The following is a 273,176-nucleotide window of genomic DNA, read 5'->3' as shown; positions in this document are numbered from 1 at the left end:
GTGTTAACAGATTGCACGGGCTGTTGGTAGCCGTGTTGCACGTGACTTACTGAATACAATCTTTTACTAATATCCAAAATAGCGAGTGCTAATTTTCATGTATAATAACGCTAACAGATTTGCACACTGTTGGAAACAGGTGAAAAAGTGGGGGAGACCACCGTTCTTAAAAGACGGTTTTGTGCTTCATGTAGCACTGATGGTTTTCATTCAGCATGGCAAATTTGGGAGTGCGCCGTGAGCACAAAATTAAGTTTGAAGAGATGCAATTGTAAGTGTTTGTGAGGCGATTGGGCGTGGGGGACGATGGTCCGGTACCCATGCCTCTCCCTTTGGGACTGGTCCGGGCGCTTCGGTTGCGCTAGGGGACCGCCCTGGGTCCTGGGGAGTGGGTGGTTCGCTGGCATGGCTTGGCCTTGTGGGTGGACGGGGCCGGCCCACCCTTCCTTGCTCAGCAACTCCGTACACCAATTAACGAACATGCATGTGATATGGTGTTCATTCACTCAGTAAGTTCCGTAGACACACTATAGGCTTGTGCTGGGACCACTAATAATAACACAGGTTATATTAACATATCAACTAACAGGTTCTTACAAGTGTTTAGAAATATAAAAAGCATCCCACCGCACCACTCATCAGTAGCACTGCCTTACTCATTTCCCACATCAGGTCCTGTCCTGCCCTTTTCTGTCCTCGCTCATCTTGTTCTATTGGTTAGTTGTTGTACTTCCCCCCCCCCCTCTCCTCACCGGGTGTCCCCCATCCACAAATTAGAGCATGATTTGACTGTTGTAACGTTACTTGTGGTCAGATATCTTGACTAACTATTGTTCTGCTGTGGTTCGCACCCCTATTCCCCTTGTCCGTTCTGTCCCCGCCGTCTGTCCCCTAAAACCCTTTTTCTATCTGGCTGCTTTGTCAATAAACACGGGAATAATTAAAAAGCAAAAAGTAAAAAAAAAAAAAAAATAAGCAGTGGGAGTATTTCAAAGTCCCCTGCTGCACAGCAAAAATGTTACAGCAGAAAATGCATACAGATCCATCATTCTGCATGGCCATACAGCTGAGAAGGACAGGTAAAATAAATATATATATATATATATATATATATATATATATACAGATCCTGTTTGAACCCTGTTAGTTGATTAGCTTTGTTTGTGTGCACAGCCAAGTTTATGCCCGTTTTTACACCCACAAGGCACAAACATTTAGTAAATCAGGCCCTAAATGTATCTACTTAAATGTCGGTGCAGTCAGGGCAATTTCATTCTTTTTGTTCATTTCGTGTTCAGTAAAATACATTTATAGAAACATCCATCCATCCATTTTCTGAGCCGCTTCTCCTCACTAGGGTCGCAGGCGTGCTGGAGCCTATCCCAGCTGTCATCGGGCAGGAGGCGGGGTACACCCTGAACTGGTTGCCAGCCAATCGCAAGGCACATACAAACAGACAACCATTCGCACTCACAGTCATGCCTACAAGCAATTTAGAGTCTCAAATTCATGCATGTTTTTGGGATGTGGGAGGAAACCGGAGTGCCCGGAGAAAACCCACGCAGGCACGCGGAGAACATGCAAACTCCACACAGGCGGGGCCGGGGATTGAACCCGGGTCCTCAGAACTGTGAGGCTGACGCTCTAACCAGTCGTCCACCGTGCCGCCTTATAGAAGCAGATTTATCTAAAAGAAAGTTTGACATGATTAATTTGCATATTTTATTTTATACGTTAGAGTCTTTGATGCTCCATAAAGGCATAAATCATGAAGGTGACTAGCCTCACGATATACTCATTTGCACGTGACAAAATTGCGTGTAGCTTTCCATATTGCTCGAGCATGAGAAATTGTAAAAGCCATTATGAATTTTAATCCTTCAGAAAAAAAGTAGCTGTGCTTGATAGAAGAGTTTGAAAGCGTTTGTACAACAGGTTGCGTCAAAGGCTTGAAGTGGCTGTCGGATGAGTCATTGTCCATATACTATAGTGTATGCCACTCTTTTTCCTCTTTACTCTGATCCAGAATCAATATTCAGATGAAAACTCTCCAACTGGGTTGTATCCATTATGTGTTTTCTTTCATCGTCGACCTCTTCAACAAATGCTGTCGTGAGCTCACTACCTAAACAGCATTGATTATTCATAGCTTAGATGTTGAATCCAGCTCGCCATCTTCATTCTTGTTCCTCCCAAAGGTGTTTAGATGGGTTTCTGCACACCAAACTCATCCAACTATGCATTTATGGACTTTGCTTGGTGCACTGAGAACAGAAACTGGCCTTCACCGAATGATCAAATTTACTTGTGTACAAAGGTACTAATAATATTTTGATTTTGATAACTTGATACTGTCATGGGTGTGTGTTCTGGTTGTTGTCTTCCCCCTGTCTCGTACACACCTGCACCTGAGAGCATCTTCACCACCTGTGCCTCGTTCACCCTAATTACCCCTTGCATTTAACCTCGTGTCTCATTCTTTCCCGTCGGCAGTTCGTTGTACCTTGTCGTCGCGTTCCAGCGTTCCTTGTTTCCACGTCAACCGACTCACAGTAAGACTAGACCCTGTTCCGATTATCGACCTTGCCTTTTTGCCTCACGTTTTTGGATACTGTTGCCTTTTCGGATTGCCTGCCTGTGTACCGACCTCTGCCCGTATATTAAACCTCTTTTTGAAACTTTCCATCTAACTTCTTCGAAACTGTTGCCATTGTTAATGCTCCCTGGTTCCTGTTCCTCTATGCCGCTACTATCCCTGTGTTTTCCGCCTCATAAGTCCTCAATGTCAAACAATCAATCCATCAATCAAGGTCTCAAAAGCGGGTGATTTTACCTCTGTATTTTTTTTAATGTTGTGTTGTCATCCGATTGGTTAATGCGCTGGTCTTTAACAACCAGAGGGAGGGTTGAGCGACCTCTACTGCCCATAGCTGAAACACTAGGGTTAAAGTTGCTACTTATCTCTCCCGATAGCTGACATCGACAGTCATGAGTCAGATGACAACTTACTTCGAAATTGACATGGAAGGGACAAGCTTGATTATGACAATCAGAGACCACAAGAGCTGGCATCAAACTTTAAACAATTGTGACTTAGTATCGGTTAAAGTACGTAGTACAAGTACTGGTCATACAAGAGCACTGAATAGTGCACAAAAAACATGTTAAATACCAGCCCATTCTTGGTGGAACTTTAATTACTGTTTTACCCCCTAGAAACAGTACAGGAGCAGCAATTGGAGGAGTAGGCATTCTTTTGAACACCAAGGAATCATTGGGTAGCATAAGACCTTTCAATGACCGTCAGGTGGTGGTGAGTTCCAAAAGACTGGGAGCTGAGAGAAAATCTGAGAGAGCGGCAGGGTATGGCAGCGTGAAGGAGGTCAGCAAGCTATGGTGGGGTGAGGTTATTGATAGCCTTGAAGGAGCAGAGCAGTATTTTATAATGGATGTGGTATTAGAGAGGGAGCCATTGGATTTGTTGCATGGCCGGAGTGATATGGTAAGTTGCGGGGGTGCCTTTGATATGGGCAACAGAGTTCTGGAGAACCTGTAGTGACTTGAGGAGGATACCAAACAGGAGAGTGTTGCAATAATCCAGGCGGGAAGTGACGAGGCTATGAACAAGGACAGCAGCAGTGTGGGGGTGAGTAATGGCTGAAGGGGATTGATGTTTCATAAGTGAAAGTATGCACTTTGTGTGCTTGGAAGGCGAGTGAACTGTCGAGGATGACACCCAAAGATGGATGACACCCAGACTCTTGACCTGAGGAGAGGGGATACAGAGGAATTAAGTGTAATGGAAAAACTGTCAATTTTGGATGGGGTGGACTTGGTACCTATGGTTATGATTTTGGTTTAATCACTGTTGAGTTGTACAAAACTGGAGAACTAGGGTTTGAGTTAATAAAAGCAGTCAGTAAAGGAGGAGGGAAGAAGAGTGGCGGTGGGTTTGGTGGGTCTCATCCGTGTAACAGTGAAAGCGTAAATTGAATTCATGTAGGTGGTAACGAGGAGGGTGGCCAAGACAGAGCCCTGGGGGACACCAAAAAGAAAAAAGGGACAAATTACCTCTACATTGGAGAAACCAAGCGACCCTTAAACAGGTGCATGGCACAACATCGGTAACCGGCTTCTTTGGCTCCAAAGTTAGCGGCTCATTTGCAGCTCACGATGACAGGGACATTCCTGTGAGGACAATGAGCCAACAAGGTCAGAATTATGGATAAGGAGGACTGTTAGTTTGAAAGAGTACAGATATCGGTTTTCAAATAAAGAGAGTAAGAAAAGTTGTCAGAAAAATGAAGTAAAGTACAGATACCTGAAAAATCTACTTAAGTACAGTGACAAACATGTTTGTACTTTATTACTTCCCACCACTGCTTAGTTTTACACAATGTAAAATAAATAAATAAATAAATAAAAGCCTTTCACTGCATTTACTTTTTAAAATTCATTGTTCAGCCAGCTCTTTGGTAACAATTGGTCATAAACATCTGAGCTGGAAAGAAGGCAACAGAGTAGAAACAGATGTTACGTCATGAATAGCTGCGTGGCATTATGGTCTTGTATCTCCCCACAACGTGCAGACTGTATCAACAGGATTATGTATGCATGCAAATGGTATTCATGGAGTTGACATACAAAAGGTATTTGGACTTCCCTGCCAAATGTTGTGTTAGCTGCCATCTGCTAAATAACAGGCGCTATCAGGTCTGCTGGTGGTGAATACATTACACAGACTGTTGCGCCATCCACTCCTTTCCTTCCTATAGGACTAAACAAGAGGAGTGTAAAAAAAAAAAAAAAAGAAGCCAGTTCATCCCATTATGACAAGGCACAATGGCTCACTGACCTGCTCAGCCGAAACTGATAAATGAACCACTCCGTGACATGTCTTCATCTAATCATCCTGACGAGTATTAAGGCCTCCCACAAGCTGCTGAGCCCAAAATAATCCCCCGAACACGGGTAAACAAAAGAATACTCCTGGCTGGAAGGAGAACACCGGGAGGTAAACCCACACAGAAATATCAAATATGGCTATTAAGGAAGAAGCAGTGCAGAGGGAATGTTTACCTTTACTACAAATCCTGGCCAAAGCCTAAAACAACATTCATGTCTTATTGGCTGTCTGGGTTAAACTGATATGTAGTGACAAATATACCTCAAACCTTTTAAATCCATCCCAGAATGAAATGTGTGACCCTGCAAAGACTTTTTCGACCATTTCCCATCGATGACTAAAGCAAGGGTGTCACACTCATTTTGTCACAATTTTTGTGCCATTCATCCAAGAACATCCCCTTATGTTGCAGTATAATAATGCAGTGCCATGTCGCAAATATCTGTACACAAATCCATGAAGCTGAAAACATCCCAGTTCTTACAGTACATGGCCCACAGTGCTCACCAGACAGTCACCCTAAACATTTAAAAAATACTTGGCATCAATGTACACCACAGCGTGTTCCAGTTCCTGCCAATAGCAACTTCGCACAGCCCCCGGAGTTTTTGGGATTGTTTCTTTAACTAAAAGGATTTAAAATTCTTCCCCACAGGCAACAATAACATCAGTATTTTTACATCTTCTGATTGGTTGCTCAGAGCAAAACTGTAACAGCCAAGTTCAACTAGCGAAACATGTCTCTAGCAATTGGTACACAATAATACAGTTAATATTTAGCCTCTCTGGTGAGTGTGATTGTATTTTATTTGAAATCAAATATTTTTTTTGTGATGTTATTCGCTCAATATTGATTCAGAACTGCTCCAGATGATGTATAGCACATGGCGCAGTTGTACTTCGGCTTACGAGTGAGTGACCCAACCTTTTTTCTGAGTTTTTAATGAGCTGTCGCTCTGCCGATTTTTTTTGGGCTTGAGTTGCGAGCAGAAATTCAAGTTACGAGCGCTTGCTATGATGGCAGTGAACCTCACAACAAGCAGCAGGTTGGCAGACTGAACAATTCTTCAAAAAAGAAGCCAAGTGCTTGTTTCAAGATGATTATTGCTACTAACAGTTGAAGTTTACCGTCAAATTAATTACAGAGAATTACACATTGTGTATTTAAACCAAGTAATGTTGTCTTATGAATGTCTGTTAGCTTCATGGTAACACAAAATGCAAAACACCGTAGATGGGATAAAAAAATACCATCCATGTTGCAGTAATTGTAAATCTTTAAACATTTGAACACAAGCGGTAGCAACGCATACAGACAGAGCATACAACACTCACTGGCATATATTCTTTATCCTTTTTGAAAAACAACTACGACTGCATCTTAGTTGCAACAGTCTTCTTCTGTGTTTCATCATACAATCTACGTGTGGTATTTCTTTATGTATTATACTGTCCCCTAGTGGCCAAGGTGCATACGTCAGAATGAGGAGCACAATGCCAATTGAATTACAAAGACACAAACTGTTTATTTATACTCTATGTTATTCCTGAATGTTTTTTTTTTTAAAGAACAATACCATAGAGTGCCACATTCCTTTTAAAAAAATAAATAAAATCCCCCAAAATTTGTAGGTGTTTTTGGGGGCACGGATGAATGGCATTTCCATTAGTTTCAATGGTGAAAAATAATTTGAGACTCATTGAACTTGTAAGTGAAGGCACCACTTTATACACATGGCAATGTTTTGGTCATTTAGACCTGCTTTAATGGCTTAGAAGGTAGAGCATGCGATTTACCTGACATGAAGTAGAGTGTCTTTGCTTACCACAACGAGGAGAGAATACTTAGCCGTGTCCCCACTGGTCAGTGAGTGAAAGCGCTGTGATTGCTCCCAGCCTGCATTCATCTTTCCTCACTGTGATTCTGAGCACAGAAAGAAAATCAGAGTTACTGTAAATGGTTATATAGAAATCACACATGAAAGGAAATGTTGTGCATCGCAGTCTGTGTTATTTGCAGGTATAAATTGTCCTGGAGGTCAATTGTGCCGGTGAACTGTTGCTATATGCAATAATTTATAGGAAGGATGAGATGAACTCATCTAGTCACAGTAATTTGACAGATCAAGGACTCGTTGAGGATGAAAAATGTGCCTGCCTCGATAGCAAACACCAGTACCCATCGCTAGTAAGTGTGGGGGGGGGGGGGGGGGGGGGCGAGGAGAGTGGCTGCATATGCAAGCACAAGCCTGTGTAATTTGATGTTTTGAGAGATTATTAATCATAGATGTGCCCAAGCATCTGTGTTTGCCGCTTTGATTTTTAGATTTTTTTCTATATTGTGACTATTCCCTGACCTTTTCTATGTGAATCATCCTGCGCACTTTAGCCAATGTGGACTCAGCTCTAATAATTACCTGACACATTAGCCTTGAGCTCCCATACAAAACAGTCATTTTGTGGAAAAATATAACTCTAAAGTCACAAAAACGGTTCATAGAAAAGTCAGGTGTTTATGTGGCTCTGTCGTGGCTGCTCAGTATATTATGGCCAGCCAACTTTTGGAATGTACACGACAAAGTTAAGTTGTTAATTGGAGTGAGACAGTCCTACCTCAACCTTCTCCAATTGGCTCCAAATGCTGCTGCTCACCTCTTGACTGGAACACATAAGAGGGAGCACCTTACTGTGATTTTGGCCTCCTCCACTGGCTGACCTGTAGAGTTTGTCTTAAAATTATTTTGTTTGTTTTTAAATCTGTCACAGATGGCGTACTGGTACACTCGCCTGACTTTGGTGCGAGCAGCGTGTGCTCAGTTCCCACTCAGTGACGCTGTGAATGGTTGTCCCTGTCTGTATGTGCCCTGCTACTGACTGGCGACCAGTTCAGGGTGTAGTGCGCCTTTCGCCCGAAGTTGTCTGGGATAGGCTCCAGCGCCCCGTGACCCTAACCAGGATAAGCGCTATTGGAAATGGATGGTTTTAAATCTTTAAATGGTCTCACCCCACCTTACATTTGTGAGCTCCTCTATCATTTTCCTTAAAAAGAAAAAAAAAAAAAAAGCCACAACTGACAGCCAGCGTGTGGATCGGGGCTTCGGGCTGGCGTGGTCTCTTTAGAGCAGCCTCGTTGTCACTGAATGTAAAAGGGAAAAAAATGGCTTGATTTTTCACTATTTTGAAGCCTCATTTTATATACTTGCTGATTTTTTTCCCCCCCCCCATCATTAAAATTTGGCCGGGTTGTTAACATCACTCTTTTCAATAGTGTGTCAAATTTACAAGACATTTTTAATTTTACTTTCCATTTAAGAGAAAATTGGATAATTTCCCACAGCAACAGGGGTTTGGAATTACTGGAAAAAAGTGAGAATCCGTCAAAAAGTAATAAAAGCTAATAAAAAAAGAGCAACCCTCTGTCGCTCTCGCTCACTCTCACACTGACACACACACCGACCCCTCCTTCTCCTGTTTGAGTTTTTTTTTTTTTTTTTTCGGCGCGCTTCAAGAAACCTCATGGTCCATGCTTGCAGTCTAGTAGTCAGTGGAGGAATGAAGCGGGAGGAAGCAACAGCTGCAGATGCACGAAACACTGCAAGATCCCCATTGATGCTCTCGGAACCCTGTTCAAGGTGAGATTGTGTTTAACCATTCAGTTTCTTTTACACAACGGATGAGTGACTAAATACCAGTATTGGGCAGTAGCGGTGCTACTCGTTTAACTACATTTGTCAGTACCGTGGTCATAACATTGCTGTTTATTATTCGTCCAGGTTATTCTCTCTACAAAACCAAATTGTTCTGGTCTATTTCAATATTTAATTTGATATTATGGACAGCAACTATGACCGCATCTGCAACTATATTACATTGTTTAGTACACACGGTTCAGTTATGTTAATGTAAATATTAACATTATTAACATCATATGTTAATATAAAGTTATTGCACAAGTCCAGCACATTGATGTCACTGTGGTAATAAGAAGAATGAATATGCAAAGATTTTAGAACTAAGTGTTCATTTCAATTCCAATACGTAGCACAATTACCAAATTCGCTTTGATTGTAGTTTAGCTATTTTTGCTGCTTTTTTGCTTGTTTGAGAAAAAATATATCCCTTTGCACGTATAAAATGTATTCTATGTTACCTGCTGAGACCATTGTTCGTGTGTGTATATATTACATTGTCTCCCCTAAGGAGAAATGGGTACAGTAGACACTTCTTAGCCCAGTCATGTCTTTTAAATTTGACAAAACAATGACAAGCTGAAACCACACCCCGCTCCACTGTCAATCACATACAACTTCTAGTACTGGAAAAATGTATGCGACTTCATCCAGCATTTGTCTTATGCTTACACATACATATTTGTTTGAGCTGCCAAAATATATCCGCTGTAAGCCTGCAGGGGCTGGAATACATCCCACCGGGTTTCTCCACCACGCAACAACGAGGTGCTCTTAAGCGGCCAGCGTGAAGCCCCTGTCCACATGCTAGCTGTCATATCTGATTTTTTGAAAATATTTTCCAACCTCCGCACTCGTCCATCTTTCTCTGCGTGATGTGCGCACACTCATTACCAACAACAAGGCGCTCTGAAGCGGCCATGCCAGTGGAGTATCCAAAGGGAAGATTCCAAACTGCGTCACGTGGCGCTGTAGTAGCTTCGCCCCCCAAAAAAGGGAAAACTGAAAGGATGAAAAATGCTAACAGTATATCTCCACATATGAGTACTACATATTAGATCTCAGCCTTGTTGTCAGCAATTATCTTCAAACATGTAAAATGCATTTAGAAACATATCTCTGAATTCAATTGACAGGGTCTTCCAGACATTGGGTTTCCTACGGTGTTCGCACACTTCAGGCTGCAGGTGGATACTGTAGGTAGAAGGTGTGGAATTCGAACCTTCCGCCCGTGCGCTATGTTCCACCAGCTAGCCAACCTGGAGGCGGCAAACGACACCGGCCCCACCGGCACCGCAGCCGCTTCCTGCAACGCCACCTTGGCCGGTGACGCGCTACAGTTGCCCACCTTCTCCACGGCGGCCAAGGTGCGAGTCATCATCACCTTCAGCCTGTGCGCCGTGTCGGCCGTGTGCAACCTGCTGGTGCTGCGGGCGGCCGGAAAGGGCGGCAGGCGCAAGTCCCACGTCAGAATTATCATCATGAACCTGACCGTGGCCGACCTGCTGGTCACCTTCATCGTGATGCCCGTGGACGCCGTGTGGAACATCACGGTGCAGTGGCAGGCCGGGGACGCCGCCTGCAGGCTGCTCATGTTCCTCAAGCTGGCGGCCATGTACTCGTGCGCTTTCGTCACGGTGGTAATCAGCCTGGACAGACAGTCGGCCATCCTCAACCCCCTGGGCATCAGGGAAGCCAGGAAGAGGAGCAAAATTATGCTGACCGTGGCCTGGAGCATGAGTGTCATTCTATCGCTCCCTCAGGTAACATGATGATTTTTTTAGTTTTTTTTTCATTCCGTGTTTCAGGAGTGCTTTAACGTCATCATAAAGCATATTTCCCCCCAAACAGCACAAGAATTGCTTGTAGGTGAGTAATTCTCAAAGTTGCCTGAGTACACTTCAGTTGTATTTCACGTTTAGTACATTTGCAATTAATCTTCAAGGAGTGTTTGTTTTTATGCATTTCTTTTGGTGCAATTTTTATTTAACTTTTACAGTATGTACAATATTTGAATAGAATCATTATTTGTCTGTGGTTTCTTAAAAACAACAACAAAAAAAGCATAAGCTCCAGCTTGAAGTGCAGTGTTGATGTTCAAACTGTGTACAATGTTACAGTTACCAATATTATGAGTTTTTTGATACATAAGATTTCAATTAATGCAAATAATTTTGAAGAAAGACCTTTCTTTCTGACGCGCATGATTATTCACCAATGTGTCAAACAGCCGCAGTGTACTGCTAACTACTGGTGAGGACGACTTACTTGATGTCAGATGTTTTTGCCTTAAGTATCGGTGGCTAAAGCCGGTATCGACCTGATATCGATACCTGGCATAGGTGCTAGCCCATCCTTACATTTTATGCATACCTTTGAGACAATGTCTTCCACAAACCCAATGATGGAGGTTTGGTTCCCAGTCTTTCACTTTAGAAGTAAGTGGCTGCTACATCTTGCAATCTTGCAACTAACAGACAGTACGAAAAGAAAGGCCTATAAACTAGAATATAAGCTCCCCGCCCACTTCCTTCAGTGCTGATTGCTAAACAACATATCAGAGAGTGAAAGCAACTTCTTATCTGATGTGCTGCAATGTGCAGTCCCTGCTTGGACTCACTTTGAAGCACATCGGCCCACCTTTTTTCGCTCCCGCTATTTTTCGTCCCAGGTAAGAAGGGTTGAACAGAAGTAGCCATTACACAGCATGTTGAGACAATAACGAGGAGGTTGGACCAAAAACCGAGACCTGCAAAGGTCACATTGTCACTTGTTTTCCCCCCTGTGAAATGGGGGGGGATTCTTAATAAGCTGACTACTGTGATCTCACAAAGTCAATTTGACGACGATGTTCTTAATGAAACTGTTCTTAATGTCTCTGTGTGTCAAATAGCATCGACGCTCTCTTTCACCTCTCTGTGTAATCTGTAAAATTTAAATGGCATGTTTGACGTCTTCATAAGGTTTGTTTTGTGTGTGTGTGCGTGTGTCTTTTTTTTTTTTTTTTTTTGCAGCTGCTAAGCACAACTCATGTCTCAGCTTTACATTTAAAAAGACACAGCAGGGGCTCTGGCATCATCATCATCGTCATCAAAAAGGAAAATATACCTCCTAGAAATGTGGTTTGCTCCAGACAAAAGAGAGTACAGAATACAGATATGTTCCTGACAGTGGTCGAGGGCATCATCTCACATTCTCTGAAATCTGGACTCCTTACCGGCATTATCACGCAAATTGGATCCTTACAGCACATGGCTGTCTTCCTGTCAAGGGATGTGTTGTTGTTGTTTACAGAATTGTCGATGCAGCGCTTTTATTGGAGCTGATAAAATGTGGGAAGAATTACAAAACCCATCAGATGTCAAAAAGCCCAATCTATTAGATTGCTGGATGGATGGATCAGCTCGGTATTTGTATTCAACTTGTTGCTAGACAATTGTAGTATGATTTAAGTAAGCTTCATTGTGAAGAAAATTCAGAGAGCAAAAAACCTACGGTGTGTAAATACATTTTAAAGTTATAGGAAAAAAAGTTGTAATGTTCTGGTTTTGAAATTATTTTTTTCTATTCTTTGCAGACAAAAATCTTAACTATGAGAAAAGTAAAAGTTGTAACATGAGAAAAGGTTGCAGTTCAAATAATAAGTTGAATACAAATGTTGATTAGGCAATGTGCAATGAGATTTTATCTGTGTATCCATTACACTTCTCCTCACTTGCGTCGCGGGCGTGCTGGAGCCTATCCCAGCTATCATTGGGCAAGAGGCGGGGTACACCCTGAACTGGTTACCAGCCAATCGCAGGGCACGTACAAACAAACAACCATTCACACTCACAGTCACACCTACGGGCAATTTAGAGTCTCCAATTAATGCATGTGGGAGAAAACCCACCCAGGCACAGGGAGAACATGCAAACTGCACAGAGGCGGGGCCGGGGATTGAACCCCGGTCCTCAGAACTGTGAGGCTGACGCTCTAACCAGTCATCCACCGTGCCGCCATAGAAATTTTATATATTTATATATATATATATATATATGTATATTTTTCTCATTGTCATTTTTTTCTTGAAAAAGTATGCCTTTTTTCTCCCATATTTTGACTTAATTCTTGTATGACTACAACTTCCCCCCCCCCCCCCCATATTAGTACTTAATTCACATAAAATTCTGTCTTTTTTTTCTCATAATATTAGGACTGTCACGAACGGATAGAGACTGGACCCAAGAGCAGGCGGAGGCTGAGAAGTTGTGATGAACAGTTTATTGAAACAAAGGGAAATGTAGATGGTCCTTGAGATGTGCTGGCGGGTTGTTGAGGCAGAGAATGCGTGGCAGGCGGTGACGAGGATAGGTGGCTGGCTTGGCGGCATGGGTGCAGGAATTCACTTGGCAAGACTTCATTGTTATTCCTTTTTTTCCTTTTCATTGTTAGAGCGGATATATTTTTTTGTACAGTTGGAACTGTGTGTTGACTATCGCTGCCTTAACTGAAAATGATGACAAAACCTTGCTGTGATTGGAGTTGCGCCACCAGATAAGTCCAAAAAGGTTGTTTTTTTTTCTTTTCAATTTCCTTTGACAAAAACTCTAATTGAATCAACTGGAACCTGTGGGTGAGGAGGATACATTGAGTCGATGTCGTAAATAGTTGTACAGAGAAGATAGCAAGAAGTTGTCACTTCTACAGGGACATACTGGAAACCATACCTCCATCTTTAGGTTTGTTGTAGAAGACATTTTCTCACACATAGACATGGTTGGTTGGGCTGTTCTTGGGTAATTGAATGGCTAGCCTGCTAGCTAACGTTAGCGTTACAGCATGCTATCCATTTCAGTGTCAAAAGAGCACATCTGTGCCATTTATCAGAGCAACAGAAATGTTAAGTAACTTGCCAGTCCCTCAATGACTATGTAAAATATACGTCTGAATTTCTTTTTGAATGAACCTACCAGTTGAGATCTAAATTACAGACAGTGTTCCGTCTCCCTTGGACGCAATTTAGCTCACATACTTTTTTGACTGACACTTGACACATCCAAACTGTGGCGGAAGAGAAGATGGCTAAAAATAGCATTCATTTACCCTGATTTCTCAGTCAATCTGTCTCGGTCAAATGACATAAAAGGCGCTTGTTTACGAATCCGTTCTGAGATCGCTTCAGCTTTTGCCACATGGATGCACGTGTGATATCACGGTGAAAAGGTCCACACCCAGTGACACGGCGGCTATTACGGTGCCGCGTGCGATATTATGACCTGATTTTTTTTTTTTTTTGGGGGGGGGGGGGGGGAAACAAGGTTGGATTGACCCATCGGGAGTGTGAAAGAGCAACGGAAGAGAGGAAAGTTGACGAAAGACACATTTGATGGTTTAAACTGTCACGCAGGAATACACAGTTAAACCTCCTGTGCACCTCTAGCCTCTTTTCTCAGTGCAAAATGCCCTTGTTATCCACGATGTACAATGTTATTAGTTAACAATGGATGCAATGCCAACATGGTAACTAATATCAAGTAGTAGGTCATAGGTTCAAACTAGGGCTGGATAAAAAAACAGACCGGTTGTCAAGTTGTGGCATATATATACAGCAAAAATAAATTAACACGGCTGGCTTAGAAATGAATGTCAAATGCGTGAAAAATACAATTCAGCATGACGCGTAACGGATAAAAGAAGCTTTCTTTTTCTTTGAAGTCTTCGGCTCTTCTTCTGGCTCCTCAGGTGGCCGTTTTCCTTTTGAAGTGAAGCTCTCCGAACTCAATGTACTCATTTTTGCTAGTTTGCGGTCTTTCATTCATTCATTCATTCATTCATCTTCCGTTCCGCTTATCCTCATTAGGGTCGTAGGCATCCTGGAGCCTATCCCAGCTATCTCCAGGCGAGAGGCGGGGTACACCCTGAACTGGTTGCCAGCCTTATTTGTAGTAAATCAAGTCAATCTAGTGTTGTTTCATTCGTAAATGTTTCATTCAAAAGAACCTAATATTTTCAGTGAATGTAATTAACTGAATCAATTTATGAAATGATTCGTTCTTTGAGCTTGGCCACCGCCATGAGCGAGTCGGGTGGGAGCTGAAACGGAACTGCTGCAGCGTTTTCTGCAGTCTTGACGTGTCAATTGCGGAGACGATCCGGTAATTTTTCAAAATAAAACACATTTGACACGCGAAAACACAATACAACGGAAATTATATAAATTGGTCATTCCTTCTATGTGGCCCGGTAACAAATGCCTCACGGACCGGTACCGGTCCGCGGACTGGGGTTGGAGACCACTGATCTATAGGATAATCAATTCACATTTTTTTACTTTACACCATTCTGATCGGTTTGATCGGTATTGGGCAATAATGAGCATTTTATGCTGATTGTCTGATCGGCTTTGATGTCATAATTCGCCGATCCAATCAATGACGTCATTGATCGGCTCCGCAAAAGACATTTACTCCGCGTCACCATTGTGTCCAGTATATTTGAATCCAAAAGCACGTTTATTTTTAGCCTTGTCGCATGTGTTTTGACGTAGAAGTTTAAATATCTGACCGCCAATAAAGTTATTTATTTATTTTAAAGCGTCGGCGGCGTGGGACAGACAACGCGTCTGAGACAGACAACACATAATGCCTGGATCAGACTACAAGACAAATTTGGTCTTTCACGATTGCACTATGTCAGACTACTGCAATAAAATTCCGATACCACCGCATCCCGTCTTTTACGACCACTGGGCTTTATCTTGTCAACTCAAACGTGACCGGATACATTTGTTACCATGGCGATGACAACAACAATGGATCGCGCCGCGTGTTTTCTAAGAACAAAATGGGGGAAAATGTGTGGTGGTGGTCACCGGTGCTCGGGAGAGGACTTTCATTCAAGGATGGCTTGAGGTATGTTCACGTACTTTTAATATGAAACGGCTTGCAAGAAGGCAACCCAATGTTATGTAGCCTAGCAAGCTAGTGCTAGCACGTAAACATGTCGGCATTATGTCGAATCATGCTCGATAAAGTTTCGGTGTGGGTGAAGTAATTTAATTACAATAAAGTAATTTAATTACAGTAAGTTAGCAGCCATTATTTATGTCATGTTGTAATGTTGGTTTGACCTGACTGATTAGAATACATGACCTGACTCGAGCAGTGATTTCCAACTTTTATTGAGGCACATATACACACATACGGACATGCATGATCTGAATAGAAAACACTCTCAGAGCGCAGTGAGCGCGTCAGATTGAATTTCTTAACGTACCTTGAGTCATCAGTCCTCCATCCATCCATCCATTTTCATTACCGCTTCTCCTCACTTGGGTCGCGGGCCGCTGGAGCCTATTCCAGCTATCTTCGGGCGGGAGGCGGGGTTCACCCTGAACCGATCGTCAGCCAATCGCAGGGCACATAGAAACAAACAACCATTCGTACTCTCATTCACACCTACGGGCAATTTACAGTCTTCCGGTCCTCAGAACGTGAGGCAGATGTGCTAACCAGTCGTCCACCGTGCCTCGCAGTCATTAGTCAGTTTTTAGAATGTCAGCAAGTGTGGGAACTACAATTACGTAAATGTACAGAATACAATTTTGTTTTGAGAAAATATGATTGTATAGATTTTCCATCAGTATGTTAAAACCAGATATTTGTAGAGTTGCCAAAAATTGTACTCAAGCATGAGTACTTTGGTTGCATCAGATCACACATTTTCCCAGATGCGTTTGGCAGATTTCAAGTGTGTTTTCGCAAAATGGTTTTATTTGTAAGATAAGGCTTCCTGTTATTTTAGAACAATATGACACGAGTAAAAGTAAAAAGTAGTCCTCCAAATAATTACTTGAGCAATTATTCAGCGAAAAAACAACAACTCAAGTACTACGTAACGACTAACTTGTGATTTATTATTTCGTCAATCAGCGCATCAGCGTCAAATAGACAAACATCTAAAATAGGAATCTGCAAATTCAGGCTGAAATGTGGATATTTTTTGGCAGACACAGATGACAGCCGTTAGCCGTTCTTTTTTTGTAGTCTATAAGGTAAACGTGGATTGAAAGTGAGGCGGGGGTTGTTCTACCTCTTCTGACTGGGAGTCATACCTGTTTTTTCTACCATGCGTCATGTAACTGAGTCACAGAAAATATTGCTGGGTGGGCAGGGCCGTGGAGGCTTAAATTTGGATGGTGGTCATGTGACTGCCTGACTCAGTTTAATTGGTCAAATGGAGTCAAATGTTGCCACTGTTTATGCTGTATTGAAACAGTCATGTGACAGAAGTCTCTCTGACATACCAGAACAAATACATTGTGCAAGCAATAATATAAAGATAAAAATAAAAGTGACCAGCAGAATGTAGCGCTACGCAGCAGAGTAAAAGTAGCCTCAATCAAAAATACTCAAGCAACAGTAAAACGTATGTTGCATTACAAATACTCTGACAAGTACATTTTATGTAAAAGGTTACTTAAGTAAATGTAACATGTAATCAGTGCTGATGCTTGTCTCTAAAAAGAAATCATATTTGTTGATTATATTATTTCTATTTGCATAATGTGATTTTTCGTTTGAATTGCTCACTACAGGGGTCCAAATTTGTACATGAATTACAACAAGACATAGTGCATTAGCAAAGGTTAGTGATAACTAACCTCTGCTAATGCACGAGTAAAGTTGTCCACCCATCCATTTTCTAAAATTGTAATCCTCGGCAACAGCATGATAATGCTTGTTAGGCTATATGAATTCTCCATTCGCAATGGCTCGAAGAAGTATTCAGTGAAGTATTCTTTCTCTTTGTTTCAGTGATGCGTGTGTGTGTCCTTAACCTCGAAGCTAATGAACAAAGCATGAATGGAGGCCGATGGCAGAGGCTTATGGTGATTAATAGCGATCTCATAATCAGCGTTGTGCCACGTTGGGACCCTGTGAGAAAAATACAAAAGATTCAATCCCTCGGAGAAAGCTTCATACGCACAGATGTGCCATATGACGAGTTCTATTTGTACCCTCTCCAGTGATTGGGTGTGAAGGGTGTCGCTTGTTGTGACAAAGCCAAAGTTAATTAACAGCACTTTTCTCAGTTTATAGTGTTTAAGTTAGGCAGAGAGATCGCCTCGCCAACTTCAACTTTTGCTTAACGTCTTACTTATGGCGTACATTTGATAGCTTTTTGATACAGCAGGAAATTAACATTTTTAAAATGTCATCTACACCTTTTAGAAACAACATCCAGTGGGTATAAAAGGTCTACACACCCCAGTTCAAATGGCAGGTTTTTGTGATGTAAAAAATTTGACCAAGTAATTAATGTGAGCTATAACTTTTATAACTCAACTGAAAAAAGAGGAAATATTTCAGAGAGAGGTAGAGGTGGGAGTAAGTGACATATGTGCAAGTTTCAAGTCATAACCTTCAAGTCCAAGGAAGTCCCAAGTCCCTGTGGGGAAAAAAAATCAAGCAAGTCAAGTCATTACTTGGTTTAAGCAAGTCTCAAGTCAAGTCATACAATCGTGCTCCTGTCGCAACATATATTGGAGTGCTCATAAAATATATATATATTTTTTCACAAATCATAACACAAAAAAAATATTCACACCTTATAAAAGTTAAATGAACAACAACTGAGATTATAATTGAATGAATTTATTGCACTGAATTATATTTCAAACTCAAATTAACTCACCTTTATTTCTGAACAAACTATTTTGTTTACTTTGTGGTGAGAGCCTTGTAATTCCTACTGTTCTTAAGAGAACACCGTTAAACAAAAGCCATATATAATCAATATTTTCACATTTCAACTTGTTTCACCTTTAATGTGAGACGTAACCTGTACAAGTTTTGTGCTAAGACTGACTGCTATTTGCAACAGTTCGTAATTCTCTCCAGTTACTAAGGCCCCAATTGCAGCCCCCAAAAAAACAGCCCCAAAGCATCTTGCTGTCCCCACCATGCTTTCCTAGTAATAAAAACTACGACTACTACTACTACTAATAATAATAATAACGTTTCCGTCTATCCACCCTACCCCATAGCTTATACATGAATAAGATGGGAGATTGTTGTCACATGTACTTGACAGAAATTCCTGTGACTCCATTGTTGCAGTTGGCCTCTTGGCAGCTTCCCTCATGAGTTTTCTTCTTGGCTTGGAAATTCTTTTGTACCCTTTACCTGACTAATTCCTTTGAGGGTGCGGAAGCTCACTGCGGACCGTGCCTTGTGCTGTAAGCTGTGGCCACAAACATGTTATCAAAAGCCTACCAGAACAGCTTCAATTTTTTAGGGGTTAATCAGAGGCACAAATGGTGACACCCATTTAACATGAATTTGAATGTGATTGGTTAATTCTGAAAACACCCACATCCCTAAGAGGTTGTGCACATTTGTGCAACCACATTATCTCACTTGTTTAGTTTTTACATCATTTCACTAAAAGATGTACATAAACAGTAGGTCACATGAATGATGACTCATTTTTTTAAGGATGTATTTTGGTCTTATTTTTTTCACATCACAAAAGTCTGGTATTTAAACAGGGGTGTGTAGACTTTTTATATCCACTGTATATTATAGTAGTAGTTTTGTCCAGTGTTAAGTGAGCATTTCGGTGTCATTCTAGCTGGAAATGATTGTCGTACGTCATGTGGACGATGTTTAGCAGACGCACTCAGCTAAACGTTTCTAAAACTGTAGGCATGTATTTCACTAAAACAAATGGAGTATCACCTGACCCCGACATACTTGTTAATGGAGAAAAAAAATGCAAATTGTCAGCCAATACAAATATCTTGGGTTAATAATAGATTCACAGCTTTCCTTTAAAGCCCATATTGACAAATTGTGTAAAAATATCAAATTAAACCTCGCAAATTTTCGTGCAATTTGAAATGAAATGTCAACTGAAGCCGCAAAAATGTATTTACATTCAATGAGTCTTAGTCACTTTGACTATTGCATAACCAGTTGGTCCCAGGCTGGTCAGAACGCAAAAAAAAACATTGGAAGTTTTGTACAAACAAGTAATTAAAGTGATGGATAAAAAACCAAGGCACTATCATCACTGTGCAATTTAAAAAAAAAAAATACAGTCTTTTAAACTGGGACAGTCTTCAAATTTGATTTATAAAGTACTGCATGATTTGGCTCCAGCTCCTCTGGCTGAGTTCATCAGCCAAAGAAACAGCTCTGAGCGTGTCACTCGAGGCTCTGTCAGAGGTGACTGTCTCATTCCTCTGCGCAGGAGCACTTTCAGTAAGTCAGCCTGGTCAGTGAGGAGCGCTGGTGAGTGGAACTCAGTACCTGAGGAGGTTAAACTGCTTACAACATACAAGGCCTTCACAAAAAAACTGAAAATGTGGTTAGTTAACACCTATAGCTGCCAACACTAAAAGACAAGTATGTTATGATGTTTTTTTTTTTTTTTTTTTTTTTGTTATGATCAAATGATTTGTGGATTTATTCTCTCTTAATAGTATAGTAAGTCTTTGATTACGTATCCTGTGTTATATTGTCTTGTAGATGTATTTTACTGCTTTTTTACATCATGGCCAGGGGACTACAGATGAAAACTAGCCTTCTGGCTAATTCTGGCTTTTTTAACCATGTGTATTTCATGTGGTTTGTGAAATTGCATCGTCCCCTTTCAAATAAACTGATGAAACTGAAACTGAAACTTTTTCTATCGAAAAGACAACGCGTAACATCCGTTTCTATCCATTTCCGAAGAGGAATGATGAGTCACCTTTATGGTTCATCTTCTCAAGTGCACTTTCAGTCTCCATTCGGCTTTTTCCTCCATGTTGCCGCGCAGTCGGTTTGATCTTGAAGTTTAATGGCTTTTTTCCTTTATCAGGCACAACTATAAGACATAATAGAGGAAGGGCTATGTGAAAAGGAAGAACAGGAGGATTACACTGACATTTTCTTCTTGAGATTGTGAACTTCTCTCGAAGTAGGGTTCATTCACTTTGTGTTTCTAGCCTACAGTCATTATTGGGCTGTAGCGGTCGCGTCCACTTCGGGTTCCACGACTAAAGACTTTTTGTTGTCGAGGCTAATGTGATGAAAGTTGAGTCGAAGGCGATTAGTTGATGACGTCATTGGTATTTTTTCAGTGTAGTACAACGGTTCTCTTACCGGTTTTCGCACAGACATACAGTATTTTGATGTATCTGCGTAGAAACAAATGATAACTATGAAATGATATAAAAAGTATGCTGAATGCCATTGTTGTAATTTGTGGGAGCGCTGCGCATGTTTCTCTCAATGATCGAAACCTTTTCAGATGAGAGCTCAGGGCTGCAAACGACTACTTTAATAATCGATTAATCAGTGAATTATTTTTTCAATTAATGGAGGAATCGGATAAAACATATTTTATGATTTCCATCCCTTTATTCAAAAAGAGGAAAATATTTCAAACTGACAGTGCAGAAAACGCACAAACATAAACCGATTATGATTCAGTTACCTTTTTGGTCCGTAACATGTCAGAAAATAGTCACAAATCTTGATTATTGTTTTCCAAAGTAAATGCAGATGTTTGCAAATGTCTTATCTTGAATAAACACAAAGATAATCAGTCTGATTTCACGGAGGACTACAGTAATCTCACAGAATATTTACTGTTGAGAGGCTAAATGATCATTTTTGTTTTATTTTATTTTACCTGATTATAAAAATAGTTGTTGAATAATTTGATAATCAAATAGTTGTTGCACCGCTATGAGCGATGACAGTGAATCGCTTCAGTTACATAAAATGACCTCCCGGGAGGCATGATGGCGGAGAATTTAATGGCTCAAGATCTTTTTGTTGATCCTAATTTGGATCTTTATCAAATTCCATCATCCATTTCTATCTGACAGGCGACAGTTTGAAGTCTGATTAAATCTGTCAGATTTTCCCTCCAGCCTCTTCAAACAGCTAAATACTGACATTTATTATTATTTGATCAAAAGAACAGCAAATCAAATGATGTCATCTATTCATTTTCGCCAGGCGGCCTTTGTTTAGTTGTAGATACAAAAGTACATTCATATAAAGCAAAATGTTAATTATTTAATTGAATTAATTAATCATTAATGAAATTACATTTCATCCTAGTAAGCAGTGCAGAGAATGGAGGGATGGACATGTACCATAATAATATGTATAATTTTATACAGTACATTAATTCAATTGTATTTTTTAAAAGACAGATTGAATCCCCCCCCATTTTTGACATTTTCCACATGCGTAAATAATCTCTTCATGTATAGTTAATCAGAATACTATATAGTATGGAAGCCTGTGTCCGTCTCCTCAGAAAATGCCAGAAGTGTCATGCATGGTCTTTGTTTTGGTTTGGGTTGTGTTGCGTTTTGTTCCGTGTTTTCCTGTGTTGCACGTTTGTCGTGTGCTCATTTGGTTGTTCCCCTTCCGGCTCCTCGGCAGCCGCGCCCATGCTCCCCTTGCCCCGGCTCCGCCTCCTCGGTGGCGCTCGTCCATCAGCCGTCTCCCTTCCCGGCTCTTCGGCAGCAGCGCCGGGGCTCCCGTTCCGCCACCCGTCCTCGCTCCGGCGTCGCTCGTCCAGAGGCCGTCTCCCGACCCGGCTCGGGCGGCGCTCGTCCAACGGCCGCCACCGGACCCTATTGCCTGGCCCCTGCATTACGATTGGGTTCGGCACCGTGGCCGTCCGCCTGAATGGCCCTCTAAAGACCCTGGTGTTTGGCGTCCTGGACGGCCACCAGACTGACCTGAGGGGTGGTTATTCGTGTCTTCTATGCTTGGTGTAACCACTTAGACTTTTTTGCTACCAGTCTTGGCCAGGTCACATTTGGGAAAAAAGGTTTTGAAGCTGCATGTTTTTTTGTTTTTACCTGGTTAAATAAAGGATTTTGATTGATTGATTGATTTTGATTTTTGCTTTGTTGCTTTTCACCACTGATAAATAATTCTTGATCCTTGGGGTATTTCTGATGGAAGCACATCTCAGACATGTTAACAACACATTTCGGAACTACATTAAATTGTGAAAAAACAAATTGTCTTTTAGTAGACGCCGATGCAAAATGATTCAAAGCAAAGCACATTTATTTATAAAGCGCATTTCATACACAAGGTAACTCAATGTGCTTTACACGATGAAAAGCATTTAAAAACAAACAAAAAAAAACATTTAAAACAAAGAGAAAAAAATTAAATACAATTAAAACAGTGTACAGTGCAAGATATGTCATTTAAAAGTGGAAATGCTCTAAAAAGCATGTGAAAAAAGAAGCTGCACTTAAAAACATGGACACTTGGGGCTGACATCACTTCTGTTGGCAACTTATTTAATTTGTGTTCAGCATAATAGCTAAATGCTGCTTCACTGTGTTTGCTTTGGACTCTGTGCTCCACTCTTTGACCTGAGTCTGTCCATCTCAAGAGCCCTACTGGGTTTATATCCTATTAGAATTTCATTCATGTATTCAAGCATGAACAAGATTGCAAAATTTTTGAATGTAGCAGTTTTTATGGCTAAATGCTTGTCGGCGCCTAAATTACCTCTCCCACTGACCATATCTGATGCCTCATTTCACTGTCATTAATGTGATAACATCCTCAAGGTGGAGTAATGGCATTTTAAAGTTGACCCGTGTTTGTGGATGCACAGAGCCAGAGCTGTGAGCGCCTCTGCTGCTCTCCTCCTCGCCTCATTACCTCTGCCATACTCACTGATGAGCAGCGAGAAAGCTCTATGTTGACCCTTTGTGTCCACCTTGCTTCACTTTTTTTGAACCTTGAACGATGCAACTGTATTAATTTTAATGTGATGAAACTTGCCATTTTCGTCTGATCTTGTTATTTCCAACTTCAGTTATTTAAGTATTTCAACATACTGTTAACATGAAATGTGTCCTCTTGGCTCTATTATGGCCACTTTCGGCTAATTGAAACACATGAAAAAAATAATTTTCCTTGTTATTTACTGTCTTGAAACATACAATTGGTTGGGGTACAAAGTTGTGTTAAACATAAATAAAAACAGAATACAATGATTTGCAAATCATGTTCAACCTATATTTAATTGAATACACTACAAATACAAGATATTTAATGTTGAAACTGATAAACTTTATTGTTTTTAGCAAATAATCATTAACGTAGAATTTTATGGCTGCATCACGTTCCAAAAAAGCTGGGACAGGTGGCAAAAAAGACTGAGAAAGTTGAGGAAGGCTCATCAAACACCTGTTCGGAACATCCCACAGGTGAACAGGCTAATTGGGAACAGGTGGGTTCCATGATTGGGTATAAAAGGAGCTTCCCTGGATTGCTCAGTCATTCACAAGCAAAGATGGGGCGAGGTTCACCTCTTTGTGAACAAGTGCGTGAGAAAATAGTCGAACAGTTAAAGGACAATGTTCCTCAACGTACAATTGCAAGGAATTTAGGGATTTCATCATCTACGGTCCATAATATCATCAAAAGGTTCAGAGAATCTGGAGAAATCACTGCATGTAAGCGGCAAGGTCGAAAACCAACATTGACACTCTACTATGCAAAGCAAAAGCCATTTATCAACAACACCCAGAAACGCCGCCGGCTTCTCTGGGCCCGAGCTCATCTAAGATGGACTGATGCAAAGTGCAAAAGTGTTCTGCGGTCCGACAAGTCCACATTTCAAATTGTTGTTGGAAATTGTGGATGTCGTTTCCTCTGGGCCAAAGAGGAAAAGAACCATCCGGACTGTTATGGACGCAAAGTTCAAAAGCAAGCATCTGTGATGGCATGGGGATGTGTTAGTGCCAATGGCATGGGTAACTTACACATCTGTGAAGGAACCATTAATGCTGAACGGTACATACAGGTTTTGGAGAAACATATGCTGCCATCCAAGCAACGTCTTTTTCATGGAAGCCCCTGCTTATTTCAGCAAGACAATGCCAAACCACATTCTGCACGTGTTACAACAGCGTGGCTTCGTAGTAAAAGTGTGCGGGTACTAGACTAGCCTGCCTGCAGTCCAGACCTGTCTCCCATTGAAAATGTGTGGCGCATTATGGAGCGTAAAACACGACAAAGGAGACCCCGGACTGTTGAACAGCTGAAGCTGTACATCGAGCAAGAATGGGAAAGAATTCCACCTACAAAGCGTCAACAATTAGTGTCCTCAGTTCCCAAACGTTTATTGAATGTTGTTAAAAGAAAAGGTGTTGTAACACAGTAGTAAACATGACCCTGTTCCAGCTTTTCTGGAAACTATTACAGCCATAAAATTCCAAGTTAATTATTATTTGCTAAAAACAATAAAGTTGCTCACTTTGAACATTAAGTACATTGTCTTTGTAGTGTATTCAATTAAATATAAGTTGAAAATGATTTGCAAATCATTGTCGTCTGTTTTTATTTATGTTTAACACAACATCCCAACTTCATTGGAATTGGGGTTGTAATTTGAGAATCGATTTTGGAGCATAAAGATCTGGTGTCGGAGATATAAATATATCAGTAACGGTTCACACATGACTTCTATAAACGCTGCTTTATATGTCACGGTAATCATCCACGACCATGTAATTATGAATTGCTGTGTTATGTTCTCATGCATGAAAATGTATTTTTCAATGCATGATCTCACCCTTGATCCTCTCACAGCTACACATTTAATTTCATTGATTGAGTTTACATCCCTGTAGCGGTAGTGATGCTCCTAAATTGTTTAGTAGAATAACATTGGCATGAATCAATGTTCATTCAATCACTAGTCTCAGACATGGCCAAGAAGCTCCTTAAATTGCCCCATTACACACACTGGGAGGCATTCAACCAGAGAGTTACCCTATATGCTTTGGGCACTTGGAGTCTTTTCACATTGTGAAAAAACCTCAACGGAATCAGAAGTGAAGTTGGAGAGCATCAACAGTTTGGCAGCTTCGAGGACAATGAGCCTCAAGCAAACTTTAAAAGCACCTAACTCAGATCGAAAATCATTGTGCAAACAGAAAACTAGGCATGATGCTGTCAAAAGAGAAAGAAAGTTTTGAAAAAAGAATGAATTAGTTAGTCCCTTTGAAAACTTTGCTTCTGCGTAGCCATTTGTCTTCTTTTGATTGGCAAACTAGAATGAAATGTCAGAAGTGGCTTTGTTGGATTGCAGAGGCAGAAGTCTCTGACAAACCCCCCAAAAAATGATTGTTCGAGCAATGATAGATACATACAAATTTAAAGGAGTAAAAGTAGCATTTCTTCTGACAAGTACAATTTATCCAAAAGGTTACTTAATGTCCCTGTAAAGTGAAAATAAATGTAAATTAGACACACCACAGCAAAGAGTGTTGTTACCAACCCTACCAAATCTGAATGATTTAAAAAAAACATTTCAAAGTCTCTCTGCTCTCAAATGCTGCGGGTGTGTCTGCTAAATGCAATGAAAACACACCCTGCTCAGCTGTCAACAGTCAATCAAAAACCAGTACTATGACCTGGAAAAATGAATGCTACTTTGTCTAGCATCTTTCTTATGCATGCACGTCCCTACATGTTTGCATCACGAAACTATAGCTTTCTTAAAGCCTCCGGTGGCTGGACTATATCCGGTCAGGCCGCGACCAATCACTCTGAAGCCCAGCGCAAAGCTGTCCACACGCTGACTGTCAAATCTGACTTTCTAAAAAACATTTCCCCCTTCCTTGCTCTCCCGCCTTTCACTGTGTGACTTGCGCACACTCACGGCCAACAATGAGGCACACGCCAGCAGACAATCCGAAGGGAAGATGCATTTTCGGAGTGAAGGCATAGCGAGCTCGCTTACTTCACACCGTAATTGTGCCAGATAACTGCTGATGCGAACATTCTCTGACAGAATTGATAGGTGCATGCAATTCCCATGCACTTGGGACCGGTTAAATCAAACAAAACATGGCTTTTATGCAGTTGCTGGCTTCCACCAAATTATGGGCATGATAGAATTATGTAACTCAGTAACATGATTGGTTGTTTAGGTCTGCACGTCTATCTCACCAGTTCATTTATTTTGGCTTCTTTGTCTGACGGCCACAAAACGGGCTAGATGTCATTATCAGAAGGAGTTGCCCACAGGGAGCGTTTCTATTTTCTGCCAAAATCAACTAGCGTTTAAGCTTTGGGCTTTCCAAGTCTCTTGGGATGCTTCACCACCACGGTGTCTGCCCTCAGTTTAACAGAGCCCTTTTGAAATCTTTTAAAGAAACTTTCTTGCTTTTTTTTTTTGCTACAATAGTCAAAATGCACTAGTTGTACACCCATTGTTTTCATTTAGTAGGTGCTTTCCTCAGAGGAAACAATATTGTGCATTAAATGAGGACATTATCATTGGAAAACTGTGATGAAGAATGCTCTGTTTTTAACCAAACAAATAAAAATAAAAAAAACAATATCAGAAGCCAATCAACTCCGATAAGTTGTTCTTATTTGTTATTTGCATTTAAATTGGGAGCCCAGATGGCACAACATTCAATTTTCCATCACAACACGTTTGCATCTACAGTAAGTATTAGTTGAGTTTAGTTGTTGAAAACAGCTGGCTCCTATTTAGGGGTTGCTCACTTGGTGCAGTCAGGATCTATGTTTCTGTATTTACAAAAATGCGCTAGACACGTCACAGTCGCAATCCAGTTTACCAAGCTAAGACAGGGTATGTTCGGAACATCTTGCGTGACCGGGACGCATCAGCAGACAGGAAGAATATCTACATCACAGAGAAACAAAAGCTGGGTTGCAATGACTTTGACAATTACTTAGCAGACTGCTTGCAAAATTGCAATTGCTAAAAACTTTTTAAACTTACTATAATCAATGACTCCCTTGGAGCGATCAGCAAAATTCATGACCTACTATTGTGGTCGGTCGGTGTATGTATAGCACAATAATGTTTTGCAGAGTGAATATGTGGACTAGGCAGCACGGTTAGAGCGTCAGCCTCACAGTTCTGAAGACCGGGGTTCAATCCCCGCCCCCGCCTGTGTGGGGTTTGCATGTTCTCCCCGTGCCTGCGTGGGTTTTCTCCGGGCACTCCGGTTTCCTCCCATATCCCAAAGACATGCGTGGTAGGTTAATTGATTCCTCTAAATTGCCCGTAGGTGTGAATGTGAGTGCGAATGGTTGTTTGTTTCTATGTGCCCTGTGATTGGCTGGCAACCAGTTGAGGGTGTACCCCGCCTCCTGCCCGATGACAGCTGGGATAGGCTCCAGCGCTCCGGCGACCCTTGTGAGGATAAGCGGCTCAGAAAATGGATGGATGGATATTTGAGATGGAACTTGATCATCAAGAAAGATGGACAAAATTTTAGGGTGTGCTTAAGATGTATTTGGTATTTTAGGTAATATTTAGGTTTGTCTTAGAACAACTGTATCTTACACAACAAGTGCGTGTTTCCGTATTTTGTGCACGGATCATTTGCAATTTAACGTTGGTGACAGTCACTCACTCTTGCTTTTGTTCACACAGATGTTTATATTTCACAATGTGACCATCACTGTGCCGGAGAACTTCACGCAGTGCACCACCCACGGCAGTTTCGTCGAGCACTGGCAGGAGACGGTCTACAACATGTTCACTTTTGCGTGTCTCTTTCTCCTTCCTCTGGCCATCATGATCTTCTGCTACACCAGAATCCTCATTGAGATCTCCAGCCGCATGGCTCGCAATAACTGTAAGTTGTGAATTTTGCTCAACGAATAATCAAATGCAGTTTTCAGCACACTGGATCAGTGTTGCCAAGCCTTTATTGAGCGCATAGTTTACATTTGGAAAGAATCTCACGGCACACCACCGAACAAAAATGTGACAAAAAGAGGATACTCAGGTTAATTTTGTACCTTCTGCCACCTTGTTGAAGAGCATTTCATCGTTCTGCCTGTCACTATACGTCGCTGGAATAGATTGATAAAACTGGTTTAAGTCCCTGTAAAGTGAAAATAAATGTCTTCTAAATTCAACACACCGCTGAGAAGAGTGGTGTTAACAACCCTGCTAAATTTAAATGATTAGAAAAAATTCCAAGTACTTAAAATGAGGCTTCAAAATCATGAAAAATCAAACCCTTCTCTCCACTCTTAAATGCTGTGGGCGTGTCTACTGAATGCGCTGAAACGACACCCCGAACTGTCAACTGTCAATCAAATTCCACTACTACAACCTGTAAAAATGGATGCTACTTCGTGTAGCCTATTTTTTGTGCCAACACATATGTAACTACACGCATGAGCCATGGAAGTATATCCGCTTAAAGCCTGAAACTCTGTCAACGGCATGCGCTCACAGCTCACCACGAGGCACTCTAAAGTGGCCACACCAGCGGACTATCAAGGGCTGTCACTATCGGATCTTTTTAGAATCGATTCTCTTATTGATTATCGGTCGAATAACCGTTTTCACCCAGCCCTAGGACTATCCGAAGGGAAGATGAATTTCCAGGGTGTAGGCATAGTTTGCTAATTGCGCAGGGTAACCGCTGATGCTAGCAAAAGTGCTCAGTGGTGGAGAGGGACTCATGCTCGATGCTGAAATGTATCACTAGGCACTCTTTTAGCCATGTCCAAAAAAAAAATAAAAATCAGGAAAACTGAAATGCTCTCAAATGCAGTTGTTGCATGTTTCAGCAATTATCTTCAAATGTATAATGTACAGTATTTAGAACCAAATCTCTGAATTCACTTTCGAGGCTCTTTAATTTTCCACATTGGTAGGGAATTATTGAGCTTGATGATCCAAGTCCCAAAATGCATTTCTTCAATATTTCATGATGGCCTTCCTGCTTTCCGTGAAATGCCAACTCCTCCGCAGGCTATGTGAGATTTGTCCTGCATCGCGGCGAAGTCTGAGCAGGGGGGACAGTGAACTGATTTTACCGGCAGGCAGGCTGGGGAGGTAATTGGCTGGCACATACGGAACAGGATGTAAACATGCTTTAAAAAAAAAGAAAATGTCCTGGTGGTTGCTCGTGTGTCCCCCATAACAACATGCACCCTCCCTACGCTGGTTGACAACAGCAGCGCAATGAGCTGGGCTCCATCAGATACTTTTCACAACGTAACACAGACCTCTCGAGCTTTTCCCCAATGACATGATGAAAAATTAAACACATGCAATGCAGTTACCTAATAATCAGCAATATAAAGTCAGGCTGCAAAAAAATAGAAATATATATGTGAAGAAAATTCAGTAGCGATGCAGGTGGTCACTGCCAGCTATAATGTTCTAGAATCTATAGGACTGGATCTGATTGAGTAATGATGGATGTGAATGGACAGCTATGGGCAGACATATTTTTACATTATGTTAGTACGTATGTAAATGGACACACAGATAGTTACACTATGTATACAAATGGACTGCTTTTGTGTGTAATATGTGACTAAACAGGCTGTTGTTTACATTGTGTGAATGTGATTGTCCAAAAATATCTCTCCATTAAGTGTGTATCTGACTAGAAAGACATGTGAGTACAGTGGAGCCCAGCACCCGTGGATTCACCTATTTGCTGATTTAAATGTTTCTTTTTCCTGCATGACAGTGCAGTCCAGAGACGTTCATCTCCGCCGCTCTCACAACAACATCCCAAAAGCCCGAATGAGGACTCTTAAGATGAGCATCGTCATTGTGACATCGTTCATAATCTGCTGGACCCCGTATTACCTGCTGGGCCTGTGGTATTGGTTGTTTCCGGAAAGGATGGAAGAAACAGTCTCTCATTCTCTCACCCACATGCTGTTCATCTTCGGCCTCTTCAACGCCTGTCTAGACCCCATCACGTACGGTCTGTTCACCATCCACCTCCACGAGGGCCGAAAGAGTTCCAGTCGGGCCTCCAACACGCAGATCACTTCGGAAAACAACAATTGCTTGATGCGCATGACTCGCCACCACGTGGCCTCGGGGTGCCAGCACACGGACGTGGAGGAAAGAAGCAAGAACAGCAGCTTAACTACTGGTTCAAGGCCAATTGTGCCCGTTAGTGAGATTTAATGTGGACTAATAAGTCTTGTATTGTGATCAATGTTCAGATCTCCTCCACACAAGTAATCATTGGTCATATTTAATATGATTTGACAAAACGCTGCTGAGTGATGTGTGCCGTTTGCTCTTACAGTGCATGCCCAAGGGAGGGGATTTGTCATAATACATTTCATTTACCTTAAGAACCCAGACTGAAGAATATACCCACATATCTAAATAGATCCATCTTCTTACTACAACCCCAATTCCAATTAAGTTGGAAAGTTGTGTTAAATATAAATAAAAACAGAATAAAATGATTTACAAATCATGTTCAACCAATATTTAATTGACTACACAACAAAGACAAGATATTTAATGTTCAAACTGATAGACTTTATTGTTTTTAGCAAATAATCATTAACTTAGAATTTTATGGCTGCAACGTTCCAAAAAAGATGGAACAGGGTCATGTTTACTACTGTGTTACATCACCTTTTCTTTTAACAACATTCAATAAACGTTTGGGAACTGAGGACACTTAATTGTTGAACCTTTGTAGGTGGAATTCTTTCCCATTCTTGCCTGATGTACAGCTTCAGCTGTTCAACAGTCCGGGGTCTCCGTTATCGTATTTTACGCTTCATAATGCACCACAGATTTTCAATAGGAGACAGGTCTGGACTGCAGGCAGGCCAGTCGAGTAACCGCACTCTTTTAGTACGAAGCCACGCTGTTGTAGCACGTGCAGAATGTGGTTTGGCATTGTCTTGCTGAAATAAGCAGGGGCTTCCATGAAAAAGACGTTGCTTGGATGGCAGCATATGTTTCCCCAAAACCTGTATGTACCCAGAAAAGCCGGCGGCGTTTCTGGGTGTTTTTGATAAATGGCTTTTGCCTTGCATAGTTGTTTCAAGTTGCATTTACGGATGTAGCGCCGAACTGTATTTACTGACATTGGTTTTCTGGCATGGTGGGCGACTGGTTAGGACATCTGCCTCACAGTTGTGAGGACCGGGATTCAATCCCCGGCCACGCATGTGTGGAGTTTGCATGTTCTGCCCGTGCCTGCGTGGGTTTTCTCCGGGCACTCCGGTTTCCTGCCACATCCCAAAAACATGCACGGTAGGTTAATTGAAGACTCTAAATTGCCCGTAGGTGTGAATGTGAGTGCGAATGGTTGTTTGTTTATGTGTGCCCTGCGATTGGCTGGCAACCAGTTCAGGGTGTACCCCGCCTCCTGCCCGATGATAGCTGGGATGGGCTCCGGCACTCCCGCGACCCTTGTGAGGATAATCGGCCCAGACAATGGATGGATGGGTTTTCTGAAGTGTTCCTGAGCCCATGTGGTGATATCCTTCACACATTGATGTCGGTTTTTGATGCAGTGCCGCCTGAGGGATCGAAGGTCACGGGCATTCAATATTGGTTTTCGGCCTAGCCGCTAACATGCAGTGATTTCTCCAGATTCTATGAACCTTTTGATGATATTATGGACAATAGATGATGAAATCCCTAAATTCATTGCAATTGTACATTGAGGAACATTGTCCTTAAACGGTGCGACTATTTTCTCACACACATGTTCACAAAGAGGTGAACCTCGCCCCATCTTTGCTTGTGAATGACTGAGCAATCCAGAGAAGCTCGTTTTATACCCAATCATGGCACCCACCTGTTCCCAATTAGCCTGTTCACCTGTGGGATGTTCCAAACAGGTGTTTGATGAGCATTCCTCAACTTTCTCAGTGTTTTTTGCCACCTGTTACAGCTTTTTTGGAACGTGTTGCAGCCATAAAATTTAAAAGGTTAATGATTATTTGCTAAAAACAATCAAGTTTATCAGTTTGAACAGTAAATATCTTGTCTTTGTAGTGTATTCAATTAAATATAGGTTGAACATGATTTGCAAATCATTGTATTCTTTTTTTATTTATGTTTAACACAACGTCCCAACTTAATTGGAATTGGGGTTGTAGTTGAAACGAGACCTGATATGCGAGCGCCTGACGGGCTTGGCATGATCGTCACAATGCACTCCTTAATGAGTTCTTAGTACGTGATTAGGAGCGGTGAGCGATGACAGGCGAAACGAGCACCTGTGAAATGAATAGAATTGAAGGGTGCATAAGATGAGTGTTGCCATGGTAACCACAACCTGGAACATCTGCTGGTGACTAACTTTAAAATGGCAAAGCAGCAGGAGCAACTCTTCACAAATGTATGCCTAACGCTTGACAAGGGGAGCATAATTTCTCGCAGTTTTCCAACTTTCCATTGGATTATGTGGAAATAAACTGTAAATTTTAAGTTTCTGGACATATATCCGGAAGTTTCAATCCATTTGCAACCCTAACTTTGACTACAGACACAGAGATCTCAGTCTATGTTTTTAGACAAAAACACGGAAAAATAGTTCAGTTATATACATTTGAGTAGGCCTCTTTTGTTAAAAATGGATAGCTTGAATGCTGGGGGTTTTGGATTTCTTTTGTTCAGCCTGAACTAAAGAAATCCAAAAACACTTTAAAAGAAGAAGACAAGATATGCGTTCTAGACTTTGCTTGAATGCGTCAGTGCAGAAGGAACTGGTCAGCCATGAAGGTAAGTTCGCTTGCAGATTAATTTCCAGCGAGTACAATGTCCAGTCAACTCATTGTTTTTATTTTTAATTTTTTATTGAAACACTCATAGCTCTTATAGCTTTGAAATAGCATTTGGGAAGATGACATAAGAGAGACTTGTTAACTTTTGTTAAACATTAAAGCCTTTTCTCTTGTCTGGGGCTCGGAGCAAGCGTAGACTTTGATGGGCGCAGCTGGCGACGGCAATGTGTCCATCATATTATCAATGACAGCAGAATAAATTAGTCATAATTTAGCTACCGGTGATTAAATTATCAATTAAAGATGATTATGGGGAGGTGTTGTGTTGATATGGTAGCAATATTAGCTATCATACCAACTTATACGATGCGGCGTTGGGTAAATCAAGAAAGATAGTGTTTTTTAAAAAAAAAAATTATTTCCTGATATATAGTGGTTTTGGACCCACAACCCTAAGGAGGACAAGCGGTACAGAGAATGCATGGATAGTGGTTTTGGAGATGCAAGGATTCTGCCAGACAGCGACGATGTGCTGTGTAAAACGAAAATGTTGTAACATGATCATTATTGACTGTGTCAACCTTTTTCCAAGATAATGCTATGTATTGAATGTACATTCGCAGCATGTTGTTGACAACTCGGGTCGTCCGGCATCGCTTCTGTGTATTAATTTCTTGCCTCATAAAGAAACGACACACAAAATTAAGTTGATGTTGGATGTTATGCCAATACAGTGGAACCTCAGTTTTCGTATCCCCCAGTTTTCGTAAGATTCGGTTTACGGAGATTTTGTATTTTTTTTGGCCTACATTTTGTCCCAGTTTTTTGTATATTCCCTACAGTTGACAATGGTCCTTACCACATTCATCTGACTGCTTTTGTGACTCACCCGCTCATTTCCTGGAATTGAGCATCCACACAAATGTATATTTCTGGGTGTCTGGAACAGATTAATTCAATTTAGATTATTTCCTAAGGGAAATATTGCTTTGACTTTCGTAAAGTTTGGTTTAAGTCAGACTTTTTGGAGCGGATTAATCATGAAAACTAAGGTTCCACTGTATTATGTTGTAAATTTCTGTGATTTGATGAAATAAATGTTATTTATTTTTGACAAAATATCTCTAATATTGTGACACTTGGAGTGAAGTTTTGCTATGTTTAAAGTGTTATTTAGGAAATTTGGTTGCATGCTATTGGCTTTATTTTGTATGTCATTGAAGCTGTTCTATTTTTTTGTTTAATAAAAGCAGTCGTTGCACTGGTGATGCATGAAGTGTTTTAGCAACATTTCTATTAATTTGTAATGACATTGACACAACTGATCCTCACAACCTTTCCAATATTACACTATTTCTCTGCATTAGGTAAGCAATATTGAATTTAAAAGATATTTAGTCTAAGATGCTGCTGGCCCAGGGGGCTCATGCTCCTCCGTACGTCTTCAAATGTAAGTAACGGGATAATTGCTTCGTGCCAGCGCAAGAACATTGAGAGGCCTGACTAAAAAGCTTTATGGCAGCAAGTCCCTGGGTCCTTCGAAAATGAGAAAATGTTCCAAATATGTTCCCTTCAGGCAAAATGTACATGCTTGGAATGTTGTTTTACAAACACTTTAAGCCATCAAAGGCTGCTTCTATTTCTTTGAAATGTCTTGTTTGTGCCGGGGAGAATTTGTGTTCAAGTTCCACTTTAGGAGTGACGCCATGAGTCAGCTTCTGCATACAAGAACAGCTACACGGTTGCTGTTCACCAAATAAAATGATTGTATTTCATCTCACGTTTTTGTGCCATGAAAGTACTCATCAAAATGGTTCAAGTTGTTTTTGAACACCGTTTGTTGTTATTGTGTCACCAACTTCTGCTTAATGCATTTCCACTTCAGACACTGTCTCAGTTCGTCATCCACTTCAAAAGAATAAGTGGCTGACTCAGAACGAAACTAAAATGGGTAGCAAGTGTATTTAGCTCAGTCCACTTCCCTCGGTGGGCCGCTACAACTGTGAACCCATATAAATGAAAGATGACCTCATATACTGTAATTACATACAGTATACACAACACATTGATGAATAACCAGTTTTGGAATCAGAAGCCTATAAAAACATGTTTTCCGACTATTTCTTTTCAAAGTGAGATTGGTAAAAAAAAAAAAAAAAAAATGCTTGCAAATATCTCAATGGTATTACACCAGAACACAATGAGCAATTTTGATTTGCTTTCGCGGGCCACATAAAATGATGTGGCGGGCCGGGTCTGGCCCCCGGGCCACCAGTTTGACACCTGTGATGTACATTAGCGAGCCCATTTGATTTCTGTCGCTAAGCAAAAGAGCAGCTAATAGATGAGCTTTGTGTGTCCGTGGTTGTTAGCTGTCCAGAAAACGGTGGGACACAAAAACAAATGAGTATAATTTACCTCATCACATAGAAATGCAAGCTTCGGAGGCCTGAATAACATCTTCCTCCCGTCACGTTTACACAAATGAAAACGTCTTCATCAAGCATCCACAGCGGCGTGCGTTCCTCTGGAGAGCACACGCTAGTTGAAGCCGTGAAAATGGACAGAATGCGGGAGGACGGCGACACGCACGTGCATTCAAGGTGCAACGCTTGATAGCGACCGACGGGGCAAACCTCACAATGTGATGAAGGACGCGTTCATTAAACGTGGCACACTCGCCTCGAGGGCCCATTACTGCTGATGGACTTTGTGAAACCAAATGTGACAGCGGGGGGAAGGTGGTGGTGCTGTGTTTCCCACATTTACCTGCTCTTGCATATCAAACCCCAATTATAGATACTGTACATAGAGAAAAGAATCTTATGTGGCCACTTCATTAATGTTGGAAACCTGTATGACTTGCTTACATTGTCTGTCCATAATCCGCAGTAACTCAGTCAGACTAGTTGTTGACTTTGGATAAAATTTGGTTTAAATTTGGCTTCGCAGTGGTGCCTTGAGATACGAGTGAAACGTGTTCCGTGGCCATTCTCTTATCTCAAAACACTTGCACCTCAAAACATATTTCCACGTTAAACTGAACGGAAATGCAATTAATCCGCTCCAGTCCATGCTAAAAACACCAACTTTTGAAAAGTTCTTAATGAAGGAAAGTAGCAGTATATTGTAAAATACAGTCAGAAAAAAAATAGTAGAAGAGAATGTAAAGATATTAACTGGTTTTAACTCTCTCCGCCCCGCCTCACCCACGTGCTCCTTGCAGCAGGCCATCTGTCGCTGTATGTCTCATTACTGGTTAAGTTCCACAAACTTTAGTTTTTCAAGTCTTTTAATAAGAAAAACGTGCACTGAACAGTGTAGTATTGTGCACAAACACACAGTACCACGATTTGCACCTGCCACAAAACCTGCAGTTCTTCTTTGCTGATGTTACGCCATTACAGCCCATCTGCTGTTGTGTAAACCACCCCGTTCCATTAGCAAGGCTCGCATCTTCTGCAGAATACTCTACGTCACAGAGCTGATCAGCCCACCTCTTTCTCTAAGTCAGCTGGTATATAAAATTGACTGCTGGATAGATGAGTAGATGTTTATTATCGTCGTCCACATTTCTCCCACAGTCAGCTGGGATAGGCACCGCACTGAGCAAAAGGAGCAGTAGAAAACACAGATGGGCTTTGGGATGGACTCCCACTAAATCTTCATTTCACAATCACCTTGTACTTGACTGACGAACAGTCCATAGTGCAGTCTACCTTTCGTCCTCATCTGGGACAGACAATGAACAGAACAAGCGGTACAGGAAATGGATGAATGAAAGGGCTAAAGGTTGTGTTATATTGGGTCGACTGTTACCCAGGTGAACTATTCTTCAGTACCTTCAGCTGTCACTTTTTTTTCTCAGTGTAAGAAATCCTATAAATGAAGCGAAATGATAGTGATAATGCTCACTGTCTATGTCGTCTTCTTTCCTGCTCTTTCAGTATCACACTGATCTCATCAACGGCTTTCGAAAATGTCACAGGGACAGAGGTGCTTGGTGGGAACGGCTCGTCTGGGAAACGTGAAGAGAAAAAAAAAGTTTGACCCTCCTGCTGCTTTGTCTAGATGGAGAGCGTTTGAAGTTTAAGGTGGTAAAGTTCTTAATGTGCCATCTTACCATCAGATCGGGTTATAATGGATCCATTCATCTATTCTTTTTCTACTGCTTATCCTGTTCTGGGTGGAAAGCTGGAGCCTGTGGGCAAAAGGCAGACTACACGATGGAATGATCGCTCAACATTCACAGGGCACGTAAAGTGGATGTACACACCCCTTTTCGAACGGCAGTTTTTTTGTGATACAAAAAAACGAGACCAAGCGAAATCATTTTCTCAGTACTCGGAGAAAACCCACAAAAGGACGGCGAGAACATTACAACTCCACACGGGAAGGTCAGAGTCGAGAGTCGAACAATGCACCATGGAACTGCGAGGCATTTGTGCAAACCACAAGTACAACATAATCCTGAAAATCCCATTTTACCCACACCGATATGGCATGTAGTTTGAGATTCAGAATAGTCGGTCGAAATGTTGCTCTAATGAAGTGGTATATGCAAAGGAAACGAGTGAACGCCAAAAATAAAGCCACTGCAGCTGCAGAAGACACTGGTCATTTGTGCCCCTCCACTGAGAGCAATAAGCATCCAAAATACGCGATCACAATAAACCCTGCATATGAATGCAAATCGTCAAAGGAAGTCACTTTCACTGCTCTTCTAATCAAGAGGAAAAAAACCAAAAAAAAACAATCGCAAGACACTTACTGCCTTCGGCAGTTCATATAATGGAGATTTCGACAACTCTACAGCTTAATATCATTTCCTCATCCTCTGCGGAATATACACATAATACAAATGCTTATCTGCCGCTTTTAATTAACGGCATGTTGTAAAGAGAGTGTGAAGGTCAGTCAGCTCAGCTAGAATTCTGTTGCCCGGAGTTGTTTCCAACCAAGACAATCATTTCCTGGAAAATAATAATGAAAAAGGATTTAAAAAACACAATAACTTACATGGCTACCTGTATTTCAAGTTTTAAATTTAAAGTGGACCTTACTTCAATGAGCATCAAAGGAGGCTCTATGTATATATATTTTTTCTTTTTTTCCCCTTATGTGATCAAAGGGGACTCAAATTCAAAGCAACAAGACTCCATGTGTGTCGACACTTGTTATCAAGGTTCAAGGTGAAGTAGACATGAACCACTTTTGTCATGAAAGTGTTTCGTTGTTTTTGTGGTTTGCTATTGTCAGCGGTTTACTTGTTCCTTTTTTGCTTAGCTGTCGCATCTTAATGTCGCATTCGGATGAACGGATGATGGAGGAAAAACAGTCTATTTAGCCAAGCTTGGCATATTTATTAAGTAAGGCGCTGTGCTCCCGTCAGTCTCACGGAGTCAACAGCTATCAAAGAACTGCTGACACACAGGAAGAAAACAAACATAAAGGGCGTGATGACGGAGGCCTGCGTCCTATAAATGTTTGCTAGCGCATCACTGTGGCACAAGCATAATACTATACATCACCAGTAAATATGAAAACTGTAAAAAAATAAAAAGAATATATTCCACATCAACTGAGGACATAAATATAGCGTCCTTTCACATTTTTTTTTTGTACTTGTGTTTGTGAGCTCAGCTGTTTGACACAATTCAATTCAAATCTCACCTCAACAGCATTTTTCTTTTTTCAAGTTTTCTGATCACAGGCCAAGTATTACTCCACGGTGTAGAAAAGATGGCTCCAACTGATCCGTCCGACTTTCGATTCAGGATAAACCACGGTGAGAATTGATTTCATTTTCTGACAAGAAGAAACATGTTTTGAGAGGGCGAACGTTGTCATCACTACAAACGTGAGCTTGGGTGAGAATCCCGATGGACGCAAGCTGACATGAAGTGTCCTTAAATGAGATTAACATCGGGAGGCATCCGTGTGGTGCTTCACGATCCAATTTATATCCCTGCCTGATATTGTGTCCACTGCAGTATGTTTGGTGACAGAAATAACGAGAGTGAGGATAGACGCAGCCAAAGAGGGTCTTCTCCCCGAAGGGGTTGCCATAAAGTGCGGAGATCAATTTGGATTTTAAACGGACATAATGAGTGACATCATCATATGGCATCCCATAACATATGTCAGTGGTTTTCAAACTTTTTATGCCAAGTACCACCTCAAAAAAAATTCTGAGTACCACCGTCATGACAATAAAACGAACATTAAAATACAGTAGTGTAGAAAGCCCAAGTTTTCATTCCTGAAAAGTATATTGCTGGAGCCTGTCCCAGCCATCTTCGGGCGAGAGGCGGGGTACACCCTGAACTGGTCGCCAGCCAATCGCAGGGCACATATAAACAAACAACCATTCGCATTCACATTCACACCTACGGGCAATTTAGAATCTTCAATCAACCTACCGTGCATGTTTTTGGGATGTGGGAGGAAACCGGAGTGCCCGGAGAAAACCCACGCAGGCACGGGGAGAACATGCAAACTCCACACTGGCGGGGCTGGGATATGAACCCCGGTCCTCAGAACTGCGAGTTAGATGCGCTAACCAGTCGGTCACCGTGCCGCCTGTTTGATTTCATTCATTTTAAATGTATTTTATTTCATTTCTATTTGATTCAGTGATTCACATACCACAAGAGGAAGCCCACGTACCACTAGTGATACCTGTATCATACTTTGAGAACCACTGTCATATATAGCATCGAACCCAGATCATCTGACAGTGAGGCAGATGTGCTAACCGATATTTCACCATGCTACGAAACATTTGATCGTTTTTTATATTAAAGCATGTGCCCTGCGACTGACTGGCGACCAGTTCAGGGTGTAGTCTGCCTTTCTCCCTAAGTCAGCTGGGATAGGCTCCAGCGCCCCGCGACCCTAACCAGGATAAGCGGTATTGAAAATGGATGGATGGATGGATATATTAAAGCATGACTTTCAAACACAATTGTCTTTGTCTCAAGGAGTGCAATTTTCGACCCACATGCCTTTTGTCATATAATTAATAATAGCAGCACTTAGTTCCTTCCATCATCCTTAATTGAATGGCATACAATAGTGTGTGTTAATGACAAAATGTCATTGGGTGACGAGAAAATGAGAGAGGTCATTACACACGATTTTAAAGAGTTTATTGAGCCTTAGCAGTTCTACCTGACAGTCAAAAAGGATCCTCGATAAAATCAGGTCTTTCTGTGTAGTTTGCATGATGCCACTGTGCATGATAACATGACTCTTATGTCAATTCCCCAAAGAAGAGAAAAAGTTCTATTTCAAAATGCTGTGTTTATTTTACTTCAAACATCATGTATTGTACATCCAAGTACCATTTTCTCTTGATGGGATGGCTTTGAGATCACTGCGACAAAGGTCTTTAGCTTGATAGTAGCTACCATGGGCTCCCTAGCGACCTCCCAGGCTATTACAAGCCCTGACTCTGCTGTTGTCTCGTATTATTAGTCCACTCCAGGGGAAGAAAACTGATCTTAGATGCTTCCTTTCCTTTTGTGTACGCAATGTGCCTGACAGATATTGTTTGATAAGCCTCTCTCTCTCTCTCTCTCTCTCTCTCTCACAGACGTAAGTCCTTATTGTCATCCAATGCTTGAGACATATTTCTTTCCCTCAAAAACAGCATGCCCACTTTGACATGCTTGTTTATTTCCACAAATGCATGGCGCCAACATGAATTTTTGATGCATTTTCTTTGCATGAAATTGCGGTAAAACAGCTTCATCCCAGCATGAATCACCCTCTGTATTGTTTTAGACAGAGGCTACAGCATAAACTATATAAAATCTACATGCAATCTAGATGTAAATCTATATAATTTACAATTGCCTGGATGTTCCCCCCCCCCCCGGTGGTATCACATTACACTGGGCTACTTGTTATTAGGTAGAGTGAAATTAGTGTATTTCAGTCCTGTCCATGAGACTGAAACTTGGAGCAGATGCTGAGACAAGTCTATGTATAGACCTTCACTTCACAACTATGATACACAACTGTATTGTAACATATTGGAAAGCAAGGAGAACAGCGCTGGAAATATGTAATAATAGTACAGGAAGTCCTCGATTTACGAACGAGTTCCGTTCCTACGCCGGTGACGTAACACGAATTTCCGCGTAAGTCGGATTTTTCCGTTAAAGTCGCAATTTACAGCGAAATACTTGTGTTACGGGTATAGTCCCACGTGAGTGTGACAGCAAGCTCAGTGTGTGTGGGCGTGTGCGTCGATGTGTGAGTGAGACGGGACTGCGAAGGAGGAAGGAGTGCGCGCCGGTGCGAGTGTGTACAGCAGCAAGTGTAGTGACGGCGACCAGGGAAGGGGAGCGATTAGCGGAGGACCCGTTGACGTTGAATGTGCAGAGGAGCTAATAAAGCCATTAAAGCAGCAAATCGGTGCTTCGTGCCTTTATTGTTGCCGCCACCCAGCTCAGCTGTGCAACGAGAGAAGGGAGTTAACCCCTGCGTCTCGCGACCACGGTCAGGTGACCGTAGCGGGAAAGGTTAACACTTCGTATAAAGAAACTAAAATACATTAAAATAAAAAAATAAGATGCTGTACTTACCATTACTGCTGAGAATGTGAAAAAAGGAGGGCGAAAAAGGCAAAGATACTCCCGCCGCACAAACACAGACAAGCACTATGCACTAGCTAAGCAGAAACACTATGGTGCTGGGACAAAATGGCGGACGAGGCACGGTCGTCGTAAAGTCGAAACATTGTAGATCGAGTGCGTCGTAACTCGAGGACTTCCTGTAAATGCATTCAAGTCCACAAGTGCAATAAGTGAATTTACATAGCTGTTGACAAAGACGCCATCCGTCAGATTTAGCATTAACCCCATTTTTGTGCCTTAAACCCTAAGGGAGTGCAATTTAGCGCTCATTCAAGTAATGCATACTCAATTGCAGGAGGCTAATGAAGTAACTATTAAGGGTTGTCGTTGTCGGGGGCAGCATTGCCTGGCAGCCGCACCCCTCTCGGCTCACTGGCCTCTCCAAATTTTAATGCACCACACCACATGGGGGGGGGGGGGGGGCACTGATACATGGGGTAGGGCCAATGACTGCAAGTCGGGGACCTGGTAGTCATAGTAACAGGGGGGGGGGGGGGGGTGAAGTGAGTTCTCACTTAGTTGCATGGCGGTGCTCCTGAGGCCAGGCCCCCCTGGGTTGGATGGATGACTGCTTGGCATTGGGGCTCCCCTCACATGACCCGCGGCTGCTACCCTGGGTCCCCCCCCCCCCCTTATCGTTCCCTTGTCTGGTCCCTCCTTTCCAACAAACAAGGACACTCTCCCGCCCTCGGGCTGGGCGGGGATTGGCTGCATCGCAGGCCCTGCATGTTGGGGGGGGGGGGGGGGGGCATCTGGCTCTCCTGGGGCTTGAGAGGGGGTTGGCTGGTGGCGTGGCATTGGGTCCCTACGGCTGCCACCAGGTGGCCAGTTGTTGGGGCGCCTCGGCGGGGCCGGCGGACCGCCCTGGGTCCCTCAGTATGGGACGTGTCCCGTCGACTGGGCTGCTCTCGGGTGGACCCCTGGGGCCAATCGCGCCCCTTGATTGATTGGGTGGGGACCTCAGCCGCCACGGTGCGGACACAGCAATTACAGGATACTTCTGTCAGTCTTTGTGCATGTAAAACGGTGTCAATTCACTTGCATGTGTCCGCAGGCACACACCCCTGGAACTCTTTCACTGGGTGTGGGGCCACTCACTTATTGTGACAAATAACTCATGAATGTGCAAATTGTTTGTGTATCCCCTCACTTATACTCTCGTCCTATAGACTTTTATAATTTTCATGGTTAATCCAACCACATTTCAGTTGTACAGCCGGGTTTACGACTCTTGTCCTGCATGCTTCTTCTCCTGTCCTTGTCCTGTTCTATCTTGTCCTGTCCTTCCCTCACAGGACATAGCACTACAGTCCCATGCAACACTCATATTTAATGTTTCATTGTTGTAGATAATGTAATGACTTACTTTTCTCATCCTGTTTACAATTAGTGCTTTGTCTTTTGTCTTTGTTTCTCTCTAGAAAACTTTGTTCTGTTCGACTGAGGGACTCTGAGTCTCAATAAACAATGTCAATTATAATACTAAGAAACCACAGCGGAAGCTTAAAAACTCCACTGTGACACAGTAAAACTGTTCTGACATAATAGGGATACAGCTCTTCCATTCTGCTTGACCTAACAGCCGAACAGGACAAAAAAAAAAAAAAATACATTAATAAATAAAAAAACAAAAAACAAAAAAAGTGTTGTTGTGTTCCTCAGAACCCCAGCTCGTTAAAATGATGTACGACATTAAACACAATGCTAACTGAGAGACCCATTTTTCAGATGTGATTGCTGATTGACCATCTGTACATTTCATAGTAGCTGCACAACAATAATGTCTCGTTTACTTGTAGCTTACATCCATCCATCCATTCCCAGGTCTTCTAAGCTTTACAAGGCCAGAAAAGCCATGATATTTAACAAACATTGGAGTGCAGCCGAAGCACTGCTCTTGGAGTGTTATGTGTACCGTAGTTGTGTTTTCCTGCAATTGTTTGGAAAACAAATCATCTATTTTGTCATGGCTGGTGGCCATTGTTACAACATAATGCCGAAATTGCCACTTGCTACAGTTGCTGTTGCAAATCTCTCTGTTCAACATCCATTTCAACACAGACGCTTTCAGTCCCTAGCTTTGTTCTGACCCATTTCTGATAAACCGCTACTATGGACATCCATGCTTATCTCAGTTCCATTGTTTCCAAGCTTTCACTTCCTCAGACTCTATCACGCCATAGCTACTTTGTGAAAGGACCCTGATAGATTTGTCTGAAATTTGGGAAGTTGGATTTCCATTCTGTGTCTGCACTCTGAAAATGCTGATTTATCGCTAAGATACGATTCACAAGTACGGTAAATAAAAAGCAAACTACATATTCACTATTCAGAGTGTTAGCTTCATTATTTTTTTTGGTCAAATTTGCCAACTTCCATGATTTTTTCACACTTTCACAATGCCCAAACTGACATCATACCGATTACTAAATGACGAAATGACCTGAGTCGTATCATTAACAAATTAATCCCACATTAGTTGCCAGGAGGGACAAATGCTTGAAGCTGTATTTGTCCAATTATATCCACAACTATGAGGGTAAGTTTAAAATTCAAGTTTCTGATATTAGCTACCATCTAGTAGAGATAGCACGTCGTTTGTTGACATTACTTTGGTGGCAATGGCGCTAATGTTATACCGATGCTGGCTGGCGTATGTCCTCTTTTTCAAAATGCTGGTTCCACACCCTGGGTTTTTGGTGTGAAATTAAAGTTGACACGGTTGTTGGCATCGATCCATTAATGTCAAATTTCGTTACTCTCGGGAAATGTAAATAAAACAAAGTGCTATTGTACATATTAGAAGCCTGACACAAATTCAACAAACCCATTGTTTGTTGAATTTGAACCTTTAAATTTTCCTTCGGGAGCGTAGTATTGACTAGAAGATATGGTTTCGAAAAATGTTACAAATTGCTAGAGAGAGGATGACAACAGAAAATAGTTGGGCTCGCTGAGATTTTATATGTAAGCGCTGTAGTCAAGGGTGTTTGTTTAAAAATATTATATTTTCCATGTAGCTTGTCTGCCATATTTCTGTTGCATGATTTGCCATTTTTTTCCAAGTGTTTTAGACACATGGCTCAAGGTTTGATGAGTATAGAAATATATGCGCAATGTAGATCTTAACATATCGTTGGATACTCACTAACTACTCATGAAGACTCGACACACAGAAAAATTAGATGCCTTTGATCAAATCTGCACGTATTGTTGATTTGAGTGTCAGGCGTGCCAGAAAATGAATTAATGAATGAAGGAGAGATGGAATTTTGATGGGATTTGACGAAAAGCGTCAGCTAAATTTTTTTAACATGAACTCAGTAACTCATGCAGTGAAGAGGCAAGAATCGTTCCTTGATTAAAGATAAGAAGCCTTTACCGTTGATGCACCGCACTATCTATCAAACGCATACTTTTAATCAAAAGTCATCGATAGAAAACACCGTCTGCGATTTTGATATTTGCATATGGAAATGACTTGACAGAAAATCAAATGAGATTTAGTCAAGAATACAAACAGCAGATGTATGCTGATTTTTCGAAAGAGGTCCAGGCTGAATTCCAGTAAGGGAACAATGCAACCGCCAGGAAGCTACGACGACGTTTCATCAGGTCGAGAGCCACCGACACGTAGCATTTGTTTGCCTCGGAGGTGATTAATGACTCTCCTACGCGGTGAAGTGGCAACAGGAGGCCCACATGACAGCGCGAGTGAAGCGGCCTGGCTGACGAAGAGGACCGCTGAGAGTCTGATGCCCAATGATGCTTTGCAACACATTTTCTGTACCTCACATTTGTTTCTTGAAATAAACTGTAAATATGTCAAGCTAAAAAAACAAAACAAATGGCATTCTCAGTGGCAATTCTGATTTTGTACTGTGAGGCCGCAGAGTCGAACACCCCAAAAGTGGTAGGCGTATTTTCAGGAAAAATGTGCCTCGAACCATCACCACATGAAGGAATTCCACTCATGCATCTAAAACACTACCCGAAGACAATACTGCTCTGCAAACGTCTTCCTGTTCCCTGTATTATATACGTATATACGTCTTTATACTTTTATGACAGTAAGGAATGTTAACATGTTGTTTCTTTATTTTTTCTGTGCAATTGATAAAAGTTTTATAGTGGCAACAATTTAAGCCTCTAATGAATTACTGTAATTCAATTTACATTACATGTTTTGAAATTTGAACAACTTGGGAGTCGGCCAGATTTTATTTTTCATTTTATATGGGGCAGTTGATTCCAAATAAATGTTAATGAATGAAAGGGTAATTCTGACCCGGCTTGGCCATCAAATAGTCCAGGGAAATACATTTTAATACTGTATTTTATATATTTAATTCAGTTCCCTGGGGATTTATTGTTAGATAATAGATCAAAACTCAATTTTCTTATAGTGAGTAGTACTCACTCAGTTCTATTTTATGCCACCCCTCCCCCCCAAAAAAAGAACTATGAAGAAGTACTCAGGCTATACTGGGGAAAAAAAGGATACAATGAGTGCAATAACTATTACTGCACTGTATTTGTTTTCAGAAAATAATACTTGACATTTATTAAAATAAATACATAACATAACTACAGTATTTGTTTAGCTGTTGATTTATATTATAGGATAAATATTAGCAGGAAAAAGAAAACGAATGCTCCTATAAGACAGATGCTTTGAAATACAAGTAGGAATTTTGACATTCACTCATCAATATTTTGTGTTTTTGAGTTTTTTTGCTTGTAATATTATCACTATTTTCTTGTAAACGTAGGATTTTTTCTTAGGAAGTCATTTTACTTTACTCTTATAATTTATTATTATTTTAAAAAAAAAAATCCTTTAAGTGTAGCTTTATTATTCTTTAATCTCTTAACAGTTGTCAGTCATTAAAAGTAGTTATCGTCATTGTCAGAAAAATAAAGCATGTACTGTATCTCTAAATTTACAACAGCAACCACAACAACAAAAATGTATTTGTGTTTTGGATACATTTGGTGGTTCACGACATGCTTTCTGTTGGATAGCGACGCCATGCTCAAGGCTGCTGGCTGCAGAAAATTCCACCTTATTATTCACTGCTCATTTTTGGGATCACCATCCAATACCTTGCACAGGCTGGCTCCCTCCCGACTCCTATGCCCACATTCGACACCGCGGCCTCTCCGGTCCTGTGAATGCTCCCTCGCAGCTTGACGCTTAAGAAATCTGCTGTTTGAGGTTTCAGTCTATAGATTATATACCGTAAAACAGCCTCCCGCGCATGTGCAGCGCTGCTCCCATCACTTTTAAGAAGGTCTTCCTTTTCCTTGTGTGCGCGTGCGTGCGTGTCGGTGTGTGTGTGATTGTGTGTGCGGTCATATGCTACAAATATCTATCGATTGTTGTGTCGTCCATTGGAACGTCTCATGTCACCCTTGAAGATGATTACGCTCTGAGTTAGAGGAGAATCTGCTGGTTATGGATGTTTTCAGCACATAATGTATCACTCTACACCTCGCATTCATGACCGAAACAATCATTTATTAGGGCTGTCCATCCATCTGTTAAACAGTCTGTCACATCATCAGGAGCACACCATCTCAAGAAAGCCCCTCTCAAGGAAGGCTTTCTTTCCCCCAGTAGGACAAAGGAAAAAAAATTAAATGATTAGATTTTGGTGCCCAAAGGGTCAATAGAATGGATATAAAATGTCTACACCCCCGTGTTCAAATGCCTGGTTTTGATGATATATATATATATATATATTTTTAAAATGAGACCAGGATACAGTAAATCTTTCAAAAGCTTTTTGAAAAAAATCTTTTTGAGAGGGTAAATAATAATAACAAAAGTTTTAATGTGGTTGCACATGTGGTTTCATCAGACCATAAGACATTTTTCCAACATGTATTTGGGAGTTTTTTTTTTTTAAATTGTCAATTACAAATGAGATTCATTAGCAAAATGTACAAACGGTACTTAGTGTAATTTGTAATTTACCTACAAAGAACAATTTAAATAGCTCAACATAACTTACAATACGTGTGGTCACTATTTGTTGAAAGTTGCCATTTATTGAAAGTTGTTATGTTTTGAAAATAAATGTAATTTACAATGGAGGTTGAATCATTTAAATTAGTGATTCTCAAAGTGTGGTACAGGTACCACTAGTAGTACACGGGTTCCCTTGAGTGGTACAGGAAAGAATCATTGCCTAAGTACAGTTTAGTTGGATTTAACTTGCATTTAATAATTTCTTTAGGTCCAATTTTTATTGAACTTGTAATTTTCCAATATTTGGCACAGTGTTTACATTCAACCTGCATAATGTCACAGTGGCTTACAATAATATGAAATCTATTTTTGGGGGAATCAAGACTACGCTACTGTATTTTAATGCTGGTCATGATGTATTTTTTTTTAGATGGTAATTGACGTAAAAAGTTTGAGAACCGCTGATTTAGAATAAGTAAATATACTGCACACTTTTTATGGCTGTTTATCCTCAAAGGCATTCATCTGAACTATTTGTCATTTAAAGGGAACGCATGCTATCTATGTTTCGACTCAATGTGCACAAAGTCATAACATTCGATTAATTGATGAGCAATTGTTTGTCAGGGTTTACTGAAGGTCAAGAAATGGTTGATATTGTAAAACATCCTAGTGGTCAGTGATGTCTCATTTGATTTCGACGAACACTAAATTACTTAAATTTCGCCTTTGCTGCCAAAGGTTTGTTGTTTCGACTGTCATTCATTTTGAAGTACCTTTTCTTGTGACAAAAGGGACAGTTTAGTTTATAGAAAGAGATAGGAAAAGTTTAAATATTCATGCCAATATTTCAGTTTTCTTTTAATAGCAGCACAATTGCTTAACAATCAAAGAACTAAATGAATTCTCATTCAGAATGTGTGAGCTATGACCTGTTTCAGCCCAAACATCAATCCATCCATTTTCTATAGCACGAAAACGCATTTGGGTCCATTTTGAAAAACAAAAGTAGTGAATGACGTTAATATCAATCTCTGAACGTCGCCCAAATCTTCTCCTGACCTTCGCCATAGTTGACGGTTAGTTGTTTAGATGTCTTTTGAAACCACTACAATACCATATGACATTCCTGTGTGACATCATTCATTTTATGCTAATTTGCATGGAGACTAACTTGACTGTCAGGCAAGGCTTGAGATGTGAAACTTGGCTAATGTGGCTTTCAAATGGAGTATACTGGAATATATTGAACATACAGGACCATCATCATCATAAAGAAAACTAATCCAAGGTCACCATTTGCATCGGTTGGCTACTATGTAAAGAAATGCAGCGACCTGATCTATTAAAGAGACCCAACAGATTTGGAAACAATACATTTGAACTTGACTTTCATGATCCATGCATGTTTAGACAGCTTAATGAAGCCTTGTGAACGTACCGCCTGACAGGGGAGAAAATGCATTAGACGCACACATTCGTTTGCAAGTATTGCATGCAATTACATCATCAAGCCAATACATTTGCATAAACCTGATTTGCATTGCTTTAAATTGAGTCAAACGTAAAAAAAAAAAAACAGAAGAAGAAGAAAAGCAATGCACATTGAGCGGTGTTTATTTTGATTACACCGAGGAAATTAGTGCAGCGGGGACTTTACTGTTTAATATGTGATAAGGCCGGCCAAGCCGCTGCCATTTTAGAAGGGCACACACCAAATTAAGATAGAGTCATATCGGCTTCCATTGAGAGTCTGGCTGTTGTTGCCGCCGTGCCTTTGACCTTTGAGCGGCTAACTCATTTGCCAAAAATTAGATTTTTCATCTGCAAATTTCAGCAGTAGCCAATTTGTTTCCGACACGTGGCAGAGCAACTAAATGGGCTGCCACGCTACCCCGGCGTCGCTCATTTGGGATGAAATGTACCTTGAAATATATTTAACAGCACGACAGTCACCGCACATGGCACGTACTGTAAATGAGACTCTGCTATGCGAGGATGGCCATTTAGGATGCAAGTTCCTTTATCGACTCTGGGGAAAAGTAACCAGTTCATTGACTAATTGTCTTTTTGGGATGGGACAGTCTTTCTCGAAAATGTTCTCAAATCCGGTTTCGATGCCATGTTGGCATGTTGGCTGGAACAGAACAATTCTGCTTGGAGAAATTGCGCCATTGCGTGGATGTTGTTCCCATAGCTGATGTTATGTTGGTCTGATTGATTGAGTGATTTTTTTTAAGTCGTGCTTTCCATTTTGACTCAATTGCTTCAACATGAGATTTATCTACAATTGAATCCAGATAATTGACAGGGTTCTCAACGATCAACAAAATTGATGAATACCGTATATTACTATTGTATACCCATCCCTACTTTAAGTAGTTGCTGATATGTACCTGTTTTACCTCATAAACAAAGGGTTCTTATCTACTGTGTGTGTGTGTGCGTCCTCACATCAGGCAGCGAGACAGGTCGCGGCACTCCAAGAGGAAGCAAGGGGAAAAAAATAAACAAATGTACTTCAATTCAGAAACAAAATGTTGGCGAAACTAATAATGTCTCATAAAAAGTGACTTCTGTGACTCAACAGGAGGAACTACTGGATTTCTTGGATGAATATGTTCCGTCTGTTCTGCATTTATGGCCTTTCTGATAAAAGTCAGCAAAGGCAATTATCAGACATCTCAGAATGATTAGCAAGAGCAAATATCCTGGAGCGTGAGATGCTTTAAGAGGGAATTTCTTTCCCAATCTGCTCAAAAAAAAAAAAAACAGCTGGGGCTGAACATTGTAAATGTTAAGCCTGTTCAATTAGTTATTTACCAGTTGCTCCAAAACAGATTGATATCATCGGAAATGACTGCCAGTTTCATTTTCTTGAGCAAAAAAACACACATGCACATGTCCTCAAAGGGTGATGGTGAGTTAGTTTGATGTTTTGTTTTTGGATGAGGTTTACGTATTTTGTCTATTGTCAAATGTCTATTGTCGTACTAGAGCGGCTCCAACTATTGGAGACAAATTCTTTGTGTGTTTTGGACATTCTTGGAAAATAAAGAAGATTCTGATTCTGTCATGGGTGCCGGACCAAAGTCTTTCAAAGTAACTACTGTATACTTCACACCGCATCTTTCCAGGCTTCTCAAAAGAAATACAGCAGTTACACACACTAAGAAGCAAAACCATTTTTACACATGGAAACCATTTCTCACTCGTAACTTAACGATTCCAGCTGAGTTATTGGAGAGCTAATGGTCATGCTGTTTGTAATCTCCATAGCAACAGAAGCAGAAGATCACAAGCGACATGGTGTTCCGTGATGCTCAAAATGTATGCAATCACAAAGATTGATTTACAAAAAGCTGCACGACAATTCAAAGCCAATGATATTGTGTCATTGTGGAGGATTTTCATAGGCATTAGCCTATGTCATGAGCCATCCTGCAGTTCTGCTGTTGGAGCATGGGTGGCGATTTGCGCCCTCTCGTTGTCTCTCGCTCTCCTCCCCTCTCTCTTTCCAGCACCTTCCTCGGCCGCGCACCTGTCACCGATCAGCCCTCGTTACCACCTGCATTTAAGTCTGCCTGATCCTGGAAAACCTTGCCAGAGTATTATAGCTTCTCCAGCGGTACAACGGCTCCCCAGTAAGGTACTCAATTCCTCGTCTCCTGTCTGACCTCTGTGTCTCTCTTTGTCCTCAGTGTTCCCTCCGTGTTCGTCGCCAAGCCACCCGCCTGCCCTCGTCGCCGCCTGCCACGCATTCCCTGCCCCCGCAACCCGCCAGCGCATCTCAAGGACCATCTACATTTCCCCTTTTCTATGAATTGTTCATCACAACCTCTCAGCCTCCACCTGCTCTTGGGTCCAGTCTCCATCCGTTCATGACAAAAGGATAGAAAATAGGAAAAATAACAAGGAAATTATTGATATGGATACATAGAAAAAAGAAAGCTACTGGTACCTAGATTGCTTTCCTGTGTTTTTTAATCTATTGATCAATATAGAATGACGATAAATAGAAAAGGGAAAGCTAGATAGATAGAAAAAAAGAAAAGACAGACGATACAATAGGAAAGATAGAAAGAAAGGGGAGATAGAAAAGAGGAAAAGTATGGATGGAGATATCTTGAGCATATACTATACTGTTACCTGGGCAACACCAACGCGGATGGTCCGTGACGAAAACAGTTTCGGCTTCCGTTACGTCGGTAAATACTTCCGGGTCGAACAAACGAGTTTGGCCCAAACGTACCTGCTTTGAAAGCTCGCCAGATCAGCATGAAATGAGCGTATTACCGTTTTTACATTTGAAACTAACTGCCATTTATTTTAAACTGGTAGCTTAAAACTGAGAAGTGATTCCTGACAGCATTTATACCGAACACAATTGCCGGGCATTGTGCTCACCACAGGAAAATAAGATTAGCCTAAAGGAGCGTGCAAGTACGTGGAACAAGTTGTTTTCTAAGTCATGGAGCTGGTGCAGAATGTAATCAACCAAAGTCAGGGAAGGGACCGTGTTTTCAGGTACGTATACGTTCAGGTATATTCATGTGACTTTGTCGTCACTTCATTTTTGCGTCAAAGTTTTATTACGACAAATTTAATTCGTGGTGTATAGTTAACTTTAACAGCACAATTGTATTACTTCTCAACAATTGTATTTTTTCCCCCCGTGTTATTATTTTAGAGCAACCCAATATGCGTGTGCCCTGTCTGTGTATGCTCTTGGAAACAACTCCCAGCGAAAGGAGCTTGTGAGCAAACTGAACCGTCTGGAGGCGAACATGAGCGCTGGACGAAAGTGTGAGTATGATCAATAATGTTTGTTCCAAAGTTTTAAATTCAGGCGAACACTTACTACTCGTATTCGACATTTTCCTTTGGGACACCGAACTTTTGCCTTTTGTATTGCCAAATGTAAATATATTGTTACATAAACGTATATAGGTATATGTATATATATATATATATATATATATATATTAACCTCTGGTTGTGGAATGTTGTGCGTTTTTAATTTGTTTGTGTGGTGCCCCTGGTGTGTTTGTTTGTTTGTTTGTGTTTTACACTAACTTATTTCGATGGGTTCTAGGTTCATGCCATAAAATCTAAAATCATTTTTATTTTTAGTCAACAATTATGAATTGAACATTTGCGAACAATTGACTAGTTCATATAAAGCTGAAAGATGAAAACAAAACAAAATAAAATTGGAAAGAAGCAGTTGATATTGTTCTTTGATACCAATGTGCATGATCAATAGGAGTAGGCAGAAGTTAAAAGAAGTTTTTGGGTCCCACCCCTAAATCTAAGTACAGATTTGACATAGATAATTTTAACAAAATAGGAAGGTATGGATAAACAGTCCCCTCCAAAAGTATTGGAATGGCAAGATCCATTCCTTTTTGTTGTTGTTGTATACTGAAGACATTTGGGTTCAGAATTCCAGCTTTTATTTCATGGTATTTACATCTAGATGTGTTAAACAACTCAGGACAGAGCATCTTTTGTTTGAAGCCACCCACTTTTCAAGTGAGCAAAAGTATTGGAACATGTGACTGATGGGTGTTTGTAGTTGCTCAGGTGTTGCCTTTTAGATTAATTGCTTAAACAAACAAAAAAAAAAAGTGGAAGTTCTTAGACTGGCCTAGTCAAACACCGGACCTTAACCCAATCGAGCATCCATTTTACCTCCTGAAGAGGAGACTGAAGGGAGAAACCGCCAGAAACAAACAAGAACTGATCGAGGATGTAGTAAAGGCCTGGAAAAGCATTTCAAACGAAGAATGCAGCAGTCTGGTGAAGTCAATGGGTCGCAGGCTTGATGCAGTTACTGCAAGTAAGGGTTATGCCACCAAATATTAAATGTTATTCACTTTTAGTTAATTTAATCATGTCTGTTCCAATTCTTTTGCTCATTTGAAAAGTGGGTGGCTTCAAATAAAAGGGATCTGTTCCGAGTTGTTCAACACACAGATGTAAATACCATGAAATAAAAGCTGGAATTCTGAACCTTTGTCTCATATTCATCTTTTAATCTGAAACCCAAATGTCTTTAGTTTATAACAAAAACAAAGGAATTGACCTTGCCGTTCCAATATTTTTGGACGGGACTGTATGTAGCCACCGCAGCGAATAATCCTGATGCCATTTTTTTTATACGTTGCCCCATATTTTCCACACAATAAATCGAGTCAGCTAAGATAGGCTCCATCTCACCCGTGACCCTAACGAGGAGCGGCGCTATAGAAAATGGATGGATGGCTGAATGCCCTTTGACCTCGATGCATGACTCACCGCAGTTCACACTTTTCTGAGTTATTCCTTTATCTAATCAAATTATAAACCCATGAGAAGAAGCGCTTTTGCGACGTCTTGAGAATCCCCTTTCTTTAATCGAGTAAAGGAGAGAAAACTTAAAAAACATTGCTATATGCTATGGATACTTGTTACTTTGTGAAGTTTCACTCACCTTTGCCAGAATAAATGCATTGTGATGAACAGCAGGGGACTTTGAGGCCAGTCTCTTTGAGCTCTGTGTGAGCGTGAGAGAACGCTTTTGCCTTTCTACTTGGGCTCAGTTTTACACACTTTTTTTGACTTCAAGGTTCTGGTACAATTTAAAATTCAGTAGCGGACTGGATATGAGCTCCTTGTGGAAATTAAGGTGCAGCCTGAGTGCTGGGTCTGCCAACAAAGACCTTGTCCCTCCTGGTGCCGTATGAGGTCACAGTGAAATAGGCCAAGCTCAGTTGGCAAAGCACTTAATTATCTCTCCTGAGCGTCCCAGTCAGCGCAGCCTTGAGGTGCAACAACCTCTAACGTCTGGGCTGGCGACTTTGGGTCACAGTGGGCAAGATGTCTTGAAATTTCTAAAAGTTTGTGCTGGTGGATGATGTCTGCTGTAGGGGGGGGTTTGATCTCAAACAAAGGAGAAAGCAATCACACGCTATATGAGTAATTGAATACCAAACAAGCCAACAAATAATTTGATTACAAAGGTTGAAGCAAAATCTCTGCCTTGAAGCCTCACTGTGATCATTTTTACATGCTGACTAATGTTACGGCATACTAAGACACCACTCCTTGTAGAAATAAGTTGGCACCATAGCAGAAAGCCAGGAGGAAAGAATGCATAAAAGACAGAGAATGTCCAAAGCTTGGGATTGTTTCTGTGCAGAAAAAAAAGTGCAATGTATCTACTGCAAAGCAGAACAAAACTAACGTACCGCAACAGCACAGCTATGATTGCCAACACAAGGTATCGATGTTAGCTAATTGAATATAGCCTACCGCCGCTAGAGTTAAAGCCCTCGGTTCATTTTCAATCACTTTATTGAACAAACAGTAACAAAATAAACACAAAATAAGCACATTCATACGCGAGCTGCTTGGCCATAACTGATGCGTGGGTTCTCAACACACAGACTGTCTAACTGTTAGCCAGTCTGCTAACCTCTAATTCTAATTAAAAAAAAAAAAACAAAGAAAAAGCTAAATACTAAATGGTTAGCAAGTGCAATTAGCGCACTAGCAATGACCATTTTAGGTAAAAAATTTTAATTACCATTTAGCTCACTCATACTTATCATGTTGTATGTACATTGCACATCTAACGGTGTCTTTAAAATCACTTACAGATGCTCCTTTTGTCGTTTTTGGCAAAGTTTATCATTGGCCCAACACTGCGTCCGTCTGCAAAATATGTTCGTGTGATACATTGGTTCCTGCGGCACAAACATTGGTTCCGGGCGGAATTGTTTTATTTTATTTTATTTTATTTTTTTCCCCCCCAGACCTAGCTGCAGACCTACTTAATTATTGTTGGTCTGAAATTGTCATTACTCTTTGAATTTTTTTTTTTTTTTTTTTTACTCTCTCTTTTTCTTCATTCTTTGTCAGTGTTCAGGCTGGGGAATGCAATCAGTGCCATTGAGGCTGCCAAGCGAACCATGCGACTCTCTGACCGAGTGCTTTGCGTGTGCCTTACCGCAGCCAACATCAACCGTGCGCTCTTCTTTATCTGCGACAACACGCTTTGGGCCGGGAGTGTCGGACTTCTCCGCCTTATCGACAAGGAACGCTGGAGCGTTAACGCCTCGCGATTCTACCTCCTCTCGCTCGTCATGAGCCTGACCCGAGATGTTTACGTCATCTCCCAGTTAATAGTGCAGAGGGCAAGGGATAAGCACTTCAGGAAGAAAATGATTTCACATCTCAACGAGAGTCCTGAGGTAGCTGAAGTCATCATCCCTCATTGGGATGCTTTTGTCTTTCTGCTGCTGCAGAGCTTCAAATCCCACCCGCCCGTCGTATTGGATACCATCAAAAACATTTGTGATCTGTCGATGCCCTTGGACAAGTTGGGTATCTACCCGTCAAATGCAGGCATTGTTTCATTTTGTGGCTTAGTGTCCTCACTCATCGGGATTGTAACCCTCATACAGCCCAAATTGAGAATCAAACCATAATCTGCTTTTCCTGGCTCAGACAAGTGTTGATACCAGAGTTAAAATGGGTAAAATTACTGTGTTGCTAAGGTGAGGTGTAATGTTGATTTTATATGCTTTGCTTAGAGAGCGGACAATCATCAGAATTGAAGGCTTCAAAGGGAGAATCAGCTGTCACTACTTGATTCAACACAATTTGAGATTTTTAACTGTTACCGTTGATTTTGATTAAATGTATTTAATACACACCAATATTTATGGAATAGAAAGATGAGGTTGTTGGAATATATTTTCTTACATATGCTGTATAGCAGCAATTGAACTGACTAGTCGACGTGTCGATATTAGCACTGCACAATGACGATTACAGCTTGAAGTCGATTAATTACCAATCTTGTTTTGGCATTAACAACACGGATGCCTTGCTGAAATCAACAGGTCCGTCGCCGCAGCAAACTCACAAGCGTCTGGAAATATTTTACTAAAAATGAGACTGCTAACACGATCACTTGCAATATAAAAATATGCAAGTCTCTACTCAACTATAAAAAAAAGCAAAAGCGCTATGAGCACCCATCTGAAAAAGAATCCGCTATTGCTAGATGACAAACAGCCTAAATCCTCAACAAATTCACCAAACAGAGAGGAAGGAACAGTTAATGACGCTAAAAACTAGTGTTTCGCTCAATCCTTCATCCCGCAGACTCAGCGAGCTCTTCTTCCACCTTACAATCGCAAATCCTACTCATTCATGGTCTCGCAGACAGTTGACTATTATAAAACTCTTTCAGCAAACTGTGTAACACAACTGCTGGTTCACTACAAAACATTATTGCAATACTATTAGCAAACGATCTAGCGACCCTCCAGTCGTGTTATGCGAATTGGTGAAGGGTTTTACAAGTTTCGACTTTGTGCGAGGCCTTGAAGGTATCTAAATGTGATTGGATGCACGAGTCGGGGGTGGGGCCATTGCGACCAAGGCAAAGTCAGTGAAAGAGCTTGTGTTTGGAGGTGAAAGCACACAGCGAGTTGGCAGTTGTATAAAAATGTCAGTGACATCATTGATTAATCGACTCAACTCTCGGCACCTTAGCGTCGACAACAAAAAATCGTAGGTCCTTCAACTCCGACAGTATATAAGGTCACATTTACGCTAACTGCAGCTTTTTTTATTTTTTATTTTATAAATAAAAGGGGTATGTCCTGTCTAACCTTACGTCACGCCACTTCTCTGATCTGCTCTGTGATACAGTGGTGTGAAAAAGGTGATGAAATACATAGTGCCAAAAGTGCCTCCATAAGTTAATATTGAGGATCCGGTCTCAAATGTAATTTGGAGCAGACCCAGAAAAGCAATTAGTAATTAGTCATTCCATTTTCTGTTTTTGTGAACTTTTACCTGATTTAATACATTTTGTGTCTTAACACTGTGTTAGTGTTGTTTAATACATGTGTAAATGACCTTTAAAACATGGAAAGGAAAATTCAGTAAAATGACAAACAATTTTTATTTAAAGGAAGCGTTCGAAAGGTATTTTGTCTCATTCACACACGGACGTCTCCATAAATGTCACACTGTCCACGTACTCCATTGAAAATAGCTTTATTTGCAATTTTTCATGAGACAACAATACATTTGTTTTCCTGAAAGCTTTTTCTTTTCTCATGAAGATGACATTTGCATAACACACTCTCCATCAAAAATTGCAAAAATATATTCCATTTCCCTTTCACCATACTTGCAGGTTTTACTGTAGAAAGAAAACAAATGACTATGCAAAGAGAAATCCCGTGAAGGAACAACAAAATAACATACAGAAATAAATAAGACATTTGTTCTCCTCGGTAGATCATTTGCAGGGATTTACGATAGACAAAATATTTAACTTCACATTTCATTGTGTCAATGTCATTCCAGTACCAAAAAAGCACACCTGTAACCAATGTGGAGAAAACTAAAGCGTTTCCTAGGCAGAAATAACAAAACTCAGGACTCATTCTATTGTTTTGAAAATGTATGTATGCTAGTTCCTTACATTAGTCACTGTATAACATTTGTTTTAAATGCTGGAAGGCTTCTCTCTAAACCTGGTGCTCTTATTGCATTTGACAAGGCATCTGATATTAACTTCAGTACTCAACAACATAGCACTTTTATAGTGGCAACAGTGTGAAACTACAGACCCAAGTTCTTGAATTTCCTTGTCAATGAAAAGGCACCTTTTGTATTGTGCTGCTGAGGAGTAGTAATTAAAAAAAAAAAAAAAAAAAAAAAAACATTCCTTCATCACTTCTCTCAAAACCAACATGGTACAATCTTGGATTTTCTTATAATTACTGAGTAATCTTGCACTTTAATTACACATGTATTGAACTAAATTTCCTTGAGTGGTTGATGGAAATGATGAGTTACTCTTAGCTTTGCGTCAAGAAATGTGTACCATTCTGTTTTGAATGAAAAATATTTTGTGGAATATTAATAAATTGTCTTCTGAGCTGACTGTACACTGTTCTTTATTAAGAAATGAACCACAATAATTTTGAGTGCCAGCACAGCAGAGTCAATGTTGATAGGAAATATGCTACATGGATCCAATCTCATTCCAAATAATATGCTATAATCAGGATTAATTATCAGCGCTAATAAATATTCTTTCATTTTCATATGTGCCGAGACACAAGTCCCACATTCTTCAAATATCTCAAAACTTAAAACCAACATGGAAAAGAACCCTCCAGTATATACAGTGAATATAAAAAGTCTACACAGCTCTGTAAAATGGAAGGTTTTTGTGCTATAAAAAAAAATTAAAACCAAGATAAATCATCCAGCATTATGACCTATAACCTGTCCAGCTCAATTGATAAAAAAGAAACTGTTTCAAGAAGGGAAGGTAAATTAGCTTAAGGTAATGTGAATGCACAAGTGTGCACCCTCATAACTGGGGATGTGGTTGAGTTCAGAATTCATCAATGGCATTCAAAGTAAAAACATACTACCGTTGAAAGTGCCTCTGATTAACCCCAAATGAAGTTCTGATGTTCTAGTAGGCTTTCGAGCACAAGCCTGAAGATTGACTAGTATTTGGAACTGTTCATATTTGCCTCCATGTTGATTAAGGCCCAAGTGCCAAGTGAAGAAAAATTCGTCCACCACCATGCTTCACTGTAGGAAGGGTGATCTTTTGGAGATTAAAAGTGTTCTGTTTGGAATGTTTTATCAGACTATAGCATACATTTCCCACAAATGCTTGGGAGATTTCAAGTTTGTTTTTGCAGAATGCAGCCTTATCTTCTCATGACTTTGTAAGATAAGGCTTCCGTCTTGCAACCGTACCCCCACAGACCAGACATATATAAGACAGGTGATTGTTATCACATGTACTAAACAGCCCGCACTCGCCGGAAATTCCTGCACCTCTTTCAAATGTTTTGGTCGGCCTCTTGGCAGCATCCCTGACCATATTTAATGCCTTGGAAATTATTTTGTACCCTTCTCCTGATTGATGACAGAGTGATTTAAAAATAAATAGAATTTTAAATATATATATATATATATATATATCACAATAGCATTTGAACAAAGGTGTGTAGACTTTATAGCTCCTGTAAACTGTGGGTCTGATTACTTGAATGAGAATGTTAGTGTAAAAAAAAAAAAAAAAAAGTACGTTATGTACGTTTCTGCAAAAATGATGTGTCTTGACAGGATTGGACGGAAAGCAAAAAGCTCTTTACGTTGAGAATATTGCGTCAGATGAGTCACAACAACCAGAGAGAGAAAACGTACAGAGAAATGAAAACTTCCATCTAACTATGCAGTTTGTAAATGAACCTTTCAAACTTTTTATCCAAACCAGTAATAGGAGAAGACTTGAAACTGGGTTGTTTCAGGACAGAGATGCCAGAATTTTGGAAATCTGACGTGCATGTTAAGGCTAGCTTGTCTTTCCCCATCCTAAGCTATCATTAAGACAAATGCAATATTGAAACAGGTTTGGAAAGCACTCCCGATCTGATGCCAACATTTCAGGCTGCCTCATGTCAAGGTTAAATACAATAATGAGCATTTAAAATGTCCTGCTGAGCATCAAAAACACCGGAGCCTGATCGCACCTCTTAGAGGTCAGCCTGCTCCTTACACCCAATTAAACCTATTGCGCTTTGAACTGAGTGCCGTCCTGTCTACAGTCCCAAATTTTGCGTAATAAGGCGTCACATTCAGCTAATGTCCGCCATTCAGCTAAATTCCGGACAAAACTTCCCATGAGTTGAGAAATGGCAAACAATCTGTACACTGATAAACACGGCTTGACTTGTATCATAGCGTAACTGTGTGCCAGTAAACAAACTTGTTGATAGCAGGAGACGAGGGATAAGCGAGAGCTGATGTGTTTGTGATATACAAGGGGAAAAAAAAAAAGGCAATTCATGGTGGCCACATGATGTGGATGTGGCTGACACTAAGCTTGAGAGTAAACTTAGGACAGATTTTGTTAATTTCAAGTACAAATCAACATGATGATATTCCCTGTCACAAACTAGCAAATACAGTGGTGCCTTGAGATACGAGTTTAATTTATTCTGTGGCCACCCTCGTAATGCAAATCGTCTTTCCCTATTGAAATCAACGGAAATGCCATCAATCCATTACATCCTCTCTGGGGAAAAAAAAAAATAAAATAAAAGTGGGTAATGTTTTTTTTTTTAAAGATAAAAATAGCGCTCTATAATTTTGCACTTTATAAAAAGACACAAGTTAATGACATACATAATTTAATAGAATCAAAGTTCCCCCCCCCCCCCCCCCCCCCCCCCACACACATTTTGCATTAATTGAATGGCCATTGTGCTGCTGCCCCTCTTGGCCACCTGGGGGCGGTATAAGACAGCTAGACTGATAATAGTGTACATGGATGTCTGTACAGTATAGACATCTCAGCTCCTCGCAGAGGATAAAGAATACAGTATATGATTGTGAGTACTGTTATATTGAATGTCTACAGTGGGGCCACTCGTATCTCAAGGCATTGATTTATCTCGATACAACTTTGTAGGGTCTCACTGCTGCGGAAATATTAGTGTTAGGTGGCAAGTTTTGCATTGCCTTTGTTTTGAAGTCATAAGAACAACTCAATCTGGTAAGTTTGTCATTAATTAATAAAGTGACTGAATGTGTCCTGTCAGCAAACAGCAAGTAAAGAGATTCCTCTGCTTGACACGTACATACTAGTAGCATTTGTTTTCCCCTAAGACTGATTGTACCATCAATATAATACGTTTCATAAATTGCTCTCTGGCATGGGAAAGAATAGAATAAAACATTTCGGCAGGAACGATCAATTATAGAATTCAGGAAAACAACAACAATAAGATTTGGCTTTCACTTGCACATCTGCCCAGTCAGTTTACAGCAGGACAATTTGCTGCCTTTACAGCACTAAAAGCATCACGTTAAAGGGCAACTTTTGATCTCGAGTCAGTGGTCCGGGTCCCACCTTTGAAACCATCTTGCTCCTTGATTCCATTAACACACGGAGGTGTAAAGTGAGTCATGTTTCAGCGACTGTGGCACCCAGCTGGTCAGTCTCTGGGCCCGCTGCGAGTCTTTTGGTCCCTTCTCATTTCAGTCTGTTTCGAGAGTAGCCGCCATTTGTACTAGGAGAGCAACCGCGCCCGGTCGTAGTCTGAGATCAGACCTTTGATATGGGACAGTTTCTGATGGAGGTACTCGCAACGCTTCTTCTCTTCCCTGTAGCCGGGAAATTTCTGGAAGACAAAAAGAGAGAGGGCACAAGTCAGAGTTCAGTATGACGGGCCTCAATCAAGAGCATATAGTACACATCTTTTAGCGTTTCGTGTTTAAAACTGCATGGCCTTGTACAGTGGATATAAAAACTAGGCATCCCGTTCAATCGCCAGTCATTTTTTAAATAAAAAACATGGGAACAAGATAAATAATTTCAAAACTCTTTCCACCACAATGTGACCAATACCCTGTATAATTCCATTGGAGGGGGAGGGGGGAGAAAATAAATCATTTCAAGAAGGCAAGTAAAAATAAACAACTGAGATAATGGGTTCACACAAATGTGCACACCCTGTTATAACTGGAGATGTTGCTGTGTTCAGAATTAACCCAATTACATTCAACCTCATGTTAAATGGGCGTCGGCACATGCCTGCCACCATTTAAAGTGCCTCCGATGAAACCTAAATAAAGTTCAGTTGTCAGTCAGGAGAAGGCCACAAAAGAATTTCCGAGGAACTAAATATACCGTGGAACACAGTGAAGACAGTCATCAAGTGAAGAAAATATGGCACAACAGTGACCCGTTACCAAGAACTGGATGTTCCTCCAAAATGGATGAAAAGATGAGAAGAAAACTAGTAAGGGAGGCTGCCAAGAGGACGACAACAACATTAAAGGTGCTGCAGGAATTTATGGCAAGTAATGGCAGTGTAGTAGATTTGACACTAATCTCCTGCTGTCTTTTTGTCAATAGCAGACTATGGGGTAGAGTGCCAAGACTTATCCTACAAAAGGAAAAAAAAATAAAAAATTGAAATCTCCCAAACGCATGTGGGGAAATTTTGTTTGGCGCAAACAAACGCCGCTCATCACCAAAAGAACGCAATACAGATTGTGAAGCGAGGTGGCTGCAGTATCATGCTTTGCGGCTGTTTTTCCTTCAGCTGGAACTGGGGCATTTTTCAAAGTGGGGGGAATTATCAACATTTCCAAATAGCAGTCAGTGTGAGCTCAAAACCTTCAGGCTTCTGCGAGAAAGCAAAAACAAAACACAAAATGTCAGGAAAAGCCTACTAGAATGACAGATTTATTTTTTGTGTGGGGCTGGGGGTTAATCCGAGGCATTTTAAATGGTGGCAGGTGTGTGCCGAGTCACATTTAAAATGAGTTTGATTGTGATTGGTTAATTCTGAACACAGCCACATCCCCAGTTATTCGGGTGTGCACACATTTGCAACCACATTGTCCCAGTATATTTTTACTTCTCCTCTCTGAAATATTTCTTCTTTTTTTTTTCATTCAGTTGTACAGGTTATAGATCACATCAATGGAGAAAATGTTTCAAAATCAATTGTTTTGTGTTTTAAATATGTAAAAACCTTGCATTTGAACAAGGGGGGGGGGGTTGTAGACTTTTTATATCCAGGGTTTTAAATGACTGGGAACTTTCCTTACCATGAGAATTCACTGGAATAAAGTGGAAATTTGAAAAATGGTAGGTTAGACAAGAACTTGAATGACTTGATATATTAATAACTAAGAATTGTGTTATTTCATGTATAACTGATTGTTGATTAATCATGTCTTCGCTACTTGGCTGCAACCGGCAGAGGACCTGTCCATTTAGCGTTAATATGTTTTATTTGTAACACTCTATTCTGAACATAGAGATTCTCCCATATAATAATTTATTTAATTTTTTTTTTTTTTTTTTACCAAATAATCGATTGTAATGGTAGAATATTTTCCTCATTGTTAATGATGTAGATTTAGCCGAACGCTTTCATCCTCCCTCTGCTGTTGTTGGCTGAAAAATTTGATTGAACTTTTGACTCTTCACGAATAAACTATGTAAAAAAGATGGTGGAACATGACCCGCTTTGAATAATTTCCAGAGATGTTCCTCCCCATTATCACCCAACTTCAAACGCTGGTTATATTCGATTAAGTTAAGCATTTGTTGACTTTGATGCAGTTTATAATGTTAGGAAACAGCGCCACCTGGTGCTTTTTGTATATGTCAAGGCAAATCTTGAATAATTGCAAAGAAGACAATTGAGAGAATGGATGGATGGACAGTTGGAATTTCAGTGTTTTTGAGAGTTTACAAACATAGTTGTTACCCAAGTGTATGTTGTCTGTGTTGTATAAGTGATACATACCTTCTTATACTTTCGGTACTTTTGTAGTATTTGCTCCTCCATGAGCTGCAAAACATTTATAAAGGGAGAAAGACAATAGTGGTGCTTATCAGATGTGTGTTTTCCCAAGAAGTGGAGCCGGATTAAGGTGGTGGGCTGAGGCAGTACCTTGTACTCTTGCGTCCCCGGGGCAAGCGTGTTGATCTTTGAGCCTAACTGAACAAACATCTCCGTGATGGCCCCGATGCGGTCGTGAAGAGCTCTGTATTCGTCGTACTCGGAACAGAAGTCATCTTTGTATTGCTCACGTTGTTCCACTGCTGTAATTGAGCTGTATTTTCTGAAAAAGGAAAGCAAAACTATTAGGTTTTTATTTTTTTGATTTATTTTTATTTTTTTTAAGGTAACGTCAAGCTGTTTCCCCGAAATTGTTCAGTAGGTGGTGTTGTAGGATAGTGGAGTAAAGCGGTCATTACTTCGTGATGAGTTGAACAGATGGATAAATGCAAGACAGGATCATTCGTTTACAAAGCTATTTTCTGGGAAGATTTGTGAATGTTTTTTCCCCCCCTTTTGATTTTATGTGAATGTTTTGAAGGCGAGCCCAAAGCTTTGGGGTGTTTAGGTAGTGGCAGATTATACTGACAACTCATGTGGAAACAGTGATGCAAGTTTTCAACCTGATAATAATAATAATAAAAAAAAAAGAATGTCCAAGTGTTGAAAACTCACAATAAATAGTCCGGCAGGTCCTCTTTTGTGGTTCGTCTGACAGGTGTTTTCTCTCCTAAAAAAAAGCGCACAGTTGAGCCAATTGAGCCAATGCAAATGCAATAAGGCGACTGTCATATAAAAAGTCCGATAGAATCATTTATCGCGGCTTCTGATAGAGGAAATATGATCCGAGGTAGGCGTTGACGTCAGAAGCGCCGAGTAGGAGGCGATGGCGGCCTGCGGACTCGTTGGACCGTAGGTCACCCAGCTGTTCCGCAGTCAATCATCAACAGGCTGGGGACTGATGACGTGTTACGACACTTACAAACGCTGTGACTGATGAAAACATAATTCAACTCTGGCACCTTTACCTTTGAGATTTTCTTGGTTCTTCTTCAAATCTGGGCTGGTCTCCATCCACTCCGGTTTTAAGCGCTCCCGTTCCTTCTCTTTGTGCTTTTTGGACTTTTTCTTTTTATGTTGACCGTTGGGCAGTTGTTGGTCAGCGCAAACCGACAATGTGTCGATGTGCGGGGACTTGGGGGTTAGCGGCTTAGAAGACGGCTCTGTCCTCTCCGCTTTGGGAGTAGTAGACGAACTGCTCATTTTGTGGGGCGAGTGCAGACCGTTCAGACACGCCGGGAGATGATTGTTGGTTTTGTCGTGTGGGCCGCCGGAGGCACTTTGGGCCCCATTGGTGCCGTGGGAGGGAGACTGCCGTGGCAAGCAGTGGTCTGTTAGTCTTTGTTTTTTGGGGGTTTGACAGTTGGATGGATCCAAAGGCAGAGGGCGTTTCTACAGGAAAGAACACCACAGTTTGAATATTAGCAGCAAAATGGACATAACGTACGTACATGGGTTAATCTCACTGTGAAGCGCCTTTGGTGTCCTCACCAGAATCACATATTTTGCGGTTTGAATATAAATTGTCTCCTTGCAGTCATTAAAAAAAAAAAAAAGTGTGGGAGCTTTACCAATATACATTTCTAACAGCGTAACATCGACTTAATACAATAAATATGAAGTTCTATGGAAAATCTCGACTTTTTTCTGGGCAAAATGGGAAAGTCTCAAAGGAGCCTTTAAGTGACATTGACAAATACACATCGTAACTTGCTTTAAGGATTCAGTTGGATTTACTTGCTGGGTTTCATGCAAAGAAAACAACAACCAAACTTAACATTTAATATCTGATTTATTAAATGTGCACTTATATATATTATAATAAAGTCTCACAATGTCCTCATTTAATTCCTGTCATTGTTGTAGTTAGGGTTAAAGTACCGCTTGAGTCAATATGCTATTGTGCTTGTAACAGAGGAAATTCCCTTCCCTCTTTCTTTATTATCTGAGAGATGTCGAGAGAGCGAGGGAAAATACATAAAATTCAAGGTGAACAATTACCACAGAAAGCGTCTTTGCAGGACTGAGTTGGGAAGGAGAATCCCCGGGTGTTTTGTGGGATGACTGGTGGGCTTGGGGACTTTTCAACTGGCTACTGCTGTGGAGTGGCTGAAGCTTCCTGAAGACAAGATGAAGAACACAGCGCCATCACTTGGACAGTAACGACCGGGTCAATGGGCTGTCACGCTAAACGGGAAGAGGCAGAATATGGGGCATAAAGCTGGCAACGGTGGATTTATGGTGAGGAAGGTGGACAAATAGTGGTCATTCCTACTGAAAACATTCCAGAAAATATTGACACAGGGCTTTAACTATTATTATGAATAACTTCTTGAATAACTAGATTACAAAAAAAAAAAAGGTCTAAGCAAAATCTTTGCCTCAAAGTTTGATCAGCAGTGATCTGTTTTCCACATGGTCTAATATTACTGCAGACTCACGTAGCAATAAGCAGGAGTCAGGAGAAAAGAGTGTGTAAAGGACAGACAATGTCCAAAATTTGGGATCATCTCTCTTCAAAAAAAAGATAAAGTGTGACGTGTCCACTCCAAAGCAGAACTGGCTTACACAACTGGACATCGACGGTAAAGTAAACATCTTAAGCTAACTTAACATAGCTGACCACCGCTAGTTAGAACATATTGTCGCCGCTGCATTTTCAATTGCTTTATTGAACAAATGGAGACAAAATGAGCATACACTTGCTTGCTGCCAGGCTACAAGTGACGCCCAGGCACTCAAGACGCAGACTGGCTAACGGTTAGCCTGTTCACAGCCAGCTGCTAATCTGAGCTCACAAAAGCCAACTCTACACTTTATTTCGCAAACTTTCATGTCACTCACCGAGCTAGGCCCCGCCTTTCAAAGCCACACACATTCAAAGTCACAGATACTACAGTGTGGAACGTACGGATGGCGACTCCAAGTACACAAAAATAACACCTGCATCTTTCGCATAATTTCTTTTATTTGGTATTGTTGTTTATCCAGCACCCATTTTCTGTTCTGCTTATCCTCATGTGGTTACTTGAGTAATCAATGGGATGATCTGCAGAATAATCGATTCTAAAAGTATTTGATAGCTGCAGGCCTACTTTGACAGAGGTACCACAAGAATGAATAGCACACAGAATGTATTTTCTGTGGTATGTTTTGTTTTGCATCTCGGGCGATACAATCGACAAGACGCGACCACATAGACTGAACACGGTCCAGTGAGCAGAACAATAGCAGCAGATGTTGGAACCCCTGCAGGAACGAACTGTCTGCTTCTTTAATCTGCTTCCTACAGTTCCTTCCGTGTAAAAATGACCCCAGCAACAAGTCACCCCCCCACTTACAGTAATCGTCACGTTGTTCTGAGTGATGTTCCAAAATTATCTGAACATGATGAATCCTGATTTAGAACCCACTGTGCCAGAATCATAAGGAGCCTACTGTTTTTGCATCATCACAATTGGAGTACAATTTAATTATAGCAGTCATACTGTTTTGTTTTCTTTTCTGCTCTTAGCAGGGTTTGCTAACAAGGGGTCGTGGGGGTCGGGCAATTAGCCAAAACACTTTGGAAGTACATGGCCCGCGTGTTTACTGGCAGGCACATGAAGGGAAGAAAGTGTACCCTGTAAAGCTCAGCCTCACGAGCCTGAGCCTTCCATGCTAATACCATTTGGCAACAAAGTACAAGGGATATTTTCCTCCACTTTGATGTGTCCATTAAGAGATTCATCAGCGCAGAGAAGGAGTCATTTAGATGCTCCCCCTTTCTGCGTGATCAGAACACTCTTCTGCAGTCGTTTAGTGGCCTTTCTGTAGCAACGCTATTCCTGCCAAAACACATCCATCCTTTGGTCTTTTCATCTGCAATAACATCTGCAAAGAACTTGGAGGCAAGAGTTGAACATTTCTTTTTTTACCGGAGTAACCTCAGAACCTTGCCTATGATCATTATCCCATTTGTATTTCAGCACAGAATGCTACAGTGCTTTAAGTGGTCATCTAAAACGCATACCAAAACATTTTCAGTTCGAGACCCAAATCGGTTCTACGCGGGGACGCAAACAAACTAAATTACATAATGTAGGATTGTGTCTACACTGTATAAACACTACCTGTCAAAGGTTTGGAGACAGTTTCTCATAATTACTTAATGGATTCAAAATTTTATCATTGCCAACGCTATTTGGTTACAGCCACCAGAGGTGCTGCTGCTTCAGTCAACAAGTTAGCAGTCAACATGACATCGGCTAAGGGGGAAGCCGAACTACAGTTCATCCCGCCTTCACGCTGCATTATTCTACTTAACGCTACTTTGGCATCGAAAAAGGAGCTTCGAATATTCCGAGTAAAATAATCAATAGTCAATAATCAATAATATGAAAAACAAAATGATTAAACGTGACTGAGGTTCAACTCGAGTTTCTTAGTTGTATATCTGTAAATAAATTGTTTTGCCATCAAAATCCCTTTCTCAGTCTTGTGTGTTGTTGTTTTATAGTTTGAGGTGTCACAAAAGCAAAAAATATTAGCATCAAAGTCATTGTTCTGCTTGACATGTTCCTTCTCACAAAAAGCTTGTTTTTCCCCACCTTTTGGTCAGAAAGTGGTGGTGAAACCAATCTATTTTCCACTGCTGATTTACTAAATGGAAAAAGCTAGAAAAAAAAACCCAACTTTTTTTCTGGTGAAAGAAGAGTGTACTCTTTCTTTGGGTAGGTTTACTGCTCATATTGTCATAGTACACAATATCCCGTGGGTATTCAAAAGATAAGTCAAAATGCTCTAAAACGGCTGCCAAATATAGGGAACTATGCTTTGAAAACAGCTGGTAGTGAATAAAGACAAGTTAGTGTTTGGTAAAAGCTGCTCTATATTAGCCAGTTGTTTTTCTTTTAAATTGTGCCTTATTAATATTAAATCTCACTTGCCCAAATGTTGCTTAACACCGATAAGTAACACATTTCCAAGTCCCTGAATGAGGCAAAGGGTACACAGAGTCCCTAAAACTTTCCACCCTGAAAGCCCACCTGATTAGAAGCCTGTGAATGAGTTGCTTCTCCTCCTCCAGATAACCAGGCCAATCTCTCTGGACATGTCTATAGAGCTCATCCTTCAGAGAATAGCTGTTGTCTTTAAGGTTCAGCTTGCCAACCTGAGAAAAACAACAGTTCATTCCCTGCATGAATAAAGCAGCATGATAAAGACAGTTCTCAGAATGTCTCGAAAGCAACACAAACCATGCCTGACTGCCTTGTTTTGATGCTAAACAACCATGCGGAAACTAATCTACCCACAATTTCATTCCTGGAAGTAGTTAGAACCCAGCTGAGGACACCCCTCCTCTCATCTGTCAAAAAAACAATGTTTCCCCAAGATATGGTATTGATTGCAGCGTGACAAAAACAATGGAAAACCAGCAAAAAGCCTGACATAGACACCTCGACAGCATGGTTTTCTAGCTCATACGCCTGTTTGTGGTTTCTATTTTTTTCTGAAGCTATCTTTATGACATAGTAGTACCAATATGTTCCTCTTATCTTGAACATGTCGTTTGGCGTTAGTCTCACCTCATCCAGTACTAAGGTCAGGTCAGTCTTGTCCTTTGGACTGGCCCGTTCTCTCTCCAACCACAGCAGTAGCTCAGGTTTCTTGTAGGGTTTTAAGGCCAAGAGATGGATGATGCGGTCCCTCAAGGGCCGGTGTGCCACAGGGCTGGGAACTAGGCTCCTCTTATTGCTGGGGGAGTGCTTGTTGCTGCTATCTGAGCCAGAAACCAGACCCTGTTTCCTCTGGACCTTAATGCACTTACCTGAGATCAAAACAAAGGCACAGGAAGTCAAGTCTCAATAGATCATCTGTGAAATTTAAGCCTGTTGGGTCAGTGATAGATGTATTACAGAAATAATCTAAAGATGTTTATTGATGGCTATACAGAAAACTCAAGCTGGGGTAAGATAAGAACTGATCTGTAAACAGATCCACCAACAGTCCTGTGTCCAGTTTTACAAATGCCTTCAGCATGACTGACAAGTCGTTGTATGTGTTAACAGGCACACGATTATGCAACAAGGACTGGTGCATTATATGAAGCACATTCTGAAAAAGCAACTTAAACATATGAATGCAGTGAACCAAGTCTTGCGACAACAGCTCAAGAGTATCCCACTGCTGGGTAAATAAAGGAGCCTGGAAAGTTAAAGCAACGAGCAAACAGAGGCCCTTTCTTGTTGCCTGTTGCACCACTAATTCAGTTGGACCTGGGCAGGCACTGCTTATAGATATCTACAGTCCATAATCTCATTACAACTTTAAGCCATACTTTGGAGGTTGCTATAGGTCGAAGACAGTACGGTACATTCCGAGGAACCACATGATCGAGGGTTGACCAAGGCGTGAAAAATGCATTTGGTTCCCCTGCACTCTCAACTTGGCAATCTTGACTATTTACATGGTTACATCGAAATGGTCTTAAATTGACTCTTTTTTTTACACTCGTAAAACCGCACAATAGGCTCACCAGGCATAGAAAACAGGAATGTGTTTTCTCAAGTTCGAAATGGAGTTCTTGTGAGCTGAAATGTGGACATTTTTATGCACACACAGATGACAGCGCATGATACAGCTGTTTTTTTGTGTGTGTGTAGTCTGTAGGGTAATCAAAGACTGAATTTGAGGCCAAGGATGTTGTGCCCTGCTTCACATAAATTAGTCACATTGAAAACCTGTGTGGGCACAGATGTGACTGCCTGGCTCCGTTTGACTGGCAAAAATGAGTCAAATGTCACTTGTGGTTACATATGACAGCATGGTCATGCAATCAATATATAATCAGTAAAATCTTCGTACAGACTTTTGTGGGTTCCATTTTCTTTAAAAAAGACAACAACTACAAAAAACGGCATTACCACATTTCAAAGAAGCACTATTTGATATATGAATATAATGCAGCTGCAGAGGAAATTTAAGATCCCAAAGCAGACGTATTGCACCTCAGATAACTGGAAGGTATTTTATGGCTCAACAGGGGTTAAATGTGAAAAATAGCAATCGCCAAGATATTTCAAACCTTAGCAAGAGGCCAACATCTGCAGCTGTTTGCAGACCGAAGGAAAAAAAAAATCTGTTCTGGTTTCTAACTTAAGCCTTTCTGTCTAGAGTTTGCATAGATGTATAAATAGCATCATGGTGACACTTAATTGCCCTTAGAAAATATGAGTGGAGATGCAGCATGGGCTAAGTGGTATAAATCTAACCAAACCAATGTGCACAAATATTTTCCTCCTAAATTCACGGTTAGTACTAGCATAATGTTTAGTAAACATCGTGACCATGCTCTGTTATTGAAATATCAGCTTTGCAACCAATCATTGTTTATTTCTGACATTTTAACGACGACGAAATATTACCCCTTTTAAAAAGAAGAGTCACCCACCACCAAACAACTGGGCGTGTACTGCAAAAAACACATACAATGATCCATTTATTAGGACGCTTATGCACCAACTCAGATCTCTCACTCCTTTAGCATAAAAGCATTATATTTAATTTGCGGGCAAAGGTTCCAAGAGCTTGCTTGCTTGTAATGCAATTATCCAACATTGTGCTACAGGCATGTTCCGCACAGCATGCATTCATTTATTATATATTACGCTTTACAACTAAAAGGATGATCTCCATTTCACTTCCAATTCGCTCCAGTTAATTACAGCCTCTTCTTCAGAAGATACTTCCGAGTTCCGAGTAGTTTATCAAGCGGATTAAATCGCAGTCACTGAAATTACATTTTTAGGCAATCTTGATCGGTACAAGACGTGACAGCAGATAAACCAAAGCATGTTATATAGTGTTGGCGGGCATATTGGGTGCCAGAACAATCTGGTCAAAATTCCTTTGATCAATTATGTGATATCTCAGCAGGATGGGATTGCGAGAAGCAGTAGTTGAGAAGCTTTCTAGGAACATTAACGTCACTGAATTATCCCTTTTTCAGCCACACTGTTACAGTATGTCATATCAAACCCTATGGATTATGAATGGGGTGCCACTTATATTCATAAGTGAGTCAAGGCAGGTGAGCGAATAATTTTGTCAATATCATGTACGAATATCAAATGCTGGAAGAACACAACACTCACTTGGCCCTGGTTTTATCTCGATAGCTGAGCGGCTCCAGATGTCCTTCTCCACCTGGGACATGCGCTCCCGTGTGGCCTGGTAGGAGTCATCCGTTGCACAAACCGTGATCTTGTCCTGGATACTGCCCTGGCCCTCCAGCTGATCCTTGCCCTCTCTTTCGTGGAACAATGACAAATAGGTGTCAAGCTCTGTGGCTGAGCGCTGTCCGTTCATCACGTCGGCAATACCGCAAATTCTTCTTTGACTGGTTTCTTGTCAAGCATCAGTTTAGTGCACTTAGATGCATGCTGGTGACTGGTTTTGAGGTCTTTGGTATCACAACACAACTGTCTCTTTAAGTTATTCAGTGGAAAACAACAGTTGAATTAATTTCATTTGCATTTAGTCCAAAACCAGATAATTATATCTTTAACCTAAGTAGCTGTAGATACATACAGCATTAAAGCTTAATGTGCACTTTTAATCATGATCACATCTTTAAGGTCTAGACTAAGGACACAGTGACTTTGCGAACACCCTGTACTAGAGTTGTTCTTTGACATATTTCATGGGAAGCATCAGTTCTGCGAATTTAAACGCATCATGTAGACAAAGGTCAAGCAATCATTGTGTGTGACATCAGCATAGTAAAGATTTCAAGGAGGAAGAGATTGCAAATTACAGGCAAAGGAGTTGGCTGCTAACATCCGCCGCTAGCAAGCTAGCCACCGACTGGCTAGCTGCTATGGTTACTTGTTATCAAAGGTAGAGTGTTTTATGATATTAAAGTATTAATATTACAGTGGTTGCCTTATTTTCACACATTTATGGCCTTTAAGAATGTAATAATCCTACAAATTGGAAGTCAACCAGCGTTGTTACTTATGAATCGTGTTCAACCTTGGAGGTACAACTCTATAAGATATCTTTAACCCTTTAACCTTTAGCTTTGAGTGTACTGTTAATACTGATAATATCGTTAGAATACTAAATACTCCTTGGGGTCTTTTCCTCCCAACTGGCTCTTTGACTGGTTTCTTGTCAAGCATGAGCTTGGAGCACTGACAAGCATAAATGAGTCCTGTTTGTGCTTGGCCTCTGTTTGGAAAGAGCCCACGAAACTACTTTGGACTGTGGTTGCTTACCCTGAAACAAACTGATGAATGCAGTCGAAGCTGGACTGAGGTTTGTCTTTGCTGTCGCTGGACAGGTAGAATGAGAAGACTCTGAATCCATCTGGAGAGTCCGAAGTCGGGATCTTAATATACTATAAAAGACAAAAAAAAAAAAAAAAAAGATTACTTTGATCCGGAGCAGTAAAACACATTTTTGAATGGTTAAAATCTAACCTTTACATTTTGTGCTAGTTTAAAGTTTATTTCTACATGTAAAAGTTTTATAGTATCTCCCTTGGTGTGCTTCAAGATGATTCAAGTATATCCTGGCATTGCCAGTTGGTTTTGAAATAAGCGTGCTTAATCAATTCCAGATGTAGCCTGCTCTGATTCAAAGTCGTTTGAGTGCGGAAAAGCACTGGATTGACTCAGCTAATTTACTTTACTACTCCAGACTCGTTAGCTGTTGTTGTTGTTATTTCACGCAACCTAAATCATCTGTAATCCTAGCGTCGCCATACAACGTCCCAGGTCAAGGATGGTGAGCTGTTGCCATTTATGAAAGGCAAAACATAACAATGGCAGACATTATTTTTTTTAACTTGTGTGATGTCCTCGTTTATCATGGGCTGTCCATGTTTCCATGGCAACAAAAAGCCAGCATGGCGAAAGCTATCTCTGTCAGGGACACGTTACATAAAATGACCCCAAAACCTACTTCCACTAAAAGGAAAGTTCAACTTAGAAAGTCATTACCGAACAGGTAATATGTTCTTTACAAGGCAGCGGGCCACGGCTCTCGGCTTCACCGCCCGCAGCTGTCTTTTGGCCTCAAAATGGAGCATATTTGTTGATAGAATGCCCTACATTCTAGAGGCACCCAATAATTATCATCCATCTTTTATACGCAAGTGTGAATTTGTGCTAACTGATGGCCAGCACCGAGCACGCTTGTCTTGCTCCAGCTCACCCCCATCCCCACTCCCTCCCTGTCTCATCTCCTTAGTATATTTGATGTCACAGCCAAAACCACCTGAGGGCAAAAGCAGCACTGGCGTTTTTTAACTGCTGGACTCAAGAAAACAAATGTCAAGCTGCCTGTGTAGCTATCAGTCGTAAGTGATTGATTATAAGCTGACTGGCTCAGGGCTCAGTGCCCCTGGCAGATGTGGCAGGCAGGACTATGGCTGTCACAAATGCCCAGTCATGCAGCAAAGCCATAAGCATTTTTTTTGGGGGGGGGGATTGGCGAGCCAATGAGCAGCTCCTCTCCAGCCTTCCCCCACTCTTCCTCCTCCTCCCTCTCCTCTTCTGAAACCTAACGCATGCCATTCACCCTACCCCCACCAGCCGCTGCTTCGCCAGCAAGGCCCACCCATGTCAACACAAAACGCAAAAAGTAAGGCCATGGACACTTGAGACACGCAGCTGACCATTAATTCTGACCTATTTCTGTCTGGACGTTCACAACGTGGTAAAGCGGGAGGGCCTGCATATGTCTGCTTAGGGATTCGGGCTAATTAAGAGCCATTAAAGCATCAAAGTGCACAGGAGCAGGAAAGGGGCCTTGTTCTCAGGACACAGTGCTTTGAGATAGATCCAGCGGCCGCCCTGACCACAATTAGAAGCAACAAGTTGCAGAAATGCAAAACGAATGAAAAAAGACAGAATTTCTCTACACAGAGGAGCTTTTGGCATCGGAATAGTGCCACCACGTCCCCGTCTTTTGGCTCAAGGCAGCAGTACAAACCTCCCCCACGCTCAACCGTTACACTCACCCCCACATCCATCTATACGCCACCGTGCACACTTCACATTCTAATTCTAATCAATGTCACTCAGGTCAGACAGTTTAGAGGTCGCCCCCGTTTTATTCACAGCTTCCCTCTCAAGCTTCATAACCATATGTCATTTAACCCATGAGGTCCCAGTCCCCCAAGTCCTGAAGGAGAAAGCCTATTTCTTTCATTTCTGGATCACAAGCTTAGCCCCGTAATGCACCCTGACTCTCAATAAAAATGAAGCGTTTTCATTAAGGAGGTTTTTTTTTTCTTCTTCTTTTACACATGAATACAACTACAAACACAACAAGGGGGGAGTTAGAAATGACAATTTTATTCGGTATCCAACTAAAAACATTCCCAAATGTCTGTTTACATTGGTTACAAATGTTCTGTTTGCCGTTCCACTGGGTGACATTTTTATCACGGTGGGATATAGCCTACTTACATGTTAGATGGTCAGTTATATAATCCCAACAAAGTTACGTAACAACTCTGCTGGACTCTGAACAATTAAAAGGTTGAATGTCACAGCTTTGAACACGAAATGTCCTCAAGCGTGTCTTCACCTGACAAACTGAAGTAACTCTTTGACACTATTTCATCTGACGTGTTTTTTTCTTTTTTTTTTTTTTTTTTTTTTGCAGGCCAAAATGTCAATATGAGTGATAGTTAAGTTTTTCTTTTTTTTAATGAAAGATATGATTGTGAATCGGACATATCAGCATTACATCAGAATAACATGAAATACATGCAGCTACTAGTCACAGCTGTTGTGAAATGATGCAGACAATGTTGTCATTTGGTTGAAAAAAAAAACAACAACGGGCCAGTGAGCATTTAATTGTTGCGTTGTACTGACGCAAACCTGTCAACTTTAAAACTTCTGCATCTCTCAGCTCGTTTGAAGCATACAATTACCATGGCTCATTTACGCAAAGTGGCCTGTTTGATCACGCCACCCAGCCAGATGAAATTCTCACTGACTTTTGATGAGTTTAGTCAGTGACAACACTTGTGACAACAGGTCTGCAATCTTGGAGGGGGTGTAGAATGACACCGGAATTTACTCATTAAAATCTGCAGATCTGCCCGCAACCTTTTTTTTTAAGGCAGTGGAAGGCAATTTAGCTCCTTTTTTGGGCGGGGTGGGGGGGGCTGCGCAAACATCCCAACTGCACTTTCGCATTTGATTAACTGAAGACCCAAATTAGAAATTTTTACTCGTTTTCAGCAATTGACTTTGAATATGAACTAAGGGATGGGGGGGAAAAAACTTTTCAAAGTGTGTGTGTGTGTGTGTGTGTGTATATATATATATATGTATATACAGTGGGTACGAAAAGTTTTCAGACCTCCTTAAATTTTTCACTCTTGTTTTTTATTGCAAAAATTTGCTAAAATCATTGAAGTTCATTTTTTCCACATTAATGTACACACAGCACTCCATATTGACAAAAAAAAGGAATTGTTGAAATTTTTGCAGATTTATTAAAACATAAAAACTGAAATATCACACAGCCATAAGTATTCAGACCCTTTGCTCAGTATTTAGTAGAAACACCTTTTTGAGCTAATATATATATATATATATATATATATATATATATATATATATATATATAAAACAAAAACAAAAAATACTTTTTTTTGTCAATGTCTTTATGTCTCATAAGTGTTCTCTGTCAATTGACTGTCTGTTGTCGTACTCGAGCGGCTCCAACTACCGGAGACAAATTCCTTGTGTGTTTTTTGGACATACTTGGCAAATAATATGATATATATTTATTTATAATAATGTGTGTGTGTGTGTGTGTGTGTGTGTGTGTGTGTGTGTGTGTGTGTGTGTGTGTGCGCGTGTGTGCGTGTATATATACTGGATAGTTGCGCACAGGTTATCAAGGTTATTGGGTGAAGATCTCCCAGACAAGTGACTGCTACCCTATGGTAGAGAGAGGGGGGTAAAGCCAAAGAGCCAGAGACACATACAGTAGATGTGTTTCCATGCAAAAAAAAATCATCAGTCTATACAAGAATATAGCCTAAAACTAAAACAGGGAAAACAAATAGTAAATGAGTCATAGAGAGTACACACTGGAAGTGTTAATTTGACATCTATTAACAGCTCAAAGAGCAACACAGATCCGGCACGAGGCTTATGTCAATGGGAGGCGATCGTGCATACTGAGTGTCTATTTACTTACAGCTGCCTAACCAAATGTGCTGATTCAAATCCAGTGCACTTTTGATGCTCTTCAATATTTGATCACATTGCGGATGCATGTGAAATGTGTGTACATTTAATCAAATCGATGCTATATTCACAAATCATCTTTTCCCATTGAAATGAATGGAAATGCCATTAATCCAATCTAGTCTACCAAATAAAACAACAACAAAAATGTGTAATATGTTTTTAATGAGAAAATACCATTATATATATATATTCTATAGAATAAAAAAAAATAAACAGTTTTTGTCAGAATTTCTCCTGCAATTGTGCTGGTCATTGTGGTGTGTGCCCCTTGACCACCTGGGGCAGTAGAAGACAGACACATGGATACATTGTATTGGAGGCTCAACTCCTCTCTCAGCTTCTCACTACAGCAGTAATATCAGGCGCTTTTTTTTTGCAGCGGATTATGAGTATATGCCTGTGAATATTGTTATGTGATCTGTCTACATGTGTTGCAGCAATGTTTGTGTTAAGATATCCATTGCTTAAAGGGTAACAACACCGCCGCATAGTTGCTAATTGTTAGCCTCTATGCCAATGGAGTATCCCATTTTATGTTTGCATTTAGTTGGCGGAGGCTATGTGGTTGCTTTACATACACATGTAATTGTCTTTGTTTTATGTTTACTTTGACAGCACTCTTTAGATGAGCATGGCAATGAACATCTTAAAGCCTATTTTTTAAAATGATTTTTAGAAATTATATGTGGCAAATTGTCACTTGTTTTGAAGTGAGTTAAGTCACCTGCCAAGATACAGTGCTCATATCTCAAGGCACCACGGCAGTATGCAAGTAATCGTTGGGTAGGCCACGTTCAGAATATTTTATAGTTTCAAAGTGCTCTTCCTCATCCCGTTGTCCTGGAGACATGCAAAGCAAACGTATTTGTCCGGCTCGGTATGAGGGAAAGAATTCATTAAATGGCTTATTCTCCACTGTGTCCTAATTACAAGTGTGCAAATTTAATCTGATGATTAATTGCTCAGAGAAAGGCTTAATGGGGTATTAGCAGCATCAGAATATATTATTAACGTGAGGCACTTTAATATAATTGAGCGGCACACGCACGTGTCGCCATGCCACCCACTGTTGAGCGCGTTTGTCAAGTTTAGCCGTTGGACGGTTCGAGAAGGGGGCGAGCATCAGAACGGCAACATTGGCTGGCATCATGTCAGTGCCCCGCCCCCGATTCCAACCCCTCCGCGTCCGTACAGAGCAAGAAGCCTGATACAATAACTGCCTCTGTGGCCCCGGCCCGGCCACATCTGCTCCTCCGGGCACGCTCTGTGTTTGGAGATGTCAAATACTTTCAAGCCGTTGTAAGGTGTGAACTGGACTGGAACAGAAAATCTCTGTGGTGGTGGTGGGGGGCTGGGCTCAGTGGTTGAACGAGGACAAAGGGCACCGTCACTGATGTCCTTGTTTAAAAAAAAAAAAAAAAAAGTCCATCTTTAACTCCCCGAGCATATTAAAAGCAGCTCATCTTTGATGAGGTTAAACAGAGTTCTAACCCTTTTAAGCTTCACTAAGGGGATCAATTCTCCCAACCCCCCCCCCCCCTCCCCCCCCGTCTCGTGCTTTGGCAAACCAAACATCTGCAGGGAAAAATGAGAGGATACTTTTTTTTTTTTTTTTTTAAGATGAAGCCGAGGCAGGCAACGTTCCCAGCTCTGCTCTTTGGCATTGGGATCCTGGGATATGTGATTTGCTGCGAAGTCTTCTGCCTCTTGCCCCCGTCTGTACTCACACTAGTTCCCATTGTCTTCTCATCGGAGCCTACTCAGCCATAGCTGCCCGTCTTTTGTTCTAGCCTCTTCCCCCCACCGAGCCGAGTGCGATGGCCTGTCGGCTCGCCTGGATTATTCATGAACACCGGCGACGTGTGGCTGTATGTTGTTGGGGGTGAAGGGAGGGATTTGGGGTTAGTTATGGGGGGTGGCTTCCAGTAAAGCCAGTGCATGAGGGATGGCCCTAAATAGTCCTCCTTTAGGAATGTTCCACGCAGAGAGGAGGAGGAGGAGGAGGGGGATGAGTTCTTGCTAGAGCGAGTGCATTTCCACCTGATTCCGTCTCCCTTCGGGCTGATAGATTTGTTGACTTCATCCGTCATTGATCAGACTCTAAAAGTTTAGCTGTCGCTTTTTCAGGGGCTGGTTACGTTAAGATTAGCCAAACTCTGAAAATGTTTCTCGACGTGAAAGTTTAAAAAGATTTTTTTTGTTGCCATATTGTGCATCACATTCTTTATAAATGACATAACTCAAACTTAAAAAAGTTGTCAGGCACCTGTAAACGGTCCCTTAGACAAGTACTGGGGTCAAATCAATTAATTGTATCCTGTCCCATCTAGGATTGCTCCACATTTAACCAATTGAAAGCAAAACATTTGAGTATTTTTAATATATATATATATATATATATATATATATATATATATATATATATCATAAGCCATTATCAATCCACTGCAGGATGAAGGCCTCTTCTTCACGTTTCCAACTACTACGACGTCTGCTGTCTTATCCAAATGTATCTTTTCTTGTCGCGAATGCTTATTTTCAACATTTGGTGTTCCATGTTCCTTTGGGTTCCACATAGTCTTTGTATAACTTTGGCATTCGTAGTCGAAGTTTCACTACCGTAAGTGAGCACTGGTCAAATACATTGATCGAAAACTTTTCTTTTCAAGCAAATGGGAAGATTGTTCTTGAATATAACACTAAGCCTTCCATAAGCCTGCCAGGCAAGCTTTATGTGGCGTTCAACTTCTAAACTACTACAACTAAATAGATGTAGTTGTCGACAGTGTCGAGGACATAGTGCTCCATTTTGATATCTTTTTGCGGACAGTAACGATTGAACATGGCCTTTGTTTTGCTTTTGTTCATTTTCAGACCTGACCGACGGCTTTCTAACTCTAATTCCTGAATACGACGCTGTAGTTGTTCAGCATCATAGGAGAATAAAATAATGTCGTCTGCAAAACGAAGATGGCTCAAATAAGCGCCGTTAATTTTAAGTCCTTCTTTTTCCCAATTGAGCTTTTTAAATATTTCTTCAAGGAGAGTTGTAAATAGCTTCGGAGACAGTTCTTTCATCATCAATTCGGACTGTACCCGAAGAATCGTTGTATATCGATTGTAGAATGTTGATATAGGCCGGCTCTATCCCTTGATTTACTAGCGCCTGCAATATCGAAGTGTTGGTGACTGAGTCAAACGCTATTTCATAGTCGATGAAGGCTACACACAGGCATTTCGTACTCGTAGTGTCGTTCGATTATTTGTTGAACTGTCTGTATGTGGTCCATAGTATTAAAACCGCTACGAAAACCCGCTTGTTCTATCGGCTGTAGTTCACTGACTTTGATTCCAATTCATTTGTCCAATATCTTTGCAAAGACTTTATAAATCGTTGAGAGCAGGCTTATTGGGCGATAATTTCTTCGGTCCATTTTAGTGCCTGATTTATGTAGCAAAATGATTTCTGCGTCTTTCCATGTCGCCGGTAGTTCTTGCAAGTCCAAGCAGCGTTGAAATTGTTTTACAAGGATCTTATTAAGTTCGTTCCCTCCTGCTTTAAGCATTTCAACAGAAATTTCATCCAGACCACAAGCTTTTCCGGCCTTAAGTGAACTAATAGCATTTTCAACCTATGGGTCTGCTTCGAGCTTTCCAGTAATCATTCGGTGAGGGTCACTGCATAGGTTTGTATAAAATTCTTTAACTCGTTGTACGATTTCTTGGCGGCTGTGACATATCGTTCCATCTTCCATTTTCAGACCAAACATGATTTTCTGAATGCATTAATGCATGTTTTACGTTTTTTATTCCATGTCCCGCTTCAAGCATTTTCTGAACAAGCCGAACGTTGTAAGTTCTCAATTCTTCTCGTATCTTTTTCCGAATCGTCAATTCAACATATTTAATTTTGTTGATAACGCTGCCCCTTTTCTTAATTTCCCGTCGCTTTTTCATTAAGTCGAGAGTAGCTTTAGATATTCTGGATGTTGTCGTCTTTCTCGTTGACGGCTCTACTATGTGTGCAGTTTGAACAATCCCGTTTACAATTTCGTCGTCGTGTGTTGACAGATCTGTGTCTTCCACCGTTAGAAGAGCTTTAAAGCGATTAGCCAAACGTATTTGAAACTCGTCGCTTCTTTCTTGAATTAAGTTTAATTTGGTATATATATATATATATATATATATATATATATATACACACCAAATTAATTAATATATTAATTAATATTAATATATAATTAATATATAGATTAGGCTTTTGGTGATGTGGTGGCTCCACTGCTTGAGGATCTATTCATTGAGGGGGGTTGGTTGAGACAGGAAAGCAAAAAAGCGAAGTAGTGTGGGGGTGCACTGGCTCTCGTCGTGCGGATATGGGGATGGGCAACTGTCGAGCATCCCCCTAGGTACTGGCTTGTTATGCCAAGCAGAATCAGTCTTTCTCTGGGAAGCCGGGGCTAATCTGTCAACCTCGACGCACACTCTAGCCCCCCCCCCCCAAACACACACACACACCTTCCTGCACCCTATCCTCACTGTAGGTGACACGAGAATGGAGACAACAACTACCTCTTTGAAATGCTCACTTTAATAACTGAGAGGAAGACACTGACAATTCTTTAGTACATCAAGTAAAACACAAAGCACTCTGTCCATGTCTTTGTCTATAGGTAAAGACCCCGTAAAGTAAATCTAGAGATTTGTTTCTAAATGCATTACAAATGTTTAGAGGTGCAACGATTAATCGACAACTAATCGATTGTTAAATTTACTGTCAACTATTTTGATAATCAATTGATCTTTTAAAGACCTTGTTTAAGTTAAAATTGTGCAAATCCTCAGAATCTCAACAGTAAATATTCTCCGATTTATGTACTCTTCCATGAAAGGTGGATGATTATCTTTGTGTTGAATCAAAACTGGAAATTTGCTTTGGAAAACAATGATCAACATTTTTGCCCATTTTGTGACATGTTATGGACCAAACCAGTCACTGAATCATAATCAGTTTATGTTTATGCATTTTCTGTGCTGTCTCCTCCCCCATTATATAAGAACTTTAGCGTCTTCGTTCACATCAGCGGTTATCCGATGGAATTATGATGTGCAGTTAGCTAGCTACAACTATGCCTACACCACGAAAATATATCGTCCCTTCAGATAGTCCACTGGGATGACAACTTTAGAGCGCCTCGTTGTCAGCCGTGAGTGCTCGCAAGTCACATGGAGAAAGACGGAAGGTGGTGGAGGAAAATATAAAAACTAAATCAGCGAACGTGTGACCAGAGCTTTACGGCTGGCATAGCCGCTTTAGAGCGCCTCGTTGTCTGCCATAAGGGACCACAAATCACGGAGAAAAGGCGGAAAACAAGGCTGACATAGCAGCTAACGTGTGAAGTGGGGCGTCACACTGGCGTGGTGCCTCGTTGTTGTGGCATGGAAATTATTTCCAATTTGTAGTCGTGGTATTTGATTGACAGTTGACTGAGGCGTGGTTTCAGCACATTCAGTGGACACGCCCACAGCATTTGAGAGCTTTATATACTTGCCGATTTTTTTTTTTTAATCATTCAAATTGGGCATGTTTGTTAACAACATTCTTCTTTGTGGTGTGTCAAATTTACATGACAGGGACTTAACTAATTGTTATTACATAGTGGCAGTCGGGAATTCCCTATCCAGTAATATCCTTGTTTTTTTTCCTACCTCAAAACGAAAGACAATAACCACACTTCCTTTGTTGATACCTTGTTATTTCCTACAACCCCACAAACCACTTGGAGCGCAGCATTATACTTTGCTCTCCACGCAAAAAAAAAAAAGCTGCAATCCTTTAACAAGTCACAGATTGTGCAACGCTGGGAAAAGTTTGCTTGAACCGGATAAACTCGCAGGAAAAGCTGGACAGACATGGGAAAATCGAAAACATGAACTATGATGCACTGGAATGTGTAATGCAGGAATGAGGAGGCAACAGCAACAAATCTTTTGTGTACATGTGATTCCATCATTTATCACTTGTAAGGAAAAGCCTGTTACTAAATTATGTACAGTATATACTGTATATTAAATCTGTGTGAAGATCTAGCTGTAAAGAACCCTTGAAACAAGTACTTTAAGGAAAACAGTAATACTGTCATGGTTGTCTTTTTGGTGCGAGTTATGACACATGGGAGAAAGTTGACAGAGTTACAGCCTATCCTAGTTGAATTTGGGCAAGAGGTAGGCTACCCTGGACTGGGCGCCAGCCAATAGCAGGGCACCTTATTGACAAACAAGTATTCACACTCACGTTCATGGACAATTTAGAGTCTTCAATGAACCTAACAAGCATGTTTTGGGAATGTGAGAGGAAGCCCGAGTACCCGAAGAAAACCTATGTAAACAAAGGGAGAACATGCAAACATCCACACAGGAAGGCTGAGGCAGAGATTCGTACCTGAAACTCAGAGCTGTGTGGCAGACGTGCTAACCACTAGCGCTGCCCTTGATGGCACATGTATCTGACAAAAAATAGGGCTGCAACGATCAATCTAATAACTCAAATAATTTGATTTCCCAAAAAAAAATAAAAAATTTAAGCAAAATCTGTGCCTTGAAGCCTCCATCCATCCATTTTCCACCACTTATCCGAGGTCGGGTTGGGAGGGCAGTGGCTTTAGCAGGGACGCCCGGACTTCCCTCTCCCCAGCCACTTCATCCAGCTCTTACGGGGGGATCCCGAGGCGTTCCCAGGACAGCCGAAGGATGTAGTCTCTCCAGCGTGTCCTGGGTCGTCCCCGGGGTCTCCTCCCGGTGGGACGTGCCCGGAACATCTCACCGGGGAGGCGTCCGGGAGCCATCCAAATCAGATGCCACAGCCACCTCATCTGGCTCCTCTCGATGTGGAGGACCAGCGGCTCTACTCTGAGATCCTCCCGGATGACCGAGCTTCTCACCCTATCTTTAAGGGAGAGCCCGGACACCCTGCGGAGGAAACTCATTTCGGCCGCTTGTATCCGGGATTTTGTTCTTTCGGTCACGACCCACAGCTCGTGACCATAGGTGAGGGTAGGAACGTAGATCGACCGGTAAAAGATTGAAGCTTCACAGGGATAATTTTTCAACACGGATAAATGTTAAGTCTCGTCACACTCACCAATCTGTAGAAATAAGTGGACGCAATGTACAAAAATAAATGTGTACCACAACAGCATGTCTATCATCGCCAACGCGGTAACATCGATGTGAGAACGCTAGTGAGAACATATTGGAATCCCCCAGCAAGTGGTCAAGCATAGACGGCTGCCGGTGTACGTTCAATCACTTTATTTAACAAATGGTTAGAAAACAAACACTCACTAGGCACGTTCATGGACGAGCTACCGACGGCGAAAAGTCACACCGAGTCGCTCATCAGTTTAGCCACTTAACAGCCAGCGAAACTCTACACTCTCATTCGCTGATGCCCACGTCAGTCACCAGGCAAGGCCCTGCCTTTTAAAGCCATACACACTCTAAGTCACAGGCGCTACATTCTAATATGAGGAGGGCGACCCCAAGTGGACAAAATAATACCTGCACATCACATTCACTTTGTGTTTAAAAATGCTAAATCTATTTAATTCCAATTACTCGGATTAATCGATGGGATAATCTGTACAATAATAGATTCGAAAAATATTTGATATTTTCACTTCATTAGGTACACCTGCACAACCTAAAGAGATCCAATACAAGAGCTGACATGTTAATTAGTGTGTTTGTCAAACTGTACTGCATCATATAAAGATGATGATCATTACTAATACCTAATTTCAACTCAATGTGCATGAGTCTCTAATCTAGTGGTGTGTATTGAGTGCATATAGTAATCTGATGCATTCATAGAGAGTTTTTGTCCTCTCACAACTCTGAACTCTGACAGCACTTGTGAGAATTACATACTGGCCCAGTCACCCTGGCGTCACTCAATAAGCCCTCGCTGAAACTCCAAACCACAATAATGACAGACAGGGTAACTAAAAAAAGTCCTCTTTTGCTGCAGGATCTCGTGAAGCTCGATCCTAAAATATAGCGTGTGATCCGAGCACCTGTGTGTGGAAACTACTGGGACTTGAGCAACACTTAACACATCTGGAAGAATAGATCGACGTGTGCCCTTTCAAGAACACGTGCGACAACTCTCCCTCTCGCTGCGATTCCACCGGGGCGGGACAGCTTAAAAAAAAAAAAAAACACAAAAAAAACCCAACAAAAACGCATTCCTACGATTGTTATTCCGATTAGCTTCAAGCTGCAAAAAAGGGGAAGGGGTGGGGGATAAAAAAAAAAAAAAAAGTGCATGTGCACATACACACTGTGCAAAATACTCATTTGTGGTGTGCAGCATAGCGACACGGTGGCAGGGAGGGGGTAGAGTCAGTCAGTAGTCAGTAAAGGCGTGTGTGTGTGTGTGTGTGTGTGTGTGTGTGTGTGTGTGTGTGTGTGTGTGTGTAAAATAGAGGCCCCCGATGGTGAAATGGCACAATAATCCTGAGGGCGGGTGGGGGTGGGGTCGAGGTGGAGGTTGTTGGTTATTGAGCGTTTGCACACAGTTGTCGTGAGAATGTATCTGAAGAGGACCACTCAATTCCCTCGGCAGAGGCGCCGCTGCCTTTGAGTGACGGCGGCGCGCATACAAAGGGGCAACTGCATTAGTAGATGGGAGGTAAATGAAACAGACTCCTGTTGCGGCTCACCTTATCCCTGCCTAAAAAATCTTTAGCTCCGTTATTGGCCCGTGGACAGATTTTGTCAGGAACAACAACACTCTGACAAAATCAACGATTTGGTGTTGGAGAAGCCCTGCGATGCCAAAAATAAACATTTTGCATGTTCGATTTTTTTTTGTATAACTTCCGTGTAGTGTTACATATAAAAAAGAACCCTATGACATTGTGCCTTTGCGTCGACCAATCAGATTTATTCGCGCGCACTGTGGTGAAGAGAAAGCGGGAAGAGTGGAACAATGCTGATGGACTTATGGTGGCAACCGCTTATTTATTTACAGCATAATATTTACCTGTCCTCTGTATTGCAGGGGTTCTTGCACTTAAAAAAACAAAAACAAAAAAAACCTATACTTTTATGATGGGCCAAAATCGATTGATTGTTTAGAATTTGGTGTGGACTTGATTGTGGATTGATGATGTTTTGAAACAATTGAGGCAAAATGGAGGGCACTACCGACGTTTCTCGTTTTCCTACGACCGCGACGTAACGGAAATTTGTATGTAAGTCATAACGTGCAGTCGTCTATCACTAACCTACGCTAGAGCAGAAGTAGTTTTATTTACAGTCAATGTTTGCATTAAAAACACTTCTATGTCATAAATATAAAACAATCAAATAAAAATACAGGAATACCAGCGGTAAAAAAAAGTGCATCTTATAAACTAGTTAATTGCGCGTACGTAATTTTTCATTTTTTCCCTTAGCAAATCAAAGAAATGTAGTCTTATGGCCATCCGGAATAAACACCAAACTTTAAAGTATCATATACACTAACTAAAGAAGGCTCAGCAGTTACTAAGCACACAAACAGGCTTTCACCCCAGCAAACTGGCAGTACTGCTAGCACAGAGAGGGAAATGGCACAGGGCTGTGAAATTCCTTGCCATGGGAACACAGAGCCGCTCTGAATATATTCCTTAATCCCCAGCGATCATTTCAAAGTCCACAATTTCCCTTCAAACGTTGAGCCCTTGCACCGGTTTGACTCTTATTTCTTTCTAATTGCATCACATTCATTTTCCCTGCCGGGTTCATTGCTCCACATGATAGTTATAGATCAGTTCAATGATTCACAAGCGCTCTTCCATCGCTAATTTGGCTGTAAAGAGATATGCTCTTCTTTTTTCTTTTTTTTTTCCAAAGGCAACCATTCAATTTACAATAATCGGGGCTAAATGCCACAGGGTCAGCGTGCCAGCGAGAAAGATGCCGCCCAAAAACCTCAGCATGCTATTTCTCCATAGGAGTCCCGAGTCCCCGATACCACAGAACCCTGAATTGATGCCAGAAGAGTGATTGGAGGAATGCCTCTGGTTTTTGATGGGCCCTGGAAGTGCCTCTTTAGAGGAAGCGTGACAAGCAGCGGTGAGTACAAAGATCACAAGCGGCAAATGTCAGGAACTCCTCATGTGGTCTGCATGACCTACTGAACCTTGTGCTGATTTTGTATTTATTTTTTCTGGAAAGGGGATCAGCTTTTGAAGGAATCCCAGAATTGCTGGATATAAATACAGTGGTGACTTGAGATCAGAGTTTAATTCGTTCAGTGACCACCCTCGCATCTTAAAACACTTGGATCGCAAATTACCTTTCCCCACTGAAATGAAAGGAAATGCCATTAATCTGTTCCAGCCTGAGAAAAATAGCATTCTAATATTGTACTTTATAAAAACATATAGTCATAACATTGTTAAATAGAAGGTTAAGAAATTAAACAAACAATGAAAGAATAGACGCCTGCGAGTGTTGTCATATTATCTAGCTACGTGTTAGTCCAACATTTGTGTTCATATATCCGTTGCTTAAAGGGTTATAACAACCGTGACGATCGATGCTATTTGATACCCTGTCTATGGCGTTTTCCATTATTTGTTAGCATTAAGCTCAGCGGGGTATTCCAAAGGTTTAGTTTGACAGTAAAATTCAAATGGGAGTGTCAATTAAAAGCTTAAAGTTTCTTCTTTTTGGAAGAAATATTCACTATCTGTCAAACTGCTACTTATTGTCAAGTGAGTTGAGTTTGCTACCACCTTATAGCGCTTGCATCACAAATTTGCGCTCGCACGTCAAAACTCGGTGACTCGTATCTCAAGGGACCACTATATTTTTTTGACACTTTTGTATGTAAAGCTATAGTTATAAAATAATTGTTGTTAATATAGCTGGGCGTGTGAACAGATTATTTGGATTGACATTATTTCCTACAGAAAATATTGCTTTGGATTTCGTGCGCTTCGGTTTTAGTCCCTTTGTGGAACGGATTTATCACGAAAACCTTGGTTCCACTGTGAATAGTAATTAGGAAAGGGAGGGAGTGTTGCAAAGCCTCCAACTTGGAGACACAAATACTGACGATCCTCACGGTTTGTTGTATGCTAGACGGCCATGTTCAACGACAACCTCCCCCCAAAAAAACGGCTTATTCGTGCCTCCCCCACCAATGGGTGCAGCTCCCTCATTAATGCCCAATCGTCCAGCTCAGGGAGGGAAGGGTGTGCAGAGGAGACCCATGCTTGAATTTCTCAAAGCAATTTGAATATGTAATGTGCCAGTTGAGATATAATCACCAAATCCTATTGAATGATTAAAGCACGCTTCAAACGCACTCACTTAACATCGCTCGGCAAAAGAACTCATAAGTGGCATGTCTTCTGCCGCTTTTATTACGCAGTAGTATTAGGTGTTTGGCTATATTTTGCAGAGAAGAATTCCATTGCTCATGTTCATTACTGTAAGTCTCTCTGACCCCCGCCCCCCCCGCCCCGTTTCTCCGAACAAAGCCTCCCCAGTTACAGTGCTGACCCAGTAACCTGGCGAGCAGCCTGGGGGTATAGTGTACCCTGTCTTCGGGGCTTCCAGGACCTCGTGGGAGCGCACACGGCCTGTATTTGTGTGCACAGCAAAGTCACTTTCGTCTAGGCAATCGGCTCTTGCGGGGATTAGGGGGACTTCTTTTAGACAGGGATGATTGTGAGGTAAATGTGCAACGAGCAGCCTGGCGGGCGCTGCTGATGAGGGCGTAACACACACAGAGAGAGAGAGAGAGAGCGAGAGAGAGAGAGAGAGAGAGAGAGAGAGAGAGAGAGAGAGAGAGAGAGAGAGAGAGAGAGCGAGAGAACTTTCTTTCGAGCTGCTCCTTCACAGGAATGTCCTCTTGCAAGATATATGTCACAGAATAGTGTCGCTGAGCTAAGCAATAGCCGCTCCTTAATACTTAGCACGTTTGTGGTGGCAAAAATGACGCTAAAATTGCAGCGGCATCTGGTGAATCACGAGGTCGACCTCTTTGAGCTGAATGGTGCGCACACGCAAGGGCTCATTGGATGCTTCAGAATAGTCACAAGCGCGCTCCATGGCAAACCAGAAATCATTAGTGAATTCAATTTCTAATGTGAATGTGAAAAAGACTTACCCCCTGGCTTCCCTTGAAGCAAATGGATGTCTGATTGGGTAGCGAGGCCTACAAGGAGAGAGAAGAGCCAGAAGTCACTCATTCAGCCGTCCTGCGGACGTAGGAGTCACTCAAGTGTCGATAATATACGTTCTTAATGGAAGACTTTTAAACACCAAATCCTCAGTAAACAAAATGTGTTGCAGTCGATTGGCGACTGAGGGCATCCATATGTGAAAATGTTCCCCTCCCACATGCTTAAAACAAATTTATACTTGTCAAAACATATTTTTTTAAAACACTTTGCAAAGGTATTTCAATACAAAAACAAATTGCAAGCATAAAATGTGTAGAAAATAATTTACGTATTATAGTGCGTGTGTGCCCGCATGCGTGCACACGCCTTTAAGAGGCCGGGCCTGGTGGGGTGGCATCTTACATCGGCAAGTCTGGGCGTGAGTGTCTGAGTGAGAGCTGTGGCCGACAGCAGCTTCTGCGTGACTGTGCTCACTGTTCTCCCGGCGTTCAAAAAATTCCTGAAAAGTGCATCGGCGAATATGGCTCTCCTTTTCCATGAGGAAGGGCAGAACAGTAAAAAAAAAGTACTGTAAAAACCCATTAAACAAAACGATCGATTAAAATAAGGCAATATCGCAGGGGCGCGAAGGATGAACTGCAATATAATTGGGCAGTGGCAGTCCTAGCCTGAATTACTTTCACCCCCTCCCCCACCCTAACCCACACAATATTTTGTGGAAATTTGTGAAGTAGTTATGCATCACCCTAAAAAACAAAAACAAGCGTCAATGAAAATGTAACCACCTTGGCAGAGATAAAAGAGAAAAAAAAATAATCAACCAAATGTCACCATCCTAAAATTGGTTGTTGATCTCAGTCGGGTCTCGCAATTGCTGCTGAAATGGACAGCGCCCTGTCATCGGGCTAGCCTTTAATGTTTAAATTACTCAAAGATAGCCCAACCAAACATTTTATACATACAGTGGATATTAAAAAGGGTTATTGTGGTATAAAAACATGAGACCAAGATATATCACTTCAAAACTTTTAACGACATCAATCTGACCTGTCACCTGTACAACTCAGCAACTGAAATGATGTGGTTGCAAAAGTGTGCACACCCTCTTACACCTGGGATGTGGCTGTGTTCAGAACTAACCCATCACATTCAAACTCATGTTAAATGGGAGTCAGTGCACACCTGCCACCAATTAAAGTGCCTCTGATTAACCCCATATAAATGTCAGACATTCTAGCAGGCTTTTTTTCTGCATCTCCAATCGGGAGCTTTCTGGGCTTAATCTTGCCAGGAATATATGATTAATCAGTGCGCACAAAACTTTGCTCATGTCACTTGAGTGTGTTTGCCGGCATTGGGGGAGGGGGGGCGGGGGGGCGAGCAGTTGCAGCTGATTTCTTCACTAAATGATTACGCAAAGGGCCACGGCCGATCCCCGAGGAGACACAAACCTCCTTCTGAAACCAATTATATCTCATTAAATGGCTTCCTTTTTAAAAAAAACAAATGTAGCTGTCATAAGCACACTAATATTACCCCCACCGATTGAGAAATATTTAAGAAAACCTTTTAAAAATGTCGTGCCTTTGGGGCAACATGATACATGGTTAATAGGATGAGACTATTATCTGTGAAGTACAGCTGTGCCGGTGATTGACAGGGCTTTTAATTTATTATTAATGGTTTGGGGAAATATCCTCCCTGTTGTGGAGCATTGTTCTGATTTTCTTCACTGCCATTCAGCTCCATATTGCACGGAATAATAATAAGTAGCCCATAAGCAATGTGTTAATTGTCAAAAAATTGTCTCGACCTTTCTATGCAGGTTCGCCACAAGAGGGAATAAAGCAGCTTCTTGGAGAGCAGATGTAAATGTACTAATTAATTGTATTTTTTTAAAGAATTCATTAAATGATACCTTAAAGTCCCTATAAAACAAAAGGAAATGTCCTGTAAATTTGTGTTGTTAACAACCCTGCCCAATTTGAATGATCAAAAAAAATTGGCAAGTATACAAAATGAAGCTTCAAAATCAGAAAAAAATCAAGTCCTTGTATCTGCTCTCAAATGCTGTGGGCGTGTCCGCTGAATGCGGGAAACCACTCCCTGCTAAAAAAAATAAAAATACAAATGGTTCCCTCTTCATCGAGGATCTTTCCCATGCCTACACATCCATACATGTTTGAGCCTCAAAAATATATATCCGCTTAGAGCCTCCGGTGGCTGTAAAATATCCCACGAGAGACGCTAGCCACCAGCTAGCCTGCGAGCGAACCGGCTTCCGAGGTTCCTCTCAACCGACTGATGGGAGGCAGGCTCGTTCGCAGTCTAACCTCCTCGCTTGGGAGTTTAAATAACGACATCGAGCTGTTCTCTAAATTGTAGCATCCAGGTATGATGCGTGTTCGGCGTGTAGGCATAGCTAGCTCGCTAGCTGGCTAACTGTACGCTGTTTGAGTGGAAACTGTTGTTTGAATTATGTTGTCAAACAAGGAATAATTGATCATTTAAGTGAGTGTAAAGGAATTCGTAGTTTCATTTCGTATTTCAGTAGCTGTTTGGTTCCCCCCCCCCCCAACCCCCGGAATCAATATTTTCAACCGCAGAGTTCACTGGACTTTTGTCTATTCGTAGACAGAATTAGGTCAACTATTGGTTAGTGAGTCCACATTAGTCAGGAGAATGTTTCAGTTTGACAGTATAAATATTGTTGTCATTTACGGCTCTGTCGAGCACTAAGTAATGAATTATTTACTAAAGCGATTGATGGATCCATTAGTTCTGCATGTCATACACGTGCATGAAAGGAAGCCTAATTAAAACCCAACTGAACGTAAAAGTCAACACAACTTTCTTTTAGTTCTGCTCAAGTAGCAGTGGTTTTCTTTTTCAGACTGGGCCTCCCAAGGACAAACCTACCATGCAGCCCCTTGTCTCCTCTGCGGCCAATCATGCAAATGTAACAAAGTATTCTCTGCGGTGATGCGTGAAATGGGAAACTTTCCTTTTTTCTTCAAATTTTTGTTATTGTATTTTTTTTTTTTTTCTGCAAAAGGTGCATTTTAGAGCTGTGCTTCACAGCCCACTGAGTCCCAGCGAGCTGGGCACGCTTCCAGTAGCGAAAAGGGCAAGAAGACAAACAATAAAACACAAGGTCCCAGCTACAAGTGCCACCCAGTGTGCACTGACAGCAGCCATTGCCACATCCCATGTCTGCTTTCCATACACACAGTTAAAACAGACTTTTTTTTTCTCTTCATTTAACCCTTTGAGACCCATTTAAACCTTCTTTACTGTCCAAACTCTTATTGCACGTTATTATTGGAAATGCCATTTAGGCAGACTAAAATATACCAGTGTTTATGAAGGCAATTCTGTAGAATGCATCAAAATTTAGGTTCTATTTAGGTACCGTTTTGAAGTACAGCTTTTTTAATGTATTCGACAAAACAGGGATGACTGACATTTATTTGTTGAACTCGGTGATTGTCAAAGTGCCTCTCGTGGATTGCCAAAGAAGTACAGTTCAGTTGTATTTAACTTTTTAGCACATTTGCATTTAAGTTTTAAAAATTCATTCTTTTTAAACTTGTATTTACAATTTCTATTTAACTTTTATGCACAATGCATTTTAATTGAAGGATCATTTTAGTAGTTTTTTTTTTTTTAAATCATTAAACTCATTGATTCCCAAAGAGCCTCTCGTGGTATGCCAAAGAAATACAGTTCCGTTGTTTGTTTTTTACTTTTTAGCACAAGCTTTAAGAACTGTTTGTTTTTAAACTTTTATTGAAGTAATTTTTTTATGTATCGCCAAAGAATCACTGCCTAACTACAGTTCAGTTGTAGTTAATCTTTTAGCACAATCAATTACCATTTAATCTTTAACAACATTTTACAAAAAAACAAAAAAAAAAAAAAAACATGAAACTTTCATGTGCAATATATTTTAATTGAACCATTATATTTCCCTGCATTTAAGCAGTGTTAATGTTCAATCTGCATCGTGTTACAGTGGCTTACAAATAATATTAAATCTACTTTTTTGGTCATGATGCTGGTACTTGGAGAGCGAAGATTGTTAGTTATTTTTTTTAGGTGGTACTTTGTGTAACAGGTTTGGCAACCACTGATTTAAGCGATGTCTTTTAGCTGAATAGGAAAACAGAAGTACATAATCACCAACCTCTTGTCATATGGCAACTTTTTTAGGGGGTGGGGGATTATTCTTTGGTAAACAAGCACAATTCTAAATTAGATCGGCTTTTCCTATTGAGCAAAAACAAATTGTTTGAAGGCTTACGGGGAGAATTTGATCAAATCCCTATTTGGAGTGCAGTGTTATGATTCCAAAGAAGCCAACTCGTGTTTATTTAGCAGGGGAAAACAACAACACGTTTTCTAGCACTGCTTTCTCCGAGGACATTTGAACGCCTCTATTTTTAACTTTACCCCCCCTCATCATTATACGAAGAAAATAAAATCCCAGCAGGAATTTTACGGTTCCTGGACTTTGAGAGGCGATTTGAAGAAAAGAGAAGAAGGGAATGAAGCAGGGGAAAAAAAAAAAAAAAAAAGCTGTTCAATATAGTGATTTGTCTTACCTTCAAGTTCTGGTAGGTTTCGAGGGTCCGGATGGCGGTGTCAGTGAGTTTGACGTGGTAAAGAGTTCGATTGGGGCTGTTTTTGTTGATTTTGCCGCAGGACAGCCCGTAGCGACGCTCCTGTCTCAGCGCTGCCATTTCTACAACTGAACACCAGCGACATCCTTCCATGTGACGTCACGGTAAGGGGGCGGGGCCACACACACACGCACATGCAGAGCTCCACGCACATGCACACACCTTAAATTCAGACTTTTTTTTTTTTTTTTTCACTTTTCAGGTCACAATCGTTGCCATGCGAGAGCGCACTTTCCATACTGGACGCGTTTGGTCTTTAAAGTCTATTTTGGTCTCCCTGGCGGCAAACTGGATCGTGGGTTGTGTGTGTGTGTGTGTGTGTGTGTGTGTGTGTGTGTGTGTGTGTGTTTGTAAACACCGGCATTCACATGCAAAGTCGCATGCAGAGACAGGACAAGGTGGTTATAATGGCACTGGAATGTATTCATTGTCTCCAAGTACCACCATCATGACCAACATTCAAATACAGTCCTCTAGTAAGTAAGTGTTCATCAAAAAATGAGACGGGTTTTTTTTTTTTTTTTCTAAAAAGTATATTTAATATTATTAGAAGCCACGCTAACATTAGGCAGTTTGAACATTAACAGTGTGCTTAGATATACGTGTGAAAATAGAACACTCTAGTTCAGTAATGATTCAATTAAAAAGTATTGCACATACATTTTAAATAAAAGTGCAAAAACAAATCCTTCTTCAATCCAAATGTGTTGTGCTAAAAAGTTATATAGAGCAGTCCCTCATTTAACGTGGGGTGGTTACGTTCCAGAACCTTCAATTGACAAAAATCCACAGTAGTGACCATATGTTTAGTTTATTGTCTATATGTTTTAAACCATTATCCATTATACAGATAAAGTATTAAGTAGTATCAGGGCCACAGTAAAAAAGGGTTGAAAAAGGCGAAAGATGCATAAACATTCGTGATTTACGCTAAGTCATGAAGCGATGAGGATGAAGTTGTAAAGCTACAGTACACAAGTTGTAAAATAAAAAGATGTTCAAATAATAATATTACAAGAAAAAAACTCATACTGAATAGATATGAGAAAAATATCAATTGATTTATAAAGTTACAAAAATAAAATTGTAATATTACAAGGAAAAAAGTCATTACAGTAATGTAAAGCTACAAGAATAACGTAAAAAATAATGAACAAGTAAAACTTTTACAAGAATAATGTAATACTACAAGACAAAAGTCATCATTTTACAAGAAAAGGCAGTCTTGCGATCTTCTCTGTACAACTATTTACAAAATCCACTTGATTTATCGATTCATCAAAAAAATCAAAATGTAAAAAACCCTAAAGGTGACTCTCTGGCAGTGCAACCCCAAACATAACAAACAAGTTTTTGCCTTCGTTTTTAGTTCAGTTCAGGAAGTAACTTGGTGCCTATTGTTTGCAAACATTCCGAAAGCTTTATCAGATCTCATTGTGCAAGTATAGCTAATGTTTTGCCCGATATGCTGTCTATTAGACAAATCTCATAACTCATAAAATGTGATACAATTTTCCTGGATTAAATGCAGTTAAAATTTGTCTCATTATTGTTTTTTTATCTACTTGAATCCCTGATGGACAACACGCCGCAGAATCAACAATTCAGTATTGATTTACAAAAAGGCTGCGATGATGTGGAAGTCTGCAATGAGTACACCACTGCACTATTAATGCTGTGTCCACAAAGTAGATTCAAGTTACCCGTTAGTACATTTAAAGAAACTTTGAGGCTTTTTTGGCCTTATTTTGAACCAGTAAAAAGATGACTGGTCCACCTTTTCCAAAAGCATTCCATGTCTGGGAACACCATGTGCAAAACTGTGTGACTAAATCAGTGTTCTGAAAGTAGCACAAGTGGCCGAGAGCCAGAAAACAACTTTAATTTACGACACGCTCCCTTTTTTTTAATGCGACACTTACATTAGTGTGCAAGAGGTTGCTGTTATGAGCGTCGATCCTAAAAATTCTGGCTCGCGATTAAAGTGCCGAAGGAGTCGTAGTGTGCCAATCTTGAACAAACTCCCTCTTGTTGAATATTTTTATGCTAACATGCTATGCGTGAGGCTACATCATTTCCTGAGCCCGTATAAACATGACTTCATTTTAAAGTAGCAAACATAGTCTAACTGCAACACATGACGATGACGTGTGTCTAGCTGTCACATACGCATTTGTCTGTAATCTGTCATTTTTTCATTTTCTCTTCAATTTCAAAAAGTGATGTTAAAGATCTCCAAAGGAAAATTAGTTTCAGTTTCCTGACATCTTATTGGTCAATCGCATTCATGGAAACTGCATTATTGGGCACAACGGTGAAGTCATTAAGAAGCTTACAGACATTCTGGCAGATTAGGTTTTTCTCTTCTAATCCCACAGATTAGTACCCGCGCTAGCTCGCCGCCCGAGAGTGTTTTATCGTGCTGCACGGTTTCTTTATGTTGATCATTTTTATGTCATGTCTTTGCCACGTAACCAGTGGATGTAGAGGACGGCAGCCGGGGCGGGGCGGGGGGAGAGCGCGAGAGGAGGTCAAAGTGCACTCCGACTGCAGGAAGTGTACAACTCTTGGCGGGACGTATTACTTTTTTCATGGATGGAGCCAGGATTTTGGGATGCGGTGCCATCTGGATTTAATGAAACATTGCTCGTATTTTCATTATTATTACATCATGGTAATAGTCTAGTGTGTTTGGGTGGTTGTGGACGTTCACAGCGCAGCGACTGACTGACTGACTTACACCTGAGAGGATCATCTAATTCCGCAGACAAGAGCAGATGGTGTCCACTGCTCTCTGAAGGGGAAATGGAACCAGAGTCTTGTAAGGAGCACAAGGACACTGCGGTGAGAGAGGTGAGGGACCCCACATGTGAGCTCGCGGGTATGGTCGGACCGTGTGGGCCTGAGGAGGGAAGGGAGGAGGAGCTGGGTAGAACAAAGAAGGATGAAGGTGAGACCCCTGGAGTAGACGTCCCATCGGTGAACTCCGAGACCAGAAACTCCTCTCATCCAGAAGGGGAAGGAGAAGAGACGCAATGCCGAGGACGGAGAGAACTGAAGAAGACAAACAGCTGGAAGATGGTGCGATTCCAAGAACCGTCCTTGGAGGATAATGTGCTGGAGAGGGACAGCTCGTCAGAGAGTCTTTTTCCGGAATATGCCATGGAGGAGTGGACCATGATCTCTTTCGAGAAACTGTTCCTGAAAGAAGACTGGAAGCATATAACAGGTAAGATTCAGCATCAGGGGTGTCAAACTCCACCTGTTCAACATTTCAATACGTTTTGCACAATTTATTATTCTATTCTAATAAGGAGCTGAACGGCAAAATTCCAAACAGGTGTTTGATCCATGAAAATTTCCAGAGAGGTCACTTCTATGTCTTTTTGTGACTCTTCCAGTCTCTCTGTACCTTTGTTTCAACCTGCTAATGACACTAAGCATTGATCTGTGACTCAACCAATAAATGTCCAACGTCTACTTCTTTACCTTTTTGTTACTCTTTCAATCTCCATATTTCTGATGCAACCTGCCGATGACATTCTGTCACACTTTGATCCAGGAATCAACCAATGAATTTCTTAGTTCAGTTAGAATTGGTATTAAAACATTCCTCTTCATCTTGTTGTTTACATTTCAAAATCATGAAGCCAAGACAACGCCTAACAATTGCTCAACAGTACCTCACCATTTGCGAGGCTTCAAACGAGATGTTCTTAGACAGAAGAGGCCATGAGTGTCATCAGGAAGTTGCTACAGAGATACTGGAAGAGTCACAGGAAGCCATAGACGTGGATGTCCTTGGACATTTTCATGGCTCAAACACCTGTTGCGAATTTTGCCGTTCAGCTCCTTAGTACTGAAACATTGAACATTTAGAGAAGGTCAATTTAAGTTCACCTGCAAAGGCTACAGTGAATTTTATTTTCATCCTGAAATTTCACCCAAAAGCCGAATACCCCTAACTTTTATTGAGCAGTGTAAATTTATAATCGCTATGAGTGTAACAGTACTCTGAAAATCATGGTTCAGTGCATACCTCGGTTTTAAGGTCACTGTTCAGTACACATTCAATGAAGTAATTAAGATAAGATAATTAAGAAACTGCCAAACCAACTCCTTATGTTTTGTGAGAACAGGAAGATATTTAATGAGATTTAGAATTCGACATCAACCCCTTAAATTGCTTCTTTTTAGAAAAGTGCAACATCAATAATTTGTCTTCTTTTTAGGGAATACAGGATGCAAACAAGTGCAACAGTATCAGTCATTCTTGATTGCTATATAAATGCTAATACAGTGGTCCCTCCCTATACCGAGGCTCACATATTTTTTTGTACCTGTAGGTTAATGTAGTGCACTTACTCACCTGCACATCTCTGGTACAGTTAGTTTGATTGGCTGTATGATTTTAATGTGGCAGCAATGACTCAGATAAGGTCAAGTGGACTGATATTACTGAGTAATCTCAACTCATACATCTGGCAACTCGCCTAATTGCTTGAGGATACAGACATGTCACTGTTTATGACACAAGCCACATTCAGAGTTTTATTAAATAAATTTACAAATACCAATCTTAGCCCGACGGATAGCTAATGCACACACTCAAAAAAAATATCGACAGGAACAAATGCAAGTCAAGAGCAATATTTAGCTTAATTTTCTACAAATACAGTACTGTAGTTAAAAACATCACCGCAATGAATTCTGGGTTCCTGTAATGCTTTTGGCTAACTACATTGCCAGGACTGTTCGTGTGAAATGTGACAATGCTTAAAAATAATCATCTGTTCTCACCACGTCCGCATGGGCTGTTGTTCATGTCACTCAAGCACAGAGCACACTCGCCCTCAGTTGGCATGTGCTTGAGGACAGTGTGTGGATGGTGATCCTCAGTGGGCAAATAAAGTACCTGCTTCTCTCTAAAGTCAAACAAACTCAAACATTCAAAGTTGGCATTGAATTGCACGTATGAAACTTTTTCATTTATAAAATATAATAAATAATTGGTCACTACTTGGCGGATGTCATTTATTGCAGGGGTTATCTGGAACGTAACGGCTAGTCAGAAGCTGAGCAGCACTGTGTTTGTTTACGGACTAGACGTGGGGTTAGATTACAAGGCAGTTGCACTTTTTGTCCTGTACCTAATATGTTCCTAATAATCACCCCCATCATATTACAGACATGGCCATACATTTTTGATGATCAGTTTTATGATCAACAAGTAGTTTTGATTTGGAAAAACGGAAGGAAAAATTGCACCGCCACTGTGCTCTCCCGCATGTAGACGACCGACTGCTGAGGAAAAAGGTGCTGGAGCCCGCCGGCCCCTCGGCCCCTCGGCCCATCTGGGGCCAGCAGGTTACGGTGAAGATGCAGGCCGTCCTCGAGGACCGCACTGTGGTGGAGAAGGACTGCAAGCTGGTGTTTGTTATCGGGGAAAGAGACGTGAGCCAGGTAACAACGACGTCGAGTTGTGAATCACATCTCTCTGTTAAATGCTGATATGCAAATCAGTCCAAAAGTCAGCTATCCTGACCTGCGCATTTACATTGAGGTCGCTTTCAGGTAGATATACTGGTATTTCTGAAGAAGAGGAATTGTGTTTTTGCAGTTGATTCAACAAATTCATTTTCAATTTCAAAAGACTTGTATTTTAGAGGGAAATGATATCCGTTTGCGTCAACTGCTTTTGCTTAAGTGACTACAAAAGACTTTGGGTGTGCTTGAGGAAATGCGTGTTCTTTCTGACTCATTTCATTTGCAAAGCATGGAAAAGAAATGACAAGTCCAGTATTTAATTTTTAACCCTTTATGGACACACACTGAAATAGTTGAATGCATTGAAAAGTATGATTGTACATGTATCATTTGTTTAATTGCCACTTTAAAAAAGGTAATATACTGTCCATTTCCTTAATTATGTTTGATTGTTGTTCGTTTGGGCAGCACAGTGATAAAGTGTTGAGCACGTCGGGTTTTTGGGTTCGAATCTCAGGTTGGGCCTTCCTACGTGTTTTTGTTTTTGTTTGGGAAGGTATTCAGAATTCCTCCTACTTTCAAAATCAAGCATATAGGTTCATTGAAGCCTAAATTGTCCTTCAGTGTGAATGCGAGTGTGAATGCTTTTTCATCTCGATGTGCACTGTGATTGACTTGGCCCAAAGCACTAAGTAGCCCACTTATCAGATATCAGATACTGCACTATAGTGAGAAGGAGTGAGATGTCCGTTTTATTTGAGTTACCAAATATGGTCCCGGTTTCTTCGAATGTTTCCAGTTAGTTCCTTGATTGTTATTGCAGGAAAAGCGCACTTCCTTGAAAGAAACTAGGTCGGACTTTAGCTTCAAGTACTTAACACTGCACTATAATGTTGACGCACAGACAACTGCGCCGGAATTGTGCTATTTTCCCTGCATTCCAATACAAGTGTCAATATCACTAGGAACTGCCTTTGGTGTCCTCATCAGAATCACTCAATCGTCATGGAAATATGACAGAATAATACAACTCTGATGTTTTCTTATCAGTGGTCACACTTGCACACATATCAAAACAATGGTGTCTCTTAAAATGTGTTTCCTTCATTTTATACTTCCTTTCCTTCATTTTTATATGTGCTTTTGGCATATCCTACACACTGCTCTGCTAAGTACAGTATGTGTAACAAGTGGTTAAATGATACTATTGTCCACAACATGTTATTTGATAAATCTAGTCATTTTGATCATGTTATATTCTATTTTTATGATCGCAGTCAACAATTTGCATGTGTCCCCGAAATTGCTGTCGACCCTGTCGTTATGGGGCAACTGCCCCTTTAAGAAACCCTCTGATGTTTTCAGTGCCATTACGACCCCCATTTCATCTTCAGTGGACGCTGAAACATCCATCCATCCATCCATTTTCTGAGCCGCTTCTCCTCATGAGGGTCGCGGGCGTGCTGGAGCCTATCCCAGCCATCATCGGGCAGGAGGCGGAGTACACCTTGAACTGGTTTCCAGCCAATCGCAGGGCACATACCATTCACACTCACATCCACACCTACGGGCAATTTAGAGTCGTCAATTAACCTACCATGCATGTTTTTGGGATGTGGGAGGAAACCGGAGTGCCCGGAGAAAACCCACGCAGGCACAGGGAGAGCATGCAAACTCCACACAGGCGGGGCCGGGGATTGAACCTCAGTCCTCAGAACTGTGAGGCAGACGCTCTAATCAGTCGTCCACCGTGCCGCATGCTGAGACAGTGGCTGTCAATATTAACACTGAAGTATTTATTTTTGGTTTTTGTCATATATATGTGTAGTCGGACGTTGTCAGGCTTAACAGGTCCATTCTGAAATTCAAAATGTACTTGTTAAACAGTACACAGTCGGTTTGCCAACTGAATCATCTTCTAAGTGAGGTGAAGAAACTTGCGTGTGCATTTTTGTTTCCATTGTGCCAAGTTATCTAAACAGGTATCGTGTATATCAAATTACTTTTTACTTTTGTACTTAAGTACATTTCAGAATCTGTACTTTTTAAAAACTTGTAATAAGTAGTGCTGTTTCAATTAATACTTCTACTGTGACTAGAGTCTTATTTTACACTAGTAGGCCTAGCTGTACTTCTACTTAAGTACAGTAATGTTGTCTCCTCTGGTGATTCCAGGAGAACATTTGCAAGCTACTAGTCCACTTGCTGTCTGGTAACTCACTGATGTAGTCTGTGTGTGTGTGTGTGTGTGTGTGTGTGTGTGTGTGTGTGTGTTTGTACGCGTGTGTGTAGGCGCTGGAGGAGTGCGTCCTGTCTATGCACAGGGGCGAGATCACGTTACTGCTGGCTGATTCCCAGTACACATACGGGCTCATGGGCAGGTAAGACTGTTTATGGTAAACGTCAGGTCGTCAGGATGGCACACTTGGACACTTGTTTTTTTTATTCACCGAGCGATAGTGGGACGAGGCTCGGGCCCTGTTCTACCTGTTGCTGTGAGGGGGAGGGGGGCTGCAGCCTGTTTTTCCAGGGCAGCGGGGTTAATGAACCATAAACAGGAGCAGATGGCTTCCGCCAAGTCCCATTGAGAGGTGGCCTATGTTTGTAACCTCCCAACCTATGGGAGGGCACTACTCACATTACCTCCAATGGCTTGGCTTTATAACCTTAACACCATTAAAGGGCCAGTATAAACACGGGCCGAGGTTGGTGTGACACGATGAAAACATTTGTTTAAAATGTCATATTTGCTTTAGATAACCTCACCAGATTAGGCCAAGACAGTAAAAACCTGCTGAGATTTATTGAAATAATACTGTATGAGTGAGAAATATAAAGCTAAACACCAATTGTTGTTGATTACAGTGAACGCCCTTTTATCGCAGGAGATAGATTCCTGACAATAGGTGAAAACCTGCAATATAGAGGACCCGTATAAAAACATTTTTCTCAATGATTTTTCCTCTCCCACATGGTTTAAACACAGTCTTATGAAACACACATTAAAACACACTTTATAAAGTATTCCTTACCGCCTGTTCTCATTCTAGAAATCGTATAACATCACTTTGAAGAGATGAAAAGAAGACTTTCGATCACACTGTTCTCCAAGTAAGAGGTCAAGTGTGCTTGTTTCAAGTTGTTTATTTGTCACTCCCAGTTGAAATTCACTGTAAAACTCACACATTAAACAAAATAGAATTAAACACTGTATATTTAAACACCAAAACAACCAAGCCATATAATTTTATCCCAAGAAAATCTGATGGGTTAAATCTACTGTTTATGGTGAAATGTCATAGATAGGCTAATGGATATTAGCATCAATGTTATGGTAATTATAAACCTTCAAACAACTGCTACTTTAACACACAGGAGTAACAAGTTTTAAAGCTATGAAAGCAAAATTGTAATGTTACAAGGAAAACAAATGTAATATGAGAAAAAAATGAGAAGTCAATTTAATTTTAAAAAAAAAAGAAAGAAAAGAAAACACCTTGGTTTTGTCATAACGAGTGTCCAGAAAAGGCCCGCCTGACAGCTACTTCTGTTTGACCCAGTTTTGTATCTGCTTTGTCCATATTTGGCTAAGACAGCCCCCTTTCCTCTGATGGGTTGCCTCCTTGTAGAAGACCCGCTTGTGGGAAAGGTAGGCGGCGATCTTCGCTACTGACGTAAATAAGCTTGAGAAGTTCATAGGACCTGATTTCAGGCCTCTCGCCAGAAAAACGTGTGGAACAAAGGATTGCATGGACGATTTTAATTCATATTTCACATGTTTAATGAGGCACCATAGAGACAATATTACATCCCAAATACTAGAAAAAGTTGGTTTGCCTAAATATGGGACATTTAAAGTCTTGGTCTTGATTTGGTCACAACTTCTTCAAAGTCTTTGTCTGGACTTTGTCTTACATTTCAAGAAAATCTGCTATCTTAATGCTGCTGTTTATGGCGAAATGTCACAGATAGGCTAATGGATGTCATGGTAATTATAAACCTTCAAACAACTGCTACTTTAACACACAAGGAGTAGCACGTTTTGAAGCTATGAAAGCAACATTGTGATGTTACAAGAAACATTTTTGAGAAGAAAATCATGGATTTATAAATAACTTACTTTATAAAATGCCAAAAACAAAATTGTAATATTATAAGAAAAAAAACCTGTAATATGAGAAAAAAGTAATTGCAATAATATCGTTCTAAAAGTATAAGATTAAAGTCATAATAACACAATAAAAGATTTGAGAAAATTGTTACAAGAATTAATTCATAGAACTACAAAAATAAAATCATAATATTACAAGAAAAAAGTCATAATAAGAGAATAAAGACTAGAGAAAATGAAAGAGACTAAAGTAGTTCATAGTGAAAAAAAGATATTGTAAATCTACAAGAATAGAGACATACTGTATGATGAACACATTTGTTGAAATGTCATGTTTGCTTTAGATAAACCTCGCTCGATTAGGCCAAGACAGTAAACATCTGCCGTGATTTACAAACATAATGGGATAATACTTCTGAACAAGAAATTGAAAGCCAAACAGATGATTTTTGTTGATTCTCTTTATCTGCCTTTATCATTGTGTTCGTACATTTCACTGTGAAGGCAAAAACATCAAATCTGCACTCGTGTTTGAATCAGCTCACACGCATTAGCGCAAAGTAAACATAATTAGGTCATTTTCAAACACTCCGCCATCTGCAATTTATGTTCCGCAAGTACGCGGCGACCCCCTCTCGACCCGCACCCCTCGGGCACGTGCAGTTAAAATGAAAACCAACATGTTGCTGTGAGAGCTAAATAAATGCAGAAAATGTGGGAAATTGTGCTCCCCTGTGCGGTGCATGCACCATTAAGTACGAAGGAGTCAAAACAAAAACACAAATCCACTTTCGATGCTGTGGCTAAACATTACACAACACATCTGATAATTGCTGCCAACATAATGTCCAGATGTACTCAAAGTGAGGTACAGTTGTTTGTGTATATGATGTCCTGTTTGCATTGTGGGCGCATTCAAGTTGAGGGGCGAAGATGTGTTGTAATCCGCCCCTTCTCCGAGTAATAGTTATGGTAGGTTCGTGAATGATTGTTTGCATGTGTCTGATTAGAATTGCGTGCTCCGGAGTCAAATTAAGACATGTCATGTGGTAAATGGATTTTTAGTTTTATTGAGCATTTAACACATTTGTTCACGATTTGGTCAGGGATATTATCTTTATTACCTCAGATGGGAGTGTTGGGAAATGCTGTTGACGAGCTGAAGTGTCAAAGAAATAGGATTCCAAAAATAATAATAATGAAATGAAAAGACCTGTCAGGCAATCCTAGGATACCCTAAGAAATATTCTCTGTAGGGCCTGTGTACAGCAATGTGCAATACACGCGGTGAATTACAGCATTGACACAATTGCTGTACATTAACGCCGTTCCAACAACTAATGTAAGCAATGTAAATGAATGCAGTCTTTGATCCTCATTTGATTAGATTGTCTACTGCTCTGGCTACCCTTGCCTGTCTGTAGCAATTGACAACAGCTAAGCATTAAATAAATGAGCAGACTAAATCCCAGGCTGTAGGTTTCGAAGCAGATTTGACAACCTCAGCGTGTCTGCGCTGTAAAATGACACCGATACAATGGAGAAAATCTCTTTAGTCTCTCTGCTCTGTGTCATTCGCATTGATCCAACTCTGTCAGTGGGTCAGCAGCAAACGGTGTCGCTGAGAGCATTTTCATGCACGTCTTTACCAAAGCAGTACATCAAAGCAGGTCACAGCACAGCGGCGTGGTCGTCATGCCGGCGTGTGAGGAGTGTGCAAGGTCATTGGGACTTCTGGGGAAGAGAAAAAAAAAAAAAAAAGGTAAACACAAGGACAATGGAAACGTCTGGATGGTTATGATTGATCACAACAAACAGGCCGAGTCGTGATCAGTCGTCAATGAGATACAGTGACGTGTGTGCCTTTGAAAGACACATTGTGATGAAATACGCCATTACCTAACCTTTCGTGGAACAACAGAACATTCCCCATGGACACAATCACAAAAGCGCTATAAAAGTTACAGTATATAAAAGGTTCTGATTTCCTAAAGCTGTGGTTATGGTGGAAAAAAAGAAGGTGTTGGCAAAATAAGAGTTGACAGCGAGATCGGATCTTTTCCGAACCGCTAAACATTTTTGAAATCCTGAATATTATGGCGAAATATTGTCTATTCAGGAATTCAATTTCGGTGCTCCTGAATGATTAAAGGGCTGACTTGGAGCCAGTCACAAGAAGGAGTCATGCCATCTCACCTGTGACAATGCACATTACAGCATTTGCAGACGTTCTTGCAAGAAACACTTTCACCAAACGTTTGTAGACTGCAAATTTTTTGGCGTCCCCTCAAATACTAGCACTTGCTTCTGGAGTTTTTTTCATGAAAATTGATTTTGTCTTCATATAACCATGACAATCATTTTATTGCCAGATTAACCAATTCATAATTTTAAACAGCAAGACCCGGTCTGAGGTCGAGCCTTGACTAAAACATGAAAATTGGCATCCATGCGCAGGATGTGTTTGAGCTGAAATATCTCATGTTTAGCCAGAACAAATAGACTGCCTGAAGTGACAGGTGAAACCGCTTGGAAATGTGCTCAAAGTGAATCATTGTTGACACTCTTGAAGATGTTGGCTAGTGTAGAGGCTTTTCCGTGGCTTCGCAGACACACCCATGAGCAGGGGGGAATGCAACTGCAAAGGGTAACAGTCACATTTTTCCAAGCGGATCGGCATGCAGGGAAAACATTGACAAGGCAAAAGGACAACATGAGGGCAGACAAAGGCTCTCAATGGAATTAAGTGTTGTGATGAGTGAGGGTACTTGTTGTGACATCTTTGACCAATAGACTGAATGAATACAGTCTGCCTTGGTGTTTGTCCTCATCTCTGCTCTTCAAATGGTACATGTGACGTTGATTTAAGGTTTCTGTTCATCCTTCCCTTTCTTGAAAAATAATCTGCTTTTATCACCTCATGTAATCTGACACAGGCAAGAACTGGCGGTTCTGCTATTCATTGTCTACAGACACGTTAACTCATTCACTGCGAGGTTTTTACAGGCCTGTTTATTGGGGATGAATCCTCCTCTACAATGTCAGAAAAAGGTAAACCACCATGCACTTATTGATACAGTGGTTTATACCTCAGGTGGCACCCTCAATGGTACTGCTTTCGTGCCCTTAACGCTAGTGTTGTAGCACTCAAGATCAATTGTGGTCTTGACTTTTTGTTGTATTTTTTCAGTCTTGGTCAACTCCTTGAAGTCTTGCTCTTGACTTGTTTTCCTCTCCTTAAAAGTCCCACATTTTGGCTATTTAGACCCCCATAGAGTGACTCTCTAACATGGATTTAGTATAAAAATGTCAATTTAATAAAAAAAACAACAACTTGGTTTTGTCATAATGAGTGTCCAGAAAAGGCCCCTCTGACAGCTACTTCTGTTTGACCCAGTTTTGTATCTGCTTTGTCCATATTTGGCTAAGACCGTCCCCTTTCCTCTGATTGGTTGCCTTCTTGTAGAAGACCCGCTTGTGAGAGCACACTCTTGTTATGTTGACCCCACCGGCTCGTAAACCGTAAAGGCAGGTGGCAATCTTCACTAGTAATGTAGATAAGCTCGAGAAGTTCGAATGACCTGATTTCAGGCCTCTCGCCAGAAAAGCGTGTGGAACTCATGATTGCATGGACGATTTTAATTCATATTTCACATGTTTACTGAGGCACCATAGAGACAATATTATACATCCCAAATACTAGAAAAACTGGGTTTGGCTAAATACGGGACATTTTAAAGTCTTGGTCTTGATTCGGTCACAACTTCTCAAAGACTTTGTCTGGACTTTGTCTTCCATTTCCAGTCAGAATAATGTAAATCACCATACACATACAATGGGTTGTTCCTCAGGTGACACTCTCAAAGGTACTGCTGTTGTATCCTTAACACTAGTGCTGTAGTACATAAGATTAGTCTTAATCTTGCGACCGACTTCAAGATTGTATTTCAAATTGGTCATGTATCTGACTACTTGAAGTCTAAGTCTTGACTTGGTCTCATATCTCCCCAATCTTGACTTGGTCTCAACTCTGGAAAGTTTTGGGCTTGATTTGATCTCAACTGTCTTGGTCTTGGCTCAGTCCCATATTTCCAAGATCTTGGCTTTGACTTGGTCTCAAATCTTTCAGGTCTTGGTCTTGATTTGGTCTCAAATCCTCGGTCTTGATCTTGACTTGGTCTCATACGTCCTTGGTCTTGGTCCTGACTCGGTCTCAACTTCTCAAAGTCTTGGTGTCGCACACACATACAGCTCATACTTCTACCCTTATTTCCCCCAGACGATGAACCATGTCCTTCATAGCAAAGCAGGGCCGTTCTGATGACTGATGCTGATGATGCCCATCCTGTGTGGAACTTCCTCTGTGTGACTCACACCCACCCGGGGAAAATTACTTTTGTGGCCTTTGAGCCTCTATCTCTGTGGAAACACATTAATTCATCCTCCCTAATAGCACTTAATGCATCGGGCCTACATACATGACCAGCACAAGTCTTCGCTTCAGTGCTTCACTGCACCGATTTGAATAATAATAATAATAATAATAATAATAAAATAACAAATAAAAAAGATTCCAAAAGGTGATCTGAACACGAGTAAATCTTTTAACTGCACTGTCACCTGACCCAAACAAGCTCTACTGTGTCTGATAACGTATGTGTCCTTTCCACACCCGGAACCACACCCACGAAGGCCTCAAAGTTTGGGAGGAGGCCCGCAAGCACTGGCACTTCTTGCACGCTCCAGATAAGATCAGGCTAGCTTTCACTTGCCATGTACTCTTGTGTTAGTAACCATTGCTACATGACGCACTGAGCAGTTTTTGGATTGACGCTAAAAAGAAATCTGAAAGTCTGAAGATCATTCTGTTTTGTGGAGGAAAGGACACAGCTGTATTTTTACTGTTTTTTTACTGAGCGTGTCCCTCGTCTAATCTCTGTGGGTGTTTACCTTTCCTCCCCCCCACAGCAAGTCGGCTTATCTCTGCCATCGACGGTGCCTTGCTCGGAAGACAGGATTGCCTTCAGTTACAGCGACTTCTCTATTTCATGGACATGGGGTATTTAGTTGGACCATAAAATTTATTTGAATAACTTATTTTTAGAGTAGGCACCTCACCATTGGGCTGAGTTGGCTTTGTCGTGCATGACCGCAGCAAGTTTCTGTTTGTCTTAGCATATTTTGGACACGTTTGCAGCACTCATTTATTTTCTGCTTCTAAACTCTTCATTGTAGTCGGGCTTGCTGTGCCACTGCTCATAAATGAGTCTCTGGACTTTGAAGAATCATGCGTGGGTTGCAGGGAGGCTCTTTATTATTGTACAATTACTAGTCTGAGTTGCCGGGCATGGACCATGAATCACTTTAACTTAAGTCTACAATTTAACTTGAACGTCTGTTATTTGCCAATTAGAACTTGTTTGCAATTGGAAGGCTTTCTTTTTTTTCTTTAGACTTTCACAGTAAAAGTGCAGGAATTGAGCTATGAATGAAGTGACCAGAGATGTTTGCAAGATGTAAATTCTGTCAGGATTAACTGTGCACCTATGCTGTGATTTGTCCTTTTTTATTATTTTTTAAAAAATGTTTCTACGACACTAAGAAGACTATCTACAGGTCGTTAGGTGAAGTAAGCAGTAAGAGTGGTGTCGCCCTCCACGTTGTCACTTACGAAAGTTGAAATAGTTTATTTTGTTTTATTTAGTATTGACACTAGTTGACTTCTTTTCGCACACTCTTGTCACTATGTCGATAAATTTAAGACAGGTGTGTTATTTTTACATGATGGTTGAAGTAGGTTGATCATCAACCTACTTTTAATTCATAATAAGACAAACTAATAACTGTTTTATTAGTTAATTATGTTAAATTTGTAGCATTAATGAACAATTTATGATGGCAAGACGTCTGTCTACGCTAGAAGGCAACAGTGTTGCGCTTCACCGCAAGCAATCGTCAAGTGGCATGCGAAAAATTAAACGTGAGGCGGCTGCTGCCTTTTAAACGCCTCCTGTTTGATGAGCGGTATTTACACTAAGCCTAGCGCAACTACGGCCAAACATGCTCAGTTCTCTTTTTTGAAATGCCAGAGAGCAATTTAATCAGCTCAAAATCTTTAGGTGTGTCTCTCTCGTGGCTTAAAATGGTGACGCCTCACCTTTCCAGGTAAGGTAGAGGGTCGCGTAGTTCAGTTATAGATGTACGTTAACCACATTCAAAGACGGGTAGCGGTTCTGCTTCAAACGTGTTTCAACCTGAGATCCATCTAATCATTTTCTGTGGAGCGCTTGCCCTCATTAATGTTGCGGATTAGCTGTCAATCTGCGGTGTACACCCTTGAACTGGTTGCCAGCCAATCGGAGGGCACATGTAGATAATCACTCACAGTCACGCGCATGGACAATTTAAGGTGCGGGTGTCAAACTCAAGGCCCGGGGGCCAGATCCGGCCTGCAACATCATTTAATGCGGCCCGCGAAAGCAAATCATGTGCGTTGACTTTGTGTTTCTTGCTACAAAACAAAAATTGTAAATTGTCTTAACCTTTATTAACATTAAGAATTTTGAAACAAAATGAATGATTGTTCAACAGTTTTCATTAGGTTCTGATTTCAAAACTAGTTGTCCATCAATATGTTGTGTATTTGTAATAATATGATGCGATTATTCATTTATATGGTTTAACAGTCATAACGGCCCACTGAGGGAAACCATAACTACTTTTTGGCCGTGATAAAAATTTGTTCAACATGCATGTTTTGGAATGTGGGAGGAAAACGGAGTACCCACAGAAAGCAGGGGGAGAACATGAACTCCACATAGGAAGGCTGCAGCCCAGATTCGAACCCTGAACTGTGTGGCAGACATGCTAACCACTATCACACCCTGCTGCCCCAAAACTGGGATGAACCTTTTAATTTCTGAATGCACATGTCAAAGTATGACTGACAATTGCAGCATAACCGCTGACTGGTGATGAGAGACGTAGAGTTGCCAGGCAACCCGTGAGACATTATGCATGCTTCCTCATTTGTAACTCAGGAAAAATAGAAGCAGATGGAGCGGATAGTGGATGTTACACACTAACATGCTTGGGGGGGAGGAATCATCTGCATATTTCTCAGTCAACACATCACAAGTTTGCCCTCTACATAGTAAATGGCCGACTCTAAGGTTTCATGATGTTCTCTGCTCTAACATACTGTGGGTGTGTCTGTTGAATGCGCTGAAACAGTCTAGCAGACTCTCAACTGTCAAACCAAAACCACTACTAAGACCTGGAAACTGGAGGCTACTTTGTGCAGCATGTTTTGCCTATACATACAGTAACCACGTTTGGACCCTGAAAATAAATCATCTTAAAGCCTCTGGTGGCTGGAATATATTCTACCGGGTCGTCGTGGGGCTTTTCCACGCCGCAACAACGAGGCGCTCTAAAACAGCCATGCCAGCCCGAAGTCCTGGTCCACATACAGGCTGTCAAAAACCCTCTCCTCGCTCTTACGCCTTTCTTTGCATGATGTGTATGCACTTATGGCCAACAACGAGGCACTCTAAAGCGACCATGCCAGCCTGAAGTCCCAATCAACACATTTTCAGCAATTACAGTATCTCCGAACATGTATAATTCATTTAGAAACAAATCTTTGAATTCACTTTACAGTGTCTTTAACAGTTAAAAAAATAAAAAATCAGAATCAGAATCATCTTTATTTGCCAAGTATGTCCAAAAAACACACAAGGAATTTGTCTCCGGTAGTTGGAGCCGCTCTAGTACGACAACAATTGACAGAGAACACTTTTGAGACATAAAGACATTGACATGAAAAAACAAAAAACAGTCACTGAGCAGTAAAGGCTTGCTAGTTATCTGGTAATGCCTGTACATTTATTTTATTTTTTTTGACAATTGTGCAATGTTTTGACTCTCATTATCATGTATTGTGGTTTGACTTCATGGCTGAAAGTGGACCATCCATTCTAAAACTGTGGCATTGAGTACTTCATGTGTCATGTCCTGTGCTGCTGGAGCAGACAATAATAGACTGTGTGCGAAAATATAGCAAGTCTGCAGAGGAGATGTGTGAGGTGAGCAGGTGCTGCCCGGAGGACGGGAAAGAGCGTCACTCGGGACGTTGCAGTGTGACTCATCTCGCTGATACGTCACTACTTCGTCATCGCTCGTCTGGGGCATCACACATACACCCACACGCACACATGCACACTTGCACAGAGAATAGAATTTCAATATAGTTATGATATCCTTGAAAACAGTGTTTTAAGCATTCAGGGTTAACGGTGTCATTTTAACTTGAAAATGCCATTTCTGTCGAAACAGAGGTGACACTGAAACGAAATGCTGTAAAATGAATTGAATTGTTGAAATTTAGAATGCGCGACTTGAAGTTAGAATGGTTTGAATCTGTCAAGTAATATGGAAGGAGGTAAATGTAAAATATCTCTTAATTTTGGGAATTTATTTGTGAAAATGTGGTTATTTGGCGATCGTTGTAAAGAGCTACATAGATTTCCTGAATGAGCTGAAAGTTTTGAAAGTCAAATGTTTTGAATCGCTCGAGAAATGTTGAAGTTCTGCAAATACGTAAAATATCTCTTTGTTTGGGACTTTTATTGTAAAAATGTCATAATTTGGAACATTTTATAAATAGTTCCTTAAATATCCTGAATAGGATGCACGGTTTCAAGTTGGAATGGTTTGTATAGGTAGAGAAATGTGGAATCAGGACTGAAATACAGTATGTAAAATATCTCTTAATATGGGAATCTTATTGGAAATGTTGGTAATCCTATCAAATAGATGTCCTGAATAAACTGAACGTTTTGAAATTGAAATAGTTTGAGTTGGTCAACGGATGTTTAGGAAGGATGGAAATATGTAAATGCCTCTAAATTTTGAAATGCATTGTGAAAATATGAAATTGTGGGCAAACTGTGAATGTTTGGAATGTAAAAAAAGTACAAGCCTGGATGTCCTGAAGTTTGTTATTTGGAAGTTGGGATGATTTAAATTGATTGAGAAATGTGTAGGGAGTTTCTGTAAATACGTGAAATATGGTCCGAATTTTGGTATTTTATTACAAAAATGCGACATTGTAAGAAAACTGAGAATTTTTTAAACGTGAAACGTATAACACCGGTTTGCCAAAATGTTTTGAATATTTGGAAGTTTGAGTGGTGTGTATAAAATATCTTTTAATTTGGGAATTTGGTGAATATTTAGAAGTTTGAATGGTTTCAATTGATTTGAGAAATGTAGAAGGATAAAAACATGGGAGGTATGATAATGATATATAATTTTGGGGCAGAATAATCACAATAATATCTCCGCTGTTTGATGGTGAAGGACAGTACAATGTTTTCACCAGTCTCTCTCGAGTAAAATTGTACAGAAATAAATTCTCAATTGACAGCCACTTTTTCTAACCTATGACGTAGCCTCTGGCTGCACCTCGTTCCTTTTGCTCACACCTCTGCGCAACGTCGTGGCCATTTGTCTCTAATGAACAATCGACTCCTGCCTGACAGCCGGAATAAAAAAAGCCCAGAGTTCAGAGTGCTGCTTTTGATTGACAGGCTGCAGACAGAGGAAGTAAGTCAGATCTTTGTTGTCCAAATTGTGGAGCACACGCTTCTATTCCTTTTGGACTGGGCTGTACATACTATTCGGGGAAAAGCTGATGAAAAAAAACAGCCTGACAGGGAACGCAAGGTGAAAGTTGCTGAAAAGGACAGCAACTTTGTTTCTGTGTAAACCTTTAGAAAGTTACGGAAACACACTCGCAACTGAAAGGCTCTCATATAACATAACTGAAATGATCTCATACACTACTGAAACAGTCTCATATATCAACTGAAATGCTCTTATAAACACAACTCAAATGTTTTCACCACAACTGAAAGGCTCTCACACACGACTGAAACACTCTCACACACTACTGAAATGCTCTCACGCACTAATGAAACACTCACACTCACTACTGAAATGCTCTCAGATGCACACACTCCTGAAATGCTTTCTCCCTCTACTGAAAAGGTCTCATACTGCATACGCAACTGAAATGCTCTCACAAGCACAACTCAAATGTTTCCACCACAACTAAAGCACTCACACACTACTAGAACACTCTCACACGCACACTACTGAAAGGCTTTCATATACACAACTGAAATGCTGTCACAAACATAACTCAAATGTTTTCACCACAACTGAAAGGCTCTCACACAGGTTTTAGTAGTGCGTGAAAAGTAATCCTGAATTATGTCTCATTCACGCTTACGTCACAGCAAAATAGTAGCAACGCGCATCAGTACACGGCCACAAAGGGGTTACAGGCTATATAGACATGTTCAAGTTCTTTTTATGTGACTTACACATTGAATGCACAGCTTCAGTACACCCGCGCACGAACACACACACACGCGCTCACACAGGCGTCAAAGTGACGCCAATTCTGACACAGTGTAGCTGCATGTGTGTGGTCAATTTGCAAAACGATACTAATCAGATGATGGTGACATTTTCTCCATGGAAGTTGTCCGGCTTGGGTGCACGATAAGACTGTCGGTGCTGACTTAAAAGGGAAATTAATTTGATCAATATCTGTTTGTGACATTTATTTGGCTGTCATACATGAAATAATTTGCCACCACGAATAAATATTACCATTACAAAGCGTTGTAAGGGCATCGCAGTTGAGTAAATACGCAATAACGCCATATGCATATAATATACACTATGTACTGTATATGCTTATATACGTTTGCATCCAGTCCGTCATCAAAATTAGTTTGCGACAGCAGGATATTTGGCTGTGCCAGTCCCAAAATGTGTTATTTGCTGAATATGATTACTAGATAAGCATTTCTAGCTTCACCTTCACTTTGCTGGGACTGGCTGTGAACTAAGCTCAAGTCCCTCAGGCTTTATGAGGATCCTCCTCTTGACCTGGCCATACACCCCTCCACATTGTATATTGAGTGATTTACTACATAATGATAACAGATGATACTTCTCTGTGTAAGAGCGATTGCTCTCTTCTGCACTTAAACCCTGAAGTTGATATTCACCTTCTATAAACATGATCCTTGAATCCTCCTGAAGGTTGTCGTCAGCATTTTTATCAGAGCGAGATAATGTATGTTTAGGAATGGAATAATAAGAAAAACTTTGTTTCAAAATAGTCGCTTCGTCAACTTCCGAGTTTGGGTGTGAACCTGCTTATTTTTATTGTATTCTGATTGGGCCGCCATGGATGTGAGATATCGAAGGTTTGCCCAATCACATTCAGGTACGAGGGAGTACTAGTTTTATGCAGTTGTTCCTTTCCATGATTATTTCGAGATACGAGACGTCATTCAAATCATGTTGGTTTTTTTGCTTTGAGTTACGAGGAAATTTTTTAGATACGAGCCCTGTATGGTGGCAGTGAACTTAACTCACCCAATTCACATCAAGCAGCAATTTGACAGATAGTGAATAATTCTTCAAAAAACGTTTACTGTCAAACTAAACAAAGAGAACAACTAGATGACTTTGCGTTAGGAAAGTCCGTTTAGCTTAATGCTAACACGCAATACAAAATGTCATTGACGGGCTAATAAATTGCATTCATGTTGCGGTGTTGTAACCCTTTAAGCAATAGATATTTGAACACAAATGGTGGAGCAACACAAACAATATAATAGTCACAGGCATACAGTATAGTCTTTATCCTTTGGGATAAATGACTAATATTACTGCAGCTTACTTTGTCAGTTGTGAATTTCTTCTCCGTGTGTGTGTCAATGTGTCAATTGTAGTGTCCCTAGGTGACCAAGGCGAGCATACCAGAAGGAGCAGGACAATGCCCCTTGAATTGAAGCAAAAAATGTGGCAAAAACTAATTCTTTACATTTTTATGAAGAGCAATATAATGTGCTATTTTTCTTATTGTAAAACACATTGCAAAAAGTTTTGTTGTTTTTTTTTTGTGTTTTTTTTTTGGTGAGGCTGGAACAGATTCATTGCGTTTCTATTCATTGTAGTGGAGAACAATGTTTTGAGTTACAAGCGTGGTCATGGAACTAATTAAACTTATATCTCGGGGCACCACTGTACTATTTATATTGGCCTTTATCCCTGATTATTCTGTCTAAGAAAGTCTCTGCCATGCGGTCAAAATTGGTATATTGGCAAAAATGTATGCAAAGACAAAAAAGGCATTTTATTTAAAATGATGCATCTGAGGGGGTAAGTGAAAGTGCACTAATGAAATAAAATGATGAAACCATTACTGAATAAAACGCAAACCAAATTAAACTGAATTGTTAGACCTCCACCCAAGGCCTGAATAATCCTAAAGGGTTTATAATAGAACGCTCGCTTTTTAGCTGATTTCAGTGATCCTCAAAAGTCTCCGGAAGGTTCAACATCGCTGCTGTTGACAGGCTGCCGTTTGCTCTGCAGGTAGCCGCAGGCCAAGATTGGATTCATTTAAACAGGATCAGGAAATCTGCTCAAGATTATATGGAGACTTTTGAGAAGCTCACCAGTCAGGACTTCCCCTAGCTGTGGACTTCAACAGGAAATGCAAACAAATAGGAGAGGAAAGCACATGGTGAGGAAGCAGCTGAAAGGGCCTAACAGTGTTTGTTTCACTCTTAATAGGAGGCTGTTTTTCCAGAAAATTGGGCAGTGTGGCACCGTGTGAGGAAAAACAGCTGTGACGTCTCACCAAGGGCAGGATTACAGCTAAGCTCCTTTACACGGATGTAGCGGTGCTGCACGTCCACCCGACAGTCAAAACAGACACCATGCACGCACACGCGCATGCACACGCCTACGTCAACATCCCAATGAATGAGGGGAACAAGATGTCCCTTTTTTGGAACTTAAAATAAGGTATCCAGCTGGGGTTTTATATTGGCTGGGATTTCATTTCCTCAGTCAACATTCAATCTTCCCTTTGTGTTGTCACTTGTGTAGTGAACCTTTTAAATAGAACCACTGAAAGTTTACCATGATCTACTATAATTTATTATGCACACCTGTATATGTTAGGCCCATCGACTGGAGCGATACTCTTTGGTCCAATACATAACACACTCTTTATTGGTTAGTGAATCACTAATAAAAATAATCGAAGGCAGGGGTTGTTGGTTGTATACGTAAACAAACGTTTCATTGACCAGTCATTATGTAATTTATTGCATGTAGCGCAAGTGCTTGGTCACTTATGAAACTCACACCTCATTGGCCAGTCTACACGTCAATCATTGACTGCGGTGAAAGTGATTGGTCAATTAGTAAACCCACTCTTCATTGGCCTGTCATTCACTACGCGCAGCAGCGAATTTTACACTCACCTCTGGTTTTACAAATTCTGTAGTAGGGAGTGAAATTTGGTTATGGAACGACTTGAGAATATTTTTGTCAGAAGGCCTCCACAAGCCTAAACATGATATACAGCATGCTCAATGGACAATGGATGGATGAATAAGATCTGGAAGTAGCCTATAACAAAACGCATCAAGAGAATTGCAAATGAAATTCTTTCAATCGGTGGCTAAAATAACTACCAGTAGGTATTGATTTCGATTTGTCATTGCTTTTTTGGCATTATCTTGTTAAAGGACTTTAACGTAATCAATTTAAATGTCACATTTTGATCTGGCCACTCGAAATGATCTGCCTTTCCATAATCACACAAGCTTTTCTCGCCACATTTATGACGCTATATTAGTGTGGCATCCAGCTTGTAACCATAGAAACCAACAATTCTGGCCTTTCGAGCGGAGCACTCAGCTGACGTCAGAGTATCCACTGATTTCCTCTAGGGGACTTTTTCCCTTTCACTGAGAGCGGCGAGGGGTCTGCTTGGGTGAATCAGATCACTATCATGCATCTTAGCGTGGACGTCTGCCGAGCCACAGCAGTTGAATCGAGTCCATCTGAAATGCAAACACCACTTACCGTAAACACAAGAGGGAAAAAAGGCATTCTCGCTTTGATTTGCACAAGGGGGTGTGTTTGAGGCAGGTGTGTTTACACTCACAATACGACCGCGTCAGACCAACGTCAGGTAATAAAACACAACTAACTTGGACAGAGAGTGTCTTCACTAACTCAGTGTTTTGTTTCATTTGTAGTACAGTGTTTGTGGTGGAGGGAACATCATGTTCGCTTTTGGGGTGATTTTACAAATTCTCCTTCTTATGACTTCTCTTCTACAATGCTACATGCACATGGTTCCCTCAGACAGAGTCTTGGCCCTCATGTTTTAAGCGGATGAAAGTGACACATAGATAGATAGATAGATCGATAAATAAAGGTCTGGAATAAGGTGCATGTGGTCAGTGTAGTAAATAGTTTGGAGTATTTGGGTATGACTCCTGTGGTACGCCACTGGTACAACGACAATGTCACCCATTGGTCTTACTGTCAACGCAAAGCCCTGCTTACCGCGCTGCTGACTTAATTCGGAAAAAAGGTGTTCAGGTCCCGTACGCGGTGCATGCATTGTTGATTTTTCATAAGACCTGTAGAATTTCCATATGCAGGACCAATAGTCTCCACTGGCATTCTGCAAACTTCTATGGCGATGAAAAACTGCAACTGTCGCACAAGTATCAAGCACATTTTTGCCCGATTTTTCATTGTAGAAGCAGTTACGGCGGGTTTTGAGTGAGGCTGTAGCCTCAGCGTCTACCGCTACCAGAACCTTTCGAAAGACAGTGCGCTCGATTTGCTGACCCAACTGTCAAGTACAGAGCCACAGCTACTTTCCTTTTGGATGTTTTTTGTACTTTGAAGTAAGTCTGCCGTACAGTTAGCAGAGGCTTTGCAATGACAGTAAAATGAAAAGGTGACGTTCGGTCATTCTATGACTACGGTGCCTCACAGGTCATGCAAAAGTACTCTGAACTTAATATTTATGTGGCCCCCAAGAAAGTAGTACATCTCACTTTTGTCCCCTATGTGTGGCCACAAATGTATATTTCGTGGCCACAAGTTATTATTTTTTTATGCATGTTATGCCTATTTCGTGGCAACAAATTCCTCTTTTGCGCGTGTTATACATATCTGTAATGTGGCCACAATTGATTGTTTTTGTTTTTTCATGTCATCAAAAAATAGAAACAGCACTCAGTATTACACGCTGCAGTTCTACACCACAACAAACCTCAACCATGATCATGAACAAGTCATACTTTTCAAATGTTAACATTTTATGATTTTACAGGTGTCTACTGATTACAGTAGATCGGTTATTCATGCTTGTTGCTTTCTGAGTGCGTCCCACACCAGAAGAAAGCAAAAGTTGCCTGTGTAAAAAAAAAAAAAAAAAAAAAGCCTAAAAATAACTTTGTCTCTCACTCTGAGTGGCTGCCTCATTAAACCTTCACCTCGGCTCCACAGCAGCCCCCAAAACATCTCTTCTCCAGCTGCTCAAGTCATTTATTTTCCCCAGGAAGGTGGTTTTGTAAATAGGGAAATTTAAACTTCAACCTAACAAACTGGGAACAAGCATTCAGTGTCTCAATATTTTGTGACCAATTACTGGTATTTTTAGCCATGTATACTCGAGGCTTTATGTATGTTAGCATTCAGCTGTTCCCATCTTTTAAAACCCTTTCAGTTTGTACAAGGAGCTCGTAATTTTGCCTTAACCACCACAATTGATTTGGAATAAAACAAGTTTGTAGATATTCAGCTTGAATTTAATGTTTACTTTTGAGGAATTATAGCTATTTTATGTACAGGTACCTCGACCTTCTGAGTTGCCTCCCTGGAGATGTTTTGCCCATGTTGCTCATTGAATAAGAGGCATCTGACTGAGAATTTTTGAATGCCAGAATTTGTTGGTTTGTATGCTGGCACAAGACTCAACACATTTGCCACAGGTCGTTCTTGGCCAACAACATTAAAATATTCTCTGAAATAAGTCCATAGATGGAGAATATCTTCCTTCTTCAAATCGTGTGTCGTTAAAGCTCCCTCATTCATGCTTCTTCATGTCCCGAGACGCCGAGATATCAACCAATTAAGATCTTGATCACGGTTGACTTTACTTCATTCTGTTTGTCTTTTTTTTCTTTTTTTTTTCCTTTTTTTTTTTTTTTTTACACTGGCTCGTCATCAGCAGAGGTTGACAAAAATAACAAACCTATTTTGGCAAAACAAGGAGTAGAATGTGCAGATATAGTATTTTCAAATGTAGTGAACAGTAAACAAGTAAAAAGTAACCCAAAAAATAAATACTAAGAATTTTGTCTCTATTTTTCATTAGTTGAAAGCATGTTGTAGCACATTTCCAAATGACGCTTGAGTGGTTGTTTGTGTTTCATGTCATTGTTGTTTCGTTTTAGTTTGCAAGGGATTTAGCATTTTTTTTTGTCCTCATTATGCATTTACTGTAAATTGACAAGCATCATTTTATCAGTTATTTATTTCACTGTTTTATTAACTACCAAAGCAAGATAAGTAAACGCCTGTTTTGGATATTCTTTTTTAATGTATTTTATAAAATAGCAGCACGGCAGAAAGTGGTCAGCACGTCTGCCTTAACAGTCTGAGGTTCAGGGTTTCATATCACTACTGCAAATTTTTTATTATAGGTTATTTTTTTATTGAATACAATTTATTTAAAATATATTTATAGAGTGTCAGAGTTAGTTTTTATCTTATCAGAGTTTTTTTTATCTTACTACTCTTCCAGTGACAGTACTTGAACTGCAGAAATAATTCCTCAAAGTACTCTTCGCTGCGCTAATATGTTAAAAAAAGAAAACAATCTGCTCTGAATAAAGTTGAAAAAACTGGCAATGAAAACAAATTCTTAAGGGTTAGGCAGGATGTGTTATTGTCACTGCATGTACAGCGTTACATAATAGACAGCCTTCGCAGTATTGTGTAACGTGAAGATAAGAGCAGAGTAAAACGTATGATGACAAGCAACTGCAGTACATGCGTGCACTGCACAAATTGTGCTGTTTTTTAATTGGCCGACAGCGCCTCAATTTTAGAAGAGTGCCGGCATTTGTGATGTTTGCAGACGATTTGATGTATGAGGCCCATTTAGTTCCCAGTGAAAGCCAAGTCACGTGATGCGTGTTCTTCATGAAAGAAAAGCAGGGTCCACCTCCAATCCTTGATCATCCACATCTGATTCTTGTTCCCGAGAACTCGGATCACTCGCTTTTTTTGTTCATCCCGTCCTGGTGGACGACTGGACGCAGTTTACAGAGAACATGGTGGCGGCAGCATCATGCTTTGGCTGGAATTGGTGGGGGAAATAATGAACCGTTTCAAATAGCAGTCAGTGTTAGCACAAGACAGGAAAAGCCTACTAGAACATCAGAACTTTATTTGGGTTGAATCAAAGGCACTTGAAATGGTGGCAAGTGTGTGCGGATTCCCATTTATCATAACACTTGTGCTGTCTCCTTATGTCCGTTGTTCATTTTCACTTAGCCTCTTGAAAAAAAAGGTACAGATTATAGGTCGCATTAATATTGGGAAAAGTTTTGCAAGGTTTTATCTTGGTCTCATTTCTGAATATCACACAAATCTGGTATTTTAATTGAGGTGTGTAGACTTTTTATATCCACTGTTTAATATACAGATTCACTATACATAGCGTGAAATAGTTCATAATTGTTGTCTGAATAAAGAATCAAGATTATTTTTGGTATGGACAATGTTTCATGTGTTTAAGGAATCAATATAATAATATAGAGAGTGAGTTTTGCTGTCTTTTAACAATGAATACACAATTTGGGTGTAACTTATAATGATACTTTATATCAGTAAAATATAAAATTCCCGTCACACCCTGTACAGCCAGATATTTTAAAACACGTTGTTGTTTGTGTGAATCATCATTCTGGTTAAATATATGGAAAGTCCTCATTTTAATGTTAGGCGGTTGCACATTCCATTAACATCGTGACATAGAAGTAACAATTGGTCACGTATCGCTCAACTAACGTCAATGGGCCTTGCGCAAGCATGATTTGTTCTTACCTGGGTGTCCTATATTCTTCATGTGAGGGAAATTAAGGTTATTCCCAGGGAGAAAGCATGTAAGTTCAAAGCAGGCATGACCTGACTTGACCTTCCTCAATCACAAGAGCTCATCGGCCGCTGTCCGGGCAGTGCGCCTGCCCGCGTGAGCCATCTTTGTGTACCGTGCGGTGGCGAGAGTCAGACGAGTGGAAAGCAAATTGACTTTCCTCCAGAGTGACTCTTGAGTAAGACGAAGTCGCGTTGCGCCTCGCCGGCTCACGGCAATTTCGAATTTGCACTCCACTCAGACTAACCTTTTAAAGGTGTGAGCTGCTCGGTAAAACTTGAAATTGATACTCCAAACAACTTTTCTTCAACGAACACAGCAATAGACTTGATTTATGAATATACTAGGTCATAACCATTTAATTTAGTCATTAAGTAGTTTATTATATGTGCTAAAAAAAAAAATAGGCATCTTTAGAGATAAGACTTCTTTGTTTTGGATACGGATAATGAGAATATTGTACTAGGTTATATATGGGTCATTTTCAAATAATTTGATTCATAATGTTAAAGACACTTGCTGCCTTGGTTTTATGTGGGTAAATGTCTCCCATGGTGAAACATCCATGCTTTCAAAAGGTTATCAATGATTTAAAATGTCCGGCCATAATAGTGGTGACAATCAAGGGATAAATACACAGCTTAATGGCGGTCCAATACAAATGTAATCTGAACAACAAGATTTCTTAAACTTGTTTGGGAAAAATCATAAACAATGATAGCAACTTGTAGTTAGTTGATAGAACCCACTGAAATATACACCTTGTATACTGGTAAAGACAAACATCCATAACAGTAAGGACAAACTGCCGCAATTTGTATGTGTTGCTCTTCAAACTCGACAGATTCAAATGCTTCAACGATCCTAACTACTCACTAAACTCATGACACTCTTGTCTTTATACAACCCCAATTCCAATGAAGTTGGGACGTTGTGTTAAACATAAATAAAAATAGAATACAATGATTTGCAAATCATCCATCCAGCCATTTTCTGAGCCGCTTATCCTAGGGTCACGGGCGTGCTGGAGCCTATCCCAGCAGTCATCGGGCAGGAGGCGGGGTACACCCTGAACTGGTTGCCAGCCAATCGCAGGGCACATACAAACAGACAACCATTCACACTCACAGTCACACCTACGGGCAATTTAGAGTCTCCAATTTATGCATGTTTTTGGGATGTGGGAGGAAACCGGCGTGCCCGGAGAAAACCAACGCAGGCACGGGGAGAACATGCAAACTCCACACAGTCGGGGCCGGGGATTGAACCCTGGTCCTCAGAACTGTGAGGCTGACGCGCTAACCAGTCGTCCACCGTGCCGCCCATTTGCAAATCATGTTCAACCTATATTTAATTGAATACACTACAAAGACAAGATATTTAATGTTCAAACTGATAAACGTTCAAGTTTTTAGCAAATAATCATTAACTTGGAATTCAACGTCCACAATTTCCAATTTCCAGTCCACATTTCAAATTGAAATGTGGACTCGTCAGATCACAGAACACTTTTGCACTTTGCATCAGTCCATCTTAGATGAGCTCGGGCCCAGAGAATCCGGCGGCGTTTCTGGGTGTCGTTGATAAATTGCTTTTGCTTTGCATCGTCGAGTTTCAAGTTGCACTTACGGATGTAGCGCCAAACTGTATCTACTGACATTGGTTTTCTGAAGTGTTCCTGAGCCCATGTGGTGATATCCTTTACACATTGATCTTGGTTTTTGATGCAGTGCCGCCTGAGAGATCGAAGGTCACGGGCATTCAATGTTGGTTTTCGGCCTTGCCGCTTACATGCAGTGGTTTCTCCAGATTCTCTGAACCTTTTGATTATATTAGGGACCGTAGATGATGAAATTCCAAATTCCTTGCAATTGTACGTACAATTGACTTTAAACTGTTTGACTATTTTCTCACACACTTGTTCACAAAGAGGTGAACCTCGCCCCATCTTTGCTTGTGGATGACTGAGCAATTCAGGGAAGCTCCTTTTATACCCAATCATGGCACTCACCTGTTCTCAATTAGCCTGTTCACATGTGGGATGTTCCAAACAGGTGTTTGATGAGCATTCCTCAACTTTCGCAGTCTTTTTTTCCACCTGTCCCAGCTTTTTTGGAACGTGTTGCAGCCATAAAATTCTAAGTTAATGATTATTTGCTAAAAACAAGACGGTTTATCAGATTGAACATTAGCTATCTTGTCTTTGTAGTGTATTCAATTAAATATAGGTTGAACATGATTTGCAAATCATTGTATTCTGTTTTTATTTATGTTTAACACAACGTCCCAACTTCATTGGAATTGGAGTTGTATATTCATAATAACAGTAAAGATGTGCAATTGCTCTGACACTTGCACAAACTCATACAGACCTCAGAAAATTGCAACATAACCACTGCTTAACTTAAACATGAGCATACTATATATTTGAATAGGTTAAATAAAAAATAAATTAGAAAACCATGACAAATAATCTCTATAAATAATAAATACAAATTATACTTTTAAAGTGCAAAGTAACAATCAAAGTTCAATTTAGTGATTAGTCAATGGTGGGCACATCGTTTGTCTTCTCCACATGTGCGGCAATACACTTGAACTTCATGATGCAACTGGGGTTTAGTTTTATTGAAAATCGCTGTTCCTGGTGTGCATGTCTTGGCCTCTGAGGGGCAGTGTGATACACGCAATGAGATGCACACTTGCTGTCAGCTTCTTCTTCTTCTTTTCCTTTCGGCTTGTCCCTTTAGGGGTCGTCACAGCGCGTCACCCTTTTCCATGTAAGCCGATCTCCTGCATCCTCCTCTCTAACACCAACTGCCCTCATGTCTTCCCTCACGACATCCATCAACCTAATCTTTGGTCTTCCTCTAGCTCTCTTGCCTGGCAGCTCCATCCTCATCATCCTTCTACCAATATACCTACTATTTCTCCTCTGGACGTGTCCAAACCATCGAAGTCTGCTCTCTCTAACTTTGTCTCCAAAACATCGAACCTTGGCTGTCCCTCTGATGAGCTCATTTCTAATTTTATCCAACCTGGTCACTCCGAGAGCAAACTTCACCATCTTCATTTCCGCCACCTCCAGCTCTGCTTCCTGTTGTGTCTTCAGTGCCACTGTCTCTAATCCGTCCATCATGGCTGGCCTCACCACTGTTTTATAAACTTTGCCCTTCATCCTAGCAGAGACTCTTCTGTCACGTAACGCACCTGACACCTTTCTCCACCCGTTCCACTCTGCTTGGACCCGTTTCTTCACTTCCTGACCACACTCACCATTTCAAGTCCTCCACCCTTGCTATCTCTTCTCCTTTAGTTTCACTCTTCCCCCTCCTCCCCTCTCATTCATGCACACATGTTCTGTTTTACTTTGGCTAATCTTCATTCCTCTCCTTTCTAGTGCATGCCTCCATCTTTCTAGCTGTTCCTCCACCTGCTCCCTGCTGCAAACATCATGGTCCACAGGGATTGCAGTCTAACCTCATCTGTCAGCCTATCCATCACCACCACTCCAGACTTTCGCATGCAGTACCACAGTTCGTCTCTGGGTACTCTGTCATATGCTTTTTCTAGATCTACAAAGACACAATGTAGCTCCTTCTGACCTTCACTGTACTTTTCCATCAACATCCTCAAGGCAAATAATGCATCTGTGGTACTCTTTCTAGGCATGAAACCATACTGTTGCTCGCAAATACTCACTTCTGTCCTGAGTCTAGCCTCCACTACTCTTTCCCATAACTTCATTGTGTGGCTCATCAACTTTATTCCTTTATAGTTCCCACAGCTCTGCTACCATCACCTTTGTTCTTAAAAATGAGAACCAGCATACTTTTCCTCCATTCCTCAGGCATCTTCTCACCCGCTAGAATTCTGTTGAACAAGCTGTTCAAAAACTCCACAGCCACCTCTCCTAGATGCTTCCATACCTCCTCAGGAATGTCATCAGGACCAACTGCCTTTCCATTTTTCATCCTCTTTAATGCCTTTCTAACTTCCCCCTTACTAATCATTGCCACTTCCTGGTCCACCACACTTGCCTCTTCTACTCTTCCTTCTCTCTCATTTTCCTCATTCATCAACTCCTCAAAAGTATTCTTTCCATCTATCTAGTACAGTACTGGCACCAGTCAACACATTTCCATCTCTATCCTTAAACACCCTAACCTGCTTCACATCTTTCCCTTCTCTATCCCTCTGTCTGGCCAGCCTGTATAGATCCTTTTCTCCTTCTTTAGTGTCCAACCTGGCATACATGTAATCATATGCCTCTTGTTTGGCCTTTGCCACCTCTACCTTCACCCTACATCATGCCTCCGTGTATTCCTCTCCTCGATCCTTTCAGTGTCCCACTTCTTCTTAGCTGACCTCTCTCCTTGTATGATTTCCTGTACTTTGAGGTTCCACCACCAAGTCTCCCAATTCCTGCCAGATGATACACCAAGTACTCTCCTGCCTGCTTTGTCACTCTTGCAGTAACAAAAAAATAGAAAAGGTCATTGTCGAATATTGTTATTATAACTCGTTTTTCACAGAGTTTGAAGAATATATGCCAGATAGTGTTGTTATATTGCCTGTTTGAATATAGTGAGATAGTCGTTATAAAGAAAAATTATAAAATTGTGATTATTTTGAGAGCTATAAGTGCCACGAGTTCAATGCTAATTTTCGTTAGCTCGTAAAGGGTGTTTTTAATTCTTTGTGTGTTTGCTTTGAGCTAGCGATTTTTGTGAACAAAAATGAAGAAAGAAACGAAGGCTGCGATTTATTTGAACATTCAATCGGTGTAATTCTTTTGTTATGTCTGTTTAGTTTTACAGTGAACTTCAACTACCATGTCAATAAATGACTTTAAGCAACCAACGTTCATTCTTACTCCCTGCTACAATGCTAGCAACTTGGCAAGCTGTTGTTGTGATAGTGTGGGCTCTGCATGCCGTGCTGGAGCGGCGCGTGGAATTAACTGCTTGTATAATAGTGGTAAAATCAGAGCTTTTACATCCAGTCCGATCCGCTAAGATGTTGGCATGAATACAAAGCATGATAAGATTTAAAAGGTGAACTTCCCACTCAGTTTAAGCTTCAGAGCTCTGTAATGCATTTACATTTGTCAATGACAAAGTCAGTGGTGTGTCGCTTAATGCTACATTTATTGGGCAATGTTACTTTTATCAAAGCAGACCTTTAGAGAAGCTGCACTAACGGTCACCATCACGCCCGGGCAAGCGTGTCATTGAGGAAGTTAACTCGCTTTGTGCACCGATTGATCCAGACAGACTCAATTATTGATTAGTTTGAAATAATCTGTGTTGACCAGAGGACAGTTATCTATGGTTCGACATGAGCCCTTCTGTCACAATATATATTTGGATGTTTTTGTCATTTCCAGAGAGCCCGACATCCCCGCCTGGGCTCCTCTGCTCTACCAGCTGCAGCTGCTGCACGTCAGAGACAAACCAGATCCGCTGAATTTGCCGGTATCCGATCGCATCCGTATTGCCAACCAGAAGCGGGAGCGAGGGAACTTCCATTTCCAGAGGGAGGAGTACGGCATGGCCGCACGAGCCTACTGTATGGCTCTGGACGTGCTCACCACCTGCGGCAGCAGAGGTACCCGCGTCGTAGCCACACACGAGCTTTTTACACATTATACCCCAGTGAATAGCGGTGGACCACTGTACAGTCAACCATCATCCGAGTCCTGCCGGAACTCGCGAAAATCCAAGCGTAATTGACGCCCACACAAAAAGGTTTGTAAGTGCCTATAGATGCCACAAGATGGTGACAAAGCAAATTTCTTTAAAATTAGCCGTAGCTATTGGCCTGACTAAATGCAGCTCCTTCTTACTGTGTTGACTAAAACTAGACTAAAGCTAATTCAGTTTAGATGACAAAAACATTTCAGGAAAACAACTATGACTAAAAACTAGATTAATAAGTGTTGTCAAAATGAACTTTTTGCCTATCACCATACGTCACTGGCATAGATGTACAAAGATACATTATTTGTAGTCAATAATCCTTTTCGGACCAATTAAGAAATTGTTGAATTGCCCTTCCCACACCTGATGATCTCTCAGCACAGTGGTTTAGAATCGCTGCTCTAGAGGTATTTTCTTATTTTATTTTAAAATTCAAATTTCTAATTGTACAAGCAGAGGTTCATTTCGCACTGTATTTCCACGGTGTGTCAGAAAAAGAAGACGTATCGGTGGAATAAGCTAGCCACATCACGAATCACATCGTCAAAGCCAAGTACTGTGGTAAATTGCCTAATTGTTTTTTTGCATCATCATCGCTAATCAACAAGCGTATTATTCCCACCTTCTGAATGGCACTAATCGTCGCGAGGGAGGGCAACATGGCCGCAGAGGAACATGCCAGCGAAGGAGGCGAGACTGAAACATGAACCGCTCCGTAATTGGTCAATGATGTGCGGGGAGCGAGCGAGCACATGAACTCGCTGAGGAGTTCACTATCACGGCATCGAAATCACAACATTAGCACAGATGAGGACACACCAGCAGTGAGCACGTCACTGCAGTCGCGCGCATCCTTCAGGCTTGTCCTGACACTGTCAGGCGGAACTGACATTTTATTAGGTACACCGGCACTATCCAATAACATCCAATATCAGAGCTCTAACCAAAATGATGTCTTTAACCCTTAAATCCTGTTCATTAACTATACACACAAGTTTTATTTTCATGTCAGTTCACAGTCTTTTGAAACCTGTTACAATTATCGAACAGCTTAAGTTACGAGTTACATCACTGTTTTTAAATGTTCCCATTCTCCCTATCCATTGAATAATATTCATCATATTAATGTCTACCATCAACTTAAAAGTTAGTCTAGAAATTAGCATATTTCCTTCTTTAATGTCGTTTTTGAGGGTTATTATGTAACAAGGGAATCATCTCAACACTTTCACTTGTTAAGAACATTTATCAACATTTAATACGGTTTACGATTTGAACTGCTTTAATACGCACGTCTTCCTGACGAAAAGCATCACTCGTGTCATTCTCCACGTTTTCACTGCGTTGTCCTTGTCTAAAGCTGATGGACAATTGCGCTATAGTAAAATAGCGTCTGGCTCTTACTGTTGTCGGTGTCGGTTTCCCACATTCGTCACATTAAAAAAAGGTGAAAAAAGGTGAAAACCTTTTTTGTAGTTTTTGATTAAAAAAAACAACAACAGTTTGCTTCTCGTCTTCTCCGCTCCTCTTAACTCCACTTCATACTTACAAACGACGGAGTGCTGGAGCCCATCCCAGCTATCATCGGGCAGGAGGCGGGGTACACCCTAAACTGGTTGCCAGCCAATCGCAGGGCACACATAAACAAACAACCATTTTCACTCACATTCACACCTACGGGCAATTTAGAGTCTTCAATTAACCTACCATCCATGTTTTTGGGATGTCGGAAGAAACCAGAGTGGCCGGAGAACCCCCACTCAGGCACAGGGAGAACATGCAAACTCCACACAGGCGGGGCCGGGGATTGAACCCCAGTCCTCAGAACTGTGAGGCAGATGCTCTAACCAGTCGTCCCCTGTGCCCCCTAGTTTAAATCAAAGAAAACTTTATACATCACTTTTCCTGACATGTTTGGGGAAATCTTGGGGCCGTTGGCAAGGGCCTGTGGGGAAATTATATTCAACAAACTTTATTTTGCTACATTGTCGACACTTCTGTTCCTTATGATTATATGCTTTTTTACCTTGTCACTGTTTCGAGATTCTCCCATGAGCCTTCCCCGGGTGCCTGTTTCTGCAGGAACTTGTGTATATGTGGTGGAAACACAGACAGTTCTCAGGACTGTTTCAAACTCCCAAGTGAACACCATCCCCACTGACCCATAAAAATACACATAGCTGTTTACATGACTTGCTTGGACTCGTTACTGTTTCAAGATTCCCCCATGAGCCTTCAAAGACCAACAGGCGCATGTTTCTGTGGAAACTCACTCTTGAACACTGTTTATAGAGTCCCCGCATTTTCACCGTTTAACTTGATTTAACACCAGTTTTCTCCCAATTAAACAACCCATTGAGATTGATGTGTAGATTTACTGTATGAGAAGACGTGTCTCCCAAAAATAGTGCAGTATTACCCATGATGCTTTTAGAGCCACTAACAAGAGCTCGATACCGGTGTGGTTGCAGGACTCGGCCGGCCGCTTTGGCTTTAATGATGAAACCACAGGAGGGACACAACGCACGGCTCCAGTTAGAAAAGTAGCCGCCCTCGTAACGACACCCGCAGGGACGCCTTTATTGCTGCGACGGTGACTTTTTCACCTCTGCTGTGTGTCTCAAACGTCTTCCTCAGATGCTGGTCATGGCGAGAAGGGGGAAGAACAGGAGGTGCGCGACTACAGGGTGAAGTGTTTGAACAACCTGGCCGCAGCGCAGCTCAAACTGGAGCAGTACAACGAGGCGCTACATGCCAGCCGCGACGTCCTGGCCCTCGACCCCAACAACGTCAAAGCTCTCTACAGGGCGGGCAAGGTGAGGCGCTACCCCCCTCCCCTACGCGTCCCTGTAAAGATGGATGACGCCAATTGAAACAAAATCCACCCTGAAACAGTGTACAAAACTCTCCATCAATGCAAAGTTGCTCTTGTTTCTCCTGACAATATGTTTATTTATATTTTGTATTATTTCATTGATATTATAATAATTCCCAATTTGAAATGGGCCTGCTACCTGTAGCTACATCTAACCTGGCATTTGTGACGCATTTGTTGACAGTTGGGCTTGCCCTGGAGAACTATTTTAAATAGATACTAACAGCTAGCATGCTAAGATCTAGTATGCTAATAACCTGATGAGCTAATCAACTTTTTCAGTTGCTAAAGAGGAAGCCAACCAAGATAGGTTGTATGCTAGCTTGCTAACAGTTAAAAACATTGGGTAGAAAAAAGGTAGAAAGACCATTTTCCATCATGCTCTTTCGTTGTGTGCTAATATTTGAATTGACAATTGATCGAATGCTACCCCGCTAACAGTTATTATGACAATATATAGCAAGATAGCAACCTGAGTACCGAAAACAGTAGGTTGGAGAAAAGATTTTCCATCATGTCCTTTATTCTGGCACGCTTCCAAATAAGAATCGATCAAACGCTTACATGCTAACATATAGCAAGATAGCAACGTGAGTTGAAAAAAACATGGCAGGAGATAAAGGGTTTTATATTGTGCCTTTCAGTTGGGTACCATTTAAAATGATAATTGCTAAACTGCTAACAGTTGGTATACAAACAAACAGCAAGATAGCAACCTTGAGTAGGGAAACCACAATGTGGATTAAAGATGTGACATTATGCCCTTTTAGTCTGTCAAATTTCAAATGTAATTTAATTAAATGCTAACATGCTAACAGTTGGTATGCTGACGTATAGCAAGACAGGAACCGTAAGTATTTCAATGAGAGAAACTAGCTATTTTGAAGACTCACAACACAATCAAGAATCAAGCTGACTTTCGTCGCTATTAGTAATAAAATGACCGTTTTGAACAGATGATTGACATTTAAATGTTTTATTTTTTTTTTCTGTACCGAATCACACAAGTCACAAATAGGCTCATAAATTCACCCTCAGGTCACGAAATGTCAAATTCCTTATCAAATATAAAGGCAAAGCTTTTATACCGTCCACGATCTTTGTGTAAATAGGTCGTTTTACATTTGCTTTATTTATTTAGAAAGGAATACCATTTAAAAAAAAATAAAAATACACGCACACACACAATAGGGCCTGTATTGAAACGGCCCATTGATTGGGAATCCCTGCTGCAAGGGTTTGAAATGAAATTCCTCTGAATGTTCTGTGCTGTTTTCCCAGATCCTGTCAGACTTGAGTGAATACAAAGAGGCCATGGAGCTGCTCAAGAAGGCCTTGAAACTGGAGCCGACCACCAAGGTGAGACAGAATTACACCAAAGTCCATAACATTTCAGATAAAGAGAACGTAACTTTTTTTTAACACTCACGGCAGAATTTGGAGTTTAAAGTTATTCATTTTAGTCGAAAAGGAGGTTTTGACACATACAGCAAGTACAGTGCGCAAGTAAGTAGTAGGACATATACACAAAATAAATGCAAAAATAATTTTTGTGAGGGGCGGCATGGTGACCTAGTGGTTGGCACGTATGCCTCACAGTTCTGTCTTAGGGTACGAGCCTTGCCTCAGAGTTTGCAGTTTGAATTTGAACGTGGTGTGAGCAGGAGAAACTTTCTTGTGCTCACGAAAACTCTATGGTGCCGATCGGAAAACTTTCTGATGCACTCAAGAAACTTTATCGTGCGCTTGTTAAACTTGCTTGTGCTCACGAGAACCTTTCTGGTGCGCTCGTGAAACATTTTTATACTTACGAGAATCTTTCTGGTGCACTTGTGATACTTCCTCATGCTCACGTGAAACTTTTTGGTGCGCACAGAGAATCAAGTTTTATTTAAATTTCTCCCCATGTGCCTTCAGGGAATCTAGTTTTTAAATGTAAGGGATACAAATAAATACTCGACTTATGTACAGTACAGTAACAAAATATCTGTACTTTGTTACTTCCCACCACTGCTCACTTGACCTATTATTCTTAGTTTACATTCATAAGCCCCAATAAGCACATCATTACTTGTGAAGGTCACAATGTAACCACGAACCCACTTGATTGAGATATCGTGGCAAGCAAGGATCAGACACAAAACGCTGACCTCCTCCAAGGCCAAAATGTTGACAAAAGGATTGTTTAAATAAATTCTTCCATGTTATTGTATCCCAAAGTCGTCTGTCTGCCGCCGCCGCACTGATTTGTGTGTGTGAGTGTGTGTCTGTGTGCGGGTCACTCTTTTATCTAGATCACATTCACGTTATGTGTGTGTAGAAGTACTAAAATGAGGTGTAAAATGAGATTTTCCCCCCATGTAGATTCAAAATGTCATTCAAAATTCATGTGAACTGACATTTTGGGTAAGAAGACTTTTTCACCATGTCAAGCATTCTTATAGTAAACAAACCATTACATGTCATTTGGCCATGGCAGAGTGATTGAGAAAACAGGCTAATTGGCTGGAATAATAATTTTAGCCTTCTTCTCGACCACCGTAGTTTAAATGTTTGAAATGTCAGTAGAAAAAAAAAAAAAAGTTATGTGAGGTAGGTAAATTGCTTCCAAGGGAGAAGGGACAGTAGGTGTAATTTATATTTTTTGATTAAAAAATAGATCAAGAGGTGAAGCAGCTCGGGGAGGATCAAAAGAACAATGGGCACAACAGCAAAGTCAGCGCTGTCGTATATTCGCTGGCTAACCATTATGTTTTGCCAAATTAAAAGTGAAGAAAAATTACAATTTCAGTACAGAGTTTCTTTCAAAATAAAAAGAACAAATCAACTTGACAAGAAACATGGACTCGACACACTTTATTAGCTTTAGTCGGCCTCATAAACATGATGCGGTGGCCTGGAGCTTGCAGGCTTTGAGTTTGACACCGGCACTTTAGATGGCAACCTCTGTGAAAGGCTCGTTCTTGTTTGGCTTTTCTTTTGCACCACAGAAACACACGGAGACAGACGCGTGAACAAGCAGCTTGCGAAAATAGTACAACTAACATTGACACAAGCTAAATCGGGTGTCAAACTCATTAGCTCAAGGACCGGGTTCGCCCCAAAGTGGGGCGGATCAATTTATTCGTTGTATGATAAGCTATAAATAACTACAATTCCAAATGTTCCCATTTTTTTTGGGGGGGGGGGGGGGGGGGTACAAATAATAACAAGTACATTTGGAAAATATTCACATTTATTGATTATTGTTGCAAATCTTGTTTTAAATCATATGAGCAATCTGAAGCGCTTTTAAAAAAAAATAAGTGCAATTTCAATAAGTGTTTTTATTTACATATGTGCAACTTACAGATCACATTGCCTCCATATATTGTATGTAGCTTTTATAAAACAACTTATGAGTTGTTTAAGTTGTCGTCAGTATGCAGTCAACACATGGACAAAAAGTCTTTTTTGGGACGCTCAGTCTTCACTAAATCAGGGGTGTCTAGACTTTTTCTTCCAAGGGCACCTGTACTGAGCAGCAGCAGAATCACATCGCCAGATTTACAACCAAAACAAGCGCAATCTGTAACTATTAAGTTGACCTTGACACGGAGCAGAAAGCGGAGCAAATAATTACGTTTCTGAGGCGCATTTTACTAAATGATGTGTGAATATTGAGAGTTGGCCATATACTGCATTATTAACAGAATTATAAAAATGAGTCATATTTATGTCTAAATCCATGTTGGGTTAGACCTTGACTTAGTTGGTCTAACTCCCCACTGCCTGTTATGGAATGCTGTCTACGTCCGTGCTCTTTTACGTCGAAGTTCTGCTCATCTGCTAGTGCGTTTCCAATCATCTCAACTACTGAAGTTGAACTCGTCAATCCAGAACACGGAACCGACGTCACATCCGGCTGTTGCTGATTGGCACGTCGGCTAGCTCAGGGCGTTGGATTGTAAGCACCCCACCTTGGGCCTTATTCTATTGAGCATGTCAAACTTTTAGTGAGAGTCAAAGGGTAAAGATTGGCGTGCCCCCAGACGGGAAGAAGCACTTCACGAAATCAGACAACAGAGATGGACAAAACAATTTTGCTTATAATAACTATATATATATCCTGCTCATCTAAAAATAGACCTATTTAGAAATATTTTATGTAAATGTTTCATTTACAATATGTACTTTTTGTCTTGTTCAAGGTGACTCAGCTGACTGGTAGGCAGGTTAGTGCCCTCTTTTGACCAGCCAACGGTGTTATTGATTGTACTGGTACAGCTTGGTGGCGGCCAGCTGTATCTCACTTCGTACCCACAAATGTCATTTGTATTGTGAAAGCTTATGTAATATGACATCTGCGACTTTACAACACCCCACAACCTCACGTTCAACCACGTAGATCGGTGGGCCTCACTTATTAATTTCGTATAAGCCACGGGCTGCTTAAAAAAAAAAAAAATAAAATAAAATAAAAAGTCGGTGGGCTACAAATGGTACCAGGGCCGTAGTTTGGACAACACTGGGCTAGATCATAGCGCAACATTTATGTCGCACTGTTACTGTGTAAAGAACAGTAAGCTGACCCAAAGTCTGAGTCTGCTCATTGTCTAGACTTGAGACAAAACCAAAATATCTTCCGCTCTGGTAATTGCAACCTGGGCCTCAACGACGGCGGATAGCAGCAACAGTTGCACTGGCAGAAAATCACACTGATGACTAAACGTGAGCAAACACGCACGCTTTTGTGAACAAAGAGGACACGTTAGGCTGCGTGTCCCAATTTATTTATTTCTTGTCACGTGCATGCGGAAAACCTGCAGAAATATTTCAGAAACACAAGCAGCTGACAAGAACATTGCACAACAAATCTATTTAGTTTTAAATGATTTGACCTTCAGAAATTAAATAGACTAAATAAATAAATACATAAAAGCCCAACAATGTTATAGTTTGAATTACTAGTATAGTATATAATACAATTTTGAAGAACTAATACAGTTGAAATTGTCTTGGGTTAAAATATGATTTGGATTATTCATGTACTATACAGTACAGTGCACAGTTTTATTTTCTGCTGGCATCTTGTGGATATTTTGAAAACTACAGCAAACAGCCGTGCTTTTATGGTTCATCCATCAATCCAATTTCTGAGCCGCTTCTCCTCACTCGGGTCGCGGGCGTGCTGGAGCCCATCCCAGCTATCATCGGGCAGGAGGCGGGGTACACCCTGAACTGGTTGCCAGCCAATCGCAGGGCACTGCTTTTATTGTATTTAATATTAAAAATACGGACTAAAATGTACATAGTGTACTATGCATTACTGTGTGTTTAAGCATATAGAAAGTGTTTTTAAGAGTATGGTAGAGGTGAATTGGAGTGTGGGGAAGATAAGAGTCTGGGGTGATTTATACAAATTTAGAATATGGATAAATCAGAATCAGAATCCTCTGTATTTGCCAAGTATGTAAAAAACACACAAGGAATTTGTCTCCGGTAGTTGCAGCCGCTCTAGTTCGACAATGAATACTTTTTACGCATAAAAACATTAAAAACAATACGGAGAGTCATTTAGCCTCTAGCAATTCAGTGGCAAGAGGGAAGAAGCTGTTGGAATGTCTGCTTGTTTTAGTTTGCATTGTTCGAGACCGCCCACCTGAGGGAAGGAGCTGGAAGAGGCGGTGACCAGGATGTGGGGGGTCCAAGAGGATTTTGCATGCTCTTAATTGTCTTAGTTGTGCCAGCGTGCAAGTCCTCAAGGGCGGGTTGGGGGCTACTGACCATTTTTCCGGCAGTCCTGATTGTCCGTTGCAGTCGGAGTTTGTCCTTTTTTGTGGCTGTACCGAACCAGACTGTGATGGATGAACACAGGACTGATTCGATGGCCGCTGTGTAGAACTGCCTCAACGGCTCCTGTCGCAGGCCGTACTTCCTCAGAAGCCGCAGGAAGTACATCCTCTGCTGGGCCTTTTTGAGGATGGAGTTGATGTTGGTCTCCCACTTCAGGTCCTGAGAGACTGTAATTCCCAGGAACGTCATCCACAAACTCATATGAAAAAAAAAAAAAAAGACTTTTGTGTATTATTATTAGTATTATTGAAATATACATCCCACCGTGCAGGCCATCCACGCTGAACTTTCCAAGCTGGTGAAGCGGCAGTCGGGGGGTGAAACCACGCGAGAATGGAAAGCCAAGCCCGCAGAGGTGCTCGGAGACAACCTTGCACCTTTTCTCCTCGCCTCCAACAAGACAACATCGGTGAGATGAAAAGTGCCACGTCAGCACAATCCAATACTAAACAGCGCTTGTTGTGTTTTTAGACCATCTCCTGGAAGTTGATGCTCGGCGCTCTGGTGGTGGCTCTGGGCAGCTTAGTGATGTCAGTCATCCTCACTGCGAGGAACTGAACACTACTTCATCATCATTTCTTATTTATGCCACTGAGAACTAAAGTGGTCTTACTCCATTTTGACGTTAAGTGCATGAGTGTTCAACGGCATATGTAGCAGATGAATACTTGTCTAAATCGAGGTTGAGTTCCAATATTCACTTTTCCTGGTTCATCACTGCAAAACTGTCAACTCCTCCTTCCAAGATGAAACCAGGCTTCACCACCTGCAAAAACATCCCAGAAAGTAAGATTCAGAGATTGATAGAAGCCTCAGAAAGGAAGTAGTGCTTCAGCATGTCAGTATAGGTGAATTTTATTTGATTTTACATGTCCTTTGTTTATCCAGGCAAGGCAATTGAGAACATGTTCTCATTTGCAACGCTGACCTGGTAGCAAACAAAGCATTTTGAAAATATGTCAAATCTTTCATGAAATATTGAAAAATTTGATGGCTGTTTGGATTAAGACCACTATTGTGCTAAACGCCCCCCCCTCCCCAATTGTGGTTCTCAGTGGCTCGTTTATACATTGAATGTAGGTCATACACTCTATGTGCCCGGCCATAACATTAGGTACACTTGCATCACATGACATCCAGTTCTATGGACAACTTCTGGATTTTCATAATGCAGTTGCACACTACTGCTGACTACAACCGCAGTAATAAACATGCTGTTAATTAATACCTCTCACAGTTTCAACCTAAAAATGCACGTTATTTTTATAAAGGCAGAGTTTGTTTCCCTACTATTGTGACAGGTAAGTATACGTACACAGGTACTGAATACAGACTGGTTGCCATATTTGACCTGGACCAAGAATATCCATTCATCATACTTTGTATGGAAAATGAACAGTATGTAAGGGTTAATATTACAGGAAAGACAAACGAAATAATTCAGACAGAAATCTTTCCAGAAGATTTTATTATAAATTTTTTTAAATTTTTGTTCTTTAAAAAAAAAGTGCTTTGACCAGTCATGACTGTGTTCAGACTGTAATGTTGTGTGTACATTGAGGTTTAATAAAGTAGCTCAAAAACATTTTTCGTTCTCCTTCATATTCAAGAACAAATCGTGCAGTTCTTGTAGTACAAAAACAAAAATAAATTTGGGTTCGTAATTCAGTAAGACGTGATTAATCAGGACCTGTGGAATCAGTAAAACTATTTACATGCAAAAATATATCGAATATAAACATGATCACAGAGTATATTGGTATTTTTAAAAGTGCTATTTCCAGGCAATAGAGAGAAAACTTCATTCAAAGTGTAGTGAATGGATGAACCCATCAAAAAAAAAGTCCATGACCAAAAATTCTAATACATCTATATAAAAAAATACAAATCACTTGATCCTGCCATGTGTCTACAGGCGGCAGCATGTGCCTAAAGTCTTCTTGGCGTTGGTGGCAGAAAGTTCCACTGGAGACGTTTTGGGTTTGACCACCTTTACATTCTTCTTCACTTCTCTTTAAAAGGGAACAACCAACACACTCAAAGTCAGTCAATTAAAACTAGATTTACAAACGCAAACAAAGACTAAAAAAATAAATAAAACCAACCTGGCCAAATGGAGCACCGCCTCCACCACATTGGTTCCTTCTTTAGCGCTCGTTTCGCAGAACAGCGCGCCGTACGTCTGCGACAACAGCGGACAAACGCTCATTGCATGAACGAACACACACCAAAACAAAGACGAATCCACAAAACATGAACATAGGCACAAGAAAATTAACATGCACGGGAAAGCACAAATAAATACAAACACACGAAAAAAATAAACATACGCATACATACAAACACACACACACAAATGAATACAGGAAGTCCTCGAGTTATGACGTACTCAGCGTAGGAACGGAACTAGTTCGTAAATCGAGGACTTCCTGTATATAAACATACATGCAAACACACACACACATAAATGAACAAATGCATTCTTGAACACACACGCACACACGTAAACACAAAAACATAGAAGTACACATAAATGAACATACAAACACACGAACAAAAAAAACATCCACGCACAAGCAGTACAGTGGTTCTCAAAGGTTTTTCACCAAGTATCACACTCATGACAACACCAAAATGCAGTAGCGCAGACGGCTGCAGTGTTTTTATTCCTAAAAAGTATGTTGAATATTATTGTAAGCCACTGTAACATTGAACACTAACACTGCACTTAAACAGAGGAAAATAAACAAATGTACTGAATGATTCAGTTAAAATGTACTGCATTTCAACAAAAATTGGACCAAAATCCCTTATTTGAAAGCAAACAGTTCTAAAATATTAAATCCAAATGTACTGTACTTTAAAGCTAAGTACAATGGAACTCTTAAATGTACTGTATTGGATTGGATTAAAAAAATGTAAGTCACTGTAACATTATGCCCAGTATGAACATTTAATTCAGTGATACTTTTGCCTTGCACACTTTGACAACCACTGCAGTGTATTGTGTAGTATGCAGTACAGACCGTGGCCAACTTTTCTCCGTGCAAAGTGCTGACGCAGCGTTTGGCGGGCGTCTGCTCTCTCATGTCCACCTTGTTTCCAATAATGCACACGGGCACTTTATCCTCAGTGGCATTCTGGATGAACAACGTCACGTGACACAAGTTCTTTTGGTGAGGCGTAATTAAAGAGCGTCACAAAAAGTACCTGGATTTGGTCCAGCCACTCTCTGATGTTGAGGTAGCTGCTCTCAGACGTCACGTCGTACAAGAGCAGAACTCCGTGAGCTTTACGGAAATAAAACCTGGCAATGCTGCGGAACCTGCGGCGAGGGGAAAACAAAACTTTGTTATTATACGCTCACGTCTGCAAACGAACGAAACGTCTTCGTACCAAGGAAGAAAAACAACGCAGTACTACGGGAATTAAGTTATACACATTACTCAGCGATTTTTTTGTTTAAAGATGCATTTACAGTATATGTGTGTGGAAATCGCTATTTTTATTTTTGTAACACTACAACTTTATTAAAGAATTACAACTTTGTAATATTTTTCTAAACAAAAATTACTTTTTGTCTTTCATGTTTATACTATTTTCCTGGTAATACAAAACTAATTGTCAAAAGTACTTTTTTTTGTTTTTTAATCATTTCTTACCACATTTTTATAATATATATATTGCCACATGGGTTCCGTCTAGTGGTATGCAAAAGAATAACCAAATTAAATGTTTCAACTGTGCAGTGTAACAGTAGCTGAGTTATTTATTTATTTATCGGGTACAGAATATTTGTCGAGTATAGTTGCGTTGTATTTAAATTTACACTGGCTTACAATTACATTAAATATACTTTTCAGAAATAAATTTTAAAAAGCATTCATTTTACTCACACATACACGTGATCATTTTGCAGCAGTCTCTTAATTTTTTTCCAGAACTGTGAATTTAAAAGTATTTATTTTTGGTGGGTGATTGTGGCACCTTTCCTGTCCAGCCGTGTCCCAAATTTTCAGGTTGGTCTTCTGTCCGTCCACAAGCATCTTCTTGATCTGGAAATCAACCCCTGACACAGACAAAAAAAAAAAAAAAAAAAAAAAAAAAGACCCAATTAGGCTTTACGCCAGTAGCTGGCTAGTGTTATTTCAGATGTGATGTCAGATAATGTTTATTGAAGTGTGTAGTGGTGCAATTCAGTTTCACTTTTCAGTTTCTTCTTCTTCAAGAAGCGTTTGTGGTCAACATACCCAGCGTGGTCTGTATATCCGCTTTGAACTGGTTAAGCGCCAGTCGCAGCAGGAAGCTGGACTTCCCCGTTCCGGCGTCTCCCGCCAAGACCAAGCTGTACATGGGCACGGCGTCCTCCAGTGTCGGACCCGTCCGAGCCCACCCCCGTCTGCGCCGAACACGACAATCGTAAGACGTACACGAGAGAGATAGCCGGCCTGTATGTTAGCAACTCTACCGGCTTTATGCTCGGATGGAAATAAACAAAGCCTTCTTGCTAATGTAGCTGTTTATGCGGTATGGTAATGACTTTCCATTTTTACGCAAGGGCAGGTGTGACTACCTCTTTAGCAAATGCAGACAACTGTTTTCGCATGGATGACGCGGTGGAACTTCCGAAGCTCTGCGCCAAGGACATCCCGGCCTCAGACTTGACGTCCAATAACTGCGACAGACAAGAAAAACAGGAATCGGAATTATTCTTTGCGGGCTCACAAGTGCGCCTGAACTGTAAGAGCGCGCGACCCCCTCCCCTCCCTGACCTCGCCGTCGGAGTGGGCGCAAGAGTAGCTGCGGTGGACGGTCTCGGTGGAGCCTCGCCCGTCGTCCGTGTCCATGTCCGTGTCCATGTCCATGTCGCTGGTCGAGCTCTCGGTGGTGTCCAAGGGCAGAGAGACGCCGCTGTCCAGGTATCTGTCTGCCCACAAGGACACGATGGACATGGTCGAGTTGCTCGACTCTAAGCTGCGAAACACAAAAACAACTCCATTATTCATAACGGAATGAATAATGGAGTTATTATAATGAATAACGGATTCATATCTTCTGGCACTTTCTTTGATCATTTGTATTCTTTTTTCAATGAACAAGAAAATGGGATACATTTTTTTAATGTTTTATTATTTTTGTTTACTAAATAAAATGGCAGATATTTTTTTCATTAATATCTAACAATGTCAAACACTTTTTTTAAATAGTCATTAGGTCTTATATAAGCATTTAGAAATATATTTTTTAATATATATATCCAAATGAAAAATGCCATATATTTTCAGTTCATATCTCAAACAACTTACACTTTATTAAGCCAATATATATATTTTCTAATGAATAAAAGAAAATGGCAGATGAGACTGTGTATAACTATTTTTAATATAACAAATGTCAGTCTTTTGCTACTTGTCATTAAACTAATTTAAAAAAATTATTATTTTTTTTAAATCTCAATCCAAAATGTGTGCACTTCCTGAACAATTTGTGGTTTGACCTCACCTGCTGCGTTTGAGTGTGCTCTGCCTCATGGGCTTCATCCTCCGTGCTGGGACTTCATTCTTTTGCGGGAGCTGCACGGACGAGAGAACGGAACGGGCGACTTCTCGTCATTGTTTGTGTTGAATTGTGCAATTTGTACGAGAGTGAAAACTCGCCTCGCGTTTAGCTTCTTCTGACGCCCAAGCGGAACGCAAGCTGTCGTTGCTGTCGTACAACTGCTTGTTCAAGTCCCTGCCAAGAAACATCGATTGATACTTTCGGTTTCAAAAAACCCAAGAGCATAGTTGACTTTTTAGAACACATTTTTAAAATATATATTTTTTTATGTTAGAGTGACAAAGACTGGAAAGAATTTTGCATAACATTTGACATAATTTCTTGGTCTAATAACGTAGCAAATTTTGGCTCAAAAGATCTCAAATTTTCATGGGATGTGTAAAAATAAAGTTAAATGTTAAATTCAAACTGGACTCTTTATTTGTTGTGCTTTTTCAAAAATGTTACTTTAGCAATAAAGTATTAGGCTAACGAATTCAAAGAGTTAAAGCGACCAAAAAGGAAAATGAGTGTCTGATCATTTGTGGGCGGCACGGTGGACGACTGGTTAGAGTGTCTGGCTCACAGTTCTGAGGACCGGGGTTCAATCCCCGGAGTTTGCATGTTCTCCCCGTGCCTGCGTGGGTTTTCTCCGGTCACTCCGGTTTCCTCCCACAGCCCATAAACATGCGTGGTAGGTTGATTGAAGATTCTAAATTGTCCGGAGGTGTGAATGTGAGTGGTTGTTTGTTTCTATGTGCCCTGCGATTGGCTGGCAACCAGTTCAGGATGTCCTGATGCCCGATGATAGCTGCGATAGGCTCCAGCGCTCCTTGTGGGGATAAGCGGCTCAGATGATGGATGGATGGATGAACATTTGTGAAATGGCTGATCAACTCTATATGTGTATACATTTTCTCAGATATTCCTACTTCAAATAATGTCAACATTTTTGGGAACTCGCTTGGCAAAAAAAGAGGAGCTGCATAAATAGGTGAGGCCAGTAATAAGAAGCCATCATTTCCTGATGCTGTGTAACAAAGACAAACTTACTGTAGAATCTGAATTTGACTGGCGTAAGACTCATACTCGATCACCATCCTCTTTAACTCGTTTGTTTCTCTGTCAACACAAATACGAAAGGTGTGAGGAGGACATTAAAATGAGAAGAAAATACAAATCCGGTGCGTGGGGCTGGCAGGTGAGCGCTCACCGTTCGTGCTGAGCCCGTTCGTCGGCGTACATGTTCTTCAGCTTGTCCAGCTCCGTGTGGAGGACGCCGACGTTTGTCTGGGACTCCAGCAAAGACGAGCGCAGCAGCTCGTTCTCCTGAGGGAACATTTCACGGCGCCGTAGTTGAGCGAGGCGTGCGGCCGGGACGTCCTCAACTTCCCGCAACTGAACTAACCTGTGACAGGTTGCCCACGCGTTGGTTGAAACTGAGCTCCTCCTCCTTGGAACGCGCAAACTGAGACGCCGCTTGGCTCTAAACAAAAACAATTGAAAGAATGAACATAGCTTGCGACTTCCGTAAAGCTAGGGTTAGGTTTTTTACCCCATAATCTACATTTCAGTTTTTTGTGTGCAGCTTTTCATTTACAGTAAATGAATGAGTGAGTCTTGAGACAAATTTAGAAGCAGACAAACTGGTCCTGCGGCTCTCTCGTCTACAGTCAACACGCGCCATCTGCAGGCGAGATTTTTTACAACCATTGCACCATTTGATTTCTAACCAGAACTCAATGTTTTTTCCTCATTCGGGTTGATGGAGAGCTGGAAGCTATCCAAACACCAGAATTGGCAGAATTGTGGTGCTAAACCGTAATGCCTTTTTTAAAAAAAATTTTTTTTAATGTTCTAATGTTGACGGACGATTGCGCCACAGACTGGATTCTGTTCAAGGTTTCTTCCTTAGCGGGAGTTAAATTATTACCTCTGTTGCCAAGTGCTTGGTAATGTGGGTTTCAGTTGGTTTTGTTATAATGCATGAGGCGTGTGGCTCTTGAAAATGCTCAACGTGCCTTCAGGTAACTGCCAATATATTGCGCCAATTTAAAGAATTTACAATGAAACGGGCTCATTACTCCTTCCTAATCTCCAGTTAACAGCAGGATGAGCCTTATAAATTTCATTCCAAAATCACCAGCAACAATACCATGAACAGTGTTGTGTGCAATATTATACATTGTCTGCTTAATTAACTGTTTATGGTCTTACTTTAATTAATACTATACATGCACTGTGTGTAGAATAACGCCATTTTTCAAAACCGGGAAAGACAGACCTGTGGTTCGGGAACGCAGAAAATTACATGCAAATTGCGCATTCACTTGACTAAGAAGAGGTGCTATCAACTTAACAGTCGTTTGGTAACGGTGAGAAATTGATCCAATCTCAGTCTAGTGAAACAGCCAATCAGTTTGGACACATAACCACAGAATTGGGATTTAACTTCAATTTAAATGTATTTGGTTCTCTGTACAGCTTTTCATACATTTTAAGCAGCTTCTTTTCATCACACTGAGGATCATTTGTGATCATTTATCAAATTTGTCATTTTATTGTTTCACTCCGTCGTCCGTAAAGCAAACCTTGTTTTTGTTCACATTTCTGAGCCAAAGAAAGTCTGCCACACATTTTGTTCTCATTGTTTGCTACGCATGAAATCTCTATTGGGTGGGGGAAAAAAGCAACCAAACCAGAAAGTGAGTGCACAAATTAAAAAAGCTTCTCGCATTAAAAAAAAAAAAAAAATTTGAAAAAAAAAAAAACATTCAGATGAGATTTTTATTTTTGGCTGAATTTTCCTCTCTTTAAAAGCACTCAAATTAATATTATCAAAATGTTTATTGTCTAACTAACAGCAAAAATGTATTTCTACTTTTGTACTTGAAAAACCTATTATTATTTTTTTAGTTTTACTCAACTACATTATGTCGTTGAATCAGTACTTCTGCTTTTACCAGAGTATTTTATTTTCAGTATCTACTTCTACTTGAGTAGACCACCTCTACTTTCACCACATCTGTTATGTATCTGTGTTGTGTTTCTAGATGTCCCAATAAAAACATGTTTTTAATAAATAATAAATAAAATTTAATAAAAAATACAGTAGTCCAACATGCAGCTTCAATTAGAAATGCAAAAACTACATTAAACTCCGTAGTACTATGCATGTCAATTATGCAACACGCAGTTATCCAATGTGTTTACACTGAACGAAGAGAGCGGTGAGACTGGCGCCTACTGTACCTGTAAAAGCCGGTCCACTGTGGCCTGCAGGTCTGCAATCTGGTTCTCGTGTTTCCTCTGCATGTTCCACAAGACTTCTTCCATTTTCTTGTGCTCCTTTGGACACAAAAGCCAAGCGCTCAGAGAAACACGATCTTTCACCTGACATCACAGAAGCTTCTTTGTGTGCATGTGGCTCACAGCAGCTACTGAGTACTCATACTTGAACAGTATATAAGGGTCTCGCTCAGCTTGTCAATGAAAATCAGGTTTGTAAACTACTGCAATGACTAAGAGATGCCTGTAGATGGCGGTGTTGCATCGCTTTGGATTTGAAATCAGCACAGCTTTTGAGTAGAAGATGAAGTAGGGGGTGAAGCTCAGCTTGTCGCTTCGATTATGAGGGAGAAAAATGCCAACAGGTTGGAAGTTGGCAATGGAAATATAAGTAGTAGAAAAAAAAGTCTGTGTCACGATCGTGAGAAAAAAATGGAGAAAGAAGAGAGTTTACTCTTTATTTTCGGTAGGTTCGGCGCTTGTATTGTTACAGAACGCAATATTCTGTGGGTCTTGAAAGATCAGTCAAAATGTGTTAAGAACTGTTTTTATACTTTTATTGCAATACATTTTTAGCACCAACAGCATAGTTGTACACGCTGCTACTTTTCACTCAGTCAGATCATTTATGATAAATAGTAAATGTTAAATATACTTTTTTTTTTTTTTTTTTTTTTTTTAGGAATACAACATCTGTCTCATTTGTGATCAACACTTCTGTATGTTATTGTTGTCCATGATGGTACTTTTGTGTGTGTTTTTTTTTTTTTTTTTTTTAAATAAATAGCATAAAAAGTTTGAAAACCAATGGTTTAGTATGAGGTCATCATCAAATGTTTATTCAAATCCAGCACTCACCTCAGTCCTCGCCCTTTCCTCAGTGCCCGCAAGTTGCTTCTGCATGTCGTCCTCCAGTTCGGACAGCTGACTGCTGTTCATGTCCTCCACTCTGCTTCCACACGAAAGGCACACAAAAAAAAAAAAAAAAAAAAAAAAAAAATTAAAAAAGATGAACGACCCTGCTCCAAAGTGAAAAGCAGAGTGGTAAAAATGCACGTGTGAATGCAATGCAGCGAGCATATTAAAGAACAGGTAGGGCAGGCAACATTTGTTTCGACCTACTTCCTGGAGCGAGGAATGGCACTCCTCTGTTCCTCGTAGCGGCAGGTCACTGAGGCACGAGAACAATTTTGACGCCGATGACAGAGGCTCGAAAAATTCTCTCTCTGCTTGTGCTGACCATTAAAAGTGGGTTTAATCTACTGCATACGAAGCCGCACTCGTCAGATTAGAACTTGCATTGTGTATGCTTTTTCATAATCACACAACTGACAAGCTTTTTGGTAACACAAGTATCTGGAAATTAATGCTACGATTTTTTTTTTTTCAAAATGAAAATGACAGGAACTATTAATACATAAGAATAAAGGTGTTTATTCATCTGTGTTGACAGCAGTCCAATGAGCAATGATTTATTACATCAACATCCGTGGTGATTTGTTATACAAGCACCAGCAGTAAGGAGTTGATAGCTTGCTTATTTTTATTTTTTTCCATTTTAGTGTTCAACATCTCAAAAAAGGTTTTTGGAAGAAAAGGCTACTGTCTACAAAAGCTGGAAACGTTTGGTTTTTATTGTAGCTCGCTTGCTTTTTAATAAGCAACATTATGCAATGATCATTTATTTTAAGTTTTTTTGGGGGGGGGGAATACATTTTTTTGATTTCATTACTATTTAACATCGACTTTGCGAACTTTAATTTAATTTTGAAAAAGTTTAAAATCCAATAGAAAACAAAGATTTTATACATAGGTCTACTTGTAAATCACGTATTTTATATTTAAATATTCTTTAAAACATTAAAATCTACTTGTAAATCATTCAACTAACAACCAAATACTTTAAAATACAATTGCAAACGTCTGCTATATAAAATCTCCATTGGATTTTTATTTTATTTCGTACATTTAAAAAAAATTAAAAAAAAATTAATAACAAACAAACAAACAAAAAACTCCTTGAGTCGTCACCTTATCGTAGTGGAGAGGTTTGTGTGTCCCAATGATCCTAGGAGCTAAGTTGTCTGAGGCTTTATGCCCCTGGCAGGGTCACCCATGACAAACAGGTCCTAGGTGAGGAACCAGACAAAGCACGGCTCTAAATACCCCTTTGATGATTCAAAACAGAGGAAAACATTTTCCTTTGCCCGGACGCGGGACACCGGGGCTCCCCTCTGGAGCCAGGCCTGGAGTTGGGGCTCGAAGACGACGAGCGCCTGGTGGCCGGGCCTGCACCCATGGGGCCCGGCCGGGCATAGCCAGAACGAGTCCTGGCTCCTGACTGTTGTTTGTGCCTATGCACCAAACAACAGTTTAGAGTAGCCACCCTTTTTGGAGTCCCTGGCGACCGCTCCCGCTGGGATCTCCATCGTTCTGCTGGGGGACTTCAGTGCTCACGTGGGCAATGACAGTGAGATCTGGAAGGGCGTGATTGGGAGGAACAGCCCTCCCAATCAGAACCAGAGTAGTGTTCCATTATTGGACTTCTGTGCTCATCACGGATTGTCCATAACAAACACCATGTTCAAGCATAAGGGTGTCCACACGTGCACTTGGCACCAGGACACCCTAGGTCGCAGTCCGATGATCGACTTTGTGGTCGTGTCATCGGACTTGCGGCCGCATGTCTTGGACACTCTGGGGGATTAGAGGGGCGGAGCTGTCAACTGATCACCACCTGGTGGTGAGTTGGCTCCAATGGTGGGGGAAGATGCCGGTCCAACCTGGCAGGCCCAAACGTATTGTGAGGGTCTGCTGGGAACGTCTGGCAGAATCCCCTCTCAGAAGGACTTTCAACTCCCACCTCTGGCAGAACTTCACCCACGTCGCAGGGGACATCGAGTCCGAGTGGACCATGTTCCGCGCCTCCATTGCTGCGGTGAGGTATGCCGTCAAGCTGAAGGAGGAGTCCTATCGGGCCTTTTTGGCCTCCTCAATTCCACCGACACGCCTTCTGGGGTCTCTGAGACGGGCTCTCCTATCTCTGGGCTTGAGGTCACAGAGGTGGTTAAAAAGCTCCTCGGTGGCAAGGCCACCAGTCTACATGTGTTTTGTGGACTTGGAGAACGCGTTCGACCGTATCCCTTGGGGAGTTCTGTGGGGCGTGCTTCGGGAACCGAACCCCCTGATACGGACTGTTCGGTCCCTGTACGACCAGTCTCAGAGTTTGGTCCGCATTGCCGGCAGTAAATCGGACTTTTCGTTTCCGGTGAGAGAGGACTCCACCAAGGTTGCCCTTTGTCACCGATTCTGATGATAATGTTATCTCATTTGTAAGAAATTGTTTGCATTTGTGGGAGTATTTCAGTAGAGTTGTGTGTCGTGGAAAATAAAGGAACCAAAACAGTTATCGCAACAAATGTGCCACAGGATATTATCCAATTTAACTTAATTGGTCGAAAAATGCATCCACGTCAGCAACATTTAGACAGGCATAACAATGAAATGCGCTTCCACTAGACGGCACAATTAAACAGTGTTTACACCAGTTGCCATTTAAATAACAGAATAATAGCTTTGACAATTTGTGAGAACTGTAACTTGAGACGGGATCATAATTGTTTCCGTGTACTGTATATATTTTTTGTGACATTTGTGTGTGGCTGTACAGAGTGAGATTTGTATCATGTAAAATGCTGTATGCTCAATAAAGGTTGAGAAACACTGTTTTAGAGTAGTAAACTACACAATTGGAGTTGCATAAACATCGGAATGTCTCAGTACAAGTTAAACCCAATCCACGTGTGAATACATTTGTTAGACACCCAGTATACTTGGCCTTTTACGCTGCTGACAAAACAGGATCACAAGAGCCAAGTAGGAAATACTAACCAGGATGTTGGCAACTCATAATAAAAGCGATCGCAGCGCAATTACTGTTTACAAAATGGTGCCAAACACGCGTCAGCCGACCGAGTGTACAGCGGAGAGTGACCCGATACGGTCACGTCTACTGTGCGTGGCTCATCACATGACCACTGAGACACTCTACAGCTCTGCTTTCTATTGACAGACAACAAAACAGTTACTAACGTCTGCCACACACCAAGCGTTGCGGCCGAACGCAAATGAACTGTCGCCAAGTGTCCAGGGTTCTGCTGGTGGCTTTCATGAGTGGTCGACCGTCAGCTGCTATTTTTCCTGCGAATTCTGAATTACAGCCGAACAACGTTGCAGATGTAACGGACAATGGAAAATGCCATGTCGAATCGCACGAGCGTTCAAGACAAAAATCTCACTCGCTCCTTTATTTCCCACCGGTCTCCTCTCTTTTGCGTTAATAAAATAAAATTAAAAAAAAAAAAAAAAAAAAAAAAACCCAAAAAAAACAGTACAGCATATGTGGCGCCTCAAAACATCGTTTCCTGACCACCAGGGGTCACAGTTTTTCCATTGTGAGTTGGGATATGTGCGAGGGTCAGTCGCTTGGTGCGCGGGTGTGACTTCCAGACTGTAAATTGTTCGCAATTGTCCAGTTCAGTCGTGTCGCTCCGTGTGCCGAACAGGTACTGTTGCTTGTATAGTGGAACCTCATTTCACTAACAATGAAGTTTACAAACTGAATTTTGGTTCATGAACAGTCATGGACGCAGATGGCTCAGTCGTGTTTTTTCCTCATGCGGCGTAAAGATAATTTGCTGCATAGGTCAACCCGAATGGTTCCAAAGAAACTGAAAACTACTAGTTATAGTGTGGTTAAAATGCCTTATCGTATTACCCAACACTTTGAAAAAAGAAAGGAAATAATAGCTAAATATGAGAATGGCGTTTGTAATCTCACTGGGCAGATCTATCATCTGTATTTTTGTTTCACACCGAGTAAATATTTGTGAATAAATTGAGAAAAGCTCCTGATCATTTCACTGTACTTATTGACTTTGTATTTTTTTTCAGTGTTGTGCAATGAGATTTTGCCTGAGTAAAAGGTTGGAAAACGCTAGTCTACAGCTTCCACTTTGCTGCAGTGGTCCATTTTATTTATTTTTTTGCTGCCCTTCGTCTCCTCTCGACTAAACTTTGTCTACTGACGGTGACCGGCAGCCACATGCAGAGAAGTAAACGCAGTAGCCCATACTTCTCCTCCATTGTTCTGACTGAAGTCTTCAATGCAAGTGTCCCCAACTCCATTTAACTTGCTTATTCCGAGCCAACCTTCAACTTTTAAAATGTCTTTTTTATTTCTATACATTCCTGTTATTTCCAAATGCCTGAATTTTTGCAACCTTACATACAGTACAACACGGTCTAAATAACTTTTTCCAACAAAACAGCCACATTTTTGAGGAACCTACTGATACATGATGGGTTCTCACCGCCTCAAACTGGCCTCCAGCTGGTCACATTCCAGTCTGTTGTCCAGACTTTGGCTGACCACAGAGAAGATGACTCGCTCGTACTGCTGCAGCGCAATTGTGTTGGCACACGCCTGAAGGGTCTGGTGAAGGTCGGCCAGCTGTTCTCTTAGACTGCACGACAGGCGGAGTACGCAGAGTTAGGCATTTGAATATCAGACTTTGGCCCCATAATGTTACAATAAATAAATCAGCTGGGATAGGTTCCAGCTCATCCGCAACTATAATGTGGAAAAGAGCTAGAGTGTAGAAAATGAACGGATAAATTCAAGATCAGATTTGGATATTCTTTCTTTACAGAGATGATAATTTGGAGTTTTGATTGACACGGTCACAGAGGTATCCATTTAACAATGTTTTTATTATTCAGATTAATTGGTACTTAGCTGTGATGAAATATTGAATTGTTTTGGAATGCTGCTGACAATAATGTCGCATAATAAAACAGTAGCCCTCGTCGTCTTCTAATCAGGTCAATCACTACAACCGTTTTAACAATGAGCAGTAATTTCCTTCACAATTCAATGCATAGGCAGCAAAAGTACAATTAGATACTTGTGTCAAACAAATATACTCTGGTAGCACTAAAAGTAATAATGTTTGCTAACGTTGCAAACTGACCTCTCTCAATTCATGTGTTTTCGTCATCCACAAAGGTTGAAAAAAAAAAAAAAAAAAAAAGTAACAATCCTATTTGGACAAAGTCAAGAGTAGAAAGTAGATTACAAGTGCCCCAATTTACGAGTTTCTCAAGATACAAGTCGTTGCTTGGCTGATTTGCATTTACTTTTTTTGCCTTAACTTCCGAGGAATGACTTGAGTTGCGCTTTAGACCCTCTCCACTACTCCAGTGAAGTGTGAAAAAAAAAAAAAGGGGTGCAATTATGCCGGAACATCTTGGTAGAACCTCAGTTCACAAAATTTTGGACAAATATTGCTTGGGTCCATGCGGCTCTTCAGCATCTCTCACATCGCGTAAACGTGATTCACGACGCACAACGCTTCTTTCAGCGGTTTTGTGGGTTTTTTTGCCGTCAATTAGCGCTCAGTATGGCTCCCAAGAAAGTGAAAATTGCAATCAATCTTGAAATAGCATTTGCTCAAATTACCCTTAACAAATGAATCTATGTGAAGACACTGATGACTTCTCAAAATAATTAATGATTTTAAAGGAAGAAAAAATATGAATATATTAGTATGCTACACTTTACATTTTCCAACGATCAGTTTTATAACATTCCTAGGAAATCACAATGTCCCATGATCCCATCAGTGGGGAGCTCTTTCAGAACAGGCCTGCAGGCTACTCATGTGGTCTGTGGGGGCCTCTTGGCTTGAATACACTTCATAAAACCAGTTAATATCTTTACATTTTATTCTGTTATGTTTTTAATGAATATATTTTACAATATCCTGCTACTTTTTAAAAATGTGTTTTAAATTTTTTTTTTTTAAATTTAGGTTTTTTTTGGGGTTGGACTGTAATGGATTAATTACTTTTCCATTCATTTTAATGGGGAAATATGTTTTGAGATATGAATGTTTTAAGGCGGCGGCACGGTGACCGACTGGTTAGAGCGTCACAGTTCTGAGGATTGGGGTTCAATCCCTGGCCCCGCCTGTGTGGAGTTTGCATGTTCTCCCCGTGCCTGGGTGGGGTTTCTCCGGTTTCCTCCCACATCCCAAAAACATGCATACTAGGTTAATTGACGACTCTAAATTGCCCGTAGGTGTCAATGTGAGTGTGAATGGTTGTTTGTTTGTTTGTATGTGGCCTGCAAGTGGCTGGCAACCAGTTCAGGGTGTACCCCGCCTCCTGCCCGATGATAGCTGGGATAGGCTCCAGCACTCCCGCGAGCCTTGTGAGGCTAAGCGGCTCAGAAAATGGATGGATGTTTTAAGGAAAATTTATATACATAGTGCATTTCATGCACAAGGTAACTGAATGTGATTTACATAATTAAAAGCATTTTTAAACAAAGCAAAAATAAGTCCAGCAAAGTAAACAAAAAAAAAAACAGCTCAAAATCATTTTAAAACCAAAGAAATGAAAATGACTAAAAACGTACAGTGCACAAAAGATATAGAAATGGAAAACGCTCAGTCATAAGCATTAGGAAAGGAAAAAAATATCGTTTTTAACTTTGACATTTGGGCCTGACTTGACTTCTGTTGGAAACTAATTAAATTTGCGTGCAGCATAATAACTAAATTCTGCTTCCCCATGCTTGCTTTGGACTCTATTTGACCCGAGTCTGTTAGCATTTCTTTCATGTACTCAGGAGCAAAACCATTTAGTGACTTATAGACCAGCAGCAGAACTTTAAAGTCAATTCTATAACTGACTGAGAGCCAGTGTAAAGACTTTAGAATTGGAGTAATATGCTCAGACCTCTTTGTTCTGGTCAGAACCCGAGCTGCAGCTGTTTAATACTCTTTTTGGGGAGTCCAGTCAGAAGACCACTGCAATTGTCAAGTCCACTTTAAGATAAGAGCACGGTCACGGAACTAATTAAACGCGTATCTCAAGGCACCACTGCGCATTAAAAATCTACTCGAGTACAGCAACCATTCGCAGTTACTTTGTTAATAAATACAGCGATGTATTCATGACCCAATGCTGTAACCAAACGATGGCCGACTGACGGGAGCCCAATTCACCTTTCAGACAGAACACATTCGGCATCGAACCGGGCCGCGAACTCCATCCCCGGAGCGGCCGCCAAGCCACGCGCTTGGAACACCTCCTGAAACCTGGACGAGAAGCCGCCGTAGTCGATACAGCCATCGTCGTCCACGTCGAACTTGCCGAACAGCGTTTGGACCTCGGCGTCGGGCACGTTGAGCTCCCGGCACACCAGCGTGAAGTCCTCGAACTCGATTTTACCTGACTGGTTGACGTCACAGGCGCAGAAGAGTCTCTGGAGGTTGCTCGGCTCCATTTTTTTATTTTGTTTTTAAGCACATTTAAATATTAAAAACCTCAAGTGGCGACTTCATTTGCTTCTCACATCCTCCGAACCACACTAACTCACAAACTTTCTTGTAGGTGAGCCCCGAGCACCTGATTGGTCCTATAAACATCACGTGGGAGGGGGGGGGGATCTCAGGATTAAACGAACCGGAGTTCCGCTTCCGGTTACAACCTTTTGGGGGGGGGGGTGTTCGTGTGACGTCATCGGGAAGCGTGCCTGCAGCTCCTATTTAACTTCAAGGTGTATGACGCCTTACAACTTTTCTTTTCATTCTTTCCGCGACCACGCATTATTTAACACAGTTTCACTCCACATGAATACTTTTAAGAAAGTATCGGTTTGATCTTTATTTGGAAATCAAAATAAAGTGCCTTTTATATGCAATACAAAATAAATGGAGAACAGTGAATTATAATGCAAAAAAAAATAAAATACATTTGACCATATTTTTTGTTTGTTTTTACACTGGCAGCTGAATTTACAAAACATTTTGTACATAAAGAACTTCTTAGTAACAATACATGTCACATTTGAAAGGCCTGACAACTGTGCCTTGGTGTGTGCTATGGGAAATTAACCAACTTAAGTTACTGGTCCGAAAATTATTATTTATTTACTTCAAATAATGTATCTTTGTTGATCTATCTATCCCAGCGATATATAGTGACAGGCTGAACAATTCAATGCCCTTCCATTAGATGGCAGAAGGTACACTTCACCTTTTGCCATTCATACAACAGAAGAATACTTTATGTTCAACGAAACAGATTTCACACCAAGTAAATTTGTGAGTATATTGAGTGTTGATTATCATTATTTCACCATACAGCGGTGCCTTGAGATACAAGATGAATTCATTCCGTGACTGATGCTAGCAACTCAAAACACTAGCACCTCAAATCATCTTTCCCTATTGAAATGAATGAAAATTATATTAATCCCTTCCAGCCCCCCCAAAAAAATTTATTCAATGGACATTGTGCTTTCCTTCTGGTGTATCCGTCTCAACCAAATGGCAGGAGTTTAATCTTTGCGGAGGAAAAAGAATATATGCCTGTGAGTGTTTTTATATTGTCTGTGTTGCTGTGCCGTTTGTGTTCAAATATCTTGTACGAGACCGATACTAGTTTCATTACCCTGTTTTCTGGCGTTTCCCATTGTGTGTTAGCATTAAGCTAGCAGATGTTAAGGCAAAGTTGTTTTTTTTTACTTACTATGTGTAATTCTCTTTGTTTTGAGAGTGAACTTCAAATGCCGAGCTTTTGCTTGTTGTACAGTGAGTTGAGTTCACTGCCACTATATAGCACTTGTATCTCAAATATTTGCTCTCAAGTCAAAGCAAAAATAAAAATCGCCCGAGCGATAGCTTGTATCTCGCAAGATTCATTCAGATCACTTGTATCGCAAGTCACCACCGTAAATAATTTTTTTGTGCAGTGCCATGAAATGTTTCTGACGCAAAATATGTGCCTCAATAACGGCGATAAAATACCGAAACACCGACTGTGGTTTTTAAGGGCGTTTAGAATTTTGTTTTTTACCAGCACACATTTTAACTAAATCATCTCTGCTACTTGTTTTCTTTGTTCTGCAATCGACATTTGTAATATTGCCCGAGCCACCACAGCTGCCTTTTATTTTCTTTGCCATAACAGTCAAAGCATGAGCTCCGTCTGTGTGATTGATTAGGGCAGGGGCAGACCACAGGGAAAAAAATAAAATTAAATTAAATAAAAAGAGAAATTTAATTCTATTCTTATCTGTGTTTGACATTAAAAACAAGCCGGTGGTTATTTGTTTGCAACACCACATAGATTGAGTCCCTGATGGAGGCAAAAGCCGCTGACACATTTAAAAAAAAATAATAATAAAAAAAATAAAAAAAATAAAAATAAAAAAAAAGATAAAAAAAAAACACACACCTCTTTAAGCCAACGCTGTACAATGGTGACAATATTAACGAATTCACTCTTGTGTCATAGCAGTGACTCTACAGCTCTGTCGTTACCTGGTTAGTTTGAAGATCCCAAGAGGCACATCTCTCGATTGTAGTCTGAAAAGGCATGATGCATTCCCCCCAAAAGGCAGACTTATTGTCAAAGCCATGACTAAGGCTTCTCAATATCTTGTGCAAAATACTCTTTGCATTTCTGTCAATTAAAAAAAATAAAAATAAAACTGATGTCCATCTACAAATGAAATAAAATGTTGCATGGTTGACTGATGTCATAATGGGACAGCTAATTAGAGAAATTCCTTTGTGTGTATAAGAAAATAAGTCATATCTTTCATAGGTTGAAGACCATTTAAGCAACCAGATTATGAATACACAACAGGTGTATTATTTCCCTTTGCGAACCTGGAAAAACGTCCATTTGGCCATGTATAGAGGCTGAGAATAAGAATGACTGTATTGGACCCTAATATAATCATGTGTTACCTGCATACAGTAGATGGTCATTATTGCGTGAGCGAGTGTGTGCTCGCAGTGCCACTGACCCTAAAGTGGAGACATTGTTCCATTACGTCACTTGTCATGATGTGCTTTTGCATAGACTGCCTATCTCGAAACGTGAACACGCTTTTAATCCCTTCGTTATTGTCTAATTATTTGGAAAACTTGGGGGAAACAAACAAAAGCTATAGTTTTGATATTTTCATACAATGGGTATTTTTGGTATGGTATGAGGCCCGATGTTCTTGCTGATCGGGCCCGTTGGGGCAATTTTTTAAGTTCAAGCTAGGCATGGGCCGTTTAATAGTTTCAACGTAAACATTTTTTTTAAGATGTCATGGTTTCAAAGGTTCTCAAACCTTTAATCGGCGGTACAAGCTTAGGAGGGGTGGGGTGGGGGGGTCCTGAGTCAAAGTGACTCCCTCCCTCTCCAGTTGTTGTGAGCAGTCAGTGAGCACAACAAATTTTTGCCTTGGGAATTTTTCAGGTACTGCAATTTGGAAGAGGAAGGATATGCAAAACATGCTCAAGAAGAGTGGCTGCCATAGGAGGCAACACATCTAATACAATCTCACATCTACGAGAGCGACACCTATTACTCTTTGAGAAATTCGAGGTAGCCTAACTATTACTGTGTTGAAATGAAAGTTTGCAACCAGCTAGGAGTGTTAGCGTGTCTACAATTGGTGAAATAAATACTATAGACTTGCTACCGAGGCAGCTAACTAGCACAGCTAACATCAGTTCCTTTCCGCGTTGATGTTACTTCACAAAGCGGAGAAAAGCAGAGAAGTAGCTACTCATTTTCTGAAAGATAAGTACAGCGGTGCTATGAAATACGAGTTTAATTTGTTCTATGACCATGCTTGTATCTTGAAACACTTGTATCTCAAACAATCTTTCCCCATTGAAATTAGTGGAAATCAAATTCCTCCTTTTCCCTCCCGACAAAAACACCAAAAATGTGTATTGTTTTCAACAGATTTTCGTAAGAAATATTGCACTCAACAGTGTTGTACTGAATAAAAACTCACAGTAATAACAATTGCTGTCCACATAACCTGCAAATATCAAAACTGTGATTTAAAAAAAAATATAATAATACATTGCTCGTTCGTATCTCAGGGCAAAACGTTGGTCGTGTCAGCACTCTTATCTCAAGGCACCACTTTTGCTGTTGTACGGATATAAGTTGTTGATTATTCAAACAGTTCAAATTAAAACATTTTAGAACTGTAATTGCATTATCATGATACCGCAATATTTATGCTCATGGTTATCATACCGTCAGAATCTGATACCGGCCCATGCCTACTCACAGCAAAACTTGTCTCTGAATTACTTGCATACAACCAATGTTCCATTTTAGCCGAAGTGCAAAAATGAAGACACTGAAAGAGGCTTTTTATTGTTTTGCCTCCGGCTTGCTGTCTTTACATGATCTGGCGGGAAGTTGACCTTGCTACAGTACAGGAGATAGTGCATAGCCGAAGGGTAGGCTCTTAATGGCAGACAGACTGACAAATAAAAGAAACTACGAAAAATCTTTATCTCGGAGTGTGAACATGTTCAAAGACGTGTCTTCAAAGCGAAACTATTATGGACGGACTGAGAGGCAACACTACGGTGTGAAGCTGTGCTTTTGTTAATTCCTCCTGGGTGTGTGGGTGCGTGTGTGTGTGATGTTTTCATCTGTGAGATCGTGTTACCGCTGTAAGGAGTGTCACTTTTTTTTTTTCACTTCCTTATTTTGGCCTTGGCGGAGGTCTCCAAACACAACTTACATTCTGTTTTTGAGCTGTATGCCAGAGCACCAAATATTTGAAGGCGGTCAAGTGCGCTCTGAACGCACAAAAGAAATTGTTCATGGACCACAGGAACAGCACAAACTAGGACAAAGTGCAAAACGTGTGTGACCAAATGTTTTCCCATGAAGATACTCCTCTCTCTCTCTCTTTCTCGTCGAGGAGTTTGTCTCTGTCAGCAGGTGGACGCTCATCTAGTTTTATTTGAATTTTTACACCACGGAGTCTTTTATCTCAGAACCCAGTCTGACTCGAGGCCGCGGGCTCGTGGGAGAGATCTCCACACGGCTCTCCTGCAGGTCCAGTGGCCTCTTTTCCGAATCGGAGAAGCTCTTACTGTTTTCGGGCGATGAGCCCTCGTGCGGGGGCGTTCCGCACGTGTAGTTGTCGTGAAGCGTCTGGTAGCCCTTGTGGTCCACCACGGAGGCAGCCACGGCGTTGCCGTTGAGCGGCAAGTTCTCGGCGGGCTTCGGCACCATTCTGGGCTTCTTCGGTTGCATGTTGGGGCACTCGCCTTCCTTGATCATGGACTTCATGCGGTCGCGGTTTCTGTAGATTACAAACAGGGAGAAGACCAGCAGGGAGAAGGCCAGGAGGCCGCACACCACGATGAGCTCATTCCAGTAGGTCTTGGTGTTGATCTGCGGGGAGTGAGCCTCGCCGGGCAGGATGACAAAGTTGTCTTGCGAGGCGGCTGGGGTACGGGTACGGCCCGTTTGGGTGACGCTCTCACGCTTGGCCTCGCCCCGCACGCAGTAGTTGGACAGCAGCTGTCGAAAGCCTTCCTCCACGGACCAGCACTCGTAGGTCTCCTGCCTGTCTGCCTGAGCAACCACCACCAATTCCCCCTCTGGGCTGGGGTAATGAAAGTGACCCGAAGTCTCACTGAACACCCACAACCTCTCAGCCAGATTGGACCGCAGCTTGCAAGGCAACACTTGGAAAGTGTTGGCGGGGATAACCATCACCTGGCAAGATGACATTCCTGCGGAGAGACCGGCACTGGTTTATATTTCAAAGTAGACCTTTTCAGAATGCTGGTAAAAATTAGATACAGGGTACTTCCAGGTGCCAGAATGCAATTGAGTAATAATGACCTTTGAACAGAAACTGCACAGCAACCTACACAGAAAGATGATATGACAATACTCTCAAGTATTCTTTCTACACTGCAAAAAACAAGTTATAATGGTGAAAGCGCAATCGCAACTTTCTTCTTTGGGTATTTTCCTCAAGTTTACATGTTTTATCTGCACATGTGCACCACACTGCCCCCGGAGGCCAAGGCGTGCACAACATATACCTCCTGAGAAAGTGGAATAAGTTATAGGTTATATTTGAGTGAAATGTATGCTATGTTCAATAAAAGTTTGTAATTTTGAACAATATTCAATTAAAATAAAACATTTTCATCAAAACTGTAAGACGTAATTGGCATTATCAAGTATCAGTACTTGGTATCGGCAAGTATTCAAATATAAATACTCTGGGGAAAAAAGCATCACTTGTTATAACAATATATTTTCCCATTATAACCTGAACTGAAGATATGATAGTTAGTGTGGCAGCCAACCATGGCAGCCTTCCGTGCACCTCCACTTGATCAATGAGGAACGACGCTACCTCAAGAGATAAACGGGCAACGTGAAATGATAGAAGGGTTGTGAAGCAAGAATGTGGCTATTTTACACGATTCAATTAAATTCTACATTATGCTTGGCTTGAGTCATGATGGATAAGATTATTATCAGTATGCGTACTCTAAGAAGGATTTTAAAATGCATGGGGTTGTAACCGAAGAAAGAACAAATCCGACCCTCTTGAGGTAGTGAAGCATAAAGTCAAATTTAATTTAATGGTGGAGTTTTATTGTACGTGACAATCCAGATGTTTATAAACCAATGAGGTAATAAAAACTGTCACAGGGTATGACTCTCTCTCTGTTGCTCACTTACGTGCATGTGCAGACTTGGCAAACCGTGTGCTCATCACAGACTTGTTGCAAATAGCTGAAGCGTCTGCATTATCCACATCCTGCTGCAGCAGACTGGAAAAACAAAACAGCAAAACTCAACTTTCCTGTTACTCTTCTTATTAACACTTATCATGGAAATGACAGCCTTAAAGGCATGAGCTGAGGGGTAAAAAAAACAAAACAACGAAAACAGAAGGGTGCGTACTTGCTTAGCGGAGCCTGTCTGACATCAACACACTGCCTGCCATTCCAGGCACAGTACGGGTCCCTGGAGAGGATGCACTCCCCGCAGCTCTGGTAATTAGTGCAGTTAGCTAGTGGGACCTCCACCAGTTCAGAGAAAGTGGAAACATAAAGAAGACCCTGTGAAGGTGACGAAGCATAATCGGTTAGCAGGCTACATGGATGTTGGTGTTTTTCTTCAGCTGGAACTTGGGCCTTGGTCAAGATGGAGGGATTTATAAACTGTTCCAAATAGCAGTCAGTGTTAGCACAAAACCGTCAGGCTTCTGCTAGAAAGCAAAAAAGTAATGACAAGCCTACTAAAAAGCAGAAATCTATATGGTTAAATTAGCTAGCTAATTTTTGGGCTAAAAAACTGACTGGTATTTGAACTGTTTATAATTCCCTCCACCTTGACTACGGCCCCAGTTTCAGCTGAAGAAAACAAAAACAGCCCCAAAGCATGATCTGCCACACCGTCATGCTTCAATGCCGCTATGGTGATATGTTTGCACTGAACGCTTCTTATTGAATTATGGCAACATGGGTTTGGGAGATTTTGTTACGGTCCGATGAAACCAAGGTTGAACTTTTTGGCCTATGATGTCAGAAAACGCAGAATCGAACAGTTGCACTTTATTTGAGGTTAATCAGAGGCTCTTTAAATGGTGCCAGGTGCGTGCTGACTCCCACTTAACATGAGTTTGAATGTGATTGGTAAATTATGAAAACTCATATCCCAGAAATAAGAGGGTGTGCACACTTGCACACCAAACTATTTATATATATTTTTCAATTGAGTTTTACAGGTAATGGGTCTCATTAATGGTCGAAAAAAAAGTTTTAAAAGGATATACATCTTCCCTGCCTGAGTTGTATCCAAATGCAGTGCTCTAAGATTTCCGTTTGTCTTCAATCCAACTTGCCATCATTCAGGAAGTTTCACAGATCCAGCTGCTAAAGCTCCAGCTGTTTGCAGTTCCCCCCCGAGGGACTGCCGCACGTATTTAGCTCATTTAACACAAGTTCTCCTTGAGGTTGTCATCCCTCATGCCTCATAGAACACCCAAATTGCCAATAAATGCATTCGGTACGCTTGTTATTGCACTCCACCACGAGAAAGCTCTGCAACAGCGAGTGCAAGCGTTACCATTTCCGAGTCCAGCTGGATGTGCTGCACTGGTTGGGAGTCACGGAAGAGCGCCAGCTCCTCAATGATGTGCATCTTGTTCTTCACACTCACTGCTTTATGGAGTCGCCCATCATCTAGAAAGAAGACGGAGTTCTACTTGAAAGGAAGCCATAAAATGTGGTTAGCTTCTACAATTTAATGGCATCCACTTTCGTGTAGACGTTTGCGGCATTTCTGTAAAAAATAGGTGGCGGGTACAGAATACCTGTGTGTACCGCAGACCTGAACTGAAAACCATGACAGAAACCTGTTGTGTTTGGGGTTGTTTTTCTCATGTACTCTATTATTTATTTATTTATTTTTTTACCTTATAGCGGTGCTTTGAGATATCAGTTAAATTAATTCTGTGACGATGTGTTAATAAGAAAATAGCGCTCTATAACATTGTACTATAAAAACATATAGTAATGACAAAATTAAATAATACAAAGAAATTAAAATGTTTTTTGTCACTTTCTTTGCTTCAATTCAATGGAAATTGTGCTGCTCCTCCTGGTTTGTGAGCTTTGATCACCTGGGGGCAGCATATTTCAGACATATGGCTATAAAGTACATGGAGCAGAGGATAAAGAATATATGCCTCTAAGTTTTGTTATACAGTATTATCTGTCTAAATTTGTTGCCCCACAGTTTCTGTTCAAATATCTACTGATTAAAGCATTATAACACCGCCACATAGACACTATTCGTCAATGGCCTTTCCTATTTTGTCTCAGCAATAAGCTAGGGGACTTGAAGAATTGTTTACTATCTGCTAAACTGCTGCTTGTTGTGAAGTGAGTTGAGTTCACTGCCGCTCAACAGCACACGTTATCTCAAATTTTTGCAAGTGAAATCAAACAAATCAGCCGAACAACGGCAAGTCGGGTCACTCGTCTCTCAAGGCACCAATGTATTAATCTTTTGCTTCTTCTACAGGGAAGCATGTAAAGTTTTCTAACATTTCTTTTTCGCGTCTTAAACGTCTTAAATCCTAAAGTGTTTGGGAATCACTGTTCTTGAGTGTGTCCCACAACCTCTTGCGCATGAAAAGTGCCATTACATGATGCTTTTATAGCTGTTTTTGACGGTGTCTTGTGCATCTACCTGTGCCGATGAAGAGCACGTGGTAGGCCTTGCGCGCCGCCACGACTTGATGGACGGCGATCTGCGTGTAGCGAGCGTGGCGTTTGAGCAGCAGGGGCTGGCTGCGGAGCACGTTGTCCATGAGGAAGTGGTCTTTGACGAAATTCAACACCTTGTCCGGCATGTGGAGAGATGACAAGACGCCTTGCTTCCGGGCCGCGTTCGTGATACACTGTGAGGAAAAAAACAACAAGGGTCAAGGTTTCTCTTTAGGCGTCTGGCTTTGGAGAAATTTGTCCTGGAGCAAGGGACAGCTGCATACACAAATAAATACCATCATACATCAAAATCACATCAACACAGCAAAAAAAATTACATAAGTAAATCTACCCTTTAAATTGTGTCATATTTGGAAGGAGTGCGCTGAGTATGTGGGTTGGGCCAGTGAAAAATTTTTACTAATGCTAAACAATTATGCGATTACGATTGAATCTTGTTTTGGTGCTGGTGTATTGGATGATTGAAGTTTGAAGAAACAACATAGACAGTGATGACTTGAGATATGAGTTGAATTTGTTACTTGAATGGATATGACTAAGACGTTCCAGCCTCCCCCCCCCCCCAAAAAAAACTGTTGTAATGTGTATTTCAATGATGCAAAATAGCATTCCATAATATTGTACTTCATAAAAAAGCATTCAGGAATGACATAAAAGAATAGAAATAAAAATAATCAAACTGTTTTGTCACACTGTATCAATTGAATGGCAAGTGTACTGCTCTCTGGTGTGCCCTCATTGGCCACCTGGGGGCAGTATAAGACAGACAGATGAACAGACTGTTCATTGAGATGTCTCAACTCAACAGCTCATCAGTACAGCACTAATAGTAGTTGTTCTTCACAGAGGATAAAGAATGAATGACTGTGATTACTGTTTTTGTTTTTGTTTTTAATAACCTGTCCTGTTCTTCTGCTAGGTCAAGAAAGATAGAGAATATGTATCCCTTTTATGGCGGAACGGTTTTACTGTGCAAAAGTGGAGTTTTTTTTTTTTTTACACTGCCACTGTGGTTCTTTGTATCATGATGGATATTTATTGAAACACCATGAGGTTTTAAAGGAGAGTGACATTGTTTTTCTACGTGTTGATGAATGCTTGTATTTAATGAGTTGCTGAAAGGTTTATAGCACTGCAACATAGATGCTAATTAGCATTAGCATCAAGCTAGCGGACTGAAAGTCTAAGCTATGTGGTTGGTTTAAACACACCAGGTTCAATTCTCTTTGTTTTATGATTAGTTTGACAGTAAACTTTAAGTGGGAGTGGCAATAAATAGCTTGAAGCCTCTTATATTTGAAGAACTGTTCACTGATCTCCCAAACTGCTGCTTGTTGTGACATGAGTCAAGTTGAGTTCACTGCCACCATACAATGTTCGTATCGTAAGTTAAAGCAAAAAAATAAATAAATAAATAAAAAATCTGGAAAAACTTGCAGGTTGAGTCACTTGTACCTCAAGGCACCACTGTATGTGGGTTGAACCCAAGAAACATTTGCAACTCTTCGCTCCCCATGCAAAACTATTGCTGGTGCCATTGACTCTTGTTTGTCGGATTGGATAATTGAAGTTTGAAGAAACAAGACGTATTCGTTTAACAATCCGGAACTTCAGTAGCGTGTGGAAAAACCAATACACGGGCACAACATGGGTAATGAAGTGGAGGCGTGCTGCACCACTCTCTTTGTCTTCATCCCATTTGAGCTCTTACCAGGAAATAAAAATGATAATAATTGGTGCTGGGAACGTGTTGAAGACAAAAAAGCAAGGAAGTGACGGCGCCCATTTGACAGACGCCTGCCAATATATTTTTATAGCAGACACAAACCTTCTCATGGAACCCGGCATGTTACATAATGTTATGACAGGTGTACAGTGCTGCAAACATATTTTCATGGGGATGCTGCCAAAGGTGGGTCTATTTTGTTGCTAAAACCCACTAAATGACGTTGCCGTTGTGTGATGATGTCATTGCGCAATTACTCGACTCAACTTTCAAAACAACCACAGCTTGAACAAAGTGCTGTACACAGAATATGAATATGCTCACACAGGCATGACTCAAATTGACTAGACATTTTAGAAAAAAAATGATTTGAAATGTGGTGATTTAGATTAGTTTCTTGTTCATCACATTTTGCCTTTTGTAAAAGTAATATAAAATAACACAGTATAGGTGTGTTTTATTTTATATTTACTGCAATTCTGCAATTGACATGACTGCAGGTCTACTGTTCTCCAACAGAGGGACTCACCGCTCCAGGCCGGGGTTCTGGGACAGGATGGTTGTAAGTGTACCACTGCTGGGTTTCTCTGTTCACCTCGCGGTATCGACCGCTGAAGGCTTTTTCCACCTGCTCCATTGTGAAGGAGCACACAGCAGAGGTTCCCGAGGCACCGTTGTACCTGTGAATGACATAAACAAGCTCGATTAATTACTCATTATCAATATTAAACAGATTTGTCATGGATTTGCCCATTTGTTTGTAACTTCCTATATTTTTATGTTTTCCCCAATGACAGATTTGATTTTTTTTTTTTCATCCTCAAGTTCGGACATTTTCCTGGTGTTCCTCCTTGCTCCACTCCTTCCTTATTTTACTCAATGTTTGTTTTTGTTGTTGGCAAATTTTCCAACTTGTCAGTAGCGCTTTATTATTCCTTGTCTTTTGTATATTATATTGCACAGTATAACTAGTCTTTTGTACTTTTACTCTAACTATACAGTATGTATACAGTCTATGTACAGTAGGTACAGAAAGTTTTGAGACCCCCTTAAACTTTTCACTCTTTGTTATATTGCAGCCATTTGTTAAAATCATTTAAGTTCATTTTCTTCCTCAATGTACACACAGCACCCCATATTGACAGAAAGAAAAAGTGTAATTGTTGATATTTTTGCTGATTTATTAAAAAAGAAAAACTGAAATATCACACAGCCATAAGTATTCAGACCCTTTGCTGTGACACTCATATTTAACTCGGGTGCTGTCCATTTCTTCCTTAAAACGGTTCTACACCTCCATTGGAGTCCAGCTGTCTCTGATTATACTTGATTAGGAAAGCCACACACCTGTCTATAGTAGACCTTACAGCTCACAGTGCCATGTCAGAGGACTTATGGAATCATGAGGTCAAAGGAACTGCCTGAAGAGCTCAGAGACAGAATTGTGGCAAGGCACAGATCTGGCCAAGGTTACAAAAAGATTTCTGCTGCACTTAAGGTTCCTAAGAGCACAGTGGCCTCCATAATTCTGAAATGGAAGACATTTGGGACGACCAGAACCCTTCCCAGAGCTGGCCGTCCGGCCAAACTGAGCAATCGGCGGACAATAGGCTTGGTGAGAGAGGTAAAGAAGAACCCAAAAATCATTGTGGCTGAGCTCCAGAGATGCAGTCGGGAGATGGGAGAAAGTTCTCGAAAGTCAACCATCACTGCAGCCCTCCACCAGTCGGGGCTTTATTACAGAGTGGCCCGACGGAAGCCTCTCCTCAGTGCAAGAAACATGAAAGCCCGCATGGAGTTTTCTAAAAAAAAAAAAAAAAAAAACACCTGAAGGACTCCACGATGGTGAGAAATAAGATTAACTGGTCTGATGAGACCAAGACAGAACATTTTGGCCTTAATTCTAAGCGGCATGTGTGGAGAAAACCAGGCACTGCTCATCACCTGTCCAATACAGTCCCGACAGTGAAGCATGGTGGTGGCAGCATCATGCTTTGGGGGTGTTTTTCAGCTGCAGGGACAGGGAGACTGATTGCAATCGAAGAAAAGATATCCTGGACGAAAACCTTCTCCAGAGTCCTCAGGACTTCAGACTGGGCCAAAGGTTCACCTTCCAACAAGACAATGACACGAAGCACACAGCTAAAATAACAAAGGAGTGGCTTCAGAACAACTCCGTGACTGTTTTTGAATGGCCCAGCAAGAGCCCTGACTTAAACCCAATTGAGCATCTCTGGAAAGACCTGAAAATGACTGCCCACCAACGTTCACCAATCCAACCTGACAGAACTGGAGAGGATCTTCAAGGAGCAATGGCAGAGGATCCCCAAATCCAGGAGTGAAAAAAATTTTTGGGACTCAAGGCTGTATTAGCTCAAAAGGTTGCTTCTACTAAATACTGAGCAAAGGGTCTGAATACTTATGGATCTGTGATATTTCACTTTTTCTTTTTTAATAAATCTGAAAAAATTAAACAATTCCTTTTTTTTCATTAATGTGGAAAAAAATTAACTTAAATTATTTTATCAAATGGCTGCAATATAAAAAAAAAAGTGAAAAATTTAAGGGGGTCTGAATACTTTCCATACCCACAGTACCTATTGATGTGTACTTTCCTGGAATCAAGATTGAGTTGCTCCATTAACACTCGTTGGTTGTTTTGTCGTAATCATAACAATAAATCACATTATAAACATAAATGAAAAAGCAATGAACAAATTGACAACCCCGCCAAAATTACCTTTATTATCAACTACGAAAACATGGCTGTAGACTAACAGAGTAGTCTTCATCTGATATTTTCAGAACGACAATATGTGCAGTTGTGCTACCTCGTGAGGAAGTTAGTTACAATTTCATCTGTAATACATACAACATTAAATTTTAAGTCAATTTTATGGTGGTCTTGCATGCAGGAAAATCCATAGCTATACACACTAAGCACATATGTTCTCCGCTTTTATATTTCATGGATTCAAAATTAAACATTGCATCTGTGATTTTTTTTTTTCACCTGAGCAATAAAATGGTGCCTTGAGAAACATGTTTAATTCATTGTGACCACGCTTGTAACTCAAAAACAGAAATGTACGAAAATGCCATTAATCCCCTCGAGCCTCCTCAAAAAAATAATCTTTGTGATGTGTTTTTAATACGAAAAGTAGCATTCTATCATCCATCCATTTTCTTTACTAATATTAGAGGTTCTCCGTAGAGGATAAAGCATAGCTATATGCCTTTGAGTATGGTTTTATTATCTGTCTTCATGTATTGCTTCACCCTGTTGGTTCATTAAAAAACTGTGCTTGTAAATGCATTTTTTCTCACCACTGGGAAGTGAAGACTCCGTAAAATACAGTGTTCTTCCAGTCTTCCGGGCTGGGAGTCAGCACAAACATGTCCTGGATGATGTTGAAGGGGAAGCCGTCATCTGGCAGCGAGCACAAAAGTTGCGCCTTGAGAAAGGTGGTCCACTTCTTCTGCAAGACCCTCTCACCGCCCAGATCTCCCTGCAACAACAGGTTCAATTAAGATTTGGCGCGTGTAACGTCTTGGCCAGTAGAGTGTGCAAGAAGAACACATGGAGAGTGACATGAGGACACATAACAGGCTGAGAAACAGCATCAAATAGGACAGTTAAAAAATAGCTCTCAACAAAGCCATAAAGAGCACTGCGCCGCTTACAACTACACCCCACGGGAGAAAACTTGGAGTTCATATATATATAAAACACACCACAACTTGGCTTCGATTAACAATACTCTCTGAGGATGGCAATTACTTTTAAATCAAAAAGTCAGAGCCAAAGCTACACAACAATAACCTTTTCACTTGATATCAATGCTGTGATTCTGTGCTCTCCACTTTTTTTAATGTTTATTCGGGTACCATCTAATACAATATGCACACAAAACCGATTTTTAACATCGTAACCAATTTCTAAAATGAGAGCGACATCTTGAGCGATCAAACTGTCCTGTCAGGACCAAGGGAAAATGCGGCCAGGAGGCCAAGGGAAAATGCTGTAAAATTCTTATAATCTGTCGGGATTGGCTAAATAAAACTCCCAATAGGTCAAGTGTCACTTCCTCTCCCAGAGTGGTGCCATTTCCTCTAATTAATAGGTGGCTTCATGTTGTGGCTTCATGTTGACAGCAGTGAATGAATAGCTGAGAGTTTGTTCTGTGCTCTTTCGACTTTGTGCACAAAATGACCCATTTCATCCGACATTTTGAAAAAATAAACACCTGCGAGTGTTGGTAGTAAGGTCGTGATACATTACGCTGACGTCATGCTGAAGTGTGCTTTCTGAACACATATTCCAACAATTCCCTTTCCTGCGTTTTAACTTCTCTTTACATACTGTATGTATGACAATTAGGAGTATTAATATGTTAGTTTAAACATTGCAGAAGTAATAAAGCTTGTAAGTTTACAATGTTCAAAAAGAATAACTTCTAGTCGTATTTGTTACAACTGTCAGGATAAACTTGACAGTCATGCACGAGTAAAACAATCTGTGAAAAAAAAATCAGCTCTCTCAGGCGCCATCTTGTAGCTCTAATTTGGATTTTTAGGAAACCGCCACGCCTGTGGAAAAACAACCAATTAGAGAAAGAAGGTGTCAATCATTTGCCGTGCACTCACGGGCACACCCCCGCAGTCTCGCGCTGACCTGTTTCCTCGGGATTCAGGAGCTTTGCTAAAACTATGACAGAATATCCACCGCCGATTAGCAAAAAAAGTGAAAAAGAAGGAATTGGAGAGATACCGAGACAAAACGAGGGTGAACGCAGAAGCTGCCTTTCAGAGTGGGAGGGGCCACATGCAGCTGAGAGGATTCAGGACCGACGTGGAATTAGCAGCATTGCAGATGGACAGGTAAGTTTAAACGAGCTACTCGCATATCGATGATCGTGTCAAATTTCAAAACAGCTGAAAATTATTTATTTCTTACATTTTTTTTGTGCGCAACTATCTATGCCAGTGACATATAGTGACAGACAGAACAATTAAATATAGATAGCAGAAGGTACAATTAACTTTTGTATCCACCTTTTTATGACATTTTTGTTCTGTTTTTTTCCCCCCTAATGTAAAATATGTGCCTTGGCTCAATAAAGGATGGCAAATAATAATAAAATAAATAATAAATACATTTCAAAAACTGAATTGAATTTCAACTGCTTCCACCCAGTTGTAGCCTGCATTATGTTTTATCTGTCATAGTCACATTCCTGCAGCATACAGTATATGTTCAGTTTATGATGTATAGTGTGAACACCTGTAATTATCCTAAACACACCCTGTCCGACCTATGTGAGTAGTGCGATCTCACGGAAAGCCAAAAGAACAGCTCCTTTATTTTGACTGTTTGCCTTCGAGCGTGACTCACCTTGCACACGCGAGCGATGCGCGACACGATCGTGTTGTCAAAGAAATCAAACTCCTTTCCCGCCTCACTGAAGAAGAAGTAAATCTTATCGTCGTCGCCCACCAGGTTGCCCTCGGGCAGGCTCTCCTGGATGTAGGCGGAGCCGACGAAGGCCGGATCTGAGAGGAGCAACAAAAATGAATGATAGTTTGATAATTGTATACTTTCACCTGCACAATTCATGAGGATTTATGTCTTTGCAGTAAGATTCATGCATTTTTACCTTTGCCGAGGTTATATTTTCATTGCTGTTTGTTTGCTAATTAGCAGGATTACACATAAACTACCAAACTGATAAAGGAAGAATGTATAACACAATTGAAGTATAATTTGTTCCGTGACCACACTTGAAATGCAAAATACTAGTATTTCAAATCATCTTTCATTGAAATTAATAGAAGTTCCATCAATCTGTTCCAGCCTCTGGTCGGCACATTTTGACCAGCTGGAGGGAACAGCATACAGATGATTGAAAATTGAGATGGCCACAACTCCTCTGTAAGCTGCAGTATTACAAGTCATTTTTCACAGAGGATGAGAATATATGACTGTGAATATTTTACATTTGGCCTGTCTGCATGTGTCGCTCCACCGTTTGGGTTCAAAACTACCGCGACATCGATGCTCGTTTTGTTTGTCTGTCTACGGCATTTGAATTGTGTATTACCATTAAGCTAAGCAGACATTCCTAAGGCAAAGCTATATGGCGTCTTTAAATACATAATGTGAAATTTTCTTTGCTTTATGTTCAATGTGATAGTAAATTTCAGCTGGGAGTGGTACTAAACAGCTTGATGCCTCTTTTTTTTTAAAAAAAAAAAAAAAAAAAAAAAGGTTCACTATTTGCCAGTCTGCTGCTTGTTGAGAAGTCAGTAGTTGAGTCTCTACAGTATGGCGCTGTATGACAAAATACAGTAAAAAAATAAAATGGAATGTAAACAATTAAAACAGTTTGTACAACCACCTTGAAGCCAGTTGAGGGAGTTTTCCGTTTTGAGAGCGGTTCCTTGGCTGAGACTCTTGTAAATGATGGGCTCATTTCCCTGGAAATTGCTGACTGTGCCAGCATACAGCTCGCCATCTGCGGCACAACAAGAGAAACAGCGTAGCACAATCACATCTGTGTTGTGGCTTGACACATCTACGTGTGAGTTTCCAATGAATCCAAACATTTCAATAATAAAAGCCAGGTCTTATTTCACTTACCAGCCATGATAGCGCTGGACTTGTACTCAGGGTTGAAGGGACAACGGCTGCGTCCGTCCTCGGTGACGATCTCGCTTGTGTTACTTCTGACGAAGGAGAAGTTGGCAGTGTTCTAGAAATAAACACATTACAATGTTAGTTGAATGTTCCTTATTGGACTATCTTTATTCAATATCTTGTTGGATTCTTAGTGCAGTGAATCTCAATGCCTAAGTACACTTTAGTTGTATTTAACTATAAAGCTCAGTACATTTGCATGTAATATTTAAGAACTGTTTTTTTGTGCAATACATTTCAGTTGAATCATTATTTAAGAATGTTTTATTTCCTATATTTAAGCACATTTTTAATGCTCAAACTGTGCATAAGATTAGTGGTGTACAACAAAACAATATAAAATGTACTTTTTAGGAACAAAAACCAACACTTAGGTTTACTATGCTACAGTATTTTTTTTGTTGGTCATGATGGTGGTACTTGGAGCGCTCAGGAGCTTTTTTAGGTGGTGCTTGGAGTAAAAGGTTAGAGAACCACAGTTATTGTAAATAAAAATTGTAAAATAAACTGTGCGTCCACAAACCTTAGATACACTTGCAATACAAAAGCTTGACAAACATACTGGACCAATCAGTCAGTCAATCAATCAAAAACTTTTTTTTAATGAACAAAAATTAATAAATATATATTTTTTTTAAAACATTAAAATAGAAGATATACATAATAAAAAAGCCAGAAATAAAATATATTTAAAAAAAATCAAACAGACAACTTCTTGTCAGAGGCTTTTAACCATTTAACAATATGCTGTATTTATTATTGTGCTTTTAGATTACAGTGGTATAGAACTGTAGTACATCATACTATAACTTAACACATAAATGTGTTTCAATTATTAGAACTGAACTGCATATCATAAAAAATATATATATTGATTGCGGTTAATACTTCTCTGATTAATACTTCTCTGACAATGCCATTCATAACTGAGCATTTTTATGATTTTAAGCATCTTATATTGTTTACCAAATAAATTATGTCGTGGGTGTATTTGGATTCATTTACCAGCAGAAACAGTGACAAATGAAAGCACCTATCTAAGAAGCAGCTAGATCTGATAGTTTTATTAGATTAAATGGTGCCACCAAAAGTAAACATTGAATATGTTTTTGTTCTTGTTCTTTTTTGTACCTTGTAATGGAAAAATTGTTTATATCAAAAAAAAAAAGAGAGAACCGTGTGATGAAGGCGAGGTGTTAGGTGTAATAACCCATTTCAACAAAGTGTCCTATCAGCATGCAGAAGATCTGGAGCAGATGCAAGAGGTTGCTCTGCAAAACCGTTCCTTGTATCAAGATAGCAAGGTGCTTAGTGGGTTTTCTCATTTGTTTTTTCAGTACAAGCGGTTTCTATATCTTGGCACTTTAATCAGGGAGGGGCTTTCCCCTCTAAAGTCAAGGTATAATAAAAGGACTGTTATGAAGTGAGTCAAAAAGGAGAGGGAGGCTTTGCTCAACGCACTCTGTTAACTTGTGTCTCACTGGATAATAAAACATCTTAAGGACTCGTCCTAAATCCTGTACTTTTTTTGTTTTCTTCAGCTCACGCGGACAAACAAAAATTTCCAAAACAACCTGCGTTCTTTCTGTACTCTACTTTTACGGCAACAGCACAGCAGCAGCGGCTCAACACTTACAATGTAAGCACAGATGGGGCTGAAGGCGTACGTTCCACACACATACAGATGAGTGCTGTTCACTCGCAATAAGATCTTGATGTAGTTGAAGCAATCCGTCTGTAAGGGGACACACAAAAGAAGAATGAATTAGTTAAAATATTCTACATTATACAATAGTGACTGTTATCTAACATTACTGTGGGTTGTTAAAAGTATTGGGTTTCGAAGATGGAAATATTTCAAGGAATAACATTTTATTCAAAGCAAGAAGAAAAGCCTGGAGATATTCAAACATCAAGTAAATTCAACATTTACAAGTTAAGTTTGACTCTCCAGAGTTAACATTGTGGATATCAACATCGTCCTTTTGACTAGTCGTAATTACATATGGAATCGTTGGAATTACTATCCGTAACGTTATAGGTGACAAGTCGAAATGATATGTAATTCAGTCTTGCCTAGTCACAAGTGAAATAAAGATATCTGCAACAAAAGGACAAATGGCATCACTTTTGCCATTCATGAGTTCGTCAGGCCTGCGGCCTCATGCCTACAATCGAATCACAGCCGTGATGATATACATACAGTACAGTACACTCCTTCTCGTGTGATATTGCTTCGTCATGAACAGTTACAGGAAGTTGATCTCCTGTCAATAAAACCACATTAAATGCCTCACAGTCTCCATAATTGCAAAATATGTCATTAATGATACATTCTGTTGAATTTGAGTACATACCATTCCAAACCACAACATTCAGCCTCACTCCAATGATAGTAGAGTAAAGCAAAACCTTCTGGTATTTACATGTTAACAATACCAACAGTATAACAAAGCCTACGGCCATTATGTTTACTTAATATGGTGCAGATGATGGATACAAATATACTGCGGTCCAATGGAAAGTTACAACTTGCCAGGAAATTTCCATGGCTTTGTCCCAATCGCAAAGTTCTCCACGGCAGGTGTCATCGCCTTGCAAACATTATCTCAAGTGTTTGAGTTTAGCAACTCACTTGCAGGTCTTTTCCTTTGAAACTGCACTCGCCTCGTTTCTTGTCCGGGGTTTTCCATGTGAGCTGGAAGGACAGGTCAGAAAGAAAATGTGGCTTTGATTCAAAGACTTCGGGTGATTATATTATCATGCATAATGCATAGAATAAATGGAAACCTGGGGAAATTAATGGGAATGTCATTCTATTCATTAAAGTTCGGTAAAGGCACTATACTCTTGGTTACTGGGGTACAGTATACACTGTAAAGAAGCATCGATAAAAAATTTATATTCTGGAAAATGTATTTATGTCAGTACTTCAACTGAAAGTGAAAGTCGTAGTAGACATCATATGGATTCACTGCACATAAAATTACATTTTATTAATGTTTTTTATAATTGTTGGTGAGTATAGCCTATAGCTAATGAAAACCCCAAATTCACAATCTCAATTAATTAAAATCAGAATAAAGAGGACCCCCACATATTTGTGGTTTGTCATTTGCAAATTCACCTATTGCCATTTTTTATTTAATTTGTTTGTGAGGGGGGAGTGGGAGTTCTGTTATTCACAGAAAAATTGCCTATTCATGATTTTCTGTAACGTGGCGAAAAAAGAAAAAAAAATTTAGGGTATGTATGAGTTTTATTGTATTGTAGTGTCTCTTTAATTGAAACAACTAATGGTTACTGCCGGCTGTATCCACCCCCCCAAAAAAAAACATCTAACTAGTTGTCAAAAGTACCTGGCATAAGACAGAAGGTTGTTCTGTGCTTAGCTGGACGTTCTGCCGCCACAAACACTCACTCGCTTCGCTCCCAGCCCCCGGCTTCCGCATCCAATAACGAGTCAGCAGCCATGTTATTGATTGACAGTCAGCAGGAGAGGATGGCGAGGAACGGAGGTTAGTGACAACCATGTCTACTTTGGCACATGATAGTTTTGCCATACTAGGAGCAAACATGGAATCAAAACCAGCGGAATCTGTAACAACAGCTCAGCTCCGCCAGTTCGTGTTGTCACTGGGTAGATTTGGCGATTTTGGGTCAGTAGACGCCGAAGCGCTTGCCAGTGTAATGCTAAATGCTACATCGCTTGGACCTCGTCGCCTATGAAGCAACAGAGTTTGTTGACCAGCACAGGCACCATCCATGTACTCTAACTCCAGCGCTTTGCTGTCCAGTCAAACTTTTAATATAAGCAATTATAATTACTTTTGGGGAAGCATCAATTATTCACAGAAATGTGCTCTTTGCTTTCAGGCTCGGTCCATATCCCCAACGAATAGCAGGGGTCCACTGTACATTAGCAATGATCCAAAATGCACTTTTACATGATGTCCTATTCTCCCCCTTTTTATTTAGTGTATATATGTATCTATTGATTCGATTTTCGTATTATTTATTTTGTATTCATATTTTCTATGGACGTTATTTCATCTTTTGGTCTTTGATTGTTATTATAAAATGTATTTAACTATTTTTATCATCCCATATCAAACGTCTTGGTCTCAGTTGGGTTCTTGCATTGTTGGGCCTTCTTTATCATTGTTGGTTTTTCTTGTTTTGTTTTTGTTGTGTGTGCATGCATTTGCTTTATGTGATATGATCATAATGTTTGATATGTTATTGTGTTTTCTGTACTATAGTCTACTGTCTGTTAAAGCACTTTGTGAACATGTATTTTTGAAGGTGCTATATAAACATAGTCATATAATCCATCCATCCATCCACCCATTATCTGAGCCGCTTATCCTCACAAGGTTTGCGGGAGTGCTGGAGCCTATCCCAGCGATCTTCGGGCAGAAGGCGGGGTACACCCTGAACCGGTCGCCAGCCAGTCGCAGGGCACATAGAAAAAAACAACCATTCGCACTCACATTCACACCTATGGGCAATTTAGAGTCTTCAATTAACCTACCATCCATGTTTTTGGGATGTGGGAGGAAACCGGAGTGGCTGTAGAAATCCCACGCAGGAACGGGAAGAACATGCAAACTCCACACAGGCTGGGCCGGGATTTGAACCCCGGTCCCCAGACCTGTGAGGCAGATGTGCTTACCAGTCGTCCACCGACCTGGCTCATTATATAATAATAATATAATAATGATATTATATTATTATATTATTATTATTATAGTATTAATAATATTATTAATAAATTAATTATTATATTCTTATTAAAATCATTTTTATAAATAAAGTAGGAATTGGCCATGTACAATTGCACTGTATCAAAGTTTAAACAAACCAAAAAAATGTGGGGAAAAAAGTTTGCAAAAAATACCATTATTGCAGTATGTATGTTTTTGTCAGTTTGTAAATTCCCACTCATTCTCATGGAAACTCATCCAACTGAATATTTCATGACTACCATGCAGCGTTTCATGACTTCTATGCTGCGTTTTTCAACCTCCTTACATTTTTTTGCAGCTCTAGTGCGCTGACGTCCGAGAGGTTGAGAGCGAAGAGAATCTCGCGAGCGCCAACGTACAGCATGTTGTCCTCTTTGCTGAGCAGGAGTGACGTGAAGTTGAAGACCCCGCCCACCGAGAAACTTCTGCATGTTCTCTCCTTTGCATCTGTGGAGGATCAACAGTTAGTGAATCTACAAAAATCCCTAGAGACACAGGATGACATCTTGTAGAACATCTTCCCAGAATGGGAGCATGCTCTTATTGCTGCCAGGGGGAATCGACTCAATATTTTGGAGGGGGTTAACTGGAAGGGCAAGTTGTCCCCATACAATACTTTTGTCCCGCCAGGGTACTTCCGGGTGGCAGAACGCGACCACCATTACTACCATTAACTGGAAAAACAACGACAAAACAATGAAAAAAACCTGTTTGGTGTTGCGCCACAAGATATGCCCCAAATGTTTTATTATTTTTATTTTTATTTTCTTAAAAAGAAAAAACAATCCATATTAATCCAGCGGTCCCTATGGGTTAGGATTTTCATGGGACATCAGGTTATTTTGGATGTAAACTCACCATGAATACAAGGAAACGGGTCATATTTCTGCCATGTGGGTATCTGGCTTTGGTCCAAGCACATTAGCGCCTCCTGCCTACAATCAGGGGTTAAATCATTGATTGCCCTAATCACCACTTTAAAAGCTCATGTGTTTGAGATTTGCAGCTTCTCTTTTTTTTTTTTTTCTATTGGGCCTGCTCATCTTAAACAACTTGCCTTAATTGCGTGCCAACATACACTGTAAACAGAAGCGGCAGTGCTGCGAGTGTGCAATAAGTCAATGGAGAAGAGCTGAAATAACTCATTGACTTCTACGAAAGTGAAGTACTGTACACACATACCGACAACTGTCCCTAATTTGAGCATTTTTTCCTTCCTTATGATAAAAGTCAAAGGCCCGACTTTTGAAATTCTCTCAAAGATTAACCAGACCGAGTATTGTGCGGTGCAGTGTGTGTTAAGAGTGTTTTTTTTCCTCCCCGATCTGTTAGGAAAACAATAATGACCGACAACAGTGTTCAATATTTACCACAGCAAATCCTCATGTGGGTGGTCAACACTGACGACAGCCGAATCACGGATGGCGTGATGGTTATCGGACAAGCTAAGAGTTATGTTTAAATACATATAAATTACTAAAAGGCACAGCCACCTGTAATATTTGTATATTTCTGGATTTAAAAAAAAAGTGAGTTTAATTCATAAATAAAAATCACACTCCTCTTGCCACAAAAAAGAAAACAAAACAATCTCTCCTTTTATATACTGTATATGCCTCAAATACCGTGAAAGCCGCTCGTGAAAAAAAACCGACATTCCACTATATGAGGCAACTAATACATTAAATCAAACAAAGTTGGACAGTTTTTTATGAGACCTGTAAGGCAATTCTGACACTTGTGACAGATTTATACTGGATCAAGACAAAACATACTTGGCAAAAATTACAAGTACTACAACTTTTAGCTGGTGCCATTAAATCAGACTGTGTGTGAACTGACATTACCTCACCTCAGTCACTAGTTGCAGAAAGGTGAGCAACTTCCTTTCCCCGGAAACAACATGTTAAAAGCAGTTCATCACCACAGGAATAGAGCGCCTTATCGCAGTTACAGTAATGTATAAAATCTCAAGAGGCTCTGCTCTGCCTACTGGTCACGGCTCTATTGAGGCTGTACTATGTCTCTCTCTCTCTCTCTCTCTCTCTCTCTCTCTCTCTCTCCTCTTCACTATCATTACAGCACGTAAATTCCGTTCCGGTACTGAAAAGTGACAGGGGAGAAAACAACAGAGGGCAACTAGGTGAGGATTGTTAGAGAGACGAGCTTGTAGCCGCACATAGTTGAACATTTATTATGTCAGGAAACATAAATCATCTGCCTGCCTGGACACACTGGCCAATGCATTAATCCTTTGAGGGGGTCATTAAGTGTTTAACGGGATAATTACACAGCAGGTTTGGCCGACGGAATGTTTAAAGAGGTGACAGGTTGATAAAATTATATGATAAACATTTTAAAAAAGGAATGGATTCATCCAGCAAAGATTTGGAAATATCCAGAGGAAGCCAGTGGCTGCTTGACTCAGACAGAAGCATTACATTGATTTTTAGTTCTTAAAATATGCCTTTTTTATTTAAAAAAATAAAATAAAAATCAAGCCCTTGTACTTGTTTATAGGTATGAAAGTCAATAAATGTATTGTCTGGTTTGTTCAACATGATACAAAACTATTGCCAGACAGGGAATTTCTGATGGGTGAGAGGTCCAGGACAGTCTTAGAAGCAACTACTTTGGCCAACCAGCCAACAGTCCATTTTCTAACATTTACTACGGTTTCCAGGATCACGGGGAAGCAGGAGTCTATCCGAGATGACTATGGGTACTTGTTGCCTCACAACAACTGTCTCTCTAAGGCACTGGTATGTATTTAACATATTACACGCCACCATCACCTCAACGGTTGAGCTGTCAAAAGGTCGAGGTGTCAAAAGGTTGAAGTCAAGCATTTCTGGAAGGTCAGGCTGAGCAAAAAGCAAAAGATGCCTAATTTTTTAGTTTAGGTTTCCATTCCGAGGCGGAATCAATGTAAGTAAATGTTCGCCTTCTTCTTTATGTGCCCCTTGATTGAGTGGCGACCAGTCCAGTGCTTTCACCCGAAGTCAGCTGGGCGTGGCTATCCCTATATTAGTGGCTATATTATGACTGTCTATACCGTTCATCCTCAACAGGATGAACAGGTATAGACAGTCATAAGTGTTTGTAAACAATAGGTGCCAGGGTACGACCGGGTGGTCGAAAGTGATTGACTACCGCTGACTTGAACGGAAAACAGACAGAACCTCACCATGTTTGGGGTTGCACCGCCCAGATGTACCCCAAAAAGGTTTAGGTATTTTTTTTATTTCCTTCAGATGAAAAAAAATAATCCAGCGGAACCTTGAGGTGGATGTCTGTCATTGAGTAATTTAGCAAAACGTAATGGCTAGCCTACTAGCTAATGTCAGCTCTACAGCACGGTATCCATTTCACCATCAAAAGAGCACATTTGTGCAATTAATCAGAGCAACGGAAAAGTCACGTAATTAGCCAGTCCCTCAATTATCATTCAACTAAGTCTGAATTTCCACCATATCTGCAGTAGTTTTGAATCAATTTACCTGTTGAAATGTGAATTATGGCCACCCTCTGGTCTCACTTCCAAACAATTTACCTCAAGTAACAGTGTTTATTTTTTTACTGATACTTAACACACAATCAAACTATGGCGGTAGAGAAGAAGGCTAAAATCATCATTCAAACATTTGTGCTTTCTCACTTGCTGTGTCTTGGTCAGATGACGTGTCAGGGTTTGTTTACTATTTGTACCATCAGAGTTTTCGGCACCTGGAAGTTCGTGTGACATCAGGGTTAAAAAGGTCTACAGAAAGTGGATGGATGAATGAGCTTGGGAATTCTTGTTGGCGATCTGCTTAGGTGCAACCAGGATACATTACAGTAGCTGAATTACAAGCCAATAAATTGATGACAGTTTTGTACTTGAACTCATCCTAACCTTCCTTCTAGCACTCCAAGAAAACTCCATCGTAGTTAGCCTTGCCGACCTGAATTCTCTTGGGATGCCCTGTCTGTGGAAACGTACGTCCCAGAAATGTTACAGCAAGATGGAAATGGACAGAGCAAGGCACTTACGAGGAGCGTGAAAGAAGGTTGTCAAAAGGTCATCGCATCTCGACAACTGAGGTACAACATACGGTACTGTAAAAGCAGGAAATAAACTGCAAGTCAACCAAATGCAAACGCTTCAAGGTGCAAGGGGTACTGAACAGAACTAAAGTCTGTGAATGCATCCGGTTGGGTTGGTAGGACTACACAAAAGAAAATAATAATAAACGAGGCGAGAAGCAGGTAAGAGCTGGAGGGACTCCCACCTCCATATATCACACTTTCCTCGCAGAGAGTGACAGAGCCGCTTTATCTAACTCTGACATGCGCGACCCTTCAGGGAAGAGCATGAAACAAGTACACTCCAGGGCTCAACCTCCGGCAGCTGTCAACAATGTGCGATCATTGCCATTATTATGTAATTAAGAGTCATTCCTGCAAATGACGGGCTTTGAAATAGTTGCCTTGAACACTTTGCTGAACTATTTAGAGAGGGGAATTAATTATTTAAAGGAATCCTTAAACACTTCTTGAAGCCGATTTCCAGATGTACGGGCCAAATTAAAAAGGTTGAAAAACATGCCCTCGGGAGAGGAGCTGGAGAGTCGTTTGTCCTTTGGTGACAGAGCACTAAGTGCTTTCTTTTGTACTAATAGCTAGAACAGGCTGAGTCAATCATTGCCCTCGTGTATGATGGTTTCCCTTTAACAAGTTTCACAGTTGTGGGTGCAAAGATCAGCAGGTTCACTGAAGAGAACTACAGGATAGTCACAAAAAAAGATAATGCACAGTATATTATTGCCAAATAAGTGGTCATCCATATATGATTTCCCATTAGAATCACGAGAGCTCATTGAACTATGATGTCATGTTAGCCGGGAAGTTCAGGGGCATGAATTTGTCTTTACAGGTCATCTTAATCTTATAAGGACATTGAACAGGATGGGAGTGACGATAAATAGTCTGACTAATTCTGTATCTTGGCACGTGGCTATCATTTAGTTGGAAATGACAAGAAAATATAAGCAATATAAGTTTAAAGACACACGGGTGTGCCAGATAAGCTAGGTTAAGAGACGTCACGTGTGCTGAGAATGAGGGCACTGGGTCAGTGCCAGAGCAACAATAAAAGTGCCACTATTGCCTGGTGTCGTCAAGACACAAAACAGAGCACACTGGGTAAACACGTGGGGAGACCAGACCCCCTATGTCGAAGTGTCTGGGATGCATCAAAACAACAAAGCGAGAGGGTCAAGTCATCGGGAGATTTGCGGTGCAAGTTGGGGCTGCCCCCGCTGCTCGGGTTGCTTATTAGTGGGGCTGAATCTTGTTATTAGATCCTGTTAGTGGGATTACAGATTGGGGGTACTGTGAACACAACTTCAGGAACTAGAGGTTGGAAAGTCATATTGTAAAAGATGTTAACTCAGGAAATGGTGAGAAAATGAGGGTCATTACAGTAAGAGGAAGGACTTTTTATTTATTTTTATTTTTTTTATTACAAGTTTGGTGACTACCAGGCCTCCCATTCGGCTCTGAGGTCTGAAGTCTTTGCCTTTTTGTTTTTTTTAACACTGGGTAAATATTGTTCCAAGGTTGTTCCAGGGATGGGCATAATACATTATAAATTGTTAAGTACAGTATTTGTCGATTCTCATCCAGGTCCAGGTTATGGTAATCCGCAAAGGTTGAATCAAGGTAACGGGATTGTTCTTGTTAGTTGAAGAGGTTTCAACTTTTAATCCAAAAGGCTTCGTGAGCTCTGAATTTTAGATGTGGTATACCACAATTTATGCCTCAGTGGTTGTGTTCCTTAGGGGTTGTCAACAATAGGGTGTTGTTGATGTTGTTGCCCGGTGTGGTTAATGAAACAACCGTCCTGCCGCTTTGATTGTTATGCAATCATTTTACTAACCACACCGGGCAACAACAACAGCAACCCATCTGCAGATTTTATTTTATGTCATAAACGGATATTGATAAAGCAAAGGGTATCTATGTGGTAAAATGTATATAAAAACTCAATATAAAAATAATAATTCATAAATTGTTACCATGTGTGAATATATCAGGATTCTTCAAACTCCCTTTACTACAGTGCTGATCCAGATTTCACAGCATTTAGCATAAAAAAATAAAAATAAAAAAAAGAAATGGGGGGGGGGGGGGGGGGGGGGAAACATTATGAAAATCTTATTAGAAACACTGCGAGTGCCTGGCAACCAGTTCAGGGTGTTCCCCGCCTCCTGCCCGATAATAGCTGGGATAGGCTCCAGCACACCCGCGACCATAGTGAGGAGAAGCGGCTCAGAAAATGGATGGATGGATAATTAGAAACAGGTTATTTACGTTGCATATACACTAGAATTTCTATCCTCAGACCAATAGTTTGCAGGTAAAAGTACATTTCCATAAATGGGCAACCCAAATGATTCGCACTGATTGCTTCCAATGTCTTGAAATAAACCATGGCTTGGTGAAGTTTGCACAAAAACAAATAGTAGTGCCGCTCCAGCACTATTGCAGACCACTAAACTGAAGACTCCACAGTCACCATGACAACTCCTGAGATTCTAGTCTCCTTATTGTAAACTGCTGTGCCATCAAAATGATTTACTGCAAAAGAAATGATTACATTGTTGCGAACATAGCAGTGAGGGATTTAAACCCTTACATACTGTTCAGGTCAAATTTGGCTCGTTTTGACATTTGACAGCAATAAAAATACCCTAATTATCATTCCTTCTCCCTGAAATTCAATGAATTTTCCTGAAGTGACTTAAATAACACAAAAATTAAAATATTTGAAAAAAGAGTGGAGTTTGACCCGTGTCTACTAAAATAGATTTTAGATTTCAAAGTGTGTTAAATCAAGGAAAAAGGTGAGAATGGTGGAACTATGCATGCCTTAAATATTAGTATTTTTTATGGGACAGTGGTAACAGTGTTCAAGAGGGAGCTTGAAACAGTCGTGAGAACTGTCTGTGTATTCGCCACATTTGCACAGGAAGAAACACGCACTTGCATGTTTAAAGGGTCACGGGGGAATCTCAAAACAGTGAAAGAGTAAAGCTGCAAGAATGAGCAAACATACTAAATACTAAAAACTGCTGATCGTAGATGTTTTTTTAATCTAAAAATCAGTGGTGTAAAACATTAAAAAATACTTTTTCTACATTTTCTCTGAAACACTAATTATGGGTTAATCATCCATTTCACAATGTTATACATTTTGAAAAGATCTTTAGTCGATAATCTCATGTAGACAATTATTACACAATATTCTTCAAAACTGACCCAGATCATACTTTGTGTGCGTGGAAAATGAACAGTACTTAAGGGTTAAGAGGTGCAACCTGTGGGGAAATCGCAACAAACAAATGTGTTTATGTGCTTTACCTTGTGAAAGAACCAGCACCTCTGCTCTCAGGAATCTTTTTTTTTTTTTTTTTTTCTTCCTCCATGAAAATGATAATGTGCTGCTGAGGAAGCAAACAAGGGCCGACCTCAGTTTGAGCACAATAATGTAAAGCAGCTGCTCGCTCTTCTGGAACTCGCCATGACCCTTCGCCTGGCTGTGAACACGACGGAGGCAGCAAGAATGTAACATGGGGTGATGACCTGTTTCTAACAGTAGCACAGCACTCCATGTCTGACTCGCCCGCGCCACGCTGTGCATGTACACTAAGTGCCAAGATGCTGAGAAGCAATGAAAGTGCAGAGTGATGTGTGTTTTTATAGGCTCTGCTGAGTGTGATGTATGTTTACCTATCCTAATGCTGGGACGGTGTAATGTACGTCAAACAATTTAGGGATTAATGGTGTGCACAGACGTCATAAAATCATCACTTGTTGCACTCTCCATTTTTCTGAAATGACCCATGTCAAATAACGCCATTGTGCTTTCTTTTCATCGTGAAAGTGATGCCGAAATAACTTGTAATCAATTGAGGAGTTCCAAACGCAAAAGCTGACATAATGCCTGAACGCAGCCTCCCCGTGGGGTTTTGTTCTAGTTCTTGGAAAGATTGAAAGACTTGTACCAGAGGACCTCAGGCAACGCGAGGTATGCTGGAATGAAAAGAGCAGGTCAGTTCTGAGGTTCGGGGTTTAGAACCTTAGCTCTGGCCTTCCTGGAAACGAGTTTGCATGTTCTCACCATGATTGCGTAGGCTTTCTAAACCTTTGTCTATACAGCGAATGACTGGCGATCATTCCAGGGTGTAAATCAGCTAGGATAGATTAGCATTTGCCTATATTGCCAAAAGGCCGAGCTGGCTCTATCTTGAATGTATTAATAGTAAGTTTGAAAATTGAGACTGAATGTGCTTTTTTAATTTAGAGGCCAAGCAAAGAATCCGAAGAAAACCAATTGAGTTGTCCTACATGTTTTTATAGTATGATTTATACTACGTGTAAATGTTTTTGATACTTATCTGGCACCCAACAAATATAATGATTGTAAAACAAAAACCAGTCAATCACTACATAATGGGTGTCGAGAACAACATTTTCCCAATCATCAACCAGGCACTATGTCATAACCACAGTCTTGAAAAGCTGTTGATCTCCCTCGCCACCGCTGTCATTTTGAATTTCTTGGTTGAACCAACCAGTTGAGACTAGACCATTTTTGAATAATTAATGAAGCTGCATTTCCAGTGAGACTTAAAAATTTGAACCATTCACACGAGTCGTAAAAAGTGTTTTTTAAGGGGCATGCTTGATGGCCGTTTCACTCTAAGTCATGATCTGCATTAAAGCCCACAACTGTAGCGGGAGAAAAGCAGATGCAGGCCTTTTCCTCACTGAACCTGTCCTCTGTGTGCATAATGAGAACCAGACAAGCGTTCAAACCATAACACACAAATCTCCGGTTCATTATTAATAGCAGATTAGCCTCCTTATTAAGGGTAAGGCGGGAACCGGGGGACAACTTGAACAGAAGGGGAACGGAGTGTGCAAAAATGTTACCAGATGACAAGCAGCCACTTACACTACCCAGGTTGTCAGGCTAACCAGCTTCCGGATGGAACTAAAGGCAAGCAGAAGCCACGAGGAGACCAGGCGGTGTTTAAAGTTGAGGTCCCAAGGGCTTGCTACTCTCCATTCCCTTTGATACTGTAAACACCATGTGAGAAAGCGCTCCTTTTTAAGGCAGTCTGGGAAAAAAGTCAGTGCGGTTACACCAACTTTGCATGTTTTATGTATCCCACAATCTAAACACAACTGACAAGTATTGTTTTATTTTTTTTACTCCAGAAGCCATCAGGTGGCAATGAACGCTTCAGCATGTTATGATAAAGTCCAGTAAAAGGGGTAATTGTTGGGTTTTATACAGTGGTGGGTGAGCAGTACAATACAGACATAGAGATGCAAAGTTTTATAAGTGACTCGGTAAGTTGCAGTCATATTAATCGTTCTTCGCAGAGGATAAAGAATACAGTATAAGTGAGTACTGTTATGTTGTCTGTCTACAAGTGTTGCTCCATCGTTTGTTTAAATATCATTTGCATAACGGATAAGGTAACAGCAATGCTAGTTTCTTTAGCCCATCTAAGGTGTTTTGCATTGTGTGTTACCGTTAAACTAGCAAACACTCCTAATTTAAAGTTGTGTGGATGTTTAAATACAGTATAATAACAGTAATTCTCTGTTTGATGTTTAGTTTAACAGTAAGTGCGAACTAGTAGAGGCAATAAATAGTATGAAGCCATTTTTGTAAAGAATCTTTCACTCTCTACCAAATTGCTGCTTGATGTTAAGTGAGTTGAATTTGCTGTCAATATCTAGCACTCGTATCACAAATGTTTGCTCACAAGTCCAATAATTTTTTTTAAAATGGCAGAGCGACTGTTTATTTAACCAATCAGATTTCAAATTCATCCTCACAGGGCCGGCCAGAGCCAACTAGCTGGCCCTCGAAGACGTCAGCATTTTTCTGTCCTCTGCTGGTTATAGCAAAATTTGTTCATGTCAACTTCGACTAACAATAATGATGCATTTCGTTTACATATTTATGTTTTCGTCAAGTTTTTAGATAAATATTGCTTCTTAATTCCTCCAGACGCTGTACGTGGCACAGTTGCGTGCTGCTATATTACGTTTTTGTATAGTACTGATGATTTCCATAATTGCGATATCATAGTGGTAGTATTAAGAGGTGGATTAAGTGGGGTAAATCCCCACGGAAGGCCCTCGTACCAAATCAAAAGCACGGCCTGCCACTGCTTTAATGAGAATTGTAACCAGATCGTTTGGTAAAACTGCGCTACTTACTGCATGACCGTACCTGAAAATGGTTCCCAAACAAGACAAAGGATGCTACTGACTAGATTAATTGCTAAATTGGTCAACAACATGTATATATAACAATCCTCCCTGTGTGCTGCATCTCCACTTACTCCTCTAACATGAGGCTTCTGCATATTTCACGGTGTTTAGCACTGGCTGCATGCCCTAAAAGCAAATATTGCTACGAAGACCGCGAGAAGTGAGATGTCTGCCCTTATTCACTGAGTGACTAATGGTGTGTGTTGCTGTAAAATGCTCCGCCGGGGCCGAGCTGTGGGCTTTGTTGTAAAAGAGATTACCTGTTGGCGCGGGGCTTGGAAACGAGGAAACACAAGCTAAGACTGGATGTAATCCATGTCCATAAATGTCGGCGAACGCAGGTGACTCTAATGAGGCCTGAGTCATTAACCGCAGTGCAAACACTGAAAGGCCCGCGCTGATGTCTCAATTTATCATTTCCTAAAGCCATATGAAAGAACATTAAACCTTTTAATCCTGTTTATCATCTCACTTGGGGCATTGAATGGCTTCCAAGAAGACAAATCATGCAGTGAAGTTCAAAATTAAGACTTATAGGCAGAGGCGATAGATAATGTATGGATAGCTAGGTTGATGGATTAATGGCTAGCTAGCTAGCTTGATAGCTAGATAGCTAGATATGAAAAAACTGTATCTGTAGTGGTATTTTTAAACCCACAAATTAATAAAAGTCATAGTTTCAACAAAACTGATACTTCCAATAAAATTCACAATTCCTAATTTATATACATCCAAGATAAATATCATGCCTGTAGGCGTAGGGAGTTCTTCATGGGCACAGTTTGACCTTATTCTATGGGGATAACTGATTCAACCAGTCTCTCTCAACGAATTGTGTTCTACTGTTGAGGAAACACTGTACGGTTTCTCAACCTGTACAACTTTTTTTATTCTACTTTCGGTGACTAAAAATGGAGAGTGGTTAACGTGCATTTGTTAAATCAGGGGGTAGGCAAAAATTTTTGCTGAAGGGACACATTTGATTTTTAAAAAGCACGGATGTGGCAAATGAGCATGTTAGATTTGTGCTTTCAGTACTTCACTTTTTTTTTTTTTTTTTTTTTTTTGCAAAAAGGTATCTGTACTTCTGCTTAATTACAGCGTGTGAAAATGTTTGCCACCTCTGACAAACTGTTGCATTAAAAGTCAGCACAAATAGTCTTTACTTTCCAGCCATAATGTTACCGCTGCACTTTCAGCCCTTCCATGTGGAGGCACTAGAAAGTCAACAAGCGGCAATTTGCCAACTACTAGTCCACATATAGAAACTCAATAACCCCTGAAGTGAGACCAAATGACGCTTCTGTTTATTTACATTGGTATTACTTACACTAGTGTCTGACTGCAGGAGATCCAGTGTAAAAAATAAACAAAATAAACAAATTAAATAAATAAACTGCTAAATAAATCATGCGAGTGACCTCATGGGAAAAGCTAAATGTCACAACATCAACAACAGTGTCTGACTGGAAACCGCAGCGCAAAACTGATGACTTACTGTAGGAGAAGGTGAGGCGAGGTGTGACGTCATGCTCCGCAGCAGCCAAGCAGAGAAAAATAAGAAAAAGAGTGCAGACAGGGAAACGGAGGCGGGCCATACTCATTGTCCACATTATCTCCTGAGGACAGGCAGTCAACTGTTTTCCTTTCACGTATTGGTGGAATTCATCAAGTTTCTTTTTTTTTTAAAGTCCTGTTTATTTTCTTTCTACCTCACTTCCCCCCTTGAGGATCAAGGCGCCTTGAAAGGAAGCTCTATGCTGTTCGTGGCACACCCTGGTGTTGGCAAGTGATGCTGGTTTGGGGGGACGGCCTGCACCTTAGCCTTCTCCGCTCCGTCTCCATGCGTACACAACAACGAAGGTTCATTCCCTTTGAGAACTGCGGAGAAGGAAACAGAAAAATTTTGAATTAGTGAGCAACAAGGGCTAATTTGTGGTTTTATCGATTAAGCATCAATAAACTGTTTCAGGCCCACCCTCCCACTAATTATTATCTAGTAAGTTAAATTAGCAAGGAAGTTGCATTGTCGTTATTTGTTGATTACTTTGCATATTTGCATCCATATAGTATTGGCTAAACAACAAGTGACAAACTCAAGAACGTGGGCCAGAACCAGCCCGCCACATCATTTTACAAGGCCCACTAAAGCAAGTAAATTCTGCCTACTTTGGCAACTATACAGTATACACTACCGGTTAAGTTTTAGAGCACCCCAATTTTTCCAGCAGTTTTTAAAATTGAAATTTATGCAGTTGAATTTATCATTTTACTCTGATATGAAAGCACATAACAGATAAACTATTCAAGTTACAAAATAAATTATGAAATAAATCTACAAAAAAAAAATATTCTAAACCTTGGGCCACTATAACAGCTGAACACACTTGTGGCATTATCTCTAAATGGAAGTCAAATATTCTTCAGAAAATTCTTCCCAACTCTGTTGTGGAAATTCCAATAACTGTGGCACTTGTAGGTTAAGTTGCTTTCACTCTTTTGTCCACTTTAAAGTTAAAATCTGGAGACTGTGGCTTTTGAGGAGTCAAAAGCTTTAGAACACGCCAATTCGTTCCTTTTTAAAAAAATTTTTTTTACTGAAAGTCAAGTAGTTCTAAGTGGTGAACGTCTTGAGGAAAAAACTACACCATTATCCCAAACTGAAAAATAATATAGATTTCAGAATAATACAAAAAGGCCCATTACCTAATATGTAATATGATTGCCCCAGCATATTTATCTTTTGTTGTTGTTGTTTTTTATGATGAGTAACTAGTTTCGGAGAGAAGTCAAGGTAATATCATGGCAAGCCACATAAAATGTGCCTTTCCACATATGTGGAGAGCCAGGTTTGGCCCGCAGGCTTCGAGTCAAGCTGGCATTCTCATCACACGCAACAGATGCAAGGTCATACTGCTACCACTTCCTTCTCAGAGGGCTACTAAAGTAATATAACTACTGTGATAAGTTTCAGAATACTACAGATGGTAAAACATGGCTACAGAGTGCTTATAAGGTCAGGGTCATTTGATAGAGTCAGCTGCTGACTGCTTTATGCCACCAGTGGCGCTTATCTGCGTATCTGAATCGCTCCTACCTGCTCTTTTGTGCACCTCAACGCAGAGACAAGAAATCTGCAAATTCTGGGAAATGTTTGCTGATCTCAAAGTAAAATGGTTTCACTCAGATAAGAGTCCAAAACACACAACACAGCATTGGCATTCTTTTGGTTGCACATTGTTGAGAGATAAGAGACTGAGCAAACACAGCAATACTTCGACTTACGAGTGACCCAATTTACGAGTTTTTTGGACGATTTGCTGGCTTGTATTGCGAGTAATGAGTTGAGATACGACCGCTAGATGGGGGAAGCGAACTTCACAACAGGCAGCATTTTGAAAAATAGTGAACGACTCTTGACAATAGATGCCACGTGTGCTTGTTTCAAGCTGTTTATTGCCACTCCCAGTTTAAGTTTACTGTAAAACTAAATGTATAATGTGCACCCATGTTAATACGCACCCCCAAAGTTGACCTCAAAATTCTGGAAAACCCTTCTACCCATGTATAATGCATTTTTTCAATGCATGATTTTGCTTCTACCCATATGATCAAAACATGAAGTATTATTTGTATTTTGTTAGTTTTTTTTCAAAGAATTATTCTGAAGTTAAGCACTTTATTTGAACACTTAATCCTTTTTTTTTTTATTTACTTGCTCTTATTTTGAAATTCCCAGCCCTACTTTTATTTAGTAAATTAGAAAACACACAGTTGTGCTCAGGCGGCACGGTGGCCGACTGGTTAGAGCATCAGTCTCACAGTTCTGAGGACCCGGGTTCAATCCCCGGCCCCGCCTGTGTGGAGTTTGCATGTTCTCCCCGTGCCTGCGTGGGTTTTCTCTGGGCACTCCGGTTTCCTCCCACATCCCAAAAACATGCATGAATTGGAGACTCTAAATTGCCCGTAGGTGTGACTGTGAGTGCGAATGGTTGTTTGTGCCCTGCGATTGGCTGGCAACCAGTTCGGGGTGTACCCTGCCTCCTGCCCGATGATAGCTGGGATAGGCTCCAGCACGCCCGCGACCCTAGTGAGGAGAAGCGGCTCAGAAAATGGATGGATGGATCTATTATTCAGTATGTGCGTATGGATGTATGTATTTATGTATTATACTGGTCCCTGGTGCACACACCAGAAGGAGCAGAACAATTTCCAAATGTTGGTATTTTTTTAATGATTTATTTGAGTTACAAGCATAGTCACGGAACGAATGAACCTCTTAAGTCAAGGTACCACTGTTCATTATAGCCACTGATTCTAGTTGTCTGCTGTTTGTCCACAACTCCTACACCAGCAATGGACTTACAAGGCAATTCACACACGTTGATTAACTGACAGCAGTTGGATGTGGAAGGAAATTCAATACACATATCCCAGTTACAACTGCAAACACACCATTACAGCGGCCTCAGGGAGTCCCTAATTAAATGCAACTGACAGGAGATTTGGTTTTCGGCGAGATGTGACGATCGATAGTGAAAGGCGAGCGAGCAAAGAAGCTATTCTGGGGGTACTATGAGACGCAAACACAGACATTTCCACGTCTGAAGCGGAAGATGATATTGGTGATATAGTGGAGCGGAGAGTCCGGCCAGGGAGACACAGACGTTACACAGGCATCAATAAACACTGATAGAGTTGTTGTTTTGTTTTTTTAAACAATATTTGGTTAAAATTATAGACATTTTCATCACAACTGCAAGACGCAACGGCATTATCAAGTATCGGTGAGTTGTCAAATGCAAGTCCTAGTCCCACCCACTCTAGAAATAAAAAAAAAAAAAAAGTGGTATTGGTGCATCGCTACTTTTGAGAGGAGAGCTGGAGTCAGCCAAAGAGCGAACAAGGATCCCTCTGACAGCATAACAATCTATATGCAACTCTGCACTCCCGCATCATGCATAAACTGAATCATCCCTTTCACTCTCCACACAGGCTTGATAGTGTGCTCGGCTATAGATGACGCTGGCCCGTCTTCGATGCCACCCTATATAGACCCTCCACGAACACCAACATCTGCCTAATCGGTTCGACATAGGGATATTTTACACCGCCAAACAAAAATGTCACAAAAAGTATATGCAGTGTATATACTAGAAGTATTGTATATACTAGTAGATACATAGTATATACACGATACTACTAGCAAGAGTTTTGGGGATTGGTTCCCCCAGAAAAAACAAAAAGAAAAACAAAACAAAAAAATTTAAGAAGAATTTGGAGAAAAAAATAATAAATCCCCAAAGCTGCAAATATGCAGGGGGTCCATTGTATTTTGAGATAAATTTATACATTTCATACATGCAATTCAATACCAATGTGTGATACTTTAGAGAGGCACAGGTATGTTATTTGTCCAATTGAGGTCACCATTAACACACTCTGAACAAGCATATGCCTATTAAAGCTGCATGCTCTGCTTGAGTGACATGAACAACATGTCAACATGTGAACAGACGATTTCCTGCCTTAAGCATTGGCACCATTCCTCACACTCACGGTCCTGGCAATGTAGTCAGCGAAAAGCATTATGGGAACCCGAAATTCATTGCAGTAATGTTTTTAACTACAGCACTATACAATATCAAGCTAAATGTTACTCTTTACTTGCATGTGCTCCTGTCGATATGGTTATGAGCATGTACATTAGCTATTCATCGGGCTAAGGTTGGTATTTGTGTATTTATTTAATAAAACTCTGTCTTTGATTTGTGTTGCAGTGGCTTTCCGATCATGTTCTTTGTATTCTTAAGCAATTTGGTGTCTTACCAAGAGAGTTGAGATTACTCAGTAAGGAGCCCGAGAGACGTTATGTGAGCCATTCCTGCCACATTAAAATCATATCACCAATAAAACTAGCTGCACCAGAAATGTGCAGATGAGTAATTGCACTACACTGACCTATGGGGGAAAAAAAATCTGCGATGCTCTGAATTAGCAATAAGTGAATTGCAATATAGTGAGGGATTACTGTAACTCATTACATTATATTTACTTACTGCATGTAATCACTGTATGTTTTGAGTGTTATTTTTCTCGTCAAAAAACACATTACAAGCATTTTTCTTGGGTTTTTGGAGGAGGCTGGAATGGAGTAAAATGGCATTTACATTCATTTCAGTGGGGAAAGATGATTTGATATACAAATGTTTTGAGTTACGACCGTGGTTACAGAACAAATTACATTCGTATCTCAAGGCACCACTGCATTAAGTTAAGCCTACCAAGTTTTGTTCAGGTCATTTTTTTTTTTTTTTATAAATATAATTCTGTTGCACCAAAAAAATAAATCAATGCCTGATTTTCATGAGGCCATTTTATGTAAATTTAAGTTACTTTTGTCAGCTTCAGTGATTTTTCATTATTGAACGGAAGGGCACAAAAATTTTTCTTTGCATGTGTAAAGGATATGTACTATATGTAGAACTAGAAACCAGTGAAAAAAGACATCACCATCTTCAACTTTCAAGCAACACCGGTCACTATTGATTAACCGAGAACTACTCAGTCAGTCACCAGGGACTGACAGCATTAGGTTTGACAGTCTGTGTGGAGAAATGTGTTGCAAGGGTGGGGAGCGGTGTGCGAAGTCTAAAAAAAGACATGGGCGTGAATCCCCAATTAGCTCAGATCTGATTCATTAACATGTGGCTGCGATGAAGAAAACTCCGGACATTTGACAGCTATCAACAGAAAGCTCTCAGAATAACAAGCTCAGTCTTTGGAACTCCCATTAGCATGTCTTTCATAGAAAATGATAACAAATATTTTCACATCATCTATCTTGTGTGGTAACAATATGGTGATGTCCCAAGAGGAAATGAACATTATATTCACCCAAACAGGGTAAACTCCCAGCATAACTGCCAGCACTTCCTGGAAGGCAGCTGCTGCTATGCCATTGTAAAACGATCAGTTTACAATATATCACACGGTGAGGACGCACCAATGAGAGTACAACTTATGGTGAGTATTAAAAATAGCAGAGATGAAACAGGTGGTAGCGGCATTATTATTCAGGTCATTTGGGCCAGCTGGAAAAGGACTGGTGGGTAAATCTGACCCACCGCCAGGGAAGTCATCTCACACACACATGGGTACCCGCCTCTTGGATCACAACTTTGGGACCACCCCGGTCACCGGCCCCCAGATGTGGCCTTCAACCTGTGAGCGGCACTTGCCCTTGTGGTCCCCTCTCGCCTGCTCTTCCGCCTCCCTCACCAACTGTCAGATGTGTGAATGAACAGATGTGAGATGGGGAGGACATCAGCTGTCAGTCGGGTCACAAAGGGGTTGAAAAATTCTGGTATATTTCCGTGGGTATCACATCCGGCCACCATCAATTCACATTGCTTTCCTTGCAGTGGAAAGGAAATATCAGTTTGTGGCTGTAATGCACCTTTAAGCTGGTTTGGACAAAATATTAGGTACAATCGTGTTTTGTGCTTGCAATTTCTGTGTGCAAGTTATGCAGAGAGCAAATGTTATTACTGTATGTTTTTATACAGTATGCTGCAGTTAAGTGCATTTTTCCTTGCGAAAACCACATTAAAAAGTGTATTTTGGGTGGTTTTTTTTGGGGTGGGGGGGGCTTTGAGAGATTAATGGCCTTTCCATTCATTTCAATGGGGAAAGATCATTTGAGATACGACTGTGGTGACAGAACAAATTAAACTTGTATCACAAGGCACCACTGCACAAGAAACACCCGCGCCCGAGGCAGAACAACCGATCATTTGTTGCACACTCGCGGACACACAGTCACCCTTGCAGCCTCACAAAATATAAAACATCTAGTGTTATAGTAACACTCCCTTATAAATAAGGTGGGGTAACAAAGAAACAGGTCAGCGAGAGGCTGCAGGTGTGGCCCCTTTGAGTGGGCCTGCGAGTACATGACTAATATTTGACACCCTTGTAAGTCTCGCCTTCAGTCTCGGATTGGTTGTTTTCCTCGAGCATGTTGTTTTCACGCAAATCAATTTAGAGCAGAGGTCACCAACATGGTGGTGACCTGCGGGCCTGTTCTAAAAATAGCTCACTAGTCACTAGTGATGGGACATTGTGATTTTCGAGGAATGTTGTACAAGTGATCATTGGAAAATGTAAACACTGGCATAGATTTATATAAATAAAGTGTTGATTTTTATGTCTGTCATCACATAAAGGTCATCTGGGCAAATTTGTTATTTCAGAAGTGTGTGTCAAATTGGTACCCAGGAAGTAGCTGTCAGTTGCAAAAACGTTGGTGACCCCTGATTTAGATGCACAAGATGGAGCCAGAGGGGGGTGTTTTTGTTTTTCTTCCCCCCCCACAGATCATTCTACTCATGTACTCCCGTCTACGAGGTCATACTAACAGTTTTAACAAATACGACAAAAAGTGTCTCGTTATGTTCCCTATTAAGAGCTGACCTTCAATTGGGTAAATTCCCAGTTTTATTCATGTTAATTCCCATGGAAAGTTTCCATCTTTGAAAATCCCCAGAATTTTGCAACACTACCTATAAGGCGAGGCTTGAGTGACGCGCACAGTGTACATGGACCAAGAGACTGATTCTAAAGGGCGAGTCGTGCGGGGGTGTTCATGTGGTTCTGCTCCATTACAACCATCGCTCACATTATTTGTCAACTGCTCAAACACTGACGTATGAGTCACACCGATCGTAGTGTTTACGTCAAGCGGTTCCTCATCAGGGCATCAGTGGTACCTTGATTTACAAGTGCCCCAACTTGCAAGTTTTTGTTTTTTTTTTCTTTTTGAGCTTCAGATAGCACACCATGAGTGAGATTGCAACCAGGGATTAGACAATGGAAAAAGAAGAATCGCATGCAGAACTGAACCACATTTTTTTTTTTTTCTCTCTCTGGAAACATGTCTTAAGAGTGATGCAAAAGCATTTCCATACAATCAGGTCAAAGGTAATTATGGAGCAATTTGGAGGTAATCCTAAAATGTTCCCATTAACCTGTGCGCTTTTGCAAAGTTCAACTGTAGCCTCCATGCTAATACACTCCAAAAACCTCTGAGCTCAAACGGTTTCTTCACTGAATCGTAGCAAAACGATTATCATGGCAAGATTAGACCTAATAACCTGAAATTAAATCATTTTACAAATCCCTCTCAAGAGTGAGCAAGAAAGTTCCTTCAGTTTCAATGGCCCTCTCAATTTTTTAGCACCACTTTGAAAACGGTAAAGAAAGTAGTGAAGTCTTTAAGTGTTTAAAAACTCCTGCTATCCCATCCATCCCTTTGTTATACCACTTATCCTCACTAGCCTATCCCAGCTGACTTTGGGCTAGAGGGGGGCTACACCTTCAAGTGGTGGCCAGCCCCCATATCCCATGAATAGAAATGTAAAGTTAGCATTTCTGATTCAGGAAGTGAGGCGTCGGAAGAAAGAACATATTCCTCCCGACCCATTTTAAATCCAATCCCCAGACCCGGCCGGCTAAGCGTAATTAATGGCTCGTTTCCCCCCGAATGAATCATACAGCAGTAATTATGACCATATGCTATCCCAAAGACTTTTAATTGGCTCATTAAAATCTTATTTAACTCCATAACAGAGACGGGGACAGTTTGAACTGAGGGTTCAGGGGAGTTAACTTCATCAAGCTCGCTTCTCCACAGGGACACGTGACAATCAAGCAGAGGTTGTGAAGACGATCACGGCACAACATCCTGAATTTCAAGCAGCATTGACAAAATTGTGTCAAATGCAGCTGTGAAGGAGAATGGGTATATTTTATCACCGGTCTCTTAAAACTGATACAAGTGGCGGGTGGCGGAAGTGCAAATATCCTTAATGATTTTTCATTTCATTCCTCGGAGTAAATTTCAGTAACAGATGTGGAGCAGGCAGAAGGAGTTCACTGATGAAATGTAAAATACCTATGGACTGTTTTTGCTATTAGGGCCCCAAGTTGGTGAAAGAAGAGCGACAGCGAGAGAAAAGTGCAATAAAAGAAAATAAATGAAAAAGGTCAAAAACTATAGTAGTCTGCTCACAAATGCAATGTGAAGCAAAATTCTTGATAACTAATAATTCTACACCAAATATTTGAGAAATAATTAGTTACTGCCTCAGTATAGTTCAGTTGTATTTAACTTTTTAGTACGGTGCATCTGCATTTAATCGTTAAGAAACTATTTGTTTTAAAACTTTTATCTAGGTACAATTTTTATTTCACTTTTATATGCAATTCAATGAAATCAAAACTTTAATTACATTTTTATTTTTATTTTCCTGTTTCAAAGCACAGTGTCAATGTTAAAAATGATACAGTGGCTTACATTAATATTACAACCCCAATTCCTATGAAGTTGGGACGTTGGGTTAAACAAATAAAAACAGAATACAATGATTTGCAAATCATGTTCAACCTATATTTAATTGAATACACTACAAAGACAAGATAGTTAGTGTTCAAACGGATAAACTATTGTTTTTAGCAAATCATTAACTTGGAATTTTATGGCTGCAACATGTTCCAAAAAAGCTGTAACAGGTGGCAAAAAAACACTGAGAAAGTTGAGGAATGCTCATCAAACACCTGTTTGGAACATCCCACAGGTGACCAGGCTAATTGGGAACAGGTGCGTGCCATGATTGGGTATAAAATGAGCTTCCCTGAATTGCTCAGTCATTCACAAGCAAAGATGGGGTGAGGTTGACCTCTTTTTGAACAAGTGCATGAGAAAATAGACGAACAGTTTAAGGACAATGTTCCTCAACGTACAATTGCAAGGAATTTAGGGATTTCATCATCTACGGTCCATAATATCATCAAAAGGTTCATAGAATCTGGAGAAATCACTGCATGTTAGCGGCTAGGCCGAAAACCAATATTGAATGCCCGTGACCTTCGATCCCTCAGGCGGCACTGCATCAAAAACCGACATCAATGTGTGAAGGATATCACCACATGGGCTCAGGAACACTTCAGAAAACCAATGTCAGTAAATACAGTTCGGCGCTACATCCGTAAGTGCAACTTGAAACTCTACTATGCAAAGCAAAAGCCATTTATCAACAACACCCAGAAACGCCACCGGCCTGTCTGGGCCCGAGCTCATCTAAGATGGACTGATGAAAAGTGGAAAAGTGTTCCGTGCTCCGACGAGTCCACATTTCAAATTGTTTTTTGGAAATGGTGGACGTCGTGTCCTCCGGGCCAGAGAGGAAAAGAACCCTCCGGACTCTTATGGACGCAAAGTTCAAAAGCCAGCATCTGTGATGGTATGGGGCTGTGTTAGTGCCAATGGCATGGGTAACTTACACATCTGTGAAGGCACCATTACATGCTGAAAGGTACATACAGGTTTTGGAGAAATATGCTTCCATCCAAGCAACGTCTTTTTCATGGACGTCCCCTGCTTATTTCAGTAAGACAGTGCCAAACCACATTCTGCACGTGTTACAACAGTGTGGCTTCGTAGTAAAAGAGTGCGGGTACGAGACTGGCCTGCCTGCAGTCCAGACCTGTCTCCCTTTGAAAATGTGTGGCGTATTATGAAGCGTAAAATACGACAACGGTGACCGCGGACTGTTGAACAGCTGAAGCTGTACATCAAGCAAGAATGGGAAAGAATTCTACCTACAAAGCTTCAACCATTCTAGTCCTCAGTTCCCAAACATTTATTGAATGTTGTTAATAGAAAAGGTGATGTAACACAGTGGTAAACATGACCCTGTCCCAGCTTTTCTGGAAACTATTACAGCCATAAAATTCCAAGTTAATGATTATTTGCTAAAAACAATAAAGTTGATCACTTTGAACATTAAGTATATTGTCTTTGTAGTGTATTCAATTAAATATAAGTTGAACATGATTTGTAAATCATTGTATTCTGTTTTTATTTATGTTTAACACAACATCCCAACTTCATTGGGGTTGTAAATGCACGTTTCTGATGAACACTCATGACACTACTGTAGTTTAAAGTTGGTCATGATGCTGGTATTTGAAGCGCAAAGTGTTTTTAGGTCATACTTGGTGTAAGAAGTTTTAAAACCACCTGCATACATGATCAACCAAAGCGGGCTACACATACACCAGTAATCGGGCTGAATTAGATTTTCTTTTTTTTTTTTTTTTTTCAAAACTTCATATCCAAGTCAGCACGTCTGATTCTCAGATGCCTCTAAAAGATTATCATGAACAATTATCGTGTGGTGTGTGGTATGTTAAGAGTGATTTTTTTTCTCCCCGATTTGCTCGAAAAACGGTCACACCAACACTTGCGACCTGTTCAATAGTTACCATCACCAATCCTTCCACCCAGCCACAGACTCAGTTATTGTGAATCGAGGAGCAACTGATTGTCTTAAGTGTTTGTAAAACATGTCTCACAAGTCATTCGCCACGATACAAGTGACAAGGAAAAGCATTGCAACCACATTGTAGTTACCAGATAAGACAACAGTTAGCCTAGCTTCTTCTTTCTTCTTCTTTGTAGTTTTCAGTAGTGTGGCTGCCTCTCACAGGTCATTATTGGTACTTGACAGACGTCTGGTTTGGGGGCAGACACCGACGATTGACTGGGACGATATTTTATGTGTTTGGTGACAGCGGTTTTCGTTTGCTATTTACTACCTTTAATTACTTTCGCCATTATGCCATTCGGCGGCAAACGTGATTTGCACGTTGGATCGGATCAACAACCATTTGTTATGAGTCCTGTGTTTCGTTAACGTGTTCACACATGATCAAAAGAGTCTCATCCAGGGCGATAAATAATGAACTATAGTTGGATTCTAGTAAACCAAAGGGTACTTGTCTGAGAGGACCTTAAAATTCTTGATGCCTTTCAATGAGCACAAGCTTCACAACTTTGACTGATTTAACTTCGGTTTTCGTCTGACTTCTTGTCTGGATAATTTAAAAAAATAAATAAATAAATAAACACCTGGGAGTAACTAATCCAACCACGGTACTTTGTGCACTTTTGTTGCTAGCGAACAAGTAAAGGTCCCTGTCAAAATGCATCAGATTAAGCCTAAACTCGGATTAAAAACTCTTGATCTCCTGTCACGAAATTGGCATGAGTCATTATCCAGTAACACAGTTGTGTGAAAAGTGATCCAGCCATCGGAGGCTGACTGAGCTGAAATGACCTATTCAATGACCAGCGGCTGTTTGGAGAAAAATAAGAAGGGGACTCCCGAATCTTTCAGAGTTGTTGTTACTTAATAGCTTCCTCACACATACAGTGAAAAAATGTTTGCAATGCAGCTCCTAACAGACATGGGGTGCTCAATGACATTTATGGCAAGCCCGCAGGTTCTTATTAGTCTTTTTATTGCCTTGAAGGGTTGAACCATGATCCCTTTGTTGCAAAAGCCAAATTTAGACACGACTGCACATATTTACCTTGTTAATCCCTTTCCAAGCGCATGCAAAACAGAAGTGTACCATGTGCTGATGAATCTGCCACGACCTGCAAATGGATGTTAAAAAACTCAAAGTGGCTGGAAGGAAAATATTCCACCACTGGCCATCATGAAAAAGCCCAAGAAAAGAGCGTCGCTGCTCTCAGCACGATCAAACTCACCTTGAAGAGGATAGTGCGGCAACGTTTGGAAGTGACATTTGTGAGGACGTTCACATGTCCAAGTATCCTAGCGAGACGGAAAAGCCCATTAGAGTGGGCTGTGATGAGATGCACAGATGAGCTTGTCATAAGAGTCTTTTCCATTTGCCGTTTCCATTACCCAAATGGAGAAAACACTTTCGGCATCTATCAGAAGTCGGCTGACTTTATGTTGACTTTAAGGAAAATCTTTCTATATTTATGTGTGTCATTGCACTTTTGGGCCTTGGATTGTACTTTGTGAAACTTAAGATACATTTTCAATACGCTCCCGGTGGCGATGGTAGCCCCATTTTAGGCCCCCGTGGACAAAACGGGATGGTTGTGAGACAACACGGGGAGATGGGATGGCTTGACGGAACGTGACAAACATCAGGGTCTGCATCAGAAGTGAACTGTCATCCGTGGTAAACCGCAGGCCGAAACGTAGTGCGCCTTTGAGCCTCCGAGACTCAGAAGCCACATCACCTCACAGCCTGTCATGGACACCTGATATGGCATGAGAAAAATTTGCAAAGACGGCCTTATACAGTGCAGCAAATGTAGTATATTTTGATTGCTGACCTGGACTATTTTTGGAGAGAAAGAAAAAGACACACAGGTATCAACTGCACAGAACAGTGTTTTGAGATATCAGAGATCTTTGTTTTTGTGAAGGGTCACGTGTGTGCCAGGTGAAACTCTTAAGTAGGTCAGGCCTGTTGAAACTCTCCCACTTTGAATGTCTCCGCTTGTTTACCTTATAAACTCATTTACCGGAGTGGAATATTGACAGTGATGGAGGCAGTGCTGAGGAAAGGATGATCTCAATATAATTGCAGCCCGGGGAACTTTATACTGTACAGAGGTCATCAAAACTATAGTTGACCAAAGTCGTGACTGTGCATCGTTTGGACATGTCTCTACAGTTTATTTAGAAACAAGATAATTGTAGCCCGATAGCTGCAAATCTGCACGACCTTTACCCAGGTTGCTAAACAGCTAAGGAAAAGGAGAGACATCTGTAAAACAGTGTGTAATCTCATAAATCCGCAGTGCAAAACATTAAGATTATACACTTGTTTCTGATTTGAAATAACTACATCCATCTGTATCCTTTAAGGAGAAAGGCACCAGGTTGGGGGCTTAGCCTGGATGTCTCCGTAGCGGAAGTTTAATCAAAACTGGACCATAAAAGAACGGCAAACAACACTAAATAGATGGGAAGGGTGTTCTCAACTACTCTGTGTTTCTACCCACTGCACTGTATAAGGCTGTCTTTGCAAAATTTAAGGATGTGAAAGATATGACGTAAGCCTATGTCAGAAAGGTTCCAGGACTGGTGTCACAAAAAAATATTTCAAATCCAGCGTTTTCCCCTTCAATGTGGGTCAGACAATCAACCAGCACATCTACAAACAGATCCTGCAGCATTTCCTTCGTTTTGTACATGAAACTAGGCAGGAGTTGTGGCAGGGCAACTCATGGCTCCTTCCTCATGACAACGCGCTGCTCACAATGCCCTGAGCATTTGACAGCTCCTCGCCGTGCCGGAGCTACCTCCCTACTCACCCGACCTGGCTCAGTGTGATTTTTTTTCCCCCTCTTTCCCAAGTTCAAGGGGGTCGTCAAGAAGATTTGTTTTGAAGACGTGAACAACATCAAGATGGCCGTGACACCGGAGGTGTGGAGGATCCCGGAAGAATCCTTCCAAGATGGCATAAAGGTGTGGTAGAGAAGGCTGGGAAAATGTGTTAGATTGAAGGGGGATTTACTTCCAAAGGGGAAACTTGTGGTTTGTAGTTTGGCACTTTTCTGACACACCTCTTAGGGTAGAAAGAGGGGTGGAAGATTTGCAGTACATTTCTACAAAAGTTCCTAGTTATGGAATTTCGGAAATATTAACATTTCTCCTATAGCAACAAAAATATGAATGTATTACAATGGACCCCTGCTAGTCGCAGGGGATAGGGACCGACCACAAAAATCAACATATAGCGGTGCTCACGCAAAAACTTAAAAAAGTTTGTAACTTTCCCTGATTATTTGAAAATCCTATTGACAGACAGCAGTTTCTTCAAATAACTCTCCAAATTGTATTTTGCCCATCCTGTTCCAATCTCTTTCTGTCCGTTTCTGTCTTCTTTCTCAAATTTATTTATATAGAAAAAAATGACTTCTTTTAAAAATGACCTACCTAATTCAACTGAAAGAAAATATCCTGCATTATTATTTGCATTCATGTTGATCCATGGAGGATTCCAGCCCGTAACAAGGCATTGAAACATTTGGTCTGCTTGAAATTGATGAGGCTGGTGTGCTGTCCATGAAGGGCTGTAAACAAAGCAGCGTGGCCGCTGCCCCCTTGATCTACGCTGCCTAAAGCTGTACGCATTCCGCTGGCTTAGAGGCTCGTAGACACAAACTCAGGCTATAGGCCGTTGGGCAAAGGGCCACACACTTCCATCACTGTGTGAGGCTGAAAAAAGGCTGAGGTTGTCAATTTCTCCATATGTCCATCAATGACACGAACCAGAAGTCAACTTCAGCACCTGGCCAAGTCTTCTGCCTTGAATCACACATGCAGTTGTGTTCAAATTAATAACTCATTTTTCACAGCGTAGAGAGGCTATATGCCTGTCAGTATTGTTTTATCATCTTTATGTATATATTGCTGCACCGTTTGAATAGACAGTACGTAATATAAAGGTTTACCGGACACTGCAACATCGATGCTTCTCGTTAGGCTGTCTATGGCGTTTTAAATTATGTGTTAGCATTAAGCTAGCTGAAACGAAGCTGTGTTTGGTTAAATACACAACTTGTCAAGATCTCTATTGTATGTTTAGTTTTACAGTGAACTTCAAATGGAGTGTAAATATACAGCATGAAGTAAGCACATGTTGACTCTTTTTGAAAAACTGTTTGCCATCTTCAAAACTGCACACTGCACGCGCAAGGAGGACAGAACGGTATAGTATGTATTTGACAGGCTGGTAACGGGTGACGTGATTTTGGAGCGTTTTCACATGTCCGAGTAAGAGTGCAGACGTACCATCTTGGCTACGATACTGATACCTGATACCGATAGGCCTACCGGTGCAATGACACAGACTCAGGAGCGTACACATCATGAATGTTGGGGCTGTTGGTTTACTATTACTGACTGTACCACACCTACTGCTGAATTATTTGCCATGCAGTACTATAATTTATACCACAAACATAAATTGATCTGGTAAATCCGATTATTGAATAAATCATACATCCTTTGTCAAGACTGAGACTGACAACATTAAGCACTCCTGCTAATAAGATAATTCTGCCAATACTACATTTATTTGCTCATTGAGTGTACAAAAGTCAAACTAAATCTGTGTCAAACAGCCAATACATGTTTATTTATATATGCAGTTTTTCTGCTTAATCCAATCCTAATCTCCGAGTTTAAAATGTCAAAAGCACAAGTTAAATCCTCCCTCTTTATTTCATATTCAGACTACATTGAATTCACTTTGTGGGAGAAGACAGTCTCCTTTATGTGGGGTCTGCGAGTGGGCCAGCCGCCCCCCACATTCACTGACCTCACTTAGTAAGGATCAATAGCGGTGATGCGCATTCCTCCGTCTTCTAGAGTCACACTCAGGCCTCGGCATCCCAGTCATCTGAGCCCTTGTGTGAATCTTTTAGTAGACAGATATGTGGAGTGAATTCCAATCATTGATATCCAGAATCCCGGACGACCAGATGTGACCCGTGAGGCCCGCCTATCAGGAAAACCATACGGGGCAGATGAGTTGTTGTCACTCAAGTGTGCCCCTCAATTGCCAAGGCTAATGCAGTCAAGCTAATGTTGTCAGTCAAGACAACCAAAAAGTAGCCTGCTCAACACCTTTTTCTCCTTTTCTGATTGATAATGATGAAAACTGAGAAACCCGAGAATCAAACATAGTAGGTCTACTAGATGGACAAACGAGCACAAAGTCACTTTGATTAACCACACATCTGCGATGCTAGCACAGTCTGAGATACTTGGAGATTTAGCAAAACTGATGCGTCGGCCATCACAGATGATGCCAGCATTTATCAGTGTGTGCCTTTTACACAGAACCCAGTGAAGTTTGGGGATATTGCCTCATTCTGCAATCAGGTAACAAGATTCTTCTAGCTTCTGGTATGACATGAACAACTTGCTCTCAACACGACAGGGCCGGGAGAAGTGAGTGCCCCCCTGTCCCAGCATTACGACATTCCCTTACACACAGGTGTCATCCCACCTCTGTCCCAGCTCCAATAGTGCTTCCAAAGACGGAGTGTTGTCGGGTGACTTCACCCGTCCAACTACAACTTCTCCAACTATAACAATCCATCCATTTTCTACAATGCTTTTCCTCAGCTGTGAGCTGGAGCCTATCCCACCTGGCGGCTTAAGAGGCAGGGTTCACCGTTGACAGGCCACCAACCAATCCCAGGGCACATATAGACAAACAACCATTCACACTCACGTTCACATCTCGGGACACTTTAGTTTTCAAAGAACTTCACGCATTTTTTTGGAAAGTGGGAGGAAGCCGGCTAATGGAAAATGTAGACAAACATAGATTATTTCTGTACATTTTTACATAACTGTATGTCTCACATTTGTTGACATACTTAATATTGACTCATGGCTGATTTGACTGTTGCATACGTTTGTGGTTGGCAGGATAGTTTCTGTTCAATTAAATCAATGGTGGACGAAGTCAGATGTACCATCTTCCTTGGATGTAAGACAACAATGTTAGTCAGATACAGAATAGTCCATGTTTAGGACTAGCCATAGGGCGTGACTTATAAATGTATAAAACTCAAGCTCTGAGAAGTATTCTTGGAACAACCACTGTGTACTGTATGTTCCTTTTGCTGTGTAGTTGTTCCTCTAAAATAATCCAGGTCTCGAAGATAGTTAGTACTTTTAATTTTAACACTGGACTACCGCAAGAAAACCCATGCAAGCACACAGGGAACATCCAAAATCCACACAGGAAGGTCAGAGCTGAGAGTCGAACCCCAGCCTCAAAAACTGTTTGACGGAAGAGCTAACTACTCATCCAACAAGCTGCCCAACTATAACTATCCATCCATCCATCCATCCATTTTCTGAGCCACTTCTCCTCACAAGGGTCACGGGAGTGCTGGAGCCAATCCCAACTATCATCGGGCAGGAGGCGGGGTACACCCTGAAGTGGTTGCCAGCCAATCGCAGGGCACATATAAACATACAACCATTCGCACACATATTCACCTACGGGCAAGTTAGAGTCTTCAATTAACCTACCATGCATGTTTTTGGGATGTGGGAGGAAAACCGGAGTGCCCGGAGAAAACCCACGCAGCCACGGGGAGAACATGCAAACTCTGCACAGGCGGGGTCGGGGATTGAACCCCGGACCTCAGAACTGTGAGGCAGACGCTCTAACCAGTCGATCACCGTGCCACCTCAACTATAACTAACTATAATTAATTCTTAAGTACTTTTCTTCCATTGCAAAATTCTGTATGAACTACCAATTACAGGTCAAAATGGGTATGACCTTTGGCGTCCTTCAGGGGTCAATCCTGGGACCCATTTTGTTGTGTTTATGACAGTGAGACATAACTAACAGTGTTCAAATCTAGGCTGAAAACAATTCTACTTAGGTTTACATATGACAACTGAAAGTATTTTGTTCCCTTGGCTTTTAATCTAATTAATGGTTATTTTTATGTTTTACGGAATGATTTTATTTTTCTTGTAATTTAATGTAACTGTAAAGCACTTTTGCCTTGCGTATTAATTGTGCTCTACAAATAAACATGCCTTGCCTTACAGTTACAGGCAGGAGCCAAAAGTGTCATATTGATAGAGATTTTTCCACCTTGGCAGAGGTCCGCGCTCTTCTGAGTGCCATTTTAATTCCCAATGATTTTACACCCCGTTTCCCCTTTCAGTCACATTCGACACAGTCGGAAACAGAACAAAATTATGGGGCCTGCATTGATCCTCAGGCGAGATGATTTAAAGGCTGGCTGGCTGTTCTATTTAACCAGACAAGCATAATAAGTGGATTAGCAGCCTATCAGATGTAAGAGTTTAGAGCGCTAGGCTGCGGGTATATGGACAGACCTCACAACATCACACGATGAGATGATCATTGTGCAAATGCATAAATCATTTGGTGCATTCAAAATACGGTACAAAAAAGGTAATATTAAGTCCTAAAAGTTGAGAGTTATTTTCCTTGCTGTAACAATCGTACGCCAAAGCTAAGAGATTAGCGTGTGAACTTCAAAAACAGCCCTCAGAGCTGCATGTACTTTTTTAATTTTGTGGCGAGAAACCCCACCCACTTGTGTGGGTTTGAGATGCAATCTCAGTTGTAAACTGTCCACACCGCACTCCAACCCCCTCGACCGGAGGCACGTAGGTAGAAGCTGATGTCACGGAGAGATGGCGGTGAAATGATCTGTTTCAGGAAAGTGGAGAAGCCTCACAGTGACATTTAGGCAGGTACCGCAACATGCGCTCAGACAGCTTCTCATACATGAGGTGTCAGTACAGGATGTGGACCTTGTGGCAACACAAACGGGAAGTGATGAATTATGAATCTTTTTTTTTTTCTTAACTTCATACGTGATCTCGTGTGATACAAACCAAGGCAGGAAACTTTAGACAGTGGAAACTAAAGGTGACTTGCCCTGAGCGTGTAAGATTCCGTACCTAACAAAACCCTCATTCAGAGATTGAAGAATAAACTCTATTTATAACTAGCTTTTTATTTGACTTTATTGCAACAGTGAATATAAAAAGTCGAGACACCCCTGCTCAAATGCCACATAGGTAATAGAAAAAAAATAAGATCAAGATAAATAATTTCTAAACTTTTTCCACAATTAATGTGGCCTGTAACCTAAACAACTCAACTGAAAAAAACATTTTCAAGAGGGAAAGTACAAATAAACAACAGGAAAAAAAAAGAAAAAAATCTAATGTCATTATACAAAACCTCCACATAAAAGCTTAAGTATACAAAAGCTAAGTGGTTCCCACAGGAGACTTGATGTGCACTTTACACTGTATCAGTACAATGACGTCATCAGAACATTTCATCCTATAAGCAGGGACCACAACACAGGCCTTTTTACAGCGATAACAAAATCCACCCTAAAGCAATCAGATTTGCATCCTGTGTATGGCTAATATTCACAAACTACAAATAGAAAGAACTGATTGTTATTTGGATCCTAAATGTATTGCTCATAACCTAGAAGGGTAAATGCTCCTCACTGCGAGTCTTTAAGTGCGCCCAGAACTGTGTGCTGGACATGGCTGGTGGAGAAGTGCCAGAAAGAGAAAGAAAGAAGCAGACGTAAGCCCGGGAGCCACTCACACTGCACATGAAACACCGCGTCTTAAAATATCACATCTTCGAGCCGACAGGATGAATTATTCAGACATTGCTATCTTACTGTGCCTCTCTTCCAAAAACATGAGCCCTGCTGGCCTGTCTGTCAGTTCTGCACTGTGTCCTTTTTCTACCGCTGGAGGCTTTTAGGGCACTGCTGTACAGGAGTGTTCCATTGTGTAGTTCCACATCCATCTCTATTTCTAGCCCTCTGAATGGAGCCTGGTAACAGTAAGGGAAAAGAAATTGTGTTATACTGTTGAAAAAAGGAACACACTGTACATTATAACATGACATCAGTGCATTTGAAGTGGAGTGAAATCCATCACAAGGACACTAGATACGATCAACAAAAGGCGTAGTGCCTTCTTCCGCTTTGGAAAAAGGAAGTGCAGAAGATTTGAGGTCTGGACTACATTACACAAGTGCAGCACCAGCACAAAAATGGCCTCGTGAAACTGGACAAATTATTGAAGTCATGGATGTTTTATAGCATGTGGTGTGTTGTAGAAAAATTGACCCAAAACAGCGCGCCAAGTGACGCACTTGGGCCCCGGCATGAGTCACCCCTCCCCAACTATGTAAGAACTTGAGCACTTTCGTTCGCTTTGCGGTTAACCGGTGCAATTGCGACGTGCAGTTAACTAGCTAATTAGTCCACACCACGGAAATTTACTTACCATCGGATAGTCCGCGAGCATGGCCGCTTTGGAGCGCCTCATTGTCAGCCGTGAGCGTACGCACGTCATGCAGAGAATGGCCCAGAGTATTCAAAAACAGAGAGAACGGCTTGACTGTTCATGATTTTGATGCCTCATCTTTGATATTTTGTGATTTATTTTTTTATTGTTATTAATCATTCAAATCTAGCAGGATTGTTAACAACACTTCTCTGTGGTGTGTCAAATTTAGAAGACGTTCTTTTATTTTCACTTTACAGGGACCTTAAATAGCCGAAAATACTGACAGACTTACAGAAGTGTTTCTAAATAAGTGTGAAAACACTTTCATCGAGGGGATGATTTGGAGTTATCACCTCAATGCCTACTTGCACTGCAAAACAACCTCAGGCCTCTCATGACTTTGGCAACCCTGATTTAAAAAAAAAAAACTCTTTAAAGTGCTTGGAGGTTGAAGTTGAGCTGTTTATTACAGGCAAAAATAAACAAGAAACCGGGTGAGAATTGGACCCAGTCCATCGAGCGAGTGAGCTGAAGTGGTTGGAGTGTTTGAAGGCTGTGAATCATATGCTAGACTCAGCGGTCACAAGATCTCTAGTTGGATACGTAACAGGGATTTAGTTCCATGCGGTCGCTGATATCATTATAGCACCTAATGGGGGGGGGGGGGGGGGTTACTCACTGGAAGAATGACTTTTCAATGTCTCCTACACGAGTGCTGCACCAAAACCTTTGCCTTCACAAAGATAACAATTCAGTTGTACAGAACTGATAACATCGTAATGACCAGTGTTAAAGATTAATGTTATCTACGTATTTACAATGTCAATTTCATAGCTTTGTTCCTTCATTCTAAATACATTTTACCGTGCAGCACACATCTATTTCTGGTAGCAAATACCCCGTGGAGACCTTGCAGGACACATTTTTGGATGGCAAGGTGATGGTTGCGCTCGGGCTGCTTGGGAGGGTGATAACAGGTGCACCCCGCACGCGTCCTCTTTGCACGGTTTATGGATCTTGGATGATATAATGAGATGCCAGGGACACAGCTCCTTTGCATACTTTTCGCTTCCTCAAGCAACTATCGATTCTGTATTTTATCACCTGCTCTGTAAAGCACTTTGTTTTGCTTTTTAAGTATAAATTACTATATAAATTAAGGATTGAAAATTTGCTTCCAAATCCAAACAAATTTGAGGTCAAGCATCCCAGAATGAGGTTCTACTGTATCAAATATTTCCCATTTTCCAAACGCGTGTCTTGTTTGCAGCGAAGCTATCGGACAACTGTGACTGCAGTTACACTTGGAATGTTGGGAAAGGGTCAGTAGGACCATTAGCAAAGTAAAGGGCGCATCATGGAATGCTCCATGAGATAAAAATCACAACGATCGGCTGCTAAATGAGGGCCCGCCCAGAGGGCTCATCCACTAATCAGACCTGCTCTCGCACAATCAACAAGCTCGACTACTAACAACAGCGCAGTGCTGACTATGACACCTTATGCAACAAGTCCCCCCCTCTCCCCCAAGGTCAAGTGTCAACGTAGGCACTTGAAAGTAGACCTTGATTATTAAACATGCAAGAAGTGGGACAGGTGTGAGAAAAAAGGGGTTATGCAAACACGCCCTTGGAAGACAGCGTTGCCATTCTCTCATTGCGCCGACACACGTGCAAACATACGCCGCATGGTTGCCCCACGCTGGTGCACAGCACTCAAAATTAATTCCAAATAAGACAGAGTTCCTCCTTGAAACACGTGACATGCTGTTAAAGGTAAGCTGCAGTCATGCACACACTCTGTACTTGAGTAGAAGTACAGATTGATACTGATACTTGATATACAAGTATATGTCACTGATGCTGTAGTGGTACACCCACCTGACTTCGGTGCAGGCAGCGTGGATTCAGTTCCCACTCAGTGACGGTGTGAATGTGAGTGCGAATGGTTGTCCGTGTCTATATGTGCCCTGCGACTGACTGGCGACCAGTTCAGGGTGTTGTCGGCCTTTTGCCCGAAGTCAGCTGCGATAGGCTCCAGTGCCCCACGCCCCTCAACAGGATAAGCGGTGTTGAGAATGGATGAATATATATGGGGGGAAAAAATAATATATATATATATATATATATATTCTGCTGCGATTGGCTGGCAACCAGTTCAGGGTGTACCCCGCCTCCTGCCCGATGACAGCTGAGATAGGCTCCAGCACGCCCCCGCGACCCTAGTGAGGAGAAGCGGCTCAGAAAATGAATGAATGAATTAATGAATGAATATATATTCTGGCCGGCACGGTGACCAACTGGTTAGCATATCTGCCTCACAGTTCTGGGGACCGGGGTTCAAAATGTTCTCCCTGTGCCTGGGAGGGTTTTCTCCGGGCACTCCGGTTTCCTCCCACATCCCAAAAACATGCGTGGTAGGTTGACTGAAGACTCTAAATCTCCCATAGGTGTGAATGTGAGTGCGAATGGTTGTTTGTTTCTATGTGCCCTGCGATTGGCTGGCGACCGTTTCAGGGTGTACCCCGCCTCCCGCCCGAAGATAGCTGGAATAGGCTCCAGCAGCCCGCAACCCTAGTGAGGATAAGCAGTAAAGAAAATGGATGGATGGATATATATATTCTTTATCCTCTGCGAAACACAACTATTATTAGTGCAGCTTAGTTTGTTAGTTACCGTTTTCTCGTGTTATAACAACAAATCTAAGTGAATTATATCTTTGTCTGTCTTGTAACGCCCCCTGGTGGCCAAGGCGCTTACACAAGAAATAGCCCCAAAGAATACATGAAATCCATCCATCCATTTCCTGTACCTGCTTATCCTCACATGATGTCAAAACTGTTTAACTCTTTATATTCTGTTTAATTATTGTTCTACTTTGTTTTTAAAACGTACAATACTTTGGACCCCAGCATACTGGCGGTTCAGGACCCGCGGATTCACCTATTCATGCTTTTTTTTTTTTTTTTTTTTTTTTTTTTTTTAAATGGGTGGAGGGGAACCAACACCCAATTTTCATGGATAAAGTTTATTGCCGGTATATCCCAGGGCGTCAATTATTTGTATATTTTTGCTATTCGAGGGCGGAATGGTACCGGGCCTGACTGGGGTGATGGATGATTTGAGATACAAGTGGTCTGAGTTTGGAACGTGGTCATGGAACAAATTCATAATTCAAGGCACCAATGCACCCAAGAAAAATACAGCTAGCTGAAAAATCCACTTAAGTACAGTAATGACGTACTCATACTTTTGTACTTCGTTACTTCCTACCACTGCAGTAACGTTTAAAAAGACCAATCTAAGAGATATCCCAGCGCTTGGCCCGGTTCCACATTCACGGCCCTTTCCCACATCGCGGCACAGTGCTGGAGTGGGAATAAACACAGGAGTCTGCTGTGCTCCCAGAATGCATGTTTCCAGAGTTCCCATCAGAGAGTACACAGTAATAGGACTCCCTGAAGGCCTGTGTTTAACCTTTAGGTTACAAGTGGCTGGCCGCTCGGCAGCACAGCACAGCCTGCTTCGCAAATTAACCCTTTCCTCTATCATTGCGTTCCATTAGCACACTGAAACATTAAAGACAGTATACATAGTGTGACATGAAGAAAAAAAAAAAAAAGCAGAAGATTAAGGACACTTAAATTGTCAGCTGCAGTTTTCAAAGTCCTAAGGAACTATACATTTCTTTTTTTTGTAGTTTTTTACAGGAAATGGACAGTAGATGATAAGTTCTTTTGGCCCTCAAAACTAAACTCAAGTGAAGCCTCTAAGCTACGGAAACTGGTGTTGCTCCGCTTTCTGTTCACAGGACTGGCAAACCGGCTGGCGAGCTAGCATTATCAATGCGTTCAAGCTGAGTGAAAGCAATCCTCATTAGCATAGTGGAAGCGGACAGTATCGGTGAGCTTCGCCTTTTCCTGGCGTTGCCTTTTATGGCAAAATAATAACCCCAATAGGCCTTGTATCCACCCGGTTTCGAACCGGAGACCTTTCGCGTGTTAGGTGAACCTGACAACCAATCTAAGATAACTGTTGCCATGGAGACGAGAATTTACAAGTGACTGATGGAAACCATGCTTTGGCCACCGGTTTCCACTGTCAAGCTCTGATTTACAATGTAGTAACATGTAGTCGTTTGTAAAGTTCCTCTCGAGGGTCATCTGGTCATAAAACCTTCATCAAACACTCTGTAAATTGAATTCAGAGATTTAGTCCTCGATACATAATACGTTTGAGGATAATTGCTGAAAACATGCAAAGCTATTTCGTATTCAATTGTGGAGATTTACTGGTAAACTGTTTTTCATCAGTTCAGTTTTCCTGATTTTTTTGGGCGTGGCTAAAATGGGGCCCCGTGGCGGAATTCGGTCCAGCATGAGACGCCCTTCCCCCACTATGTAAGAACTTGAGCACCTTCATTCCATCAATGGTTATTCGGCACGTGCATTTGTGACTTGCAGTTAGCTAGCTAGCTATGCCACTCGGAAAATACTTCTTCCCTTCAAATAGACGGCTGGCGTGGCCACTTTAGAGCGCCTCGTTGTTGGCACTACACATCACAGAGAGATGGCGTTGAAAAGCCCCCGCGATGACCCAGTGGGAAATATTCCAGCCACTGGAGGCTTTAAGGGGATATACTGTATTTTCGTGACTCAAACAAAGTAGCGTCCTTTATAGTACTGGTAATTGGTTAACAGTTGAGCGGGGCGTGATTTCACCACATTCAGCAGACATGCCCATCACGTTTGAGAGTAGAGAGACAGGCTTTATTTTATGTTTTTTAAACAATTTTGAAGCCTCATTTGATATAATTGGCAATATTTTGAATCATTTAAAGTTGGCAGGGTTGTTAACAACACTTCTTTGGGGTGTGACAAATTTTGAAGACTTATTTCTCGTCACTTTAGAGAGACTTTAACTGTAAGGCAATGTTTTAAGTTACATTGACAAAATCCTAACAGTCATACAAGTATACAAATAATTAACCACTTCAAATTAACAATGGAATACTATAAAGCATTCTTACTTGAACGATGAATGACATAGGTGTAAGATGACACATTACGTTATAAACAGCCATACTTGAAGTTGAATGTGGAAAAAAAAGACGTAAAAAATTATGACAATTCAAAGTACAAGTAAAAGAGCAAATTCTTTGTATTGTGTGACATCGTGCATGACGTCTGTTTGAACTGTAAAGCCATATTTCTTCCCCAAAATGTTAGTTGAATTCCAAATTGTCCAAACCCAGCAACAGATACAGTACATCCTGTTTGAAGCCTCCCAACAGGATTGTCATCAGCAGGTTGCAACAGAGATGCGGAGAGACTGGAAGAGTCACAGAAAGGCATACTGTAGAAGTGGATGTCCATGGAAATTTTCATTTATCGAACACCTGTTGTGAAGGTTTTCGTTCATCTCCTTGTCAGACAACAGCAAGTTGTGCAAAAAGTACTGAAACCTTAAAGAGTTGGACCAACGTTTAGAGAAGGTCAACTTAAGTTCACCTGTAAAGGTTAAAGTGCATTTTAGGTTCATCCTGAAATTTTACCCCAAAGCTCAATGTCCTGAACTTTTTCGGAGTAGTGTATTTTGAGGTTCAACTGTAGTAAGCAGCACATAAAACATTTGAATAGTGCTGAGCCGTGTTCCATTAAGAAGAAAGAGGCAACTCTGTGTCTGGCTAAGGACGTGTGGTTAGAATTGCTCTCTATTTTGTCTACTGAACGATGCACCTAGATGTTTCCGATAAAATCAAATGACACAATCCAATTCAGAAGGGATTTCGATTGTAGTACCGAAATTTTAATCGTACGTGCTCTCAAAGCCTTTGGGGTAAAAAAAATAGCATTTAGTTTTAAAAGTACTCTAAAATGATCTCTCCTAGAGTCAAGATGACAGTACAAGCGGCACGCTGGGGAAGTGCCCTTGGGATGCGCTGACAAAATGGAAACATGTGCATATGGCGCAAGCATATGGGATTAAGCTGTGATGAAACCCGGCATGATTTATTCTTCTTTGTCTTTTCCAATCCTGTGGACCGATTTAGTCATGTGCAACAGGTTGTCTACCGCTTTGAGCTACTTGGCTACACAGACGCATAATTTAATCTTATCCTTGAGCTTCTATTACTTGCAGCGGACTTGATTCAGAGCAGTGTCACCGCATTCCCCCTCCTACAAAGGAACCCTTCGGTATTCCACTCTAAGACTGACTCAACACAGGGAATCGCCCGCAAGTAGTCCCGAACGTGCCATGCGATACCTTTCCGCCGAGGCCCGGATTTTCCAGCATTGATATAACAGGCAGCACGCTTTACCAACCAGCCAAAGCTTTTCTGACAGCATCACACAGGCAGCTCATTGTGGAGGCCGCCGGCATCCAGAATGCAACTGCCAGCTGTTTTCTTTGTGGCTCCGAGCAAAGGAAAACTGCAGGCCAAGGTCAGCACAGACGGGCTTTTCTCCAGCAGCAGACAACGACGCTCCATCCACGGGGAACTAAAACAAAAAGTCTCTGTCACAAGCCACATCGTTATTCCACCCCTCTAGTGGAGTCATCTGCCATTCCCGAATATTCACTAAAGCATGTGTTTATGCGGTTCTGGTGGCGATGTGGAGCATTGGAGGATGTTTTGCCAGAGTTATCGCCAAGGTTCACGCACCGCAGGCTTTGAGAGGGATGTCAAGCCGTCCTCTGTCCTCTATAGACGATGACACTAATGCTCAGTCTCCTCTTTTTGAACTACGCGCTAACAAAAGCAGCCGGTAAGTGCCCATTTTCACTGAGGCTTGAGCATTTGTCGCTTGTTTAGTCAATGATGGAGCATCGAAATTGCTTAAAGGAGGCAAACGGTTCATCCAGAATCAAAATTGTTTTTTTCTAGCGGGACAAACAACAGATCCTACCAAAGCTGCATACAATTAATGTTCAAATAATAATAATTAGTGTTTCCCAACCCGTCAACCAGTTCCATAGCCTGGCGGAAGCAACCCTAAGATGTGGGGCGTTCCCTGTCAAATCTAGCCGTGCACGGTCGATTTAAGCAATTTTCCTCTTACGAGTGACGGAGGTTGTAGTAAGTCAAGCAAGGTTAAAACTCGTTTTGCACTTGCAGTCTAAATGCAGTTACCATATACGCCATAAGCACTAATAATATTGTAAAAGACACTTCCAGAAAGTTATCAAATGTAAGAGACTAAACAAAAAAAAAATTTATTCGAAGAGACGCTGTGAGACAGCTATCAAAGTGCTTTAGCTATGATATTTATAGGCAGATATGATATATATCGGCACTAGCGAGCTTTTCCCGCCATTTGTTTACGAAGCATATCTACAACTTTGAGAAACAATTACTTTGGGGGGAAAAAATGAATCCTGCCAGCATTAAAAGACTTTTAGTTTTTTTGAAAGAAAAAAATACTAACCCAAGTTGGAACCGGTTTGTTGAAGACAAACAAGGGCAGGACTGCCACTTATTACAAAAACTACATTCAGCATAATGGTGAGTTGTATTTTGAATAATTTGTTTTTATTTGTTTACATGCTGGTCCGTCAAAATATGTCCACCCGAAACAACAACTGTCAAACAGGTACGTGGTCCAAAAAAGGTTGGAGACCACTGATCGAAAGCATGGTCAGCGCATCGTCTTTTTTATTGATCGCCCTCCAAAAATGCATTCAGTCATAAGCATAGAATTCCGAATACATTGCTTTTATTGGCTTTATATCATACAGAATAATAATTTTAAAAATATATAACAGGCTCCCCTTCAAATGGGTAGCCAGAGCAGTCCGGACGTTCCCACATGCCGACTACATGCTGCTGGGCCTGCTTAAATGAACACAAAGGTAATATTATGTTGTATGAATGATATGAGGTACTGTAGATACTCCGGTTATTGTACCTGGCTGGTTGGGAACCACTTTTATAATATTTATTTCATTTTGCCCATGTAGGATAGTATTAATATACGATAATCAGGCTTGATACAATTAAAGGCATTTTAAACATCTAAAATTAGACTTTTCATGTTATTTAAATTGCTGCCCAAACTAATAACATCAGGATGAAATGCAGTTTATAACCTGCATGCCAATTGCAATATTTGCTCAACATGTTGAACATGTACATGCTGGCATGATTGCTGAATGATGGTTTCAATCATCTCAATATTTTCAACCAAGCTGCATTTTACCGATAAGCATCCGCACAGTTTACCAAAAGCCTTCCACCCACTCGCCCTGAGGATGAGTGTGGGTGCTGTGTCTACTCCATGGCGCTTCTATTCATTTATGACATACACTATATAGACAAAAGTATCGGGCAATGGGGGCACTTCATCGACAGAAGGTAAAAATTTAAGACAATATAGTTGGTCCCCACAACAATTGCACCTAAAGCAGCACCCACTTTAACTCTTGTGGAAAGACTTTCAACAAGATGTTGGAATGTTGTAATCGCCTTTCGAGTTCATCCTGAAGGTGTTTGAAGGACTGGAGATGCGGGTTCTTAAGTGGCCCACTAAGGCAAATCAAGTGTGTACACTTCATGTTTCTTTCTAAATGGCTTCTTTTCATTTGGGCAAAAAAATCTATACCAACATTGCAACGTTTTTTGTCAGTTTTACGAGCACTTATTGTTTCCAACAAATACCTTCTTAATACTTTCTTATAAATTGGACAATAGTTGTTGCCTATACAGAATACTTGCTTGCCACTATTCGTTCTGATTTCAGCAAGGTTGGCATTGCAAATGAGAATCTGGCCTTACCTGGAAAAATAAAGGTTTAATTAAAAAATAATAATAAATTACAAACAGAAAACAGTCAATAGAGTACCATCCATCCAGAATGGAAACCAATATATACTGACCAAATGTACATACTGCAAACACACCCTAACACTAGAATAACAGCAGTCTAGAATATCACAACACCATGAGAAAAAGTTTCAGTTCCCCCCCCCCCCCCCCCCCAAAAAAAAAAAATCAACTACGATGCCAAACATTTACTGTAATAGGCACAGTGTGTGTGGCTGTCGTCATAAAGCAGTCTACTACTTTAGTAGACTGCTTCATGTCACCTCACACCCACTTTAACTCACAACAAAGTAGCTGCATATTGTTCCTCGGCCATAATAATACAGTAAACAAAAAACACACATTTACAAGGAGGGAAGTGGCTATAACCTGGCGTCATTTTAACAACAGGTAACCAGAGAGCACTCCGTCACATCAATGATTCACGAAGCCACAAACACGCTTCACGTAACGAGCACAAGGTCGCTCAAAAAGAACAGCGGTATTTACTTACGCTTCGTCAAGAACCAACCCAATTGCTCAAAAAAGGAAAATCCACAGAACGCGACGGGAGATCAGTGAGAGACGGAGCAGGTCCACGAGTGTCTTCTCCTCTGTCTTCGCCTGCCTGACACTGTGTGCCAGCGAGTTACTACACCAGCTCAACTCAGTCAGGCTGCCCGTGGCCACGCCCAGACCAAAATCAGCCACTCACAAGGGCGCACACGTTGAAAAGGCCTACATGAAGAAACACTTTTGGGGTCAGTCCGGGATTTTGAAACATTTCTCGACTCACGACAGTTCAAAGATTCCAACGCACAAAATACAGAAACATGCACTTGCTGCGTAAATTACACTTGTCCCGTGACAAAATGTAACTGTAGCCGTAGGAAGTTTTCCTGACTGTTTTCTTCTCTTTTTTTGCTTTCGAGCAGAAGCCTGAGGGTTTTGTGCTGACACTGACTGCGATTTCAAACTGTTCATCATTTTTTTGGTCATGAGCAGTCATGAGCAGTGTGCCAAAAAGTTCAACTTTGTTTTCATCAAAACATGTTTTCCCACACGTATTGGGAAATTTCAATTGTGTTTTTGCTAAATGTTTTTCTTTGTAGGATAAGGCCTCCATCTTGCCTCCCTACGCCATAGCGCAGACATATGAAGTAGACGGTTATTGTTGTCGCATGTATTGAACTGCCAGTCTTCTTCTTCTTTTCCTTGCGGCTTGTCCCTTTAGGGGTCGCCACAGCGCGTCATCCTTTTCCATGTAAGCCTATCTCCCGCATCCTCCTCGAACACCAACTGCCCTCATGTCTTCCCTCACAACATCCATCAACCTTCTCTTTGGTCTTCCTCCAGCTCTCTTGCCTGGCAGCTCCATCCTCATCATCCTTCTTCCAATATACTCACTATTTCTCCTCTGGACGTGTCCAAACCATCGAAGTCTGCTCTCTCTAACTTTGTCTCCAAAACATAGAACCTTGGCTGTCCCTCTGATGAGCTCATTTCTAATTTTATCCAACCTCGCCACTCCGAGAGCGAACCTCAACATCTTCATTCCCGCCACCTCCAGCTCTGCTTCCTGTTGTGTCTTCAGTGCCACTGTCTCTAATCCTTCCATCATGGCTGGCCTCACCACTGTTTTATAAACTTTGCCCTTCATCCTAGCAGAGACTCTTCTGTCACGTAACACACCTGACACCTTCCTCCATCCGTTCCAACCTGCTTGGACCCGTTTCTTCACTTCCTGACCACACTCACCATTGCTCTGGATGGTTGACCCCAAGTATTTAAAGTCCTCCACCCTTGCTATCTCTTCTCCCTGGAGCCTCACTCTTCTCCCACCACCCCTCTCATTCATGCACATATATTCGGTCTTACTTCGGCTAATCTTCATTCTTCCGCTTTCCAGTGCATGCCTCCATCTTTCTAACTGTTCCCCCACCTGCTCCCTGCTCTCACTCACAATGTCACCTGCAAACATCATGGTCCACGGGGATTCCAGTCTAACCTCATCTGTCAGCCTATCCATCACCACTGCAAACAGGAAGGGGCTCAGGGCTGATCCCTGAAGCAGTCCCACCTCCACCTTAAATTCGTCTGTCACACCTACAGCACACCTCACTACTGTTCTGCTGCCCTCATACATGTCCTGTATTATTCTAACATACTTCTCTGCCACTCCAGACTTCCGCATGGAGTACCACAGTTCCTCTCTGGGTACTCTGTCATAGGCTTTCTCTAGATCCACAAAGACACAATGTAGCTCCTTCTGACCTTCTCTGTACTTTTCCATCAACATCCTCAAGGCAAATAATGCATCTGTGGTACTCTTTCTAGGCATGAAACCATACTGTTGCTCGCAAATACTCACTTCTGTCCTGAGTCTAGCCTCCACTACTCTTTCCCATAACTTCATTGTCTGGCTCATCAACTTTATTCATCTATAGTTCCCACACATCACCCTCGTTCTTAAAAATGGGCACCAGCACACTTTTCCTCCATTCCTCAAGCATCTTCTCACGTGCTAGAATTCTATTGAACTAGCTGGTCAAAAACTCCACAGCCACCTCTCCTAGATGCTTCCATACCTCCACAGGAATGTCATCAAGACCAACTGCCTTTCCATTTTTCCTCCTCTTTAATGCCTTTCAAACTTCCCCCTGACTAATCATTGGCACTTCCTGGTCCACCACACTCGCCTCTTCTACTCTCCCTTCTCTCTCATTTTCCTCATTCATCAACTCCTCAAAAGTATTCTTTCCATCTATCTAGTACAGTACTGGCACCAGTCAACACATTTCCATCTCTATCCTTAATCACCCTAACCTGTTGCACATCCTTCCCATCTCTATCCCTCTGTCTGGCCAGCCTGTATAGATCCTTTTCTCCTTCTTTAGTGTCCAACCTGCCATACATGTCATCATATGCCTCTTATTTGGCCTTTGCCAGCTCTACCTTTGCCCTGTGTCGCATCTCAATGTATTCCTTTCGCCTCTCCTCGGTCCTCTCAGTGTCCCACTTCTTCTTAGCTAACCCTTTTCCTTGTATGATTTCCTGTACTGTGAGGTTCCATCACCAAGTCTCCTTCTCTCCTTTCCCGCCAGAAGATACACCAAGTACTCTCCTGCCTGCCTCTCTGATCACCTTGGCTGCAGTGGTCCAGTCTTCTGTAAGCTCCTCCTGTCCACCGAGTGCCTGTCTCACGTCTTCCCGAAAAGCTGCACAACACTCGTCCTGTGTTCTCAGCTTCCACCACATGGTTCTCTGCTCTGCTTTTATCTTCCCAATCTTCCATCCCAATCACGCCCTTCCAGGTCTCACTGTCATTGCCCAAGTGAGCATTGAAGTCCTCCGGCAGAACGATGGAGTCCCTCTCTGAACTGCTGTTTGATGCATAGGCACAAACAACAGTCAGGACCCATCCACCCACCCAAAGGCAGTGGGAGGCTACCCTCTCGTCGACTGGGGTGAACCCCAACGTACAGGTGCCGAGCCAGGGGGCAATAAGTATACCCACACCTACCTCTCACCGTGGGCAACTCCAGAATGGAAGAGAGTCCAACCCCTCTCGAGAGGACTGGTACCAGAGCCCAAGCTGTGTGTGGAGGAGAGTCCGACTATATCTAGTCGGAACTTCTCGACCTCACACACCAGCTCGGGCTCCTTCCCTGCCAGAGAGGTGACATTCCACATCCCTAGAACCAGCTTCTGTAGCCGGGGATCAGATCGCCAAGGTCCTCACCTTTGGCCATTGCCCAGCTCGCACTGCACCCGACCCCTATGGCCCTTCCCACAAGTGGTGAGCCCATGGGAAGGGCGACCCATGTTACCCTTTCGTGCTGGGCGCGGCCTGGCTCCAGAGGGGGGCCCCGGCCCGGCCACCAGGTGCTCGCGTTCGAGCCCCACCTCCAAGCCTGGCTCCAGAGGGGGGCCCCGGTGACCCACGTCCGGGCAAGGGAAACCTAAATCCATTAATATTTTTCATCATAGGGGTCTTCCTTGTAACTCTTAAAACAATTACACATGCAGAAATACAGTACATCATTTCAAATACTAGTAGTAGTTATGCTTGCTTATAAGTTGTATTTTTCAATGCAATCCTGTTACTTAAACGTTCTTAGGCATGTAGAGGAAGAGAAAAAAAAAGTGAGTTTCATTGATCTCAGCAGAAACGACATCAAGTTAATTGCTCTGACCATTGGTGTAATTAACCTATGTATTCACCTGTTCCAATTCAACAGAATAATAACTTTGTGCTCCACTAAGCAGGCCCAGATTTCAAACTGAGTACCGGTAACTACATTTGTGAGTAAATTTACATGAAATCATTACTATTTAAGAATACAGTGTATACTATATTGTATATTATCTATATTTTTGTGTGGTGGTGTGCCATGAGATTTTTTAAATGTAAAATATGTGCATTGGCTCAATAAATGTTAGGAAACACCGCCGTAAAGGAAGACAATGAAGTACATAGTCTTCAAATCATCATAATTTCGCCTGATAAATGACATTTCACAACATTCACAAGAAATTTCCGACAGTACTGCAACTTGTTAAAAAGTTTTTTTCAAGTCATTCATTCTCCAGAAAATATTTCTCGGGTAAACAGAGAAGTGTGGGCTGGCAGGGTGTTGAGACGGCACGGCTGTTTCTAAAATAGCAGATGCTAATTATACATTTTAGGCATGTGCTGTGGCGGAAGATGCAAAGACGAGTTCAAGGGGGGGTGGCGGCGTCGGGATTTTGAATTAGTGCTAATTCACAAAAGCCTGCATGCTGTCACTGGCTGTCACGGGCCACGGGCGACGTCTTATTCTCCGTCCGAGTGCCGCTGTTACCGCAACTCTCCTTGAGCATGACCACCTGCTACACAGATCGCCACCAGAAGTCTAAACACACAGTGCAGACCAAACAACGCATAACTTTTTTTTTTCCACTGCTTTGTGACCCCTCTAACGGAGATAATGTGACGCCCTGGAGTTTGACGCATCTCACATTGCTGCCATCTGTGCCCCCTTTTTCACAGCCAGTGAAAACTGACCAGACTGTACTATCAGAGGCCGAAATCGCCGCCAAGTCACAGCATCATGCCATTACTCTTGCACGTTATAATGCTTGGCTGTGTCATTGAGATTCATTGTGGGTTTACAGCTCAACCGCGTAAGCTGGGCTCTGTTCAATGGGGATTTAACGCAACAACAGTAAAAGGCAATACATCACATGTGTATCTCTTCTTTAGTGTTTTTCCTCATTATCTTAGTGCTTACAAGAAAGATCAGGGTCAGTATGACTAGGAAGTGCCTTTGGTATCATCAGAATCACTTAGGTTTCATGAAAATGTAACGGAATAATCAAACTCTGAGCTCTTAGGTGGACAAATATTTATTTGCATTTTGCACACATACCAATACAATGATAAGTCTCTTAAAATGTGTTTCCTTCATTTTATACCTTTTTTTCCCCCATTGGATGCACATGATTGTATCATGTCCCACACACTGCTACGCTAACTACAGTGTGTGAAATAAGATGTTAAATGATACAAAATATATCATTTTAAAAATTAGATGGTTTTGTTGTCCGCAACAAATTATTTGCTAAATCAAATCATTTTTATTGCGTATATTCTATTTTCATAATCATATTTAACATTTTGCATGCGTCCCTGAAATTGTTGTCCACTGTCATTAAGGGGTTGCTGCCCCTTTAAGAAACCTTCGGATGTTTTCAGTGACATTACGGCCAGCATTTTGTCTTTCTTGAATGTAGGCTCAAACAGTGGATAGTTGCAGAATACAGTAAATATTTATATAAATATATATATATATTTATTTAAATATTTCGTAATTTTCCTCATATTATGTGTGTAGTTGGAGGTTGTCAAGCTTTGTATGTCCACTCTGTCATAGTGAAATATCAATTGCTATAAAAAGATTTTAGAAATTTAAAAGAGATGTGTTGAACAGTACACACTCAGTTTGCCAAATGTTGTTACAAAGGGAAAGTCCACCATGTGGTCATCAAATGCTAAGATTAGCCAAAAATGTCCACTCTGTCAGCAAGCTCACATATTCTGCTGTTTGCATGTACATTGACTGCTTGTAGTTAATTTTTTTTTTTTTTTAAAAAGCATGGAAGCTTAACCAATATGTATTTCCAAAAGCATAAAATCTGCTCCGTCAGTATAAACACAGCCATATCCAATATGGGAGTGAAATGTACATTGAAAGGTACATGGAAATAGACATTTAAACATATAATACATTCAAACCCCATATAAGGCATTAAATTGGCATTAGGCACTGGGGACCTGCGGTGTAAATCCAGCCTAAAAGAAACACACATGGTCCATCATGCTAAATTCAGATGATTTGGTGTATGGAGGATTTTATTTTCATCCATCCAATTTCTGAGCCGCTTCTCCTCACTAGGGTCGCGGTCGTGCTGGAGCCAATCCCAGCTATCATCGGGCAGGAGGCGGGGTACATCCTGAACTGGTTGCCAGCCAATCGCAGGGTACATACAAACAAACAACCATTTGCACTCACATTCACACCTACGGGCAATTTAGAGTCTTCAATTAACCTACCATGCATGTTTTGGGAATGTGGGAGGAAACTGGAGTGCCCGGAGAAAACCCACGCAGGCACAGGGAGAACATGCAAACTCCACACAGGCGGGGCCGGGGATTGAACCCGGGTCCCCAGAACTGTGAGGCTGATGCTCTAACCAGTCGTCCACCGTGCCGCTGGATTTTTTATTATTATTATTATTTTTTAATATCTCTGAGGGAGTAAATGCATCGGTGCGGTTTCAGCTTGACACCTTTGTGGCAGAAGATCCCGGATGCCCGTCTCCCACCCACCCTGGCAGTGAGGTAATACATACATGTGACTCACCTCGGGGCCTTTCATTAAACTGGTGCGCACATGCTCATTTTCACTGTGACTATTACTCAGCAGGCTGAAACTGCTACTGGAGTTCCCGGCACTGCCAGTCACATGTCTCAGTGTGTCTTTTGGTGGGGAGACAGGCCCAACTTCATTTGCTAATACTGTGTACATAGTTGTGAAACATTTTTAAAATGTATTTTTTTCATTCGAAATATTTTAGAAAATGGGCAAAAATATTGATTCGTTTTACTAAGTCATCTGATGTCCATGCTTTTCGTGTTCGCAAAGATTACTAGTTTGCTTTCCTGGGGGACTACGGAAATCAGAAAGCATTCACACTTTGAGAGGCTGAAATCTGAGGATTTGGACTTTTTAAAGTAATAATCAAATAATAATAAAAAAATAATAATAAAAAGAAAAACATGGTTTCAATTCCCTTCCATTTTGTGTGCAATAAGCTTGTTTATACTGATTTTTTTCTGACCATTGGACATTTAATTATCTGGCTACTTGCTGTATTCTTTACTGTCAATGTCTTTCAACTGAACCAGAGTTTGACAGTTTGGTAATTTAGTTCTTAACCACTACAGGGAACAGCAGTCGAATGAGAGGTTGATACAATGATGCCTTGAATTATGATTTTTCAGTAATCACACTGATATCTCGAATCATCTTCCCCCATTGAAATGCCATCGATCCGTGACAGCGTTCCAAAACAAAAACCAAACAGATAAAACTCGCACAACATACAATAATATCATAATTAAACAGAATGGAAAGAATTAAACATTTTCTGCATCGGGATACTTCAATGGGCATTGTGCTAATCCAGTTTGTGTGTGCCCTGGCCACCAGGGGGCAGTATGATACATACAAACATACTACATGTAGATCTGATGATGAAACACAGAAGACCCTCGAAAACCAAGATGCAGTAAAATGAGTTGTTTTTTGCAGCGATAGAGAATATACTGCATCCCTGAGAGTGTTATATTGTCTGTCTACATGTGTTGCTACTTCTTGTGTTCAAATATAGGTTGTTTTAAAGGTTTAATATGACATTAAAGCTAGTTTCGTTAGCCCACCTCTTGTGTTTTGCATTGTGTATAGCATTAAGCTATTAGACCATCATAAGACAAAGTTAATGGGGTTTGGTTGAATACACAGAGTGTAATGTTTTATTTGCTTTGTTTTATGTTTAGTTTTACAGTAAACTTCAAGTGGGCCTGGCAATGGACAGCTTGAAGCCTTTTTTTTTTTTGAACAACTTCACTATCTGCCAAATTGTTGCTTGTTGTGACGTTCGCTGCCATCCTAGCTAGTGCTCGCAACTCAGATTTTTTGCTAGCAAATAAAAACAAAAAAACAGCAAAGCGATGATTCGCATCTGGAAAAACTCGGGTCGCTCGTAGGTCAATGTACCACTGTCAAATGGTTGTTTATGCCCTTTGGTTCTCTCTAATCTGTGTTTCTCTTGAAAAAAAAAAAAGAGAGACAAACATTTGGACAGCCAAGTGCCAAATGGTTAATTGGTTTAACAATTTGTTAAACAAGTCGCTGGCGCCGCTCCAAAACAGGCCATCAAACTATGCAGGAGGAAAAGCCCAGATTCTCCTCAGGTGGGCCAACAAGTCCATGGCAGCGGATCAACTTGCCTGTACGGTCTGTGTCGGGTTCCCCCTCCCCCATGCGTACACGCAGCACCACCACGTACAGGAACAGACGACCGACATGGGGGGGAATTTAATCAAGCATTTTCATGGGGGGGAAAAATTGATTCAGTAATGAAACCATTGCCAAACATTTCTCCGTGTCAAAGATCTATAAACTGCAAATTGGATTTTAATACAAGATGCCCATGTGATCTTTTTTAATAGTGAGATGATACAATTGCTGTCTTTCCTTTCATTTAGTATTACTGTAGTGCCAAGGCAATTAACTCATCTGTTTAAAAAAAAGTATTAATTATCATATCAATTAAGTAGTTTATCATGCTCAAGTGGCAAAGTGGGATTTTTAGACTGTTCCAATTTTAATTATGTGATGAAGACTCATTAAGTGAAAAATAAATTCTCCATTCAGTAAAATTAATCAGTACAGTTGTTGAAAAGAGTAGTAATAGTAAAACGCTTCTATCAGTCCGCACTGTAACTAATTAGAAAGCTATCAGTGTAGATATAAAGAAAAATCAAATTTTTTTTAGAAACCACGTCGGTATTTTTTGGGACAGTAAGTTAAAAATGACTTGGATAATTATTCCATTGGGTTCACAATATGAAATTATGAATATAGTTGAAGGACCTTTCCAATGCTGTGAACATTGCCACTAACTCCATAATTCTGGACTTGATGTGGATGATGATGGAAATGATGTCTGCAGAACAAATTCCGCCCAAAATAGACTCAGTTGTCATTTTAGGCTTGTTTTCTGATGACATATTTGATTTTCAGCCAGATTTTGCCCCCACCCACCCGCATTAAGGTCCAAAGCTTCTTGGGCCTGTTGACGTCAGCGAAAGAGATACGGCCTAGTACATGTTCTGCAGCTTAATTGTCATCTGCAGTATATTGAAAGTCTGGATGTTATTTTAAGACAATAACGAGCGAAAATAGTGAGGTTAGATAGATTTGAGTAGGCTTGTTTTGTTCAAATCGATCGCTGTAATGCTTCATTGCAGAAGCAAGGCAGCGCGTGAGGTTAAGTGCGTGGAGATGAATTTCCACCTATATACAGTAGACAGGTTTTCTCAGCGCAATGTTGTATTGATTGCATCGCTCACCTTTGTAAAAGAGTTTGGGAAGATGACTGAATGGGTGGCAATAATGGGGAAATACCAGTATTTTCAGGGTAATCGCACGCAGCAACATATTGAGGGGAAAAAAAGAACTATGAACGAGTTCATTTTCGGAACGGTGAACTTAACTTTCCCAGCACTGCCGCTTATCCTGTTCAGAGTCAAGGGGAGCTGGAGCTCACGGGCAGACTACACCCTGGACTGGCTGCCAGTCAATCACATCACACTAGCTCTTACACGCACATTATCACTGAGATGGAACTGAACCATCGCTGCCTGCACAGAAGTCAGGCGAATGAACCATTACACCATCAGTGACCTTTTGTATATATTCATTACAGACAGCTGCGGTTACATTATTGGTCTGCAACTGGAGGATAACACGCTGAACTGGAAAGATCAATAACCACTGTGGTGTTTGTACTGTAAAAGTACAAATGGGTTTCCCCCTTATCGTTTCCAAGAAGCACATTCACCCCCGAAAGGTTGTGGTTTGCCCAACTCAGTACACGAGAGAGTCTAAAACAATCAGTTACACTGGTGGTTTCAAACAAAAGGATGTTTAAAAAAAAAAGAGTGATGTCAAAGAGGGAAAATCCTGAGGATGAATTAGTCATGACCGCTATCTACATGTGGGGCAGGCGAGACATGAAATATTAACTTAGCATCTGACTTTAAGGCAAAAGCAACTCCTGACGAGTCAAACGCTCTGCGATCCGGGGCTGAAAGAAGCGCACACTTCTGCCAGCAATACACACCGCCAGTCGGCGCAGGACTTGCGAGCGGGAGTTGACGTAATGCGCCACAGAGCGTCCCCTCGTTTGCGCGGATGTATAAAAAAAAATTGCATGCAGATAAGGCCACACAACCCCATCAGGCGCTGGACTTCTCTTTGTACATGCCCAATTTCTGGAGAGGAGATCATCAGATAGCAGCGGACTCACTTTTAGAAAATCTTTCAAGTGTTGGACAATGATGTCATCTATCCGTGTGCGCTTGCAATATGCAAATGCAGACAATACTACACAGTAGAGTAGTTGCAATATGAGCGAGCATGTCTCCTCTTTTACCATGGAAACCAGAAACCACGTACACACACACACACACACACACACACACACAGGGGAAGCAATTGCCATGGCAGCCAACGCCGTGGCGACCAAAAGCTTCCTGCGACCACACCGATTCAATCAGCAGCAAATTGCACTCTCAATCTCAAAGCCGGTGTCCATCACCTCTCCTCACATTCTTTGCACACAGTCTTGTTTTCTCAAACAATTACCTTTTAGCAGAACAGGTCTTGAGGCTCTCGTTTCAGGCGGTGACAAGCGGCGAAGAAGCTCCTGCAGGGATCCCCGTGAGAAGCCCGAAGGATGCTGCTGAACCGGCGAGGCGTCTCACACATGAAGCCAGAGCAGCAGATTGGAATGGGGAGGGGAGGAAATATATAAAAAAATAAAAAGCAAAAAGAAGCAGGAGTGGGGGTTGCTGGAACATCAGCAAGAGCATTACATCATAGGCTGCGCTCAGCAAAAGGACGGGGAGAGGAGTGGACGGAGGACAGGAGGAGGCACTCCTTTGGAGCCGCTCCAAATTCAATTTGTGCGATCTGATAACTGTGAAATGCCCTCAGTGGGCATAAGCGGACCAGTGGATGAATTAGATCACCTGTGAGGTTTGCTGTCACAATGGATTTCATATGATGCGTGTCCAAGGGATATCATTGCGTGACCGGTGGTTACTTTGTAGTGCTCGCAAAGCATGCAGATAATCAACCTCTGAATAAGGTCATTTGGAGATCTCCTGCCATGGCAGCAAGCAAAGGAGAATAGTTGTAAGGGGTTAGTATATTTGGCACTGCTGTCAAACTCACAGTCTCACTTAACCGTTGAAATATGAATTACGGCCCACGTTCCGTTTCCCTTGCGAACAATTTACCCCACGCAACATCATCTTTTCAACTGCCACTTCACACATTCAAAGTACGGCGGTAGTGAAGAAGGCTAAAATTGTCATTTGAGCCATTTAGCCTGTGCTTTCAATCACTCTGCCTCAGTCAGACGACATGTAATGGCTTCTACCTCCGGGAAGTAGGGCTATCGTGGATTGCGTACTGGAGAAACAGCACATTGACCTGTAAGATGTAGGGGACCTCGACAGTAGCCAACAGGGAAAAAAAAATCGCTCCAATAACAAGTTGCTGTTTTTCGAGTCCAAGTCATTCACACATTTTTTTTCTGTTGTGGGGCTCGAATCCTCCAACTCCAAAGCCCAGGTTTTTACAGACTTAGCTACTGCTGCCCAAAGGTCAGTCAGAAGTGGGATTCAACCTTCAAGTCTTGCTGATCTGCTATCATTCCATTTCGCGTCACAATCACGGAGTCTGCGGATTTCACAACTAAATATCGAACATTTAATTCATTCATTCATTCATCTTCCGTTCCGCTTCTCCTCACTAGGGTCGCAGGCGTGCTGGAGCCTATCCCAGCTATCTTCGGGCGGGAGGCGGAGGACACCCTGAACCGGTTGCCAGCCAATCGCAGGGCACATAGAAACAAACAACCATTCACACTCACATTCACACCTTTGGGCAATTTAGAGTCTTCAATTAACCTACCCTGCATATTTTTGGGATGTGGGTGGAAAGCGGAGTACCCGGAGGAAACCCACGCAGGCATGGGGAGAACATGCAAACTCCACACAGGCGGGGTCGGGATTTGAACCCCCGGTCCTCAGAACTGTGAGGCAGATGTGCAAACCAGTTTTCCAACATTTAATATTTACGATTATTATCACGGAGGAGGAAAAATCGCTTTTAACACCTCACACCGCACCATAATCGCTCAGGATACATTTTTAGAGACATCTGATAATCGGGTCTTTGCCGACTTCGATCACAAGGGTGGGAAAATGCTTAAATTTGGCTTGATTGTCACAACACCGTGGTCTACAAACCATTACGATATGCACGTAGCGGGCAGCGTATCCCGTGAGGTTACAAACACAAAGCAAACAGTATGTCAACTGAAGCTAATACATTTTCTTTTTCTGAGCGCTCATTTGCATTTATCTGTTTATTCATATTTCATACCAAGGCAGAAGCAAGCTTCAATGAAGCACTTGAGCGGTTTGAATAGTGTCGCTAATGCACGGGTCAACGAGATCACTGTTTGTTTAACAAATGATAGTAACCCACTGTGTAAACCTTACACGGTGCACTCACCAGTCACAACATTAGGGACACCTGAACAATTTAATGTGATCAAATACAAATACAATGGTCCGAGTTTAATGAATTTTCTGACCACACTCTTAACTCGAAACACTAACATCTCAAATCAACTTCCATGCATCCATTTTCTTTACCGCTTATCCTCACTAGGGTCGCGGGCTGCTGGAGCCTATCCCAGCTATCATCGGCCGTGAGGCGGGGTACACCCTGAACCGGTCGCCAGCCAATCGCAGGGCACATAGAAACAAACAACCATTCGCACTCACATTCACACTTACTGGTAATTTAGAGCCTTCCACGCATGTTTTTGGGATGTGGGAGGAAACCTAAGCACGGGGAGAACATGCAAACTCCACACAGGCGGGGCCGGGATTTGAACCGCGGTCCTCAGAACTGTGAGGTAGATGTGCTTACCAGTCATCCACCGTGCCGGCCTCAAATCAACTTTTACCATTAAAGTGCCAGCTCGTAAGGAAAATGCTCAATTGATTGACACAGTCAGAAAGTTGTTATATCGTACTTCATTTGCTAGAGGTGGACAAAATATTAGAAACAGCTGTCAGTATGATGCAACTCAGTTGCAAACTACAACCTTAAGAGTAAACATGGTTTTGAATTCTCAATTTAAGACTTGTCTCTGGTTTAACCACACTAAGTATGTACGTATCTGGTCTCTTGCACTGCCTTACCCCTGGAAATCTGGATTTTGGCCTGTTTTACTGCCGCTTCTCCTCTCTCCCCACTCGGCATCTACTGTAGCCTGATCATACTTGAAGGGGACTCCCTCTAGCTGTGATCCCTTTTCAAGGTCCCCTCCCCCAAAAAGGGTTTTCTGAGAGTTTTTCCTTGCCCGGATGGAGGGGTCTAGACCAGGGATGTCATTGATTCTGAGCCCTCGGAGATTCTTTTGTGAATTGGGGTCTATGTGAATAAACTTGACTAAACTTGAATTGATCACTTTCTGACCAGCCTATTGCAACTCTTTATTGTGTGGATGTAATGTCCGGTCCGGGTTCACACTCCTATGGGTAGTGTGGCCAAGCGGTCTAAGGCGCTGGATAAAGGCTCCAGTCTCTTCAGAGGCTTGTGTTTGAAGCCCATCGCTGCCAGTACTTTATTAAATTTTCCTCTCGGGATGAATCAATTATCTATTACATGGCACTATTACTACATATGAGTCGATGTAGTTGTTTTCTGTTGTACTAATCTGCAATAACAAAAGTTATTCAGAATCCAGACTGCCGGAATCAAAACGATGCTGGCCGACTGGATGAAACAACAGTGACAAATCACAGAGACAAGTAATTTGAAGTAAATAAGGCGAGGCCTTTATAAGAAACATGGACATCTTACATCTGCCATGTGTCTGCCATCCTGTTTCCTTCTAAGACTCAGCAGGGGGGGTTGTCAAAACTAATTATGTTTAAATAAGACCTCTCAAATAAGATTACTGAATCCAAATGTCCAGAAACCAGTCTAGAAAGTGCATAATAGAAATGTGACGTTATCATATGCCGATTTGACCCTTAAATGTATCAGTCATGTAACCAACAAACACTGCATGTGTTGTATGGACTTTCAACCCTTTCATATTGTACAAGGTATGTGGGCTCGTATTTAAAGTAAGTCACCAGCGGTTTTCACCAGCTCATTCTGTAATTAATAAAGGTACTAATGTTCAATGCTCCCGTCAAGTACTGATCGCCGTGTCCTCTTCCACATAATAGAGATGTCTCCATATTGTGATGCTTTTCAAGGGAATGAAAGAACCCGCTTTGATTGGAGAAATCGGCTGTGAACACGCCCACACCAGCACAAGTGTCTCACTTTTAAATGCACTGGGGGTACACTGGTCCACGAAATTACCAAATCGAGTCTAGCCTTGCCTCCTCGCAGCGCTGGATTTGCGCCAGTCATGAAAATGGGGCCCTAAATCTCATTCTTTCACCCTGAAATTGTCATCATTTTGGAAAGTGACCCGAAACACAAAAAAATAAAAACATTTAAAAATGTCAAATTTGATCCATGTCTACTAACATGGATTCTAGATTTACCAACCTATGTTAAATCAAAGAATATGGTGATAATAGAGGGAATCTTGAAACTGTATATATATATTTTTTATTTATTTATTATTTTTTTATGGGACAGTCGCAGCTGTGTTCAAGAGGGACTTCAAAAAAGTTTAGAGAACTGTCATTTGCACAGGCTTGCACAGAAACATGCACCTGTTTGTCTTTGAAGAGTCATGGGGGAATCTCGAAACCGTATGAGAAAAGTCATAAATATAAGGAACACATAAAGGTCAGAGGGTGCCTTGAAACAGGTGCATGATCTGCACCTGCAAAGACAAGTACCAGCAATGTAGCAAATAAAAACACGTTTCCTTTTCTCTGAAACATTTATGAATGTCTGACAGTCTATTCATACAACTTGACAATATTTGCTTCACAATTTCATATAGGCAATTATTATGAGGATGTTCTTGGCCTGGATCAAAACTGACCCGGAACATATTGTACAATATGTACATGGAAAATTAACAACATATAAAGGTTAATAAGCTTGACCGTGAAGGCAGAGAGATGCTATTCCTCACTTTTAAAATTCAGCGTAAAACATTCGTGGCGTACCGATTATTGTAGTTTGGCTGGAATGCGGACTGTACTGGGACGAGTGTGACTTCCAGTGTGCGCCGCGCCATTTAGCAGACGACGCCCGAGGAAGGAGCGGGATCCTCCGCGATGTAAACAGCGCTCCAGATGGACCAACCCGTTGATACTGCAGGGCACGACAAGCCTTGAAATACTATTGCGTGCCTCGATTTCATGAGAAAGAAGGCTCCCTGCAAAGCTACACTGTTTTAAGTTGCCAAACAGACTTGAGTACTTTGCTGCACAGAAAGAAAACAATGACACTATTGAGAAAGACAGAGAGAGGGGGGGGTGACCTTGACTTGAGACCTTCCAATTGGAGAGGCAATACAAGAGGCCGATTCTGCGGTTTCAATTATAAATCACACTAAATAGCAAGAGCACCTATGCTGTGGAAAAACACACAGTGAGCCCATTATAGCAAAATCATCACCTCCGTACGTCTTCATAATAGCTCCAGACTGTATACAGTGGTGCCTTGAGTTGAATTCCTTCTTAAATCATCTTTCCCCATTTTAAATAAATGGAAAAGCCATTAATCCATTCCAGCCGCCGCCCAGAAATTGTGTTTTTAATAAGAAAAATAGCGCTGATGTTTTACTTTATAAAAACATACAGTAATAATTAAATCTTAAATGTTAACAATTAAACTGTTTTTGCCACAATTTTTGTTTCAGTTCATGGACATTGTAGTACTCCTTCTGGTCTGTACGCCTTGGCTACTTGGAGCATTATAATACAGACATACAGTAAGCTGCTATATTAGTCATTTTTGGAGAGGATAAAGAATATATGCCTTTGAGTATGGTTATACTATTTGTATACATTGTGTTGCTCCACCATTTGTGTTAAGAAATGTGTTGCTTAAAGGGTTCTAACACTGTAACACCGACACTTTTCATTAATATTCGTTATTCATTATGGCGTTTTGCATTGTTTGTTACCATTAAGCTAAGTGGAGTTTCCTAATGTAAAGCTATGTGGTAGTAATAATAATAAACTTCAACTGGGAGTGGTAGTAAGCAGCTAGAAGTCTCTTTTTTCGAGAATTGCTCACTATCGGTAAACTGCTACTTGTTGAGAAATGAGTTTGATTGTCACCACACGCTGCTCGTATCTCAAATGTTTGCTTCAAGTCAAAGCACACACACACACACACACACACACACAAAATCATCCGAAAGACAGCTCATATCTCGAAAACCTTGTATGTCAGGTCACTTCTCCGTCCATCTCAGAGGACCACTGCATTTGAACACCTGCATATGTATTTTCATCTTGGTCCGTCCAATAGTATCGAAGTCAACATATCTGCCTCAAAGTTCCGAAGTTGGAGGTTTGAATCTCAGCTTCAGCTTTCCTCTGGAAAGTTTCCATGTTCTGTGGGTTTTCTTTGTCGACTTTGGGTTCCTCCCACATAAAAAAAAAAATGCATGTTAGGTTCACTGGAGACTAAATTAATAAACAGGTATGAATGTGACTGTGATTGTTTGTCTATAGGTTCCCTGTGATTAATGGTAACCAGGACAAGCACTATAAAAAAAATGGATGGATGAAGTTAGTCAACATACATTAGCTAAATTTAGACACACAGTATGAATATAATTATCATATATCCTGCACAGTACCTACGAGATTTAATATTGTACTCAGCAGTAATGATTCATAATAATAAATAATAATTTTCTTTCTATTCTTGATCCTTACTGCATTCCATTTCCAGTTTTAGGTTTATCATCATACTGTCACGTTATGTAATAATTACTAAGATGAAATTGACCAAATTTGGACACAGATTTGGTTTCCGCCCAACAGCAATGATTTATAGGACGTAGACAGTTAACGCTTTTTGATCGACATGAGTTGCCATGCTTGTACTTTTCATGAGATCTGCCACACAATTGCTCACATGTAATAGGGCGGCATATACAAAGACTAAATTTCAAATTCACTTTAGAGGGAACAACAATATGAAACTTATTTCCGCTCGTTCAAACGTATCCATAAAAGGCAGGGTAAATGTCTTGAGCGCAGATGCTGCTGTCAGTGGCGGAAAAAAAGAAAAGAAAAAGATGAAGCGAGAACCGGGATAGACTAAAACTTTTTTTTCCTCATCCCTATTGTCAACTTTTCTCCCCTGATCTTGGCGTAATACCCCACTCAGGGCTAATCATCTGCCAGAGTTGAGAGGCTACAGGTACCAGGCACCTTGACTTGTTTCAACGATCACGTTTCCCGTTCCCGTGGCAACCACCCGATTATGTTCCTCGCCTCTCTGCAGAAACGTTAGCTCCTCTCGCCACCACGCCGCCTCGACAAAGCACGGCCGAGAACAAAACGCATTGTTGAGCATGATAGAAAGAAAGCCAAGACCCCCCCCCCCCCCCCCCCCCGGTGCATCAACTTCAAACAGTTCACGTGACAGGAAGAGGGTATTTTAAATATGGCTAATACTGCTAAGTATTGTTGTTGTTGTACCTTCAATATTTTAAAATAGTGTAGATTTATCAGTTATTGCAGAATTGAAGGACATTTAGGTGCCATCATTTTTGTCAAGCAGAGCAATTATTTTCAAGTTTCTTATGTTTTCAAGAACACAAGTAATAATTCATCATCTAATTGAAAAATAACGACACTTTTTATGAGATATTTTATTTGTCATATCATATATTTTACTGTGTTGGGCGCAACTCTGTTCCAAATACTCAAGCACCTGAAATACATATACAGTATTTCTAAAATATTTCTAAATAAATCCTTTATGATTAGGTAGAAAAGTTGAATTTCATTTGAATACTTATATATTTTTAGTATTACTCCAATTCCCCCCCCCCCCAAAAAAAACCTGAATTTCCAGACATATTAATGCCCTCCAATAATTGATTAATTTGTGGCAAAACAAATCCTATTAAATCATTCCAAGAGTAAAATAATATTTTAAAAAAGCCAGAAAAATTACAATTCGTCTGATATAAATTGCCAAAATCTCTTTTTAACCCACGTAGACAAAAGTTTTTTTTTTCCATTTGGACTACTGGGAGGATTATTTCTATTTTCATTGTTTGTAATGGAAAAAAAAAATGTTGACTACAAACCAATGAGCGGTCCCAAAATGCATTGCAAAGACAAGTTACAGCCCCCAAGGCAACTGAAAAGGCTTCTTCTACGATGTAAATATTCCTTGCGCCTGGTCTTTATATTTAATGGAATTGCGCTTCTCAAAGTGCGGTACGCGAGTGGAACGTGACTATTCACTGAATTAAATGTTTAGACTGTGCATAATGTTACAGTGGCTTCGACTAATTAAAATCCAGTGCAGTACAATAAGATAGGACATAAATGAAGACTGCATATTCAGTCTCTCCTCCTCCACATGATTCTGTTTTTCTTTCTTGTCTGTCTAATGTTTGTCATAATCTGAGGGTTGTCTTTAAAGAGCAGGTACGGAAAGGTGCAGGTAACTTTAAAAACATCTTACTAATGACAGAGAGGGATTCCAAAAAAAAAAAAAAAAATCGTACCTCTACCTCCTCAAGGTAAGCATGAGCCTGAATCAAGATTTGTGAGATCCTTTTATTACTTTGGGGTAGGGCAAACATGCAGTTACCATGATATCTAGGGTCGTAAATTATAGCGCACAATCACAAAACTATAACGATACCACATTAAAGGTGTATCTAAAAAAATGTAGCTTGTGGGTCCTTCCAGAAACGAATGACATTTTGTGATGTTAACCTGTAACTAGAAACTTTTTAGCTATGCAGAGGAAGAGAAAAAAAGGTGCGCGAGATGACTCAGCTGAAATTACTTTACAATGGTTAAATCAAGCATGTGTAAAGTCAAGGCAAGTCTTCTCTTCTGTTTTTTGATATCGAAGTTTGGTCTTGATCAGTTTGTATGGAACCTAACACAGCTAGCATGTAGTCGTCAACAAAAACGCGAACATTACTTCGTGAAACATTTTCATACGATTTCTATCAAACGTGCTAGTAATGCCCTCAATAGCTTCACAGTTGGAGTTAAGTGAATGATGCCTTTAGTCCATGTCAATAACCATCCAGTTGAGTGCCAAAATTAGCCCAACGCAGATCAGCGGTACCCGCTGCTGCTGGGTCAAAGTATACATTATGCGACAACTGCTCACATTCCACATAGTCGAGCGACGACGTGGAACCGCGACAACAGTTTAAATCCCCTCCACTAGGACCACTATAGCGACGAGCCCCAGAGGAAATCTTAGTACGAGGGAGATACAGTGTGATACTTTGGAATGTGGACCTGGATTGTTGGTGTACGTCCGCATACATACTCTACATACCGGTACATACTGTTCGAGTCAAATTTGACCTGATTTGAAATTCAACAGCAAGAAATAAAAAAAAAAATAAAAAACCTGAATGTCATTTTTTTCAGTCGTGTCTCCCAACACTTTAGTGGATTAATCCCACAAATATTACAGCCATCGAGGTCAATCGAGCCGAAAGCCCAAAAACACTTTAAAGTGCTTCAATGTCACTTTTCATATAAACACTGTACATTGCTGGCGTGTGGCATCGATCCAGCTGCAGGCTGTTTTACTGGCTGACGCTTTGTTGAGCAGGATTGATCACTCAGTGGCAGAGTGGACAAATTTGTTTGGCACACAGAGCGGTAGGAAAAAGATGTGTGCGAACATTGAGGTTGATGATCAGAATTTGTTTTTTCCTGCTGCTAAAATCAATTTGAAAGTGGTAACACAAGTAAATGTAGTGTTTTAAACCCACAATATGTAGTCATTTGAGCTTAAAGAAGCAAAATTGTTCTTGTAGTGTATAGAATTGCATTTCTGTCATTGCTATGACAACCATGGATAGCCTACTTTCGTGTTCTATAATAATGGTGGGCCAGCCAGGACACCTCATATGTGGCGTTAGCACTAGTGTTCTGGTTCACAATAGTTTTCCACACGAATATATATATATATATATATATATATATATATATATATATATATATATATATATATATATAAAAGACCTAATGTTGTAACATGGGCATATGTTGTTTGTGTTAAGCGCAAACATTCATTGACTTGACTCAACCATGCTTTTGTCACACCTAAAAATGTGCATTTTCTGCAGCCAATTAGATTTGATCCCACTGTTTTGCAAGTAAATGGTACTTCACAACAGTAAGTGAAATCCCACATTAAACAAAATGTATTGTTCTTTACAGACTGCTGCTTAAGACCGACATACGTATTGCATTATGTAAAAGTGGCCTTTTAATTGTTTGTTTACAAATAGTTGGGACCAAGTGTGAAATTAAACAACCAAGTAAATCTTTTGGTATCGACCAATTTCTGAAAATGTCTCTACGTAACAGTGCGACATTTACATAATAAACACAAGCTACACTGAGTTTTACCGTCCATAACTTGTCAGCTAGGGTGGGTAAAGATCCAGAGCCACTTTCGAGTGATGGTCGAAGTCTGGCCACCATTCTATACTGTCTGAAACACGACCGTGAAGAAATCTCCAACCCTATGTGTGCAACACCCCTGCTATCATTTCAAATCCGATAGGTAAACAGAGCTGCATTGACTGTTAGATGCACAGATTAGCATCCGCTAATTAAGTTAGCTTCTGATAAGAGGCGCATTGCTCTGTGAAGAAGTCAACACGGTGGTCGAATCCTTACAGTAACAGCCTCACTTTAGCTCCCTCTCTGAGCGGGAAAGGGACGGGGGAAGTGGGGGGCAGCAGCAGTAAAACAGGCCAAAATCCGAATGTCAGAGGTCCAGTCGCTCACTTGCACGGGCATAGGGTGAATATCACAGCGGTGTTATGAAGACACTTGGGAACTGTTTTCAATTGTATAAGTCAATTTCAAAATCAAAATAAGTCATGACTCACAGACAAATATCCATAGCACATGGGGCCGCCAATAAGATGAAACTTCGAATTAGAAAAAAAAGATGAAAACTGAAGTGAGATTGATGAGAGCTGACAGTTCAGCCCTTTATCCAAGTTTGGCATGTCATTCACAGATGTTTCTGCTTCAAGCATGTGGAATAAAACATCGACATACAGAGACGAATACGGAGGAGAAGCTGCAAAGCTGCACGTCAGATGTTCTCAACCCTGAGCGGTTGCGTGCTGCAAACTAGGCTGGTGAGTTGTTTTTCCCTTTTTTTTTTCCCCAGTTTCTCTGAGTACAAAGACGACTTAATGATGACATGAGGCTGTAGAATTTGACAAGACTTAACCTGCAAGGTACGGGGGGCTGCATAGATCCTTTTAGAGAGATCCTTTGTCGGCAACTTATACTTATTCCTTTCAAGAGGTACAAAAATGCTGAATAGTGACTTTAAATGCCTTCGTAAGATTTCTTCTTTTTCCCCGAAATGTTTTTTTTTTTTTTTGGGGGGGGGGGAGTTTTTCCTTTTTAGGATTTTAGATCAGTGGAAATCGCCAATCTTTGTCAACTATGAAGCCCTGTTTTGTGATTAAGGGCTATACAAATATATTTGACTTGACTTGATATGTATAAAATATTACGTATATGGTGTAAAGATCCCAGCATGAAAACTTTTCCACATTCTTAATCTTCATCCATCCATCCATTTCCGATGGCGCACTTGTCCTCTTTCGGATCAAGGGCAAACTGGAGTCTATCACAACTGACTACACCCTGGACTGGTTTTCTTTCAACCGCAGAGCACATACTGTAGAGACAAACATCCATTCACAACTACGGACAATTGAGAGTTTTCAATTACACTAACATCAATGATTTTTAAACGGAGTAGATGGGAGAACATGTAAACTCCACAGAGGAAAGCCACAGACCAGTTTTGACCTCTTGACTATCAGTTAAATTAACCCAATTGCCATCATCCCAAATGGGGGAAAAGTGATTTTAAAACCAAACCCGAAGCAAATTGGAGTTTGAACATTGTCTCAGAATAGATTGTATTCAACCTTTAAGGTCACGCTGAAACAATGAGCCTCCTTTAAAAAAAATAATAATAATAATAAATGGAATTGATAATACTGTGCACGGTGGCCGACTGGTTAGAGCGTTAGCCTCACAGTTCTGAGGAACCGGGTTCAATCCCCGGCCCCGCCTGTGTGGAGTTTGCATGTTCTCCCCGTGCCTGCGTGGGTTTTCTCCGGGCACTCCGGTTTCCTCCCACATCCCAAAAAAATGCATTAATTGGGGACTCTAAATTTCCCGTAGGTGTGAATGTGAGTGCGAATGGTTGTTTGTTTGGATGTGCCCTGCGATTGGCTGGCAACCAGTTCAGGGTGTACCCCGCCTACTGCTCGATGATAGCTGGGATAGGCTCCAGCACGCCCGCGACCCGAGTGAGGAGAAGCGGCTCAGAAAATGGATGGATGGATGTGTTGTGAGCAAAGATTTGCATGCTTTAGCCACTCTGCCACTAGATGGCGGTCGCAAACTTCGCAACTTCCGGTCACCATCAGTTGTGAAAGTGAAATTACAGGTAACTAGTGTGACCTGCTCACATTTTCACTTTTTTGTACAGGTATTTTAGCCAATTAATTTTTTCTAACCATGTGTCCTAATAAAGTGAGTGCTGAGAAGAAGAAGCGGATGATTATTAAAAAAAAACAAAAAAAAAACTATAGTAGCAGTATGAGCGTAGTACAATAGTACTTCTACGATATGTACTATACTGAAGCAGAAGGTTAACGCTAAGGCCTTTAAAATAATTACTAAGCTGCGGACCTGGTGGTCGACCGAGTCATGGGAGGCCATGCGGGTGGTACACATGATCAAAAGTACTGTGACAAATATCAAAGTCCTAAGTGGACTGTGTTGCTACATAACTTGCATTCAAGCAAACCTTCATTTCTTCTCATGGCCTCAGGCTATCAATCTCACATTACCCACATAAAATAACTACAATTTCACCCTCTTCATTCCAGGTCTTCTACTATGAAAAAAGACCACGGAGGAGTCATGGTGAAGACGGCGGATGAATAACAATGACCTTTGAAAAAAAAAAAAAAAGGGGGGGTTTTCAGCGATGACGGAGGGTGACAGTGATCGGCGGAGAGGTAACTGAAGCGCTTATCAAAGCAAGGATTTAGGCCACACGACATTTTGCTCTATTGACATCCAGCAGCCTGGAGCTTGTGACCAACTTTTACAGACAATCACAGTACAAAGGTGCAGATGAGTGCAACACATGAGCACATACTCGACTAGTTGTGGACCTTGGAAGCGGTGTTCTGTTTTCTTGGGGAGTACTCAAAGGAAAGTGAAATCGAAATATCTCCTGATGCAGGTTGAGTACTTTTCTTGTACAAACGTCGACTTTCTCATGATCCACTGAGTTTTTTTTGTTTTTTCTGCTCACACACACTACTGAAATGTTCTCATACACACTTCTGTACTTTGTTTTTAATTTTTTGTAATTTTTCTTTTACTTTTTATTCATGGGAAGCACATTGTGTATGAAATGTGCTGTATAAATAAAGCTGCCTTGCCTGACTAAAATACTCTCACATGCACTACTGAAATGTTCTTATACAGGAAACGTAAGCACTCTCAAACCACTGACTACAGAAACTTTGACACACACTCCTGAAACACTCTCGGACACACAATATTAAGACACTAACACACTACTAAAACACTAACACATTACTGAAATATTCTCTCTCTCTCTGTCTCACACACATACACACACACACACACACACACACTAGTGAAACATTCTGACACATATAGACACTACTAAAACACTCTCACACACTACTGAAACATTTCTCCCTCTCCCACACACAGACACACACACTACTGCAACACGCTCACAAACTACTGAAACATTCTGACACACATACACACTACTAAAACACGCTCACACACTCCTGAATCATTCTGACACGCGTACACACTACTAAAACACTCTCACACACTACTGAAACATTCTCTCATACACACCATTGAAACACTCTCACACTCAAACTACTGGAACGCTCGCATGCACACTACTGAAACGCTCTCACACTCTGGTTTATTGCTCACACGCAACTGAAATGCTCTCACACGCACAACTGATTTTTCTTTGCTCACACACACACTCCTGAAACGCTCTCATTTTCGACTGCTCTCATTGGCACTACTAAAACACTCTCACACAAGACTGAAATGCTATTGTGCCCACTACACACAGGAGAAACTCTCTCATGCACTACTGATTTATTTTTTGCTGTCTTACACTACTAAGACACTCTCTAAAACACTACGAAAACAGGTATTTCAGTATATTTTATAAAACATGTCAGTATCCTGGACATGTATTTCAGTATGATGTGAAAACGCTTTCAGGTGTGCATGTGAGTGGATTTCAGTAGTGCATGTGACAGCATTTAAGTAGTGTGTGAGCTGCAGTCCTTAGTTATGTCCCTGACAACCCCTCTTAGTTCAATGTGGAAAATTACAAACAATCTGTTAAACTTCCATCCTGCGTTTTTAATATGATTTCGTACTGATTGTGTCCTGGAATGAGCATCAGGTTGATCTGAAAAAAAAAAAAGATAAATACATTTGAAAAAGCAAGTGTGTTGCTCTTTTTGTTGACCAAATCGAAAAATCCCAAAAACTCGTGGCCACCGTCGGAGCACAGATTCGCGAGCGCGCATCGCTGATAGCATCTCACACATGTGCATGAGCACCCACACACACACACACACACACACACGTCTAGATATCAAAGAGCCCTTCTTGAGGCTTTGCAAAGCCAACAGGTGCTAGATTAAATGAGAGGGCTGAAGACAAAAGCTTACAGTGTCTGTTACTTGGCCGGTCACCACAGAAGTCCGGTCAAAGCGCCTGAAACCATAAAGCGCTCCCTGTGTTTGATGAGAACCAGCAGACCAAGGTGAATGTGAAATAAACCATTTTCATACAATCTTTTCCACCAAAATGAAAATCAATCAATCAATCATCAGGGCGCTGAACAGATGGACGCTGTGTCGTTCAATGTCATCTCATTGTGACATTCGAGTCACTTCAGAAATGTGTCAACAACATGGTGTCAATATATACAAATCAATGTTCACCGAGCTTCCGGATTTGCTGCAAATTAAACACGCTAGCGGTAATGATTATTATTATTTTGCAATGGGTATGGCAATGGGTATTTTACTGAAATATAGCACTCTATAATATTGCACTTTATACAAATACATAAAAAAAAAACATTTAAAAAAAAACAGTTTATGCATCATGATTAATTCATCGCGGCTCTTTCTGCTATGTGTGTCTTGGCCCCCGGGGGCACTATAATTCAGTCATGAACATGGAAACAATGAAGAATAGTTTCACAACTGCAGTAAGTGAATCAGTCAACTGCTATAATATTGGTCGTTTTTCACAGAGGATAATGAATATATGCCTGTGAGTATTGTTATATTGTCTGTCTACATGTGTTGCTGGGCCATTTGTGTTCAAATATCCATTGCTTAAAGTGCAACTATCGATACTATTCGTTAGCCCGTCTATGGCATTTTGAATTGTGTGTTGGTTAATTCTCAGTAAATTTCAAGCGGGAGTAGCAATAAACAGCTTGAAGACTCTTTTTATGAGGAATTGTTGACTATCTGCCAATCCTGTTGCTTGTTGTGAAGTGAGTTGTGTTCACTTCCACCATACAGTGCTCGTATCTCAAAATTTTGCTCGCAAGCCAAAGCAAAAAAATTGGCCGAACAACAGCTGTAGTTACATTTTGCTGCAGCAGGACAAATACAATTTAGACAGCAAGATCATGTTTCAGCATTTTGTGCATGGATTATTTGAAATGTATTTTGGGGGGGGCAGAAAATGTCCTTTAATTCTAGAATGACCCGCAAGCTTATTTGACCTCCCGGCAGGTGAGTGCTCGTGCGTGTCGTTGACCCCGTGATGGCGAGCGCCGCTTTCAGCTTTGAAGCATGGCCTCTTCTTGGAACAAAAGACGGTGAATCCACAACAAAGTCCCAGTCCAGACAAGTCTGCACCTGTGAGCAGGTTGCTGCAGGCCATGAAATCACGCAGGGTTACACAATACTAACGCCCTCCCCGACACAACACCAGCAGCATGAAAGTGCTTTGTAGAGCTGATTTATCACAAAAAATGTATAGACATTTTCAGAATGTTTGTAAACAATTGGCACCAGGGTACATCCCAAAATGACTGCATGATGACGATTACAGAGTGGAACGCTTCAAGTAAAAAATAGAGAGGAAAATGTGTAAAAAAAACAGACTCATTTTGACATAGTCGACAACGTCAGCAATGCTACTTAGCAATGACATCGCTGCAATCCACAAGAGTCAGAAGAGGGATTGACTTCTGTGTACATACATTGACTGGATTACTCACCTCACGCTTGACGACACCTCACAAAACTGGAAAGAAAAGGCTGATACAGGGGTTCGGGGTAGCATATAAATTAAAATTATGCTAATATAGATTCAATTCAGGTGGTAATAATGCTCATTTTTGAGTGACAGGTATTTCTTGATTGTCAGGATGTATGATGTGTGTATACTGTAGTTTATAAATCCAATATAATCTATTATTTATATTTACATAGTAAATTATATAGGTCTAGGTGTTTTTTATGGTTGCTTTTGTTTTGTTTGTTGTAGTTGATCTTTTTTCCTCATTTATTATTGAAATCAAAGATGATGCTCCTACTGATATAATCATTTGCATTATTGAATTAGTGTATACAGGAATAAGGATGTGTACATATATTAATATTTCTGACTTCTTATTGTTATTATCATATTAAGATATTGATGTTCTTTAGGATTATAAGGAAGTAGAGCTAGGGGTAAGATTAAATAACTTTTACATTTCCTACTCCTTTTCGAATGTGTGTAATTTAACTTTTTTATTTGTTGTTCAAATCTACTTTGTTTTGTGGTTCTATTTTTTTTCTGGAAAAAAGAATTCAATTCAATAATGCTGGATGAGATCAGTTAAAGATATTGTACATCATTTCAATTTTAATGATTGTTGCTTGTTATTGTCAAAATCATCTGTACCACTTAATGCTTCATTTGGGGATAGTTTGATTAAAGCATTTACACAGCGGTATTTTTCGAGCTTTCTTGTTAAATGCAGATTGGAATTTAACAACACCCGGGCGCCATCTAGTGGTCCCAAATTGAAATCACACTTTAAAAAAGCAAAGCAAGCGAGTGATACAAGCAGTTTCACTGTTAGTCAAAGGATTCAATTAACTATTATTATTATTATAGTTTATTCTCCATGTGATATGGATCATATACACTTGAAAATAAAGGCTTCATATAGCTCAATATAAATATAAAAAATATATCAAATATGAGGATAAAGCGGTACAGAAAATGGATGGATGGATATTATCAACGTCTGTTTATTTATACAAATTCTAAAACCAAACAACCGTAGCCATGTGCTAAGCAAAGATGCAATCCAATTATGAATACATGATTGATATAATCTAATTGTACAAGTGAATTGTTCCTCAATTGAGAGTGCTTTGATATGCAGCCTGAGGGCAGTTAAGGGAAGGCACAATTGAAAGATTTATAAAAAAAAAAAAAAAAAAAAAAAATTAAAAAACCAAATAAATAAAAAAGAGCATGATGAGCAGTCTGAACAGAGGTGGCGGAACGGGGGACGGGAGGGCACTGAGGGCATGTTTCTTGGCTGCACTGTTTCCAGTATGTTAGATTATTATTTTATTTTTTTTGTCCATTCAGATTTCAGCCTCTCTGTGTTGCCATGCCAATCTAATCTGCCCAGAGCTTCAGAATCAGTAGTGCTGGCAAGAGTTAACTTCAATTAAATTAGCAGTCAGACTTTTTTGTGTTTTTTGTTTTGTTTTAACTAATCAGATTTCAAATTCATCCTCTCAGGGCCAGGGCGCTGGTCCTCCATGATGTCAGCATTTTTCCATCCTCTGATTGATTGATCAGAGCAAAACTTCTTACAGCTAACTTTAACTGGGAAAACACATTCAGTAGCGATCTCCATAAATTACATTTGGTGGTGAGTATGATGTGGTGAGTATGATGTTATTTATTTAAATGTTTTTGTCATGCTATTAAATACATATTAATGATGAACCGCTCCTGATTATTCAACCCCAATTCCAATGAAGTTGGGACATGGTGTTAAACATAAATAAAAACAGAATAGAATGATTTTCAAATCATGTTCGACCTATATTTAATTGAATACACTACAAAGACAAGATATTTAATGTTCAAACTGATAAACTTTATTGTTTTTAGGAAATAATCCTTAATTTAGAATTTTATGGCTGCAACACGTTCCAAAAAAAGATGGGAAAGGTGACAAAAGAGACTGAGAAAGTTGAGGAATGCTCATCAAACACCTGTTTGGAACATCCCACAGGTTCAAAGGCTAATTGGGAGCAGGTGGGTGCCATGATTGGATAAAATGAGCTTCCCTGAATTGCTCAGTCATTCACAAGCACAGATGGGTGAGGTTCATCTCTTTGTGAACAAGTACGTGAGAAAATAGTCGAACAGTTTATGGACAATGTTCCTCAAAGTACAATTGCAAGGAATTTTGGGATTTCATCATAATATCATACCATAATATCATCAAAAGGTTCAGAGAATCTGGAGAAATCTCTGCATGTAAGCGGCAAGGCGGAAAACCAACATTGAATGCCCGTGACCTTCGATCCCTCAGGCGGAAACCGACATCAATGTGTAAAGGATATCACCACATGGGCTCAGGAACACTTCAGAACACAGAAAACTTACATCCCTAAGTGCAACTTGAAACTCTACTGTGCAAAGCAAAAGCTATTTATCAACAACACCCAGAAACGACCCCGGCTTCTCTGGGCCTGAGCTCCTCTAAGATGGACTGATGCAAAGTGGAAAAGCCAGCATCTGTGATGGTGTGGGGCTGTGTTAGTGCCAATGGCATGGGTAACTTACACATCTGTGAAGGCACCATTAATGCTGAACGGGACATACAGGATTTGGAGAAACATATGCTGCCATCCAAGCAACGTGTTTTTCATGGACGCCCCTGCTTATTTCAGCAAGACAATGCCAAACCACATTCTGCACAGTGTTACAACAGCGTGGCTTCGTAGTAAAAGACTGGCCTGCCTGCAGTCCAGACCTGTCTCCCATTGAAAATGTGTGGCGCATTATGAAGCGTAAAATACGACAACGGAGACCCCGGACTGTTGATCAGCTGAAGCTGTACATCAAGCAAGAATGGGAAAGAATTCCACCTACAAAGCTTCAACAATTAGTGTCCTCAGCTCCCAAACGTTTATTGAATGATGTTAAAAGAAAAGGTGATGTCACACAGTGGTAAACGTGACCCTGTCCCATCTTTTTTGGAACGTGTTGCAACCATAAAACTCTAAGTTCATGATTATTGGCTAAAAACACTAAAGTTTAGCAGTTTGACCGTTAAATATCTTGTTTTTGTAGTGTATTCAATTAAATATAGGTCGAACAGGATTTGCAAATCATCCAACGTCCCAACTTCATTGGAATTGGGGTTGTATATTTTGCAAAATAGCATGCTGTTACATTGCGTTTTTGTATAGTATGCGATGTGATAGTGGGGCCCGCCAATGTAGGAACATCTGTCCAAACTTGTGAGCCGTATATTTATGGCACAGTTTAGCACCGTGAGGACGTGTCATGTGACTGTAGCGCAGAAGAAGATGGTAGACGGTGATACTGCGCCAAAATAGAATGACCAAGAAAAGTGATAATAGATGTGTACGTTACATTAAGTAGCAGCCTGCAGATATTTAATTCCCACAGTGAAGTGTGCCTCCCACCCCCACCCCACCCCAACCCCCACCACAGCAACAACTACGTCATGTACTCCAGCGAGGGTCATTACATCTCTTTTGACAGATGTGGCAATTATCGTCCGTTGAGATGTCTCGTAGGTGTGACATGATGATGATTCATAAGTGTCTGAGCACCGATTGCTTATTATGAAAGGAGCCGCGCACGCTCGAGCGAAGGATTGATTTCAGGCTGCTGGCCGCATCGCTAATTGGCTGAGTGCTAATTAAGTGAATGCGCTCATGATTGGGTGAGCATCAGGCAGCATTTACCTTCAGCAGCGTTTCTTTTTAAGTATTTTTAAGCGCAGAACAGTTCTCTACTAGACAGTGTATGAGCTTGAGCTCGTTTCAAACGCAATGCTGTAAAATGTGTGTAGGATGGTACTTTTGGCCTCCCGGGTTAAAATGGTGGCCCTGGCCCTCTTTTGGAGAGTTTGGGGAACTACTGTACAAAATCATTTTGGGGGGGCTTAAGATTGGTTTTAAGGCGGCTAAGACACTAAAACCTTGGCCTAACCACATTCAACCAAATCATCTTGGGGGGGCTTCAGTCCCTCTAAAATAGGCCTAGTGACCCCACTGGAATAAACCAGGGACTTACGTCTAGAAATCACCGGTTGCTATTTGCATCTAATATTATCTTCAATACCAGCACAAAACCCCCCAAAGACTTATTGTAGCTAGCCTATCCACAATTAATGCATCACTGTGTCAAAAATGAGTAATGCTTGCTGGCCTAAATGCAACAAAAAAAAAAAAAAAATTGCAGTGAGATGAAAACCACCACACATGCTTATCATCTCTTATTTCTGTTTGACTTTTCTTGATATTGTTAATCTGGAAATATGTACAGCCTAAATCCACAGTGTGATGCAAAACACCAAAATATTTCATTTTGGAATCTGGCAGGAGATCAAATTAAAGCCAGACAAGAAAGATGAACTTAAAATTGACACACCTTATTACAGCTATCCTTGTCCAATTGTCTATTGTTTTGTTTTGAGTTTTTTTTTTCCTCATTGAATTGTTGAGGTCCGAGGGATGGGCAGTCGAGGGGGGGAAATGATACATGTTTGTCATAATTGTAATAATCTAGCTCTCTTACTATCTTTGTAAAGGCTGACTGGATGTTGATTTTAGTAGTTACCTAAAGAAGTGAGTCTCTGATCAATAACAGGGTGCTGCATGACAAATCTAAAATACATAACACGTACAGTATTATATACTGTATTTGGGTGTGACTGAAGTAATTCAAATTCCTGTCTCCGACCAAAATGGAAGGGAAGGCTGTGTGTGCTATTTCCTTTCCTTCCTCTTTGGCTTCTTCTCATCTGATGGGTTCAGAGTTGCATTCTAAACCCCCACTAAGAGCTCCTCCTCTTTGGTCTCTCCTATCTCAATTCCGGTCTCGGTCTTTCACCCTGAGGTCACCCATGATGCTGGTCCATACTCGTGCGAAAGCGTGACTTCGGTTTCTCGAGCCAGCTGTACAGTTCTAAGACAATTAACCCAGTGATGTCTGAAAAACCCCGGAAGGTCAAACACGAAACTTTTATCACAGCTCTGTCTGTATTCTCATCATTCTTGAAGGGTCATCTAACCCTGTGGATGAAAATCCTCCCTCTGTAGTTTCTTGTGTTTCCTTGTCAAGGTAGTCAACAAGTTACCATGTTTTTGTTTGGGTGTAGAATCAGAGGACCATCTTGAGGAATGGAAGGAAGGTCAGTTTTTTGCCTTCCTCATTCATATGATAAAAAAAAGAGATGAATCTGGTATTGCATCAATGTTTGTCAAATACCTTCAGGGTCTTCCGGACATTGAAGTCTCAGGGTCTGTCCCCGAGCTGAATGTTGTCCGGCGCTTCTTCTGTCTGCTGCAGTTTCATTGTGTCTACAAGGAGTATCCAAGGACACCACATGATCCGTTGCAGTTCGTCTCAAGGCAGCCTGACTTCCTGGTTTGTGTGCAGTCTAGTTTCAAATGGACCTTTTCAGAGTATTTGGAAACAATAGGCACATGGGTACTTCCAGGTGGCAGAAAATGATTGACTACTCATGACTGGAACTGAGAATGCTGATAAAACCTTTGAACCGGCGGATTTACAGCGGCGCCTTGAGATACCAGCGGTCGATCATATCATTTAACAACAAGTAACGGTTTGGCAGATATAATTAGTAAGTACTATTCGAAAAAACAGGCTTCAAGCTGGTTTTGTTTCTTTCACCCAAAAGTTACTGTCTGACAGAAAAAAAAAAGAGAAATACACATAGCCTCCACTAGCTTACTGCTAACATATAATGGGAAGCGCCATAGGCACACAGGCTAACAATTATCATCTTTGTGGTGGTGTTACCCTTTAAGCTACAGTTATCTGAGCCCAAACGGGTCATATTCTTTATCCACTGTGAAGAACGACTAACATTACTGCTGTACTGAGGAGCTGAGTGTCCATGCACAGTATATCCGTATTACTGTCTTCTACCAGTAATCCTTGCATCGTAATGTGACTGGCACTTCCAAAGAAAGGGCGTTGAACTGTAGCAGTGTAGGGAAGACAACACTGCAAACTAAAACTGAAAAGAGTGAAAAAGTAAAATCTATCCATATTGGCTCATTTTGACGATATAACATAGTGGCAGAGATTGTACAGTACTGCGTGTTTTTCATTGTTCCATATCTGCTGGAAACTTCATTGTGAGAGCTGCGCGAGTGAAGCCAAAACATTCAAGTACTGAGTAAGGCAGTGCACGAAAACAATGAGCTGAAACCCGCCAGAAAGCTTCGCGAAGGGCTGAGGGGAGATGCCGAGCCCGGTCGTGTGTTTGCAGCGGTGACACCGATGACATCACGCAATGTCATTTAGTGGGCAGATTGGCAGTTAATGTTAGCGAGGGAGAGGTGACTCAAGTTGAAAAAAAAAAAAGAAAAAAGCCTCTCACCAAAGAACCGCCAGATGCACTAGATTCAACCACTGTTGGATAATGTTATAATGACAAAATCGCCAAACAAGAGGCAAGTCAATTTTTTTTTTTTTTTTTTATGAAGGTTGTTTTGACCTACATGCCTGTGAGTATTGTTGTATGGTCTTATTGTATGTGTTGCTGCGCCATGTGTGTTCGAGTAGCAGTTGTTTTAACATCTCTAATTACTGTAGCATGAAGTTGCAGATTCCTTTTAAATTTGTGTCTATTTGATGCTCGTGCTCTGATTTAATTAAAATAAAACAAATTACTCACCTGTTACTCAGGACTTGAGTAGTTCTTTTTACTACACTTACTCTAATAATTCCAGTACTTTGGGGACTACTTTTTACTTTTACTTGCGTCATATTATTCCAAAGTAACATTACTCTTACTTGAGTCCAATTACTATTTTACCCACCTCTGATAATAACTCTCCCCCCAATACTAAGATCCAAAACAACATCCATCCATCCATTTTCCTTACTGCTTATCCTCACTAGGTTCGCGGGCTTGTTGGAGCCTATCCCAGCTGTCTGTGGGCGGGAGGCGGGGTACACCCCTGATCTGGTCTCCAGTCAATCACAGGGCACATAGAAACAAACACACACACACATTCAATCAGTCAACTGCTATAACATTCACATTCACACCTACGGACAATTTCGAGTCTTCAACCAACCAATGCACGTTTTGGGGATGTGGGAGGAAACCAGAGTGCCCGGAGAAAACCCACCCAGGCGGGGCCGGGATTTGAACCCCTATGCCCAGAACTGTGAGGCATATGTGCCCAACAGTCGAACACCATGCAGGCTCCAAAACAACATCTGTATCCAAAATTCTGCTGCTACAAAGATGATGATAATGAAGTATTGATTTGGCACGATTATTATTAAGGTTGTAGTTTGCAGCGTTGCAGGAGTACATGACGTCATGCTGTGAGATGCTTTTAATATTTAATACGTTAACCGACGTAAACCAAACATCTCTCAGCCCAATTATTGTTACTCTGTTAATTAGTTGTGCTTCATTTCACATTTAATAAGTCCGTATTCCGAATTCTTTCTATCTTGTTTGAAAGAAAGAAATAATATATAACAAGGACATCAAATTACTCTATCAATTTAAATGACTGAAATAGTTTTTCTTGTTTTTTTTTTTTTAGCAGCACATCATGTCGTGTTCAATCATCAAAATGTCTTATTGTGGCTAATTCTAAACAAATACGACGCCTCTCTGCTCACATTTTGTTGCGACTGAGATGTTTTTGTCTTTTCGAGCTTCAAATAATTCTTTAAGGGCTCCTGTGTATATTTTTCTCTCTTCCCTTTTATCTCTCCTCTCCGGCTTCTTTTCCTTTCGTTTTCTCTCATTGTTTTCCTTTTCTTTCTCGCCTCGGGACCCTGCTTTTTTTCCCCCTTCTCTTCCTCTATTCAGCGTTTCTTTATTCTCTTTTCTGAATCGTGGTGGCACTTTCCGTGGAAGAGAGAAGGCGAGGGTTGAGAGGGAGGGAGGGAGCAAGAGGGAGCAAGAGAAAGAGAGAAAAAGAAGGAGGAGAGGTTAGTTTTAGTCAAAGCTGCGGAATAAAACTTCCTCCTACAGCGCATGCAGTGTCTCTTGGCGTGAGTTTGTCATTGGACTTAAAGACGCACTGCCCTCCTCCTCCTATGTGCACCAGCACGGATGACAAGGCCTCCGTGAATTGATAGAAGACAACAAACATGCACATTTTCTAATTTCAAATTTCATAATGTCTGTAAGAAATAGGCGGGTGGGAGGAAAGTGATTGACGACGATGATGTGAACTGAAACGAAGCAATTTACCTCATGAACATCATCCTTTCGACTGACACTTCGCACATTCCAACTACAGCGGTAGAGCAAAAGGCACAAATGATCATTCGAGCCATTTAACCTGTTTTCTCAAAAGTGGTTGACTACTGCTGATTAAACTGAAAATGATGACAAAAACCTATTGTGTATGGGGTTGCTGTTAGATTAAAATCAGATTTGAATCTGATCTAAATTAGCGGATGTCGTAAATACTGTAGTTGTACAAAAATCGCAAGAATGTCCGAAGGCTAAAGGCTTCTTTATCCTCACGCAGGCCGTGACCGCGCTGACGTCACTGCGGCTGTCCCGCACGCAGTTTGCCTTTATACTCGAGCGCAACCCACGCGCGCAGTTTTGAAAATGCACTGCAGTTCACCTCCAAATGGGGGGTGTCGCTACGGCTTGTAGTGGCTAGGACACCACAGGGTGGAGTTTCCTCTGCATTTTTTGGGCCATTTCCGGTAACCGTTTATATTTTATTTTCAGTAACCAGGAACAAAGTAACATCAATGGCGACCGTGGAACAGTGTCTGCTTGAACAAATGGACCTAGATGACCAGATGATACGTTTAATTATGCTGCCAAATCGATGGAGAAGGCGGCGGCGGAGGTGCTATGCGGAACCGGGAGGAACGCTAATTACATCATCACAGCATGTGACTAAAACGGACCAATCACGAGAGATGATCTCTGCGGCGGTCGACGCACAGCAACTATTTTTGCCGTGTGCGCGTCAAGCTACGCAGAGGGCCAATTCGTCGGTCACGTGATGCAATGCGGGCGTTGTCGGCCGCGTGACCGCAGGAGTATAAAGAGGCCTTAAGTCACCACCTTGGGAACCAAACCGCCATCACTGGAAAATGTGGGAGAGATTTTCTCACCGGCAGTGTCGGAGCTACGTGCTGGCCAGGCATGGCTGCGGCCACCCGAAACTGAAGACCGGCCACTTCACCGGCCACCCTGACGGCCAAACCCCACGTCTCAGGAATAATCAGGGAATTATTTTCCGCTCAAAGTTAGATCCGCCCCCTCCTTCCCAGGTTGACGATCGTATTTCAAGGGGGCGAAAACTTTGATTAGCACGCCCAACCACCTCCACCATTAACGATTTGATTTTTGCTGTGTCAGTGCTCACCGGTGTATATAAAATGTTTCAAAGGTTGGATTTTTTTTTTTTTTTGGAGTAATTAACTCATTCAGTTCCTCATATAGCCAGCCATCTTAGAGCATTTTGACTGATCTTTCAAGAGCCACAGAATGGTGTGTTCTATCCCAATATAAGCACCAAACCTACCAAGAGAAAGAGGAGACTCTCCTTTCACCAGGAAAAATGTTTGTTTCTACCTCTTTCCGTTCTTTAGTCGTCATCAGTACAACTTTGGTTGGTTTCACCAAAAACACGGTTTTCTGACCAAAACGTGGAGGAAACGAGGAGTGAACAGTTAGTTTGATGCTAATTTATATATATATTGATTTATTTTTTTGTGAGACCTTAAACTATTAAACAAAACTGTAATTTATATCCAGATATAAAAACTAAGAAACACGCCATGAACGACGCTTGACTCACAGCACGGCTCAAGTTGAACGTCAGTGACTATTTTACATGACGTTCGTAATTCATTCCATGAACTGCATCATCTTCTCATGATCACGATGCACACTTTCTAGCACAACATATGTTGTTTATTGCATACATAGACATTGTGTTCGAGCGTAAGGTGCCAGAACTTGTCCACTTCCAACCTATTGGAATTTCTCTCCCTCGTAATCAATGTGACAAGCTGAGCTTCAACGTCAAATCTTTATCTTCTACTTGAAAACCGCGCTGAACTCAAATCGAAGCGCCGCCATCTCTAGGGATCCGTTAATCATTACAGTGGTTACAAACCAGAATTTCACAGTAAAGCTAGGCGAGGCCCTCTGGCACACCTACCAGTTGAAAAATTTACTTGACGAATATATATGTCAGTGGCAGCAACCGGTTGGATTCCAGTTGATGAACATAAACATCAGTGAAAGAGTTACGCAAAACATTCATTAATTAAAGATGTTAATTAATGTCTGAGTTTCCAATGCGTCCAATTCCAAATCAACTTACGGACTGAAATGTAAATGACGGCTGGCATTCTGTCTCCCTTGGAAGCAATTTACCTCTTATAACATCTTCTTTTCCACTGACACAGCACACATTCATAGAGAAGAAAGCTTAAATGATTATTCAAGCCATTTATCATGGTTCCTCAAGTGACATGTTTGTTTACTATGAGAATGCTTGAGCTTTGGCCACCCGGAAATACGTCATGTGAAAGGTCAGTAGCGACGATTGTCCCCATGGATATCAATGGGCCGTGTCGTGGAAAAAGCCCACTCACCGTTGAAGCGGCATTAGTCCGCTGTGTGAGTTTCACACGACGAGTTGGTGTTAAACCACTCACAGCTGTGTGTGAATACAATTATTTCCCAGCTGAGGTGCGCAAAGGGCAGGCAAGAAACATCTTCATCTCTGCAGGGGGAAGACCACGGAAGCTACCTCCGCACACCGGCTGTGGTCCCGGTGGGGTTGAATCGGAGTAAATAAAAAATAATACGATTGTAGCTTTTCTTTTTGTTGCACGTGTACAGTAACTGGTGGTATATGGAAATGGTGGGAGGGGTTCGGGAGGGACACACAAGGGAAAATCCATCACTGGAAGACAAAACCACGGCAGCCAGTTAATCTCCCGATATCATGACGGAAATCATTCCCCAGCCTTTATGATAGGAAAAGACTACAGCAGCCTGCACTTTGGCAGCCACACATTCCACACTGAGACAATTTAATGCATGACTCCATGGCATTGAAAGTGGGCTCGGATGAATTGGAAATGATTAAAAATGTAGAATTGACAGGCAAACCGATAAAAGCCCCCCCCCACCCGCCCCTCTATATAAGTAAGAAGCAGGAAAGGCAGCATGATGGAATGGCAGGCTTGAAGGGGAGAGAAAGGTGAAAGACAGATGAAAGTGAAGAGAGATAAAAGGCGGAGTGAGGAGGGTGCGGGATAAGGCAGGAGGAAGGGAGGCAGAGATGAAAGCAAAATGAGAAAGATAAGAACAGAGTGAGGGAGACAGAGAGGCAAACGGAGGAAGAGATAGATAGTGTACGCAGCGGAGAGAGAGGTAACCATGGAAACAAGGGGAAGGTACAAAAGAAGAGATAGACAAAGGGTTTGATTTTAAAAAGAATGAAACTTCGGAGAAAGAAAAGTCATTCCGGCTGAGATTTGTTAGCGCCAGCTGCAGGAATTATTCGAAAAGGAAGGAAGGCGGCGACGTGTCCACACTCCCAGTGTGAATTTGTCCCCCTCACAAGCACTCCGGTGATCTCGAGTGTTAATGGGCTTCTGGGGGGCTCACCGTCGGTCTCACCTTCAGTAAATCTGTGTCATCTGTGTCACCATGAAGGACACATCCGCGTAACACCCTGCAAAGTGTAGTCAGACCTTTGTTTTGTAAATACTGTCCATAAAACCTGTTTGAAGAAAAGTCTGACAACTATGTGGTACTGAATTTTGGGGATACAGTGGACCCCCGCATACTTGCGGCTCGGCACCCGCAGATCTTTCAACTATTTGCAGATTCCCCCCCCCACACAATTTTTTCCGATTATTTTTCAGTTTTTCTTTTTGTTATTTTTCTCTTTTAGGGGACAGCCCATGCCAAAAACACTTGTTGGCCATTTATTCAATCTTACTCAAGATTTTGGGGGTTTTATAAAAATAATACAAAATTAGAGTTCACACGTCACGGAGAAAAATACAAAAGAGCTAGCGTGTAGACCAGGGCTACAGACTGGCATGCCGCTTTAGAACGCCTTGTCGTTGGCCCTGAGTGCACGCATGTTACTAGAGAAAGGCGGAAGAATGAGGAGGGGGAATTTTTTTGTTTTTAATCCAACATGACAGCCATCACGTGGACGCCGGGCTTTGGGCTGGCACGGCCGCTTTCGAGTGGCACGTCGTCTGAGTATGGAAAAACCCCATGACGACCCAGTGAGATATAGTCCAGCCACCAGAGGCTTTAAGTGGATATATTTTTGCAACTCAGACATGTAGTTATATGTAGGCATAAGAAAGATGCTCGACTAATGAGCATCCATTTTTCCAAGTCGTAGTACTGGCATTTGATTGACAGTTGACAGATGAGCAGAGGGTAGTTTCAGCGCATTCTGTGAACACGCCGGTAGTGTTCAAAAACGGAGACAACAGTTTGATTTCTCACGATTTTCAAGTCTCATTTTATGTACTTGCCGATATTTGTAATCATTCAAATTTGTCAGGGTTGTTAACAACATTCTTCTCGGGAGTGTGTTTAATTTACAAGACATTTATTTTCACTTTATGGAGACTTTTGTTTTTTCATCTGTGTTTGAGCCGTCCTGTTTTGTTGAGGGTTCTTCAAAGCACCATTTGCACTGTCAAAAGCGAAAGTAGTTTTTTGCTTCTCTGTTGACTAAGCTACGAAATAGCCCATGTAGTCTACTTAATTTGCCGTTACACTTTGCCTGCGTTCACCTAACGTCTATTTTATGTAGATGCCAAAGGTAAGTTCGATGACTTAATGCCATTTACAGTGGTGCCTTGAGATACGAGTTTAATAATAATGATGATGTCATGTCAGTGTGTGCTCGCATGTTACTTAGGCTACCGTGCTTTCGGCTTGCACTGTAGGCTTGCTAATACTACTGATAAGCGTCGTGTGAAGGTGTCCTCCGGTAGGATACGATCCACCAACCGGAAGCTTAAAGCAGACCTATTTTCCCAGCTCACACATGTAGTTACACATCTGTAGGCATAAGAAAGATGCTAGCCAAAGTAGCATCCATCTTGGGTGGGCCGTGGTTTCACACATTCAGCGAACATGTGCATAGCTTTTGCGACAACCTGATTTTTCACAATTTTTAACCCCCATTTTATATAATTTTCTAATCATTCCTATTTGGCAGGGTTGTTAACAACACTCTTATTCGTACACATTTGTTTTCAATGTACAGGGACCAGTGAAGTGAAGCGTACAGTACATCCTTAAGCCAGACGAAAGAGACGAAAAGAGGTAGCAAGTCAAGTAGCGAATGAGGAACTGGTGTTACATTGTCCACCTATTGAATGAACTTGTTGGCTGGCGCACGATCCGTTCCAGGTGAGAAAATGCAGCGCACCCCTCCACTATATTAAGGGATTGCTATTTCTACATCTCCGTACAGGGTTGGAGACAGACAGAGGTTTTTTTTAATCCTGTGGTTTTTGAGTCTCTTGTGACTATCCCTCCTTCGCCCCCTCCTCCCTTCCTTCCTCTTCTGTTTTTCTCTTTCGTCCTCTCACTCACTCACTCCCCCTCCTTTTTTTTTGCTCTTGATCTCTCTCTCCTGTCCCCCCACTCCATCTATTTCTTGCTCTCTCGTTGCTCTCTCCCTTCTCTTTCTCTGCTGTCTCTCTCCCTCTCCGCACCCTCCCATCCGTTCCTTTTATATCCTCCTTGCTGAATGCTCTTCTCCTCTCCTCCCTCAACTCTGTCTTTCCTCCTTTATATTCACAGTGATTCTTTTTTTTTTTTCAAGCTCTCCGCACACTCCTTTCTCCAATGTTGTCTCCAAGCGGAGCTATTTCATTGGTGTAATACTCTGTGTTTCCAGTTTGTGCCTCACTACAAATGGAGGGAGGATTGTCTTTTATTTAGTTTTTTTAATGTAAATATTTCTTTTGGTCCTCTCTATATCCTGTCTGCACGAGAATGATTGGTGGACAGTTTATTTGAAAGGGGGGGGGGGGGGGGGTTGGGGGGGGTCACCAATCCAAATATGAGAGATTCTTCCACAGATTATTGTTTATTTACAAGCGACGCCGCAAGTGGTCCATCTATACGAAGTCTGCCTCACCTCACATTTGAAATTGCAGCAGCAGTGAGTGAAGCATCCCTGATTAAAAACTAAGGCCTAGGTTGTTTTTTTTCCCTCCCCTTTCTCTTTGTTTTTTCCACGTCGGCTATTCTGGTGTCCATTCTGACCTTATCTTCAAGGCGCTGCAAGCGCGCAACTAACTCAAGGGTGTGTCTGTTTTTATTCACTTTCATAATATTCCATTTGCCTTGTTCTTAGGTTTTTTGCGATGTCGGCCTGCATTGAGCTCATGAAAAGGGGGCCACTGAGCCCCGTGAATGGCTGTGGTGGGAAGTAACGAAGTACAGTGTACTGTGTATTTAAAATAACCACATATATGAAAGGCTAGCTTAATGCTAACAAACAATGCACGGTGTCTCAGTGTTATTTCCCTTTAAACAATGATTATTTTAATACAAATGGTGGCCCAACACACGACAATATAACAATACTCATGCATTTATCCTTCATCCAAAAAACGACAAATATAAAGCAGCTTATTGAGTCTGTTGTAAAACACTTCTTCGTGTGTCTCACTGTCTGTATTATAGTGTCCCCAGGTGGCCAAGCCGCACACACCAGAAGGAGCACCCCAATATCCATTAAACCCCCCCCCTCCTCCAAAAATAAATAACTTTTTGGAATCATAAGTTACATCAAAAACACTGTAAATACCTGCATGTTTCTTATTAGATACATTTTAGACCCATAATATTAAAAAAAAAAAGTGTGAAGACTAAGTGAACCTCTTTCAATCCATTCCATATGCTTTGAGCATCAAGCCAAACCACTGGCTCAATTACTCAAAGTTCAAACTCATCCTGACCTTCCTTTTCTCTCTCTATGATCTGAAGAAAACACTCACCTGAGTGCTGTAGCCATAACAACGCTAAACACAAACCCACACTGCTACCCGCTATACTTAGAGTGAAAGGATGTTGAATTATAACCAACACACACGCACACTGGGCTTTCACTGCGCTGGAAGAAGCTAAAGATGTGTAACATACAGATACTAGTGCAGTGACTAATAAGGTCACAGTTCTATACTGTAGTATCATGCACATTTGTCACTGCTACAAAATTATCCCTTTCTGTGATTTTCTTCCAGGTAGAGTGGTGCCTTGAGATAATTTGTTCCGCAACTGTCCCCTGGAACTCAAAACATCTTTGAAATCCTCATTGAAATGAGTAAAAGAATACTCTTGTGCAGACACAAATAAAGAAGACAATTATTGGAAGTGGCTCACCAGTGTCTGTAGGCGTGATTGTGAATGGTTGTTTACATATACAGTGGGTACAGAAAGTATTCAGACCCCCTTAAATATATCACTCTTTGTTGTATTGCAGCCATTTGCTCAAATCATTTAAGTTAATTTTTTTCCCCCACATTAATGTACACAGAGCAGCCCATATTGACAGAAAAAAAACGGAATTGTTGACATTTTTGCAGAATTATTAAAACAGAAAAACTGAAATATCACACAGCCATATTCAGACCCATTTTCCATTTTCTTCACCGCTTCTCCTCACTAGGGTCGCGGGCGTGCTGGAGCCTATCCCAGCTATATTCGGGCGTGAGGCAGGGTACACCCTGAACTGGTCGAAATACAATCACAGGGCACACATAAACAAACAACCATTCGTACTCACATTCACACCTACGGACAATTTAGAGTCTTCAATCAACCTACCATGCATGTTTTTGGGATGTGGGACGAAACCGGAGTACCTGGAGAAAACCCACGCAGGCATGGGGAGAACATGCAAACTCCACACAGGTGGGGCCGGGATTTGAACCCCGGTCCTCAGAAATGTGAAGCAGATGTGCTCACCAGTGGGTCACCGTGCCGCCTATTCACACCCTTTGCTCAGTATTTAGTAGAAGCACCCTTTTGAGGTAATACAGCCATGTGTCTTTTTGGGAATGATGCAACAAATTTTTCACACCTGGATTTGGGGATCCTCTGCCATTCCTCCTTGCAGATCCTCTCCATTTCTGTCAGGTTGGATAGTAAACGTTGGTGGGCAGCCATTTTCAGATCTTTCCAGAGATGCTCAATTGGGTCTAAGTCAGGGCTCTGGCTGGGCCATTCAAGAACAGTCACAGAGTTGTTGTGAAGCCACTCCTTCGGTATTTTAGCTGTCTGCTTAGGGTCATTGTCTTGTTGGAAGGTGAACCTTCGGCCCAGTCTGAGGTTCTGAGCACTCTCGAGAAGTTTTTTGTCCAGGATATCCCTGTACTTGGCCGCATTCATCTTTCCTTCGATTGCAACCAGTCATCCTGTCCCAGCAGCTGAAAAACACCCCCAGAGCATGATGCTGCTACCACCATGCTTCACTGTTGGGACTGCATTGGACGGGTGATGAGCAGTGCCTGGTTTTCTCCACACATGCCACTTAGAATCAAGGCCAAAAAGTTCTGTCTTGGTCTCATCAGACAAAAGAATCTTATTTCTCACCATCTTGGAGTCTTTCAGGTGTTTTTTTTAGCAAACTCCATGCAGGGCTTTCATGTTTCTTGCACTGAGGAGAGGCTTCCGTCGGGCCACTCTGCCATAAAGCCCCGACTGTTGGAGGGCTGCAGTGATGATTGACTTTCTTCTTTTTTTTCTCCCATCTCCCAACTGCATTTCTGGAGCTCAGCCACAGTGATCTTTGCGTTCTTCTTTACCTCTCTCACCAAGGCTTTTCTCCCCCAATTGCTCAGTTTGGCCGGACGGCCAGCTCTAGGAAGGGTTCTGATCGTCCCAAATGTCTTCCATTTCAGGATTATGGTGGCCACTGTGCTCTTTGGAACCTTAAGTGCCACAGAAATGTTTTTGTAACCTTGGCCAGATCTGTGCCTTGCCACAATTCTGTCTCTGAGCTCTTCAGACAGTTCCTTTGACCTCATGATTCCATGAGTCCTCTGACATGCACAGTGAGCTGTAAGGTCTACTATTGACAGGTGTGTGGCTTTCCCAATCAAGTATAATCAGAGACAGCTGGACTCCAATGAAGGTGTAGAACCGTTTTAAGGAAGAAATGGACAGCACCCGAGTTAAATATGAGTGTCACAGCAAAGGGTCCGAATACTTATGGCTGTGTCATATTTCAGTTTTTCCTTTTCAATAAATCAGCAAAAATTTCAACAATTATGTTTTGTTTTTTGTCAATATGGGGTGCTGTGTGTACATTAATGAGGAAAAAAATGAACTTAAATGATTTTAACAAATGACTGCAATATATCAAAGAGTGAAAAATTTAAGGGGGTCTAAAAACTTTCCGTACCCACTGTATGTGCCATGCCACTGCCTGGCATCCACAAAATGGCGTACTCCGTCTCTTGCCCAAAGTCACCTGGGATAGGCTCCAGCTCACCCGTAACGCTAATGAGGACAAGCGCGAAATAAAATGGACAGTGGATAAATTATTGCTGTCCGGTCAACCATCTGTGTGCCCCTAATATAGTTTAGATTATTACATCTCTGACAGTGTCAATAAAACTGATTGTTCCCTCGGTATATCGTGGTTCACCTATTGCAGATGCAGTGCATTGCAGATTTTTCTTTTCATATTCATATCACAAGATTTTGAGTTTTTGCTGTAATTTTTTGGGGCGTAAAAAAAAATGAAACACTTTCAGGCTTAAAACATTTAAACAGTGAAAAAAAACAAAAAAAGAAAGAAAAAAAACAACCTAAAGAAAAAAAATCATTAAACACATTACTAGGAATATAATGTCATTATTACTGTATGTTTAACAGTTTAAAATGTGTTTTAACAGTATAGAAAGGGTTTACAAGAGTATGGTAGCGGTTATTAGTAGTGTGATTAATAGATTACTTAGATTAATAAGAGTTTGCACAGGTTCATACAGCTTTAAAATATGTATAAACAATAAAAAATAATATATGGTAACTATTTCACGGAGTTCACCTATTGCGGGGGTGGTCCGGAACCTAACCCTTATTACCGTATTATCTTTGTAAAGGTCAAAATTATCATACGTCTTGTATTGTCTAAGTGTACCTAATGGTGTGGCCAGTAAATTTATGCTACTAATCCTCAATTGTCTCTTTACAAACAATATTTGACTTTATATTAATTTGTAAGAAAAATGAATGAAAGTTGCTTTCTATGTGTACCTAACATTAAATGTTTCAAACTGTTCTCTCAAAGGGGCTGTTCACTTCCTTTTTCTAGAGGAAGAGGGGGGGGAAAAAGTTGAAAACTTTGACCTACATCACAAGGAGGATGTGACACTGTACTACATGGTTGTTCTCCTAAAGATAAACAACAAGGAATCACAGTTGTGTTTAGAAGTGGACAAGTGGAGCCGGCGCTCCAAATACAGTACGTGTCAGAGTCCTAACGACATGTTTAGCGGTTTAGGGGGCTTTTCATTCATTCACTGCCAGCCATTTTCAAAGTAGAGTTCCCCATTTTGCAGCCGTTTTAGAGGATTTTGACTGATCTTTGAAGACACACAGAATATAGTGTTTTGTGACAATACAAGCACCAAACCTACCAAAACAAAGTGTAGACTATTTTCTTTCACCGGATAAAAAGTGTTTCTCTACATCTTCTAGTATCTAGTCAGCAACAGATTTTCAGTTGGTTTCGCCAAAAACACGGGTTTTTGACACACAAAAAAAAGCAGAGAAAACCAGCTTTTTGTGAAACAAATCATGTCAAGTAGAACAGTGACTTGGACGCTAAAATGTTTTGCTTTTGGGACACCCCAAACTATAAACCAACAAAAACGAGACTGAAAAGGGGCTTTTGGTGGCAAAATCCATCCATCCATTTCCCGTAGAGCTTATCCTCACGAGGGTCGCAGGCATGCTGGAGCCTATCGTAGCTATCTTCGAGCGAGAGGTGGGGTACACCCTGAACTGGTCGCCAGCTAATTGCAGGGCACAAATAAACGAACAACAATTCACACTCACATTCACACCTACGGGCAATTTAGAGTCTCCAATCAACCTACCACACATGTTTTGGGGATGTGGGAGGAAACCGGAGTACCCAGAGAAAACCCACACAGGCACAGGGAGAACATGCAAACTCCATACAGGCGAGGCCGGAATTGAACCAGACTGTGAGGCAGATGTGCTAACCAGCCGCCCAACGTCCCGCGGTAACAAAATTATCATTTATTTACAGACAGATATATCGGTACATCTCGGGTCTAAATGACTACAGGCCTGTCGCTTTGACATCTGTGGTCATGAAGTCCTTTGAACGTCTAGTGCTGGACCACCTTAAGAGTGTCACAGGTCCCCCGCTGGACCCCCTGCAGTTTGCCTACCAAGCGAACAGGTCTGCGGATGATGCGGTCAACATGGGACTGCACTTCATCCTAGAACACCTCGACAGTGCAGGGACCTACGCGAGGATCCTGTTCGTGGACTTCAGCTCAGCGTTCAACACCATCATCCCTGAACTCCTTTCATCCAAGCTTCTCCAGCTCAGCGTCTCACCTGCCATCTGCCAGTGGATTTACAGCTTTCTGACGGGCAGGACACAGCAGGTGAGGCTGGGGGAGGCCACCTCATCCACACGCAGCATCAGCACTGGGGCGCCCCAAGGTTGTGTCCTCTCTCCGCTGCTCTTCTCTCTCTACACGAACGACTCCACCTCAGCGCACCCGACTGTCAAACTCCTGAAGTTTGCAGATGACACCACTGTCATCGGCCTCATCAAGGACGGTGACGAGTCTGCATATCGACAGGAAGCGGAGCGGCTGGAGCTGTGGTGCGGCTGACACAACCTGAAGCTGAACACGCTCAAGACTGTAGAGATGATCGTGGACTTCAGGAGGCATCCTTCGCCACAGCTGCCCCTCACGTTGTCCAGCTGCCTTGTGTCAACCGTCGAAACCTTCAAGTTACAGAATTACAGTTTCTCAGGACCTGAAGTGGGCGACCAACATCAACTCCGTCCTCAAAAAGGCCCAGCAGAGGATGTACTTCCTGCAGCTTCTGAGAAAGCATGGCCTGCCACCGGAGCTGCTGTGACAGTTCTACACAGCGGTCATCGAATCAGTCCTGTGTTCTTCCATCACAGTCTGGTTTGGTGCTGCTACAAAAAAGGACAAACTCCGACTGGAACGGACAATCAGAACTGCTGAAAGGATTGTCGGTACTCCCCTACCCACTCTTGAGGACTTGCACGCTGCCAGAACTAAGACAAGAGCGTGCAAAATCCTCTCGGACCCTCCGCATCCCGGTCACCAGCTCTTCCAGCTCCTTCCCTCAGGTAGGTGCTACCGATCAATGCAAACTAGAACTAGTAGACATTCCAACAGCTTCTTCCCTCTTCTTAAACACCTATCCTACAATTTCATTACAACATGCTGGCAATTTTTTGACTTGAGTTTGTTGTCACATTTCTGTGGGGCCAATTATGTATTACTTGTGCACTCACTGTAGTTGTCTCGCCATGCTGCAGTATTTGCATATACTGGCCACTCATGCCAGAGTAGCATCTGCTCCATTTGCACACTGATTGAGGAGTATCTGCAACATTTGCACAACCAACATTGTGCCAGACTATCGCACTACTCGTCACTTTAAAGCGCATACACTCCTTGGAGTCTCGGCGCCCTTTGCACAATGGTCATTGCACCGGACTATTGCAATATTAGTCATTCGAACTATTCTAAGTGCTAGAGGACTCTGCATCTTTTTGCACAATTGTCCAAAAAAAAATTTTTTTTTACCGGCATTACCAGGTAACTAGCAACCCTTCACTGCTCAGTGACTGTTTTTTTTTTGTGTCAATGTCTTTCTGTCTCCAAAGTGTTCTGTAAATTGACTGTCTGTTGTCGTACTAGAGCGGCTCCAACTACCGGAGACAAATTCCTTGTGTGTTTTTTGGACATACTTGGCAAATAAAGATGATTCTGATTCTGAACTAAGAAATGCGCCATGAGTAGGGTTGGGCATCGTTTGAATTTGAGCGATTCCGGTCCTATTTCTGGTTCCTCATTTAGATTCCGGTTCCAAACGATTTTCGCTTCCGATTCTTTTAGGGGGCTGGGTCAAAAAGGTTTGCATGGTTTAAATAAGCGGTGTCCAAATTATAAACATCCATTTTCTTAGAAGACCGCAGCATAGACTAAAATGAAGATTTGACTCAGGATTCTTTATAACCGACAAACCAAAAGGCAACGTGTGTGCAATGAACCCAATTGACATTTATTAATTATTGTTTCAGCAAAAAGTTAAATATATCATTGTTAAAATTATTTGTGACTGCTTTGTCACGTCAAATGGTTTATATGTGCAAGTTTTAACTTGACTTCCTGTTTTAAGCATGTTGTAGCCTTTTATTTTGAAGGGTACTCACATTTTGCCACAAAAGGTAATTTTACACAACGAAAGTAAAACAAGACGGCCTGAAAAAGAGTAATGAATGTGACCAAATGCTCTGAAAAACATTGATTCCTTTACCTACCCACTGATGAGACACAAGGTTAGTGTTTGTGATAATGTGAGACGTTTTTGTGAATTTTGTCCCATTTCGTTGTGATGTAAACCTGCTAGTTTGACCTTTGGTAAAGTTTAGGTTCAATGTTAAGCTTGTAATGTGACTGTTTCTACTTTCTTTCCAGTATGGTAAAGTAATTTATATTTTATTTCTGTGTCTGTCATCAGCTCTTACGTTGGTTTGAAGACTAAAATAAACGCTACAAACCATCAGTGCAAGAGCTAACTTGTTAGCTGTCTCAATGTTGGCATAGACATATTTTATTGTTTTACTCACCCAATTTGAGTTGACTGAAGTTCCCTGCGGTGTAGGCTGAGGCTCGTAGCGGGAGGAAGCCTGCCAGACCTCTACACATTGCATAAGCCTCCTTTGCACAATATAATCCTATTCCAAGTGTTCCACTGAGGCGACTGGTCATTAATTTTAACAAAGTTAAGACACTTTTGTTCAGCGCCACCATTGGGCACAATCACCTCTTTGTGCGCGTTCTTCTCCATTGGTTTTCGCCACTTTCTTCTTCAGGGTCGGCAGACTGTAGGCATCAAAACTAGGAACCGACATTTTTAAATTTGAACGATTCCGGGAGAACCGTGATGTTAGTCCCGGTTCCAATCCGTTCTCGAACCTCGATGCCCAACCCTAACCATGAGCAACCGTGACACAAGTTGAACGTCAGTAGCTATTTTACATTCAGTTCATCATTCACTCCATTTCTCACGATCACAACACACACTTTCTACTAGCTACCACAACACATCTTCTGATCATACCATACATACATACTCTGGAGTGTGAGGTGCCTAAACAAGTCCGACTACCAACGCGTTGCCAATTTTCTCCCTCACCATCGACGTGACGCACCGAGATTCAGCCCCTAATCTTTATTTTCTACTCAAAAGCTGTGCTGATCTCAAATCCAAAGAGATGCAAGGTCGCCCTCTACGAGGATCAAACCTGAATTTTACAGACAACCTGGACGACACCCTCTTCCCCCACCTACCCGCTGAAAAACGTACTAGACGAATATACAGTATTCGTCGGTGGCAGTAAACGTTTGATTCCAGTTGATAATAATAACACATCTGCGATTGGCTGGCAACCAGTTCGGAGTGTACCCAGCCTCTCGCCCGAAGATAGCTGGGATAGGCTCCAGCATGCCTGCAACCCTCGTGAGGATAAAGCGGTACAGAAAATGGATGGATGGGTGGAATAATAACACATTTTATTTGTAACGCAATTTTCAACTAAAGGATCTCAGAGTGCTACAAGTTTAAGGCATGTTTAAATCATAATATAAAAAACACAGATCACTATCACCTGAGCAGTCAAGGGCCTTTTCGAAGAAAAAAAAAGTTTTTTAGGCCAACTTTAAAAGAGTACAGGCTCTGTGCAGCCCTCAGCTGGATGGGAATGCAGGCGAGGTGCAGTTGAGCAGCAGGCTCCATCTCCCATAGTGCAGAGCTTGGTGCTGGGAACTCGAAAGAGGAGACTGCCTGCAGATCTGAGGGCATGGGTGAAGGATTGTGGAGTGATGAGTTCTTGTAGGTATAAGGGGCGTGTCCATAGAGACAATTATGGATGAGCAGCAGAAATTTTGTATTGATCCGGTATGGAACAGAGAGCCAGTGAAGTGAGTTTTATTCCAGAATTATTTACAAAAGGAATGTTTAAAATCTCCTGTTCCATTTGGTCATCTCTCACGCTACAGTTTACAGTAATCCGTCGTTCATTTATTGCAGATTAAGTGCATCGCAGATTTTTTTAAAGGTTAGTGTAGTGAAGTTACTCACTGGCACATCTGTGACACAGTTAGCTTTATTGGCTATATGATTTTTATGTGGCAGCAATGACTCACATAACGTCAGTTGGGCTTTTATTTTTAACAGAAAACAACACTTTACTGAGTAATCTCAACTCATACACCTGATAAATCACCAAACTGCTTGAGGACACAAAGAACATGACCGAAAAGTCACTGTTTAAAACACAAGCCACAGTCAGAGTTTTATTGAATAAATTCACAAATACCAACCTTAGCCTGACGAATAGCTAATGCACACAAACATGAAAATATCCACAGGAACAAATGCAAGTAAAGTGCAACGTTTAGCTTGATTTTCTACAAGTACAGTAGTGTAGTTAAAAACATCACTGCAATGAATTCTGGGTTCCTATAATGCTTTTAGCTGACTACATTGCCAGGACTGTCAATGTGAGCAACAGTGCCCGTGCTTAAATCAGAAAATCACCCGTTCACACCATGTCCACATAGGCTGTTGTTCACTGAAGCAGAGCACAAACGACTGTGCTTTCGTAAAGTGTGTGGATGGTAACCTCAAGTGGACAAATAAAATATCTGCACCTCAATAAAGTATCAGGTATTGGCATTAGATTGAATATACGAAACATAAATTGATATAATAATGTAATTAATAATACTTTTTCAGATTTCACTTATTGCGAGGGGGGTTTCTCGAATATAACCCCATTGCTAAACAAATGTTTACTGTACTTCATTTTAGCACTACCTTTCGTCCATCTCCATAGTTCCTGCAGGATGCATTCACCAAAGCGATGCAACAAGTTGGGGTGAAACCCGTCACGGTTGTGGCATGGTAAACAAATGGCCAGAAGAAAGTGCAACAGATATTCTACGCTAAAAAAATACCACAGCTAAAACATTGTAATAGTGCAAATGGTTTAGCACAATGCATAAAGAGTAAAGGGCAGAAAGCACAAAATAAGGAGAACATTAACAGAGCTGTTGTGATGGGCTGCCAATTCACAGGCGTGCACACAACAGAAACAACTCCTGATCCATATTGCACCACTTTTTGGCAGAGGTGGGAAGTACAAATACTTTGTTAACGCTGCTTGAGTAGATTTTTCAGGTACAGTATCTGTACTTGAGTATTTATTTTTATGGCAGCTTTTTACTTTCAATGCCTTCATTTGAAAACTGATATCCAAAGGTCGAGCCACTGCTAGCTCTTAGCTAAAAAACAACAAAATGCGACCTGTAACTTGATTTTTGTTTCTTTTCTTCTCTTTTCCGTTGTGCTGAGTTATCAAAACGGGTAGACGGGTAAAAATAATTTTTACTTTAGTACTCAAGTACATTACAGAGTCAGTGCTTTTTACTTTTGCTTAAGTAAAGGAGTTGAACTGGACTTTTACCAGTCTTTTTTGTGCTTCTTTTTTTACTTCTACTTAAGTACTGACATTCCAGATAATACTTTTGCCACCTCTACACATTCAGACGTGCATTTTAATTCCCCACTGAGGTTTAGTAAGATATAGAGCTGGACACTGACACTCATAGGCGAAAGCTGAGCTGAGGATCCACTTTTGCACTCATTGGCCATTGTGCCACTCTCAAGCTGTTTCCATCAAGCAGTATAGTTCAGCTCATCTTGGCACCATACAGTTTGGAAATAGCAGGACATGAAAACTTGGCGACCCACAGTGTAGCCCGCCAATTAATTTAACAAAGAAAGGAGAATTATGATACAGTGAACAGAAAGGGCGATAATGGAGGACATCCTGAATTTTCTTCTTTCTTGTGGTTGTTTATTACAAGAGGAAAATGTAAGTTTTTGTGTTTTATTCCCGTGCACATTTTCACACAAAAATGGCAATTCTCTGTGTCTCGCTTCACCCTTTAGCTAGTCCACCACTTCGAATGCAACCCTAATGGAATGGCACCCCATTCACACCAAGCAGTAACTTTTTGGACAGATTTGTTATGGTATTAATATTTAGTTGCTTTTTCATTATTAGAAGTTGTGAATTTTTATGCCATATCACTTTTTGGCACCAGTCTCTTGCGGTGTTACCCACAGTGAAACTGTATAATACATTATTGAAAAGATCAGTTATTACAAACATATCTTTGTTCATCTATTTATGCCAGCGACATATAGTGATGGGAGGAAAAATTAAATGTTCCTCCATTAGATGTCAGAAGGTCCGATAAACCTGTGTATCCACCTGTCGCCATTCATACAACAGAATAATAGCTTTGTGTTCAACTAAACAAGCCCAGATTTCACACTAAGACAATTTGTGAGTAAATCGAAGAAAAAATATTTATTTCTGTATTCATACTTTTTGTGACTTTTTTGGGGTGGTGTGTCGTAAGATGAAGCATGTTTTAATGTAAAATGGGTGCCTTGGCTAAATAAAGGTTGGGAAACACTAGATTAAGAGAGACAAGTCAAAGCTGTTTTGAGTTTCTTGTTTGGGGATAATGTTGGCACTCCCCATTGGCGAGTTACATGCTCTGCTCAAGCTATTATTTTTTTATGGGTGTCAAACTTGTTTCGCAGACCACATCATAATTATGAGTGCCCTTAGGGGTCCAGTCATGATGGTGAAATAGTTCAAATGTATAATTGCTATGGGTGTAACTGTACGTCAAAAATTACACTTAGGTATGTGTGTTAATTTTAAGTTCATCGTTCAGGTCATATCCGGCACAAATTCGCCCAAATTTTCAGATATGTGTTTACTAGGCCCTATTAACTAGGGGTTTTATAATCGACTATAATGTGATGAAAGTCAACAAAGTCGATTAATCGAGAATGTGAATTATATTTTTTCAGCTCAGTAGAGCGGCCCCTAATCTTTTTCGTGCAATGGATTAGTTTCGCATGAAGACATATTTCGACGGGCCGGCACAGAAAAAAATTATTAACAGTACAAATCAACATTATGCTGAATGTAGTTGTTGTAATTAGTGGGAGAAATGTAATTCTCATTAAAAAGCCAACAAGTATCACCATGCGTTCCATCGCATAGCGTGTTTTAAGACAGGCCATCGTCGCCAGGCAGGCAAAATTATTCATTTATGGCGTATTTTGCAAGTGAATGTGCTAATGGTAATGGCATTGTTGGTAAAATATTAGCACACGCTTGTAGCACAGTACTGCCGTATGCAGTGTTATGACACAGTGTTGTAAATGTGATGTTGTTTGGTTAATGTTTGTTATCCGAAGTTCTCACACAGTTGCTCCCCATACATTTTTGGACATACAATTTTGTCGACGAAGATAAGAGTTGCACTCCACGGCGCTGCCCTCATTCCTTGCTGCCAGTCCCTTGGTCCTGCCGGTATGAATATTTTAAGACCGGCAGTGATCGGAATAAACTAATTTAGCAAGGCTAATCGTTCTTCTGATCCACAACAAGCTTATTTTTGTCCTCTAAAACCCATATAAAAGTTGTTGGCCGGACATTTCACTGCTCCACAGAGCGGTATAGTCCTGCAATGGCAGCATGGCAGCAGATGGGCGAGTCAAAAGTCCTTTGTAAATTGGCCGATTGGAAGACGAGATGCCAAAAACACGTGATTAGCGATTAGTCGACTTCAAGCTTTTAAAAGTCGACTAAGTGGTTCCATCCCTAGTGTGTACTGCGCTTTACTGAAAGCATAATGAAGTATGGTTTCTTTGGCGCTACTCACAACTTTTGACAAGGCAGCCGATCCCATATTACAGTCTCGGTAGTGTCGTGGTCCACATAGCTGACTGGCTTTCTTCACAATCACCCTGTCTTGGGTGTTTCATCTGGAAGAGCCTCTCGCTCCTGCAGTGAACCCGAACAAGACGCGCAGTATAGAAAATGAATGGATGGAAAATTACATACTGACTGAAACTTAAGTGCACTGCGAGGTGGAAAGGGGCGTTAGTTTCAGCTACCCAAAGTCAACGGCCAAGCGAGCAGGTTGTACTGTTGTAAAGATTTCGGCCTGGAAGGGAGCCAGTATATTTCTTCTTCCACAAACTTTTGTTGTCTGTCTTTTTCATTTTCCCCATAGGCTAGCTCTGTGTTGTTTTATGTACGTGTCCCTTGTTGTTTCTTCCATGTGGTTTCTTTGTCTTTCAGCCTCTTATCTCTTTGTTTCTTCCCTCGCTCTCCTTCTATTTTCTCTCCCTCGACTTCCTGCTATCTACCCCCCCACACACACTCCCTCCCCCCCCCACACACACACATTCACTCCTTCCCTCCCCTCCCTTACGCTCACTCTCATTCCCTATCGCTCCCTCCTCCCCCTCCACTCCCCTTTCTCTCTATCTTTTTCATTCTTGCAGCACTCCCAGCCACTGATGATTGATCAAGGTTTTCAAGGTTTGCCCTTTGCTGTTATTTAGCGGGGAATGTTTATGCACAGCGCCGGCCATGCAGCGTGGCAACTGGCCATGTTGTCCACACACAAACACACAATGATCGCTCTCACCTGTGCCCGCACGTCACTCATCTTCCCCACGTTTGGACCCTCGTCCATGGCAGGCTTCTTACCTGTCCAATTACGAAGATCGGGCTGACCCCGTAAGGCCGCTATCTGGACTCCATGGCCCCCACAGGTACGCTTGTGATCCACAAGGCTGCCTGCGAGCAAATCTGGAAGTTCAATAGTTAATGTCTTCCCTTTTCCTTCAGTCTATTCTTCTCTATCCCCTTTCCTCTCTCCATTCCCTTTGCTCTCAAACTACACTACCCCCCTTTTCCCTCCTCCGCTAGCTCTCCCTCTCCTTCTTGATGGACTCATCTCCTTTCTTTTTTTTCACACCTCACCATCCCCCTTTTTTAGTCTTCTCTCCTTCATTCAGTGCAGTCTCACAAGCCTCCTCTATCTCTTCCCGCCCCCTCTTTCTTTTCTCCTTCCTTTCTCTTTGACATGACCACCACCAACAACCAGTCTCTCCTTTCCGTCCTTCCTCCTTTTTTTTGCTGCATTCCCTCCTTGCCTCCCCCCACTCTTTCCTCTCTACCCTTTTTCTTTCTCTTTCATGCACCCCCTTCCTCCCTCCTCCTCCTCCTCCCCCCTCTTCTTCTTCTTCTTCTTCCTCCACTCAGCGTCACCCCCCGCCCGCCTCTGCTTCTTTCTTTCTTATTCTTTTTCCCAATACGCCTGTCTCTCTCCCTCCCACCCTTCGAACTGCTTTTCTCTCCTTTCTTTCTCTTTCTTGTGTCTTTTGTCACTCTTACATCTAATTTTTCTCCCACTGTACACACTTTGGGCTGTCTCAATAGGTAATTAGTAAGAGGGTTTGGATCTTGAAATTTGACAAACAGCATGGGGAAAAGTTAAAATATCAGCTGTCTGTCTGTTTTGCTAGTGACGGACGCACCTCTACCCAAGGTCTCCCTGTTCTCTGTGAGTTTGTGTGTGTGTGCGGGGACAAAGTGCGTACGTGCCTGTGTTGCGCCTGCACACACACTTACACATACACACAAAGATGTTTGTCCGCAGAACTACTGATTGGGTTCCCCAGTTGTGAGTTAGGGCGTGCACAGACAAGAGAGGGATATGCAAAGTAAAGTGGTGTCTAGAGATGCAAGTGGCCCGACTTACAGGTTTTTCAAGATGCGAGCCGTCGTGGGGCCGATTTTTTGCTTTCACCAGCGAGTACTGTATGATGCTAGTGAACTCAATTCAACTCACTTCACAATATGCAGAAGTTTGGAAAATGGTGAACAATTAATCAACAAAGTTTCCTATCACACTAAACATAAAACAAAGAATTGCACATTGTATATTTTTAAGAGAACATCGCTTTGCCTTATGCAGAGTCTGCTCAGCTTTAATGCTAACAAATAATGTAAAACGCTATTGACATGGTAACTGTTAGCATCTGTAGTTGCAATTGTGGAGTAACACATTTGGACAGATATTCTGACAATACTCACAGGCATATCTATTCTTTATCCGCAACAAAAAATTACAGTATCTTACTGAGTCACATACTGTAGTAGTAGAAAAAGTCTAGTCTTCTTCGTCTGGATCTGCATGACTATTATACTGTCTCCCGGTGGCCAAGGTGGGCACACCAGAAAGAGCAGCACAATGAATTGGATTGCAGCATTAAATCATGATTATTCATCACTGTTTAATTCTTAACATTCTGTTTAATCATCGCTATGACTTTCTAAAAATATAATATTATAAAGTGCTAATTTTTCCTTAACACAAACCCAATCTTTTTTGGTGGGGGGGGGGCTCATTTCAATCGGGAGAGATGATTTGAGGTAAGAGTGTTTTAAGTCACGAACCTGGTCACAAAATGGATT

General features: G+C 41.1%; 6 protein-coding genes across 13 annotated transcripts; 3 read left to right on the top strand and 3 right to left on the bottom strand.

Annotated features, from left to right (window-relative positions):
• Nucleotides 1-8,458: 8,458 nt before the first annotated feature.
• gnrhr4 (gonadotropin releasing hormone receptor 4) lies at nucleotides 8,459-30,973 on the top strand. Its single transcript, XM_061677802.1, has 4 exons — nucleotides 8,459-8,538; nucleotides 9,732-10,358; nucleotides 28,048-28,252; nucleotides 30,116-30,973. The coding sequence occupies exons 2-4, from the start codon at nucleotides 9,834-9,836 to the stop codon at nucleotides 30,565-30,567; spliced, it is 1,182 nt and encodes a 393-aa protein (XP_061533786.1). The 5' UTR covers nucleotides 8,459-8,538; nucleotides 9,732-9,833; the 3' UTR covers nucleotides 30,568-30,973.
• A 21,030-nt stretch (nucleotides 30,974-52,003) lies between these two features.
• On the top strand, nucleotides 52,004-58,718 carry pex11a (peroxisomal biogenesis factor 11 alpha). Its single transcript, XM_061677800.1, has 3 exons — nucleotides 52,004-52,289; nucleotides 52,453-52,568; nucleotides 55,668-58,718. The coding sequence occupies exons 1-3, from the start codon at nucleotides 52,234-52,236 to the stop codon at nucleotides 56,234-56,236; spliced, it is 741 nt and encodes a 246-aa protein (XP_061533784.1). The 5' UTR covers nucleotides 52,004-52,233; the 3' UTR covers nucleotides 56,237-58,718.
• LOC133403165 (RNA polymerase II elongation factor ELL2) lies at nucleotides 57,806-94,456 on the bottom strand. Of its 2 annotated transcripts, XM_061677798.1 has the most exons (12): nucleotides 94,286-94,456; nucleotides 89,666-89,713; nucleotides 73,489-73,610; nucleotides 72,364-72,518; nucleotides 69,796-70,037; nucleotides 69,256-69,380; nucleotides 66,230-66,347; nucleotides 65,197-65,620; nucleotides 64,844-64,898; nucleotides 64,280-64,451; nucleotides 64,133-64,177; nucleotides 57,806-61,987 (listed from the first exon to the last, which is right to left on the bottom strand). In XM_061677798.1, the coding sequence occupies exons 1-12, from the start codon at nucleotides 94,454-94,456 to the stop codon at nucleotides 61,877-61,879; spliced, it is 1,788 nt and encodes a 595-aa protein (XP_061533782.1). In that variant the 3' UTR covers nucleotides 57,806-61,876. The 2 variants fall into 2 exon arrangements, with proteins under 2 accessions (XP_061533782.1, XP_061533783.1); XM_061677799.1 differs by lacking the exons at nucleotides 57,806-61,987; nucleotides 64,133-64,177; nucleotides 64,280-64,451 and having other exon boundaries at nucleotides 64,844-65,126.
• Nucleotides 94,457-96,757: 2,301 nt separating this feature from the next.
• fkbp16 (FKBP prolyl isomerase 16) lies at nucleotides 96,758-138,031 on the top strand. Of its 5 annotated transcripts, XM_061677794.1 has the most exons (9): nucleotides 96,758-97,592; nucleotides 99,657-99,826; nucleotides 102,143-102,231; nucleotides 127,424-127,644; nucleotides 130,374-130,552; nucleotides 131,893-131,970; nucleotides 134,802-134,825; nucleotides 136,718-136,855; nucleotides 136,918-138,031. In XM_061677794.1, exons 1-9 carry the CDS (start codon nucleotides 97,169-97,171, stop codon nucleotides 137,002-137,004), a joined length of 1,410 nt encoding a protein of 469 aa, XP_061533778.1. In that variant the 5' UTR covers nucleotides 96,758-97,168; the 3' UTR covers nucleotides 137,005-138,031. The 5 variants fall into 5 exon arrangements, 3 of the variants coding, with proteins under 3 accessions (XP_061533778.1, XP_061533779.1, XP_061533780.1); XR_009768617.1 differs by lacking the exon at nucleotides 136,918-138,031 and having other exon boundaries at nucleotides 134,802-136,602; nucleotides 136,718-136,795; XR_009768616.1 differs by lacking the exon at nucleotides 136,918-138,031 and having other exon boundaries at nucleotides 134,802-136,615; nucleotides 136,718-136,794.
• rasef2 (RAS and EF-hand domain containing 2) lies at nucleotides 137,870-153,747 on the bottom strand. The gene is made up of 17 exons (XM_061677797.1): nucleotides 153,345-153,747; nucleotides 150,645-150,797; nucleotides 146,131-146,221; nucleotides 145,237-145,332; nucleotides 143,393-143,470; nucleotides 143,198-143,313; nucleotides 143,038-143,106; nucleotides 142,104-142,179; nucleotides 141,949-142,019; nucleotides 141,219-141,420; nucleotides 141,017-141,121; nucleotides 140,697-140,811; nucleotides 140,434-140,515; nucleotides 139,657-139,771; nucleotides 139,473-139,586; nucleotides 138,552-138,628; nucleotides 137,870-138,458 (listed from the first exon to the last, which is right to left on the bottom strand). The coding sequence occupies exons 1-17, from the start codon at nucleotides 153,623-153,625 to the stop codon at nucleotides 138,356-138,358; spliced, it is 1,944 nt and encodes a 647-aa protein (XP_061533781.1). The 5' UTR covers nucleotides 153,626-153,747; the 3' UTR covers nucleotides 137,870-138,355.
• Nucleotides 153,748-153,976: 229 nt separating this feature from the next.
• sema4ba (sema domain, immunoglobulin domain (Ig), transmembrane domain (TM) and short cytoplasmic domain, (semaphorin) 4Ba) lies at nucleotides 153,977-217,116 on the bottom strand. 3 transcript variants are annotated; one of them, XM_061677791.1, is made up of 16 exons: nucleotides 217,000-217,116; nucleotides 214,009-214,185; nucleotides 187,439-187,821; nucleotides 175,889-176,049; nucleotides 173,490-173,552; nucleotides 172,491-172,589; nucleotides 170,798-170,909; nucleotides 170,556-170,672; nucleotides 169,553-169,710; nucleotides 167,485-167,666; nucleotides 164,687-164,837; nucleotides 162,394-162,604; nucleotides 161,266-161,381; nucleotides 160,099-160,256; nucleotides 159,874-159,965; nucleotides 153,977-158,903 (listed from the first exon to the last, which is right to left on the bottom strand). In XM_061677791.1, the coding sequence occupies exons 3-16, from the start codon at nucleotides 187,551-187,553 to the stop codon at nucleotides 158,131-158,133; spliced, it is 2,508 nt and encodes an 835-aa protein (XP_061533775.1). In that variant the 5' UTR covers nucleotides 187,554-187,821; nucleotides 214,009-214,185; nucleotides 217,000-217,116; the 3' UTR covers nucleotides 153,977-158,130. The 3 variants fall into 3 exon arrangements, with proteins under 3 accessions (XP_061533775.1, XP_061533774.1, XP_061533776.1); XM_061677790.1 differs by lacking the exon at nucleotides 214,009-214,185; XM_061677792.1 differs by lacking the exons at nucleotides 187,439-187,821; nucleotides 214,009-214,185; nucleotides 217,000-217,116 and adding an exon at nucleotides 177,455-181,709.
• Nucleotides 217,117-273,176: the final 56,060 nt, after the last annotated feature.

The sequence above is a fragment of the Phycodurus eques genome, chromosome 5, assembly GCF_024500275.1.
Source record: "Phycodurus eques isolate BA_2022a chromosome 5, UOR_Pequ_1.1, whole genome shotgun sequence".
Lineage (NCBI taxonomy): Eukaryota > Metazoa > Chordata > Actinopteri > Syngnathiformes > Syngnathidae > Phycodurus > Phycodurus eques.
Note: the sequence above shows the minus strand (reverse complement) of the source record. Positions and strands in the feature narration are given on the sequence as shown.

Excerpts from the sequence above, each read along its gene's own strand:
- gnrhr4 (XM_061677802.1), top strand. The coding sequence starts at position 9,834 with ATGTTCCACCAGCTAGCCAACCTGGAGGCGGCAAACGACACCGGCCCC. Across the intron at positions 10,359-28,047 it reads TCATTCTATCGCTCCCTCAG|ATGTTTATATTTCACAATGT; the intron begins GTAACATGATGA and ends TTGTTCACACAG. Across the intron at positions 28,253-30,115 it reads CCGCATGGCTCGCAATAACT|TGCAGTCCAGAGACGTTCAT; the intron begins GTAAGTTGTGAA and ends CCTGCATGACAG.
- pex11a (XM_061677800.1), top strand. The coding sequence starts at position 52,234 with ATGGAGCTGGTGCAGAATGTAATCAACCAAAGTCAGGGAAGGGACCGT. Across the intron at positions 52,290-52,452 it reads GGAAGGGACCGTGTTTTCAG|AGCAACCCAATATGCGTGTG; the intron begins GTACGTATACGT and ends TTATTATTTTAG. Across the intron at positions 52,569-55,667 it reads CATGAGCGCTGGACGAAAGT|TGTTCAGGCTGGGGAATGCA; the intron begins GTGAGTATGATC and ends ATTCTTTGTCAG.
- LOC133403165 (XM_061677798.1), bottom strand. The coding sequence starts at position 94,456 with ATGGAAGGATGTCGCTGGTGTTCAGTTGTAGAAATGGCAGCGCTGAGA. Across the intron at positions 89,714-94,285 it reads AAACCTACCAGAACTTGAAG|GCCTCGCTACCCAATCAGAC; the intron begins GTAAGACAAATC and ends CTCTCCTTGTAG. Across the intron at positions 69,381-69,795 it reads TGACCTTAGTACTGGATGAG|GTTGGCAAGCTGAACCTTAA; the intron begins GTGAGACTAACG and ends TGTTTTTCTCAG.
- fkbp16 (XM_061677794.1), top strand. The coding sequence starts at position 97,169 with ATGGAACCAGAGTCTTGTAAGGAGCACAAGGACACTGCGGTGAGAGAG. Across the intron at positions 99,827-102,142 it reads GGGAAAGAGACGTGAGCCAG|GCGCTGGAGGAGTGCGTCCT; the intron begins GTAACAACGACG and ends GCGTGTGTGTAG. Across the intron at positions 131,971-134,801 it reads AACTGGAGCCGACCACCAAG|GTGACTCAGCTGACTGGTAG; the intron begins GTGAGACAGAAT and ends GTCTTGTTCAAG.
- rasef2 (XM_061677797.1), bottom strand. The coding sequence starts at position 153,625 with ATGGAGCCGAGCAACCTCCAGAGACTCTTCTGCGCCTGTGACGTCAAC. Across the intron at positions 143,314-143,392 it reads GCGTGGGCAACCTGTCACAG|GAGAACGAGCTGCTGCGCTC; the intron begins GTTAGTTCAGTT and ends ATGTTCCCTCAG. Across the intron at positions 138,629-139,472 it reads ACGGAGAAAAGTTGGCCACG|ACGTACGGCGCGCTGTTCTG; the intron begins GTCTGTACTGCA and ends CTGTTGTCGCAG.
- sema4ba (XM_061677791.1), bottom strand. The coding sequence starts at position 187,553 with ATGTGGACAATGAGTATGGCCCGCCTCCGTTTCCCTGTCTGCACTCTT. Across the intron at positions 161,382-162,393 it reads CGTGCTCTTCATCGGCACAG|ATGATGGGCGACTCCATAAA; the intron begins GTAGATGCACAA and ends TCTTCTTTCTAG. Across the intron at positions 160,257-161,265 it reads TCCAGCTGGACTCGGAAATG|GGTCTTCTTTATGTTTCCAC; the intron begins GTAACGCTTGCA and ends TCACCTTCACAG.